Below are 220,378 nucleotides of genomic sequence, written 5' to 3' on the forward strand. Positions count from 1 at the left end.
GTTTATACATAATTTTAAAGCCTTACATCAAGTACATTACATTCAACCTTTTAAAGCTATTAATAAAACATTTTACTGCTTTTTGATTAAATTAATATTTTAGGCTAATATATGAAATTAAATTACTGTTTGTAACCAAAAAGATTCAAACCAGTATAAAAATATGATTGTTGCAATTTATTAAGTAACTGTATTGAAAACATATGTTCACAATTTTTAAATTAGAATAGTTTTAAATAGACATGTTATAAAAGAGCAATAAGAGTTTCCATTTTGAGTCATGATCAACACTAAAGAGACTGCGTGAAAACAAATTACTCAAATTTCATACTTATAATCATGTTTTTGCTTTTATATAAAGTGCTAAAAAAGAAATTAAGTTGTTAAACTGTCTTTTTGTTAGATATTGATATAAATATTCTGTACACAAGTTAACTAACATAAAACTTACACACCACAGAAGTGTAAGTAAACTTTCAGTCTATGTACATTTGTATTTAGAAAGTTCAATCAAATTATTTTTATAAATTAGAAGAAAACTGGACCAGTAAATCTTTAAGTGATCCAGTAAACCAGTACATTTCTTTATGTGACTACTTCTTTGGTGGGCTATGGATGTATGTTTTGCGCAGGGGAAAATCTATGGCAGCCATTTTGATGTCAATGCGTTTCTCTGTTCAGTGGCTAACCAGCCATGCTAGTGAGAGGTTACTGTTGCTCCTTGTTACTTCTTTAGGCGGACTATGGATGCATGTTTTGCACAGGGAAAAAATTTTAATTTCATATCACGCATTTTTATATTTTCCACGTGCAGGAATGACGTCTTTACCAAAATGTAAAGAAACTGTTATATAAATATCTGATCAGAACTAATAAAAGTTAATGTTAATGAAACATCTGTTGGGAAGAGATTAAAAGGGAAATACACATTATATATGACAAGGAAAACAACGAAACGCTTCTCTAATATATTACTGTTTTACAATGATTTGTTTTCTAACTGTTCGATCAGTTTACTCATATTATTATTGACGTAAATGTTGTCTGAAATATCACATTTTCTGGATCTATCCCTGCTTCTGCAGACTTTCCTTGGTTATGGAATTTTTCAGGTTAGGTTACTTGCTCCAATTTAAAAGCTGTCAAAATTTACAAAATCAATTTATACTCTGCTATTAATAGCTATGTTGACTTTAATACAAACTACTAATTTATTAATGAATCCAATGTACAATTGATTAACTTACTGCAACATTTTATAGCAATATTTAAAGCCCATTGGATTCTAAATTGAATTTCAGGGCAGTTAATATTAATTGCTATTACACTACTACTTTCGTCCTGACGGGATTTAAAAACACGATTATAAAATACAGAATAGATCTTTTCTAGCTAATAAAGCCATACTAGCGCAATTTAATCCTGGAAGAAAAATAGTCTTTCTGTTGGTTATGATTATATCCTTTATTCAATCACATTTGGACGTTACATTCAATTTTAAAATAAGTTACGTAAAAACAGATTTTAATACAAATGTTGCTGAAGAAACGTCAAAACTATTAATTGACTTTATAAAAGGTAAACTAAATTTAACAATGTCAAACGCTAAAAATATAAGAACCATGAGATATGGAAAAACATTAGATGCTGTATTTAGAAGATATTTAGCAACATTTTATTCCAGAATTTTTTCATTGTGTTTTAAAAATTCTTTGCAGTTTTACATTCATAGTCATCTTGATACAGTCATCTGGATAGTGTTGAATTGACTTAACATGTTGCAGAGGCATATTACTTTCACTGTGGCATAAACAAGAAATATTACGAATAATATTAATAATTAAACACAAGACTATTTTTATCTTTCTTTGGGATCATTAGCAGTTTTGATATACATCCTCAGAATTACTCAACTAACAAAAAAAGTAATAAATAAATCCGACTGAGATCAACCTCCTCTAAGTACCGAACTTTGTTGAACCATCAATGAGACAGACACACAAATATAATATATCTTATATACATCATAAACAATAATAATACTGGCCTCACAATTAACAGACAGCTATTCTAACAACTGTATGCACTGAACAACAAAAGCACAGATACTTCTGTCATGGAACAACAAAAGCACTAGCCAATTATTTATAATGATATGGTAGTCAAAGAAATAATTACAAAGCAAATTTTGGCATTACACAAGTATGCTTCTATTTGTAAAATAATGCATTTTAAATCAATAGTTTTAGACATCCTTCAGGTTGCTGAGTTGCATTTTTAACATTTCTATTTGATAAACAGTGTTTCATCAGAAAATATTACTATCTATTTTTGTATCAGAACATCTTTAATAAGATACTGTACAAGGCACAGACAGACTTCAATGTTACATAGTGTAAATTTTAAATGCACATTAATTCATACATGGATATACTTAAGTTATAGTATACTGACTATCATAAATTAGGTTAATTAACCTAACGTAATCGGTAATTTTTCATTTTAACACTTAACTAAAACAAGTATTTAATTAATTATTCTGTCATATACAATATTATACAAACATAAGAATAATATAATATATACTGTAATTAATTTACAACAACATGACAAATATATACTATGGTATTAAAAGACAGATATCACAGTAACTATTACAATTTTTTACGTTGCTAAAACATTTATAGCCACAATTATTTCATGGATACTGATTCTACATGTTAAGTTCAAAACAAATACATTTACAATGTTCTCTATATTATTTTCATTTGTTTTTAATTTTGAAACTATATTTAAATTTATTAATTATAATAATAATAATGGACAAGCAGAAATGTGAGTTAATATTTGATAAATTTACAAAATAGGTTCAAAAAGAAACTTAAAGTTGGGCTTAAACAGCAGATGGCCACAATAAGCTAATCAAGTTTTTATAAACACATGTCTAATTAATTGATACTCAAATAACGCATTTGAATAATTCTTAAAGAAAGAATAATTTATTTTTAACAGTATAAAGCACACTTTAAAATCACTTAGTACAACTACTGCAAGGTCCAGCTTTGCTTAACACATTTTATAAATTAATTATTGTAATTAAAAAATTACAGAATTTAGCAAAAGTAAAGAATTTGTAAAGGATAGTGATTTTCTGCCTTTTAAATACAATAATGACAGTAATACAACATAGAAAATTACAAATATCAATATAAACTATAATAATATACATTTAAAACAAAAACAAATCTTAAAACTTTAACAAAACCATTTTCTTCAGCAAATCAAATAACATACAAAAGGTATAGTAACAGTAATGGAAAATCACTAAAAACATTAAAACTTACTCTCTTATCTATGACAAATGCTAAGATTGTTGACCACTCTTCAGCTTCCATATTATTCCTACAAACATTTATTAATATATTATTATTAATAGTGGATGATGGCGAACCAGCTTTATTGATGACCATTTTGATTTTTGTGCCATAAGAACAGTGTAAACTTTAAACCATTTTACTAATTTTTGTATTCCGTTTCGTATTTTTTGTGGTGTATCTCATTTTAATGCATCATTCATATACATACTACAAACTACTGTATTGCTGGTTATTTTTCAAATGATCTCAAAGTTTCTTTAAATAAAATGCTAAATTACAAAACACTACATATTTGACAAAATCCTTCAAAGGTATTTGGATGTTTACTCGTATAAGCTATATCTTCAAATTAAAAGTCTTGTGAAATTTCACAACTTAAATAAAGAAGATGCCAAACAATAGTTAAAGGAATGACATTGTTCATATGTAAAAAATTCAAAATCATTTGGTTACAGATGGCTCTTAAAGGAAGAAATTGTACAGCCCATTTTTATCATTATGGAACAGCCATACCACAATGGGTTTCAGTTCCAAGTGTTAATCAATGGACTAACAACTAAAAGTAACTTCCAAACCAACACCAATGGCCGGACAGATGGACGGAAAATGTGAGCGGGAAAAGTTGGAGCTGATATATGGTCATTATCCAAGAAGGAAACCCTCATTGTTGCCTGACGCAATAACTGATATACCTGATATACCGACTAGACAAGGCTATAGATAGACGATAATCTTTTTATACAATCTATCTATAATACAATGCATTAGTTTGCCATAATCCGAACAATAGTAATGTGTTTTAAACCTTTAAGAATTAGATTGATTTTGCACTGAATACCATTTTGACACCAAATCTAAAGTTGGTTGATGGTTGTAACTAATAAACATTATCATACAAAATTCTTCTGGACTGTTTTCGAAGATGTTGTTAGGGAGGTGCTGAGATCAGCATGTAAGTCCAGTTATCACGTTAATAGCACCATTGCTCAGTCTTGCAGAGTTGTAAATTTTCAGAAGAGCTGCAATGAAGGCACAAAGCACAATCCAGGCACATGGTAGTCAGAGCCTTCACTAATTTGTTCCTATTAAAGTGTGATGTTATATCCAACATCTGGTCTACAGCAGATAAGGGAACTGTTCCTCTCCAACACTGGACTCTTCACTGGAAGGGGGTGTGTCCAGCTGTGGTAATCCCAGGTCTAGGTACTCCTGCACAGTTTAGAACTCTCTTTTACTTTCCATCAAAAAGTAAAGAACAATATACCTTATCATAGTAAAATTCATTCATTATGTAGCTAAAGGAGGTTTGAGGCAACAACCAGGATACATGGAATATTAACTATTATATTAGTAAGCTAATAATATTATTGGTTAAACTCTTAGACTTTTTTCATTAATGTGGCAAAAATTGGTCTTTTTAGTTTTCAACTATAATGGATCTTTATGACTTTTAAAGAACAAAAACTTTGGGATAAAAATGACCCCATCACGGTAGTTAAGTTACAAGTCCCACAATGGTAATTAAGGGTTAACGTTTTTAATGTTTTTTAACCCTTTTACACGGTTTGACGCTATATGGACTTATGGCTTCATTATGTAGTTTGGCGTCCATATAATAGATGATATTAAACTATTATGTGGTTCTATATTGTGGCCAATTCTTGAATTATCCAACGTATCTATAAGAGAACATTGTAGACAGAATAAGGCATTTGTGTTTTTCACTCTGATAGTTTTGATTTTCTCAATGTTGTTAATATCCAACTGGCTTCTGTCAGATAATTGTAGCTATTGCAGCATGAGTAAAGTTTTATTTTACCAGGTGAAGTTAGGGCCAAGAAGCCCCCTTTCCTGGGGACCTGGAGATTGGCTTTTGTTCTCTTAGGACAAGAAGCTTGTGAATTGCACCTAAACCTATAAAGACCTTTGCGCTGCATCCAAAGTGACAGGATATTCTGGATGGGTAAGGTTAGGGGTAGGGGCCACCTCCTATCAAGATCCACAAGGAACAATTTAGGGAATTAATCTCAAGTCATGTCCCTTCGATAGAAGGGGAGGCCAACTCTGAACCAGCCTCTCCAGTCAAAGTAGGCAGGGGATGGCACACTCTTATGTTGAGGCTAGTAAGAACTTGTGACAATTAGGTAACAAACCCATTCAACTCCAACAGTAATTTCTCACAGTAGACTAGACCTATCAAATTACCCTTGCACCCCAGAATTTCGACATTTGCGGTTAGTAATGTGCTGCTCCTTGACATCTATAAGGTTACCCAGATTTAAGTGACACATCAGTTTTTGCTGTGCCCAGTGGTAGGTTCAACTAGAAGGTATAAACCAACCAGAAGTGATCCCTGCTGGATTGACCAACCGCTTATAGGTGACATCCGAACCACCACGAATGGCTGGGCAGGCGGTTCGGTTACAAGGACAGGATCGCTCAGCGGTCACCTATTCAAGCAGCAGCCATGCTCAATGTTGCTTGATTCGGTTATCTCACAACAACCGTTATACCTACTACACTGCGCCATTGGCAAAGAAGTCATGGAAGTATTGAAAGGAACAACATTTATTTTACTCCAGGTACGTCAGACAAAATAGGGTCAGTTCTAAACAAAAAGACAATTAAAAATAAGATAATTAAAAAGAAAATAAGTTTTATAACCTAGATTGAAAATATATTGATTTTTTCTTCTAGCTAGCACGAAGTTAATGTTAATAATCAGCTACTTTGGATTAATTGGCTACAGGATAGTAATGCTCAAGTGTTTCACAATATTTGTGGATAGGAAGTACGTTGTTTTTAATTTTTTGTTGGGTGGGAAACTTACTAACTAATTTAGTACAGTTTGGGACACTAGTACTCTACATTTTGATTTTATGAACGGTTTCTGGCTCAAAATATTTTACAATTATTGGTACACTTGATAGTACTGTATTGAAGTTTCCAATAACTGTCTGGAAGCAAGTTACACATAGCTGTGGTACTCCTAGGATGAGCCAAAACTTGTATACTATCTTCACAATAAAAAGAGAGTTGTATGACCTAGCGGATGAACACACCCCAGATGAAAATTTGGGTTTTGTGGCAGAAAGTAAGGCATTAAATTTGAGTTGGATGAGAACACCTGAGCATTCTTAGGTATTATGAACCAAGTCAAAGAATGCTAAACAGATTTAGTAATTCGGTAGGCCCAGTAAAACTTTGTCAAGCATTTGATACGCTGTTGTAATTATATTCTCAACAGGGATGGTTTAACACATAGCTTGAGTGATCAACTAATACAACATGTAACACACCAAGAACACAAACTTACCTCATTTGCTGTAATGGTCAGTATCCTGTCCAAGTCCTCCACCAGTTCACTGAACATAGGCCTTTCATTGGGCTGATAGCTCCAGCAGTCTCGCATCAGCATGTAACTGTAACAGATCAAACAGTATCCTGTGGTGAAATCTGCATGGAGTGCTCAAGTTGTTCAAACTATTCTATACATTTTGCAATATGGCTAATAAATGAAGATGCATTAATTGCATAAACCAAAACATGTGTAATCCCAAAAAAATTAGGAACATATTTTTACAGACAGTAATATTGAGATTGGTTTTTAAAACAGAGGTTACATGATATTTCACCTGATATTACGAGGAAAAGGAACAAATATATTATTAAGAAAGGTTTTAGAAGTATCATTTGGACTCAGACTCTACACATTCAATGTTTTGCCTGCTTATGAGTCTGTTATATAGAAAGAATTCTGACCCATATACAGAGAGAGGTAGTCCATCATCCGCTGAATCGAGAAACCTACCATCTTCGTTTCTACTAAAACCTCCATATTTCAACCCAAAGGAATCGAAAAAAAGTTTCAACATCCAAATACCCAAAAATGGCACTTTTGGGATGTAGGGGTAATTTTTGAAGGATTTTCAAATATACAGGTATATACCTAATTTTAAATATTTTTAACATATTTTGCTTCTTGTATAACAGGGTGGTCTAAAATGTTAAAGCTAAACGATTTCATAGTTTTTTTTTTACTGTTATCTCATTAAAAATGTTAGTGTATCTAAATTTTTACTTAATGTTATCAAAGAAATACTTTTTTCTAAAAATATGTACAGTTGTCACTTTTCAGCACATGTCAAATTTTTTTTTAATAGTTCAATTTAGGATATTTCTAACTTGTAAAACCTAAAAAAATCAAATAGCAAAATATGAATTTCATTACACCTCTCAAAAGCTCTCTTAAAAACTAAGTTTGGCTTTATCTTGGATGGTTGAGAAACGATGCTAAAATTACTAATTTTCATAACATTTTGTTTCATTACAAAGTAAAAACTCCTGTATTACATGTAGGTTCTTAGTAAATTAATTTTTTTAAATTGTGTTTACCTTTTTTTAAACTTTATATCCTTTATATGCTGTAATTTAAGTAATTATTATTCCTAAAAATGTCTTGGTTCTAAGTATTTCGTCCAACAATTATTTATTCAACTATCCTTCTTTACAGATGTAAATGCGCAAATACAGATGTATTAATATGTATTCACTAGAAGCAGGTCAGCTAATAGTACATATAATTTAGTGAAAAAAGGAAACAAGGCTTTGGTATTTAGTTTTTACAGTACTTACGTAAGGCACTAGTCAAAGAATCCAATAAGAGAGTACAGTATTGACAAGAAATCTCATTGATGCCTTTTATCAAGACAAAAATCGAGTTCTTTCAACAAACACCTTAAGGCATTAAGATCATAAAAAAAGAAACAGCTTATAATCAACTCTATGAATCATCAATCTTTGGATATATTGGCATGAAAAAACATATTTTTCCAAGCAAAGATTGAATGGCTTAAAAATAATGAATATATATATATATATAATAAAAATAACTAAACCATTTTACTGCAATGGTTAACCCTTTGAACCCCAGGCGACGAAATATCGTCGCCGAGAAGATATGCGAAGATCCCCGCGGCGACGATGTATCGTCGCCAATGAAGTTGCGAGAATCCCCGGGCGACGTAATATCGTCGCCATGGATATGCGTTTAATACATATTTATTTGAAATCGTAAAATACTTATTTTATGAGTATTAATACATATTTATATGTATTTTATTAAAATACAAAATCGTAAGTACCAACAATTTTGACTATTTATTTATTTAGGTAATATCAGTGATTTTTGTGTTGTACGCCTAGAGGTTTTTACAAGTCGCATACTTTTATATAAAAATTCAAAAAAAGTTTATTTTTAGAGATATCAATATAATTTTTTTTGTACATACACAAAACTAAATTTAGAAAAATAAAATGTGGGTGCCCATGGTAAAAATATTTCTTATTTTTTAATTAAAAAATCTTAAAATCAATTTTTTTGCCTAAAAATCTATATACATATATTTTAAAATTATTTTAATGCTGTTAAACATTTTTTTTATACTTCAGACTAATCTTTTTCTGTGTATATAATTTCATTCTGGACATTTTGGTGTGTAATACAAGACAATAGCATAAAAAATAGCAAAAGTATTAATTTTTTACAAACAGTATGCAAAACAGCTGTTTCTGCTCCGGGGATTTCTCGGTAGTTCTTAGGTCAAATGATTTTGGTACGTTTTTTTTCCACCATCAATATTTTGGTCTGGGGTTCAAAGGGTTAAAGTTACCACTATGACACAATACTAACATTTCTAGTGAACAGCAAGGAGGTTTCTCCATCCTGTGGCCACTCCTCAGCAGCTGGAACAGTTTCTCCATGCTAGGCACGGAGGGGTATGGAGTGCCTCCCAGTGTCATGATCTCCCACAACAACACTCCATATGACCATCTACACAGCCATCATTTTGTTTATCATAAAACATAAATAAGCACGAGTTTAAGTAGTTAATTAGTTTGTTTTGGACTGAACCATTTATGGTATATTTTTTTGATTTCAAAGTTCTTTTTTTTAATAAAACCTCATATACTTGATTCAACAAAATATAGTCAAGCAAATTCAAATATTAATATTTCTATAAAGATGGCAAACAGTTTGCAGAGTTTCACTTAAATAAAACCAGGATGAACATATAGTGAATTAATAAATATAACAAAATTATATCAAAAACTAAATGAAAAAATTAGTAGATTGCTACAATAAAAATTTTAATAACAATCCATACAGTATTATACAGCAGTTCAGATAAGAGTCTTTATACAAAAAATCAAATGCCCTAAATTTCCTTTGAGCCATCTTGAATAATTTTTCAAACTTGTGGTTTATCCAGAGAAGTTGATTATGTAAAAGACTTTCTAAATTCAGATTCTGAATTGACTAGCACATTTCAAGATACATTTATAATTCAATCTACATCAATCCAATCTTTTACAAGCATGTATCTTTGTTTGTATTAGTTACATAAATCATTAATACGAACATGGTGTACTGAGGTCCATAATTTCAATTAGTTCTGGGGTCCGACGCTAGGGCTGTATCACATAACTTTGCTCATTACCATTTAAATATTTACTACCTGATCTTACATTCGACAGATGGCAGTCTGAATGCTTATTTTCCATGCCTCAATTTATAGCACTGTATAAGTTAAAACCATATATATGCTATAATTCTACTATTTTGGAACTAACACAATTGACAGTTATACTCACACATCAGACTGGGTGGTGTATACTCTGTGGAACAGAGCTTCAGGTGCCATCCACTTGACTGGCAGCCTTCCATCTGTAGTCTTCCTGTAGTAGTCATGGCTGTGGATGTCTCTGGCCAAACCAAAGTCTGCAATCTTTAGGATATAGTTGTCGCTGACCAGCACATTACGAGCTGCCAGGTCTCTGTGGATACACTGCCGACAAACCCATAAACTTCGTATAAAAGAGCAATGTTTGATATGATACTAACACAAAATTTTTATTAGAGTAATTCCATAGAGGAAAATCACTATTGTTGCCTTTAATGAAAAGCCCAGGCAAGTAAAGGAGAAATATATACTGATTAATTTCAACATTAATGTGCGTAGCAGCATTACAAATCATATTTTTCAACCAATTTTCCTCAAACTTTTTGCACTATTTTGGGTTCCTGTAAAAACAAAAAAATATCACAAACTTTTAAAACTTCAAAGAAAAAAAATTTAGTTCTGTATTTTTGTATTTGTAAGCATCAGCCTCTATGGAATAGTGAGTAATTCCATAGAGGGAAATCACTATTGTTGTTGCCTTTAATGAAAAGCCCAGGCAAGTAAAGGAGAAATATATACTGATTAATTTCAACATTAATGTGCGTAGCAGCATTACAAATCATATTTTTCAACCAATTTTCCTCAAACTTTTTGCACTATTTTGGGTTCCTGTAAAAACAAAAAAATATCACAAACTTTTAAAACTTCAAAGAAAAAAAATTTAGTTCTGTATTTTTGTATTTGTAAGCATCAGCCTCTATGGAATAGTGAGTAATTCCATAGAGGAAAATCACTATTGTTGTTGCCTTTAATGAAAAGCCCAGGCAAGTAAAGGAGAAATATATACTGATTAATCTCAACATTAATGTGCGTAGCAGCATTACAAATCATATTTTTTCAACCAATTTTCCTCTCAAACTTTTTGCACTATTTTGGGTTCCTGTAAAAACAAAAAAATATCACAAACTTTTAAAACTTCAAAGAAAAAATATTGAGTTCTGTATTTTTGTATTTGTAAGCATCAGCCTCTATGGAATAGTGAGTAATTCCATAGAGGAAAATCACTATTGTTGTTGCCTTTAATGAAAAGCCCAGGCAAGTAAAGGAGAAATATATACTGATTAATTTCAACATTAATGTGCGTAGCAGCATTACAAATCATATTTTTCAACCAATTTTCCTCAAACTTTTTGCACTATTTTGGGTTCCTGTAAAAACAAAAAAATATCACAAACTTTTAAAACTTCAAAGAAAAAAAATTGAGTTCTGTATTTTTGTATTTGTAAGCATCAGCCTCTTAAATAAATCAAAACAGAAACACCTGTTGGAGAAGTAAAAAATTAACTAACTTAGATTTCAACAAGCTGCTCATGAACCACAGGCCAACAAACCTTGGCAGTTTACATGGAAGGTTATATAATTTTGAATTTGTTTCAGATATATTTTCATACATGTATCTATCGCTTTTTATCTGTAAAACTAATTAGTTGAAGGTTTTGTCTAGAAAGTTAGAAAAAAACAATTGTGTTGCCAAATTGTGTATTATCAGATGTAATGAAAAGTCTTTATGTAAGACAAATTAAAGACTTCTCCTAACCTTAAATACACCTTCTTAATAACATAGTACTGAGTAGTAGAGTTATAGCCATCAAAATAATTATAATTAATATAAGTTTACAAATGTAATTTCTTCAAATCACTTCTGAACCTTACTTAATAAATGATTCAAGATAACTAAGGTACAGTATTGAACTAAATATGAATTATGTTTTAACTAGTAGTTTCCAAGTAATTTTAAAAATAAATTTGGTTAGCACTTGAACGAATTAACAATTTTTATTACCCTTCTGGACGCCAGGTACTCCATGCCTCTAGCAACCTGAAAGGCGAATGATACCAGGTCCTTCTGTGTTAATGTGTTGCGGTCTTTGACATTGGATCCAATGGCTGGTTCATAGCCAGATGAGGGTCGGTGTTGCCGCAAGAAATCTCGCAGGTTTCCATGAGGTGCAAACTCCACAATAACAAACAACGGGCCATCCTGCGTACAGCAGCCCAGCAGATTGATAATGTTGCGATGTTTTCCAATCATCTTCATCATCTCCATCTCCGATACCAAGTCCATCATCTCAGTATCAGTGTGACCCTCTGTGCACAGGATTTGAATTAAAATTATAGACATGTACAAAATACATTTTACTAATCATCTGCTTATTAAACCAAATTAATGAGGATGGAGATATCTTATCAAGTTTGCCATAAAAGTTGAAAATAAAAGGTGTTTATCAATAATTGTGAATGCAATGGCAACAAGGACATTAGCCAGGAGTGCAAGACCAAAACGCTGAATAAAACCATTGTACAGCCTAGAATATTAAATTAATTATTGGATACTTTAATCAATTGTCACATCTAAATATTGCATAAGTATAACTCCAATGTAGAAAAATCACTATAGCTGCGAGCCAATATAGAAACTTAACTTATATAAGAGCTTATTTTTGCACCCCTCCGTATCTAACTCCTCCATTCACACTTCCATTTTTTCCATCTCTCCATTTTTTCCATCCATCATAGTTTTTTCATTGAATACAATTTTTAATTTTTTATAATAAATATCCACTCTATTATGACCACTACACTTCCAAAATTCCTAAGCACTTATAGTTTTAATACACTTATATGGTTTTAATACAGATAATTTTTTTAAGTTTAGGGCCATTTTTAACAACTCATATTCTATGCGAAGTGGACTGCCTATCTACCACTGACGAATATTATGTATTAATGATAAAGGATGTTTGGCAAATGTGGACCAATTTTATTTTACTACCCAGAAACTGTACATATAACATCTTATTGAAGTTCATGAAACTACGAGGCATGTTTTTTAAGTAAGGTCCATTTGAACATAAGTACACAACGAAAGGTTATTTCAAAAACATAAATTAATTTCAAAAGTACATACTTCACTCTACTTTTCGAAATAGTTGCCAAGTTTGTTCAAACACTTATTATACCTCTCAACCAATTTTATAATACCCTCTTCATAGAAATATGCCATCTGTTCCAACAACCAAGAGTTCACTGCCGTTTTCATGTTGTCATCATCATTTTAATGGTTGCCACTGAGGTGTTGTTTGAGGTAGAGAAACAGATGGTAATCACTCGACACAAGATCCAGACTGTAGGGTGGGTTGTCAAAAACTTCCCAGCAAAAACTGTCCAATAAATTGCGGGTCTGATGTGCAGTATGAGGTCTTGCATGATCATGGAAAAATACAATTCCCTTGGTCAGCATGCTGCATCTTTTGTTTTAAATTGCTATACATAGCTTTCTCAGGCTTTGGCAGTATGCTTCTGCATTGATAGTGGTTCCTCGCTGCTTGACGTCAACCAATAAAACACCATGCCAATGTCCAAAAAACCAACATCATGGTTTTGCACTGGGACAGGGTCTGTTTGGCCTTCACCTTTACATATGTGTGTGTATGTATCTCCATTCCATGCTCTGTTGCTTCAATTCAGGCATGATAAGTTAAACCCATATTTCGCTTCCAGTTACAATCTGACTAAAGAACCTGTCACCTTCTTCATGTTAACAAGTCAAAACCTCATTGCACATTCAAATCTTTGATTTTTGTGGTCCTCTGTTAGGAGTTTCGGGACCTAAAGGAGCAAAGTTTCCTAATCTTTAGGTGTTTAGAAACAATGTTGTAAAGCACTGATCTTGACACATCAGGAAATTTGTTTGAGAGACCTGTTATTGTAAAGAGCCTGTTCTCACGAATCCTCGCTTCAACTGAAGCCACCAAATCGTCCATAACCAAAGGACAACTGGAAAGGTCCTCAACATGGATGTTGTCACAGCCATCGTTGAATTGTCGTACCCACTTAAGCACTTTGCTTTCACTCATAACAGTATCATTGTACACTTGACAAATCTGATAATGAATTTTTGCAGCAGGCAAGTTCCTTGCTGGCAAAAATCGTATCACTGAACAAACCTCAAACGATTCAGGCGAGTTGATAGTCTTAAAAATTTGAATGCACAGAACAGAACCATATAGGTTAGCTACAGAGCTAAAACTGACCACAATTTATTGTTCCCGAAGCATGCCGGTACACGACACACGCACTTATTGCGGTATGCACACGAACTTCTAGTGTCTACCACAAAACGGACCTTACTTAAAAACACACCTAGTATGTTCCTAACAACTATATAGTGATAAATAATGTGAAATAGCGATCATATTACTTTCCCTTATCTTATATGAGTCACTATCATCCCTAGGAATACTTCAAATCACAATGGCTTTCCCCCATCTCCCAGAATTACACAGTAATATGTAGTTCAATTAATTTCCAAGTTTTGGAGTCACTCAAGTTGGAAATCGTGGACAGGATGCGTGCACAAAGGAAATACAGCAGTCACACAAAGTAACCAGGTGAGATTACTTTTCAATTCTTACAAAATCAGGAGAAAGGAGGACAAAAGTAGTACCTGTAATGCAGGACCTCTTTGAAATTCAGTTAATAACAATATTTAACAGTGCCAACTATCACAGAGATAATTTGTAAAGTGAAATTCATTTTTTATAATGTATATTTTAATATTTCTTTCGATTTGTCACTCTCTGTAAAAGGTGTCCTGTGCAAGGGCACAGGTTGCATGAACAAGGAGTAGCCCCCGATTAAATAAGAGATCACAGAACACCTTATATGCTACATACAACACTCACCAACAAAATTTTTGAAAATTAAATTATGAAGATTAGGTGACAGTCAAATCCAAATGAAATTGAGTTAAGTCCTAAATATTCCTATAATTCCAAAAATTAAAAAAAAACTATTCATAAAATAGGCATGATAATAGCAAGTAATTGTTAAACGGTTTCAGCCAACCCAAGAACAAAAATAACTACAAAATTAAAATTTGAATATGTGTTATAATTCACTGGTGGTATTGAATGAAAATATTTCCAATGCTCCAAGGTTCTTTAAAAAATAACTATTTTAGACCAGTATAGAATATGATTCCACTACGTATACCTGGAGTATACTAAATGGCATTATTTAGAATACATGGCTCACTCAACATTCAGGAAACCAAGTTTATAAAATATATGCAAACTTTTGGTAAGTAAAATATAATATGGACGAATATGCTACAACAGAAAACAATGATTGAATTAGACAAAACCTAAATTACTAAACATCTGTTAATCCAGTAGGAATTAAACCAAAAGTCTATACATCAAATAATTAAATGAACAATTCATTCATTATTTGAACTGAACATTTCTTTATTAAATCATCTAAAATATAAACCAGACTAAAGACTGAGAGATTAGTGCCCCTAAGGCTGTACCTTTGAGCATTTTGACTGCAGCTACAGTTGCTATTCCTTGCTGCAGGATCCCTTGAGCCTCTGCTCTAATGACCTTTCCAAAAGCCCCTTCTCCTAGGGTCTTGCCCAGTGTCAGCTGATCCCGTGGGAATTCCCAGTCACAGTCCAAGGGAAGCTCGTATTCTGACACTGCTGAGTCCATCTTGTTACTTCGGGACTTTTGTTTCTCGATCTTGACTACAGGCAGCAACTGCAAAGTCAATAGATACACATGGTTAATGCATTGCAATAAAGAAAATATTTTATTGAAAATAACACAAGATCTCAAGCAAAGGTTCCACAATGATATTTCTTATTAACAAAGACAAGAATCATGTCAACTGCCAGTGAATTATTAACTTAAGGTATTCTGGTAACATTTTCTATGTCAATATGAATGAACATTTTAAAATAGAATACTCTTGTTACCACATTTTAGTCATATGGATTGATATAATAATTTATTTTATTTTCCTAGCAGAAAATCCAATTATAAACTATTAATATACTTGAGCAGATGAGTGCGAAAACAAGCAGTATATGTATAGCCAATTCAAGAATGTTCTTTGGAAGAATTGTTCTGTTACTTGAAGTGTGAGTATTTTCCATGCACTATGCAAGTTGCCAAGAAATGACTTAAAAGTAAGAAGAAGTTATTATTGATACTCTTTAAAGTCTGTCTGAATAAGATTTTCACAATTTTAGCATTGTAGAATTTCTCTAAGAAATTACATTAGAAAGACTGCTGACTGTTCCTTTCGAATAATTTTCAGGAAAAATATTATTAATGGCATATATTTTACTTACAAGAGATGCATCCTGATCATTAGCCAATGTTTGTTTCTCAACAATCACTTTTTTTGTCCACTGTGTTACAACGGCTGCTCGGGCAGTTTCGATTGCGAGGATCTTCTTCAGTTTTTCCCTGAAACATTGAAAATACGTTCACTCTTGAATCACCACCAGAAGACCTATATACTGCTACCACAACTGCAGCTCCAATCATACATACCTCTTGAGCCGCCGGAACACATTCATCATGATACAGATCCCCAGCAGAAACATGGTGCAGAGAACTCCAGCAAGGATAATGACCACCATGGGCTGGGCAGTCTGGACTACCAGCACTGGAGGCTCCACCAGTTCTGCCAACATAGCAAAGTTGAAATTATCTTCCATCACTGCATTATTCATTAAATTTTATGAATTTCTCCACGTTTTCCATTTTGAATGTTTTAGCCCATGTGATTAGGAATATTTCAAAGTAAACTATATAAATAGATTATCTGTGTACAATTACTATTAACTCTCCAAGTGCTATCTATATTACTTTAAAGTGCTGGCCCATTTTCAAGTGCATTACATGGTTTCATTTTAATTACATCTATATACAAAAATGTGCATTTCTCATGATCCGTCAGCACATAGAGGAATCATTCTAACATTTTATTTTACACAAAATGCAAATATTGAATGAACTGTTTGTATTATGACAAAACAAAGATTTTACAGCATGACGCTAGCACTTTAAAGGTGGTTAAAGTACATTGCACAGTGCAACGAAAGCACTTAGAGAGATAAACATTCTATACGTCTCTACTATAAGCTTTATCAACCATTTATACCAATCCAGCCAGAGCAAACAACTAATTTACCAACCCCTGGAAATTTATAGATTTCATCAGATACTGGTCTTTCAAAAATCTAAACCATCAGTGTCTCACATACTTCACACCAACTTTACATTAATGTTGTAGTGAGCATATTCTTAGCTTGTTGTTTCTATAACTATATATAATGAAAACTGTATCACTAACCCAACTAATGTGGCCAAAACATATTATTTGCTCTGCTCAGATGGAGTCTCAGGTGTTTGTCTTCTTAGATCGTCGGGCCACGCATAGTGGCCAGCTGTGTTCTGTGTCACCAATCGGTGCTTCCATACGTCACTTTTACTCAGATTTGAATGGCAATACCTTCGGCTCTTTAAAACACTGAGATGTTAATGAAATTCTCAAATAATTTACAAACTTACTAGCTTCAAGGTTGAAACCTTATCAATTGGTTATTTATTACTTGTTTTTAAACAAACCAAGAAATATGTAATTTAAGTTATATGGCCGTCTGTTTAAAAGTATCAAGTGTTATTAATACAGATTCACCAAACCTTGAAGTCAGGTAGAGTACAAAGTTTAACTCTGCCAGTTTTCATTGTCCTACTTATAATCGGAGATATGGTACCAATTTGGATACCGTACTCTATAAAGGGACCTCAGATACAGTATAATGAATGAATGAAAAATGTATTTATTAATGAGGCAGAGTTAAGCCAATCAAGCCCTCTCTATCACTCAACCTCATATCATTCGTTACAAAATGGGATTGTTGATTTTTTTACAGTTTGGTTCATGATTCAGCGTTCTCTACCACTCAACCTCTTATCATTCACTACAAAATGGAATCGTTGATTTTTTTACAGTTTGGTTCATGATTCAAACCTCACTCTTACTGTTTAAGATCTGGTCAGAGTGTATAAAATTTACAGTTAAACCACCCTACCACCTATGACCAGGAATCTTATACAGGAATAATTGAAATCTTTTGCATCAAATAAAGTTTATATAACTAAAAAAATTGTAATCATATTGAGAAAATAGTTAAGTTTAAATCACAAAACAAGACCAAAGCTAAATCTTTATGTCTACTATCAGACCAAAAAATATTTTTATCCGAGTTTGGCAGTTTTTTACAAAGGGTTATTTTCTATTAGGAAATCGATTATTTTGAAATAATAAGCTTTTGGGGTGGAACAGGTCCCGTTCACCCCCTCCCCCACCCGTTGGTGCGCACTGGATCTAAAGTTTAGAAGGAGTAGACTTAATAATACATACCATCAACTACACTGAGGTAAGCACTGGCCACAGTGTTTCCAAGATTGTTGGAGGCTATGCAGGTGTACCAACCCTCATCTTCGTGAGTAACATTGTACAGATTGAGAACTTCTGCATCCTCGGATTGTTGCTGCAGGAGAAAACACTCTGTCAGTAAAATCTTGACCGTGATCGAAACAATCAGTTTTTTTACAAAGATTCAAAATTGTGATGTAAAAGATATTGAACACTAGAACATAACCTTTGAAGAGGAATCCCTCGGTTTGGTATGCTGTTAGTGAAAATTTCAACAAGAAACAAACATTTAAACAAAGAAAAAAAACAAACAAACAAAATTAAACAGGAATAAACATTTCTTTGAAAACAATGTAGAGAACAACATAAAAAAGGAGAAATTTAGGAAGAAATTTATACAATCAATATTTTAATATGTTATTGATTTTATTAAAAAAAACTTTAGAGGCAGTAAGAGATATTTAGTTTAGAACTCACAAAAAGAAGTCTTATATAACTAACTACATTTTTTTAAATTAGGCTTTCAACTTTTCAATTCTACAGAAGAAATAAATTTTTGTTGTAATAGAATTTCTATTATTCTCAATAATTTTTATTTGGCTGTATCAAAATTCTGATGATGCATAATTAACAACAATAACAAACAGTTGTTTTCATATATTAGACTAAATATGAATTAAATTTAGATTTTATTTGTTATCAGCACAAACTTTTTAATATAGATTCCTCATCAACAGTTTCCTTTTTACACTTCATAACTATACTGTAACAGTAAAACATTCAGAGTAGTACAGTGAAGAAAACACATCTATTGGATTGAAGATTGTATATTTTCTACAAAATAATAACACAATTTAAAGCTCCAAACAAACTAAGAGCATGCCATGCTGAAATGATTGTTGTTCTTAGCATTAGGGCGTGCCGTTACAAGTTAAGCTGCAAATCATGCACCTTACAATACTCATAAGTATCTATTCAATTGAAAGTGTTCATCCCTTAAATTACATGCATTGTAGTGGTTTTACTATCATACAATTTGTATTGGTGTTTTTGGCCAGTTATTATATTGTACTATGAAAGAAATTTAGAGTCAAAAAATCAATTAATACTGAGGAATTAAAATACTGATACATACGAAAAAATTATATAAGTATCTCACAAATTGTTAAAGTTAGAACAGATTTTAAATATATATTTCATTTTAAAATATAATTAACATTTATATTTTTAATTATTGGGCTTATTAAAAGAATGATGTATGCTTCATTGTTTGAGTATCTAAATTTTATGTTCTGTACGTACCATGTATGTGGTGGAGTAAAACATGCCACTGGTATAGAAAGAGACAGCATAAAAAAGTTATTGCCAGAACAAAAGAAGTATTAATAAACATGTACAAACATGTCCATGATTGAAATGGCTAATGGAGATGACAATTAAAAAACAGTCAGACAAAATATCAGGTCTAAATCAAATTCACCAGTCATCAAAAACAGAACCTAAAGTCCCAATGATAAACACAGCTTTGCCAGATACCACATGTGGTTTTTGTACTCTAACACAGAAAAACAATCAAACAGCTAGGTGTTTCCATCAGCATTGTTGTCAACCATGGTATAAAAAATGTTCACAGCAGTGAATTCTTTGTTTGGATATGTAATAGTCCTAGAACTTTTGTATGTCTAACTCATACAAGATCTTTACTAAACATAACAAACTTAGAATTTTAAAAGGTTTTCATCAAATATTATAACAATTTTAAATATTTTAAATTGTTGAACTGATTGAATTTGAATATTTGCATTGATAAGGGATAATTTTTATTGGATGAACTGTGTATGTTTGAACTACATATCTATCTGCATACTACAAAAGGATTCTAGTTCTAGCAAAATACAATTGCGCATTACCTTAATCATGTTTTTGAAATAACTACAAACTGTCTGGACTAAATATAGTAAAACCAAGAACTACTTTATTTCCTTGACATTCCTTATTAAAATTAAAACAGATTTAATGCATGCACTGATATTAAGCAGAATAATTTATTGATTACAAATAAATAGATAATACGAGCTCATAATGCCTCAAATGTTTGTTATGATTTTACCCTTGAAAAGAAGTAAGATGTCTTGTTCTTTGAGTGAGGATTTGTATACTGCCAATGATATTAATCACTTTTAAATCAAGTCATTCATTTTTCTATATTCAACTTATGGTGGTACTTTATTACATGTGCAGAGACAGTAGAGTAAGATTATTTATTTTGTCTTACTTCAAAATAACTGGCTTACTTCAAATTAACATAATCAAAAATAATATTTTATTTAATGAAATCAGTCAGTTGTGATATGATGGTTTTATATTTACTCTTTGAGAAAGTATAGAATACTGTTTAGTACCGTACTTAAATACTTTTATTATTATATTATTTATTATATAACTTCCAATTAATAATGAATCAAATATATATACAAAAGCTAAATTAAGTAACAATACTACAGAATAGGCAAAATAAGAAATTAAACTTGTTGAAGCATGCGTTAATATTAATGAACTTTGTTAGTTTTTACTTGTTTTCTGTTAACATAGCTGTTTTCATGCCCTTTAGTACCATCTATGAGTGAATCTCACACTATATATATATATAAGAAGAAACATGTAGTGATTACAGTGTAAAGCAAGCGTCAAGCGATGCACCCCATTCAAGCATGTACTAGTACCTTCACCAGTTCTGTGTTACTAAAGTCTGTGAGATTAGAGCTGTTGATAAGACCTCTAGCCCAGCCCACGTGAGGGTGCAGGTCAGACAAGACCGTACAAGTGAGAGAACCATCTGATCCCACCAGCAGGGTTAGGTTCTGAGGAGCCTCAGTCAGGATGGGACGATGGTGCAGACGCTCTACAATACAAACACTGTTACACTTTTCTTTCAGTAATAGCATATGTCTCCACACAGGTCAACACTTGTTCAGTGCCTCCCACATTCTTAGGCATGAGTAAGTTGGTCTGTTTTTCATAATTTGTAAATAATTTGATTTAGATAGTTGAGAAGTCTCACAGCAAACTATGCTACTTGTGTAAAATATACCAGATGTCCAATTTTAAACTTGAAAAGTGACAGGCCAAAGAATGTGTGATCACAAGTTGACCAAAAAGTGACCTGCCGGAAGCATGCAGCCTAATCAGCCTAGCTTACCTCGAATATTTCTGTGCCATTTGGCATCTTGTCATCATCCCCAGGTTTGAAGCTGACTCGCATCCACTGCACATAGGGTTCTAGGTCAGAGATGGTCGAACACTCGAACCTCACAGAAGAGTTGACAAGAGCGGTCACATTCCGGGGGAAGCCATCCTTGATGTAGGGCTTGTGTGGGAACCTCTCTGAACAAACACACTCTACTCATGCAAAAACAGTTTGTAGCATGCAGTGGAGGGGGAACTATTGCTTCCTCCAATCTTGAATGAGCAAAGTTCGAAAGAGATGCACATCTCTATTATGACTAGTTATTCAAGACAGTTAGAGATACAAATATCTATTATAACTAGTTATTCAAGACAGTTAAGTACCAAATAAACTTATTGCTAAAGCTGATTTATTTAAATTCCATTAGTTAAAAAACCATGCAATTTTTGGAACAGTTAATTATTTTTCAAAGTCTTTTCTACTAGTAAGCATATTCAGATTGTAATGGACATTTGCCAATGTATACTGTATACAAAAAAACAAACATTCCAAGTCTCATCTGCTCTTTTCTTCTAGTAAAAATCTGCAATGTGAGGTTAACCTTGTAGAAGAATTAACAAAACAGGAAATAAACACAAGCAAAAATTATAAATCTAAAATTCATAATCAAAAGTAAGATTTTATGTGTCAAAAACCACCCACCCACATCAGGAACCAATCCCCATGATAAAATATAAATTTCAACAAAATCATATGAGATAGCACAGAATACTAAACTCTAAATATGATTAACTATAACAAATGTAAGTAAATATAGTTCTTCTATATCATCCATAAATAAATAATAAACATGATTCAAAGTACTGTTTTATTTGCCAAACAGTTCTCATTTAATTGGGTAAATGTTACTTTTTTAAGCTGGTGCTTGCAATAATTTTCTGTTGCATTTACGATGACTTCACTGTTTTTTATGTTTCATCACAGTGTATGTCCTTAATGGTTGATTATAACATGCTTAAGGCTTATCTTCAGCATATTTCGTATTATGTTTTTTGTTTGTTTTATTGACTTTTGAAAATAAATTTATGTTGAAAGATATATAGTATGTAGAAGAAAGCAGATACCAGTTTTCAAAATGTTGTTTATAGTTTCATGTACATAATGATAACATATGTCCATAGCAATAAGTTTTTTTCCAAATTAGCAATCATTAATAATGAATTTTATCCCCTAAACAATGTTTTACATAATATGTCGTTTCAACGTATTTATATTGTGTATTCTCTTATTCATCATTATATTGCACAACAGGTTGTCTTGTAACTAGCAATAGCCATTCATGTAGTTTTGGCCTTTTCTGCTAGACTTCAGCCCCTCCTCGTGTTCATCTGTAAACTCAGCTTCATCGTTGTTTATTAGGGCTCAGCTGTGTGTGAGATGTTTATACTTATTTATGTTGTATATTTATATTTAAACATTTCAATGTGCAAAATTTTTTTTAATCTGCAGAACAATATGAGTTTTGGGTATATTTATAAACTGTTAAGGGATTAAGTAATAAAATATTTCATTGCCTAGCAATAAAAATTTGTTAGATTATATTAAATTAACCCTTAACCCTTTGAACCCCAGACCAAAATACTGATCGTGGAAAAAACGTACCAAAATCATTTGACCTAAGAACTACCGAGAATCCCCGGAGCAGAAACAGCTGTTTTGCATACTGTTTGTAAAAAATTAATACTTTTGCTATTTTTTATGCTATTGTCTTGTATTACACACCAAAATGTCCAGAATGAACTTGTATACACAGAAAAAGATTAGTCTGAAGTACCTATAAAAAAATGTTTAACAGCATTAAAATAATTTTAAAATATATGTATATAGATTTTTAGGCAAAAAAATTGATTTTAAGATTTTTTTAATTAAAAAATAAGAAATATTTTTACCATGGGCACCCACATTTTATTTTTCTAAAATTAGTTTTGTGTATGTACAAAAAAAATTATATTGATATCTCTAAAAATAAACTTTTTTAGAATTTTTATATAAAAGTATGCGACTTGTAAAAACCTCTAGGCGTACAACACAAAAATCACTGATATTACCTAAATAAATAAATTAGTAAATAAATAAATAAAAAAAATTAGTATTTTATTAAAATACATATAAATATGTATTAATACTCATAAAATAAGTATTTTACGATTTCAAATAAATATGTATTAAACGCATATACCATGGCGACGATATTACGTCGCCCGGGGATTCTCGCAACTTCATTGGCGACGATACATCGTCGCCGCGGGGATCTTCGCATATCTTCTCGGCGACGATATTTCGTCGCCTGGGGTTCAAAGGGTTAAAGTGTTTAAGAAAATGTGACCTCAATTTAATGTCCGCAATAAGAGGTTCTAGAAAATTCTGTTTTTGCCAAAGTTAAATTTATTTTCTAATTCTTGAAAAAAAATTAAAAAACCAAAAGTTCTACCGGTTTTGCACATAGATGCACAGGACTGTTATATCCGCATGTCACGCCTCGCAGATTAAAAAGAATTCTATCCGATTATATATATATTCTCTATTTAGTGAATTTTCAATGAGCCAAATTTAGAATTGTTATAATCATATTTTCTCCCATACTATGTTTTAGAAAGAAAACATAAAAAATACTAGGTCTAATCTGTAATCCCACTAACTTAATTTAAAAATTCTGAACATAAAGAGTAACTTAGTCATTTGTATGTTTATAATGTTATAACTTGACTTTATTCAAACCATCTACTATTACACTCTGTAAGGCTCTTACAAATTTTCACATTGTACAAAAATTTAGATATTCAATCATGCAAGAAGCTTTCATGCAGTTAGAATAAAAGAAGGATAAAACTCAAGTTGACATACTTTGTTACACATTTAATAAAACAACAAATGAAAATGACTGTGATATTTAAAACAATTTATTATTGATTAAGAATGTGAAACTAACCTATTGGTCTAGATGTTCCAACAAGATTTTTGCATACTATATTTCATAACCATTCTAGTTGTGGATCAAAGTTCCTGTATTTAATGTTAAGCAGAATGTGATGTTCACAGTTTATTCACTAGATTGCAGGGTCATTAACTTGATTGTACCACATTTCACAAAAAATTTGGAACAATAGCAAAATATTTAGCAAATCTTTAGGCAATTTTTTTATGGTTGTAAACACTCACATAAAAGCTAAAGAAGTTATATGTTTTGTATATAACTATTATATAAATTAATAATGATAAAATATTTACATCCTAACTAATTCCCTTACTTTACAGGACCATTTTTTTGTTTTATTTTTTGTATAAAAGGAAATTAAGAAGTGAACAAAACTCAGACATAGAATTGTTATATATAAAAACCCTCTTCTTAGTATACATTTACATTTTTCATTTAGTTTAATTTTATTATGTACAAAATTAGTAACTTTTTCAGTAGGCTGTATATAAAAAATTACAAATTTATCAACCAAAAACATAAATAGTTTTCATTCTATATATTTTATAAGTCAATTGTACATTACAAACAACTTTTTAGTTTCAACTCACAGTTTGTTTTTTTTTTTTTTTTTTTTTTTTTTTGTAATATCATATTTTTTGTCTTTAAAAAATAAAAAATTCTGCTGAAGAAAGTGGGTTGTGAAGTTGGGTTAAAGTGGTTTGAATGAAATGCTGTAATTTCAATCATCTGAATTGTTGCTAATGCAATGCCCCACAGGTTTTAAATATAAGCTACATCATTGGGTTGACATAACTTCATTCCCATGCTTCAATACTTCACTCTCACTACTGGCTTACCTTGTTATTTGAAGATCAGAGACAATATAATCAATGATATTAGTCTATACTATTCACAACAAGAAATACATAAATTATAATAATATGAGGGGAGGCTTTAATAAGCGGCCTACACTCATTTTTCTATTGTTATTATCAAACGATTCAATACATTATGAAACTTCTATATTGTATAGTAATTGTACGAAACAGTAGTTATAATACATAAAAAACAAGAATAATACATTACAATTTTAATAACATAAATTTAACAATAACATTACAAAATAACAAAACCAACTATGGTCTACATATCAGAAAACGTTACAATACTTACACCTTGCCCAGATAGCAGTGAGCAACCCCTTTTGTGAAATAGAGGAAAGCATTCTCCCCAAACTATGAGTCAAACCCACATGTGATATAGAAATATCTCAAATAATTTCCTCATATTGATCACCAGTTTAAAATTCTCCAACAATTAGTTACTTCTTGGCGTTTATTGCTTACATTAAAAATTAATATAAACAAGTTGAAATCTTATGTTTAAATATGTAGCATAAAATTATTCATTCAAATAAAAACAATCAATCAATTTGATAATAAAAATTGAATTAACAATAAATTGTACGCCGCGTATTTAAGTCTACCCTAATATGACCTAAAATTTAGTGTTATTAAACAACAAATACTTTATAAATTCTCTATCATTTTTATAGTGAAAATGGAAGCTAGCTACTTTTTGGTAATTGTAGTCTAGTTTGGTTATATGTTTAAAAGTAATATTACTAGTAGCTATCTGACATTGACAGCATTTAAGTGACAATTTACCATGAATCTCTGCACTGAAGGTGAAGTTGATGCAGCCTAAAATGTTGCAGACGACACAGGTGTAGTTGCCTGAATCAGAGACAACAAGGTCCTCCAGCACCATGGACCGTGGGCCATAGCGGATGTTACCCAAATTCCTCTCCGGAGTTTTTCCGTCCTTGTACCAAGTGATGTTGGGTATAGGGTTGCCTGCCAAAGTACAAGACTGATTAGTCTACAATTAGGACTTTTCTCTTATTTTCAAAATTCAAGTTCCATAATTCTGAAGCAAAGGGAAATGTAAATAGGGTATTAGAGTGGAGAAGAGGAACATTAAATTTCTAAAGCAGTATAGATTACTCTAACTGAAAGTTCAGGTAGAAATGTTTATAGTCTACAGAACACTGAATATTATTGGATTTACATCCCTATGATGGGTTATTTAGACAGTTGTAGCCGAATCTGCCATTTTGATTGATGGAATTTACTTATTTTAATTTCCTTACATGTGCCTAGGTAGAGAAAACAATATTGTTAAGTTAGAAATTAAACTACTTGAAGTTCAAACTAATTATTGATTTGTAATTATTAATACACTTCACCGTTACTCAACCCCTTGTCAACCCCTTGTCATACTAGTTTATTCAGCCTTTGAACTGGACAGTAAATCCAACTAACTTGGTCCATACAAGAAACTTTTCCTTGAAATTTTATTATTTTGGCTAGGCCTTTTAGATTTTAAAGAAGCTTCAGTGTTTTAATGCAGCCATCTTTACTAAATTTTCAATAAATAATTAAATAAAAAGTGTTATTGTTGATTTTGTTAATTTATATAAATTTTAAGTTAATATTCAGCAAAAACTACTTTTTTATTTTGAACATTTGATATGGTCTGTCAGGAAATTATAGTACTGTTAATTTGTTAATTTTGTGATAGTTTCTAATTAATACATCTTTCCTGTTCAAAACAATTTGTTTTTACAATATTGTCTTTAAACCTACTTCACCACACTGTTAGAGTCCTTACAAATATATCTGTCAATTTGCAATATATCTATAAATTTTACTACTGCATAAAGCTTTACATCACACCATTTTACACACTCACTATGTGTGTACCTGATTACAAAATGGAAACTTGGGGGGTACTGTCCACTTTCCACTGTAATGACTCTCTTAATATGACTGATTAACAGGCCAGTGGCCCTTGAAGATGGGTAAAATAAGGCTAAAATGGTGATTTTTACATAATTTATCTGGTTATGTTTGTAAATCTTTGTAATAAAGTGTTGTATAATATGGACAGAAATAAAAATTGACACCTAACACAGAGCAAAGTTTATTTACATTGTAGCTGCAACTACCCTATAATCACACTGGAACAATGGCCACAGGACAAAATCATTAAAGTGTAAAACTTATTTAGAAAAAAATATGTAACTCTTTCAATCCTTTGTAAGCTAAAAGGAAATACCTGGAGCATACTAAACCTGTCACATTATAAACTTACTAACTGTTCTAATGCTTAACATCATATACTATAACTTTTGAAGTACTCCTGAAGTATATCAGTTAACCCTTTGTATGCTATAAGCAGAATACCTGGAGCATACTAAACCTGTCACATTATAAACTTACTAACTGTTCTAATGCTTAACATCATATACTATAACTTTTGAAGTACTCCTGAAGTATATCAGTTAACCCTTTGTATGCTATAAGCAGAATACCTGAAGCATACTAGACCTGTCACATTATAAACTTACTAACTGTTCTAATGCTTAACATCATATACTATAACTTTTGAAGTACTCCTGAAGTATATCAGTTAACCCTTTGTATGCTATAAGCAGAATACCTGAAGCATACTAGACCTGTCACATTATAAACTTACTAACTGTTCTAATGCTTAACATCATATACTATAACTTTTGAAGTACTCCTGAAGTATATCAGTTAACCCTTTGTATGCTATAAGCAGAATACCTGGAGCATACTAAACCTGTCAAGTTACAATATAATAGTTATTTATAACTTCAAAGATGATATTGTTCATCAGGTTAATGAAAATAAAATAATTCATTTATTTACGTGATCTACATTTGAAAAATTCTCTTGAATCCCAAGTTCCAGACAGAAACAGGAATTGTTGCTAAGAATTAGAAGCTTACCCTCAGCAGGACACTTAAGCCTCATCATGTTGCCAGCAGGTTTGACGACAATACGGTGCATCTTGTCCAGCCTGGTGAAGTGTGGTGCAGTGTCAATACCAGTAGTGTTGTGTGCTCCGGCAGTCCACTGCTTGTCTCCCGTGTCCAGGTCTTCAGTATCAGTGTCCACTAGGGCTAAAGAAGGAGACACAGACTCCTCACCTGCTGCTGAACATATCAATTCATTATTTAAGTCTTACCCTGTAGTGTCCTGGATCTAATAAATTACATTGATTTTGTGCTCCAGGTGGCGTTGGGCCATTGTTTAGAGATGTTGAAGATGGTAAACTAACATGAGCCAAACTTTCATTTTAAACAGTTATTACAATATATTTTATTAATTTTTCAACTTCTTTTGTTTATGTATGGTTTGACTGTTTTCCAAAGAATTAAGTTCTTGATATCTGAGATTTAGTAACAATATACTTTAAATATACATTTTAGCATATGCATATTAAGTACTGTAATGCAGATATCCTAATGTTACTATCTAACTATTACCACAAATTTAAAGACTGTTATAAAACCCAACTTTGTTTTACATAAGTAGACCTGCATATGTTTATATCTTCTTGATAGGGGCTACAAAGCAAATTCAGCTGTCATAACGGAAAATTCTTAAAATGAAAGTAGATTACAATGGCCAAAAATAGATGTTTCATAACTAAAGTAGGTTTTTCAGACCTTTGAATGTATATATATTTTCTTGAGAGGGGAAACAAATCACATTCAACTATGGACTAGAAATACCTTAGACTAGAGTAAATTACAATTGCCATAAGTATAGACTTTTTAACATATTTTCTCAATCAGGATACAAGGCAAACTAACCTTAGCAATGCAAATATTGCTAATTCGAACCATAAGTAGTTCATACACGTGCAAGAACCATAAGCAATTATCTAAAGCTTAAACATGAAAAACTGACATAACATATACCTACTTTTGTTTCTAAACTGACATAATATGTACTTAAAATATATCTACTTCTGATTTTAAACTACATAGAACTCCATAATTTATTACACTATGAGAGCGTTAACTGTAAAATTCGAGTTATTTTACATGTACTTATAAAAACTTTTTCCCTCTCCGACTTCAGAATCTCAAAACCACTGTTATTTAAACTTTAATCTAAAATGGATCAAGAGATTGGAATATATTTAAGTGATTATCTATTATCTCGTTTGTGTTTAGAATGTCATTTAAAAAGAATATGCCTATGATGACCTGGTTTTCCAATACAAAATTGTGTGAGAGGCCACAGGTTACTACCAGTTACAGTACGCGCGCTGAAGGTTCGGCCCTGTCGTTGCCCTACTAACCAAATAAAAACATTGACTCTCCAATGATCCGTCACGGACGGCAATGTTTAATTCTCGCTCGACAATCAACTTATGGTTAGACCAACTTCCTGTACAAATAAAATTCTGAAACTTCGCAGATCTATTTTCCTGTTTATGCCAATGCTAATAGATGTATTAAGTTTCAATGTCTTATTACTTTTCTTCAATAAAATATATTTTAAAATTAACTGTGCCAAAATTGTGATACAAAAAAAGTTTGTATGTGAGGATTATTTTTATTATTTGGTCAGGAAACTTTCACCAGCAGGAAAGTTTTTCTGAATGAACTGAAGTTAATTTTAGATTTAACTTTTTTCAGATACATAGTTTAGGTTAGCCGTAACTTAGTCTGAAGTGGAATGTATCACCGACACCGCTGCCCTACAGTTTATGGCCCATTCACGTAAATGCAACACGGCAATACCATTTGAAAGTTTAACATTGAATCACTTTGCAATAGATTATTTCTGAAAAAAAAAACACTTTAGGCCATAGTGGTGATCTGTGATAAACTAAAAGTTTTAAACTTTAATGAAATTATGTTGAATTTCATTGTATTGTATTCGAATAGAAAGTGTTTTGGGGTGTATTGTTTATAAACTAATTTTATGACAGATGAATGAATACGAAACACTGTTGTATAAAGAATCCTGTTTATGATAAACTTAATTATTAATTATGTGGCATGACAATAAATTATTTTCTTTGCATTTCTACGAATACACTATACATAGAGGCATGGTTATATATGGATTAAACCGTATTACATTGTAGCATTCAATTCAAAATTCGAATACTACCTTAGCAATACATTGTATATTAATTGACTTTCTTACAGATAAGAAATAAAATGTCATAAATCTATTAGAGATTAAAAATCGTAAAATTACTAAACGCCTAACAATACAAATTAAGAATTTAAATTCTCATCAACACATTTATCAAAGTCATCTAGTTCTACTATTTTCTTTTTTCTTTTGTATTTTTAAGGGGTAGTGAACGAATACTCCCCTTCAGTGGAATAATCCATAATTTCTTTTTCATGGTGAATCTCCTTAATCAGTATCTTTGAAACACCACAAGCCGCGGCAGTTCTTTCTAAACATTTATTTATAGGGATTCGTTCATCATTAGATAGTTTCGACTCATTTGCCATGAACTCACTAACCCTCCATATAATTTCTCGATCCTGGCTTCTCGTAGTTTTACCTCGAGCCACTTTGGAAACGTATCGGGCCATTATACCGACTGAGATGATGAATCAAAACAAAACTACTAAAACTTGTAATATAACCTTAATAGCAAGGATAATATTAAATAATTTGTAACGCCCTACAACTACCAAAATTCACTAACCTCACTATTAACTAAACTAATGAATTGTGTATAACGCACTTAAACCACTTGTCTACTTCTAACAACAGTGAATATTCGATTGTGAGGGAGAACAGGGACAATAAATATTCAGACTGCAGCGGGTCAAACATTGGCGGATGTCTTCAGAACAGTTGTTATATTGGGCAATCCACCCGTCCCCCGCCATAGTCCGCTCGGTTGACTCGGAGCCGAACCTTCAGCGCGCGCACTGTACTTATATAATTTTCAAAGTGGTTTCATTCTGCCATGCACTTCCATGCTATTTTTTTTTTTTTTTTCAATCACTGATATATAGTCTGCCCCAAAATTAGTAAAATTTATACGAATAAGAGGCAGCAGAATTTATGTTATTTGATTTTTGGGACAGAATTTGAAAATAGCAGATAATTATGTATTTTTAACCCTTTGAGTGCCAACGGCCGAGTAATCCGCCATCCCGTATCTGAGCGAGAAGTGCCAACGGCCGAGTAATCCGCCGTCCGCAATTTGATTTTTGTTTGTTATTAAAATTATATTTACCACTATTGATACTTATATCGTAATATTCTGTATTTCATTGTCTTCAATTTAAAAAAATGTTATAGCGTATACATGTACGCATAACGTCGATAGGTTAATGTTTTCAAGGAAAAGATCCTCTTACATCTGCCGAAAGTGTAAAAGGGCAGTACACACATTGGTACTTTGGAATTATACCGACCACACCCAGACATGAATCGTTATTTGACATTTTGCTTCTACTGATTACTAGATTACTGATGGGAGAGATTCCATACGGGCCCTGGCCTGGCGATGCGCAGTGGGTCTACTTGTCATTTGGAGGAGTGGGGGTAACGCTTCCTCAGTCTGTATCGCGGAGCTGTGTAGTGCGGACCTCGCGCTTGCTTGTTCAACACTCTTCTTGCCTCTGTGATACTTGCACTGTTTTGCCGCCGTTACTGCTTATAGGATTTCCGTGTGTGATATTTATGAAATGGCGGGTGTAAACTTCATGAAAAAAGTTGGAAGTGGTAAAGTGTATCATAAGCCAAGCTCGAGAAATCGTAGCAAACGTTTATGAATACATGAAAAATGAGAAAGTGCCGCCGCAATAAACATAAACAATGTTCTCGTCCGTGTAAAAGCTGCAACTGGCGTGGCATTTGACAACTATAAAAATAGTTTCTGAGAGGAAAAAAGTAATTCAAGACAATTGCAGAATTCAGCACTCCGAAAAAGAATCGAAATCGTACAAAACCTAAAACCGATCTAGACAATTTCGATGTAGGTGTTATTAGGACTATAAATGAATTTCACCGAATTCATGGCGAAAGACCAACAATAAAATCTCTGCTATCTGTTCTGAAGAGTTCAATTAATTTTAAAGGTAGTTCTTTCTCTCTTCGATGCATTTTAAAGAAAATGAATTTTAGATGGAAGAAGACTTCTAATGACAGAAAAGTATTGGTAGAAAAAATTAACATCCGAGAGAAAAGAGTATTTTTTTTTTAAATTACTCAGTACAGCTCTGAGAACAGACCCATTATTTATATGGATGAAACTTATATCCATACGACTCATGCAACCCCTAAAGCCTGGACTGACGACGCAACATGAGGGATGTAAAGTACCAGTTAGCAAAGGAAAAAGATTAATTATAGTACACGCTGGAAACGAGAAAGGGTTTATAAAAAACGCGTTGCTAACTTTTGAATCAGGCAATTACCATAACGATATGAACTTTGCAAATTACGAGAAATGGTTGAAAAGTAAATTAATTCCCAATCTCCCTGAAACATTCTGTTATTGTGATTGACAATGCCCCATACCACAATGTCGAAATTAACCGAGCGCCAATATCTAATTCCAGAAAAGGTGACATGATTAAATGGCTATCAGACAGGAAATATAAATTTCCAAACAAGTAGCCTAAAACCGGAGCTGTACAGTTTGATTAATTTACACAAACCTAAATTTAAAATGTTCAAAATTGATGCAATTTTGGCTGAACACGGTCATTCAACTCTACGTTTGCCTCCCTACCATCCCGAACTTAATCCTATAGAAATGATATGGAGTGTCATGAAAAACAGAGGGTGGCTAAAACGTAATGTGTCTTTTTCAATGGAAATAATAAAGCAGCTTGTGGAAACAACATTTGAGGAAATAACTACTGAAGAATGGTTATCTCGTGTAAACCACGTCAAAAAAAGTAGAGGAAGACTACATTAGGTTAGAGCCTCAAATTGACGAAATGACAGAACATATCGTCATTAATTTGCAAGATGATAGTGACAGTGACAGCAGCATGAGTGAGAGTGGCAGTGATGATGATAATGGTGACTTTAATCTAAGTGGGATCGAAGCTCTACCACAGTAGTAACCAGTTTACAGCATTCAGTAAGTAAACCAAAATTATTGTTCTTAAATCCTAAGTTTCAATTGTATACATTAACGTTTAAATTCAGATAGAAATATTTTAATTGTTACTATTGGAAGTGTGTTAACTATACTGCCAATGTTAAATTTGTCTAACATGTGTTTAAATAATCGTACTCAGTACGCAGATCCAGCTCACTGACAATAGTGACGGTGGCAAGCTTTGTGGCGCGGCGGCAGTCAGCCCCTCCCCTCTTTTGACGGCTTCTCCCACTCCGTACCACACCACTCCCCTGTCGCGCTTCTCAGGGCCCGTATGGGATCTCTCGATGTATAGGTTAGAACAACATTTCGTCAATATAAAACAGGAATTATCATATCCCAAACCCCTCCCCATCCTCAGACACAGGTCAAAGTCAAGCGGTCTAGTAGATAACGTGATTGCAGAGTCTTGCCGCCCGTTTAGCTGCTGCATCGCTTTGTTGTACTTCCGTGTTTTACCCCTATATTTCTCCAAACACAAAAATTTCAACAAAAACTAACATTACCAAACAAAAACTAAACTCTTTATTGAAAAAAAACACACAAAACTTGTTTTTATTCTTGATCACACTCCGCCACCCAAAATGCGAGTGCCCCCGGCCATCAACGCGAGCTACGCGCTGATGTTAACGAAAGAAAAACATCCCTCGAGATAGTACGTACCTATCAGTAAAATATCAAATTCTAGAGGGGCTGATCAGAAATATAAATTGAATTGTAATGGAAAGGCAATTATGTACCTTGCAAAAAACTTAAATAATCATGTGATGCCGCGCGGCCTGCTGTAATCGGGATTCTCGAGAAAGATAAGATAACAGCGACAAAAATCTCGATCACAATACCTGGAAATGCTTGTTGATTGATGGAATGTTAGTTCTTTTACTCAACTACATCGTTTTAATAACGTTCAAAGTTCATTGAAAAAAGTTTAAGCGTTAACGGAATCTAACACCATTAACAATTGATAATCGTTGTAATTTTGTAATTAAAGAGATTTTTTTTCGTTCTATCATGTTTGTTTCTATAAATTTATATTTTTGTATTCTTCATACTGGTGTGGTCGGTATAATCCCAAAGTACCCACACATTCTGCTTCCCGAAACATACTTGTTAGGTACATGCCCAAACGGACATTTTGTATAAATGTAATTATTTTATTTTGTAAAAAGTGAATTGGTTCTTTTTTGTTTCATAAAAAACATATTATTTAAGTTGTTTTGCAACTGGAAGCTTGAATTTAATTGTTACGCCATAGAAACGAAAGCTTTTGAAAAAGTACTGTATCGTAAGTGATGTAAATATGTTATTTGTGGATCAAATGTAATAAAACTTGGACAGTGTGTACACAACCATAGGAGCATCACTAAAACAAATGAAAATTGGCCTATAGATTTTTTTAGTAATTGATATCTACCTTAAACTTAGAAAAAAATTAAAAAATCATGTAAGTATATATAAACATATACTAAAAAAATATATATTTTGCAATGCATGACCTTATATTTTGTGTTTGAATGTTCAAAAATAGTGTATTATGAACTGTTTAAAAAAAGTTTCACAAAGATCTGTTCATAAATAAGAGAGCTGTAAACGTTTTCCTAAACTTCTACATTTTTGACAAATATGCCCTGGCATTTCTTGCATAACCAATAGTATAGAGCAGGGGTGCCCAACCTTTTTTACCCAAGGGCCACATGTAAAGCCTTTATGGCCAGGCGGGCCACAACATCCCAGGGGATTTGGGAACCCCAAACAACTGAGTTGGGTAGTACAGACTAAAGGTTGGTAGAGGGACAGGTTGACGCGTCCGGCCGTTTACGTGGTGCATGTTGCCGCTCACTGTGACGTCACCCCAGTGACCAGCCGCGATGTTCTGCCACTCCGCGTCTGTACCATTACTACTGTACAACCAGTCTTGTACAACTCTCTTCTGACCTATTTAACTGTCTTTAGTGTACTTTTTGAATATTATTTTAATTGTTATACTTTGTATTAGTTCTAATAATATACTTAATTAAAAGACATGAACATGTGTAAATAAAACAAAGCGTTCACTTTTTCAAAATAAATGTGTATTTGAAGAACAATAATGATTTATGTACATATTTTTTTTTCTTTTTTATTAGCTTTCGTTTTTCTAAATCAACGTCTCCTTGTCTTTTCTTGAATTTTGTGGCACAAAGATTAAGGTTTTAAGTTCCGCAATAGTTTCAGTACATGAGGGGTATCGGCAAAGAAAAACACTTTTTTGTTTTTGTCTGCAGGATTTTCAAACCATGGCTTTTCAATGAAACATTCAGTTTGTTCCATAAACTATAGTTTCCCCCACCCATATCTGATACACATGCTACTACATCATAACAGAGGTGCGAGCTTTATGTATGGCCTCCTTAAATATAATTTCTTTTGAAATGGTTGTATCAAAACCGATGAAAAATTGGCTGTTTCCAATTAGAGAACAGTAGTCTTAATACAATAACCTACATTTTTATTGTGAGCTCCTATAATTTGGTCATTTGTCTGGTCATATTCGTATGTTTCCTTCACTTTCATCTTCATCATACATCAAAAACTGCAAACCTTCTCATATGTTTCCTTAGTTTCACCAGCAACTTCCATTAAACTGAAAATTTTTGTCAAAAAAACGCTTTGCGTATATTTATATTAGTGATCCATCTGTTCAAAGTTGACAAACTGGGCAAGGGAAAATTACGTTTTCTTCGAAGAAGATATATATATATATATTTATATATATATATATATATATCTATATATATATATATATTTATATATAATATATATAATATAATAAATTATATATATATTATATATATATTTTTATATATATATATATATATATTATATATATCTTCGTTAGTTCCATTTAACTCTGTTTTATTGCCTAGTAATAAATCTAACTGATATTTTGTAAATATAGTATTCAGCTTATCTCTTATTTTTGATTCTATCGACTGTCGTGAATTTTTCTTCTTCGATATATTATTAGTGAATTAGTAAGCCTACGAATTTTAAAAGATTTTTCACTAAAAATATACTGTTTCTTTTAAAGATTTTCCTTTAGAATTTTATTTTCTTCAATAATGCAATATATTTTTCATTTCTACTGGATTCTGTTTCCAAATTTGGCAAAAGAGTACTAGTAGTTAACTCGCTACTTTCCGCTCCTGGTTCGTCTGGAGAAAATATTTCAGATTTTTCAGGACTTGCCAATGAATTTACAAGTTGTTCGTTATTTCTATTTGTGTACCTCTTTTTTCTGCGTAACGTTATCTCATTCTCAGTTTTAACATTTTCACAAACTGAAGTATTTTGTCAATTTTTTTTTAGAAGGAAACAGCTGATTGTTTGAGCTTCTTTTTTCTCGGTAAATTCAACAGCTCTGATTTAAGATCCCTTTCATAGTCTTCTAGCAATAATGGTCTGAAACATACAGAATAAGAGTCTGGGTTCCATTTTCCTGCCCGCTTACACAAATACACCCATCTACTCCTTATTTCAGGGTCTTTGGGAAAATTAAAATATACCACGGCCTGTTTCCTTTGTTTTAGCGTGGCTCTTGTTGCAGACAGCAACAGTGCACCTTTTCCCGGGCATTTATTAACCTAAAAAACTGACTTTCAGTTTCAATATTTCTTTAAATTACTACTTGTAACGTACCATGATGATATTAGTCGAACTGCAATTAGTCACATCAAGTACAAACATGTTACCTCCAAAAAAATACTATAAACAAATATCACCAACATACAACAAATATGGAGAACACAACACCTTAATGCTAGACAGAAGCGAATGCACTGTTAGGAGGCGGGAGTGGACCGCGGCGGCAAATCGCAGGTCACCGGTTTGACGTCACGCCGGCGGCTCGGGGGTATACTGCTGGGCGATATAGGGGATGAGTCAACCTGTCCCTCTACCAACCTTGGTACAGATGCCCTACGCTAGACTGCTTTACGCGCGCTCTATTCGCCAGCCAGCAGCCACCACCATAGTCAGTGAAAATCTGTCTGCAATTACTTTACTTCTTTCAACACTCATACTCCACCAAATGAATACGGCTCGTTCTACGTGAAATCGGCTGGACTGCTTGGTTCTCAAAATTTGTATTTATTTAATATTTCAAATGCTTGTAAACAAATTTGGTTGTTTTGGCAACAAGGCGGGCCACATAAAACTGACTCGTGGGCCGGATTCGGCCCGCGGGCCGTAGATTAGGCAGCCCTGGTATAGAGGCCTGGCACTTTTCATATGCAACATCAAAATAAGCCCAGCACTCAAAGGGTTAAGGTTGTAATGATACATGCATGCAAGACTGTTTACAGTCACTGCTTGTATAGACTACCAGATTCTTTAATCATATAAAGGTTATATTTCCTACACCTGACATAAAAAGGGAGTAGATTCTTCAAAGCATCAAGATGTATGCAAGTCCACAGATTTGCTCTGAGGACAATGGTTAAGTAGTAGTACTAACCTTGAGCCACCTGTAGCCAGACGCTGCTGTAGTCCGTGCCCCGGGGGGTGGTCACCATGCAGGTATACCAACCGTTGTCTGACATGTGCAGATTTTCCAAGACCAGTCGCTGGGGATCGTACCGATCGGCTTTGTTCTGTCAACCACAACACCATGAATGTGTTAGCTGTCGCTGATTCTTACAAAGAAACACCACAGTAATAATAGGTTCTATTTACATATATCTATAAAACTGTAAACAACAAAGTTCAACCTCAAACCTCTTGTAAAACTACTTACAAAGTCATTCTGTAATATAACATGTAGAAGTATTAAACTAATTTTTAATAATCCCATAGTAAATAAAACTTTACAGCTATTTAACAAGTGTCAGTTACTCAGTTAACAGAATGCGTAAAAAAACTGAACAATCGTATATTATTTAAAAATTATCATTTGTATCTAAAAACTGCATACAAAATCATCCAATTCATGTCCAAACAAATCATGTGTTGTGTTTCACCATTACATCTTAGTAACAAACATTTCCTGTCACAGAATATTTAAAATACTGAGTTTATTTCTATGGACCAAGTTCCCCACAGAAGTGATCTAAATAAGGTGGATTCAGTTAACAAAAAAGTAACTATATGAATACAGACATTTCAATTTTATATTTTCACCATTCACACAACAAAATTCAGTAGCACAAAGTTTTGCCACTTAACTTTGGTTGTATAATATCAAAGTCATACTTGACAAAAGAAAAGCTGTAAATAAAAATATTATACAAATACTTAACAAAAACAGGAGTAGAACAAATAAAATACCACTACATAACACACAAATGCACTACAGCAAGTAAAAGCAATGTAAAACCTTGTGTTTGCGTGTTTATTGCTTGTGTATTTTTTATTTTGTTAATATATATACATGCTCAACTGTGTGGGCATGTTTTTCTGATACCTGATGTAGAGGACAGAAACTAATTATTAAAACAGTTTCAATGTTTATTATTAATAAGTAACAATGGTAAATTCAAAAAGTTTTGTTAAAAATGCAAAGATATGATCAAGAAAATTCATGAAAAAGGCTTGAATCTGACTTTATACTAACAATATACTGAAGTTCAGGGTCACTGCGGTTGAAGCGGTGAGGAGGGAAGTTGTCATGTCTAAGCCACTCAATCTTGCTGTCCTCCAGAGATGACACTTTGCAGATCAACCAGGTCGTACTGCCAGGACGCACTGTTGTATTACTAGGCGTCTCTACAATGATTGGCATAGAGCTCTTATCTCCTGTAACATGTCATATTTCGTCAGAAAATCACAAATTATTACAAGGGAAACTGATGGTTACAATTAACCAACACATTGCCACTGTCTTAAACTGAACAAACATGTGAAAGATTGGAAGTTTGAGAGGAAAGACATTATGTGATGGGTGTGGCTGGGTATCCATAATATTGACCTATTCCAATTCCCATATCAAGCATGGTATGGATGGTCATTTAACTAACTATGCTTAACTCAAGAAGCTTTGTAGTCGTCTTTTTCCACCTACTCAAATTTATAAGCAAACCTCAGAGAAGCTTAATTTTCATACCCTAAAGAACCAAGATGTGAAGCCAAAATGATCAAGAACTGTGCAATTCAAGATGACCAGATTAATGCCTAAGTGATAGTATAAAATCACACAGTAGGACACCAATAAGACTGTCTGGGCAGAACTGCTGCTCTTGCATTAGGAGCGCTCATCTTAAAAATAGAACCACTTTCATTATATACCCAAATTCCTCTATTTCCTATAGAGTAGTACTGTAAGTAATTAATTTCTAAAGGTTTATACAATACAAAATGGCAGCCGTTTAAAGGTTCAATATTGATCCTTTTTCAACAGCCCCATTTTGTAATGAATAAAGTATGGTTTGTTGCATTATATTCTAATCATAAAAAACTTTAAGATGATATGCATTTGATGCATAGACTTGCATTTAAGATTTCCATGAAACTTCCCATGGCCGGTACCCCAATGTGGGCGTGTGATAGTTATTGCATAAAAAAGTAGTTAATATAGTCGTATTTGTAAATTTTTATATGTTATGGTTTTACAAATATTCAGCCGTTTGGGGACATTTTACAGGCCCTGTTTAATTTATATTGTTACTTAAATTTCAAGTTTAAATATCTACAGAAGACTGTATATTAACAAAAAGAATCTATTATATCAAACAATTTAACTACAACTCCTGATTTATTAGACCTAAATGATGCCAACTTATCGGAATAAAACAGCCCCAGATGTTGGCACTCCTGCCAGTCTGGCTGAGCTGTTATGAGTTATGGTGGCAGTTGGCAAGACTGCCTCGTCAACTCAACAGCTGTACCAACACACAGGGCCAATAATTGGCTTGCATCATAATAAAACCTTTGTCTAAATTACAAAAATAAACTCAGACTGGGCGACTCCCATTTATTATCTCAGGAATAGACAGAGTTTTGCAGATATTCTTGTGCCAGTTGTTCCCAGTTTTACGGGTCTTTGTCTTGTCCCCCAGCCACTTGTATTTGTTAAATATTGCTTTCCCTGTCTATGTTATTCTACAGCCACACTATCTGATGGGGACATTATCCCTCTATTTTGGACATCTTGGTCTTCTTCCAACTTTCAAGTCTCAAATTCTTGTATGTAAAATTGCATTTTTTTAAAGAATGTTGACAATAAATGTATCATATTTCAATTTTTTACAGCATAGAAATCAAAATAGTATATTTTTGAATAGAATGTCTATAACGGTTGTATAGCCTTTCAAAATAAAATTCTAAGTAAGATAACATTGCAATATTGTATGGTTTACTTTTTACAGAAAAAGTAATATTGAGTAGGCAGTAAGTGTCCTTCATATATTTTTAGCTATTTACAGTTCTTTGAAATACACATAATTTTGTCTAATTCTATAATATGCTTAGTGCCAAATGAACCACTGAAAACCACTAATGAATTCTTCTAAAAATTAAATTACTTTTTAAAAGTAATTAAAAACATTAATTATTTTTAATTAATCTATCCATATCATAGAAAAATTGAATGAATATCATTCATTGATAATTATCTTATTAGTAGCAAAATGTACATGACAGTCAATAACAAGAACTATAATAAATATAATAAAACGCACGATAGGCCTGCAGTTGTGTGGTGTGAGTGAGTGAGTCCAAGGAGTTACTGACTATACAAGTATAGTTGGCAGACTCGGACACCAACACAGTGAGGTTGACAGAGGCAGCTGGCATCTGGCGGCCATTCTTGTACCAGGATACTTCCGGGGTCGGCAGACCTGAAAGATCACAGTTATTACTTTAGACACACCCACAGAAACTGAACATATTTGTATGGGTGGAGAAAATATTACTGTTCCATAATATACGGTACCTGAAAGCACATTATGACAAATGTACATTTAAAATTAAGATCAGGTGTTCTGTTTTAAAACTGTTCTCTTTTAGTTTGGAAAACAAGAATCAATTTGCATTTTATAAGAACATAGTATAGTTAGTTTCTCGTAAAATTGATATACATTGAAATTGGCAGTTTTCACTCATTTGAATAGTTGGCTGATGCTAATACAACTATTATTATGTGTTAAATGAATGTGTTTTTATTTTTTTCAAGCTAAAAAATTAGGCCTGTGACAAAATTAAAGATTTAATATTTCTAACAGTTTCATCCATTTTAACCCAAACTAGTGAAGGTGACAGTCAGTTCTTTGAGTAGAGAAAATTCATCTATAGATATAATTGAAAATTAGACTGTGTTCTTTTGTAGTAGAAACTGGTGCTCACTTCCTGAACTATTAGAGCTCTAAGCAATAGCTCTTCAAAGTTACTGTTCTTTGAATACTTTACTTAACTAATAATTATTTAAATATATTTTTATATTATTTGATGCAAGTAGGGATAGTATTATAATTATCCTACCATTATATGTGTAACATTAAACAACATAATGGTTAATTTGTAATCTACTACATTGCTTAAAAGTTAGGTCCTGTACTAAGTGCTCTCAGAATTCAGAAATTTAAAAGAGAACTATCAAAACAATTAACCATAGCAATCAAATCAAAGCAAATCTTAATATGAGCTTCTGATTATGTTAGGATTTATGATATCCTTTCTTTGATAAAGGTTTGTGAAGGAGTGAAAATTATCATTCTTAACACATGGACTTAACAAAAGAATTATCAATATGTGACAAAGACAATGGTAGTACATAGTACGTCGGTTAAGGTAATTCACATTGGTGGTCAGTTTTGGTTTTTATTGATGCAATCAAGATACATTACATAAATTTACTTTATCAAAAATATATTTTTTTCCTCAGACATTTTTTGCTTCAATTGTGGATATTGAATTTACAGAACCATGAAAACTCTATCAAAACCACATATGCCACAAAACTGTAAATACGCAACAAAAACTTATTCCGAGGCTAAATTTAGAATCTCCTTGGTTGCACAAGACTCCAAAACAGTTTATTTGCATTTCTTGTTTGTTTCCAGAAGGTTCACAGAGTCACAGGTGTGGGAGGTGAGGTTTAGTTAGAACAGGTGTTTACAGCAGACTTCCTTTGATGATGCAACTACTGTAACAAACAGCCCTCAGAAATAGTTCGGAAAGTTTTAGACATTTAAAATACTGAAAAAACTTTCCTTAAGTTTAGATGTTTTACAAAAGAATGAGACAAGTTTATAGCTATATGTATGTTTAGTGCATTTTGCATTGAATGGAAGAAAATTTGACCTAAAGTACTAACTGTTAACAGGTATTATAGTTACAAAAGAATTAAGACTCAGTTATAAACCAATTTCATTAGTTGACTTGTACTAGTTATTGTCAGCAAAGTTTCTTATTAAAATGACATTTCTTAGCATTTTCAGTATGACTAACATTACAATATGTGTAACATAAGTTTAGCAGAGTATTGACAGGTTAGCCTCTAAAAGTTTATAATATTAAGCAATAGCGTATGCAGAAAATGATTTCAGAGGGGGCTGATACATTGGGTGGTTTAGGAGGTATAAAATAACCTCCAAAACAGATGTTTGGGACTCTTTTCCCAAAAAATTATTTCGCTTTACGTTATCAAAAATGTGTTCTAGCTTAAAACAAACAAAAAGATGCAATTTTAATATTTGTCTTTTGAAATTTCAGAGGGCTTGAGCTCCCTGAATCCCCCTTATATACACTCATGGTCTTAAGGGAGGGAAGACATTGAATAGAGTGTCAAGAATTTAGTACCTATAGAATTATATGGTTTGCCTCAAGGATTCACCCTCCTTGTTTGTCCTTCTTATAAAGGACGTGGAAAGACAGGTGAGGGTCAGAGAGAAGAATTAGAGTATAGAACAATTTTGTAAGAAGACTTATAGGAGTGCTAGAAGATGTCAAGGAAAATTACCGTCAGAAGCACAAGTAAGTGTATAGTTGCTGCCGAGGAGTGCAGCTACCATGTTGTGCATGAGAGAAGGGTTGCTAAACACAGGAGCTCTACCCTCTCCTTCAGATTGTTCCAGGCTCAGCTGGTTCATGCCATCATCCTCAGGGTCTCTGCGGCTGCTGAGTATCGGTGGAAGTGATGGTCTGTCCACTTCTGAGACCAGCTCGAGCACAGATAGACTCATGTTGTATCTGTCACCCTTCTCACCTCTAACTTGGCAGCTGTACTCTCCATTGTCCTTCTGTGAGACGTTGCGAATCTTCATCCTATATGGTTAATAAGAAAATTTAACATTAAAACATCAAAACTCATACTCTCCTTCAGGGTTTTCATTCTTTATCTCAACATCATACATATGAGTACATAAATATAACATCACAAAAAATCAGTTCTTACAAAGTTTTTCCTGAAATATTTAACCAATTGTTTGGTATGAAAAAAATTATGTAAATAAGGCAAATGGATGGAAAATATCAAATTAAGCAGTTGAAAATATGTTTCACGGACTTCAAACATTAATGAATTGTGCTTTAATAATAACATATTAATTAGTTAAGTTTATGCAGCATAAAACATTTAAAACATTTCAATTAGTAACCAATAAAAGTATGATCAATCTAACTACATAGAAGTTATTGAGCTTCAATTATTATTCTGAAAAATACTATTAATTACTCAATAAATTTACACTTCCAACTATGGTAGTAATCATAAGCTTCATCATTGAATAGAATAGAAATAAAAATTGTGACAAAATCACATAGACTGATAACACAAATATATAAAATAATTATTACCATATATCAATACACATTCAAGTGTTTTAAATTACGTTATTCATACTATAATATAATTCATTAAAGATGGAAATATCTTATTAGAAATAATTTAACACTAAAACTCTGAATCTCTATTAAGTACTGTTTTTATAACCAATTTCCAAGTTGTGTAGCCTACTTACTACCTTTAAAATAAATAGCATATGAAGGATATTCTGTTTTTGGCTACATTGATAAGTTATTGGAATCTCTTTTCCAAAACCAAATTCCATTACATCATCATCCAAAGGTGAGTTAGAAAAATTTGGAAAAGGTTTCATTTCTTTTATACCATCTAAGGAAGAAATGGTGGACACTTTGTGACTCAGAACCCTGATTCCAATGCAGCCTCACTTTCTTTTTCAAAATAAAACTTCCAAGCAGTTAGGTTGTAGGACCATATCAACAGGCTCACACATTCTTTGAATAGTTCTTACAAATTTCTCTTGAAGTTCCCAAAACTAATAAACATGAGTTATTCAAACTCACAAACAGTTTTGGAAAAGTTAACATTTATGGAATTTAATGGTTACTAAAACTAAATATCAGAATAGCCTATTTATAATTTTAGCGATAAGATTTATATTTTTGACAATAACATATGTCAACATTTTCCTATGTTCTCAGGATTTCGGAATTCCTCTAAGATGCTTGCTATTTCTGTGAATGATCTTAAAAGAAGTCTTGAAAAGTGTGAGTGAATGATCATGTGATGTATATATATAAAAGACGTTACAAATACTGTCCTGGAGAAATTGATCACTGGAGATTTTGATTTGATTGAGGCTTATGAATATACTAAAACTGAAACACAAAAAAATATTCAGGTGACGTTGGTGGCAGTGAACTAAAAGAAGAAAACGAGCCGAGGGCATAAAACTGGATAGTATATAAAAGTGAGAGAGTGTTTGGACACACAATCACAACAGATACACCACTGGTATAGAGTACAGTGGACATTATAGACAGTGTTATTGTTTAGCGGGCGGGAAACACAAGACATTTGTCCAACTGGAGAGAAGAGAGACGGAGAGACCAGAATAGATCAAAAGGTGTGAAGGTCTACAGAGTTGCCAGTAGAGGAGCAGGTGTTCAGCTCAGTGCTCGGCTCTCCTCTTCACTTTACACTTTCATTCCAACTGTCTTACACTCCCAGATGACAGACAGTCTTCGGATTACGGTTTGAGTGATGGACGACTGTTGCAGCTCACAAATATGTTCGTGTAAATTTCGTGAACCAATTACCTACATGCAATAGTCTCCTGCACTCTTCATTATATTTAAACTTACTATTATTTCTTACCTTGTTAAAAAAATCTCTGATATAATGTAGATTGATTCTATGAAAGTAGTTTTGCTTGAAAATACAAAATAACGAAGACTGGTGGCTTGCTCCAGTTATATCCATAGTTCAACTCAGTGATAAATAATAATCTTAACCATAAATCATTATTTTAAAGTAAAGAAATCAGGGTTTCAAATGATCTAGATGTTTTCGCCAAGCTGTCATTATGTGTACCCTATTAAACAATTAAAACATCATATTTCACATATAAAGAATTTCTCTTATACGAATAATAAATATTTCCGTCTGATGTAGTTTTATATGCAATTTAAACAATGGGAAAAAGTGTATTCCTTGCAGTGTCACTATTTTGCTTGTTTTATATTAATAATGATCATTCTGGATTCATATTCAGCAGCAAAAATCTTGTGTAATTACTGTATGTTTTGATAAAACAATAATACAGAGAATCTATTCTACAACTTATTTAAATTAGTTGCGGCTAGCTAATTTATAGTCCAAAACACTGAATGTTTACAATATTGAGCAAAAATTAGACTAATTTTATACCACACGATTAGGCATATTATTAATCAGTAACTATTCATTGGCGTTATATAAATCTGCAATGCTATTCTCAGGGCTATTCTTTAACATGATGTAAAGCCCGGAGCGTAACCCTAACAAATCTCTCTAATCCAGATCAAACACTGGTGTTCACGGAGGTAAACAAATGAGGAGAACTGAGCAATGGTCGGTCGGGCCCCCAACCAATTACCCAGAGAACTGACTCCTGGAAGCAACTGACTCATTTATAACGGAGAAGACTTTGAGGCAATTAGTCTCGGCATAGCTTGTGTCTAGGCCTCGTCTAGCCAGGGCCGTTTGTCTATTGTGTCCGCTCCACTACTGTCTGACCGCGATTGAAGCTCTAAAAAATGTTCTAAAACTTGAAAGGGGAGTGAATTCCTATGTAAGGAAACATTTTAAAACTTCTATTGAAACTCGTAATATTTGAACAGAAATAATTAAACGATAGACGAACAGAGAAATAACTCAAGAATTGTAGGAGCTGCTTGTTCCATTAATTGTAGCCTGAAATAATGTTGTGATTCTAAGCAATGATGATTAAGGACAATTTTTTATTAATAGGCGATCAATTGTATTGCATTAATCAGCAATCCAAAACTAAATTTCCCACTGAGGTTCTAGGACCAGCCAACAGACTTCGCTATTTCCTAATAATAATAATAATACTAGACTGGAATATTTGCAAGTATTAGAAAAGAATTATTCCTGCATAGATTATCTAAACTTACACTTGGTTTGTTTCCAATTGACACATCAAATTTCTCCCATTGCACTAACTACCTTATAACTCCCACTACCTTATATCTAGTGACATTTATAGCAACTTTGACTTGCAGTGTGCCAAAGCAGAAAGTGGAAGCACCAATGAAAAAGTAAGTTTTTTAAGATTCTTGTATTAGTTTTTTAACCAAGTGAACATACTGCTATTATTAGCAAAATGAGCAATCCTGGATCCCTAATAATACAAATTAATGCTAGCATCTGATTAATTTAGGTAAACATATAAAAAATGTTGTAGATGGAGCTTATATTGGTTACTGTTAACTTAATTACATAAAACATAAAACCAATATTTAATACTTTTATTTTTGTGGGGTCCTATTTCCAAACTTATAAACCTGGCAGTTGAAGTGAAAAGTTGAGGTGTTGTAAACCTTATGACCACTATGATATATATAAACTGTTTGATAATGAATACTAGATACTAAATTTATTTTATCTTTGTGTTTGTGTTTGTATGGAAAGACACGTGGGCACGAATCATAGGTCCAGAGGATAAATTGGTAGTATTTAAACAAATTACTAAAACGAAGAATATTCAGTGTATTTAGAATGCGATTCTTTCACTAACGAAGTTTGTAACTACTACTTGGTAAGTTGTGTTGAAGATTACATGGGCCTATTGAAAGTAATACGTAACTTGACAGATCTGTTTATATTTCTTTCCCGCGAAATGTCGATCAGAAGTTGTTAGTATGACAGTACTGCATTACCTTTGCTTGTTCAAAGTAAATGAAATCCTGGAGTTTGGTTTGAGAGGCGTTCCATCTTTGAGCCAAGAAACAGGACCACTCTGCCCTGCGACGGTCTCCCCACAGTCCACCACCAGTCTCCGCCCTGCCTCCACCACATAGTCTGTGTGACTCTCTGGAAAGGCAGAGAATACATTATCAATACAACAAAATGGACGGTGAGCTCTTTCATACCACATGCAGTTCTCTTACACTCTCTTATGCCACTACACATCATTAATAATTAACTGGACCCATCAAAGGACTATCCAACCAAGTATGAAGTACTTCATATATATTTGTAAGTAGGCATTGTGGCACTACAAGTCCTGGCTGATATCCAGGCTGTCAAAGAACGATCTGTCGATCAGAAGCGAACTCCAACCGTTGCAGTAGACCATTCTGAATAGGTCCACTCGATCCCAAAACTTCTTCACAGTGTTATAGAAGACGTGGAAGAGATGAACACAAGATAAAAATTGATGTTCCTCGCTATGGCTAATTACAAAGGTATCGTCTAAGCTTTCCGGTTCACACCATATAAGCATTAAAAATTCAGTAAAAACCTTATGATTATTTTTTTCTCTGTGTGGAAACCCATCTTCAATCAACAAATATTGAAACAAAATTAACAGAGCGAGTAATGTACATTCCCGTTTACTAGCAAAGGTTAGTTTTGGGAGGAGAAGCTGTACTCTAACTGGCTGATACTCAAAAAGTCAATAATCGATATGGCTTCATTATTGTAGGCTACCAGCTAATTTATAATCTTATGTTGTCTACTTTGTTGAAGTTATTTTCCTTCTCTACTATTTCTTAGATTTCTATTATAATCCTAGTCTTAATGGAACATTAGTTCTAAGCTGTAGTGTTGCGAAATAAAGCACTTGTCATGAATATCATTGTTTAGATGGTACAAATTAAAAGAGTTGTGATGATTAAAATGTAAATATCGCCATATAGGAAAAACACGTTTTCCTTAAGAAATTTGCAAATTTGATTTTTTATATAATTATTAACAGTTTCAACCTATTTATATTTGTAAGTGGATCCGGGGATGTAAGTGAAGGAGAGGGATAGAATGGAGGTGGGAATTTACTTTGTAATATGTTTAGCTGTAAAGTACTGTACTTTAAATCTGAAATTTTCTCATTTTTAAATTTGTATCTAATAAAAATGAAAATTTTCTATTGACTGTTTACAGTACGATAGGAGTACGAGTAATACCCAAAACAGTATTAAATACACATTTATTGTGGAAACAAGTAATTTCAATTAAACGCCCTCTACTGTCCACACAGATTAGATAAGGTTCCCGTGAGACGAAACAAACCCACCTATCTCCTCCTCTTCGCTTTGTTGTCACGCTGACATCAAAGCTGTCATTGCTCAGTTGGCGATATAAATGTGTTCAATACATCGCGCGTTGTTGGGCTTTGTCCCCGTGTTAATGAGTTGGACCGACCGCCAAACCCGACTCTACACGAGAGTGAGAGCCAGACTGAGGATAAAACTGGGGACGGTGGACCATTAACAGAGGGAACAATAGAGCGTTGTTTGCAGCGATCAATGGACAGGCGAGATTCATTATGGAGAGATCTGGACCTAATTACGGGTCCGCTGCATGCCGATGCCGGACTGGGACGTTTCCGAGCTTCCTCATTATATTTAGCCGAACCGACTAAAAATGTAATTCTCTATGACAGGAGTCCGCGACCCCTCCTTCCTCTGCGGATCGTCGGATCTAGTCCTGAACACGTGGTTACGACCGCCAGCCCACCCGTGTTGAGAAACTGTAACACCACATCTACTCGCAGATCAAGCGTTGATGATTTTACTACGGTATTTTACTGGACTAAATAAGTATGACTTAAAAATGTATTCCTTTTAAAAGTTTATTAATTTAGGTATTCCGCCCAGGTATTTCGTAAATGGGAATTGGATTAATTCAAAATAATGTGTCTTCACTGAGGATACCGATTATATTTCGTCCATAATTCCTTTAACTTTCTACATTCATATCTTTCTCTTTAGTTTCTGAACAGAAAAGTTAAAGAACCCGGAATTTTCCCAGTCGACGTAAACATCACCAAACCTAGTTTGACTAAGGAGTATCATACGGTCTTCAGAAATCACAAGGATAACTGAGAATCTGAACTGTCACTCAGTCTACTTTTAGACAAATACCTGAGTGGCCCTATATCCTCCACGGTAAATCTCTGTTTACATTTCCACTATGCTACTGGGCCGGCCGCACGGAATACCTGCCGCTTTGAGTTTAGCCCCACAATAACAATGTTAAACCCTTTTATTATTTATAGTCACAATTATTATACTATCTCAATATCATGCGAATTTGTACTGTTATTTCAGAAAACAATCTGACATTTTACTTCGTTTAAATGTGCAAAATGTATACACTTTGTAAAAAAAATACAATAAAGAGTTTGAATGAGTATTAGTAATATTTTTTATACGAAATATCTTCCACATTTATAGACAAAAATTGCATAAAGTAATGGAGATTTTAACAGTGTTCTTCTGACGTAAAAATCAAAGTCGTTTAAAAACAGCTGGTTCTTTATTACCCTTATTATGGTGCCGCAGACCTTAGATCGTACCATAACTATTTTATACCATGCGCAACCGTTCTGCACATCGTCATTAATCTCATTATAAAATTAACATAGTGAGATTAACCTGTAATGCCGGAGCCGAATCTTACAAGCGCCTGCAGCTTCAGTAAAACGCGACCTCTGTATCGTGCTGTATCACGTGTAACATCGAGGGTTATGCAGGCGCAGTGTTACAACTAATAATCCTATCAAGAGCGAATAAAAATACGCTTCATAGTCTATATTCCAACCTAAAGTGTAATCACAAACTAATCCACAAAGCTAAAATAATGAGAATGTGTAGTACTATAACTGAATTTGTATTTATTTCCTAGGACAATTACTAGCGAAATTCTAGGACAACAATAAAAGATTAATAATTTTTAACTGTTATTACAAATTTGTACTGTTGTACAGCACATCAGATAAGCAAGACAAATATTTTGGATGGAGACACTAAAGTGCTTAAGAAATATACACGATCTGCTCACTACATTACAGGTTCCTTAATACAACCATTTCCCTCTTGCTACAACCGCCAATTAAGAGAAATGTTGATTTGGTAATTTGGTAAATACGTTGCAGATACTAATATAAAACTCTGAAATTTGAAATCAATAATAAGATATTAGATCAACTTGTTTTATAATTTTAGACAAAAAGCGTTTTGCTTACGAGATTTCAAGGTTTCTTATGACAATAGCAAAGCACGGATAACTGTTTATTGTAACTTCAATAAATCACCGTGATTATAGTTTCATTATTTAACGTGAAGACTTCAAGGAATAATAAATAAGGAAAATTAAATCAAGAACTGATAATTTATTGAGAATACCAAACACTGTCTACATATAAATATTGCACATGTGTTTAAATGTACACATATTTTTATGAACGACTCTTCACCCTTCAAGATCCAAGCCAATTTCAGTCTTTTTAACCAAGTGCTCCAAAAGTTTTTGTAAGTTATTAGTGGCTTAAAGTTTATTCGGAAATATATGTACATAAATTCTGGAACATTAGAAGAATAAATATATAATATCTTGAAACAAATTTTTGAAACTTTAAAAGAGGTTTCCTTCAAAATATCTACAACATGTAATTATTTTAAAAGAAGATAATTCTTTTTTACTTTTAAAAAATCGAACCTTTAAATAGTTACGTTAAATATTTGTTCTGCCACTATTATACGTCTGAGTTTTTATCAAGATAACGACTGTGATTTCATATTTGTACATTAAAAATGTAATGACGATTATATTCTCAACCAATAGATAAATTTACTGGTGGAATAGGAGTTTTAGTACTGATTGAAACCGTCAGAGGTTCTTTGAGAACAGATTTTAAAATTGTGTTATCACAAAAATATTATCATCATTATCCACATGTTTATAAAATAACTTTATTTCCTCTGTTACGTGTATTTATTTTATTACGAGTAATTTGAAATGAAAAATTGTGACCACTCTGATTTCGGTGTTCAAAGTAGGAGTAAATACATGTTCATTAATATTCAAACGTATACAATATTGCTGTTGACGTCTGTACTTTTAAAATGAAGAAATCTAAACCATTGTTGAAGTTCTCAACTGTGAAAATGAAAAGTCCTCTGTTAAATACGATGCAATATTTTAAGTTCCCGATGTTCGCCGATTTCCCGATCGAGGCCCGAAATAACTCGGTATGGAGGGCGAGGCCATGTGGTGTGGTCTGCGCGATTTGCCGTATAAATAGAGCCATTCGTCAGCCATCGGTCGCAACTGGCACGCCCGTCTACGTCTGTCTGTCTGCTCTGCGTGGATTGCGCAATTTTGGGGATGCGAATCAAACTTTATCCCTTTACCCTTCCACGAAAAATTTACAATGACGAACAACCTCGCGCTATTGTATTCACTTTTCAAATACTCGCAAGTTTACCTAGATTCCTTTTAGCATTAATGCATTTTTAAGCCTATAAGTAGATATATTTAACCGTTTAATACAGGAATAATCATTAGTGTTAAAAATTAGCGTATTGAATGATTTCAAATCGAAAAGTTATTTTTAGTGATTTGTCATAATTGCCAAATGTCTGATGAAACTACACGTGGTTTATTGGGAAAAATTACAATCTTCCTCGACAATATGTGGTAGAAGTTGACCTCGCCGCGGAGTTACTGTAGTCAGTTTATTTCTCTTTGTTTTATCCTTTTCGTTGGAATTTTCAAGAAATATAAAATAAATTATTCATAATCTACATGAAAATTTTAAGTAAAAATTAAAACTACGTTCAAGTAACTACACTACTTCACTGTTAGAGGTCACAGACTTATGTTCACTGACATTCTAAACATAGCCTACGAATGAAATTCGCCAAATACTACTCTCTAGTGACGATCAATCACTTTTTCATCACCGGTAAACAGTGATTTATTGTCTCAGTGCACAGTTAAAGAAAAATCTTTAATAAAATAAAAATTTGAATAAACAATTTCTTTTAATTTAAGCTGGATTGACTGTGTGAGTCTCATTCCATAGACCAATTGACGTACCTACAACGATTAAAAGTAATGATAGCAACGTCTCATAAAAAAGGGTCGTTTTGATTTCATTATTTTAGACTGTTTGAAACTCGGATCGACTTGAATGAATGCCTTTTGTGAGCAGACTTGGTTAAGAACATTGATCATTACTTATTTGAGCAAACAAACGAAGAGCTGTCAACTAGGATCACTGCAGTAATCCCGAAAGTGGACAAGATATTTAAACTCAAATAAATTTATCATACCTTATTTCCATTATAACTGATCAAATCCGTTTACCCATGGATCAGATCCAATTTGAGAGTAGCTTAATATCGAAATATATCAAATACTGAAACGTCTATCCAAGAGCATAACGTGACTCCCCCGCCACTTGAGAGCAGGTAACTTCACTAGCCCAACGGTCCCTGGCTAAGAGGCATTTAAAAGATCAATACTCGATAGAAGACAAATGACTGAGCAGACGTTGATCGCGTTTGTAGCGTAAACCTCTGTGATTGATAGTTTGTTTTTGTTATGGCAGGCGAGTGCCGGATCAGGAAGAGCAGAGAGACGACGGCCACCTGGACATCTGTCTGTATTTGGAGATGCACGGATGGGCAATCCTTTGTTACTTGGAATTACGAATATGTTTTAAATTTTCTTTCAAGCTTCCCTAACGCCGATTTTCACTGTTTCCTATCATGTTAAGATCGGAACTAGGAGAGGGGTAAGCGAAAATTGTTCTCGCTCATCTGGACATATTAGGGAGGGGTGACGAAGTGAGAGGCGCCAGCCCTGGAGAGAACCGAATTTAGACTAAAATAACGTTAGTGCCAAATACAATAAAGTCTGTTTAGGTATGGCGCCTACAACAATGTTATTTATATTCAATTCAAGTGTGGTTTATTATTTATGTTTTTAATTTAAATTAGATTTATTTAAATTATTGTGAGACAACATAGCTACTGTTATTAACGACGACGGTTTAAAATTCCAGTACCAAATAATATTAATTAATCCTTTATATTTTAATACGAGCGGTTTTGCAGGATGGATCACGAAATACAGTAGAAAACATTGGGTCTTCCAAGCGTGAACCTGTGCCAAATAAGTAAAGCATTACCCCTATGCCATTCTGTTATCAACAGACCATAAAACTATGTTTACGTTTAAGTTAAAACTCGATTTCTCCTATATGTCATGTTTCTACTCAATATTCAATAAGATTAAATCATGTTATACACACAAAAAAACGTAGTTGAGGACCTTACTTTGAGTATTTGACTATGTTTATATTATATTATGTAAATATTATATAAACATACACAATAGACGCGTAACCAAATCAAATAATGTACTTAGGGATAGAAGAGTTTGTGACGCTGTAAAAAAATATAAATGCAGAGAGTATAGAAAGGGTTGCCAAAATCTATTCTTGTCCCGAGTGAAAAAAACTAGCTCCAATACTGTTTCTGTGTACAAAGTCTCCCTTCCTTGTTTATGAGTATAGAATTAAAAATAATGTACCTATATGCAAAATTGTTTTAATAATTTAAAGGTGACTTGTTCCATAAATCAAATAGAACAATGTAAGCATCACGTGATCAGATTCGTCAATCTATTCAGTCGCCGCGCCCTCCACTTTTTGCGGGCAGGGACTCTGCCGGGTCGAGCCAGGTCAGGGTATTGTTATGGGCCAAAACATCGTCAAGAGCCGGTAGCCATTGTTTCGGGGGCCCGGGGACCAAATTTAAATACCAAATTCGTCAAGCCCTCGCCCCATAAGTCATAGAACCCTTCCCGCCTCCGCACTGATAAAGCCGAAAGAAATTATAGTAATTAGGGTAATATTAGTAAGAAAATATCAGTAATTTTGGTGTATTATTGTTATTTTCTTACTTTGACATAGAACAAAGTAAGGAAAAAAAAGTAAAAAAAATAATAAACGAAACCGATATAGACAATTTAATTTTCTTCAGCTACTGACCGCTTTACAAAAATATAAATGACCTTTTTTATTATTCCTATTGGAACCAAGAATTTCGTTTTTATTTCAAACTGCCAAATTGCAATAAAATATATTGTTATTCACATCCAGTAATTGACCTAACAAAGAATTAATAATAGCAAACTATAACATAAACCTTTCTACTGCACATACCAAACTTTGTGTACTACATCGTCGTGTTCACAATAGATACGAAATGTTATTTTTGGGACGTCAATACTCTTATATCAATAAGATTTTTATACGAAGAAAACGTTACATGGTTTTAAATATAATTTCTTCGGATATGGTTTAAGCCACTTAAACCAGTTTAATTAAGTAAATTATGAAAAAATATGATTTTCAAAACGAAACACCTTGTTAATCAAAACCCTACATTTTGTACAACATTATAAAAAAGGCAATGCGTTTCATAACTTTAACAATAAAACTGTTTTCATTCCAATTTTTTCTGAAACTTAAAAATTAAATCCATGTGTTTAGTTTTAATTGAAACATAAAGACAATTAGTATGGTCTCAACGGTTATACCTGTTACTCACCAAAATGTAAGATAAATTTACTGATCAATTCAAGGAAGATTCGTTTTGTGAAGCAAAATGCAAATTTACTTCTTAAAGAATACAAAATAAATAAGATAAAACAGTTTTGTTTTTTTTTTTTTTTTTAGAAAATTGAGCCTTGTTCACAAAGCGCCGCGATTAATTATGATTGAAGAGTTGAATTTAAGAAAAGAAAACGCACTCCAGTATTCAGGCAGAAGAAGAATGTTGCCGGTAAAGGTAAAAGTTCGTGAGTGAAGAAGAGGGGTCTCTCTGTCCACCGTCCCACTTATGTCTGAGACACTGATTAACTACTGTTTCAGCACTATCTATTCATACTGTGAAAGGAAGTCAGAAGATAAACAAAACTACTTAAAACTTAATGCACATTTGGTAGTCTGGTACATTAGGATATGTTAATAACACGGTCATTTCACTTTTAAATTGTAGATATACACAAGTGATAATCGTAAATACGCTCACTGAAGATTCAACGGAGAAGGTTCGTGCGTGGGGTGGGCAAGAATGGACACCCGATAACAATGTAAATGAGGCAGCGGGATAAACGCTGCTGGAAGCTGGGCAGTTTGGATAATGTACCTACAAACGAGAGGCAGTTAAATGACTAGGCCACTGACAGTAATGTGTGTAGCAGGGGGCCTAAGTGATTGTTCTGGGGAGGGGGCAAGGTCGACTTTTTGTGTACAGGGTCAAGAGGACGAGGGTGCTGCAAAAGAAATGTGGGACCTTCGACCCGCGCGCTCCGTGAAGACGAGAAACTGGAAACTAATGGCTCAAAACTGCGGAACGAGCATTTCACAATGCTGTTGTTTTAGGATTTTCCTAGTAAAATGAAATACTAACGGGAGAGACGACGACCGAGAGGTCTATGACTTCAGACTACAAATCTGAGTTAGCGATAGTGACAAATTGTATTTGTCTTTTGTTAACCTTCGGCCCACTTTCATTTTAATCTTCTACCTAATTTGTGTCCATACGGTCATTGTAAAATAATTGAGCAATGAACTAATGCCCTATACTTCAGATATAAGGGTCGGGTATAGGTTCGCTTGTATTGTAGGTCCTGTATTTCCTGGCGCTCACAAGGAACCCTTGGAATAGAGTCCTTTCTGGCATATTTCAGAGATAAGATACATAATTATGGTCTGTAAAAGATGTGACGATCTGAGCGTACCGATATTTAGCTTATGGGCAGCCTTCCTGTGTTAAAGGATTTGTACGCTGCGCAGTTGGCTAAATAAAGACATAACCAGTCACTGATGTTGGTTCTACCATAAATTTACAATGTGAAAGCCAATTTGGTAGTGTACATAAATTTTAATTTCTGAAAAATCCAATTAATTCTGAGAGCGTGAACAGAACTTTTTTAGGACTCAAAATATTAAAAATCTATTGTGAATATTTCCTAAATTAAATAATAAAAAAGGTTGTAATAAGTATATTTAGTAAATATATTGTTGGGAATCATAAGTAAGTATAGAGCAGTCAAGTATATGTACGATATAATCCCAAAATATTGTTGAAAATATCTTCAAGAATTAATTTATAAAACAATTAATTATAGTTGCAATAAATTAATAATTTTATTGAACAAAAACAAGTACTAATAAATTTATTTGTAAATCAACCAAAACTTCATTTCAGAGGTTTACCTTTGTGACAAACCCATAAGAAAATTAATTTGAAAGAATTTCCTGAACTGCACACCACACTAAAGTCCTACCGATACTGTATGAGAAATATACGTTATGCAAGTGCTCAGTTTATTTGAAAAGTTATTCTGCATATAGATAGCACACGCAATAATAATTTCACGATACTTTCCAAGTAGTAGTATATTATGTCATCCGTTACGTAGCCTTTTAGTGCATAATATGTAAAATCAGACAGGAAATAGAATAAAACGTTGCACTGTATCGTTAGCCCGTATAATTTCCATAGTGATGTCTCGATAGAAGGCTACAGCAACAGAGGAAGACTAATGTCTCTTCTTGTTTATTGTTCTGTAGAGCAAGAAGCCTGGACACAAAAGCCTTCTGCGTTGCTTCAGGAGTGACAAGTTTCAAAGATGGAGTAAGGGGAGCTGGAGTCGCTCCTGCTGAAACCTCATGGAACATTAACATAGAAGGTAATCTCAGTTTCAGACATTAGCACCTATGTTAAAGGAAGGACTAGCACATTTAGACCATATCATTTGAGAAAGTACAATTTGTTGGTTATGGCTCGCCCAGGTCTAGGGTTACTAACGGCCTTTGCCTCTGATAGAGCTCAGCCCACTCCAACTATTATTACCCGCAGTAAAGTAGACCCATCGCCCACCACAGTATCTACACAATTGCGGTTAACATATTGTCATTCCTGAGCATCCACTGAGTTGCTTAGATGTTAGTTATGTCCCTGATACCCAGGCATGTATAATTCATCCAGGATCTCGATGGTGGATACCTCATCTCAGTACCTGTTTTGCGCATTCACATCGAACGTTTCCCGGCGAATGCCAGTTTTCTTTTGTACTCGCATTATGCTTAATATATTATCGCAGTAATGAACTTATCGAGGTCCCGACAGTACGTTCTTATAATTGTGCCATTGTCCGTCCAACTGTGCGATAATTCTTGATAAAGAGACCCAAGAGGCTTGAAAGTCAGAGAAGAGTTCTTGGTCTAAAAAAAGGACCCTATTGATTTTGAGTCATAGGTCAAATCGTATTCCGTCGTCTGTGTGTCTGTCTGCCCATCTATCACATAACCGTTGAAAAAGGCCCTAGAGACTTGAAACGTAGTAGATTCCTTCTGGTGCATGAAAGGGCCATATGATTTTGGGGTTAAAAAGTAAAAGTTCTAAGTTAAAGTATAAGCTGTCCGTCCATTTGTGCGATCACAATGTTATGTTCTGTCAGTCCTTCGAAACTCCGTCGTATTGGGTATTATTCATTTGATTTATAACAATTGCTGATACTATTACCTCAATTATATTTTAACATTAGTGTTTCCATAACTATGTTTTACAGTTTCTCGTCTCCTCATTACTAACCCCCAACAAACAGCAACATCATCCTACGTTGAATATATGCACTTCGATTCCAACTTTACAATAGGCGGTTTAAGATTGTAGGAACTAATCAATCATAATTAATAACTAAAAATAGCACTAATCAGTGTTATACATAAGCTTATAGAATTGGTCATTGGAAGCCTCCGCGCTTCCGTTTATTCCATTTCTTTAATATCTAGGCCAATTATTAGGGAGAACACTACAATTTAAACTATTCCAGTAAATCTACTTCACTAAATTATTCCCCGCCGTCACACAACACATCCACTGGTGTAGTATTAGTGATTCATCATGTCTCTGAAAGTTAAGAGTATTAGAATGAGAGCAACTTCAACAAAACATTTGCGTTGCAGGAGCGCATTACAAGATCCATTTTGAGGCCTGGCAGTTCAAAAATGACATCTGTCAGTTAAGAGGCACTAACCCATCTCGACACTTTTGTTTCTTATCGCTTATCCTACCTTAGTTGTGAGGGGAAGGGAGAGGGTTGACAAGTGTGACCTTTAGAAAAAACTAACAAAATATAAGCTGAAAATGTATAAATTTCACTCAGCTGAGTGAATTATACCGATAAAGTACTGATTCAGATAAGAAATGTAAAGGGGATCCGCAAGCCAACTACTTCCGTTGTCTTGTGCCTGTGTGTATGTATGTGCAAATCTGAGTGAACTCATCCAAGTAAACAGTCGTAGGTAGGTAGGTAAGTTTTACTTAGACTTAAAACACATTTTAAGTTGAATATTTTAGTTAATATATGTCAATGAACAACAATTATACAAATATTAAGCAGTATTTGTTAAAAAAAAACTGATCAATATTAAATTCAACTAAATCCAACATAGATAGGAAAGATAGATAATGTATTGGATTTGACTAAGAAAAATAAATTGTTGCCATACTTATGAAAGGTGGTTAAGGTTACATGTAAAATAACTGTTAACTGTGTAAGGATAGTTCAATTTAGTGACAGAAAAATGAATAAACAGAATAATATATTTAAACGAAGAAAATTAAAGCATTCATAATCGATTGCTTATTATTGGTATTACACATTACAACAGACACCACCAAGGTAGTAACCCGTATTAAAATGTCCACTCTTTAGTACCCTTTATAATATTTTAATTTTTCAATGTTAACTCAATTCCCAACCGTGGCAAAAACCATCCAAGGCATTGTTCGTTATTATTTATTATGTCATCAATCATAATTTTAATATTTTTACTAATACTAAAGGTATGCCTATCAATATACATAGGCCATTTTCCCCAAATATTTATTCCCTTAGTCCCTTAGTCTGTGTTTGTTCTATTCGTTTGGCATAATTTTAAGCAATATTTATATTTACTTTCAACAACTATACTCAGAACTATAACAGTGACTGAGTTACAGTTTTCTTAGACACCCGCAAAGAAAAGTTATGATTGTCTTTGAGTAAAAATCCAGTGCCACAGTATCATATTCGTGATTTATGAGTAGTTGAATTATGAATTATAATCATTATGGTAAAAAAGGTAAGAAAGTCGCGGGACTGACCGACAGAAGTGACTACTGCTTATTACGGGCTGTGAATATATATCTTGAAAAAGTACGATTGCACTTGTTTTTGTTTTATTACATGGTTATTTGAATTAAACCTTTTTGAAGAAATATGTGATTTGCTAATATGTGCGCCAGTGTTTTTAGTTTGCACAAGATGGAAAATTTAACCGCAATGGGCCAGCAATTTGTGAATTATAAATAATGTTTAGATTTTAAATTTTTGTATTGAACATTGACAGGCTATTTATTCATTATTTGTAAGAATGGCGATATTGTTCAAACTATCTGCTCTTTTATTGTCTCTATATCTTTGCGAATGTTGTCTTGAAATTTATTTTCAACGTGCTATAGATGAACAATTAGTTTTGTTCTGTTCTACGTTTTTTTCCTTTCTAAATATCTCATCTTACGTAAATTAGCCAATGTTTTTGCCTTGCGTGAGGAATATCAACATTGTTCAAACGATCTGTTCTTTTATTGTCTCTATATCTTTGCGGACGTTGTTTTGAAAGTTCTTTTGAACGTAATTTAGCCAATCCTTTTTTCATGCTTGCTTCATTTCATTAGTCTTATTTTCATTTACAGTTACTTCTGTTTTCTGCCTTTTGTAAATTTTACAAAAATACATAATACAAATTTTGCTTCGTGTTCTCGTAGCTTTCATCACCACATTTTTTATTTGGTTTTGAGGATAAATCGTAATAACTGCCTTCGTTTTCCTCAATTACAATAATTATTAGCTCAAAAAGAAATAAACAAATATTTACTACATGTGAATCCAAATAATAATAATATATACGCTAACGTCACAGCTGATTACATACACTATTCTCATTGCCTAGTTGACTGCTGGTAGCTTCAGTAAAACATGCTTTAAATGGCGCGTTAGTACAGATCATACGTTTATATAACGGTTTACGTTTCGGTTAAGTACTACAAGAAAACGCCAATAAAAATAAATGTATTTAGCACTTATTGGGAAAGGTTTAAAGTATTAATAAAAATAAACTATGATCCTCATTGGGTTTAACCAGAACTTATTGTTTAAATCAAACTTTAATATGTCCAAAAAATGGTTGGGAACAAAAGCAAATTATGCTTAACATGTCTCTGCTTAACTGTTTGTGAGTTACCGTAACGGTCCTCTTAGGCTAATTTCCAATTTGAAAAATATGTAAGCAGCTGAGCTTATTTCCTTACATCATCGAAAACCAGTAATTAGTGTAATTAGTATAGTCAATCCTGTAACAAAACGTCAAGTACAGAATTGCCTGTAGATGTACAGTACTACAACAGAGTCAGTTCAGTACTGTGGCCGTGCGATATGCTGCCCACGCGCCACACTTCCTCCACAGGTTCTCTTCCTTGCATCCTTAATGCGTTATTGTCTTGCTGTTCTACGTCTATCGGAGCGGCTCACACACTACGTGCACTGCAGCCGCAGAACCGTAATCAGGCAGGACACCGTGCTCTGTGACAACTAGTGGTTCTGTCAATAGTCGACTACAGATCCAAACCTAATAAAAATAAATTAAAATCAAAGCTAAAACCTGCTCTTAATTAAAATGTATACAAATGTCACCATATATTATAAAGGATACGTCTACTTAAAATCGTATCGTTGTCTGCCCGTCTGTGCGATAACTCTTGATGTAAATGACCTAAAGACTCTTAAATAAATGATCCAGGTGGGAGGGGGGACAGAAAGTTCAAAATTAAAATAACAACAAAATTTTGACACTTTTAAAATCGATAACCGATGCTAACGAGAAAATCATAGAATAAAAAATTACAAATAAAGAGAATAAAAACATAAAGGATCGGTTGGTAAGACTTACGTGACGTTCTGTCGAGCCTTCGATACTCCGTAGTATCGGTTTATTGGCAAGAACATTTACCTATATTTTAACTCAAGAACTGTTTAGGGGCGGGGGTTAGAACGGGAGAAATGTAATTTTCTGCTGTATTATAACTCTTGGTGGGCTAATAACACGCTCATCTAACACTATAACGTTTGTCAATTATTATCCGGGTATATCAATTCGACTATATACAACAAGTATTTAAATAACTTTCAGAAATTTACTATTTATGGTACTATTGGTTTTTTACTGTTTAAATCAGTTGAAGAAATAAATAAAATAAGAATGAATAAATGCAATTATTTATAAGTCACAAACAATATACATGACATAATGTACATACATAGTGGAGTTAAAACTAATAAAGTCTGCATCCCGAGGTTATAATCCTGTGTGGGATGGTACATATGAAACTTAAAACTAAAAATGAAACTCTTGGGGTTGGGAGCCAGTCACACAAATTATTTTGCAAAGAAAAAATAGCCTAAATGTAAATTAAGCCTATTTTGAAACGTATAACTAACTCCTTTGACACTACTATACCCTGATAAGATCATATATTCTATATTAATAAATTAACAAATAATAAAACTAGAGGTAGGAGTTTTATTACTTCAAAGATATTTTTATCAAGTTTAGAACCACCTTAAATAACGTTACTAGACGTGAGAGAACATAGATAGTAACTTACAGGCAAACCGACAAAAGGGATAATAATTTATTATATATCGCTTAGCTCGATCGATACATTTTAGGCAGTAATTTACAACTTTAAATAAAATATCTAATTTAATTACGATTTGTTTCTACGGTACGCATATCAAGGCACTGATGGAGAAAGATCACTTACCGTGCAGTTGAAGGTCTGAGGGTGGACGGCTGCTGACGCTGCTAAGGCTGAGGGAGATCAGCAGCAATATGCTGATGCTGCCCCTCCCCATCCTGCAACAAATTACAATACCCAATCAGTCAGAGAGTATTCAAAATTACAAATATTTATAGTATAAAATTTCAAATCCACAAACAACATGTAGCTCAAATACTTTTCTCAGAGTGTTCTTTGAAACTTCTGAGATAGCCCTAGTGTTGAAATCATAATGTTAAGCACTTTGCGGGCGATATTCTGAGAATGTTATGAGGGCGTCCTGTATCATCTGACGTCCGAGATAAATCCGTTGGATGACAGGAAATTTTTCCCAGATACCCAAATTACCGTTGTGATGAACGGGTGAAATTTAGCAGATTTCAGCACCCTCTCAAGACCGTAGAACCACTGAGAAACAAAACCTATATCGATTGCCTGAGGTATAACTAGTCGCTTGTATAAGGGAATCACCGTAATTTAAAATTTCCTCAAGCATTGGTTTCTTGACTGCAGGCAGGGCTCTGAACTACTATGTCTGCAGACTCAATTTTGATTGACAGACAACAAGTATATCACCCGATACATTATTAACATTCATTTACGTTTGCCTTACAGTTCTTAGATGTGTAGGAATCTCAAAATTGTTAATTTTTAAATTATAAAAATGCACCGAAGTATTCTTTCACTGAAGATGGGAGATACTCAGCAGAGAGAGACATCTCGCACTCTCACCACACTGCCCGCTGCCACGATGTGGACGGTCGCCGCTAGACGGCCCGGCGTGTAGTGTCCGCCATTTGGCCCCCGGCCAGCCACCAGCGGAAGTGTTCACTACTTGGACACGAACTCCCCTATATTTAGAGCACTGTATTGTCACCCTGTTGAGTCGCACTCTCGCCACACTGCCCGCTGCCCGATACCACGATATGGACGGTCGCCGCTAGACGGCCCGGCGTGTAGTGTCCGCCATTTGGCCCCCGGCCAGCCACCAGCGGAAGTGTTCACTACTTGGACACGAACTCCCCTATATTTAGAGCACTGTATTGTCACCCTGTTGAGTCGCACTCTCGCCACACTGCCCGCTGCCCGCTACCACGATATGGACGGTCGCCGCTAGACGGCCCGGCGTGTAGTGTCCACCATTTGGCCCCCGGCCAGCCACCAGCGGAAGTGTTCACTACTTGGACACGAACTCCCCTATATTTAGAGCACTGTATTGTCACCCTGTTGAGTCGCACTCTCGCCACACTGCCCGCTGCCCGCTGCCACGATATGGACGGTCGCCGCTAGACGGCCCGGCGTGTAGTGTCCGCCATTTGGCCCCCGGCCAGCCACCAGCGGAAGTGTTCACTACTTGGACACGAACTCCCCTATATTTAGAGCACTGTATTGTCACCCTGTTGAGTCGCACTCTCGCCACACTGCCCGCTGCCCGCTACCACGATATGGACGGTCGCCGCTAGACGGCCCGGCGTGTAGTGTCCGCCATTTGGCCCCCGGCCAGCCACCAGCGGAAGTGTTCACTACTTGGACACGAACTCCCCTATATTTAGAGCACTGTATTGTCACCCTGTTGAGTCGCACTCTCGCCACACTGCCCGCTGCCCGCTACCACGATATGGACGGTCGCCGCTAGACGGCCCGGCGTGTAGTGTCCGCCATTTGGCCCCCGGCCAGCCACCAGCGGAAGTGTTCACTACTTGGACACGAACTCCCCTATATTTAGAGCACTGTATTGTCACCCTGTTGAGTCGCACTCTCGCCACACTGCCCGCTGCCCGCTACCACGATATGGACGGTCGCCGCTAGACGGCCCGGCGTGTAGTGTCCGCCATTTGGCCCCCGGCCAGCCACCAGCGGAAGTGTTCACTACTTGGACACGAACTCCCCTATATTTAGAGCACTGTATTGTCACCCTGTTGAGTCGCACTCTCGCCACACTGCCCGCTGCCCGCTACCACGATATGGACGGTCGCCGCTAGACGGCCCGGCGTGTAGTGTCCGCCATTTGGCCCCCGGCCAGCCACCAGCGGAAGTGTTCACTACTTGGACACGAACTCCCCTATATTTAGAGCACTGTATTGTCACCCTGTTGAATCGCACTCTATAGACCATCTCATTCTCGACACAGCCGGTCCCGCGTGTGCCCAAAGTCGGGGGTAAAAAAGGCACTTTTATATTACTGCTGTAGCTGGAGCTTTTAGACTGATTCAGCTTTAAATAGAAAGAAGGCATTGATGTTCTGGCAGTAAGATACTGTCCCCTATCTACATACGCGAATCTTTAACTAAATCTAAATCGTGTATAAAGGTAATAAAATAAAATAAGATTTATTTTGTATGTGTTGTTCCCATAAGTACAGCAGCATCTGTCTCTCCATTGAGGGGATATAGGTAACCGTATAGCCGTTCACAAAGATCAACGACTTCTAGTAAACTAAGTACCAGTTAGATTTTTTCACGTTATAGTACGCAAATGCATCCTTTTCAAGGATCAGTAATAGACGTTGACAATGTCTTAACCAAACTTTTGCACGTGTGCGGTGCAGACTTGCATAATCTATTGCTACCTAGAGGAAGTTCTTCAGACTGGTGGGGATGCTTCAGGAACCGCAAGGGAGGCCGAGCTTCTCCTTCCGGATCTTGAAGTCAGGCGTAAAGTTTCGGATATCTTATTTCTTGTCTATTTGATGAATGGTCTGCTCGACTGTCCAACGTTACTCTCCTTAGTATATTTTCGTACCTCATAAAGAACCTGTTCACTGAACTGTCCGGCAGATGTCACTGTTCAAGTGGTTATGACTTCCATGTTCACTTGCGAGAATGATGAGGCTGGGGAACGGTTTTTGCCATAACATTGATTTCTTCAACGGAAGTGCATCACAAATTCGAATAATAGTACTGACTATCTCTTAATATGCTCCTGGATAAACATTTAAATTACTCGTAAATGTCACGTCTGCATTGTAATTAAAACAACATTATTAAATATAATATATTGACATTTGATGATATATAAGTAATACCGGAAAATAATTTACTGCTAATTCCTTTATTCATATTTAGTTATTACACATTTTTTAAAGATTTTAAATATTTAGCGTGTTTATTGGTATTTTGCTCTCTTTTATTAACCGGTTTTAAATATACGAAGAACGATCAACCTTGATTATATTATAGTTTAACACGTTCGAAATTCTTGTATACCGGTATGTAAAATTGTTGATAAAAAATGGTGTGTAGATTCTTAAATCATTGCAATCAAGCATTTTTTACATGAGCAGCGTAAATATAAACGGTGCAAACTACTCTTGTTGGCTCATTATTGTCATTGCCAAAACCTAAAACAGCTGAGTGCCATAGTGGCTTCTGTGATATTATGTTGTTGTTTTGGATTTTATTCTTGGTTAGTGTTTGACATGTTATTATGTAGTGAGTTTTACTTTTATTACTGTGCATTTTATAAACAGAATTACATTAGAGAATACATACCTCCTGATTTGGTGAGTACCAATAATCAATATTTAGTTTCTTTTATTATTTTATTCAAATACTCCATAATAGCGTCTTCCGTTTCGTATTTTATCGGCAGTGTACGGCTTGCTATTCTAGAAGTGAAATCTAATCACCAATTCATCAATAATGCTTTCTACTTGCTTTATTATCTATAACTAGTATAAAAAGATTTGATTTGAAAACTTAATTCCGGATGTTTGTGTATATAACATGTACTCATTGGGTAGCCTACAGTCTTGGTTATATGTTATAATGATGCAAGTGATTGGTTGAGCGAATGAACATAGACTTGAAATTTTACATGAATCTTCATTGTACATAGGAAAGACCGAGTTAGATGATTTATGTACTTCCATGGGTCCATCATCTAGCGAGAATGCCGTCAAAGATACGCCCATGGCCTTAGCTAAGTATGTTACGCAACACGTGGTCTGGCGTATACCTTGTAGCAGTATTGAGAAAAAAACTATATTTTATATAGGCCTATTAAATCGTATTACTTGTAAAAACGATACATTCAAGTTATGTAATTAGGAAAAAGCACCGGGTAATTATATTATGTAATTAGTATTAAGCAATAGGGAGCAGTGATTTATTGGAATAAATAAAACTCATCAATTAAAATCTCAATAAGTTGCAAAACCCGAATTTATTGTTATATACTTTTCAATGCTTGTGTCTGATCGCCTTTAAATATAGGCTACAGTATTGTATTGAGAAAATTATGTCAAATATACTTTTCTGAGAACGTACAGTAATAGTTCTTTGAAAAATAATCTATAATCTTACAGTAATTCATAATTCATTCGATTCAGCAGATTTAGCAAAAATACTTTATTGAACGTCACATGTTAGACTATATATAGGTGTAACTGAATGGCAAAACCATAAAAACCATAGGGCGCTTGAATTCAGGTTCCATCACCAAATTGCACCCTTTCACCATAAGACGATTATCGTACACCTTTACATGTAAACCATGTTAACCGTAAGATGAAACAGGGACACCTCTATCTTAAAACATACGAGGTTGTGTTAGAGAACCACTCCCTCAGTTCCAGTTGAATAGTGTTTCTGGTTTCGCCGGGTACCTGTAGATGTAAGGCTAAGTCCATCCTTCCAGTTCCAATACTGCGTTATAGGAGGGATTAAGCCTAATACGACAGGTCATCCTCAGATCGTTATCTAAGATCTACAAATGGAACCCTGGGCGTCCCGTCGTTAGTCTAGTCGCTGGCCCTATCGTTGTATCTCAAAACCCCAGAACTGTTTCAAAAAGCAATTTTTCTCGATATGATGTTTATTTAATTGTCGTATTTAAATACTTTTCCCGGGATCTGAAGTAAAAATGGATCTGTAAATACTAAAAATATTTCAGGACAGTAGAGGATTAACGTTCATACTGCCCCCTCACAACGGATATTATCCCAACATCATGAACTTCCCATCAGATCGAAACTGGTGTAATGATCATTGCAATACTATCTAATTTCTGGACAACGGTAAATCGGTAAATATAATGTCTGAGTTAGTGAAAGACAAGTTAACTCCACGATATACACCGCAGAAAAAATCAAAACACAATCTAACTCATTGCCGGAATATAAAAAGCGTGTGAATGCATATTATTACTATATTTAAAGTTGGACACCTCCCATAACACTACAACAAAAGATAAGAGCATGAAATAGCATGAAGTTTAACATTTTTCTTATGGGGAAAACGTAAATTTACTACAGCCGGCTCGTAATATGAGTTAATCAGAGTCTACAAGAAAAAACACATTAACTATTCCTCGCCGTGTACATTCTATTTCTGAATGGGTTATTCATAAGTCATTCAATGTAAAATCAGCTAGTTGCACTATTATACACTTGCTTATAATATTCCTTTTTTATAGTTTGTACACTTATTAAAGCCTTAAATATTCGCTTTCTTTGTATCCAAACTCATACGTATCTGAAATGAGCCTCTTTTGCAATTTGACAATTGTGTAAATTTTACTGCGATGTAAGAGGCATTCCAGCAATCGCTAAACAACACTTGCACAGTTCCTCATGTACAATTCTACTGTCTCGTCTCCTCTTCAGCTTGGAATGCTGACTCTCTCAATATGCGACCCAAAGGCACCTCAAGGTACTCCAAGCCCAGCCTTGAAGGCACGCAGCGACAGCCTGTTGGTATGGATGTCGGGCCTCTGGGTACGTGGGAAGACTACTAGGTGCCTCAAGAGCGATGAAGGCACGTGAAAGCCGTTCCCTCACATCGTTCCCGTGCCTTAAGGAGTGCTTGAAAGCACGCGTACTCGATTTGCCAAGTGCTTTCGTGACATAACTAAAATTTGCATCGTCTGGAATCTCAGAAGCACTGATAGTTCTAGAGAAAACTCTTAAGAAGAAGTAATATCGTATTGACTTCCTAATAAAATGTATCATAAATGTAATTGCATGTATAGTTGTTGGATCTTAAACGTTAAAGATCTACTATACTACAGTATATAAGATTATACACTTAAATATAATAAGGTTCTTAACGTTATAATCTAGAGAACCGCTATACAGTCCTTTTAAAGGCTTTAAATAAGTTGTAAACGTTTCAAGGTGTTTAAGGACAAAATGCTGCAAGAAACATTTTTAAATCTAAAGAATTCCTAAAACTAGAATCCATACGAAACGTTTTAGGAATGTAAGTCTAAATGGCGAGGTTTAGCATTTACAAACAGGATAATTATTTGCCCCTATATAAAAAATATTAAAGTTTTTTTTGTTCTTCATTACACTTTTCAGTAGGCCTATTATGAACAGTATTATTCATTAAACCTCCAATACTTCTATCCACACAATCCACGATATTGAACTTAAATAACTTTGTTTACAGATTAATATTGAAATATAAAAAAACTACAGTGCTTCAAATTAATTTATTATAATAGAGAGGGTATTAAAAAACATTTTCATGAAAGTAATATAAGAAACTGGACTTAGTTTATATATCCTAAACATGCGGTCTCTTCCTGGTATTTTCCTAAGTTAGATACTGTACTGAACAATGTATGAACCCAGCAGTTATTTTATAGTCCTGGAGTCAGGTGTGAGATCGTGTTTGAAAGGACGAGTAATATCGAACGATCCAATAATAATAGACAGGCAAACAAAAGGACGAAGAGAACAGTGTTAGTGTTGACTGTTTACTCATCAAGGCTACAGATAAGGTGGGCTTATCTTGAGAGGTACCGTTTAGAAGAGGTACTAATCGCTCCAGAACAAAACATGGAACCGGACAACCGAAGGATGAGGTATAGAGCTATCGCGGCCGACCACTCGAGGGCATTAGGGCGTGTGGTCAAGTGTGTCGAGGGTCTGGCGTTCGAGTGGAGTGACGGCCCGGGCCAGGTATAGCCGCACGCACTCGAGGGCGCCCACTTGACTACCGATGTGTATGTACAGTGGAAAACAGGTTAAGCGACGGAAAGTAATGTAGAGTGAATTAGGTAGAGAAGATTTGACGTGGTTCAGAAACGACCACTTTTATCATTGACATTTGGAACCAATGTAAAGTAGACAACAAATTTTGATTGACTTCTAGAAGAATAGGCCAGATGCGGAGGCTTAATCATTAACTCACTAAGCAAATTTTCGATGTTGAAAGGCCAATGACGATGAAGAACTGTCAAATGGTTGTATCAATCAATGGTTGTACATGGCAGTTTGACCTTCACTAGGGCAAAGTACACAGCTGCGCTCCAATAGATAAATTATTAACATAAGAGGAAAACGTATATAACTCTAAACTGTCTCCCAAATGAAACATAAAATTTTCAAGTGGAGTTTGAAAGTGAGTTAATTTTTTATAAATTATAAAAAGGGTCCACAAACATTCACATTACCCACAAACCGAGCCCGCACGCCGAAATGAACTGGCGATGGAAGGTTAATGAGTAAGATCTAGCAAATGTTGAGTCTCCTCCTCTCCCTCTGAACACTGTCTCATATTTATTAGCGATTTCAGTTGAATACTCATAGTTACCAATTTCAAAATATATGGCTTATCATTGATACCAACAGCTGTACGCATTGAAGGTCATCGTCAGACTGAAGGTGAAAGTCAAGCTGCTGGGTCATCGTCCTAATGTGTCAGGATCTCGGGATACATGGAATAACGCTTGGCATACTAGTAGGCTACTAGGATGCTGGATATTGTCCCTCCCGCATCATTTCAAATTCACACAGGTTGTAGTTTCCACTCCACATTCCGCTCAAAAGAAAAGAAAGTACTGACATGCTAACCTCCTCCACCAGGGATGAGTAAGTAGCATTATTGCATTTGCCCCTTATCAGTGAAGGACGTGCCAGATGGTGACTTCTGGAAGAGATTTTGAAAGCCTCCTGACCTCACCTTCAAGATTGAAAGTGAGGCGTGTGAAGTTCGAGTAACGTTAGCACCACACTACTTCCGTGTGGGGAGGGGTGCGGTCGGCCATTCGAGTCACACTCAAGGCTAAAATAAATTGTTATCATTCTTAAATGATGAATGATGGACTCTAAATGCTTCTAAAAGCAGAGCCACCCCGAGCCGTAGGTGAGTGAGGCACGCTAGACTGCGATCAACGAATCAACAATGCTATTAGATAGGCAGTAGGGACAAATGCCCCGGCCGTTTGGTCTGACACGGGAATGCGACCGGGATAAATAAACGTTTGGCGATTGCGGTAAGGGGGAGTTAAATATGAGTCGATCAGGGAGGGAGAACAGGTGGGAGTCATCCGTCATCCGCCGCGCCGTGACGACTGGCGGAGTGTGGCAGTTGCAGAGGAAGGGTTATATCTGGCGGTGCGACTGCTACAAGCGGTGTTGCATTATTTTGGTTGTCATCTGCTGTTGGACTGTGATATGATTTACATCTGATATTAAAAGCAGAAGTCGTATCATTAGCTTATCTTTCTCTCTTCAAGAAAATATAATATTGGTTTGCGTTTTAAGAATTGGACTTCAAACGGGTATCATAATTCATTTCATTGTTCAGTATCTACCAAACTCTCATTCAACCTTTGCGGTACAAAGAGTATTAGTTTGACCTTCGTGTACAGGGATAAGCTGGAACCATATCCGAAGTGTCACTGTTCGTTTTGAGAGAAGGATGTAAAGAGTGCAAATGGATAGTGAAGAATCGTAAAGACGTTTAATATAGTAAATTAAAATGCCAATGCGTTAGAAAGTACCACCTTAAAAAGAATTACCATATTTCAATACAGTTTATTAGGGAACTGAAGCAAAACCTGCAGGAAAGAATTGGACTACATTTTAGCACGGATATATGGCTTGAAGATTATCCTTGATCGGGGCTAGCGCTGATAGTTTACCGCGTGCACGAGAGTAAAGTGGACCGGTTTCGAGCCCACCCTGAACCGGAAGAGATGTAGACAAATTTATGCGCATATTTGCAGCCTTATAGGACTTGCAGACATTACTGTTATCTGATTGGTCGTGCGCGTTGCTAGGAAATTCAAAATGACGGAATAATGATAACGGATTCACCACTGGAGTTTTTTTAATTGTTTAGATATTGAAACACTACTTTTAGAGAGTTTATATATCTACTCTGTTCATAAGGTGTCAAACCCTAAAACATAAAGTAATAGCCAATGCTCAACATCAAAGAAACGAACACCTATGAAAACATAGTTCACTATGCCTCATACAGGCAAGTCGTGTATTTGTACAACACAACTATAAGAAATGTGATGACTCCAAATCCATTCTAATTTTCTATGATGGATACCTTCTCTTGTCTTTAAAATTAAAAAATGATATTGACTTTATGATGTTGTCTATGCATGATGAAAAACTTTATTATTAGGGATCAAAACACTAGTATTGACAATATAACGTTAAAACGCCAAGTCATTTTGTGCGGAGCTCGTCACAGATGTCTTCGCACCTCTCCACAACTAGTTTGTCTTGACAAACCAGTGAGCACAAAAATACAACCCCGTGTATGCCTAATTCACTTGTAACCCGACCCAAGATGAGGAAAGGGTTCTCGGTATGACGACCGTGGCAGATGTGAATGTCTAGGAGGAGATTCGACATGCGACTGACAGACAGACACATGTTTAGTTTGATCTTACAACCCGACATGGCGACATTTTACGCGGGGGTAACCGGTTAACGATTAGTGGAGCATCGACTCAGAGCCTGATCTTTTTTTAAATTAAACTACGATTCTGATATTAATTTGTAATTTTGGAGTCGTAACATACTGCTAAATGTACGCTTTTTAATTTTCACAATGAATTTGAATAGTACCAAAAATGGTTTTAGAGAGTAAAATTCCCCGTTGGCGAACTGTAATTTGAGCCATTTGTTTAGACATTCTTTTATTACGAAAACCTCCCAAGAAAAATAGTTGCTGACTACAGCACAAGCACCTATTCAAGCGAAGTATAATGACTGCTTCTTCAAAACAAGTATATATACAATTTAGCAAGTATAATATCCTACACTCGACTCAATCACCTCTTGGTACGTTAGCAACGATCCGAAGAGAGTTGGTTTTCGCTGGGATTCTGTATAAGAAGAATTCTGAATCTGGATTTAGTGAGGTTTTTTCTAACGAAGTATTTTAGTACGTGTAAGTGCTTTTAGATATGATATGCTATTTTAACGAATGCAATTCAATAATTCATTGTTTAAATTGGTTAGAGATTATGATGACAATTTTGTACAATGCGTATAATGTGCTGTTTATTGTAGTTGTGTCTCGTGTTTAATCTATTCATAGTGTTTGCTTTTTATTAAAAGTTTCTAAAATATACTTTGAGCCTTGATTATTGAATTTGGTGTGTTGCAAATATTTCGTAACAACCTCATTATATGCGTTTGATCTCGTTTGAGGGTTCTGCATCTGAGGAAGAAAACAGGTCCCGATTATTGAAACGTCAAACTCAAACCGTCCTGTTACTCATTAAACTACACATAGTTAATAACAAACTTGGAAATAGAACGTAACTAACCATTGTAATTATTTAAATTTCAGACAAGATTGTTTCTAAAAGTGGCCAGATCTTTTAAAGATGCGGTTTTGTTCTAAATAAATCATTAGTTTTTAGAATGGGGATCTTTTGTGAGAATAGTAAATATGAGTGTCTTGCAACAACTGGTTGACTTGAGAACATGTGGAGCTAAGAGGGTCACAGGCACGTCAACGCGGAACCAATCCGCTTGCTCTTGTCTACTTGGCGGACATGAATGCAGATGGGCCGGGTCTCTGTCGACTGCCGAATAGTAAATGACAAGGGCGCTAAGTGGATTGGCACGTTAGTCTAGAGGATTTGGGCCGAATGGAATTCGATATGGCCTTAAGACTTCAACTTCACGATCACGATCTCACATCTGCGTTGTGCGCAAATCCAGGCGGGAATTAGTGGACTCGAAATAGAATTAGATTCTCAAAGTCACACCATTACTCAACAGAACAGTAAAAATCATAAAAACGTTTTAGAATCAAATCATAGTAAGATTAATATGAACTTCTCAATCATTTTAGAGCTTATTCTCATGAATAAACATTATAATTCTATTACTTCTATGTTTCTTGATTATTTGTTGATCTGCCGGTTTATTTAAAATTTGATTAAAACATTTTTAGTGGACACCATTTAAAATGAAAAGATTTTAATCCAACGCTGGACCCCAATAACACAAATAACTATTAAAATTAAATAATTGTAACTAGTTAGTTGAATTCATGAATTTTTAAGAAAATAAACTAAAATTAATATGCAGATAACGAATGTCGTCATTATTGTCATAGGTAAAATATACGTGCTTATTTAGACCAAGAGAGCTACATATACATGAGAATAATTAAAGTACGCTGTAAAATGGTAATACATACTTTAACAACTACAAGTATAATATTTTACGACGGATTATTATATGTAATTACGTGCATCTCGCATTTTCGATGAACAAAACATTATCATATTATGAGATCATGAAATACATGCGGCGGAGTATTGTTCGTTTCAAAAGTTGAGACGTTTCGATGTTTTAAAATGTTATGGTAAGGTCATTGAGATCAGAATGAACAGACATGACACCGTAACATATCTCAGTTCCTTGTATTGTAACATAAATTAAAACAATTTAAGCTCTGCAATTCCTTTTCTCAAGTGGAACCTTCTGTTGCTGCACAAATCAGCTCAAGTGCCTTCAATGAACTCGGATGTATTTTTAGCCTCTGTCTGATGGTAGAGCAAACATTGTTGAGGCAGAGGCTCGTAAAACCAGAGAAGAGCTAAACGTATGTCTTAAAATCTGTGGATTTCTCCACAATCCATTTCTGTATACAGCTGGTCACTAAGTACAATAGTATATGTGGAGCCGTCATGATAATACAGCTTCTCCGGGTGTGCTGTGGAATCGTCTGCGTGTTGCATTAAGTAGGTAATTATTGTTAATTCAATACAATCACCTACAATTATGCAGAAATAAGTTGCGCAATCCGGTTCGGCGTCAGGTAACATTGAGCAGATCCAAGGGCAGAAACATCGCGTTATGCTACTTAATTGACCATTTGTGGCATAGTACTCTGATCCAGCTACACGCATCAGGTATTTGGCAGATTTGAGGCAGTTACGTCACTTTTTTGTAGGCTGTTGGACGTTTAAACCACGGTAAAATTTTAAGCGTCAATCGGTTTTATGTGGGACGTTTGACACGGTATTCAAACGGCCGTTGACGGTTTTGACGTTTTTGTCAGACATGTATTCACGATGCTCCTTTGACCGTAAAATTGTGTGTTGTTGGCTGCTAAACTTTTAATAACGGTAGCCTGTTCGTCGGGCGTTTGACCACAGTGTTCTCTCAAACGTCAAATGTTATCCTTTCAGACGTTTGATCACGGACTAGGGCTAGAAGTCCAGGTATCGATCTCCTAGGTATATGAATACATAAGTCCGGTGTTTGTTACAAACTTAATTCCGGGGGAAAATAATTTAATAGTCTTTGAATCCGTTAAGTGAGTGATCGCAATCAGTTCTCCATCAAAAACGTTGTTGTATGTAATAACTGTGAGAATGGAATTTCATGGGTTGGAAATATTGTTACTTCTGCAAGAAACACTTGAGCTACTTCATCTTTCACTAGAAACTCTTAGAAAAAAATCGAACATGACCGTTATCTTCACTATGTTGGGCCCTGAAAGTGGTATAATGCCTTGTGTACTCTGCGCTGGACTCATATTTTTACAGCATGTGTTAAAACAATCATCCCCTCACGAACGTTAAAATTAAAAGCTCGCCCTCCGATAGGTGGGGAGGGGAGGGTGTGACGGCGACGGCCATATGTTTTTCTCATCAGCTACCCTCTTCCCCCGGCCCCTGTAATGACTGCTGGCTGCTGAACACAGCCGTTAGATAGTTCTTGACTCCGATCCGAGAAGCATTTGGCGGGAAGTGGCAAGCTGACCCTGGAATGTTATAGCTAAAGGTTATTTATTTCCAATGTCGTAGCCGCATTATCTATACTCAATAAAATACAAATAAAACTTAAGAAAATGTATAGCAGCAACAGCATAACTCAGTCAATAACCAGCAAAAAGTAAGTCAGTACCGGTGAGATAAGATAACAACTAGTATGACAACAATAATTATTTTTATAATAGCAACACCTGACAAATTACGCTACAATAACATAGCATACAAGTAAATAGCAAATATATAACCACAACAAGAAATAGTGGCAACTACTAAATGAACGAAACAAAGCATGAGTTAAACAGATTCCATAGAAGGAAATTAAAACGAAGTATCACATCACTGACGGGAACTTTAGAAGATATACCCGAGCTCAGGCCCATGGCGCGAAATGGAAGCCTCTGCTCACACTATATGCCGTTCTCAGATAGCTTTGGACACCAGAAAATCAAGAGCCATCCTCGTTATACTGGTAAGACGTAGAAGTATATACGATGTACGTTATACTAGTAAGAAGTATAAGGTAAAAACCTGTGTATACCAGGTAGTTGAAGCAGTGACCATAACTAAGGTTCTTTCATTCGAGGGGTACTTTTCAATAGCACGTTACCAAAAGTATAGCCGAAGACTTGCTTGTACTTATTTGTATGAAATTAAAATTGAAATAATACATTGACTGAATCTATCAAGAATGGTGATTGTTTTATTCACAAGCCAGGAAAGATAGTTTGATTTATATCTGTATGCCATACATCAACTCGTCAATAAGAAACAGTCACGTTTTGATTTAAAGCTGTAATAAATCAAATCCAATGACGTTATTAGTGTTACACAAGGGTGTAATAATGCCCATCGTTATATTTATAACAAAACCAAACTCGATCTGTAATTTCCGCAGCTAGCTAATGCTAGAGGAAGCTGCATTTGTTGCTTTTCAGCTGATAGCCGATTTAATACAAATAGTGAGGTAGCGTCATTCAAAATGTTCTTATTAATTTTCTGATGAGTTTAGTAAATGAATGGCTTTTAAAGGTTTGTGTAAGTACCTGACGTATTTAGTTACATAAATCTCATTTGAACCACAGTCTTTCACTTAAACATTACAAAGTTATGATAAAATGGCTGTGACGAATCTCTTAATTTTAAATTTCTTTACATGACCAAGTCAACTCGTAGGAGCCATTAGGAATTATCATGTTCCCAATATATATTTCTTCTCAGATAGTATTGGCTTTTAATTTTATCTGGAAACCTGGCTAACGACGCCTAAATAAAAAAGAAGAAAAAGAGTTGGATTCTCAATTGAATAATTATACCGGTATTTACGAGCATTTACAAATTTACCTTCAGACACAGATATGATAGCGCTTTATGAGCACAAACCACTCCGCGAAATCGTTCGCTTTTTATGATAACTCCAAATGGTTTTCATTCCTCGACGTTTTTGACCGAGTTGAATCAATCCAGACGCCCAACCATCTCTTGCATCTCTGTGAGCCATCTCGCTTTGCTCTGCCCTCTCTGTATATCACTCTTTTAACAGTTGAGTGTCTCATAAATCATTCAGCTGCGTTAATTACGGCCACCCTTTCAACGCCAACAGGCTAATTTGATGGCTAAATATGTTCTATGGCTCTTATTCTATCATGGAGCCACTAAAAGTGTCTTTGCACGTGTTTGTTTTCTGCCATTTCAATCTGATTAAGGGCTGAGATAATTGGAATTTGTTGAAATGTCGGGTCTAAAACATAAAATGTGAAAGTCAATATCTTTGTAAATATATATCTTGTCCATGTCAATACATCTATTTAGTTCTGAAGACAAGTATCTATCACAACAGTTTTAAAAATAAAAGCAAGAAAAGTTTTTATCTGTTGGATTTTTACATTTATCAGTTCGGGATACTCCTCGGTTGATAACACTTTCATTTTTAATTATTGCAACTATCGCCATAGTTTTTGTAGAGTATCTTTGGAAAGAGAAGAAACAAGATTTGTTTATGAAAACTGGATGCTAGAACACCTCCACAGAACCCAAATTTACAAGATGTTGTATTTCGCAAAAGATCTCAAGTTTGTTCCACGGGCAGGTAAAAATACCGAACGCAACGGCAGCGTTTTTACCGTTATTCAAAGTATATTTATCTAAACGAATCCCATCTGGATCGGATTTCCAACAAGCGTGAAAAGGTGTGAGGTGACTAAGAGGATGAAGAGCGATTCGTTAAACTATCTTGGACAGTTTGTAACGGCCGAGAGAGCTCGGAATGCGACTACACGTCAAGTTGTCAATTGAGTGGACATTTCCGTATTCACGAGCCTTGCCAGAAATATTCTTCCAACATCTCATGTGCCAATGACAACGCGGCCGACCTCAGATGTCATTTTTACAAAGGCCATGATGAATAGTGGGTTCTTGGATAAAAGATGTAGACATGAAGTGAGTGTACTTTATTGATATCACAATGAATAATGCAAATCCTAGTGATACGGATTGAATTAAATTGAAACTCATACGTAATTACGGAAAAAAAGTTAACGAAAACAATATAGGGCTCGTCGTTGCACGCAATAGTTACCACACATTATGTGTTATGCAGCTGTGTTGTTTCATTGTGTTTCTTCTTTCCTTTGTGTTTCGACCCAGTTACACATATGTTTTTACGTACAACAGCGTAATCATTGCTGTTCTTTTATGTATTGACTTTCATCATGTGAAACCTTACATGATTGGGGTACGCACCTAAAGAAGACAGCATATAGGAACTCTCAAAATATCTAACGGTAGCATAGTTCGTTATTCATCCTCTTGTCTTTACGATTATCCGTCGTTAATAGTGAACTTAAAACAAATTACTCGTAGTCAGTGTGAAACGTTAGTTGGCTGCTCCGAGTGTTTCTGAAAAGGTCTTGACATAAATCATCTGTGGCTGCAACTATTGGGGTCCCTCCGCGTTTCCGGTGGGATTTGCGGAGTTATCCGTCAAAGCTGCTCTATTACAGCACACAAGTCGCCATTCGAGGGTTTCCAGATATTTGGCAAAGGTGTCCGACTCTGGACATTATAACTTTTGCAACAACTGCTACTTTTATAAACACTATTAACGGTAACTTTAAAAATATTACCACATTTGTGCGAGTTATGTGCTACAATGTCAGCACATATATTAGCGTTAGCAGTATATTTTGTAAAATATAGTTACAGCTTGTGAAATACAGCTTAAAACTATTTCTACTTACAATATTATAGAAGATACATTAACATTTTGCGATTGGAATTGTAAATATATATTACAAATTCAGGAGTTTAATTTTGTAAATAATTGCACTATTTTCAGAAACTATTGTTCAGTGATTCGAATTCTGAGACCATGACTCAGGCAAAATGCCCGCGCTGTCTACGAAACAACATTGAGATCATCAAGTAGAAAATAAAGAACGTAGCAGTACACAAACACGAGGCGGTTATAACTGACAAAACCACTGGCCACTGGTTTACTAACTAAAAATATCAAGCACCAAATCTCTTGCCTTGAAATAAAGTAAGCTTCATTATTAGGACTGTTTGATAGATGTGATGATGACTCGGAGGCCAGGTCTTGCTTACTCTTTTCGCGTCGATCACTGATTGGAATGTAAGTAGAACTCGTGTGCAGCCGCTTTTTAGAGGATACCAGAAACCGCAGCTGTGGCGAGCACTGGAGGAGAGGCAGTGGTGCAAGCGGGATCTGGCAGTAGCGGCACAAGTTATGTTTGTTTACTGTTGCAGGCATCTGTTCCACGCTGTCTGTCAGGCGTCCAAAACACACAAATATTTACCTCTTTCATTCTCTCCTAGGTAAACCGTGGCTGAGGCTCGATATCGCGTCATCCTTGGTTCCGCGAAGTCGGTGTCGGTACCTATCATTGTGAATAGATTCGGGTAATTATGAATCATTGTTTAATTGGAACTCTGTGAGACAAAAGGAGCCAATCATAACTATCTTAGCATATCTATCTCCCCCGTTGTTTACTTTTCCAAGACTAAGCTTTCTGTTTTTACGTATTGGGCTGATAACCTTATTCTACAATCCTGCAATGAATATAAGATATTGAGGTTTAAGGCTATGATACACTAAAGTCTGTTTTCCTGTGTTATCTGAGGTCTTAGCTCACCTGTGGATGACTTTCATGGAGCCTCTCGTATCGGTTATTTCTCAATTATCCTTTGAGTAGCATAGGGATAAAATCAGGCATCGAGAAGTGGATACTGGTAGGCAAGGCCAGAACTTCATAATCCACGTAACACTAGGACTCCCAATGTTCCTGTTTAACATTCTTCACTAACTTACTCATGGCTATCAACACCTTCACCTCCTCACCAATATCACATATTATACTCATTTTTTATTTAAATTCTTTCTGAATTATGCACTCGATTTCATATGACAGTATCAAACTGATCATATGAATAACAGAACTAATTATGAAATCTATATACAAATATGAAAAATTTTAATAATACATGTATATTGGAGCAACTCTACTAAATGTTTGTTTTTAAGCTGTGTAATTTTAGGATTTTATTTAATCCAGCAATGGTTTAAAATATCCCGAAATATGGATCCGTAAAATATGGATAATAGGCTTATCCATGATATTATTATCTTAGAGTTATAAAAACAATTGGCTATGGAAATTCGACTGTTCCAAGAAACCTTTGATCTACATAAAATGTTTTTTCTGATTTCACATTTCAAGTTCCTCTATATGACGAAAGAACGTTAAAGGCACTCTGTAACTTCATGCAAAAATCTTCTTATTGATTTCATATAACTATAGTATTTGACAGAGAAAGTAATTGATACAGTTGCATCCCATATTCAATATATTAATAACGATGTATCATGCAAGGGAAATTGTGAATAAATATTTCTTTTTATTGAAGCAGACTCTAAAGAAGCATCTGACCTTAAAAGACCACTAGAACAAAAAGCAGTAGTAACTCATCTGCGTCTAACATCATCAGTTAATTAATTAGTCTAATTGTTAAACGGCCCAATCTGGAAGCAATCAGGCAATTACAAGGCAGTTACCAGTCTGCTTGTCTCTTCGGACCACCCATCAAACTCATCTTGTCTCGTTCAGAGTTCATCAGTTGTATAACCTGTGTTCCACTCCTCGTGTAGGTATGACATAAATTGCGTCTTAATCAGCGACTGTGTTCGCGCTAACCAAGTCCCTAATTCAGATTGTACAAAATATTTACGAGCATGGTATCTCGAGATCACATTTATCTAAAAGCTACTTTAACGTTAAAACATAAGCTACAAGTTATCTACAGATCAATCATACCTCGGGGAGATGGTTCAAAGACAAATACCTGAATATAAACATAATTCAAATGAATATCACTTTAAATGTTTTAAAACACAAAAACAACTTTGATACAATAACATTTAATTAAGAAGGTAACGAGAAAAATGGTTCTCACTTAAAAACTTGTAATTGTACAATGTTATCAACATTTTACATTATTCCTCAGGTGTTCCAAATATACTTTAAAATCTACGCTAAATATATACTGTTCAGGTACAAAAATGGCATATCTTGTAATAAATCTATCTCCACTGAATATTTTTCTCCGTGTTGGGAAGTCTGTTGGACGGATCCCTAGTTATAAATATTTTCATGTATTATGAAAACATTTTGCCGCTTCTTAAAGACAGTAAATTAGAGCATGATTGCAGACTTGCATCTCTGTAACCTTGAGTATATTTAATTGTGGTTTTATAACAGTCAATCAATTTTAAAAATTACGATTTTGAAAATGTAGGATTTATTTTTATTTGGAAAGTAATTGGCTCCAGAGGTTACCATCTCTATAGTCGTGACGAAAGTTTATACTTTCACGCCATTAAGTTAATGACTAAATAATTCGTTTTGATATTTCGACGCGCACTACTTCGACCGAGTAAAGAAGCAATTTCCTGCCGAATTTTCGGACAGTTTTGGAAACGGAAACCATCAGTTTTCGTCAAGTAACTGAAGGCATCTCATTTACTGGTGTGAACTGCAAATAGGCGTATCTCCCGAGAGCAAGGGTCGCGCACGCGCGGCAACAGCTGCAGCTGAGGCGGCACCGCGGGAACTGGTCGTGCGCGCGTGCCAATATCAGTGAGATCCTGCCCAACTGTTTGTACACTTACGGGGGAACTAATCTCTTTGGAAAATGGCATGGAGTAAAGAATGCAAAGTTAATAGTCCATGCCAAAATATGACTGTCATAGATAAAAACCAAAGAAGATCATGGATTCAATTTACAAGGATGTCAATAACAATTTTGGAATGGGTTTAGACCTGTTCTATATACAAAACATATAAACAAGTTTTTGTTCTATCAATAACAAAGTGAAGTCATCGAAAGCTCGTTTAACACTGAATTTAACACTTGGTGAACAACGTCTGAAATTCGACTTACAATGACAGGATCTTGTAGCTGTGAACATTCTCATGAGATAAACTGCTCTACCTTCGCTTGTTGAATAGAACAATTGTTTTCCATGAACTTTTGAATTTTGTACTTTACTTAAATAAGATATTTTGCAGGTGTTTAATGTATTTTAGCTATTGATGCATCTCTAGACAGCACACGATAACATTACAGATGTTGTAAGAGTAAAGCTGATTACAGCTGTCTGACAACTGATTTTGGGCAGACCAATCCGTACTCGAGTTTTACACCCTACTAACCACCATTTGTGGCAGGACATCAACCAAAATCTGATAACCAAACGTGAATTCATCCTAAACTACCTGAGTTTTTTCAAATATATACAATTTGATAAAGTCCAATACCAGTCGAAACTTCTGGTTGCTAAGCCGTTCCTCCACATTTTCCTGATCTTTATTTACTCCCTTGTTGATTGAGTTTAATGAGCAGAAAAGATTGCATATCATTACCTCAATAATCCATAACGGTTCATCAAAAGGCTAAAGACAACATCAAAATCCTAATACTTAGTTACTTTGGTGAGTGACTTAAGAAGCTTTCCAAAGTTCACTTTTAGCTTTAATATTATTGGAGGTCTGCGGTTTTACAGCTAACACATTAAGCAGCGGAATTTCTCAGTTCTACTCCATTGTACCGTTTCCTGAACCGACCGGTATGGCGGCGAGGTGAGAACAGCTAACGTAAATCAAACCAACAATAACAACAGGCACGCGCGGATATGGTGCAATATACTGTAAACACAGCCAGGCCAAGCCTTGTGCCAGCAAGCCAAGCACCTAGAGTAAACAAAGCGGACTTAATGTGCTTAATGGCTCCGACTACGCCGATGCGCCACACCGCGGTCGCTTAGTGGATGTACAATTACAGAAATTGTGCAGGATGTTTATACTCCGCAAGCCAATACAGCCTCATTTGGCATTTTAGATCGTTGTTGATCACTTGGCTATAAATGGCTCTTTGTAGGAAACCGTCGATCTTACACAGTAAGAAAACTGCACACTCATTCTCCAAATCTCTCATCTCCTATTCGCTCGCCCATGAATTGACGGACAGTTACTCAAAATAAATTAAAGGAATAAATAAATCACGGTATACTGAAGTGGTTTAAGTAATAAAATGCTGAATATTCAAACACAAGATACTTTTGTATTCTTTCTAACTTGAAGATTGGCCGCTTCAGTAAAACGTAACTGTGCAGGAATTCATGTACAATAATTTGATGGAAAGTATTGGGGTGGTTTTAAATGTGATTTATTTCTTAATGACTTCGTTTTTCGATGATTGGCACCGTATCTGAAGGATTATATTTTGTATTATACACGACGTAAAACCATCTTAAAGCAGTTCAAAGAGTGAGTAGTCTCAGCAAAAAAATTAAAGTAAGACATGTCATTCGAAACAAATTTAAAATTTCCTTTGGTCTTAACAGGAGTGGACATTTTAAGTTGTTCCCACATTATTGGTATATTTGAGGAAAATTAAAATAATACTTCTTCAAATTTTAGTGCAATAAATCTAACACTAAAAGATACTTAATAATGTTATGATTTGGGCGTGTATAAGTTCAGTAACAGTAATGTTCAATCATTTAAAATTCCAATCGGAAGGATCACACGTCACCGTAATGGTATTGACAGAGGCCATCCTTCACACCTCGGTCCTGAAGTTATCTGTCAGAGCCGAGCACGGTCTGTCACTCTCGACAATGATAATGGCGCTGAAGTTTACTTCCGGTTCTGGTAAACCAAACACCCCACACTCTCACCTCGAATGCATCGGGCACTCGGATTCAGGTGACAAAATACAAGGCACATTATTCTGGCTTAGGCTTTTAACACAAGTAAATCTGTCTACAGATATCTACGCAATTCAAAGACATTAAGAAATCGGAAGAATTTATTGAGAAGGAATTCAATACCAAAGTTAGGTAATGCCCTTATAGGTAAACGATAATGTATTTTATTCGATAAGACGTCAAACTGTTTGATAACAATATAATAAATAATATAGAGTGCATCGTGTCAAAGCTTAGAAACTTTGAGTGTGATTCGAAGCCATATTCGTTCTCAGGTTTTTCTGGATTCTGCGACAAGAGTAGCTCTTGGGAATGCAGTTAATGACCTGCCTCTACAACAGCTGTGCCTAGTTAAAATTGGGGTTTATGCCAACAAGTTCTATGGCATTGACCCCACAATCATTTTTACCAGTTTAAAACTAAATTTAAACTTACTCGGGAACAATTCAATGTAATAAAAGGTATTAAAACATTTCTAATTTCCTCCTTAACACAGTAAATGAGGTGATTTGCTTATTCAAACTTACCCCAAAGAGTGCGTAGTGGATAAAAAGCAGCGAACGTGCCAACACGTAAATACGTTATCAAACAGCTTGGCTTGTCTCTATAAATCGCCAATTTAATACTTACCTACACTTTTTTTCTTGATGGGACAGGGTTAGCTTTTGACTTAGTGACAGAGGTACTGTATACTTGTTTCAGATTTTGAAGTTATTAACTAAAATATTGAGTTCTAACCATTGAGGTCTAACAGGTACATGAGAAATATGGTTGAACTTGAAAACTTCATGCAAGACTGGATACTGGTAATTCCAAATGTATTAAAATCACTTAAACTTTAATTAACCTTTTTATAAAGGTATGTCACTCTTTCTCAGTACCCTAATATTTAAAGGATAATGGACGCAAAAAATGTTCATCTAGTACCTGTGGAAAAATATTGAGAAAGATTTTAAAACGCAGGTTTATTGAGGGTGTTGGGCGGAAATTGTCATATATGTGACAAGAAAAACTTAAAAAAAGTGTACTAAATTTTAATTGGCCACGTGCACGTACAATAATTTAAAAATGTCTATTATCGTTTCGCCGCGTGGCAAGGTAATAAATAATTTCTGTTTAGTAGAAGCTTTCAAGAACTTCAACTTATCAACTTTCGTCTTGCCAAACTATTGGGGAAAACTTTTCAAGGCAGCAATACCCACCGCCGCCGTTATCATCGATCTGACCTCTGGAGAGCCGAAAGAAGCAGTGGCAGGAAGCGGAAGGACGTCCGCGGCACCTGATGGACACAAAGGGACGGTGAATGAATGAAACAACGTCGCGGCGGGCCACTGTAGCTACGACTGTGGCGGAAGCTACCAGCGAGGAATTTCATTAGGACTCGTCCGGAAGCGGTGAGACATCTGGATAGCATTTAGTCTCTCATCTGCGCGGCGTTAGTGTCGACGGTGGGTTGCGACACCCTGGGGCGGCCGTCAGGAGGTTCACTGAGGTTACTTTGGGCAGGTCAGAACTGTGAGTCTCCTGCGTTAATTGAAATCACTGGAAGCCTCAGTCTTGCTTACAGCTGGCAGAAATGCGAGTGAGGTTATAGTAATTACTGATAGAAATCCTGCTGTGGTGAAATCTTGTGTTATTCACAAATCATTTATGTCCTAATTTGTGGTCGTCCGTTAAAGGCTAAGTATGCATTCAAGCACCTTTGATGTTGTTGTGTAAAGTTTTAATTACAGTTTCAAAAATGTGTTTTTTTTTACAATACTAATATTGGATAAACTACAAGGAAGTTGCATGACCAAAAAGTATAAAGTGGAATAGTTTCAGGATTAGCATTGTACACAAAGAACAAAAATCATAATGATTGAATCGAAAATCAAACATACATGTAAGTCGGTTTTAAAAATGTAGCATGTTGAATACACACTCCATAACGTTAACCAACAAGTTTTAATTCATAACTGCAGCTTAAAATATTTAAATTAATTTAAAATGTTTAAAAAAAAACTAATTTAGTACTTGTTTTCGATTGAATTTTAATTCACTGACTGAAATGATGAAGAATCCCAAGTCCGTGAGGAATAAAATTATCAAACATTTTTATTTTAATCATTTTTTTTCGACAATCTCCGTTCAAAATTTGCACCTGCTTGCCTAAAACGCAATCTTATCAATTCATACCAAAACTGGAACTTCAAACTGAATGCATAAATTACAAAGGCTCGTAAATAAAATTCAGCAACTAGTAGAAAAAAAAACTGTAGATTTTTGTCACAAAGAATCTTTACAACAGTGTAACAAAGGGAACAAGAGAGAGAAAACATCGTCTTCCTTTTCCCACAGTCCAATGGACAGTGTTGGACATTTTTAATGACGTTCTATTTTTTCTGTGACGAAATCTCTCCAAGGTCTTCTCTAACAGCTGTGGCCTGTTAGGAGGCTGACCGTGCCTGTGATACCTGCCCATGTGGCTTCCACATGGAGCGAGCGTTCCGCTCACCACTGCCTGCCTCTGCCCCTCTCCACTATTTATGGGGTCCTACACCCCTGCTTGCCTACAAGAGATGTAAGTTTATCTATACGAATGTAAGCCACGCGTCCTCCAAACAATCAGGCCTGCTCTGACGGCTGGAAACGTTTCTAGATTCTACTTTAGCAATACATAAATCATCAAAACATAAATATATATTATCTTTAACTTATATATAAAAAGACGACAGTCCTTAAAACCGTTTAACTTGAACTTAACCTTCTCAAATTGCCACCACTATAGTTGCTTGAAACAGTATTGTTGTATTCAGGGAATTCGCCAGATCAAGAGTCACGTAACAGAATTCGGTAAGGTTAGTCTGAGTGAGGGACGTACGAGTACATCACTGAACTCGATCTTGCCTACGTACAAATAAAGTTTCATTCAAATCAAACTTCACAAGCACATAAGCACAATAATTAGTATATATATATATATATATATATATATATATATATATATATATATATATATATATATATATATATCCTCGTAAGGGGTGAGCTTCGCTAACGCTTAGCCAAGTCGTTTTGAGGGACAATTATTCACCATATTATTATTATACAATAATAATTATAAGATTCACCTATTCGGAAGCGATAACGTGATATGTCCGAAGACTACATTTCTTCATTAGAAAATGTTTCCTTCATGACGCGACGATTTCAATGTTTACAACATAGAAATAATAGTAGAAGTATGTTCGTTCAGTGGCAATAGAAAATTGATCGCCACGGATTGAACAACTTGGTGTTATAGCGGCTACTAAATAATGTCTCGATAAACACAAGATTCATTAACTAATTACCAGTTTCAAACGCTAACATGTCCAAGTTCATATTTTAAGATGAATTTGAATAAAGTATCAGTACAAATTGATACTGTAAAATGGAAACAAACGTGTAGTTTCTGTGGGTCTATAACCATAAGATTCCTATTTCTTTCTATCTGTTTTGTTAGGTTACTAGATTTTAGTTCATAGTGCCAAATACCCCCTTCCACGCATAAGCACGATCTGGATACCTTTATAAGGTTATATATTATTCTCAGTAAAAGCGTTACGTGACACAAGAAGGGTATGTTTGATAGCACCAAATCTGCCATTGCTAAAAGCTTATCTGATAACGCTGAAAATAGAGTCGTCCAATAGTTCCGACAATGTTTATTTCAACTATGCAGAAAATTGAACTCTGTATCAATAATAAATCGCAAAGTAAAGAATTATGTTATGCCGTATGCCTACAGTCCGTCAGTACCAAAAGACAGACTGATTCCAATATTTTGGTAGTTTTTAAAATACTAAATTTCCTGGTAACGAGCAATTCAGATTTGTATTTGTAATACACTCACTTTATCCCAACTGACATTACAATTCTAGATTATACGGATACAGAACCACGCCGCAGTATGCTACAATGTTTAATCTCAAGAACGACTGCAACGAGATCGTTGACGAGTTTGTAATCTGACCCGAGCCCGGGTCGCATGCGGGCGTTATACACTTGACAAACCATTTAGTCAATGACCGAGTCGTAACAGTTTCTTCAATACAAAGCTAAGTTCTACCCGGCGAGTGGAGGAGTAGGGCCTGACCGGCACACGCAACCTTAACAAAAACCCCATAAAGGGCTCTTAATTTATCGGCGATGTGAGGGCAAGGGTGGGGGGGAGCGAGAGAGGGGAAGACCATCACATGAAGAATCTCGGTAATAGGATTAGATGGATGCTCGTTACTCAATTGAGGCCCTACATTGATTCGGCGTCCCTGCGCCTTGGCCTCGCGCTGGCGGTGATAAGAACACATCTACCGAATCGGATTGGTGCAGGGAACTAGTCTTGTTTTTGTCCTAATAACTAGTTTGGCTTAAAACCTGATCGAAGATTATTTCTGTTTTGAGAATTAGTAGTAAGTTAATGTTGTCTATAATTTGAAACGAATGTGTATTGTACCACCAAAGTTACTCTTTTGGGTTAAATAATATGTGTACACATATATGCACTAAAAATACTATAAGAAAATTATTTGATGAATGCATATTATAAGAAAAGTTATAGATGAAATATTTTGCTAATGAACATGAACAAAATGCAAAATCTGTCTGGAAAGATGAGCATAGAGGGGTATCGAGACTTTTTTGGGTTGTCTAAGAAATAATCTTTGAATATTTACAAAAGAGTAAAATTACTACATGCGTCCTTATTGGATTAAATGAAAAGTTGTAAGGTAAATCAACGAATGAACCAATTAGTATAAAGTCTATTTCCTGATCAATCAGCTTTCGATTAATTGGTATATTTTTATGATAGGAAGCTTTCTAGATTTGTTTCTTTCGATTAGCACTTACCGCGCAACGTTAAAGAAAATGATAAGCAGATTTATATTTTACGTAAACAAAAATGGAATTTTGGAAACGAATGACTAAAGTAGACGTTACATATCAGGAATTAATTTAACCTACCGGAAAACCATTCGGAAGTTAGCTGAGCTGACAATTTACCTGTATCACGTGCCACCCGTGACCTTGTGAAGTTGTACATGTCATCATCGGATGTGCTAGCACATTTTGCGACGTAGCTATCGTGTATTTATAACACTGATATAAACTAACGACCTTGCGTTCAACCCAATTCGGCAATATAACAAACCAAACTAATACAATTTGTACTTTGGTTGATGTAAACGTGTTTATTTGTTTGTAATATTAATTTGCAGTACTATAATATAAAACTACTAAAGATAACAGGATTGTGAACAGTTGCCATCGTTTCGTACTTGTATCGTAAAAAAGAAAGGAAGTTTCTGGAAGTTAAATCTCTGCTAAGTTGTCATACATTTTGTTGTTGTTAACTTTGGTGTGAAGTGTTGAATTTTGTACTTTTTAATTCTGAAACTTGTTTCAAATATTTGACACTTGAAGAAGAAGACATATCACAGTACTGAAAACATCGTGTTCATTTCTCGTCGTTTAAATAACCATATCCCTCCTAATTATCTTACAACGAAATCTAACAGTAATAGCTGCTTCAAATGTGCTTTTCCGATAATCAATAAAATATCCGTAAATTGGCAATCACGCACGAGATCGGTGCATCATATTATAACGTTAAATTGTTATATAAACCGGTTAAAGAGTAGTAGGGCTTGTTCTTTAAACGCACTAAACCAGCCATACGGAAATCTGTAAAATTATTAGTTGCAATTTACTTAAAGTAGTGGAGGCCCGGCCAGAAGATAAACCGGTTCAATTTACAGCACTTCACAAAATAACAACGCCGGAATCAGTTCTAACACAGGCAGTGTTCATGTTTGGTCAAGCCGTAACAATAAAGTGTGGGGTGTGCGTAGGGACTTGTCATAGGAGAGGAAGGGTGAGAGAGTAGCCCACAATCGCAGTAATGTAACTGGGCGGTGTGGTGCGGGGGAGACACGGACAGGACACACCTGCCTCACACACGCACTGCAGGCGACACTGTTCAATTTGGAAAAAAGTAGAATTTTCTCACATCGCGTATGTTTGCAGTTGATAAATTGAGATTATCTACAGAGTAGCCCACAGTCGCAGTAATGTAACTGGGCGGCGTGGTGCGGGGGAGACACGGACATGACACACCTGCCTCACACACGCACTGCAGGCGACACTGTTCAATTTGGAGAAAAGTAGAATTTTCTCACATCGCGTATGTTTGCAGTTGATATATTGAGATTATCTACAGAGTAGCCCACAATCGCAGTAATGTAACTGGGCGGTGTGGTGCGGGGGAGACACGGACATGACACACCTGCCTCACACACGCACTGCAGGCGACACTGTTCAATTTGGAGAAAAGTAGAATTTTCTCACATCGCGTATGTTTGCAGTTGATAAATTGAGATTATCTACAGAGTAGCCCACAATCGCAGTAATGTAACTGGGCGGCGTGGTGCGGGGGAGACACGGACATGACACACCTGCCTCACACACGCACTGCAGGCGACACTGTTCAATTTGGAGAAAAGTAGAATTTTCTCACATCGCGTATGTTTGCAGTTGATAAATTGAGATTATCTACAGAGTAGCCCACAATCGCAGTAATGTAACTGGGCGGCGTGGTGCGGGGGAGACACGGACATGACACACCTGCCTCACACACGCACTGCAGGCGACACTGCTCAATTTGGAGAAAAGTAGAATTTTCTCACATCGCGTATGTTTACAGTTGATAAATTGAGATTATATACAGAGTAGCCCACAATCGCAGTAATGTAACTGGGCGGCGTAGTGAGGGGGAGACACGGACATGACACACCTGCCTCACACACGCACTGCAGGCGACACTGTTCAATTTGGAGAAAAGTAGAATTTTCTCACATCGCGTATGTTAGCAGTTGATAAATTGAGATTATCTACAGAGTAGCCCACAATCGCAGTAATGTAACTGGGCGGTGTGGTGAGGGGGAGACACGGACATGACACACCTGCCTCACACACGCACTGCAGGCGACACTGTTCAATTTGGAGAAAAGTGGAATTTTCTCACATCGCGTATGCAGTTGATAAATTGAGATTATCTATAGAGTAGCCCACAGTCGCAGTAATGTAACTGGGCGGCGTGGTGCGGGGGAGACACGGACATGACACACCTGCCTCACACACGCACTGCAGGCGACACTGCTCAATTTGGAGAAAAGTAGAATTTTTCTCACATCGCGTATGTTTACAGTTGATAAATTGAGATTATCTACAGAGTAGCCCACAATCGCAGTAATGTAACTGGGCGGCGTAGTGAGGGGGAGACACGGACATGACACACCTGCCTCACACACGCACTGCAGGCGACACTGTTCAATTTGGAGAAAAGTAGAATTTTCTCACATCGCGTATGTTAGCAGTTGATAAATTGAGATTATCTACAGAGTAGCCCACAATCGCAGTAATGTAACTGGGCGGTGTGGTGAGGGGGAGACACGGACATGACACACCTGCCTCACACACGCACTGCAGGCGACACTCGATTTGGGAGAAAAGTGGAATTTTCTCACATCGCGTATGCAGTTGATAAATTGAGATTATCTACAGAGTACACCACGTCCAGCAGTCGCAGTAAATGTAACTGGGCGGTGTGGTGCGGGGCAGACACGGACATGACACACCTGGCTCACACACGCACTGCAGGCTGCAGGCGACACTGTTCAATTTGGAGAAAAGTAGAATTTTCTCACATCGCGTATGTTTGCAGTTGAGAGATTGATATTATCTCAAAATCTTAGATTTCCCATTGCAAAGGGGATAAACAGTTTTACCCCAATGTACACAGCTCAAAGCGAACTTTACACTTGCATCTATCTAGCAAGATTAGGAATGAAACGAGACTGATTGGTTACACAAATGTACTACTAGAGGAAAGATAGCGTGCTCACCACAGAAAACTATAACACCCAGAAGTCTCACTGGTTCATAGCACGATCCGACGGCCAGACCCAGATGCTATCATTGGCGATACTGGTTCTAGTTATTAACTTCAGTGAGATTTGGTTATAGATTGTCTTTGATGAACACCTTTACCTATTTAAAGCGTATAGGTAGTGCAGATTGGATGTAGGTATAATGTTTAGTTCAAAAGCTCCTGTGAGTTTGGCAGTATGCTCAAGGTGAGAGGGACGTCCTATCCAAGAAGCGTCGGAGGACTCTTCCACAAGGATTTCTCACAGGATTCACTCGAGACTCTTGATGTCGAATCGTACTGACTCTACCGGGCTGTGGAAAGAGGTCGACACAAGAGTCTCGGGACCCTAGAATGACTTATCTCCCAGGCGCCCGCCTCAACGCCGGTTAATCACCCCAAGTCGTGAGGAACAATACATTGATTACGACTGACAATGGCCCGAACTCGACTATTGTCACTCAGACGGCTTGATACAACACAATACAATGAACCGCCTGCCGGAAACAACAACTACTCGTACTTACTGTAATTGGTACAAATCACGCATCACGTTTCTCTTATATTTCCTTTCTCGGCGTTAGGGCTCAAAACAAAGGGGTTTGCTAAATATAGGTTAAAGGATATTCTAAATATACTTTGTTGTTCGTAATGTGAACATACGGGCTGTATATAAAAATTGTTTTAATACAAAATATTTCTTAAATTATTAGATGTTCTCAATTGTTAATTTCAAGATCGGTCCGGGACCTGTTCTCCCTACACATTCATACCGTCAACAATCCCGAAGTAAAAGATCTTTTTGGATATATTTTCAGGAGGTTCTTTTAGAACCAGTTCATTCCAGATTACAGTAAGGTAAGACCATTTAAACTAAATAATTTCCTCTTAGATGTGACATCTTCACATACGTAAAATGAATTAATAATGACCGTTAACATTTCACAGATCCCACCAATTTGGTCAAAACCAAGTGCGTTGGATATTAACTATCGCTGATCACTTAATTGAATTGAAATTATTGTTCCAGACTATTCCTCACTTTTCTTATCTATTGTTAACATTTAAAGCGATAAACTTCAAGGCTAAGAAGTTTTAATAAAAATGTTAAAATTAGGCGTTGTAAGAATTTATTGTAGAGCGACAACTTTACTTTAACATCTTTCACCAATAAAACTATAGACAAGATATGTTGCTACAAGATAAACGTTAACAATATGAGAAATAATCATCTGAGTTCAGCCTCATAGATAAACAACATCTCATAAGATATCCATAAGAATTTTTCAGATTCTTATAGTATAAAGTTTGCTGTATTTTCACATGTACTATAAAAGTATACGTATTTCGCGTATTTTCGTAAAAGTCTAACAATCTGCAAAATGATTAATTTGGAACTACACATATCCCACAACTGGGTTACGTCAGTAGCGAAACGAAACCAGTTCTGGGAAGTAATATGAACAGTTCCGAGCACATTGAAGTTGTTTTCATCGCCCGGTTCCGAGTACAACGGAGTACTACTGGACGGCAAGTCTGTTGGCACCGAAATCGGCCGAACTCGCGGAATGATTTACGTTTACGGAGCCAGTATTCGCTATTCTCGGAGCCGTTCGCTGTTCGGTTCCCCGTCGAACCGTGGAGACGGCCACGGTGACGAAGCGTCTCGCCGAACTCCGATACTTACCGTGATCTAGCGCCGGCAGCTGGACGCGTTGGACATGACACAACTTCAGTGGGAATCTGCAATTAAACCTACCATTGGCAGCTTCACCCGCATTAAAACCCCGTGTTACAGTACGTAAATTAAAGGAGAAGAAGAATGACTATTTTACCAGGCGAAGTGAGGGCTAATAAGTCCTCTCTCACATTTAACCTGGAGACCAATAGCTTAGCGGTGACTTCCGAACCACCACCAATGGCCGACCAGGTGGGCCACCCCGCCAAATAAATTACACATATTTTTTGTAGGATTACGTTTCATTACGTTTGAGAATTATATGGCGCTTAATTTATAGACTACCCATCAGCTTCGTTAAGTAAGTTATTATTTTGTACTAATATTCTGTATTTATTTGAGTTAATGAACTCTGACCGAGTTCTATAATAAAAATCGCAAATTCCAAAAATGTCGTGACTAATTGAAAAGGTTTACAATAAAAGTTGGCATAACAAAAAGATTTGATGAACTTAAAATTGGAAGAGAAAATTGTGTCATACTGTACTTATAAGTTTAAAGTTTTTTTATTGACGAAGGAAGGTTTGAAAGGATAACATTCATTGCGTGAATTTCGAACATTTGCCATCGTTATACGTTACAAAAGGTAATTATAACAGAACGTTTCGAAGATTGGAATCTATCCGAGAATTGGAATAATACCCACAACCTAAGAGAGGATAGATTACAATCCTCGAAACGTTGTGTTATACCTTTTGTAAAATTTAACGATGGAAAATGTCCGAAATCTTGTTATTAATATCTTTTAAATTTGATTGGTGTTTTCATAGGTTACTTTTTATATACTCGTATCATGGAGTTTACTGTTGTGTCATGCTTTCGTGAAACGTAAATATTTTCGAAACCGTAGGCTTTAATTCGGCACTATGTTAGGTTTTAATAAAAAAATTTGTATGCTAAACTATAATAGTGAACCTGAATGGTTTAAAAATTATGATTCAATGAATTAAAAGCGTAACTTTAATCATAAATACAAAACAGAAAACGCTACCTTCGTGTATAATTGGTGACCTTTCACATCCTCAGAGGGGTTGTCCATAAGCAAACAACATACGAAATCGTGTATTAACTGAGTACAATGGAAGTTGGCAATGGATAATGGATTTAAGCTAAACATTTTTTTTTTATTTTCGGCTGCTTCATTCTGAACAGGCTGTAGAGACGTGTTTGGCTAAAGGTGTGCCACATTCTAGAATGACACAACCTTTCTCGCCACCTCCGAGATATTTGAAGAGCTTTGATCCAATGTCACAATGTAAATGTTTCACACCTTAAAGATCAGGTATTAAGCCTGAATGTATTTAATAATTTAATAAGCCTGAATGAAAAGTTAATAACAGTTTAAATTTTTCAGGTAACACTGAGACGTATTTTTAGGAATTTGGAAGTGTTCAAAATTTTATCCTAGATTTAAAAAAACCATGAATGATGAATGCGATGGATGCATGAATTGTAGCTTTATAGCTACCTAAATTCTTCTATTTGTTTTTAGCAATTAATACCGTAGCAACAATGAGGGCCGATATGTTTGCATGAACTCCGAATACCGTAGATACCGGCCTTGGGTACATAAGTAGGCTGTTGAAAACCAGTTTTCCTGCCAAATTATGTCCTTTTCACTAACAAAAAACGATCTGGTTGGACAGTTTTAAAATTAGTCTCTCTGTATTACTTGATATCCACACGGCTGGAATAGATACTTAAAAATGTCTAACGTTTGAACTGTAATAATCTTCAAATTCTACATCCAGGTATAGATAAATATTCGACTACCTTAACAATCCCCAAACCAAATTTAAATGACCGGCTTAGATTGTTGTGAATATTAGGGTTAAATCATGAGTTAGGGATTCTCGGTTTTTTAGTATATAAATTGACCCCACATGATTACTTTATTAACAGTTACTGCTTTTTAACTCGATCCACACTATTGCGTTCGTTGGTATTTGTAACCAAACGTTTTACTTCTCGGCAAGCCAACGCATCTGTAACTTATAATTGTTGCCTCTTTTTCTTGAATATTGTTTATTAATTCTTTGGTTAGATATACGGTGAACTATGTAAAGGGATTTCCAGTAAAATATCATCTCTGTGAGAAAATTATAAGTTTAAATTCTAGTAATTCGATTATTTATGCAACAAAATCAAAGTCAAAGTGTCTTTGAATATTTATTTTTGATTTGTACTTGTCCTATTGGTATTACTTATAAAGGATGAACTGTTGTCACGGTGTAAGGGCTGGAATGCCTGTTCGCGGAGAGCTTTGAGAACGCTTAGCCCTCAGCGTGAGGATCCTCAGCAGCCAACAGATGGCCTGGTCTGCACATCCTCGCTATAAACTTGGTAGCATCACCTGGCCCTTGGTGTTGTGTCTCGGAGTGCCGTATTCACGACACATGTCAACTCTCCCGACATGTGGTACTTGTCAGGGTTCTTCTAGACGATCAAAGTCGTCATATTCTTAAACATCACCACCAACATCATCATTAAGTCCTCTTTTACTTCTTCATTTATCTTCGCCGCTGTATAATATCTACTATATTAGTTTCTTATTTCAATTTCCTTTTAGCTTAGAGAGTAGTCTTATCCCCCCACAAACCTCTCCTCCACTATAATATCCGACATATTTTCCTGTCTTCTAATTTATGTATTATATTTTATACATTACTAATAGTCGGGTGTAAAGGAAACAACTTCCGCAAGCGGTTAGGAAAGCTTAGTTAGGTAATGAGATTACTTTTTCTATTATTATTATCATTATTATTATTATTATAACAATGATTTAAAGGCGTGTCTGCTGTTAAAAAATAGGTTTCTGCTGACAAAAGCTGTATATCTTTTACCATTAGAGATACATATATAACCAATTCGTTTTAACGGACGAGAGATGAGGCCTGCTCTGCATCACGAGCCTTTTAAGGGGAGTCGTTACTAACATTTCTTAAATTAACGATTTTCTATACATCATTTTGTGAAGAACTAACTACACACAAAATCGTAGTGTGCTTGGTTAATATTTAAACTGACGTTCCAGCAAATGTATCCTTTTAATATTCCATAAAGTATTTAAAAGTGTCTGCCTTAAACTTAAGATAAGAAAGGTTTTTTCGGTCTACTTTTGTAGTTCAATAACAACATATACATGAAAAATTGCACCCTTGATTCATCTTAAACTGCTTGTTTTATAGTACATTTATTTATTTGTTTTAGTATTACTAAATAAAGTATTCCTTCTCGTTCAGTAGGTAGATTTTTGACAACGGAAATATTAATGTGGTTTATTTTAAAAAATACAGGATTCCAACTAGATTTGTTTCATAACTATATTTCTAAGCCCATGAATAAAAAAATTGGAATTTTGAAAGAATAAACGACCGGCCGGTCGCGATTTCCATATTTATATAAAATAGACCGAGCTGGTTTAAACTTGCTTCAGCATTTTCTTCGCCAGGTGTGATCAAAACATTCCTATCATGTTTTGCATGTTCGACATACAAACAGTTATTTGTACAAAAAGTTTAGGAAATAGCATGTGCATTCTATAAATACTCTTACTGCTTCCCTAGGTCCATAAATTTGTATGCAAAGTCGGCCTTAAACAGCTGTCATATTATCATTTCATTACCAACCTTGGAGCTGAAACAAATTTCTAATAAACAGCGTAAAAAATCCAAGCCTGATTGTTTTGATGACTCATTTGGCAAACAATCTTTACAAGGCCGCCAAGCCGACTTCCAGAATCAGTGATGCCACTGTGTCATTAAATAATTGCTTCCATGAACCACAATTTTGGAGCATATAGGACAGGTTCAGTTAATTTAATTGTACATGTTTTCATGTATGAATCAAAACTTGAATGATATCAAGGTTCGTGGTTTTGCTATGTTGTGTTTCTCTTTTATTTAGTTTTTACCACCGACATTTCACTAGCTATAAAACACTTGTCTAGTTCACCATTTACAACAATGAACATTACTGTGTTTATGAAATAGTCCTCAATTCTATTTCGATTTCTACTGACGTCTTCCATTTTACAGTCTATTCCAGTCTCAGTTTTACATTCCCTTGGTTCAAAACTTTCTCTTAAACATGTAAATGCTCCTTGACAGCACTTCGCCACCAGTGCTGAAGACACAAGGACCTGTTGTTTCACAGTCGTAAGGACTCACCCTCAGGGTAGCAGTGTTGTGTCAAGAGGTCAAGTCCAGAATGAAGGGAGTGGTGACACTAATCCCAGGACACTGGCCAGACTCTCCTCCCTTCACGATGAAGTATATTTGGACGGAGCGATTTTAGTCTAAACATTTTTCCAGAAGCATTTTTGTCGAATATACTACTGTATAGAGTATTCCATCACAACTTTCTTATCTGATAATTTTTAGTCGCTAGCAGAAATTATCCCCCATTAGATCATTTTACATGTACAAGAACATTTTCTCTGAAATAACGTCTTAAATAAAGGTGATTCGGTAGTTTTACTTAAGCCAAGTAGATTTTTTTGCAATCACCTCAATGAAATTGAGTAAAAGCTTAAATAGTGCGTGACTCGAACAAAGAAATCTACCTACCATTATTTCTTTGCGAGTTGGTCTGCATCATCCATTCCACAAACCATTCAGGGCTTGTTAGAATATACAAGATGGCGGAATAAAACGTATTTTCATGTCTGATATTCTGGACTTCTTTGGTTAATGTTCACCATTGACGAAATATGGTTTCAGAGGATAAGAGGAGTTCAATCATTTGCCACTGTTTTGTGCTACAACAGAAAAACTTTTCTATGGCTAATATTTCTCACTTTTTATTCAAGGTTTAATAAAACAAATGTTCTTTCGAAAATTCACTCCACAAAAATAAAAACTCGTAAAGTACACATTATGTTCCAAACATAATCTAAACTTTTATTCATAGGGTATGGGCGCTGTAAGTGCAAGCATGCTCGTCGGATACATGGAAATCAGTGATGCATATGCAGCGGATAATGCGGTGGGCTCGGTTGTTTCTCGCCCCACGCACATGATGATTACAGTCACGCAGAGCCAGTGACTTGCGAAAGGTCAGTACAGGCCGGATAGAAGTGCAGAAGTGCGATGAGAGTAGCAGTTTATATTATGGTCATTCTGGCCTATTGAATGACAAACGTGCCAGAGTTCGTATCATCATCGTCTACACTCTTAGAGTCACAATCATTGATTCCACCATCGTGTAGAGTTCAGATGAACACAAAGTAATTTAGAGCTGTGCCTCGTCCGGAATTATGACCTATTAAAAGACAAACGTGTGAGAGTTCGTATCATCATCGTCTACACTCTTAGAGTCACAATCATTGATTCCACCATCGTGTAGAGTTCAGATGAACACACAGTAATTTAGAGCTGTGGCTCGTCCGGCATTATAGCCTATTGAATGACAAACTTGCGAGAGTTCGTATCATCATCGTCTACACTCCTAGAGTTATAATTCATTGATTCCACCATCGTGTAGAGTTCAGATGAACATAGTAATTTAGAGCTGTGGCTCGTCCGGCATTATGGCCTATTGAAAGACAAACGTGCGAGAGTTCGTATCATCATCGTCTACACTCCTAGAGTTATAATTATTGATTCCACCATCGTGTAGAGTTCAGATGAACACACAGTAATTTAGAGCTGTGCCTCGTCTGTCATTATGACCTATTGAATAATAAACCTGCTAGAGTTTGTATCATCGTCTACACTCCCAGTCACAATTGATAATCCCACCTTCTAAACTCGACCGTTCTGTCATCTGTTATTGATCTGTTCTTTGGTACGAAGTCACCTGAACTAAACGGACATATCTTGTAGAACCAAAACATTTTTTCTAAGAGTTTAATGTGGTGTGTGTCAATATAATAATTGTTTTAAACTAATTAAGTAGTTTTATGACTTTCTTTTAAAACTTAGAAGATAGTATTCCCTTATATGTGCATCACTTTATTAACCAGTAGATGAAAAAATAAGAAGTCCTTATCATTATTTTAGATTTTCATCTATTCAAAAGACGACTAAAGACAGATTATGATCCTGGATTGTTCACGGAGTAAACTATTAAACTGTGGTGGTCCACTGTTCTCTTGGGAGTTCCCAAAGAAGATTTAGATATTTCTAACTCAAGTAACAACACATTTGCCAAGTGTCTAACGCGGGTATATGTATTAAGTGAGCCTTCTGCTAGTTGTCCTTTAAGAACTAAACCTTCGAGTGTTTGATTGTTAACGACAACGGTAAGAAAATACTTATGGTCATTTAAACGCCTCATCAATCATAGAAACTATGTATTGTTACGCAATGTTAACAATCGTTTCACTTTAATATACTTAAATTCGTTGATCAATGCTGTGCGTGGTTGTTTAGAATCTATCTAGAGGAATCCAAAATATATTTCCTTTACAACACAACTCGCGTTGGTTCCATTTATACACGTAAAATTAGTATTCTCAACCAATGCTCAACAAACTTCAAACTACTAATTATATCTCGTTAACAGTTGCTTTTCATTCTTACTTTCAGTGTTAATTTCACAGCTTAATAAAACAGTGTTTATATATAAAATTTGGATTTATTGCAGACATACTGCCATGCCTATTGTATATAAACTCTCCACAGACTCGAAGGATAATTAAGGCCGATAGACCTAACGAGGACTTCTAAGGTTTCCTAGAGGCCGCCGGTAGTATGCCGGGCGCCCTTCCCACACCCTTGGTCATCTGACACCCTCCCCTCGACTTGCAAAAAAACTTCGCATCACGGGACAATTCAGTAAGATGACGGGGAATACGCGCCCACGCGGGATTTATTTTTTTGTTCAGCCACCTGTAGCTCTTGACTGTCTTTGTTGGCATTGTCGGTAGGAGGTATCACGTTGTATAATAGGTAAAAGACTTGATGTATTCTGCAACCGATATCGTATAATTTGCCATGTCTTCGCCATTTACTGAAGCGCTAATCTCTTTAGAACAACTTCTTTAGAAAATCATCCTACAGAGGGTAGTGATATTGGTTTGCGCTTGACTTCCCAGAACTATCATGTAGTGCAGATGCGACCTTATAGAATAATTAATTTGAAGACCTATTCTTCTTCCACCTTCTTACAAACCTTTTAGCAGAACGTTTAACATTTCCTTAAACAAAATTTCGTAGCTTTACTGCTAAAAAACTGGCAACCAGTATTCTAAAGAAAAAAAGTTTTAATAATCCATTTCTTCCACAAGTATTCTAAAGTAAGGCTTCAATAACGCATTACTTTAATACATTTTTTGTAGCAGGAGAGATTGCTTTGTATGAATATATATACTTTGTTGCTTTGTAAGCTGCGATTGGGATCGATATGATTATATTAAGGGATCGATATGATTATATTAACATTCAATCTCCTTATTGAAATTTAAAACTGCAAAATCATGTAAAATATAGGAAACTTTTTAAATTATAATTAGTTAAGGGTAAATTCTAATATCATTATCATCATAAATTCAGCCCTTTCATATATGCTTGATCCTTACATTTCGGCTTCTTAAGTCTGTCTGTTGGTGAGAGTAAGTTATATACAAGCCAAGCACAGACAAGATGGTGCAGCAGAGACTCGTCTGCTTTGTGCTGTAGCGGGTGCGAGCAGACACAACCCACACGGCCGTGTACTTGTGCCGTGTACACCTACATGTATAATCTATAATGAGGTGGGAACAGCAAACAGACCCGTGTCGTGCCTGCACTCCTGTCCTCCCTTGCAGCGCAGTGCACCTTCTCCACTGCTGTGTCATCACTTCCAGGTCCAACATGTTACATCAGAACAGTTGTGGGTGGACACACGGTATTATAGTAGGTGGGGGAGTGAGCAGTACAGAAGAAACGTAAAGACACACGGCATTATAGTAGGTGTGGGAGTGAGCAGTACAGAAGAAACGTAAAGACACACGGCATTATAGTAGGTGTGGGAGTGAGCAGTACAGAAGAAACGTAAAGACACAAGGTATTATAGTAGGTGTGGGAGTGAGCGGGAGTGAGCAGTACAGAAGAAACGTAAAGATACATGGCATTATAGTAGGTGTGGGAGTGAGCAGTACAGAAGAAACGTAAAGACACACGGCATTATAGTAGGTGTGGGAGTGAGCGGGAGTGAGCAGTACAGAAGAAACGTAAAGATACATGGCATTATAGTAGGTGTGGGAGTGAGCAGTAAAGGAGAAACGTAAAGACACACGGCATTATAGTAGGTGTGGGAGTGAGCAATAAAGAGGAAACGTAAAGACACAAGGTATTATAGTGGGTGGGATAGTCAACAGTAAAGAAGAAACGTAAAGACACAAGGTATTATAGTAGGTGGGGTAGTCACCAGTAAAGAAGAAACGTATTTGAGAATTGTAAGGCATTACAAGGAAATTATGAAGACGATTGTGACCAACAAAATATGGTAGAGGCAACACAAGAATGCAATTTCAATAAAGTCATCCTACCTAAAACGTGTCAGTCTTTTATCATGAGAATCCCATATGAGGCTGAGGTCACGTGACGGCAGACCCTTTGATAGATGGTAATAGAATTATAATGATTTTATTGTATTTTTGAAATCTTGTGGGGACATGTTCATCCACCGTTATGGCATGATAGTAAAATTTTAAATATCTTTATCACCCAACAAAAGTGCGGGTTTTCAAAGGTTTTGAGTGTCAGAACACTTATAAACCAGATTATACTGTGAGGAATATCCCAATATTATATAAGTTCATTCACCCAGCGTGTTCGTTATTTACTGGATCTTTTTATCGATATTTTTTTAGAATGTTTAAGTGAAAAACTCCGCATTCTTCCAATTTACAAACTTACCAATGTTGTAATTGTAATATATAACAAATTTGATTTATCACAACACGTCCCCTATAGTAATCTTATATACAATGTAAACTAGTTAATAGAGCACTTGGATCAACATTTTCAAGAATTTTAAGTTCTTAGCCTGAATTTTACAGAATGTATAAATTTCAAGTTTAAGCTGAAGAATTTTCCTAGCCAGGAATTATTAGCCATGATTTAGTTATTGATTAACTAAGTGCGTCTTTGGAAAGGTAGAACAAACTAAAAGTAACTGGTTGAACATGATAAATCTCGTTCCTTCTACCACAACTCTTTAGTCTACATATCTGTCTTTCGATTTACCCAATTGAATTGTTTCCGGTGAAAACTATTCAGAAGTCACCTTCGGAAATTTTCAGAAAAGATATTTTAATATTTGAATAGTTCATTAGTTTTGTAGAGGTCAATGACTCAACTCTACAGCGGCGTGAAAGGCTTTGATTAGTTTTGAAAACATTCGCGTTACACGGCAATTCGCTCCATCTCTCCGCCTAAAGAAGTTCGCCACACATTTCGAAACAAAACAATACTCTTTTGATCTCTGCAGCAGTTGCTGGCCCTCCATTTATAAGCAAACATATTGCGGTGTGTTAAGTTTTCATAAGTTCAAGGTGGACGGTTCGTCCAAGGAGAGGGATAAACAACATTCTCGTTCTTTCTGGATTGTGTAGGTGTCTAAATTATGACAATCTCTTTTTTGTATTATTGTCATTCAATACCTCATAAAGAGAGATCAGAATTTAAATGTCAAGGGCAGAGTTCTGAATAGCCTATCGCTTTATCTCATTGTTAAAATTGTAATATACATTAAATGTTACTGGATCCTTATATTAAAGTTTTCATGAAGATATAAAAGCTCTTGCGTCACTAACTTGTAGTCTCGTCGTGATTCTTTCACCACAAAAGATAAACCGTAAACAATAACAATGACTAACATCGCCATACTCTTTCAGAATACTTCCCATTTAACAATTAGGGCCATTGAATATCTGCCTTTTAATATTTTTTGAGTGAGTACAGGCGTTCATCTAAAAGAACAACACTGATGAAGAAATCGTCCAACAAATAACTCGTAAGACAATATATTTCTGTAAAAAATTTTCTGGAATGGACTTGGAAAGGATATGTAAATTTGTGTACTCGTCTTGACAATACAAATGCAACGGAGTACTACAATACCTGGTAGGATACATCATGGATCGCCTCCTCTTTCAGCAGTTCATGTTTATCGCACCAGTTTAAAATTATGAAATCAAACAGTTTTCTTCGATCTTCTTTAATCTTGAGAAGATATATATATATATATATATATATATATATATATATATATATATATATATATATATATATATATATACCTGTTAAGAGCCATGTTCAAAAGGGAAATTGTTGGGAGGAACACTTGACAAACTGGATAATTACTGTATTTTTCACAACGTTGGGAAAATGTTGAAGCTGTTGGTGCGGAAATGCAAGTTTTGGTTAGATGACTCCATCGCACAATCACTGCGGCCCATCACGTGGCATCACTGTGTATACACGCCCACTTATCCTCTCCCGGACGTTTCTCTGACCTGTACTGACCTTCCGCAAGTCACTGGCTCTGAGAGACTCGTTATGTCGTTATCCGCGCGGGTGCCGCGCCCACCGCATCATCCGCATCACTGATTTCCATGCACACTTCGTGCTTCATCGTGCATACATCAATCTCCTTTCCAGTGCAATTACCGTCTCACCTTCACCTTTTTGCGAGACCCACTTATTCCTGTGTGATGTGTCAACACCAGTTCGTTGCGGCCGCGGTGATAAAAACTGCTTCAACGCGCAGCTGATGGATGAAGTGCGCTTAGATGGCTTTCATTCCAACAAACCTTAATGACTATTACGATATGAACTTATTCATGATATAGAAGTGATATCGGTGATGACATACTCTGACAGGTTTTTTATAATTATCAAACTTGATATGTCTGAGCTAATGTCATCGATGAGACAAACCAGGAAATATTTCAAGGAATTAAAACTGATATTACTAAAGTTGATATTTTCTCGAAACATGCTTATGAAAAGCAATTGGTCTGTTTTTTTTTCGTACCTTGTGGACTTTTAGTGATGGTATCTTTCATTCAGCAGTTTTAAGATATAAATATAAAGTTTTTGTCTGTGGCAACCGTGTAAAAATAAATTAAATATAATATCCAATTTTGAACTGGCTGTGGTTATCGTATTAGAGCACAAATTTATAATTTGATCAATGATTTTGTTTCTATTCGGGTAGTTATTACTGTATATAGATTATACAAATGAGTGGTATTTCATGTCATTAATAATTTTACACTGCAAATCTTGAAAAAATAATGATTTCGAATTCATTACTTAATCGGATCCTTAGTTCAAGTATAAGCATATGTTAATATTTTGTGTGGATAAGAGTTCATATTTCTACATACTCGCGGGTTCATCTTTAAAGTTTATATCGATTATTTTTTCAAATAAAAGATGCTCACAAGATTTCACATTCTATATCTGTACAACGGTGGTATTTTCTCTTATGAAAACTAATGTAAGGCATTCAAGCGGTCACAAAAATGCTGGAAGAAGAATATCGCATCGCATAGCTTCTAATCGAATAACGGCTATGGAGCGAACACCCGTAGATAAACAGATGAGTGATGAAGCAAACGAGAGGCTGACGGCAAACCATTCAGAGGTCAAATGTTATCGAGTCAATTAGTTTCTATTAGCCGCCAAAGCATCTGCATGCACTAAAATTATCTTACTTTCCAGCCGCGGGGTGTAAGGCTTTCAGAAATATTCAATACTTTGCATGTAGATAGTAAATCTGTCTGTCACACAGTTTTGCAATTGAGACAAGGAACTGTACAATAGATCCGAGGAACAGAGACGAACCGATTATTACGGTTTCAGTTACCAACATATATATTTGGATAATAGAAAGTTTAAAATTGTCGAACAATAGGGTGCAGTAACAATAATAAATACCAATTACTTAAATGTAATACCATGGCAACAGATAAACAAATCTGGTTGATTTCTTAAAGACAATCAAACTCCAAACGCGTCAGCCAGGCTAATAACTAAGACAAGTCAACAGAATTCGCTAATGATCTTTGTCCTGCCAATGGCAGTTCCTGGGTCTGACCATCGGATGGCGCTGTGAAAGGTTTTACAGTGAGATCTCTGTGTGCTACCCTCTCTCTGATATAGATAATATTTTGAACATTTTGTTTAAGTTTTGCAATGTGCAACTAAAACGCCCGTTATGAAATTTTCATAGTTCACACAAGTAAAAAATATTATGTGAAGACATAAAATAAGGAGGAAATTCGTATATTAATCTGAGATCTAGAATACTATGAAAAACAAATGAAACATTACGACTAGCAATAACCGAGGCTAGATAGTAGGAAATACTGTTTCGCCTCGATTATCAACGACTACGTCTTCTATGGCAAAATAATTTAAGGTACACCTAATTTAATAATAATAATATAATAATAATAATTTCTTTATTTCTCTTTCTTTCTTTTACATTTTACATATATATGTATACACAATTCATTCATAATACCAGTCTGTCCTTGATTACAAACTTAAGACTATAGTTTAAAATTAGACAAATAACAAATAAAATAGATACACTATGTACATTAACCAATAGTTTTGTATGAAAGAGAAAGAGAAATCTCCAAGGCTTAGCCTGATTGGAGAATTACACATTCAATTTACATTGTAAAAGCGGTAGCAGAAAGTTATTACAAAATAATCAAAGAAAACAAAATTTATTAAATAATCTAAACTCAGATACAGTTGGTACACCACAAGCTTAAAATTACATCTTGTTATAGGCTAAATTGGTTACAGAATTAAAGATCTATTTGTAGAGAATAATAAACAGGAATAGAAAAGGACCAATGTTTAATTTCGAAAGTACAAAAATAAAAGCTTTGTGTGAACATAAATTATAGTTCTTCTACGTAACTTCAATAAGATTTGTTCCCTCCCCATCTTTCCCTGACCATACTGAGAAATCAGCAGCTGATAGATAAGATAATTATTTTGGAACCGTCAACCTCAAACTGTTCACAACCTGTCCTGAGTAGATAATGCATAATAACCTAAAAATTATGTGATACATTATATGATTATGTGATGTGTTTTGAGTGTTATAGTGTGTTGTGATTAGTTAAAATTTGGATGTTTGATAAGTGCAGTGGTTGTGCTGTTGAGAATTTAGTCTACGGTAAGACGAAGTTTTCTTATTTCATAGTACATACAATTAGTCAATCAATATACAATACAATATACTTATAAACAATCATGATAGGGCTTTAAATAAAATCTCACATACATCATGACTAAGTGGGACAATATTGAACAAGAGAGACTCAATACTCTCTATTTCCAAAACCCAGTTTTTTGACTAGTTTATGAAATAAATTCAAAACTATTTACTTCTTTAATATTGTTAGGTAACTTATTATAAAACTTTGGAGCAAGAAAGCAAAATGTTTTAGTGAAAAAGGTCGTTTTCGGCTTCGGAACATAGAGATCATTTGAGCTTCGTAATTTCTGTTTATATACAACCATTGAATTACAGTTTCGGCTTTTAACAAAAAACAATTTCAATACTTTGAAAACATATAACTGCCTCAAATTGAAAATTCTTTGATGACAGAATAAAGGAGATGATGGGTGGTCAGGTGGTTTTTTTACATACTATCCTTAAAAACTTTTTTTGCAATACTATCAATGGTTTTAAGTTTGTGACATAAGTCCCACCCCAGCTTATTAATCCATATTGTAGTCTGCTATGCACTAAAGAAAAATACAACATTCTCAAAGTAGCCCCATTGCACAGATTTTTAACAAAATAAAATATTCTCAATATGTTATTTATTTTATTTTTGAGGGTCATAATGTGGGTTTTCCAACTGAGATCAGAGTCAAGAATAATTCCAAGATATTTTATTGACTGACTTCCACATATTTCTTTACAGTACAATGCACACTCATTAGCCTCAGTTAAGCAATCAGGGCACTTATAAGTAATTCCATTGATAAATTCTTCGTTTCCTCTTAGGCCAAAGTTGACGTATTTAGTTTTTTTCAGCACTCAGTATCATATGATTTTCAATGAACCACCATCCAAGACAGTCTAAATCAGATTTAATTTGATACTCTATTATATTAATGTCATTAGAAATGTAGGTTAGGGGCTGTATCATCGGCAAAAGATATAATTTGCCCTTTGAATTTACCATTGCAGAGATCATTTATATATATTTAGAAACAATATTGCACCGAGCACCGAACCCTGAGGAACACCACAATGTATAATTCCAAAACCACTTAAATGGCCATTTACCCTAACACTCTGCCTTCTATTTTTTCAGATAGCTTTCAAATAATTTATAGACGATTCCTCTTATACCACAATCATGTAACTTTTTCATTAAAATATCGTGATTAACTGTATCGAATTGCCTTTGCAATATCTAAAAACAACCCTGTAACCTTTTCATTATTATTTATACCATGTGAAACTTTTTCCATAAAGTCAACGATTGCTACTTCAGTACTGATTCTTTCCTAAAACCATATTGATTTTTGCTAAAGAACTGGTATTAGGTCTAAATACGAAATAAGCCTCTCTTTAATTGCTTTCTCATATACTTTAGACATTGTGGATAGAAGGGATATTGGTCTATAATTGCTGCACATTGACCTTGAATCTTTCTTATGGATTGGAATTACGACCGCTTCTTTCAGTTTATCTGGAAATACTCCTGTTTCAAAAGTTTAGGTTAATAATGTAAAACTAGCACATGTACATATTTTTTATAAGTTTCTTTCAACAATTTAGAACTCATTCCATCAATGCCAGGTGCAGTGTTACTCTTTAATGATTGAATGATTTTTGAAAGGTCATTTTCAGTTTACAGGCGTCAAAAACATGGAATGAGTCATTCTTGTTTGCTCAAAACTATTCTTCAAAGGACTTTTACTGAAATTTATCGGGCTTTTTAATATCATTACATATATTTTTCGCCACTGAGAGAAAGTAGTTATTAAATTCATTTGCAACCTCCTGCGGATCACTTATCTTTAACTAATTCTTAAACTAATGTTTTATTCTATGTTTCTATGTAATATTGAAACACGTGATTATGAACAGGTGATAAATTATATTAGGAAGCTACAGTAGTTTCTCTTAGTTTTTCGGTTTATTTGATAGATATAAAGTAATTGTTGGTCTATAGAATTATTTATTTCCAAGTTTTACCACATTAAAATGTAGAGTTATGGGGTTAATATTATGTGTCACACACGAGTTACTTGTTCGTTTGACCCAATTTTGGAACATGTAACCCAGTACTTAGAAAGCAAACACCTTAAATAACGTAGAAGTGATATTGGAGTTAGATTGTGTGACATCGTCACGCTCATCTTGTTTTAATTAAGGCCTAAAATTGTCGTGCGCTGCATGGTTGGATCTCATGGGTATTTTGGACACTTGAATTATGCTTTCACGACATAGTTACTAAGAAACAACACTTCACTCAAATTGGAACATCAAAGTAAAAGAAAAAATTTGATCGGGAGAGAAAATAACGAGATTTTGACAAGTAAATCATTATTTAGAGGCCAAACACGCATCACTCAGCATTGGCTCTTATGGACACCGAGTCTCGTAGAGCTCAATCTACCAACGCTAGAACGTCTTCTTAAATAATGCGAACAATTAACATTACAATAATGACACCAGTAGAGGTGGTATGTTATTTTATGCAATGATCGTAGACATAACTCATGAAACAGAAGTGAATTTGCTTGGCATATTACGGCGTGGTAATTGTGTACATCGTGTTATTTACGATTTAACCATAAAGTGTAACTAACTATGCTCTACAGTGGGTTGATCAGGTGTTTTACTACATCATGTAAATAACAAACAGTGTGTCAAGTAGGTAGGGCCTTAAAACAGTCCCAATAAAATGTATTTAGGCTAAGTCTATATAGTTTTCAAAGTTGTGTAAAGGAGCAGCCATTAAAATAAAGCACACAACTAACACTTTAAACGCCGTAATTTTATTATATAGTCGTGCGTTATAAGTACCGTCCGTTGAAAGTAACCTGAACTGACAAAGTATTTTTGAAGCGTAATATGTAAAAAGTGCTTTTCTTAAATCTCCCATCGAGATGTAGGTAATGAAGCTATTGGAAGGAAGACAAATGTAACGGAGCGAGGCCTGATACCATTAACGAGAAAGAACGCGCGGCTCGAGAGCACGAAGCGCTCGTGCGTTTCTCTACGGTATTTATAGTCCGGTTGACGGATACGCGGGAACTGTCAAGCAAAAATAACATCAGTTGACATAACGTATTCTAATTAAAGTGACGCGGACGACGTTCTCGGAAAATTCTAATATAAAACACAATTCTGGCATCTTTAAAAGTACTAGCAAATATGAGGCAGTGCACATTATTGCGTTGCATGTGTGTTATAGATGGCGATGTACATAACATCTAAAATTTTAATTTTCTTTCAGATAAATTATAAATGGCGGGTGATGGATGTGCTCTACGATATGTTTCAACTTTGCTCAGACAATTTAACTTTTGAATGTAGTAATTAAATATTCCCTGTTAACATTTGAATAACGCAAGATGTATGTTTTTATTTAAAATACTCAGTAAGCGTCAAAATGTAGTCTGTTGTATTTAAATTTTTATACAATTCATCAATGTCTTTTGTATGACAATTCACCAATATTGTCACTAAACGCAAATACGAAAGCAATACTATAAAATTGTATTATTATATTATCATATTCTGATTACGGTATAAAACTAGCAACTGTCAATGTTTCATTATTAACTGGACACTAAATGAGATAAAAGGTTAAAGTAAGTAAACTGAATACTCATAATCATTCATTCATTTTGTTTTAATTGTTAGGATTGTATCATTTAAATAAAAGGGTATGGTCATCTAGTATTCTTATTACAGGCAAATCCCCTTAGTCGTCTCGCATGTTAGAGTTTTTTTCCGGAAACCATTGATAAATTTTAAGCTTTTACAACAAACGACCAAACAAATATATTGACATCTAGTCGATAGTGAGTATTATTTGCTGATCCAACTCAGCGGGAAAACATCGCTATCAGGCAGGCGAGCAAACTCCAAGAGGCTGTGTCACTGTGATGTGTTCGCTATTTCTGTGCGGTGACTGGCGCGCCAATACTACATACATGATCATACATATAACTGGCTCACCTGACTCGATGGCACGTAGTATCCAGAAGGCACTGCACTTACAGCTGACTCGGGCACACTCGCGGCACGTCACTACAACAAACAACTCAAACGCACGCCACGAACCCTGTGACTGAACTGAGACTCGAGAAGCGAACAGAAAGCGCTCTCAGCTGCTATTGGCCGGCAGAGGGGTAACATGCTGCGCATGCGCTCGAGTCCCTCCCCGAGACGGGCTTTTATAACCGAACTATTTTATTGCTCTTCGACGTGCCGCATCATAATGAAAAAGAATCACGGTGAAAAAATTAAGCTAAATAGATTTCCAAAAAAAATAAGTGAACAAAAACGATAAAACGAGAACAAAAATGCTCTTAATTTAAACTTTGATTAAAACCAAAGCAACTGTTATTTTTAATAAATATTAAACCCTGGATTGGTAAGGCGTCGTCTTGATGACGACGCAAAACAGCAGTTTGTGTGTACTGCGCGGAAAACGGTTTGTTTGTTTTACGTGTCCGTTAGTGCCAACTCAGTTGACCCTTGATCCGGGTGCGTGAGTGGAGGGGATAGGCGCTAGCCCTGTTGTATCTGTGCGTAAAGTGGTCTAGTAGTCACTCCGACGAACCCTTACCGTGTAAGTAAGTTTTAAGTTTATATTGCGTAGTTCTGTGGACGAATCCTTACTTGTTTCATAGAACGTTTGTTTGACGAAGCAATACTTCTTGTGTGTTAGTTACGTCGTCACAGTGACGAAACGGTACATTGTTCTGTTTAAATTATATGTTTACTGACCTGTGTAGTGTTCTTTGTGCGGTTGGTTTTTTTTATTATTTCCTATCCAAAAGTAAATATAATTTTTTGACAGGTTTCAAAATGAATTCTGATGAACTAAAAAGGCTACAGTGTATTGAAACGTTACCTAAATGAGAACACTGACTCAGAAAGTGATGTTTCTGCCGATTGTGATGATAGACCATATTTTTCGGGTTTAGACAATTGTAGTGATGATACAGATGCCGACCCTGATTACGAACCAGGTAGCGGGCTTAGTGATGATGAAGACTTAGTATGTATAGTAGAGGACTCAAAAAAGAATGAAGATGATGCTGTTAAAACAACGATTGAATTTTGTAATCAGAAAATATTGTTATGCATCATCAGATCTTAAAGCTGAAAATTGTAACTGCTGGAACTAGACCTCTAGCTGTAAACCAAGCTCCATTACCATCTCCTCCTTCTGTTCAGACTATTGAGGCTCCCACTCCCTGGTGCTGAAACAGGTGAAGACATGGAGTTGGATGAAGAAAACTCGGTTTCCGCAACTATTGAATGTGTAATTGAAACTTACTCTCGGGAATCACCACTTCCTACTGAAGCACCACTGGCCCCTACTAAAGCAACACTACCCCCTACTGAAGCACCACTGGCCCCTACTAAAGCAACACCACCCCCTACTGAAGCACCATCGCCCCCAAACAGAAAGCACCATCGCCTCTACTGAAGCAGCACCGCCTGCTGCTGAAGCACCACCACCTCCGGCCCTTTCTGCTAACCAGTCGCCTACGAGTAAACTTCCAGAATCGTCTCATCCAAAAACACGTTGTCTGCCCTATTCGTGTCATGAGAGGAAAAAATGGTAAATTTTGGAAAAATATTCCTTCCCAACACAACACCCGAGCCGCTGCCCGAAAATGTTGTGCACATTCGTCAAGGTCCTACTGGTGACGCAAGAAATAAAATAACTCCTTTACAATGTTTTTCTTTGTTTCTGACTGAACAAATTAAACAAATTATCACTCAACATACAAACGTAACATACTAAGGCAGCAACAGAATTATGCTTCAATCACATCCACATGTTCTGAGACTCCAAACGAGGAATTTGATGCTTTTTTTTAGGCATTCTTGTATTAAGTGCTGCTCAAAAGGACAATCATCTTCATATTGAAGAACTATTTAATAGCGAGTTTTGTGGGGAGAGATACAAAGCAGCAATGAGTGCTAAACGATTTTCGTTTTTGTTGAATTGTCTTAGGTTTGATGCCAAAGAGAGACGAGAGAGGAGAGACAAGCAGAAGACCGCTTTGCTCCAGTACGAGAAATATGGGAACTTTTCATTGCTTCTTGTAAAGAAAAACTACAGACCTGGATCATACACTACGATTGATGAGCAACTCCTTGCTTTCAGAGGCGGTTGTAAATTCCGCATGTACATGCCAAACAAGCCTGCAAAATATGGCATATAAAATTAGTTATGATGTGTGACTCGGGAACCAAGTATATGTGTAATGCAATGCCTTATTTAGGCAAGAACACCACCCCACGAGATGTTCCTCAAGCTCTATATTTCGCCAAAGAATTGATGAGGCCAATTTATGGTACAAAACCGAAATGTGACATTAGATAACTGGTTCACGTCCATCCCTTTAGCTGAGCAAATGTTAGCACCTTCCTATATCTTTGACTTTGGTCGGGGACATTGCGCCGTGACAAACCCGAAGTACCTCCAGAAAATGAAAGATCCGGGAACTAGAGAAATTGGTTCTTCAATGTTTTGTTTTGACGGTCAGAAAACCATGGTGTCTTACAAAACTAAGAACAAAAAAGTTGTTTTACTTTTATCTACGATGCACGATCAACCCAGTATCAATAATAAAAGCAACAAGCCAGAAATAATTGAGAGTTTACAACTCCACCAAAGGAGGGGGTTGACTCCTTAGACCAAATGTGTTGTCAAATGTCGACCAGCCGAAAAACAAGGCGCTGGCCTCTTTGTGTATTTTATGGTGTATTAAATATAGTTTTGGTTAATTCCTACGTTATATATGTTCATAACAAAGTGTCCAAAGGAGAGAAAAACCTATTCCAAGAAGGCAATTTGCAAAGGAACTCAGCTGTGAGCTTCTCCGTCCTTGGATGGAACATCGTTTGCAAATGACTAACTTAAGCAAACCTCTTCTTCAATCCATTGCGAGAATTCTTCATGTAGAAGAACCAGCAGCTCGTCCAGTTCCTGTCCAACAGCAAGGACGGAAAATATGCAGTTTCTGCCCTTCAAAAAAACGCCGGATGACAACTCACTTCTGCGAGCGTTGTTACCGAGCGATGTGTGGAGAGCATCAAGGACAATGGTGCAAGGAATGCACAATCTAACGTAAGTTACTGAAACTATTTACCTTGTGTAATATTTAAAACTTCTGTAAACAAAAAATTCATTTTTGTAAAATAAAATAGTAAAAAAAATAATTGTTTTTCTTAAAGTAGTCTCCCTGACGAAGCCTTACCAGTATAGTAAGTTTTAGGAGGAGCGTTACCAATCTAGGGTTAAGGAACACATTAGATAGCCTATGTGTGTTTCAAAGATGACAGTGAGAGGAGGAAGTTACAGTCTCTCCTCAGTTATAATTATCATTTACAAATTCCACAAAAAGGGATATCTGAGTTTTACTTTAATACAATGACAATAGTAAACGCTGTCCAAAGATAAATGCATAGAATCACAAGTTAGCATATAGTAATTTTAGGACATCTGTTGAAGTTGCTAAACAACATTCCGCTTTCTTCTATTCATGCATTTCATTCCTATATTACTTATAATGTGAAAGAATGGTATTGCAATAATTTGGTTTTAAACACCGTTATAAACAATTACATATCTTTCTGCAGGCTAAACTCTGTCATGACATTGGAGAAAATTTAGAAAATATAAATGTCCTTGTTTCATGACGCCCCCTTCTACCTTAACGGCAGGTTTGTCTTTTACCTCGGTGTACGGAGACGCCCATCACCAGGCAAGACGCCAAGGAGGAGGGCTTTTCAAGGGGGAGGTGGCCAGTACCCCCTCCCCAAGAAACATGAGTAACTGTTTTATATTACAGAGTTAAAATAACCTCTTATGTTAACCAACGGCTCGTGCATCAACATATGTATTGGTATATAATAGGATCGTCCAGATATTTTTCGACCATTTATAATAATACCAATCCAAAATAGGCTTATTTCAAAATGACCCATGGTAGTTCACGAAGGAAAAGGTATAACTATTGGAAATTGTGTAATTTCATAAAAATATATAAATGTGATAATGACTGAAGCGATTGCGTGTTTATTGAGGAAAATACAACACTACATCCAAAACAAATATTTATAATAACATCAAAATGTTGTCCGGAAAAATTTGGAAGCTGAATTGAGTTGATTCTATATAATTCTAGGATCTGGCTCAATTTATAAATTTTGCTTCAAAACAAGAAAACAAGTATTTCTTATTAATTGTTTATATAAATCAATGAATAGTAAAAATAACATTAAAATTACGTGGAATGCGTTTTATATTTTTTTTATCAAAACGCGTAAAATTGTATACAAATTAAATTATATAATTAATTAAACACATTTATAGTACACCAAGTCACGTAAGTTGCAATGTCCACCGATGCGATAATACTTTAAAATATCAATTTTGAAACGACCAACAAACAAAAGCAATAATTGCTTTCCTCAAAACAATCCGCAACTCATAACCAAATTCCTGGCCTTCACACAATCAACTCAATGTTGAGAACAACATTCAATTTACTTAAAAATTTTCAAGAAACTAAAGATTTATTACCAAAATCTTCAAGAGTTGAAAAGCCAACCATTACTGATCTCTAACAAATTTGAACACGGAGCCACAGCCCTTTGGTTGTAAACCTAGCCCAAAACCTCGTAGTGAAACCTGTAAGATCTTGTAAACAAGCAAAACGTTTTAAAGTAGTATAACCAACCAATTTTATGCTATCAAATACAATATCCAGTGGGTGACTAAAAACCTAATTCATAAATTTAGTTGTAATTTTTGTGAAAAAACAGTATTCGACCCAATACCGAATCCCTTGCGTAAAAGAGTAACTGACCCTCGATTTGACGTAGTCAATAGCGACTTAAAAATCACGCAATAAATGTCTATAATGAAAGTTATTTAGAAAATTGTTACACTATTGAAGACATTAATAAGCATGAAAATGTAAATGAAAAACTTAACAGATTGAAATTGAAACTGCGCACCAACCAGCAACACCTACTTATAACAAGACATCCTACAGGTATTAATTTAAGATAAATTTGATGTTTTCTACTTATTTATAAACGTCAATTTCATGAACGATCTATAATACTGATATGAATAAGTATTATATAAACCATTATACCAACCATTATGAAATGGTTGTTTTCCTGTTTGAATTCTCAGTATCTTTTTATTTCGTATTCAAATATTTATACTGTTTATATTTAGTATGTGTATGTGTAGCAGATATGCGAAAAATTATGCTTTAAATCATTATACTTTGGCCTTTTCTTTGTAGTAAATTGTGTAATTTAATAAAATTAAAAATATGAATAGTTATATTTTAGACCATCAGGATGTTTAGTTTGTATAACCCTCTAATGAGATATTTCTAAATAATAAATTTTAAGTTTATGTGGATGCTGAATTTGGTTAATACTTTTTAAGGAAATATATTAATAGAATTTTACTTTGTCTGTCTGTCTGTCTGTGTGTGTGTGTCTGTGTGTGTGTGTGTGTGCGTGCGTGTGTGTGTGTGTGTGTGTGTGTGTGTGTGTGTGTGTGTGTGTGTGTGTGTGCGTGCGTGTGTGCGTGTGTGTGTGTGTGCGTGTGCGTGCGTGTGTGTGTGTGTGTGTGTGTGTGTGTGTGTGTGTGTGTGTGTGTGTGTGTGTGTGTGTGTGTGTGTGTGTGTGTGTGTGTGTGTGTGTGTGTGTGTGTGTGTGGTGTGTGTGTGTGTGTGTGTGTGTGTGTGTGTGTGTGTGTGTGTGTGTGTGTGTGTGTGTGTGTGTGTGTGTGTGTGTGTGTGTGTGTGTGTGTGTGTGTGTGTGTGTGTGTGTGTGTGTGTGTGTGAATTTATTCAGTATGTCTTTTAAATCTCATAAACCGCTCAAAAAATGTTGCATATCCTAATAAAATTTTTCATAATTACCGTTGACTTCAAGTATATGTTCGTCATCACTGTTTTGGTTCAATTTGTGGGGTTTATACACTAACCTACATTATCGAGACGTTTATAATTCTTACTGCACAATAAATAAATCCTAATCCTTTTCACCAAATTGAGTACTTATATTTTTTTCTAATCCTAAGAAAATAAGCATGTTTTGAGGTAAACATTATTAACATATAAAATCTTTTGTGGTCTTCTGACTACAATTAAATCCCAGGACATTTAAAGTGACCGAAAGGAATGTGCACTCGAATACGCAGATTTAACATTTTTTCAAAACCATTAAAATCAATTAAAATACAAATTTATTTGTATTCAAATAATAAATTATTTTATTAAAGAACTGTTGTTCGGCTTGTTAATTTTGCCCTTAAATGAAATAAAATATGAATATTTAGAAATACTAGAATTTATTATTGTAAGTTGACCTTAAATGAACTATAAATGAATTTTGAACCAGAGATAAACCTCGGCGCGAGCTGTATAAAGTTTATGAATTAGTGATTTCCTGCGCGCGTAGGCTACTGCAAATGCGAGTGAGGGAAACACAGTGTTGTCGAACTTCGCAGGTAGTGAGTGACAAGCCCTTTCACTGGTTCAAAATTCACGGCTAAAAATAATGTATAGCTGTAAAAACCTTAAAACAGCTAAAGACCGTAACCGTTAAAACACGAAATCTTTAAATTATTATAAGGTTTTAAATATTACTCTTAAATATAATAATACTTAATAACATTTCCTAGATATTTACTTAAAAACTAAAATTATTATTTTTGAGCTAGCTATTTAAACTTTGCACATAGTCATTATATTAGGTACATCATAATGTACAATAATGTAAACTATTCGTGTAAAACATATCACTGTCCTCTTTAAGTAATACAAATGATACTATAAATAAAGTACAAAACATTGTTATTGATAGCTCTTTACGTTATATTGTCATTTTCATTTCTGAGCGTTTTTTACTGATAGCTGTTTTAATTTAAAAAGTTTTCTTAGCATTTAAAATGTAAAATATGACATGACCTAAGCTAAGTCTGGTGCCCGAGAAGTGACGCTCTTACCTCGTTTTGTATCTTCAACAACATCGTTCAGTAAGAAAAATACTGCAAACACCTAAGTTTCACTTTTCATGTAATTAGACTCACTCAAAACAGTCTAATATTCTTATCTAATCTGTAAGGTATCGGAATGCCTCTTTGAAAAATTTATCAGCACGGCAATTTAAAGTAATTAAAACTGATAACATAAGAATCACAGCAAAACTTATCGACATGTTGATCAACAAGTTGCAATAATAAAGGAATATTAATTTATAAACCCAATTTATTTAAATTAGTTTTTTAAGTAGGCCGCGTTGTTTTCTACTGTTGACAAACCTTATGAATCAATAAATTGTGATCACATGAACCCCCACTGTTACACACAACTGATGGGCTTTTCTTTATTGTATTCTGATTTATGCGGAATATGAAAGTATGTATTTATTTACTACCTAAACCCTTGCATATAATAAATGGTTAGAAATAACCGTATTAAATAAATGTTTTAATGATCCAGACTCCAAACTCATCTGTCCAGTCCATCAATTAAGCTTAAACGCAAATTAAACTGTTATATTACTTGGTGTGGTTTATGATAGGATTCTACAAGACTGTCGTTAAAGTGTCCACAAATTCTCCAATTGTCCTAACTCATGTTTCTTTCAACTTTAAAACTTAATCAAAATTTAATACACGGTCCCAATTTTCATAAACTATATTTGTCATAAGGCGTGTTTTTCATGTGAGAAATACGAAAGTCTCCACAGCTGCTGGGGCTGCTTGGGTTCATGTAGTTCAATTCATAATGGGAGAGTTGTAAGGATAAAAATGGGCTAATATTGTGAACATTTAGGTCCTCCCTATCAGGAAAAGTGGTATAGAAGGAGCGCAGATCATCAATGTATAGATACATTTTTTTTACAAATTCCCTCAAATGAGTTGTTTTAACTAACCTCACTAAGCATCTGCAGCTTTGTAGAAAATCTTGTTTCAGAAGATAAAGTTTATAATGCAAGATTAGAAGAACTCTTGTTTGGGAAACTGAAACGTGAATCAGAAACTTACAAAAAGTGTGCCGTCTTTGAGGCCAAGCAACTGTACAAGGCAAAACACCATGTTTTTAAATCCAACGGTTTACTGAAGAGACAAAACCCATCTCAATTTATGATATCTCGAGTTTAGTTAACTTCTATGGTGTGCAAATTACTCAACATAAATCCAGCTTGAAATTTCAAGAGAAATAGAATCAATCAAAGTTGTTAAGATAGTAATGATTCCACATAAATTCAAGCTAAAAAACTTTACTAAACTTAAGTAGTACCCTATACCAGTAAATTCAGACGCATTTTAAATACAGTAGATTTTTCCATAGTATTTGGGCATTGTGATGTCTAGAAAGTGCTCTTGATGTACCAAACGGAAGTAATGCAACATGGACGGCGAAGATTTAAGTGAACGCCTGTCTAGAAATATTAAAACAAAATATCAATGTTGACATCTTGTCAGTCTACCAACGTACGCTGTAGCGATCTTATGTTTTCCTCACCCTTACTTTAATAAGCAAGACTTTTTGCTAAAGTTTGTTAAAAATAACCGGGTTTATCACGCGGTCAATATAACGGATGAATAAATCTCTTGGTACAGTTTATTCAGTTCCGACGCGAATTTGAAGCCAATACCAAGGCGAAGATCACTTTTGAAAGTTAAAAATGTTTGTGTGACAGAAAGAAAAGTTCCAACTTCGCTCCTTTACTAATGACATTGTCACAGTTTTACACAAGGCACAACTAAGTGCACTGAAGAAACACTGACTTTTCCCCTCCACCTTGAGAAGACAATCAGGCCTAATGCCACTAGTAGGAATTGGCAGTTACAGCTATAATAGCAGCAGTAGGCAGGACGATAAAGAATTATGTCCCAATATAGCGTAGATGCATTCTATTTTCGTATGTGATGCTGTACAGTGCTGAGACTATGTCGGGGACAAAGCCAAAGAAGTTCTGCTCAGGAAGCAGGACATCCTCCTGCATTAATCTCTTGACGGTACAAAGGTATAGAAGTTTTGGAGAAAAAACAGGGAGTCTATTGGTATAGATATCTAGAACACGTTTCGGACGTTGAAGTGTGATTCAGAAGAAGGCGATCACCGTCTAACGCAGATCTTCATGGAAAATGCATGCGCAATTCTATTGAGAGGATTAAAAGTGTAACACAATTGTCAGACAATATGTCTCAGCACATTAACTTCACTTCTGTGATGAATAACTAGACGAATGACAACCAGAGACTCTTGTTCCCAACAATATCTAGTCAGAAAAACATGACGCAGTCGCACAATTTTAAACTACCCAACGGGTTCAGTGGTTAAGTGATTAATCTAAGACGAATGTGTGAAAGTATTGAAGAACTAAATATATCTTAGATACACACGATCACTGACACACACTAACAGTTTTAAAACAAAATATATTTTACCTTTGATTATGTAAGAGTCCATGGGTAGATGTATTTCAACTCTAAAATCTGTTACGGTGAGACACGTTCTGGTTGCTCGCTATCTAACAGAAACATTAATTATAAATATACCAGAGCAACATTGTTAGTAAATCTAATGTATTAGTATCTTGTATAGCATGACGTACAAAAAGAAACATTATTTCCTCATAAGAAACATAACTATATGTATAATACTTACAACAAAACAATGATATAGGAATGAATCAACACAATATAATAATATAAAATAAATGAAGATCAACCCCCAAAATTCTTATTTACAGGTATAACACTTCTTGAGGCTATGATACTAGTAGCGTTCATGTTTGCGGCAATTAACATCAGAGAGATGGAATTAATCATAGGTGTTGTTATAATGTAGATCAAAAACTGTATAAAATATAATAACTGTATAACGTCTTTTGTTAGAAATTGGACGCCCTCTGCCAGAGCTAATAATATAATGTTTCATTATCAGTTGAAAATGAATAGTTAGTACCGTAGATTGATTACTTATACAGATTATATTGTTTGACCTGGCAGGGTCATTGTTTAATGTAGGAGGCGTATTATTCCTTGTAAAGTTAGAGGTATCTCATTATCTGCAGCATCTTTATGGGCATGTGGTTGTCTTAGATAACTTTCTTGTATTGTATGCAACTCAAAGTTGTAAGGGGCAAGTGAAGTGGATTTGTGGGGAGGTTTCTTTGTCACTTCCTCTCGTTCTTTTTTTGGACCAAGTGTAGGCCAATTAGTTCAGTAATCCTTTTACAACTGAACTGTCAACGTTCAAATTATTTTATTGGAGTCATGTATTTATAACAGTTTGCACTGGATAGGTAAGTGAAGTAAAACGGAATTTTATCTTTATCTATCGAAATACGAGAACATTTTTATGCAATACATGTTTCTAACTTTGTTACTTAAACTCATGTAATGTGGAATGACCGAACTCTAGCCCTTACTTACAAATCCATGACATAGGCCTATACAGTGATGTTTGGCTAAATCAACTTGTAGTGGGTTGTAGTGATACGGAAGCTATTTAAAAGAGTTTTCTCTTCTTAAGCTTACAAGACCAGTATAATAACTATCATCTAATCTATTTGGTTCACAGCACGTCGAATAATTGTAAACGCGACTTAAATATTAAGATATTTTGGCCTCGTTGTGAAGAACCATCCCTTGTCGACAGTTGTAAAACAAAAATTGGTAAAACCAGTAATTAACTTTTACTTATAGAGATGAGTGAATGGAAGCAGAGCCACATCGCGGTTAGGTAAATCTTAACAAATCACTGATAAATCTAATTAATCAGCAATCAATATGCGCTACGAAATCACGAGCTGCCAACATTCCGGCAATTTTATGTTTACTTGTTTGTTGTTGTTACTGCACTTGATTATATCTCAGAATACCGTTGTTGTCTTTCAATAATAGTGTAGAATATGTCCCTTTAGACTTTTTTTAACACATTCTATTGCATGGGTGCTGTCTTGTTAACTAAATGTTCCGCATCCTGATGTTTTGTGTTCCCAATGTATTCCACGAGCTCGTATATATATAAGTATACATATATATATATATATATATATATATATATATATATATATATATATATATATATAATATTTTTGTTTCCCAATCTAGACTGAGCCATAACTAAATAATGGAATTGTGCCCTTACAGGTCTCAAACAGATCTTCCGTTTTTGAGCCGGCCTCAATACCGTTTTGATAATATGTCTGTGTAATAATTTATTATTTTATCAGTCGTTACTGTGATCTAACAAAGGTACGCTATTTTTTGGCATTCTTCAATTTTAGTGTTAGATTTAATTGTAAATATTTTGAAAACTACTTTTTGTAATAGTTTCTGTTGTTGAATACGTAGTGATCAAGATTAAATATTTATTATAACCCTACTGTAATGTGCTCAAACTTAACAGATTTTCTATGATCACTGTCTGTTTTCGTGCCCCTCCAGTGGTTTCTTAAGATGCATCCGAAAAATTATTAAAATACATAAATATTCTATTTATTACAATCCCAGTCATTATCACTTATCTATACTTTTAATAAATGTCTTAACCCCCCTGTCATTTATTTCAATCACCACGAAATCAGTCCAAATATATACACAAACTAGATAATACTAGCGTATTGTTAATTATTCAAACGAAGGTTATATTTATAATTGTTTTAAAAATACAAGTTATTTATTTGTTTTTGAGGTTATTGTACACAGAAGATTGCATAATTATGAGACGCGCGTCTTTTACAATAACGTGTGCTTTCCAAGGGATTTCCTTTTTATACTATTACTAACATAATATGCTATGAATTAAAGGAAATATAGGACGTAAAGAGGTATACAATATATATATATATATATATATATATATATATATATATATATATATTCACTGTTGATTGAAATAAATACCAGTTATTTTGCCACATACTGTATTTTTCATTCTGATTTCGGTATTTGTAGTAGCGAAGATAAAATACCGAAATTATACTATATTTAATAATTTGTACTATAGATAATTACATATTGTAGTACACTCCTCTGAAGACCAGCTATACCATCTACTGGTAAGCAATATGTGTCAGTTTCCACCTGATAGTGTGTGGGGCTAAAATTGGTTATTTTCTGTTTCAGTTAGTCATTTCTTCTAGTATTGTATCCACTAAGATTACTGTCCAGAGGCAACTTGAATCTGCATTCCATACTTTTGTATAATTCGTCTTTAATTCCGACCCCTTTCTGAAGCCTGATTTGTGTAAACCAGCTCCGACACTTCTACAACGTAACGAAGTTACACCAGGTTGTGAAACTCCACGGTGTGCTGGAGACAAGATACGTAGTGTACATGCCGAGTGGTACCGAGCATTGACGTCATACTCCTGCCGTACGCCTGGCCCTCTAGCGTTCCGGTGTCGAAATAGCACTCGACCAAACTTGACTGGAACGAGGCATACATTACTTTAATGGGATTATTAAAATATCATACGGGTTGCACCACTCATAAAGCTATACATAGACCGGTCCTCGCGCAGATTTAAGCTCTATTTCCGCCGATTTATGCTGAACACTCGGTCATTCACAGTGACATAATTTTCAGTGAATTGTTATTTGGTGTGGAAAAGTAAATAACAGTTTTAGACGTATTGTGGAACATTCTAGTAAATGCTGTTGCTTGGGCGATTTTACAAATTTACTATAAAGACAAGAGCGTGTTATGTAATTTGCTGGTTTTAGCTAAAATAACTTTAAAACATTTTTGTGCAAAGGAGCATTCAACACCACGTAAAACAGTTGAGGTAGCATGTAAAAATATTAATGAAGATCAAATATTGTACTGAAAAATAACTACACGTTTAATGTTAAAACAAAATCATCTACGTTAAAGATACAAATTTAAACTGTACTAGTCGTTAACATATTTTAGTAATGAATTGTGTTTTTTTAAGTTAAATCTCAACATATACCGTGTGGGCAATCGTATGTAATTTATGATACAGTTTCTCTGTATTAATCATATTTTACTTTAAATGTTTTCATATATGTAATTATTAATTTAGATTTTCCTTATTTTCTAATTCCCTATATTATAAAGTCTCTTTGCAAAATACATAGGTTTCATATCTATTTTCTTAATGTTCGAACTTTTAAACTGCCCACCACTTTCAAATTTGTTCCAAAAGAAAATATCTTGTGATATATCTGAATTCAAAGATATGATTTGTACGCACCCAACTGTTTTCTAGTTCTTGTGATAATTTAAATTATTGTTCAAATAAAAAATGAAAGAGTTATTTTTAATAATTACAAAACTAAATTTTGATTACATTTACATTACAATTTAGATATTAAAGAGTGGCCTTTTTGGAATAGAACTGAAGGTGACCTTAAAAGATGGTGCTTAATTAAGGCACGTCTGTTTATACAAAACAACATACAGATGAGACACATACATTGATTATCAATATGAATAAAATAACACTATGATGTTTGTGGTTTGAACGTTCGACCTTGTTTAAAAGTAGGTTCTGAACCATACCCTATCTGATGCTCTTGTATTTTCTTTAGTAACAAGCGATTGCGGTTTTTTCCAAATTACCATTCAACATTTTATCAGCTTATTTTAAATATGGTAACATTGAATTTGAAACAGAAAATAATTGTTTGACAGAAATGAAGTTTGCTCGAATATTGTATGGATTATCTCTCTGTAAATAGTATCTGCCATTCATAAATATAAAATTGAGATTATTTTGCTCGTTGTCCTGTACTTCTCCCTCGAGGCTAGCAACTACTCATTCTAATCATTACTCCAATTCATTGTAAGCCAATAAAAAAGGTGTTTGATTTTTTTTGTTTTGATAAGATGTTTACTCAATCATTACTCCATTCACTAAGAGATGTGTTATTTAAAGTGAATTATTATTGCTGTGGTAGTATGAAATATAAATGAAAAGTTGTATAGAAACGACGAGGATATATAAAATTAATTTCAGATGTGTAGTTTCAAGATTTAGGCCTACGGTGGCGCAAGTTTAAATCACTCGTACCTTGTTATATCTATATAATTTAATAAGATAAATCAGACCAACATTTATAAAGCAAAGTGTGGCCGATATGGGGAAGTGGATGGAGGCTGAGAGTCAGTTTAATTTCTTCCTCGTGTCTGATGATAGAGTTCGTATATTAGGACAAACAATATTTCAAGCACACGATATTCCCCACTTTGGTATTCTCCCCGGCCTAGGTCAGTAACACACTATGGACCGGGAGGGTGAGGGTAGGGTAGAGGTAAGGTTGGGAGATGAAGCGATCACAGTGGACCCCTGTCTGCGATACTATCACGGAATAGCGGGGTGCAAACATGGTTATCGGACGCGTATCGCGTACAAACACAGGGAGATAGCCATTATCCGGCCTACCTGACCTGCGCGCCTAGCGCCCCTCGCCCTCACCTGCCACCCTCCCCCCCATTGGGCAAACTTTACACTTCGTAGTCTCACAGGAAGTGGGAGTTTTGTAAAACCACATTACGAAACAAAATTAAAACACCTTTCAGCTGGCAGCCGCCCGAAGTTCCGATTTGCTATTTTTGGACACAACCAATGTCTATTATGTTTGTTGTTACATATTAAGGTGTTATAACATATTTGCAATGTATTGAGGAGTTTATATGTTCTTTTACACGAGCAGTGATAACCGTTCTTAGTAATTACAGTACAACTGTGGGAAAATCACAGGTGGTCATTTTAGTTCCATCATTACTGTATGTACATGTCGGTATACAATATAAATTAGTTTTTGGGAAGAATTATAATGTTTGTCCAAAACAGTATAGTAGGAAAGCAATAGCTCCGTCAGACAAGTCTTTTATGTTCGTCAAAATTATAAAAGACATGCATGTATAATGTAATAAAAATAACCTTAACAAATGCTTCATTCAATTCACAAGGAACTTGTCATTAAACCTAATCAGAATCTAAGTTTAAGTTTTTTGACAGTTTATTTAAAATTTAACCAATATAAACCCAAGACCTACAGTTTTATAAGCGGACTGCAACTGTCTCGAATTCCCTGCTGCCCCAAAATTGTACCTATGGACACATATGAGTTAGGGAAAGTGGATACTTTAAATATAAGACGGTGTTATACGTGAAAACTGATGAAAGATTTGTTTTTTATTGTAATTTTATAATACTCATGTTTTGATTATCTGATTTTTGTTTGTTCTGTGTTGTATTCTTACTTAGTAATGTTTGGAAGATGTTATTTGAAAACTTGAAATATGCATGATAGGATCACTGATTTATTTCATTTTAAACAAAGAATATATATATATATATATATATATATATATATATATATATATATATATATATATACATGAATACTATGTTTTGTAACAAGGAGCATAACTCATTTATTACTTCTGAATACTAACTGGTTTTATATAAAAACGGATAGACCGGGAGAAAAGAACCAATTTGCATGTGCAAGTAAAACCTGTTTTTTCTTCAAAGCTATAGAAACATTTTGTCAAGAAATAATTCAACCATCAGTCGCACTAGTTTTGGTGGAGGTCGAAATTGGAGACTATGAAAAGGATTAAATATGAAATTATTATTTTGATCTCAAATGAAATTTGTCGTAACTTGACACGCTTAAAACTAACACCACATGGAAAAGCTAGGAATAGTAAACTTGCAGATTTTCTTGAAATAACTCAAACTTACCTCATAATTCTAGAACACATCACTTTTCATGTTTTACTTCAGAATGAATTTTATATTGGACAAGTCCGTCCTAAAGCAACGGGATAGAACTCAGCGTACCGGATGGAACTATATACGAGTATATATATATATATATATATATATATATATCCATAATTTACCATAGAGTTGATGTAGACAGCATCTGTTTACTTCTGAGTTCTAGATGTCGGTCCTCTAGGAGTCTCTTGAAACATAAGATGGTGACGAGACTCAATGAGTTACAGAGATGAATCTTTCTTCCATTAATCATGGCTTAACTCACATATGTTAAAGAACACCGTTGTTCATACCAGTGTTTCGAGTGACATCCTTGTCGGAGGCAATGTGAACTCCACCCTTGAGCAATGATATAGAAGAAAGATCAGAAATAAAAATTAATCATGTAATTATAGCTTACTTGAAGGATACTGTGGGAAATTCTTCGTATCATGATTTGATAGGAAGACTTTGAAACATGGCAGAAGTAACGCACAACATGGAATAAGTTACAGAGATGTTTTCTACCAATTACCATTACGTACCTGATTAGTATGGATTAATATGGGTTATATTTCGTGGACTAAGGTTTAATACAGCAATGCTATATAAGAATTTACTTGCTAATTTTTTACGATGTACCTTTGCTTGAGAACATAAGGAATATACTTCAAATATACTTAATGGAGCAACGGGATAAGTTGTTGGAGTGAAGAGATTGCGATTTCTCTAAATAACCTCTAACCTGAGACGTGATATTGGAAGTTTTCACTTTATTTCAGAGTTTAAGGTGAGATTCCATTACATATTCTGTTCAAAATAACTGGGTCAACAATACAGAATAAGTCCAGATTCATTGCTTTTATTAAAAGAAAACGCAGGTAAAAGAGGCACCGTCTTCTACAAAATAAAAAGTAAAAAAAAAAGTAAAGAATGTCTTATTTTACCAGGCGAAGTTAGGGCTAAGAAGCCCTCTCTAACACTTAACCTGGGGACCAACGGCTTAAAGGTGACTTCCGAACCACCACAAAACAAATAACATATATACTAACTTTACTGAAGTCAATAAACGTGAGATGTTAGTCCCTGAACACTTTAACTGTGTCCCTAATTTATTACAGTACAGGCTGCAAAACATTAAACAGTAAAACAGATGTTTTAAATGCATCTTAAACGTAATGTCAACACTTGATGTGAGCTTTTAGAAGATAGCTGAACTTCAGGTAAGCTGTTGGAACTAAATATTTGTTCCTATGTAATATATAATTTATTTACACTCTAAATATTTATGTTTAAGGGCTTCTGAGTGAAAAAAGAGGAAAATGTATTTTGGGTTCCACGATCTTAATTCCTCTGTAGCGGGCATACGTGTGTTTATGTGAGGGTGTGTCGTGTACGTACGTTGACGGTTCCTCTTTTAACATTAGTGAGTTTAAAATTTCAATAAGTAAATGTTTACCTTAAGTAGCTTTAACATGTATAATAGGCTGTTTTTCAAGACCTTCAGCGATATTCATTCATTTTTATTATTTATAACCCATTAAATTTAAGGTCAATGGTTTAAATAGCCAAATCGTACAAGCAAATATTTACTAAAACCTTCCTATACGTTTCAGACGACTTTCCAAAACTCAGTGGTAAAGTGGAAAGCCAAATCCAAAACTTAAAGTCTGATCATATCAAATCTGAGGTTTTCCAAAAGACTAATAAAAAAATCTAAAATATAATGTTTACAGTCTAATACGAGCTAATTCAAATCGAGAATCTAGATTGAAGTAAGTCTGCATCATGTTTTGGCACAATGTCCGTGGGCGAGGTTGGTGTCCCACATTTATATACGTGTATCGGAGGCTCCACCACCACAAAATGGGAGCAAGAAGAACCAAGTGCCTTGAACAGTTATATAATGATAATAGTTATCATTGTGTTTGCAGATCCACTGATTCGCAGAGACACAGAACGAGAGAAATAGAGTGCTGAGAACAATGTTACTTTCGCTTCCAGCTGTTTGTTCCCCTACGATTGACCAGGTAATGTAACACGTAATTAATTAGGTATTTTCACCGTTTCCGTCAATGATTTGTAATTTTAGATTGATAAGTAAATAATGAATATTGACAGAGAAAACCGTTTTTACTTTCTCATATTTTTTACTATATTACGCTTCCACATGTATAGCGTAATGCTTAGAAAATCATAATTCGTGTTCTAAATGAAGTTATTAGTTTATGTTTTGTTAAAACTATAACATTACTAGTTATAAGTAAATAGGTAGAAATAAAAAAATAAAATAAAACCGTACAATAAAACATACTTAAGTTATTAATATCTAGTAATATGAAATGAACAAAACTATTTACGCGTAAATCAAGATTTGAAATTAAGTCTCAATTTCTTACAGATTTATTAAAAGAGACTTAGTGTGTAAATTATTGATTAGGTTTAAGTTACTATAAATATATTCATGTTTGCTATATTTTTTTATTTTAAGGGCATACTTTAAAGAGCTGAAATTTTCCTCAAAATTATCATGAGGAAATAGATAAGTTTATTATCATTGATAGTGTTTTTAAATTGTTAGATACAAATACAGGAAAGGGACTCTTTTGGCATTTACATCTCTGGCGTTTACTTTTATATTTATGAAATCTCTGAGAACTGATTTTGATATTCGGAAATCTCGTAAAATATTGGATATATCAAGCAGAATAGAGGGATTTAATGTTTTTAAGCAGAACAGATTGAAAGTGCGAAAACATTCTTTTCGTGACACTAGCACAATCTGGCCGTGGTTTCAGATATTAGTTATCTGATAAGTGGTCACAACAGAACTCTTTGTTGATAATTTAAAATCTAATTGACAGTTGAATATGGTAACACCTAAATTTCAATACTGAAAGGTACTTTTGAACTAAAGCATCGTAATTACTACATTTATTTATGATGTATGTAACATAAGTTTAGCCATACAGTACGTTACAAAAAATAGTAGTGATGAAACATTGCAAACCAAACGAAAGTTAATCTTCATTCCAAGAACAAATATACGATTTAGATAATATTAATATACAGCTATGTTAGATGGTAAAAAGTAATTGAGCGTTTCCTTCCTTTAGCGCGGGCTTGTGTAATAAATACCCTTGTTGTGCTACCCAATGTGTCGACTAGTCGTGGTTTACGTCACGAAAATCATGGATGACACCTTTTAAGTTTAGGTAGTCTATTACATAAAGTAGAAGGGAGTGCTTACGTCATGCTCATATATTAAAAACTTTTATAGGAATCATTAAAGTTGAGTCGAGAGTAGACCTTACTTGAATATTTGACAGCTCTCTGTATATAATAGTTTATGTTCTTGTAGCAGATTAAATGTGTAAGATTCGTTACACTTTTAACCAACACTCAAGAAAAAAAGCGTTAAGTTTTTAAAACTCTTTCTAGCTTTTCATCAAATAAGATTTTATATTTTATGAAACTTATGCTATTAATACTATAAATATTAAAACATGTATTTTTAATATTACTTAAATTTAATGTGTTATATTAGTTACAAAATTGTACCTGTAAACACTACATACCAGATGCAGTACTGTACAATACATTCATTGTTATAGCATCGAACACACAATTCTTAAAGAACTAAAAACGCAAAATGAACATTCACAATACAGGAATTCTTGTCTAGTGATGAATCAAGAAAATCCAAAGAGATGCAACGATACACTACACAACAAACTACATGTTAGCACAGAGAGTGGACGTTGTGTTTACTTGTGATAACCGAATGAATGCGATAACAAAGGGAAATAAACAATGGCTTTTATAGGATTTGCTCTATTAATTTCAATCATGGTGAGTAAAAACTGAATATCATGCAACAAGTTAAATGTTTTGTTGTAGCTGAATATGGAATATGAATTTGTTTCACTAACTGCTGCGTGAAGATGACAGAAAGAAACGGGAGCCCCCATACTAGGCTTTTTTTGTCACTTCATCGGATTTGTCTGAGTACTGGCTAAACTTGTGTTAATTACATCATAAATAAATGTAATAATTATGATGATTTAGTTCAAAAGAACTTTTCACTATTGAAATGTAGGTACTACCAGATTCAATTGTCAATTGTAGCTATGGTGTTGGCAAATTTTACATTGGTCTTACGGGTGACCATGACGACAACGAGAAAACAGCAGAATAAATATATTTTTAAACTAAATAAGTACAATCATACGAGAATTTTATATCTGACACTTTTCATTCATAGAGCAAGAAGAAAATTAATAAAGTGTAAAATTCTGTGTTAAAGTTGTTGGTGTTTGATTTGTAGTACCCTACCTAGCTCACCGAGGCTTTTATTATTTGAACACTTTATTATGAAACCTAACTTAATGAACAAAATGAAAATGTATCAATCGTATGATATCTCGAGAAAGGTTTGACCTGTAGTATAGGAATTTAACATAAATCTTAATTATACATAGACAAGAATGTGTTATGAGATCCTGTACGACCACAAGAAATTTGGATGAGTGTCAATGTAAACTAATCACTTAGTAGATTTACACAATATTTGCTTTTGTCTGCAGGAGTATGTAAAAAATGTACTTTCTATATAATTGTCTAACTGTCCGCAAAACGTTTCAAGAATTAATTGAGCATTTATTAGTATTTATTTATTAGTTGAGAATTTATTGATTTGAACTTTTTCATTCGATCTCAGCGAAGCCTGCTACGCGATGCATGATGTAGTGTAGGCCTACTACCTTGTTAGTACAAACCAAACTATATAACAGATGTTACGATACATTTTCTAGCAATAACCAACCACTGATAACTGACCATTGGTCAATAGTATATAGCGATCGTCATTGCAGAAAACAGAATCTACGGTAATGTATTCTCTGCCACAACAACGTTTTACATTGTAAACGTAGTTTTTGCAGTCCTGCTTGCACTTATCGGTTTTATTTGTATTAGACTTCGTCAAGTTAAGTGTGTTGTATGTTCTAAACGTGGTTCTAATATTGTACTTTATACCCAGTCTTCTAGTTTTCTTCGGCTATAAAGACCCACAAGGGATTTATATAGATGGTAATTTTCTCTATTCTCTTTTTCTGACTCTGGGATGATTTTTCAGTTTTGTACAGACTTAATTCTAATGATTTAACAAAATTATCTACAGGTATAGTTACATAACGGTCAAATTGGTCATTGAGATTGACCCTATTTCAGAAATATAGGAGGCGAAACTTTTGTGAGGCCAAAATAACATTGTCTCTTCATCGTGCATGATTCTTTCAAATTGATTAGAAACTGGGGATTTCTCAGTACTTTTTTATGTTATAGCTCGCCTTTAATTATGCCACAAGATATTCACTTGGTTGAATAAGGTATCTGCTGGAGTTGCAGAGGTTGTGGTATATCAGTTAGTTTGTCCACAAACTCACTTTGGAAGTAGATGCATTCATTACAAGGAGACATTAAGTGTTTATCACAGTGAACTTCTTATCTTTTCTCTAATATTTTCCCGTCTCTCTCTGTTCACGTTGATGGGAATGTAAGAGAATCTCAGCTTTACTAATGTAGACCTGTGTTTTTAACCCACAGAATTTTACTGCTGTTAATCAATTTACGAAATCCAAGATCTCGGCACCACTCAAGACACAAGAGTTGTTATCACGTTTTATCAAACGGGCAACTTATCAGCACGTTACTCTGTCACCGTAATCAAGGTCAGATCAAATGTACTTGAATTCTCTCACACATTGTTAGGTATATATTGAGAGAATGTATACTTGTGCCACGTGTTTGTGTGAGGACACTGTTTGCGTCACAGCAGCACCTTGCGTCGATTTGCGTCATCACTCTCTCCAGTGTCGGTTGCAGGTTACGGTACATGACTTGAGTGTTAGTGGACAAAAGTGGTCAACCCCGCTGCAGAGTGCAATGCAGCTGTGATTACTTATAGGAGCTATGACATGTAATTTAGTGGTTATTTTCAAAACGAATCCCTGTGCGGTTAGCTGCATTGAATATCGAACTGCTGTCAAAGGTAAACGTGTAAATGTAATTTTGAATACAGCAAATCCAATATTTTAATATATATGACAATTATTATGATGTTTTATCTATATTTATAATAAATATGTGGTGTTTTATCACAAGACGCCATTTAAAGTTGGTGCTATATATTTTGTGTATTAAAAAAACTGAAGATTGCTTATGGGTTTATTTATTTTAATAACTAATAAAGTATTTGTTTTTATTTTAGTAATATTATATGGAAAACCACCAACACGCATATAATCCCTTTGGTTTTAAATCGCTTTTCAAATCGCACATATATAACGGTATTAAACTTTTAATATATTGCCTGAAGAATCTGCATTGAAGCTTAAAAAAAATAATTATGTACTGACAACTATGAAAAAATATTAGAAACATTTTATACTTGAGAATACTATCGAATGTTTTACAGATTTCCAAACTGTCATACGTGACACTAAATTAAAACAGCACTTTTACGCCTTACAAACGTTACACAAACCAATTTAATGAGGAATGACGTAGTAGTAAAGGGATTTCAACTAAATCATGGGATTTTAGTATTTACTAGTAATTTGTATTAACGAAAAGAATGGGATTGTAAAGTTGATATGCTTATTCACATATTTTTATGACGTGGTAAGTTTTATTGTTGACTACAATTACACTCTAACCCTTATTACTACAGTTTACTTTGATCAGGAAACTCTATTGCCACCTTTGTTGGAGAAAATAAAAAATGTCATGTTTGATGAATTCTTCCGTCCAACTCGACGGTAGACATGTAGCCACGCTTCAGAGTCATTTCCGTGTTACTGCTACAAAATGCAAATAAGTCAAATATACTATGTCTCCAAGCATCAAAATTAATGTTATATGGTGTCCTCTAAATTATACTATAAAAATGTATACCTTCTTAGACAGGATTATGTTACAAGATCTATCTAAACTGTCTCATAAACATGTTAATAATGGCATACTGCTTTCTCTAATCCAAATTCAAAACTAAACAGGGTCTCTCAAAGATTACCATAAAAGGCAATCCATAATTTAAATGCTCAAAGCTAATCCAAATAATATATTTTATAATCTAAACACTCAAATCAATCTGAGATAGACGGGCTCTCATTCTAATCGCTTACAAACAATAGGGATCTTCTCATCAAAATCTTCTACGAAAACCTGCGTAGGGTACGTGTTTAATTGGTCAAATATAATGAATACAAGGTTTTCTCTCATATAAACCTTTGAGATAACAAGAATATGGTATACTCTCTCATCTAATATTTTAAATATTTTCAAAACAATGTTAAGGAGAATGAATATTGGGTTACATTTTACATTTAAGCTGTCATAGAAAAATAACACAGATTCTGCTTTTATACAAACCCAAAAGGATAACGAACACAGAATGTTCTCTTGTCTCAACTCAAAAGAACAGTCAGAGGTTTTCTTTTATCCAAACCGTAAAGAGTTTTTACGAGTGTAAAGAGTACATCCAAATTACAAAAAATACGAGTCTTCTCGCGCAGTAAACCTCAAAGATAACCAAGACAGGATTTCCCATTATACAAACAAATAATAAAACATACTCTATATTCCTCAATTCGAATGCTTGAAGAAAATGTTTACATCATCCTAATCCAAAATCTACAAAGAAAATTACACTCTATTACCCAAATGCTCAAAGAAAAAACGGCATAGTCTTATCCGAACTAAACCTTTATAAAAATACAAATGAGATCTCCTCTAACATATAATATAAAGAACATCTTCTAAAGTGGGTCTCTTCCCATGAAATAGCTGTAATAAGTCTGATATACAAGATACCCCCAATCCAAACGCCCAAAGAAGAGCTATACATCGAATCTTTTTATCCGCAGATGAAGAAATCAAATAGATTTTCCCTTATTTTGATTTCAAAGAGAACAACACTGGACATAAACTCTCAAAGAATATTAATATAATGCCTTGCTATCTTGTAGGAATTTGTACTGTTTATGTTTATATTTCATTTCTTACTCTATGCTTACACATATACAGGGCCATTCCGTTACCAATACATTATGAGTCTACCCAATTGCCTTCTTCCTTTGTAATAGTGAACATTCCACAAAATATTGTAAGTTTTCGTGGTTTCAGTACAGTGTCCATATATTCCAGACTTATATAAGACTCAGTTCTGTAATCGAAGAACAATAAGTTTGTTTACTAATAAACCAGCTGACCATTTGTTTCGTTTTCAGGTACTTTAAACACATTCGCACGCTGAAAACCTAATACAGTGCGATTGAAGAGTTAAATAATTCAAAAATACATGTTAGTATGATTTTTATGGTTTTATGGCAAATATAATCTTTATTTAAACATTTTTCAAGATTATAAGAGACCAAGAAACCTTACCAGAATTTTGTTAAAAGATTTCACAGAAAATCTGGAAATATTTTATAAATCTTAGTTGAACGAGGTATCCCTGTAACCTTGAAACGTTAAGTAAATATTACCGCACCTAAAGACTTGTACAATACAAAAGTATTATTCATTAAGACAAACTTCACATGTTAACTTCACGTAACTGCATGTTTCATAGAGATACGTGTTCATATCAAAATCACAATTATGTACAAGTAATCGTTTTCTATTTATCATGAACCCAAGCTCCAAAACCTCTCTCTGATGAAGTAGTTTATGGAATAATTATATAATAGCTTTCAATACATAATAGGTAACCGTCTTGCGTTCTAACACCCAGTTTGGACCTAAGATTTATTTTTTATTTCTTTAAAGACCTTAGAATCTGGGTTGCGTCTTGCTCAGGGTTTTTTATTACTCTTAGAGACAAGGGATGGAAGGCAAACGTAAAAAATGAGCTAGGAGACTCTTAACTGAGATTCATCATTGAAGGTAGAAAATCTTAGCCTATGCCACATCGGGGGAGAGTAGATGCTAATTTCATCTCTAGGCATCCTCGCAATACAACCACCGATACTCGTTTATAACGGGTTGGCACATTCTTCAGTCTCGGTTCAAAACAATCAATAGACTTTCACACCGAAACACACCACAGCACAATTGACATGCATCAATTTTGTTAATGTGAAAATATGAATTTTTATAGTGTACCGCTTTAAAACAAAACATATAGATTTTATACTCAGCCAATAGAATCCATAAACAATTAAAAAACTTAAACTTTATTTATTTATAGACAGTCAAATTTTATGCTACAACTAAGATTGGCACATTATAACAAACAATGGACTTAGTTCCCTAGATGTTCTAAGTTCTTTCTTATTTTTATTTGAAGGTCAAAACCTCAAAGTTGATAAAACGGGACTGTCACAATGTTATCGAGCTTAAACAAAAAAGATCAGTCGACAGGTCCAAATTCAGGATAATACATAGCCAATCTCCTATTTGCAAGAGGGTATGTAGCCCGCTTAGTAATGATTGTTGTAATTGATCTTTAAATAAATTTTGAACATCGTTTTTTTTAATCAGAATCTAATGTTACCATCCTGTGAGTGCCTATTGATGTCAGAAGGGATCTGCCAGGATATAATCTATAGGTATAACAGCGAAGACACACGACAGATGACAATTATCCTGCACAGACGCAGGAAGACTATCTCAAGTAGCCACCTAACCGTAACGTACCGTTCCGCTTGCTTCTCGTCACCTATTATAATCACTTCCTGCATCCGTTATCCTATCCGGCCTTGGATTTGTTGATCTTCCCCGCCCGATCCCTTGAAGTCACAGCGGAAGTAAATGTATACAGTATCTTATTGTCTTTAATTTATTCTCTAATAATTATTTTCTGCAGAAATGGTACTTAAATATTTGAAAGTCTTCACAAATGTCAGATTTTAGCACTTTTGAAATTTACTTCAAAGCAAACTATTTATTCTTGAGACAATTGCTTAATTTAGACACGCGTTACCTACATGAAGATCTTCTGTAGGAATACAAACTATTTCTGTTTGAATTAATCGGCAGTACAGAAAGTTTATCGCAGGGAAACAGCTAAATATTTGCAGCAGTTTCAAGCAGAATAAATTTATTCGTGGTGACATGCATACATGAGTAGTGTAACTTGTGTTAGTTCCGTGTAGTAAAAACCACTCCAGGATTTTTGTTACTGTTAGTTTTTAACAACCTGGTTGCCTTGGAGTGCAAGAGGATATTGTTAATTTTACGAACCTCAAGATTCTCACATATATATGTTCCACAAGGATCTATTTTGTTTTCTTAAAATAAAAATGCTTAACTGTTTAACTTAACTATTCTAATTTAATTTACTGTTACCATAACTGTTATTTATATTGATGTCACAATATTGGTAAATGTGGGGAACAAATAACCTTAATACAAATGGATGGGGTTCATAGACTGTTTCAATGAATATTTTATGAGACACATATTACGTGATAAAAAAATTAGTTACATCGTATCGAAAATCATGTTAGATAGTTTGTGTCAGATGTTATACAACAATCCAAAAGGTTTTTCATTCGGTCATCCATGAACTTTCTATCAATGTAAGGTGTATACTCTTGTAGGTTTTAAGTTATTGTTTGTATTTGTTATAGTATACACTGGTAATATTTAACAATAAGTATAAAAAAAGACAAATAAAATTGCCCGAACATGTTTTTTTCTTCATATTTACCGTAAATTACATAACGGCCAAGCAGAACTTCTGAAGCGTATTTTCATAATTCTTACCGTATTTATTTAGTTAACGAAGAGTTAACACTAATAATTTTGCAACATGTGCATGATAGTGTGTTGCCTAAAACGTGTTTCAGCCTTGACTAGCTATGTTTGCATTCATTACACATTCACAAACCCAATCATTCTGCATCTCCTTACGACGGTGTTTACTATAAATTGATATAGTTTGAGTTCTAATGTATTTAAAATGAACTGCTATTGTATTTAGAGATTCATCAGGGACAAGTGGTCGGAATCAAACACTTGACATTGGCTGACTGAAGAAGACATTGATGTTCTGTAACCTCGGAACTCAAACACTGAGATTTTGAAACCTTCTGTGAAAAGCTGTCGGAGATAAAATGCAAACAACAAATGTAAACAACAAGGAACCCCTTTTAACTGTTTTACTTTGTTAGCTCACTCGACTAATCGCGTTACTCAACCAACTCACCTCGCGGAGCTACTGGATCCTTATCTCTATAATTTCTCTTTCTCGTAACTGAATAATCACTTTACATTTTATCTCCTTGTTTTAGGATTGTGAGATGTAGAACGACTCAGACCTACTTCAAACCGACTACTGGAGTATTTCGGAGCTGCACCTCATTGCAGTCAGGTAATTGTGAAGTTTGTAATCTAAATTTTGTTTTATCTAGTTAGTTTTAAAATTATTAATGGACAATTTTCTATTACCGTAAATTATTGTGGAATCTGGTTATTGGTTAAGATTATTTATGGGTTAAAAAGCTGAAGAGTTTGCAATAAGAATTAGTCAGTTCCTTATGAATGGGAATCCTAGCATTGTGTAACTGTTCACCATATTCGTATCACACAGAGAGTTCCACATTGCTCTGTCTCACGTCACCTTACATTCTCACATTACATAACAGATATTACTTCTATCATGAAGCATTTAAATTATTATCTTTTCGTCGATGATTTACAAACATAGGTTCTGTCTTTTGTGTCTCTGTTAAACTTGTATATTGATTAACTTTTTGGGTATTACAATATAGACTGAAACTGGTAAGTAAGCCGAGACTAATTAACCGTATTAACCATAATACTGCACCGAAACTAAAACTGACATGTGAACTAAACTACTAAAACAAACTGAAGTGTCGGGTTTACTATAAATACAAGCTTAAAGTGGACGGGAATATGCAACAAAGTGTTTACTGGGACCAAGGTGATGGTGGTCAAGGCACTTATATTTCCACACTTTAAAAATTGTGATGTCATGATCATTGATTTGACCGCTGAGCAGTCGGAAAGAATGCAGCGTTTTCAATATTACTACATTAGAATTATGTTTTAATATTAGACGTCATAAGAACGCTGCACAATTGTTTTTTGCAGTACAATACACTAATTCTATATGTTTTGTATTTTACATTCTACTTATATTTATTCAAAGATCAACAAATTTTAAAAGGCCATTTACTATTCAGCCTTGTCATATTTGGCACGCTTTCTCTGATGACAGAAGTATCGATGGTCATGCGTGCTTTGGGGCGAGGTCATGGACTTGCTGCTAGAGAGTTGTGGGTGTGTCGGTCCATCAGTTAATTTTATATAAATTCAGTAATTTAGTTTACTTTCTATTACTAGTTAGGAGTAAGCCATTTCACGTATAGCATTAGAGGCTTCGCTGAGATTCCTTGAAAAATATGTCAAGCCTATAGCTCATTTCAATATTGAAATAACAGACAGACATTCATACGGTAAAGAGATTTTTACATTCCCGGGAAAACCACAGATAAACTGTGTTAATCTACTGAGTGATAGGCTTCAACGACGCTCAGCCAAATCCCATGGTTGGACATGCAACGTTATAGAACTCAATCTTGCCTATGTAGAAATGAAATTTCATACATAATATCAAACTAAGGATGAAGTCTTTCTCGAGTTTTCTTGACACGATATGTTTACGTCTCTGTTCATTAAATTGGATTTCATATCAGTATAAATAATAAACGTCTACAAACCAAGTCACCCATAAAATTGTATTGGACGTGTTGGGATAATTAGGAGTGTTAATACGTTACACGTTCGTGTTGGGATAATTAGGAGTGTTAATACGTTACACGTTCGTGTTGGGGTAATTAGGAGTGTTAATACGTTACACGTTCGTGTTGGGATAATTAGGAGTGTTAATACGTTACACGTTCGTGTTGGGGTAATTAGGAGTGTTAATACGTTACACGTTCGTGTTGGGGTAATTAGGAGTGTTAATACGTTACACGTTCGTGTTGGGGTAATTAGGAGTGTTAATACGTTACACGTTCGTGTTGGGGTAATTAGGAGTGTTAATACGTTACACGTTCGTGTTGGGATAATTAGGAGTGTTAATACGTTACACGTTCGTGTTGGGGTAATTAGGAGTGTTAATACGTTACACGTTCGTGTTGGGGATAATTAGGAGTGTTAATACGTTACACGTTCGTGTTGGGATAATTAGGAGTGTTAATACGTTACACGTTAAAATCTCTTTGAGTATATTGACTTTTTCCATTTCAAATTTTTCAAATTTATGTATACAGTTATTTTCTTGTTGCCATAATGTTTGCTCATATGAACAATGTAAAAGTATTCACTAACAATCAGCTAAATCCCAAGATGTAACGCTCAGGCAATTACTTAATAAGTTAACATTTTTACTTTGTGTGTATTCCATTATTGCACATTTTCTATATTCATATGAGGTTGAGAGGAAGAGAGGTCTTGACAGCCCTAACGCCGTCTTTTTAATAATATTATAACATTTTAATCCACGTAGGTGATCAATTACCGTCTAAAGGACACAGGCCCATAGCCAAACTATAATTTGTTGCTTGATGCGGCAGGTATAAAGATTATCTCCAGCAATGAATACAGTGTCGAAAATAAATATTTTAAAATGTTCTGTAACTGTCAAATCAGTTGAGCAAAGATGGGTTTCTCGTTGCCCCGTGTGTGCTGTTACAAGGACACAGAGCCAGGAGAGAAAGCAGTGTTTGTAGCGATGTCTTGACCACCTACAACGGTCGCGTGTTCTCCATCACTGGGCAATTTGTCAACTGCATTGTTCCGTTCCGTCCATTCTGACGTCCCGCTCTGAGATGTCTTCATTTGTCACATTGACAATCTGTTCACTCCTTCGCGTCCCATCTCAAGGTTATGTAGAAACCAGACAACATGAAGGACTGGTTCACTATATTCTTTGTATGAACAATTTCCATTATGTAATTTATCACTCGGTACCTACCTCCAGTGACTTACTTTGTAGCAATAGAAATAAAACCATATCAATGTTTGGATACACTTTACTAATAGAGCGGTCGTCCAGTATTTCATTTCATTAAGCACTCTAAAAAAACATCAATTAATTGCAGAAAAGGTTTTTATTAAAAAAATAAAAAAGTTTCCTGTATTAAAAAGTTCACCTTAACGAACACTCTTGCGACAAGTGACATAAAGACGCTGAGACGAGCAGGGTTGACGGTAAAAACTGTTCATCTTCCGTCTTTTTCCTTATCTAGATACGCTATTTCCGCGAAATTGAAGTTATAGTTACTAGCAGCAAGCAATGTTCATCATGTTCGACTTTACTGGTCGACAGGACGCCCTTGACCAGCTTATGTAACGAGACCTATTGCAGCAAGTAAAACATAACTACGCAACACCTTAATTAATTCATGTTTTTTATCCAAAGTTTTTATATGAGAATTCCGTAAAAAAACTAGAACTAATATCATTCCTTTTGTTACAAATATATATCTAAAGAGATGTTTAATTGTATAATGAATAATATAGTTGAAAATAGTAAAATATTTAGTAAATTTCAATAGTTAAATTTTTGTTTATGTTTTTAATTTATATTGAAACTCAACCCTAAGCTATTGGACAATAAGAATTAATTGAACTGCAATTTTTGTGATTTTATATACAAAATTAAATGCATACATCAGAATTTAAATGGACCTGCTACAAGTACCTCTCCCCCCCCCCCCAACAGAATTACATAAGGCAGCATTGCATTAAACGTTACAGAATTACATTCATCTAAAAATATCGTAACTCTCTGTTAAGTAGCAAATACTGAAACTGTGAAAATTATAACATACAACCAGTTTTATTACTATTTCATCCTTTCCAGAGCTGTTGTTTTCCAAATCCTCAGCTACTTCACATTTTATTTATAGTTATTTATTATTGTGTCAATAATCATGATAAAATCCAATGTAAAACAATAATTTTAAATTAACCTTCAAGATTTTAACTTAGTATTTTTTTTTTTTTTTTTTTTTGCAGACAGAATAAACTAATTTAGCGACGCATACGAGCTCAGTGTTTTACCTCCATAATATCCTTGAAATAAATCTGTCTACGGTCTTTATGATGTCTGTTACGATACATTCTGGAAGACATAAATGACGGGTTTACTACCATCCTCTTTATCATTTCAACGCTTATAATGTCGAACACGCTTGTTGCATATTATGCACTCAGCTGCTAAAACATAGTGAGATAGTCTAGGCTTTATTTAGTTTTTCGCATGGACGAAGAAAATAATTTCAGAACATTTAAATTACAATACTATTACACTTTCTAATTTCTTTCAACATAACATGAGATACAATATTTCTGTTGGCGTTAGCACAGGTAAAATTTGTATATAGTTTCACCAGAGGTTCTAGATTACGGTAGCGTTTGCGTTTGCGAAATGTAGTTTTATCAGTATGGAGCATCCACTCTCATTACTGCCGTTACTGCAATAGAGGATACCGTGTTGGCAGAGCGTGCGACCTTCCTCACGCCTTGATGATGATAGCGTACTGTTTATCAGTGTCATGGGCTATTTATGGGCACTGTGGTTACTACATGTGTTTTTCCTTAACAGTGCTTACTCCATTCACATTTATTAAGTAAATTTTAATCTGTTCTCATCTCCTCTAGTGAATTGTGTCGTTCTCCAGTCGTACGTCGTTATCATTAACATTCTGCTTTGTTGACTTTTTGTTTGTTGGTTCAAAATTAAGTGTCATTTTAATTTTTAAAATGAGACAGTTAGTAAAAACAGTGACAGTTTACATTCAAAACAAATATGGAATATGAAATATTTCCCTTATAAATGTGACTTGAATGTTTACAGTAAATTAAAATATTTGGTACATAACGGTTACAAACTCTGTGTGTGTGTGTGTGTGTGTGTGTGTGTGTGTGTGTGTGTGTGTGTGTGTGTGTGTGTGTGTGTGTGTGTGTGTGTGTGTGTGTGTGTGTGTGTGTGTGTGTGTGTGTGTGTGTGTGTGTGTGTGTGTGTGTGTGTGTGTGTGTGTGTGTGTGTGTAAAAATAATTTTCAATAATATTTGTTATGTAACACTGAGCTTTGAAATGTATTAACAACTAACTCTATAAGAGGTTCCAAAAAAATCTATCTGAAACTATTCCTATCATTTTTACAAAAGGCTCACCTCAGATCTATCACCTACTTGTCTCCGCCCATGATGGCGTCTATCTCGACCATGACACCGACATATCCCAATATTCACAGAGAGCATTTTCCATTATGGTGTTCTTGAATGAAACAAAAATTAATGTAATCGAACTTTACAGTGTTAAGTTGGGGTTTGTCCTTATAGATAGTCTCCTACTTCTAAAACAAAACTCTTGAAGATGAAGGTGTTTAAGTGAAACTGGTAGTTAAGCAAATCACATTCAATGGCGCAGTGTAGCGGGTACATCGGTTATCGCAAGATGGGTGATCTCGGAGCGATCCTGTCCTTGCAAGCAACCCGCCTGCCCGTTCATTGGTGGTGGCACAGAAGTCACCTTTAAGCCGTTGGTCTCCGGGTTAAGCGTTAGAGAGAGAGAGAGAGAGAGAGAGAGAGAGAGAGAGAGAGAGAGAGAGAGAGAGAGAGAGAGAGAGAGAGAGAGAGAGAGATTCTTAGCCCTAACTTTGCCTGGTAAAATAAGACATCTTTACTTTACATCACATGACGTGCACTTGCCTTATAACATTTCTCCTCATTTAGTCTCAATAATCTGTTGCTCTATGATGTCTTTCCCGCGTCTTCTACGACCAGATACGAATTCCCGGAAAAGAGTAATACACCTTCCTATGACAGCCGCTTGCCCACTGCACTGTGGGATAATCGAGCTTCAACTAAATATCTCGCCCAAACCGAAACATACTGTCTCAAAGTTCAACGATCTATTAAAACATTGCTTGTCAATCACATCTTCTTCTTAATAACCAATACTAGCTATACGTGCATCTAAGATGAGATATAGACAGATAACCAAAACAAAATAAGACATCCTTTTCAAATTTTAAGAACCTTGATACTTGTCACTATCAAATTAATCTTGTCAGTTTTCTTTATTTCTGACTTCTTTATCTCTATCTCTTTAGAAATATTAATAAATACTTAAATAAGAAACAATCTTTAATATCAGTATTTTATTAAAATTGCTTTTAAACGTAAAATCGTTAAATATAATACATGAGTACATACTCATACACTTTTTACTGTTTGTGGTACAATTCTCAGAAATCGTGAAATGCAGATCGGAAAGAACGTTTCATACGAAATATATGCAAGAAATTAAACGATACAAAATTGTAATGCTTCTACAGATTAATTGGATGAGCGTTAGCGAAGCCTATCACTGTAGGGGCTAAAAAATTTCATTTCTGCATGTCTATCTATCTGTCTGTCTGTCCACACAATATCCCGAAAACGAACTGACTGTACACTTGAAATTGTGCATTAAGCTTTATTTATATATGAAGAAGAATTAGATTTATAATGATTCATGTCATTCCTTGGAATTTGGCTGAGGATATCTTTACAAACTTTTACATTAGTCTTATGGGTAACCGTAATAGCAACGAGAAAATAGCCAAATGCATAAAGCTGTAAACAATCACAGTACACTCATAAGATATTAAATATATTAACGTATGCAGCCTAACTATCCCAACCCATACTAGATCATTTTACGGTAACTTGGTGTGTAGAGTTTTATTATTTAAACGCTGATTAAACCCAATTTAACACAATACACCATATAGTATTGTGTCAAGATATCTCGAGAAAGATTTCATATGTAAACTTGAAATGCTGAATAAAACTTCATTTCTTAATAAACAAGAAAGAGGTTTTGACGGAGGATTACAAATTATTTTCTGTGTGATTGTCGTTTTATCTGTCAATAATGAAATGATCAATAGGCTTAAAATTGCAGTGAACTTAGCGAACCTGTCACGTGACAGGTTGGGTGGCATACTCCTACCTGGAATTTGGAAAAACCACTGGGATTTGAACAGTGAGAATGATATGAACTGATTACGTTGAAAATGTTATATAGAAGTGGGAATCAAGTTTTACTATAAATGTATTATATATTTTGATTGGCCGTGAAGTTTGCCAAAAAGAGGGTTAAAGTGACAACCTCAAGAATTACACAGAAATGAATAATCTTTACAAACTGTGTTTTGGGAGTACTCTAAACATGTTTTACTTGGTTTAAAAATTGCAATCCGCAAGAGAATACAATCATATTGTGTTGTAACGTCCATTAATCAAACAACTGTGTCCGACAAAGGTTGGCTTGCAACGGACCACTGATATCTTATATTAACGTGAGCACTCGTATTTAATCCCAGAACAGCATCTTACACGGCCACAGCTGCCTGTTAGCGAGTCAGAGAGGAGCAAGGGGTAAGTAATATGATCGCCATGTGTCTCTATGGTAATGTGTTTTTGCACCACACCGCGTGGCGACGCACGACGCGTGCTTCTAGGAACCCCGGCGCGGCGCACAACAGTTGCTGCGGAGATCTGATTAATCACCGGTGACGTGTCAGTGTCTCGGAGTGACGCTCCTACTTGCACTGGTTGGTGCGCGACCGAGATATTCATCTCATAAGGACTTATTGAGTGATTCACATAATATTAGTTACCAACCTATATGTCAAATATGAGCCAAATATTGCGGAATCTGAAGAATTGACTGCCTTTAGTATGATTATTGTATTAACATTTAATGGTATTAATCAAGTTCTTAAAAAAAAACTATTATTTAAATTTATTCTCTAAATGAGGTAATTTAATCAATTGTAGTCACACTGTGCTTTTGTTAAGCTGTGATTTCATTATTTCCTGGGACACAGGACACTGCCACCAATGAGTCGATCATTAGAATTGACTTTCTTGAGAAAATGTATGAATATTATTGTAACCATGATCTGTTTTAAATATTTTTACTTGATGCTTTCCAGTAAACGTTTAAACTTAAGCGCTACAGGTTATCGTATTGGTGAATATAGCTCAGTGACATCCTTAGTGATTTTTTAAAGAATTCATAACTAAATTTATAACAACACCCAGTTCTCCGAGTTTGCCTAAGTCAGCAAGCCTTAAGTACCAGACATCTGAGAAAATCCAGCCAATAATGTTAAATTCATAATTACTTGGTTACTTCGCGATAGAGGGTGTCCTACACATCCACACCGCAGTTATGGTGGAAAGTGTTGATTCAATGCGAATGTTGAGTTAACCTCCATTTCACCTTCCACTTACTACACTCAGTGCACCTGATGAGACAATTATAACACATCTACACCAGACAGAGATCTCTTAATGTCTCGGTGTCTCTGCCAAGAGTTCGTTTTGAACGTGGTCGTCACGTTTCGAACGTGGTTGCAGTTATGGTGGAAAGTGTTGATTCAATGCGAATGTTGAGTTAACCTCCATTTCACCTTCCACTTACTACACTCAGTGCACCTGATGAGACAATTATAACACATCTACACCAGACAGAGATCTCTTAATGTCTCGGTGTCTCTGCCAAGAGTTCGTTTTGAACGTGGTCGTCACCGATTTTCTTCTATCTCTTCAGACGGACGTGGACTCCAGATTCCAGGAGTCAAGTCTGTGACACCGTCAGATTTCATACAATGCACTGTCTAAGTGAAAGGTGAAACTGGAGCTAAAGTTAATATTCGGAGCTTAAAGACACAGAGTGTTCCATACCGTGTAGCCAATACCGAACAATGACAAATCAAATTTTGCATATGTCTAAAAAGGCATTGTTTTCATAGCTGTGTTAATGTTTTCTTGAAAAATACTTACAATTTTTAATCTGTTTAAGCTACAACACTAAAATGTTATATGCGTTTTTAAGTGTAATATGGAATAATAACAATTTTATTCAATTTAGAATTTAAAAATGAGGACATGTTTTAACAGTTTCAATTACATTTAACAGAACAACATTGATAATGCAGTTGGTATTGGTGTCGCTGGCCGAACAATTGAACTGAGACAAATGTGCGGCAGTCAATCTATTTCGGCTCGTGTTATTGATGAACTGGTGTTTGGTGTTGTGTTAGTGTTGGAACCCCGGGCTAAACTGCCAATATTTACCCAGCTAGTTAGTTAGCACACCACGCTTGTTTACGCTGGGTTTCATCTGTCGCTATATGTGTCTGCTTAAGAACCTCCTTTGCGCCATTTCTTTCTTGGACTATTGTCCTTGAAGAGTCATATGATTAGGTAATTTTTTTAATGTAAATATAAATTGTGTGAATTTTGAGAAATTTTAAATGTAAATTTGGTTTGTGTAACATAATTCTAAAGGTCTCATTACACTGAACATTTTAGTGAAAATAAAAGTGAATTATCTTCAACCACTTTTATAGTGTACCAAAAAGGTTTTGAACAGTCCCTTTAAATTGAGTTTTGTGTTTTATTACCATTTATATGAATGGGTACTAAATTTCATGTGTATTACTAAGGATTTCTCAGGAAATTCGAGATATAGGCACTTCTAATTGTGTTTTTTAGTTTTTAAAATGCTTATTCTTAAAGATATAATTAAAAATCAACCTTTTTTAATAACAACACGTAATGAATGGCACATTCCACGATATATGTTTCTATTTAAAGTTTATGTATGCGTTCACTATAAAATTCACTCTTACCCCCAGTGTTCGACCATTTTGGGTAATTTTTTCACGTTATGGAAAAGGAAAAAGATTTATTGGTAATTATAGTAGTATATTCACTATAAATAACGCATGAAATTACCGCGAAATTTATTCATAACCATACCCATATTGTAAAAACTAAAAAAAGCAGAGATCAGTTTCTTCGTCCCCGAGTGAATCGTTTAACAATCCTGTAGCCGATAATAAATCACGGAATCGGAGACTCTGGGCTCTCTTAAACTGTTGGAAATAGGACAACCCATTTCCGACAGCTATCCGGTAAAAAATGACCGAAGACGATAGAGGAAGAGGTGAGAGGTTTACAAGAATGTGGCTGGGTGGCGCTGCTCCGGGTGAGAACGGTAGCTGGCCATCAATATACCGCGGTGTGTGACGGCCTGGAGCCGCCCTAGGCCTGTCTGCTGCGAGATAGAGGGCAAATCGTTTGTAGATAGCGCAGAGTTGTCTAGATAGAGGAAACGTTGTGTCGTACATAGCACATCTGCAGATAAAGCAGAACCTACCCGGTTGCAGTTCTTTTCTCATATTTAATCATCATTTTAGCACACTGTTTAACCCTCTACAGTGTCTTAGTCCGATTTATTTCTCTGCAACCTACTTTTACAGAAGTCATCACGTCTATTAAAATCCAGTATTTGAGAAAACAAAAGTCCGGTTAATAATTGACAAGTGTGTTCTGTTCTAAACATTTTAAATCATAACGATTTTATATTTCTTTTTTAATGCAAAAAATGTTTTAGTAGTTAAAAATTATATACATCTATACATACAGATCATATATAAAACATTATTGCAAACCTTTTCTTGTGAGGAATACGACCTGACCAAAATACTGTGCATCAAAATTTTTTTTCTAAATATCGTCTATCAAAAATATTTTTCTTAGAAACCGACGGACACTGTGAGTGGCAAGGAAGAAACAAATACCCTCGATGTCCCTTAAATCAACTTTATCTAATGTAGGTGAATCTTATCGAACACATTGACTTCGTTTATATTATTTGGCCGATTTAGCGTTAAGAAGATAAGAGTGATTAAGTTTACAACACGCTTATTATAGATCTCACACCAATATTACTTACTTTTGTGATGAATATTTCATTTTTATTTCACATTAACAACTAACAAAAATCGTTAATCATGAGTTGTGTTCTTACTAAAAATTTCTTCTGTGTGTAATACTCATTTTCAAAGTGTTAATATTTTGTGATCCTAACGATGATTGCGGCCTCCCCTGATGCTAGTCGGAATACATCAAAGGAGATATATCTATACTATTGAAGGACATCGAGAATCCCGTATAGTGTAGAAGAGCGACAAAGATTGTGTCATTAATGTCCAGATTGTCAATGAAGCAGGAATGTGCAAGGAAACTAAGTTTGATTAATAATACGTACATAATAAAAATAATCGTCATGTAATACCATTTCCCTCCATATACATATACAACTTTCTCTGAAATTATTTTATTTCATTGGTAATGGACATATCAATTTGAAGAAGGAGAGAGTTTTCCAGATATGCGGACTACTATGATTAAATCTGTGTCGGAAATGTCTTTGCATCTTAATTGTTCCTAAATGTAATACATTTTTCCTCCTGCGTTTCGTCCTGTGTTACTCAGACAGGCAATAGTTACAATAATCGGGATGGATAGTTCGAGGCCTATAAAATTATCCGTTGTAACAATAACTTATTTTGGCTAGAAATAGAGTGCTTCTATTGTGTGGATGTCAAACTCTAAACATGGGACGGTCTGTTGAAAGATTTACTTTGCCACCACCATATTGTAGCGCCGCGTGAGGCAAGATGTAGGAAACAATGTATAAATAGCTAGTGAAACGCTAGGAAACAATAGCTAGTTCGTGATAAGGTTGCTTGAACTTATGACACTAAAAATGGAACTTAAAAACTATTTCTAAGGCCCACTTTAACTCTTTTAAGGCCGACCTACTATGGATGCGATATGCAATAAGTGATTTATTTAATTAAGTGTTCAGTAGTGCATTGAAGGCCAAGATATTTTTCAGTTTTAAAGCATGGTTCAGTTAAAAATGTTATTGTTTTATTTTTTGTCACAAGAATCTGATTTGTTTTTTTACTTAAAATGCAGACTATTTATAGAACAAATACTGGTTAACCACATAATATTTTAAAACACGATCTTTGTGGAACGCAACAGATTTTTAAAACTTTTATACATAAGTTAGAAAATAAATTATACCTATCTCACCTAAATATAAAGTGCAGACTTTTTATAGGAAATAAAGTTACGAAAGTCAATGTTAAGTTTGTCACAACGTCTAATTTTTCGAAAGATCGTTGTATTTACACGTGTTAAGATCACAAGTACTGGTTAGACATATATTCTGTAATAACGTATTTAGTCTTTAATTAAACTTATATATCTTACTATGTTTTAATATATTTCACTATGTTAAACTATGTGTACTGTGTAACAATGAACCTTCTTTAAAGAAAGGAAAAAACAAAAATTTATAATATATTATTATTTTTTGCGGAGCTTCATATTAGCTAATTAACAGCATGCACATTTATTACAGTGTTGTTGACTGTAAAAGAGTTACAAAATCTCCTTATATACTTTGCCTTAAATTATGTAGAATGGTATATTTAATTTTACTTTGCTAAACAAACACTCATGTTTAATTTCGATCGTTATTTAAGCTCTCATTATACTAAATTGTATTATTTGATACTTTAAGTAAACCATTTCCGTGAAAGAATCATTGTTTAGAAGATATCTCAGTAATCATAAATATTATAACGATATTTAGGAAATATCCAAATATTGTTTAAAATATTGTGTTATAAAACGTATGATCACGCCGCCCACGTGATGGTATCTAGTAAACTTACCGCCGGGAGCGCCCATAGAAGCAATGATAAGGGAGCGCCAGCAGATCTCCAGAATATTAATGATAGTGTTCGTGCGGTGTAAGTTACATCGAACATTCGCAACATGAAGAGTCACGATCATTAATCCTCCACGTATCTGCTTTTGGCTACAGCTGCGAGGTGGGATGGCCTCTAAGAGGCACTCCAGGAAGACCGCGAGACAGCCTTTTACCATACGATTACAGCAAACAGTCCAGGAGCCTAGAGCACACGGCCTGGATTCTTTGTTTTTTAATCGAGAGATACATTTCCCCTAAAAATGAAATTGATCTTCAGACGAAATAGTTTTGGTGGAGGTCGAATGGAAGGGTATGAAGAGAGTTAAACAATAACTCTTTTCTTAGAAAACATTTTTCTTAGATTGAAGACCAACCGTTAAGACACGCAAATCAATGTTAAATCAACATTAGCTAACCATATATAGACAGACTACTTGGCTGCAAGTTAAAACTTTCAGTGTTTTTATTAAATTTTGTGACGGTGCTAGAAATGTTATTTGCCTGGTGACGGTCGGTTTTATGTGTGTCTAGCGAAGATAACTGTGATCTTAGAAATACATTACTGTTTCATATTTTTAACCTTTTGTGCTCTTCCATTTTAACCTCGGCCAAAAAGCGTGGATAACGATCGATTTCTTCTTTAGGATAAATTCCACCACCGATCTCCAGAAAAATCAGGTTGTGTACGTATACAATGCAAACTGGCTCTCGGCTCCTATACTATACAATAAACCTGCTTCAACCTAAAATGTTAAAATGGTCAAAAACAAACACTAACATGTAAGAAAGCAATTGTAATTCTTAAATATAATTAATTATAGAATATCGCAAATTAGGGTTTGAAGATTGATTAGGTCACAGAATTCTGTTTCACATAGTCTTGATGTTATTGTGATTTATCACGCACGATCACGTGCAGCTCGCGGGAAACTCACTAGAATAGCTGGAAAAGCTACTCACCTTCTAAAACGTAAATGATGAGTCATAGATAATTGTCTAGACGGGTGATTGCTGAGTCCGATTACTATTTGACGTTTTACAAGCGGTGATGTACATAATATAGTATATAATATAGTAATAAGTACATTATTATGTACTATTTAGTAAATATAGCATGACTTATTACTGTTCGGAACTCTTTTGTACTACTTTACAGAATATTAATAAATAGGCTGATAATTATAATTAAAGTAAGAAATAATTGCCTTAACTTTTCAATTAGTACAATTGAATGAACTCAGAAGAAATACAGTTCAAAGTACAAGATTTTTAGAATTATTTGTACTACACACCAACACTGTAATACATTAACACTTAGAGCCCCAAACGTCTTTGTTGCTCTACAATAAGTGTAATATCATAACCGTGAATCTGCACATTGGACTGACAGTTTTCCTGTACTAATTGTAATACACATTGTGTAAGTTACCTATTCCAGTACTACTATTTGACTGTAAGCTTTTTTTTTTTTTTTTTTTTTTTTTTTGCGTTCCGTCAAAATTAACTAATTATTAAGATTAAATGTACTAGGTGAAAATCGCTAGGTTACTTTAAGAATAAAAAAACAATTTCATAATGACATTATTATTGGAAAAGTAACACTGAGAAAATTACTTGCTTTTTGCTGAGAAATTTTAAGATTAACTTTTTTGTAATTATATACAAAAAATTGCCCATGCACAACTACAAACAATAAGAAAAGCTATCCTTCCCCAGCCAGATATGACAATGTAAGTAAGATTCCATAAAACAAACTACACTGCCAGACCCTGCTGGTGAAAGCTACCCTTCCCCAGCCAGTTATGACAATGTAAGTAAGATACCATAAAACAAACTACACTGCCGGACCCTGCTGGTGAAAGCTATCCTTCCCCAGCCAGATATGACAATGTAAGTAAGATACCATAAAACAAACTACACTGCCGGACCCTGCTGGTGTAAGCTACCCTTCCCCAGCCAGATATGACAATGTAAGTAAGATTCCATAAAACAAACTACACTGACAGACCCTGCTGGTGTAAGCTACCCTTCCCTAGCCAGATATGACAATGTATGTAAAGCCATAACCACTGTTTGGCACCGTCTGTTCCACGTGCCCAGGTACCCTATTGTCTCCGCAGATCGTGCGTACATATTGATGACACGTCGCATGACACTAAAACACCGGAATGGCAATGTTGTTTATGTGGTTACTTCGGTCGACTGTGTGATGTGGTTTCATCTGCTCAGTTACCGCAGTGCATGTAACACGAGTCCTGAGCGTGTGGAAGGGATGGGGAGCAATGGACCTATCTTTATTGCATCTCACGTTATCCTTCTTCCTCTGCTCTCCTATGAATGGAAGAAAAGGATAGCTCTTCAGTCTATAGATCGCAATAAGGTGGAGGCTTGTAAATTATTCAATTTTGGGAGGTAAAAAGCTGGAATTCGGAAAAATGAAGAATATTTCTCTATTTTATGAACTCCACGAAAAATTGAAGGACTCTATTTGGTTCCAAGGTATTGAGATTTTAGCATAATGACACATTCTAAGATAAGGTCGATCTTCAGGTACAATGCTACGTGTCGTCCACCTGTTATGCCCATCTTTCACAAATACTCGTAATTACTTAAAATTAAATGCCATGGTGAAAATATTGATATAACTATTATTTTTGTAATATAAATTGGAACGCTTCTTTACTTTTTACAGTAAGTTTGAGAGGTTCATATCTGAATCCTCGGTATCACGACTACTAAAGACATATTACTCGTATTTATGTGTTTGACGGTTAGTTTTATTAGTGTACCAAGCTAAATAAGTTATAATCTGAGAAAAAAGTATTGTTTATTATTTTAACCCTTTTAGTACCTTCTCATTTTGACCTACACAAAACTAGAGTGGCTGACGATCAATTCCTCTCTTGGTAACATTTACAACACTTCGTATAATCTCGGAAAAATATGATGGAGAAACATTTTGTGTATCAGTTATTGTTCGAGTTTATAGTAAAATATGTAGAACCCAGCTGATGTTGTATTGGTTTAACCTAAAATCGAAGCGACGAATTCTCAATTTTCTGATTCACATCTAGATTAATTCTAATTCTAGGTACTAATTGTAAATTATTGCCGATATTTCATTTGTTTTTTTCTCTTATCACTTTAAATTAATTGATAGGTTTGATAACGAAGTTTATCATTGTTATAAAAATACCTTTTAAGAAACGTGTGTTTTGAGAACCGGCATTTGCTGCGGAAACTATGTAGTTGCCAATTTTCGGCTGAGTTAGGAAGACCGCGTTCTACGTTGCGTAGTGTTAACTCTGTCCAAGCTGGAAAGACGGTCAGGATATCAGCAGGGTTTGGGTTCCAACAGGGGCCTCTTCCATCTACCTTTAAATTACAACATGCTATAGTGTTATTAATAAATAGAACAATAGACATATCATAAGTAGGCAGGTTGTGTTAATTCAAACTAGGTTATTTTATTATTTGTCTGTTGTACATTCCGACATGGGCACACACTTTCCTGTATTGAGGATCCGTCTTCGGCTATAATTTTAGCCTAATTTTTTTCTGTTTGAAGAATCAAAAATCAGTTGTCTAAGTTCAAAAGAAAACTATGACAATATAACGTATGCACCCTGAAGTATTTGATTCGATAACCGACTTTGAATAAAACATGACAGTATTTCAATTCCAAATGAATCATATATACGGTAGTATTCTTAATGCTATTGTTACTGGAACATGGCCTTAAATTACATGAGTTGTAATCAGCGGCGTACACACATTGTCGACACAATTCAGGTCAAGTTCTCATTAGAGAGTCGTAATATACTCATTGTACGTTTAAGCCGTTAAAACATAAATACATTTTATTATGACCAATTAAAGAATGCGGTTTAGTTTCAAACCGATAGGTGCGTTGGCGTATAGTCTACGATATTTATGATGTATTAGTTCCTCTCATGCACCCAAATATCGGATATTACCTCATGCGAAGGAGATTAAAATCTGATATAGATTCCCATGGACTAATGAAGTCCAGAGTGCTGAAATATTCACACTGCTCTAAAGGAGATAAAAATGAATAAATTTTACGTTTAGTAGTTTTCCTTTGGGTCTGAAGGGTCGCAACAATGGGCTCCGTGTGAAATGGGGGCAGCACTTGCTATGATCGTGCTCCGTCCATGGTTATCTGTGAGGCGGGAGCAGAACGCACGACATACGTATTCGTGGACATTAAGTCGTCCCCTATCGGTCAATACTCCTATCCTAGGAACAGGAAGACACTTTTTATTTTATCTCAGACCGGACCGAGGACGACACCGTCTAACGACGGTTTTATAGATCTGTGTTGCTCCCATTTCATTAATACTCATCAAACCAGCTCGGATTGGGACGTTTCTGTTCCCACGGAGACAAGGCAGAAGGTGTGATTAATACAGAGCGTCTCCATCATTAGGATTCAAATGCCACTATGGAATTTTAGTATTCCTTATTGTTTATAATCTTTAATTTTAATAATCTTAAATTTTGTTTAATATTAGCCAATCGCTTTCATTTTTAGATTACAAACTAAAATCTTGGTCTGTTTGCAGCAACCAATTTCCAAGCCCATAGTGATATTAGTTTTTAGATTTTTCCCTCGGGCTCAAAGTTTTGTATCTAATGCAAATAGTAATCTAACGTTGAACAGTTTTTACAGTTACATTACTTAGGATTATGTAAACTTTTTTCATTTCAAAATTTATCAACCTCCTCATACTAAAAAAAACACCAAAGGGTTATAATCAAATAAGTTCTCATTATCTTTCTTTAGGACAAATTATATGAGTAAGTAAACTAAAATATTAAAAAAAAACTGTTTTACTACAAAAAGGACCTCTAAATTTCCTTCCCTAAATCGGATTTTATCAGTTATCAAAACTTATCCAACGTAATTCAAAAATAGGATTTGTGGCATATTGCTTAATATAATGCCTAGTAGAGTTTCCACGTACATGCACCACACGCGTTCATGTTATGTAAAAGTTTTAACAACAAGTTGATTTTGTCTTTGTTAAACACAATATCTTTCCGACTAGCCATTTCTTATATTGGGGAATAAATAGATTGTAATCCAGGGGAGACAAACCTAGGGTGTAATGAACAGTTTCGACTGTGCTTTAATCTTACCACTTTGTGGTAGAAAAGATCTTATTTGTGCAAGTTTGCCAAACATGGATGGCATTTTTGTAACACTTTGTTTTCTTAGTCCAGTAACTATGCATGCTATATATGCACTCAACATTGTTTTGCCATTCTCCGGATCATCTAAAATTATTTATTGTGGAGAAAACTCTTCTTAAAATTTTTATCCAAATTAATTTTAGCAAAATCTTATTACTAATTCCACTTGAATTCAGAGAGAAGTTTCAAACACAGGTAATGCAAGTAGTTGTAGTCCTCTGAAATAGCTGCAAACCGTCCTTGAAATAAATAACACGTTTTGAAACAATTTCAGTTTTTGTAATTCGCTGGACTCACATAGTTGAAAAAAAACTGAACACAGAGTAGTTCTATATGGTATAAATAGTACCAGTACTCTTCAAGTATGCCAATAACTAAAACAAGTTTCCTCGTGCGTCATTGCACAATGCTTTTTCACAAATTAATGAAGTTGTTTCGTATGCAGCGATTTGGTATCTCTATGATACCTTTCTCTTATCTCTGTTTCCACTTAATATTCATGAAAGCACAGCTTGCAAAGTGTTGAACTTTTCACAATCTTCGAAAATCAGTGACAAGTGCTTTACTATCTCGAGTGTGTGATAATAATATTTCAAATCCTTCAAAACTTCTTTACCATTGAAAGATATTCTGGTACTTTCCACTTCATTTTGGTATTGTGAGTGGGGACTTCATTAAGATAACACATTGTTCTTATCGAGATTGGTGATGGTACTGTCACTAAATTGTTGCGATCTCTAAGCGTTTAGTAAATCATATTAACGATAATAATATTACTATTATTAATTTGTTCTAACATTTGTATTTTAACATTACTAGCGGATAACATTCTAAATGGACTACATCCAAAAATTTGGTTAATAAAGTTTGGTTAATATCAATATGTATAATTTTGTAATTCAAGAATTACCTAGATGCACAAGGCCTGCAGATAATTACATTATTTTCTTTATCTGTGAATGAAAGGGTGAGGCTTAGGAATAAAATAAACAGGTTGAAATTTTCTCTTAGAGCAGATTTCCGCCAGGTTATAAAAGCATTTGGAAACAATTGTTGATTGTTAAAATTTGTAATGTCAAAAAAACTCTCTTCCTTTATGTTTATTTATAGTCAAAAGCCTTTTCTATATTAGTTTATGTGGTTCTGATGCTCACGTCTCCGAGTTCTTAATGGTTCCGATGTTCTTTAAACAGAAATTCATAATTCAATATCTTAAAAATATAAATTTTTACACATAACATAGCTTTGTTGGGAAGAATTAATTCAAGAAAAAGGTTGAGCTTAACTCCATTTCACCTCCCTCCCAGTCCAGTGCCTGAAATTTGACACAGTCACAGATTTGAGCCTTTAAATGTATTGTTTTTGGTTGTTGTCACTTGACATAAGCTATATTATGTGTAGAATACTCGATTGATCTGCCGTGCTCGGGGATTGTGTCTAAAATATATTAAGGCATCTGGTTAAGGTGTGCACCTGATGAGATAATAAGAATACCTCTTCATATGGATTACACTGGATAGTTTCTGAGTAAACCAGACGTTTTGAACGTCTTTGTCGCCGACTTTTTTTGGAATTCTCCAGACTGATGTGGATTCCAGATTCCAGGAGTCACCTGTGACATGGTCAGATTTCATATGCTGCATCGATAGGATGGTGAAATGGAGCAAAACTCAATGTCAATGTTTTTTTTTTTTTTAATTCTCGCTCATTTAAGCAATGTCCTCAATAGACTTTTGTTCAAGCCTATTTTAAATGTAATATTTTACAGAAAAACAACGTTTTAAGTGTTTAAAACAATCCTTCTTTAATTTTGATTATTTTAAAACAGATTTATAAATTATACCAACATAAATTAATCCAATATAAAATGGTTTAAATTACATTCTTATTTAAACTTGAAATGTTACAATCTAGATTATAATTCACTTATATGCACTGTTGTCTTAATTTCATTATGCGTACTAAGGGCTGTAAATTTGAAAAATATAAAAGTACTATTCAGTCATTTTTAATAAATCTTGTTTGATAGAATCGGAATCTATTTTTGTCTAATGTTTGAAAGTATTAATAGACTACATATATCCAACTGAAACCAAATCTGATAAATTGTAAATCCTACAGGTGCTCTTAGATAATACACACTGCATACACATACACATATAGGAATTGCAATTCTTTTAACTTTCTATGGTATTATTGTTTTAAACTACATATGCAACATTATATACAAACAAATAACACAAGCCAACGATAAAAATGCTTTTTTTCTTAAAACATCTTATTCTTATGTTTATTAGGGTGCTAAACCCAAATATGACACTTATTAAGCTCTATCACCTACCATTTTTTTTTAACATTTTCACATAAATTTATTAAATTTTGTTATTTTTTAAAGAACATCAGTTTTTATACAGTTCAAATGTAATTGTAAAATATTTGTACTGGCTGTAGAAGAGTTGGCAGCACTGCTGAAACACATTTACTGTCCAGATAAAGGGGACTATATTTTTCTGATCACAGCTGATGTTTGTTTACTGCCAACCTAACCTCACTTTCTGGTTTTCAGTACAAGTGCTCAGTAACATGTCTAATCGCGGTTGTAAGAACTCTGCTGACAGTTTTTGTTATATTTGTGGTGACTTTGTTATTTAAAACACCAAAGAAACATGACAAACTTTGTGAAAAAGGTTTATTTCTCATATTTTGGAATTAAACTTGGTAGTCAGAATAAATCTTGGGCCCCGCATAAGGTAAGTTATGTTTGTGTTGGAGAAAATGGTCAAAAAAGGAGAAAAAAGAGTTTAGGTTTGCTGTTTCTATGGTATGGAGGGAACCTAGAAATCACACTGATGATTGCTACTTTTTCAGTATTGATATTACTGGCCATAACTCGAAAAACAAGAAGGTAATAAGCTACCCTTACCTAATGTCCACCATCCGACCAGTAGGGCACAGTGTGGATTTTCCAGTCTCAGAACCTCCAGATGATATGAATTCAGTTCAAGCTGAAATGTGTTGTGATGTACAGTCAGAGCTAGATGAGCAAGATGATGAAGAGTTCCATTGTACTACAGGAAATATAGAGCCTAATCTGTTTAAGCAGATCGAGCTTAACGACTTGGTTAGGGACCTTGGGTTAACAAAAGAGAAAGATAAATTGCTTGGTTCTAGACTAAAAGAAAAGAACTTTTGGTAGTTGGAACCAGCATATATGTGTATAGAAAGAGAGTAGAAGCAGTTTTCAACATTTTATGAAGAAGAAGGTGATTTATTGTACTGCTCAGACATTACAGGTCTGATGAACGAGTTCGGTGTTGAATACAAAAAAGAAGACTGGAGGCTGTTTATTGATTCATCCAAAACTAGTTTAAAAGATGCTTTGCTACGCAATGGTAACACTTATGCATCTATACCTGTTGGCCATTCTGTACATACGGAAAAGAGCTATAAAAACATAAAAAACCTAGAAATAGTGTTGAAAAAATTTGATATTCTGCTCATGGTTGGATGATATGTGGCGATTTAAAAGTAACTGCATGCTTCTTGGTCAGCAAGGTGGTTTTACTAAATTCCCATGTTTCGTGTGTGAATGGGACAGTAGAGCTAGGGATCAACATTGGTGCAAAAAGAACTGACCTGTGAGGAAGCATTTAAAACCTGGCGAGAAGAACATTCTCCGCAAAAACCTTGTAGATCCTAAAAACATTCTCTTACCTTCTCTACATACAAAGTTGGGCCTCATGAAACAGTTTGTAAAAGCATTGACTAAATATGGACCTTGTTTCAAGTATCTCTGCCAAAGGTTTCCAAACCTTTCAGAAGCTAAACGTAAAGAAGGCGTCTTTTTAGGACCCGACATTCGAAAAATGATGTTCGATGTTATCTTTCAAACCACAATGACGATGAATGAGAAAGAAGCATGGGTATCATTTAAAGCAAGTTGTTACAAAATTCTTAGGAAATGCAAAAGACCCAGAATAAGGTACTATTGTAGTTACCATGTTAAAGAAGTTTAAAAATTAGGATGTTTGATGAGCCTGAAAGTTCACTTTTTGATCAGTCATCTTGATTACTTCCCGGAAAATTTGAGAGATATATTGGTGAGGAGCAGGGTGAGCATTTTCACCAAGATGTTAAATTGATGGAAAAACTCTACCACGGTCGCTGGATCATCAACATGATGGGGGAATACTGTTGGCCACTTCACCGAGAAGCTCAACATGCGACTCATCGCAGAAAAAGGTACACAAGAAGCTTCAAAGAAAAAAGAGAAAGGAAGTATAAACCAATTCCATCTGACTACTGAAACATACCTTACTACACTGTATCATTATTTTTTTTAATGTTTTGTTGGCCTGTGTAATTTAAACGAAAATGATACTTTCTACATCAAAACTAGTACGCGAAACTCGTATTTTTCTTCAGACTTCCAACACGGAAACTTCTAATGAACGGCGAAATTCGATTTTTGGATTATTATATAATCTCGTATATTATTTGCGGAGCAAAAGATAAAGACGTCTGAGGACACACGGACCTGACTTCTCGATGACGAAAGAGTTGGTTAGAGGACTTCGCCCGACTGAATCAAAATTCTCGAGGCCGGCAGTGACAACTTAACATGCCCGTGGCGCGTAAATTGGCGTCTGGGCCGGAAACAGGGAATTGCTCGTGTCTCCAGTAAATATGAATAAATTGTGGCCTCGCTCATCTCTCTCCGCGGCACGGCACCGGCCCGCGACCTGGTCAGCCAACCATTAGGCCTAGGGAATTAGTTGGGCCGATGTTTGGCAACAACCACGATGACAGATGACTTCCTCAGGTCTCCTCGACACTGGAAATTGGGTTTTGGTGGTTATGATTCATCTTTTAGGCCCACTACAGACTTTCTTCGAGTTACAATTCATGTCAAACTGGCTTGTTACGTGATATTTATTCGAACACCTAAGAGTTCGAACCACTGGGATAATGGTCTTGGCTATATTGATCTGCTGCTGTAATCCAATGTACAGATCTAAATTCCATCCCTTCCATACCGACTTGGTGTGGCCATTTGTGTAAAGGTTCAAAACTATGAGAGTTAGAATTAGCTGCACATTTTACATGCTTTACTTCAATACATGTAGGTGTATACTTCGCTTACAAAATATTTACCTTTTGGAGTGTTACCTTAAGAAATTTGAACGATTCGGTTATAAATTTAAAATGACGTGACAAAACAGCATTCAAACCGCCTTAAAAATTTAAGAACTGTTTGAGACTTGAGATTCCATTGTGTAATCATAGAAATGTGAAATTCCATGTATGTCACAATTATGTATATACTAGAAGAATAAAAGTTTAATGCATACATTAGGCAAACAGATCAGGATACGGTAAAATCGGTATTAGCAAAGCACAATTACAAAATAAAACGTGCAATCAAATTCTACAAAATGAGAGTACTTGCACAAGTGCCTTTTAACCAATGATATGTAAAACCTACGAACGATGAAATAAAATAGAAAACTTTAGCACAGAAGACAGCATTAAATTATCAAAACGCTGACAGCCCGCTACAATGTATTTACATTATAACCAAAAATTTTAGAATAACATAAAATCAGACCAAATGTAACACTTGTAATGTTTGTCACTTGTAAAATGTTACAATGTGAATATTATTTATTGGTGGAGTGGATAACATTGCATGAGTTAACATGCATATCTCATAAGAATGATGCAATCTGAATTGTTTCATGAAGTACTTCAAGCTAGAATGATCAATGAATAAACAATCGTACTTCAGAGCCAGAACTTGAACTCTAAGATGTCAGCTGAAACGCCTTTACTATAGTATAGGTAGTTTATTTTATATTAAATTATAAAAAATAGCAAATTTATTTTACTGAACCATTTTGTAACTTGTATGTATTTTTAACATAAAATTGTTTTTTCTGATTTTTTGATTTTTATTGTTTTTAAGTGTTAAAATAACAATAATCTATACAATAGGACCTACTCCAAATTTACACTATACATGATGCAGTTTACATTAGAATGTATATATATATATATATACACACACACACACACACACACACACACACACACACACACACACACACACACACACACACACACATATATTAGTGTGTGTGTGTGTGTGTGTGTGTGTTTTCATTTGGACTAAATAAGAGCTAACTTATTTTTGTGCAAATTTATGTTCAATACTGCAGATATTTTAATTAGTTCTATTGTTTGAATTTGTCACTCAAATTTCTTGTTTTTATTATATTTGATATTTAGTTAACTTTGTCAATTTTACCAACACTTTGCTTGTTTTTACCTTTTTTAACAACGAAAAAGAGCCGGAATACTAAAGGATTTGAGAAGCCTTTTGTCCCTTATATATTACACGGGAGAAAATATTCGGTTATTTTGAAACACTGCTAGTCCTCATGGGAAAGGCAACCGTAGTAATACCTATTTTTTTAAGTCACTGAAGAATATTTACCTCTGGATTTTTTCCGTGAAACTTAAAAGCTAATACCCAACAGAAAGTATTGTCCAATCTGATTGAAAAATTTCAGGTGTAATAGCCAAATTTGGGTGTGTTGTGCAGTTTTGTTTAATGACTGAAGCTTTACTCCAGAACGGTGTATTGATTCGTTAACCGTGTACTTCAGACTGGCCTCAGATTGATTAATACTTTCATAATTTATACTTAAGCATTTTTTTAAGTCTATAAAACAAGATTTGTTGAAAATTACTGAATGGTGCGTTCCTACTTTCCCAATTTACTACCATTTTCATGCATAACAAAATGATGGAAACTGTACATGTAAGGTAGTTATTTAGAGCAAAAGTACTGACAATTTAAATTTTATATATAATATAACTTAGAAATGAAGCCCAGGTATTTTTAATTACTCTTTTAAGTTAGGTTTCAAGTGATACTTTTTTTTGAAAAAAATATACTTTATTTAAAACTACAAAATATTTCCTTTACCACCTTCAAGGTGCATGGCAAAATCGTGTCATTGATGATTTTGGGAATCCTGTTTAATTAAGAACCAGTGTAAATTTTTTAGTATTCTTCACAGTCTTTTTGGCGGAAAATAATCTAAAAGTTTCAAAAGAGATATAATCTGATATTTTGTATCCCATTTAAAAGGCTCCGAGTGTCATTCATAAAGTAATCTTCAGAGCGAAATTGTAAAGCGAACTGGATTTCTATCAGTTTGAACAATGTTATTTGGAACAAACTACGAACTAGGCAATATCCGATAAAGAAGCACTGAGAGAAATGTCAACAGATTCTTCTCTTCAGTCATTATTAAATACCGAACTGAATTCTGGGCGGGAGTGGAAACTGAATATGAAAGTATCAGCGACAAAGCTCTTAATACATTGTACTTGGCTTTTTCTTCATATGCATATATATATATATATATATATTTATTTATTTATTTATTTGTATTTATATACATATATATATATATACACATACATACATACATATATAAACAAGGTAACATTACGCCACACCACGTGTTGCGTAAAAGGATTCACTGAGGTTGCTTGCAAAATTTTAAATCTATTGTTCATTTCATTTCCGAGATGTCCTGCGGATAGATACCACAAACCAATTCAAAAAATAGTTTACATCTCCCCGACAGTCAAAAGAGATTGTGTCAGCATACAGAGTGAGAGGCTTCATTGCGCTCAGGCACACTCGATGTTTGGACAGTAACTATCATAGAACTCATTCTTGTCAATCTACAGAATAAATCTTTCTCAAAATACCTTGTCACATACACATTTGTTCGTTAAGGTATGTTTAATAGCAGTGTTCAAATAATAAAACTTCCTGCGAGCTATGGAAATTACTACAACGTAAGAGTAATAAAATGTGAAATACAATCTTGTCACCTACTTTTTACATTTATTTACCAACTATTTTTCATTTTACTCTATGAATTAAAATATTATGCGTTAAAATTTGAAATTATTTTACTCATTTACTTTACAAATCTATTTATTCTATAATTTGATGTTGGAGTCGTAGTACTCATAAGAGCAATGTAAAAATATTCGCTAACGCTCAGCCAAATCCCACGGAGTGATATGCACCATCATTGAACCCGTTGTTACCTTTATTTCTATAAAAATCTTCCGTTTCTACGAGGAAGATTCATAAACATTTTAAGTTTATAGGTAAGTTCGTTTTCAAGATATCGTACAGTTAGACAGACGGACAGAATTGAAATGTTTCCAGTGTTATCGCTAACGCTCTGCCAATAAACACAGGAAAAGATTATCTGCAGTTCTACTGTAACTGTTATCAATCGAAATTTAAAAAAGCCGAGTTCACGCAAACAAAGCCGAGGATCCACTGAATTAACTTTTCATCAACTTTTTATAATCAATAAAATTTTTCAAATAACAGGAGGTAGTTACAGACATGTTTGTACTTTATTTTATGTAGCAATTAAAATTTATTTTGTTGTAAAATAAATATTAGTCTGTATATTTCGTATAATGCGTTTGTTAAGGTTTTTTGTACCTTTTTACACTGATTAAAACATTGATATTAAGGCAGAAAATTGTCTGTATGTAAAATATGGATTAGATGAGGATACTTTTTATGTAAAAGCCTACTCAAAAGGTACATAATTTACATCAAAAAGATTGGGAATGACTGCACAACTTATATGGCACTATATAATTATATATAACTTTCATCAACGAAAAGTCTGCAGAACGATTGTACGATTAGCGATGGCAGCTACGCGCATTTCTCCCCATAAGTCTTTTTCACGATCATTAATCAATATTGGTTCTTCTAAAATACAGTAAAACACAATGCTACTCTAAAACAGTATTTCGCTACTCTATAAAACTGTGGAAAGACATAAGGTTCCATTGTAAATTATTCATACCACTAATCTTGGTTGCCATCACACTGAGCTTACTATTGTTACCTATTATATGATAATTGTTGGCGCCCACTTATTCTTGCAATTTACATATTTTAACGCTTAATTTTTCTAGTCTTCCTTGACAATATTTATTGTTTGCATGAATCTATAGTCTACTCTGCCGGGGGACGTGAACGAATAGTAATCTAATGCGCTGTGGGAGCTCGGATTTTACTTATTCATATTCAACTTTAGAGGAAATGTTTTTGGGTTTTACAATGCAGTTGAATTCCATTATCTTCTCCTACTTCTAAAAATTTTTCTTGTAATAAATAAAAATATAGACATTTGAATTATCTAATAAACATGTTACTGTATTAATGGAATAAAATCCTTTACTTGAAACAAAATGATAAACCTAATCTGCATAGTTACCAAAAAGTTGACGCGTCTTGCCTATTTCTATTATTTGATAGTTGGACTTAGTATTGTTTTCTTTTATGTCCTTCCGACTATTAAGAACCGGCTGTAGCGAAACGATCTGGATTTCGTCCCACAGTTTCCTCTTATGCATCTTATTATTAGTCGCCTAATTACCATAGGTTGTCTCAATTTATATTTACACACACACACACACACACACACACACACACACACACACACACACACACACACACACACACACACACACATATATATATTTGTTTATTTAATTAATACACACCCTATTTCTTTTCAAATTTGTATTACCGGTAGTTTAACTGTTTTATTTTAGCAATGTCGTAGCAAATTATTTGAGATTTTCTTTTTAAATAACATAAAAAATATGTTACAACTGAAAAGCGCTTGATTAGTCGCATATTTTAAGTTATCCATCTAGCATATTTATACTATGCATTTAATGCCTAAACATTAAATTTTAAAGTATTTCATCTGTAATGGAAATTGTTGTGACTAGAATAATTAAGATAGTCGCTATTGCAGCAAGCTCTGTTTTGTGTGTGTGCTTCGTGGAAAATTTTAAGTCTTATAGGTCAGTTATTCTTAGTCTACTACCCAACTTAACATAAATGATTGGTTATTTGGCTATAACAAATTAAAAGTGGTACAAAGCTGAAAGTTAATGTGAGTTTTATATGTCATAAGTAAGTATTGGTTTATTGGTACAACCCATCGATTGTCAATTGCTCGGTCAAGAACATCTGCAGTCTCGCCGTGTTCTCTGTGTCGGTAGACCGGAGTCTAGGTTGAATTTGAGTGGTCTTCTAGTTAGTTTTAATCTTAATATAGCGCTTACACTCTGTTTCTGAATGAGTAGCAAATTGTCGAAAAAAACTATATTAAGTTTGTGAATAACACATGGTAGCTGCAACTGAATTCATCCAACTTTATTACCTTTAGTACCTTTAGATTTTTATTCCAGTTGGTCCAGTAATGTTGCTAAGGTGTAGTAATGGAAACTATCTCTGGGCTAATGTTAAGTACTGTTTCTTCAGTAAACTCTTCACCAACGCCATTTTCTGCAGTTTACAGTGGTTATAATTTAAGTATCCTGTCTCGAGCAACTTTGATCCGCTCCTTGGACTGATGACCGGATCTTTATTAGTGGTCATTCACGGTAGTTCAAAATTCACCTTTAAGCCATTGATAAAATAAGCCCCATTATGATTTTTATACTTTTAAAAGAATACTTTCGGGTATAAGAAAGGGATCTAATTTCAAAATTCGTCCTTAGCCCATAGAGGATTTAGTATCCTTCGGATAACGACATTTACTTAAATGCCCCTTTGAGATATGTCCGCTCTGAGAACGGAAGTGTGGACACCGGATATGGTTGTGCCTTCAGCAGGATCCGCATTTTGTCCGACACTGTTTGAGGCTGATGCTTTAACGTCACAAACCGGATAATTAGTGGGCTGCCCCAACAGTACATGTTTGTCCATAGGCCCATACACTCTGCGGTTGCTGGCTCATTGTTTGACCATTGTCGGTCTATGCGACAGTAGGGAGCATGTTGTTTCTGTAATCGAATACGGGTCTGGTTGTTTAGACGGTTTTAGGACACGGCGTACTGGAATCGTTTCCCCATCCTCACTAATCCCTTGGCTGATTGATCACGTTTGTGGTAGAAAACGGAAGTAACATTTGACAGTGAAACCCTATTAATATTAAAACACCGGATTTTCCTGGGACGTCGTTGCAAAACTTAAGGACTTGTCGTTTAGCTAAAATTACACTTAATAGAAGCCTGTCACTCGAGAGCTTGAACATTTTAATTTCTGACTACCTATCTGTCGCTTTGTCTATCTGTCCGCATAATATTTCGAAAAATAAATAAATTTGTAAATAAACTTACAATCATATGGTATTGTACCCGTGATATAGTAACATGTAGACTAAGGAAATGATATAGACTTCAAACATTGCATATGATCTCATCGTACCTTTACCTTTGCCTTGTTTAGTAGCAGTTATACGTAAATGAATTATATTTGGATCAGTAGTGGTGGCACAAACCAAAGGGCCGCGAGGCCTATTATAAGCTTTTGTTTAGAGTAAACCTATAGTTAAACATTTGGAGACACGATATTGGGAGAATGTGGGGGGGAGGATAAAGCATAATTCATTATATAGACACACAAAGTACTAGGTGACAAACGTAGTATTTCATTGGAATCGTGAAATACTCGCTACTATACCCAACTATGATCTTCATCGTCTTCAAGAAGCCCAATAAACGTGTGACGATGTATTGGTACTTAAGACTGTCGATTGTAGTTCCCAATAAAGTAGGGGTGATTAGGCACCGGCACTAACCTTATTCAAATTATCTACAGCGCAAGTAAGTGGTTTTCAAGAAAAATATGAGGAGTTTCAGTAGGCTAGATTCTAGTATTTTATTGTTCACGTATTATTCAAGACGGTGGAGAAGAAACGACCAACCTCATCAGTTATACGGTTGTTACCAAATTACAGAAACCATGTGAGAGGTTTTTACCCGATTATTTAAATATCTGAATACTACAAACGACATTTTAACTTCCCCATCGAGTTCTGAGGACTACTATACGAATTATTATTTATTTATAGTTTCCTCACAGTAAACTATTATTAAGTACACAGTAAAGTATTTTTGAAGGCCAACACAGCATCACACTTTTGCCCTCCTGTTTTGCGTCTGGAAAAATTCAGACCCCTACTATTCGATCGGTTCTTCTTCTTTCTTCAGTTATTAGACTGTTAGGTATTTAAACTTTTCACCCAAAAATAAAACTTGTAAAAATCTTAAATTAATATGCGTTATTCAATGAATGCGTAATGTACTTGGATAAACTATATTTACAAACCGATGTGCATGATTTATGTAGGTGCATATTTAATGTGGCAATTACTATTCTTTACAACGTTAGCGCCTAGGTTCGCTATCAGTAATAATTGTATACTTGTGACATTATCTTGAGATAACAAACATAACTAACTCAATGAAACTTCTTTTGATGACACGTTTATTGCAATGTGATGGTATTCGATCATTCTGTAGTTCGCGTGTCTTCTCTGAAATTAATTCCAAAGTCACTGTAACATAGTATTCGCTAAACTTCGCATAGGCCAAACAATTAATTGTACTGTTTATTTTTATTGGCCTGAACAAACAAAATGGCAAGATACTGATAAATCCATAGCAGCTTTTGGTGACTGTTTTTAATCTTCAATGGGAACGTTTCAAATTTAGACAATTATTGTTATTTAGTATGTTGGTTTTGTATGTATGACAAGCAATAATTCCCAAAAAAGTAATCAAACATGAATAAACAGATAGGCCAGTGAAAAGTTCTATATGGATTTACTGTTAATAAAATTTCAGAAATGTTCAAGTGAGAAATTTGTACATAATTCAAACTTATAAGAGCGACGAAAAAACTCACACCTGTAAAATTCTCATGCAGAGAAAACATAGAGCAGTTGCAAATGCAGTTCCCATCATCAAGAAATTACTGTATTTAACAATGCTATTTCAATGTAATGTTTATACTATTGTTTTATTAAACTGAGATGTTACTTTTTTTGCTGTTCTTATGTATTTTGCATGCACACTGGCGTTTCATTTAACCGAAATTAATGTGGTTGAGGTAATACTGCTAGAAAAAAACTCCAATATGGAAATAAATACAAAAACGTCCCAATTCTACTGAAAATGTGTGTGCAACTACAGATCCGTGATACTGTAGCAAATACATTGAGCTTAGTTTATATTACATTTTATCACACGGTCGTTATTTATTCGTCTAAATTACGTGGATTCAATTTTTTTAATCCTAAAGTTTTAGTTGAAATCCTTTTACTTTGAAATTGTGCTGTTTTATTATTAGTCACATGTTTTTAATACATCTTGTGACAAACCATACTCAAAGTACATATATTAAAAAGGTTTTAGTATGAATGTTGCTTTTAATCGAATAGATTGTAAAAAATAGAACATTACAAATAGTGAAATTATATCACATCAAAATGGCAATGTATGCATGATAGACAAAACAGGAACTTTGAGTATTTATATTTCTATTAAGTGGAGGAATCTAGAAACAGTTTCAGAATAAATCTATTTAAATTTTTAGGGTAAATCTAAATTGTAGAAAAGTGTATTTTTATCACTCGAAATATTTAAGGGAGCCTTCTATTTTAAAACGATGGCCATGTTTTAATTCTTAATATCGATTTTAAAATGCTATACACCACATCTAAATCCGTATAAAGAAAAGCAACAACGAGTTTGCTATACGTTTTATCCAGTTGAATCAAGATAAAACAAACACTCGCGTTCATTATTGCAGACAGCCTCAGAAATAAAGCCGTTATGATGAAGGAAATTTACACTCAACAGTTGATATAATGTCATCTTCTGGCTTTAAGTCCTATTCATAGTGTCAGTAAAATTTTGTTTTATTCTAGGAAACTGCAATGTCTCCTCTATTTACTTATTTCTAATCCCATTTTTATCAATATTTTCTAATTATAAGGTCTACGAACACTGTAGCGCAATGTTTGCAGGTGACGGTAAGTCGTTCCTTCTTTGAGCATGATTCACCATTGCGCAGTGCGAATCAACTGTTTATAATTCACGATATGAAGTAATGCGTGTCCTTGGTTTTATTGGTAATGAAAGCATTGCTTGTATCAAAGTTGTGTTATCAGTCAACAGGTGGCAGAACTTTGCCTCCAGGCTTACTCGTAGATTGCACTTCAGAGGAGCAGGCCCATCTCGGCGGTAGCAACCAGCAGATGGTTACTGACTTGCCCCTCTGCGGCCGCGCGTGTTTTTTAGCGGCGACAAAGGTTTAAATCAGGCCACTTTACGAGGAGAGGGGGACGTTTCCATTTATTTTGGAGACTTTTACAGCTCGACAAACGGCGCAACGGTGCCGAGTCGGGTTCTTCTGTCCTGTAGCGTACATCTCTTCCACTACCACCTATTGATTGAACGTTGACGTTACACCACATACTCGTGGGTGGCTCAAGTAGATCTAACCAATAATTTTGTTATGTTTCAGATCCGGTAAACTAAATGGTCGAATCTTTGGGGAAGATAAAGATGCTTCGAAGTCCAGCGCAACCTCCTTACGGCGTTACGCCGAAGGATTTACGCGAGCTGATGGTGTTCAGAGGGCAAGAAGGGGCGGCGCAGCTGGAGCTGTTAGGGGGAATACAGGTGCTATGTGAGAAGTTGTCGTCATCACTCACCAGAGGACTCACGGTCGACACCAAGGAGTTCAAGCTCAGGAGAGACACGTTTGGACTGAACAGGATCCCCAAAGTAGCTCCCAAGTCGTTCCTGAGGCTGGTGTGGGAAGCGCTGTTGGACAGTACCCTCATCATCCTGGTGTCGGCGGCACTCATCTCTCTCATACTGAACCAGATGAAGCCTATGGAGAACGAGGACGACGAAACCCACGGGTGGATCGAGGGAGTGGCCATCCTCGTGTCGGTACTGGTAGTGGTGCTTGTCACCGCCTTCAACGACTTCACCAAGGAGCGGCAGTTCAGGAGCCTGCAGAACAGGATAGACTGCGAGCAAGTGTTCCCCGTTATCCGAGACGGAGAAGCAAGTCACATCCCCGTCACGGAGATTTTGGTGGGTGACGTGTGCCAAGTTAAGTACGGTGACGTCATTCCCGCGGACGGTGTTTTGATACAAAGCAACGATCTCAAGCTAGACGAGTCTTCCCTAACGGGAGAGTCGGATTATGTAAGGAAGAAAGTGTACCACGACCCGATGTTGTTGTCGGGCACCAACGTAATGGAGGGAAGCGGCAAGATGTTGGTGACCGCGGTCGGGGTAAACTCTCAGGCTGGTATCATCTTCACGCTCCTGGGCGCAGTTGCAGAGAAGAAGAAACAAATAAGGAAAAAGGGGCGTAAGAAAAAAACTGTGATAAGGCTCGAAGATTCTGCCCCCACAGACGATGAAGTTGACTCACCTCCGCCGGAGTCCCGAATGAAACGAAAATCCGTTTTGCAAGGAAAACTAACTAAACTCGCCGTACAAATCGGATACGTAGGTTCGGCTGTTGCCATTCTTACAGTGGTCATGCTTGTTCTTCAGTTTTGTGTGAGAAAATTCTGGCTGGAACACGAAAAATGGAATGATAGCTACTACAATAATTTCATTCATTTCTTTATCATCGGTGTCACGGTTTTGGTGGTGGCAGTACCAGAAGGACTCCCTTTGGCGGTCACGATTTCCTTGGCGTATTCCGTTAAGAAAATGATGAAAGATAATAATTTAGTCAGGCATTTGGACGCTTGTGAAACCATGGGAAATGCTACTATCATATGTTCTGACAAGACCGGAACACTAACCACAAATCGTATGACGGTAGTGCAGAGTTATATTTATGACGAATTCGATAAAGTTATTACTAGACAAAGTTTAGCTACTGTGCAGTCAAACGTTGCCGATATAATCTGTCAGGGAATATCTATAAACTCAAATTATGCATCCCGGCTAATTCCTTCAAAAACGTTATCAGGCAGTTTTGAGCAAGTTGGAAATAAAACCGAATGTGCCCTGCTAGGATTTGTTGGCTTATTTCAAAGAAATTACCAAGATATACGTGAAAATATGCCGGAAGAAATGTTTACGAAGGTTTATACATTTAACTCCGTTAGAAAATCTATGTCTACAGTAATACCTTGGAGGGAAGGCTATAGACTATTTACCAAAGGTGCGTCTGAAATAATTCTCAACAAGTGTGACTATATTTTAGGAAAGGATGGGGAGGTGAAAAGCTTCACAGGTGATAAGAAGAGCCGACTCGTTAACAATGTTATCAGAATAATGGCCGAAGATGGGTTACGGACAATAGCGATCGCGTATCGGGATTTTGTCCGGGAGTATGCGTCGACAAACGAGGTTCGTATAAATTCCGAACCTGATTGGGACGATGAAAACACCATTGTAAGTAAATTAACACTAATGTGCATTGTCGGGATCGAGGATCCTGTGAGACCAGAGGTCCCAGAAGCTATAAGGACTTGTCAGAAAGCGGGAATAACTGTAAAAATGGTTACAGGAGATAATATTAACACGGCTAGGTCCATAGCGACAAAATGTGGTATATACAAGCCAGGATTTCTCATACTGGAAGGTAAAGATTTCAATAGGAGAATCCGTGACGCCCATGGCAACATACAGCAACATCTTCTCGATCAGATCTGGCCCAGACTGAGAGTACTCGCGAGATCATCCCCGACAGATAAGTACAACTTAGTGAGGGGAATCAAAGAGAGCAAGCTCAGATCGACAAGAGAAGTGGTTGCCGTCACCGGAGATGGTACTAATGACGGTCCCGCCCTCAAAGTGGCCGATGTAGGATTTGCCATGGGTATTGCGGGAACCGATGTAGCTAAAGAGGCTTCCGACATAATCTTAACAGACGATAACTTTACGAGTATAGTAAAAGCGGTGATGTGGGGACGAAACGTATACGATAGCATCACAAAATTCATTCAATTCCAGTTGACGGTGAACCTGGTTGCAATTCTGGTGGCCTTTGTGGGAGCTTGCACCGTAGAAGACAGCCCGCTCAGAGCAGTTCAGATGTTGTGGATCAATTTGATTATGGATACTTTTGCCTCCCTCGCCCTGGCCACGGAGAAACCCACACCGGCCCTCCTTGACCGCAGACCTTATGGCAGGAAGCAGCCGCTAATATCAAAAATGATGCTCAAGAATATATTGGGACAGTCGGTCTATCAGTTGACTGTACTGTTCTGCCTGGTCTATCTCGGGGACAAAATTCTCGACATCCCAACCGGTATTAAAGCCCACAACCCTGTCAACACTCATTTCACGATGGTGTTCAATTCCTTCGTGATGATGACTCTTTGCAACGAAATAAATGCAAGGAAAATCCACGGTGAAAGAAACATTTTTTCCGGTTTGTTCACGAATCCAATTTTTTGTACCATATGGTTGGGGACACTTGTTGTGCAAATTTTGATCATTCAATACGGAGGTGAGCCGTTCTCCGCCCACAGATTAAGCGTGGATCAGTGGCTGTGGTGTTTGATGTTCGGCTTAGGATCCCTCATCTGGGGTCAGATCCTCGGCTTCTTGCCTCCCTCTACTGTCCAGGACTGCCCCAAGAGACCGAGTGAAGACTTCGACGTCGTGTCCCTTTCCGAGCTCAGCAACGGAAGCCGGGGGCGTATCTTGTGGTTGAGGGGGATGAGACGCCTACAGACTCAACTCAAAGTGGTGAACGCTTTCAAATCGAATCTGGCTCGTATAGAAGAGCTCAGAAGACAGACTGCAGGAGGAGTAGAATCAGAGCATCCAAACTACGTCAACGGCCCTGGTGTTGCTAATTTCTTCGCTTGGAAACCGGTGGCATATAAACCAGCTGCACTCTAACACCGTCTACATCAATTTTGGTCAGTGGTTGCTGTCCTTTTCTCATCTCAGTACTTAATTTAAATAACAGCTTTATTTTGTTTGTACTACCGTAAAAAATCACATTTTGACAGGAATCTACAGTGTCCCCAATTACACGATCATTGTTTCTTCCACGCGAAACTAATTATATAGTCTTAAGTGGAAAATCATTGGAAATGTGTAAATATTTTAAATATTGATAAGTTTTATTCTATTTATAACCCTCGTTCAAGGAAGATCTAATTAAATATGTTGATTTCATATGTATGGCCTACTTTGTTTTTATACCATTCTAACTTATACTTAGAAGTTGATATTCATTAGGCCTTATATTGAGTTTTACTTGTTTTACTAACACATATACGGAAAGTCGTTATCGTAAGATTTATAACGAGTGGAACAATGCCAGCTGCCTCTGAGGTATCATGTGTAGATTCCCGCAGGATCCACCTAACTCTGACCACTGAAATGGCAAGATTTCTTATCACGAGGAAATAATATTGCTAACCTGAAAATCGTTCTGCTGAGATACCGACCCGAGTGTATATTGAACCCTTTGCGGTTGGGTTCGTTCATTTATTATTTTTTCCTGCCTCACAAGAAGTGCGCTTTTAGTAATTCGCTACACTTTCGTTTTATTTCATGCGGTTTATAATATTTTAAGCTATTGCATTGCAAATTTTTAGATTTATAAAAGCTTAGAGAATGGATTAGCAGCAAACAGTACCTCAAAGGCTGTGACCCAAAAAATAATGAATTAGAACATCTATGTAATAAGGTGTTCGAATACAATTTCCGACGGTACAATGTACAAATCATACAACAGTATCTTATCCTATGCAACATACTAATTAATAACATACGTACTATTCATAACTAGACTAATCAAGGTTCTTACTGCAATACCTCGTTTATAGGCCACTATTTTTTTTACAATTTCTCACGATGATAATAATATCCCATACGCTTGAATGTTGATCTAATATACACTACCTGGGTACAGATTGAAAAAGCATGGGATTTAATATAAAAGAAATTTTTATTTCTTCCACAATTTAATTTAATATTAAAAGCACTTTCGCCGGTTAATGCATCATTAGTTGTGTGTGTGTGTGCGTGCGTGCGTGCGTGCGTGCGTGCGTGTGTGCGTGCGTGCGTGCGTGCGTGCGTGCGTGCGTGTGTGTGTGTGTGTGTGTGTGTGTGTGTGTGTGTGTGTGTGTGTGTGTGTGTGTGTGTGTGTGTGTGTGTGTGTGTGTGTGTGTGTGTGTGTGTGTGTGTGTGTGTGTGTGTGTGTGTACACATTTTATTCTAACTATTTTGTCATGTTTTTTCTATTTTATACACATGTTTTTTGTTAACAATAACTGATGATGCCTTAACCGGCGAAAGCGCTTTTAATATAAATTTAAATTTTGGAAGGAATAGAAATGTTTTTTTATATTAAAACTGGCGATTTCCATCAAGTATACAACGCAGAAGCATGGTATTTACCATTAAAATTCTAAAAATCATTTCACTTCATACAAACTACCAAAATTATTCACTTAGCTACATTTAAAATTAACCGGAGTTTAATCTAACTCGTATAATGTTTCGAGCCACACCTGAGTTGTCTGGATACAAAATACAAATACATAGGTCTCACGTAAACCTACTGTGGTCAAACAACGTTTACTTAATCCTTGTCATGTACTTCCGCTCTAAAATATTACCAGTGCCATAGTAAAGTTTGCCTTGTCTCGTTGAAGAAAATAATATGTATACAGTATCCGTAAGACTGACAAGCCTATTTCGGTTAAAAGCTAACAATTTTTGGCCGTTTGAACTCATTACGAAGGCACTGTTTAGTTCTCATTATTGCTTCGATCAGAAACCTATATACGTATGCAACTCTCGGAAATCTACTTCGGCCAAAAAACATCTACTTCCGGCTTTTGTTCTCTAATTTCGGTCTAAAATATTTCCATTGTCATATTTCGAATTTGCCTTGTTCCGATTAAGATAACATGCATACATACGTAGGGCTGAGAAGCCTATTACGGCCTAGGGGAAATAGTACTTCTTATCTACTTTACTCTGTGTATTATTGTTATTATTCTCATATCAACGGCAATACCAATACATAATTTACAAACATATTGTTCAAATGTACAGCGTGACAGGTATAACACAGAGACACAGCATATTCATAATACAGATAAATACAGTAACATAAACCCTACTTCCGGTATAAGGGGGATATTCTTATTAAGTTCATGCAGTATTCCAAAATAATCAATTATAAGGCTTTGCATGATATAAGTCTGCTTGTTTTCCATACTGTAGTCTAGGAAAGAATGGATCTTTGAGGCATGTTAGTCTTCATTTCTTCGTTTATCCTTAAACCACTGTTATAATAGCACGTCAAAATGCCACGGAAGACCACCAGTTTTAAGTACTGTATATGAAAATATTCACAGCTTTGTTCATTAAAGTTGTTTTTACTATAACAGTGTTTAAATAATATTACGTATTAAATGTTTTAAATTCGTCACTGGTGCAGTCTGGAGTAAAGGTTAATTATTAACTTTTTTGCTATCTGAATTTCACTCCTGATCAAGTATTGTACAATTAATATTTTATAAAATTTAAAGGTACACACACGTTTTAACCAATTTGTCAAACTTCAGTTGAATCTGTCAACAGTTGTTTAGTTTCAGTAAAATTTGGATTATGAAGCACATATTAAAAGTTTCTTCTTAATAAAATGAAGAGGCGTGAAAAAAATAGATTCATTAACTCATCAAATAGCAAAAAATTAGGTGCGACCCTATGTTTTTATTTTTTTATAATAATTGAACGTGTCTTGAACCACAGATTATTTATTGTAGGCCTACTAGGCAGTTCGAACACCCACAATATTGTACGTATATAGCACCACTTGGTAGCCAAAGTGGGATATTGGAACGTGATACCAGGGTAATTTATTTATTTATTCTTTCAATGGCTACTGCCAGTTTACAATAGTGCATAAAAGTAAAATCAATACAAATATAAAGATAAAAATTGAAATAAAATTGTTAACATCACAAGTATACACAATAACACTTGCACTAACAGTTGTGAGTAAATAACAAAAATTATATAATGAACTGTACTTATATATTATAAAAATGTTGATTTACTGTAAATAAATTCAAACTAATGTTTAAGTTATGAATAAAGTCTTAAAAATGAAATTCAAATAATAATACCATACAAGGATAACTTTAAAGTCTTTACCAAAATTTAAAATAATAAACTAGACTAACAAATACAAACTACAGTGTAATCTAAACTACTGCAATTGTATGGCATTGTAAGAGAACATTAATAAATAATATAAATACTGAAACTAAAAAGAAAACAACATCGACGACCGCAAAAAACCAATGAGCATCATAAATAAATACATACACACACACACACACACACACACACACACACACACACACACACACACACACACACACACACACACACACACACACACACACACACATATATATATATATATTACTATAACAATTGGTTAACCTAGTACAAATTAACAATAAATATTACATCTAGATAGTCCAATAACAATAATAAAATCTACGAAGGACAACAATAATAACGCTCTATAAAAACGTAACAAAAAGTGTAATAACTAATATGCATTATTCAAGAGCATTATAATTAAATATACAAACAATATAGATAGTTCATAGCACCAATAAGTTTATGTAATATAAATAAGTTTTTAAAACAAAAATAATTTAATAAACGGCAACGTAAGATATTGATTAGTTATGTTGATATTGAGAGATCACGATGTTAAAATTTGTTTTACACGTGTAAGTGAACCAAATTCTCTTACACTAGTGAAAATGCAATCTCAAATAGAACAATATAATGTTTGTACGGTTTCAACGTATTTGAACATTCCAATACTCGTAATCGTTGCTTTAGAAATTTCTTATGACTGTGTAAGGAGGGCCTAATCAATGAATTAAGGGGCCTCATTATCAAACATTCCCTCTATTTGCGCCCAGGTTTTATTTTAATAAATGTAAAAAAATCCCATCTAGTAATATAATCAGCGCAAGCTTTCTTTGCCCTGTGTAATTTTATCTTGTTAACGAAGTTATTTATAATCAGTATCGGGTATCAAACCCACATTCTTGTACCGAATGTGACAATTGGTCGTTAACTTGGTCTGGAGAACTTTTGGTTGATAAAATACTCTTTGGGCCGATTTCAGATGGTTTATCCTTTCATTTTCAGATAATTCTATTTACATACACCAATAACTTACAAGTCTGCATATCGTCAAGTGAATCTCGACCACCAATTTGTTCTCGTTGGAGACATTAACGACGATGAACGACCGGCCGATGGTGACGTCACGGCGTGAGGGGAAGTCCTCTGATTGGCCCGTGGTCACCACATTACCAGACTGTTATAAATGCGGGGAGTAAAAGTGACGATTTATCAGCATGAAGGTGAATGGAGCCTTGTGAATGACTCAAGGGCGGTGCCAACTGCGCCAACAGAAATAACTGATCTGTGGACAGAACAGTCGGAGTCCGGAGCCAGTTCTGCCAATCACTCCTTGCGGGTCGCCCTCGGTAATCTTGGAGACATCCGTAACAATGCGATTATTGGGCCACCTCTAGTATAGGGGGTGACATTCGTCTGGCTCTCATCCAAGCTCTGGGCCGCTGAGATTCGTAGCTAAGTCTCGCTATGAGGAGTGGAAGCTAGGTATTCCCCCGTTCCTTAGCTCTCTAGATCGCTATATTCATAGAAGGATCTCGCTCGCTAGGAGATACGGTAAACGAAGAAGTAAAACGAGACTAATTCTGTACCATAGCATTCTAAACTGCTATGAATTATAACAAGATCTCGATGCGAGAAATGGTAAACTAGAAAAGAAAGTAAGGCATCATCTCCATTCTTATGCACTATAAGCCGCTGTAATTATAGTAAGATTTCGTTCAATAGGAGAAATGGTAAACCATGACAGAAAGGTATCATCGTCTCAGCACAAAGCATTTTAGGTAGCTAGTGAAATCTAGGTGTGAAGAAATGGTAGATCATAAAAAAGTTTACGAAACCTTTTTTGTGTATGTTTTAATGAATTTTCAGATTCTACCAGTGGTAACCAGAAAGTTACTGAGAGAAAGTAACCTTCCTTCATTTATTTATGACCTATTGCAGAAAAATTATAAATAGTAGTCTTGTTTAGGATAACGTTTTATAATTAAATATTTCTCATTAAACCACATTTTCAAGAGTTAACTCTTTCAACCAGCGCACCCACATAGGAATGAATGAGTGACATATTGGCCTATACCACGCCAATCAAAGCGATTCAGTGTAGAGGTCAACCTCTTTCTGATATTCAGCACTGCTCCTAATATTTTTTTACTTTACGGGGATAACAGTGTGCATTTGTAAGGAAGGTCCACTTATCATTGTGACTTTGGAGTGTCTAAGCAAAATCACTCAAAAATGTCTCTTTGCCATCTTTTAAAGACAGTTGGGTACTGAGCCTCTTAAAATAAAGAAACACTTTGAGAGCTAGAGGTTTTATATTGACTTTTAAACTTGTCTTCTTGTATTTTCGTTCAGAACAGATGCTCTTAAAGAATCATGTAAATCGTCGAAGACTATTAGTTTTTGACCTTTTACAACAAATAGATAATCTTGAGGTTATTTGTGATAAAACTTTCCTTTGTACCTCTTTCCAAGATTTTCTTCTTCTAGTGCGCGGTTTACAGCAAAACAGAAGTTCAAAATAAGTCTACTTGTAACATATCATGTATAGTAAATATTTGTTAAACACCCTTGGTATCCTGGCAAAAAAGCAATAATAAATCATTATTTTACAATTCCCATTTCTTATTTTCATGGATAGCTATATAAGTATTCGGTTCTTCATCATAACCAATTTATCATTTGTTTTTTTGTTGTTTATAAACAGCGGCTTCTGTGAAGGTGATTCTACAGTCTCGATTGGTCTAGTGCTCATCCACGTTTTCTGAGATTGCAGTTTGATACTTCTTGTTAATGGGACCATGTTTTAGTGCGACGTTACCTTTTTATTCTGAATGAAAACCCCACCCCGATTGTAGAAACCGAATCTTATATCTTTTTATAAGAATAATGTACCATTGCATTTTTAATGTGTACTTAGTACATTTTAATCCCAATGAGATTATGGTCAGGCACAGAGATTTTATTAGGTTTATTTTTTGTTATAGTATCCAAGAGTAAATTAACTTTTAGAAGACCAAGTTACTTATATAGTTGAACATTTTACGTAAACCTTAAGAAATATTTATCCATTTTTTTTTTCATTTTAACAAAAAAGAAAAAAATTGTATCTCATTAGAGCATTATCGTTGTGCATTTTGAAAGCTTCTTGTATTTATTACAATACATATATAAAGCATTTATTCTGTATTTTAAGTTTTCTTGAATTCATTTCAATATACAGATTTTAAAGTTAAGTTCATTTAATTTTGTATAAGTTAGGCAATTTTGTTATTCTTTATTTAAAGTATAACTTAATAATTTACCGTACCTGTATTAAGCTATTATAAATTGGCCGTATATGATATGAGGTTGAGTGGTAAAGAGGGCTTGATAGCCCTAACTCCGTTTCTCTAATGAAGCCAGTTTTATTATAATTTTAATTACTTGGAATTTAAGTTCATATATTTCAATTTAAAATCTATCAGAATAATTTGAGAATGCTCATGGATTATTAATACCTTTACGCTATAAAACACTATATTTGTCATACGATCACAAAACATTATTTTTGTATATCCATTAATTTATGATATTGAGTTACGATTGCAGTGAATATACTTTTCTGTTTCAGAATGTGTTGATTGGCGAAGATCATTCTGGTTTTTATTAACTGCCCAAACAGCGCATGTCTCTTCTCAACAGGCGTTAGTCACAGTTGAATCGCAAACTGTTAACTCCACGTCCCGTTTGTTTCACGAGAGCCGACGTCTGTGTGTTTGGGAATCGCGAGTTTACAACTACTCCAAACAATGGGCGAACAGAACAAGTACAGCGCATGTCTCTTCTCAACAGGCGTTAGTCACAGTTGAATCGCAAACTGTTAACTCCACGTCCCGTTTGTTTCACGAGAGCCGACGTCTGTGTGTTTGGGAATCGCGAGTTTACAACTGCTCCAAACAATGGGCGAACAGAACAAGTACAGCGCATGTCTCTTCTCAACAGGCGTTAGTCACAGTTGAATCGCAAACTGTTAACTCCACGTCCCGTTTGTTTCACGAGAGCCGACGTCTGTGTGTTTGGGAATCGCGAGTTTACCACTGCTCCAAACAATGGGCGAACAGAACAAGTACAGCGCAACACCATTCGGTTATCAACGCTGCAATAAGTCAGGTTGATTATAGCGCAGCTCCCTATACCGCTACAGACCAGATATAGCCGTTCTGTGCCAGCGAGTGTTCCACATACAGTCACGTCATAATTGTTATCATTACATACAAATCTGCAGATTGTTTTTGAATTCTCTCAACAATTTTAAGAATAACTTTTTCTAATTTAAAAGAAATATATGAGATACAATATAATCATAAATCTAAGCAGTTTTTGTTTTTACTTATAAATGTGCAGTTTAAATACATGTGATTTAAACGTTACAGTTATGCACTAAAATTATTTTATTAAAATCGTTTTAGGAATAAAAACTTATATAACATAACTCAAAGGAATTCGAGATACAAATATATCTCTACAAAAACAAAAATGGTATTTTATTGTTTTGTCAATTATTATAACTATCTAACCACACGAAAAATGTATACAACTTTAAATTTGTATAACACTTTTTTGTAAATGAACAGCATATTATTCCGTAGAAGTACAAAACTGAAAAAATCGTGTTTTCAGTTTTTACCGATTTTGAACTTTAAGTGAAAAATATTTACACATAAAAGACAAACCGATTACGACAAGTTCAAACATCTTTAAACTCAGAATTGCTTTTTATTCGTGTTTCCTAAAACAGTGTTTGACCTGTAATAAGGCTAGTGTACATATATTAACTATAGTTTTTATGACTGTTGCATTTTTATAATAGCTGAGTCATCATAAAAAATGAAGACAGGCTATTCCAGAATTGGAGTTAGTATATTCTAGTTTTTATTGTAAGTTTATTACATACACAAAAATTATCAAATCTAAAAGTCTCTTTGAATTGAAAAATCTTTCAAATCCACTTTCTTTAATTATTTACCACGATTTTACGAAATTAATGAGAAATACTTCAGAAAGATATATATTTTTTTCTTATAGTTAATCTTCAAGCACTTTTAAAACCTTATTTTTAATTAAATATAGTGGACGATGTCTCATTTTATAGATATAATTAATACGCATCCAAACGCTTTTTTCGTTGAACGATATATTTCATGGTTATCAAGAAAAACCTCAATTGTTATGTATTACACCGTTGAAAAATTTACAAAACACACGCTTTGCCAAAATTTAACATCGTTTGGATGCATATTAATTATACTCTTATCTTTAAAACGAGACAATTCCAAATAAAGCTACGAAGACAAATTAGATGTTAAAATTGAAGTTGTGGGGAAAACCTCAAGACTCTACAGCCGGCTGTTAAGAAGTTCTTAAAGGATGTAAATAAAGGACGTTAATAATGTGTTAATTCTCAAGTTCTCCATAATAGAATCATTGTCTTTTACAATGATTGTGCTGATTTGTTGTTATAAAACAAGTTTGATGTTTACTGTGGAAATAAATCAGTATTTATTTATTATTGACTGAGTGACTCATACAGACATGAAATTTGTTGCATAGTGTTATCTTGAGCCCTAGAGGCACAATGAGGAAGGATTTCTGTCTCCGACCTCAGGTCTCGTCCTCGCTGGCATCAAAATTTGCAAATATTCCCATATGAAATGCATTGCAGCAAACACATGTTATTAAATGAAACAACCTGTTAAACCGTAATCAACTGTTTGATGTAAACGTTATAATACGACAACACAATCGTTGTCTTAATTAATTTCAGTACAATTAGACCTACTTATCTATAGATTTGCTTGATCGGGGCAACAATGCAAAATCAAGCACAGCGTCGGAAATATAATTTATTAATTAGGTATATCGCTTATTTGAACAAGATATTCTCGTACATGTGCAAAGCTTAGAATAAAATCCATTTGCAACTCCACCAATGTAAATTTTCTATGCGTTGAAGTTTATATTTCTCATTTAGAGGAAACTGTTTTCCTTCAATACAAAATACATATCAAAGAGAAACAACGAATTCAACACTTGAATTATCGCAGCGGCTACTCACTTTATATAAGAAAAAGTAATTTCCTAAAACATTATACTAGTATACTAGAATCACTTGAGCAGCAATCATGATAATATTGATGGAATTCTTTTGTAAAATAGTTTCTCAAGCAATTGTTTTTACTATCATTTTTATTGATTATGGTTAATGCTATCGGAATTCATAGTTATTAATGTTTCTCAAAGAATTATTATCTGTGTTCCAATATAATGTATTAATAATATTAGGTTTTTAAATCTTTTTTCTTTCATGCCAAACATTTTGTGGAAAAGTTAATTACATTACGCATGCATATTTCCACGTGCAATATCTGTCTAGTTTCCTACGGAAGCGACATGGCCCGCGATATCTCTAAAACCTAACCTATAACCGGAGCACACATTTACATTCCAGAGAGTGTCATCAGTCTGTGTAATCGCCGTCACATTATTGTCCTCCACTCCGGACGCGGCGCAAAGCTCTTGGATTTTTTCGGGGGTGTCGCTCAACAACCCATCAGCTGGAATTAGAAACAATTGTTCATGGCTGTCGGAAGCGCGTGTTTTCGGCGAGGTGGCAGTATTTTGAACTATGATAACCGGAGCGGAAATGTAGGAGTGCAGGCGCGCTTCACGTCAGACCTACTTCCGGTGTTCATTAGACATCGTCCTAGGAGTGACGACAGCGCATGCGCCATCCACACCTGCCGCGCAGGATTAAGCGATGATTTGGTCACCACTTGGCTCGCTGTGACGCCAATTCATAAATTTTGACACCTTCATTAATACCACCCACGTCAAAAACGAGGAATCGGGCCTAATTTTATTTTAAATGCATGGAGGGCGCCAGCCCACGAACGCTGACATATACAACTATTTTTGGACTCTGGGATATTTTAAGTACAGAGAACCACAATTCACTAATAATAATATTCTACAGAATAAATATTCTTATTTTCATAGCTATAATAACAATATAAATATGAAATTATTTCTGAGTCAAGAAGAAATTATTTTTATATTTACGTTCCATTAATGAGATCAGAATATGGACTCTTGAATGAATCAGAGTAGCCTTATTCACCTGTTATCCAATGAGTCTTGGTTGAATTCCAATCCGAAATAACAAAACTAATTTATTATAATGTTTTACTACGTATTATTTTTTCAATGCTCAAATTTAATTTTATACTTTATTATATTTAGAACATGAATCTTAATACTTCATTTAATGTGCATTTTAGTCTTCCAATGCCATATTATATGTTTTCTAATAATAACAGTGGCCCATCAAAGTTAATTATTCATTGAAACCATATTATTTGTTTATCATGCTATATTTTAAGATATATACACACATTTTAAAATACCGTATACATAGATTATATGAATTAAAATTAGTTCTTTACTGATGTGAATAGTTAAAGAAATTCAAGTTAATAAGTTGCCAGCCTAGTATTACTGTACTGCTTCTGTGTACAAAACAAAATCTTCAAATATAATAAAAATTTGGAAAGTCAACTTTTTTCATTGTCTTAAAGAATTATCTCTCTACACAGCAACTATAAACGTTCGTTCTAGTTGCGATTTGGTTCAAGCGTCTCTCGTGGATATCTAAGGAAACATTCTAGACAGCTCTCTTCTTAATACGCCAGTGTAGCTTTTTTGCAATTTAATAGTATAGATTTATGGATTCCTAAATTGAAGATTAATGGACATAAATTACAATCTATTGTGATATTTTTTGTGTATTCTGTGATAATTCTAATGTTACTCTGTTTCTTTTCATACTTTCTCCATCCCGCTAACTAGCATTCAATGCTTACACACACACATTTCTCTCATTACAGATCGTTACAAAAACACCGAGTTCCGAGTAGGTTGAAAAGCGCATCACACAACTAGGAATGCTGTTACTCGTGGTGTTGGAGCCATTTTCAAAGTAAGTAGGATAGAAGTGATGAACAAGAGGACTTCACAAGTAGTTAAAGTAGGGGTTTGAACGCAAGAATAACAGCTCTTGGCTCAACTGCATGGGTGGGCTTCAGGTTAGGATTACGTTCAGCACGATCGAGTTCGGATTAACTAGCTCACAGCAAGACTAAGCACCAGAGGAATACCGATGAGGATATATGAACACTGAGTATCGAACCGGTTGTCTTATACGTGATGCAGCTTTTCTGATTCATACTTTTCATCGAACTCGCATAGTATTCTCTTAAAAGACTATCTGACTTTGTTGGACAGTACGTAATTGTTTTTAAGTCGAAGTTCTGCCCGTTGGCTCCACACGTGTTTGTTATCAACACATTAAGTCATAGAGTATTCCAGAGATATTCAGGACATACCCGTCCTGTAACAAGAGATCCAATCCGGTTACCTGATTGAATTTACTGTGTCAAGCAGAGACAACGATGTTGGACTCCAAGGCGTAAGCTCAATATGGCCTGTAAAACAGCCGACGACCTTTATGTTATTATCACTCAGGTACTAAGAGATGTGTCATATTAGGCAACCCAGGAGGAGTCAGCTCTAGGGTTATCTGAGACATACTCGTACGTGTAAATTTCATTAAGTGAAATAACATAATCACCAGAGGTGCAGGGATGCAGGAACTGAGCAGAACCTGGTAGCCAGTATACGAGTACTAATCTCACGTGTCGAAGTTGGTTGAATTAAAAAGGATATATTATCTAACATCGTCCTATATATTGCTATCTATTTATATCTTATCTATTATTTTAGTTAGCAGACACCGATAAACTATTTCCGTTACAACTTGTTTGTTAACTCATTGTATGACCAATTCTCCGACTCCATGGCGAACATTAAAGCAAACCACTCAGCTGGGGCCAAGGCAATACGTTACTGCACTCTGTAGTTTTCCTTCTCTATTGATGAAATGCCTGTAAATGTTCACATCAGCCTACATGAATTACAGGTATAAGAGTGTTCTTCACAACTAAATTAAGTAATCTAGCTTTACTCTTTATTATTGCCCGAATTAGCTACACTGGAGAAATGCCACTTACATTTTCCATGTAATTCCAAAAACTATTTCTACCTCTTTCACTATTCAGATATCCACTTCTCTCGAATCGTGGGCTCTCCATTGAGTTAGGATTTGCTTTCAATTACATTTTTGCTGTCGTGCCAAAATTAGTACAGAGTAAGTGTGTTGTAGGGTGGCAGTACGTCATAAATGGGTTAATAAGACGCCATTAGCATCGTTTTTGATTTGCAGCTTTTCCAAATGTATGCCTGGTACATTATTCGTACTTTTTAGTTTCTATTTTCCTCCTTATAAACGAAATAAAAAAAAAATAAATTCCTTTCAGGCGTTTCAATATACAGATAAATTCCTTACCGGTGAACTACACAATGCAGTTAGTACGTAATCATGTTTTCGCAATATCCTCACATTTTCGTGACTACAAAAAAGTCAGTTATTGCTCAAAATTTCAATTTTCTTTCCCCAAATGAGCCTTAATTAAAAGTTCATCTTGTTAGTCTGTTTATGTAAAAATTAATTATGTCCGTCTATTACATCTTATACAATAGCTCTCAATACATTTTTAATATTTGTCACTGATATAATTTGTTGTACTTTTCCTTATATAAGATTTCCTTTACACTACACTCGTGCTTATTTTTATGGACATTGTTCCCAATCATTTATTAGGTGTAATTTAATAATGAATTCTCCTATTTTTGTTAACTGACTATGAATGAATGAAAAGTGCCTTTATTATAGAGGTAGAGTTAGAGCTACCAAGCCCTCTCTACCACTCAACCTTATATTGTATACAGTAAATTTACAATAGTTTGATACAATTGTGATAAATTATTAACTTACTCTTTAGAAAATTATAGAAAACGTAGAAAAACATACGAAAATAACAAAAATGCTACCCTATACAAAATGAAATGAACTTAAAGTAAAAATCTATATATATTGAAATAAATTAAATATTTAAAACACAAAAGAAAAATTCCATACATATTATGATAAATACAACAAAATGCAAACTGAAGAGCAAAAATCAAAGAAACATTCACACACCGATTGACCACATGATCGCAACAAGCGGCAGCACCCGTCACCCACACAGACCCCCCCCTAGCAACAAGCCCCTAACCCCCTATGCGTATAAAACTATTTATGAAATATATAGAAATCATTATTAATGTTATTAGTCTACGAATAAACAAACTGTAAACGCAAACCAATGTTTTGCCAAATCTTGAAATTTGAAGCTTTCCCATTCATTTCGCATGGGGCGCTTTTTGGCCGTAAACATTCCCTCTATTTTGAGCTCACCATCTATTTTGTATGTCTCTTGTGTGGAGAACGACATTCATTACAAATTTTAAAAACTTCACTCAAATTCTTGGGGTTCGTTACTTTGAGTAAATAGAGACGATTACACAAAAATCGATCCGGCCAACCTGCGCGAAAAGTTTCGCTCGATTCGTCAATAAACGTTTACTACCGGCTTCTGCACTGATTAACCCTGCCAGACAAAGAAAATTAATGATGAAATTAAAATGTAATCATTTAAAGAAAGTCGGATTCATTATTGAGGAACTTCTATAATTAGAGTTCGGGCACGTGATGTGGGGCTGGGCAGCTGACAGGCCGAGGCACGTGCGGGCAATGTGGGGTCGGGATCAGGGAGAAGTGGGACCAGATGAACAGGATCCCTTCCGTCCGGAGGCTAAGGATGGATTTCCGTTCCGTTGGGATTTGCAAGGCGACGCGACACGAGAGATCCTTTTGGAAGTGATTCACAGATGCAGATGCCTTCATGGTGAGATGGATTCAATCTGCTTTCCTATTATTCGTGCGAGCAAAAACCTGATAGATATAGTAGATTTACTTTATAAGGAATAATAACAGAAGATTTTAAATTCTAAATGTGAATTACTATCAGTTATCGTCAACTTCGCACGTAATTTTCTGTTGATTAAATCAGTACATAATTTTTTAAATCCATACATTCATTTTTATAAATATGACAAACATTTCTGGTTATTTCTGGTCTGGAGTTATTTCTTGTCCCCTAATCCATCTCCTGATACATTTTAGAATTATTTAACCTTCATTTTAATGAAAAGGAGAGCACTAACTGAGCAATAACTCGTGTTTTTTATGTTCTAAACTATTTTCAGTCAAGCTAATTTATCTTTTAAAAAGGAGCATTCTATCGAAAGGAGTATAAATGGTCTGAAGTTTCGTAGTGTTATGAAGTCGTTCTGGTCTGAGTAGAGGGTAAAATTGGATTATAGCCGCTCTATAAGAAAGCGTGCTATAACATTCTAACATGGCCATCCTTTGGAAATACGTATGTTGATGAGTTTTGGTTAGTCGAAGGTATCAGCGATGATGATGTAAATGTGCTTGAAGCTTAGGATACTTCTGATACAAATCTTTTGATGATCAATAGTTCCAAGAGCAAATTTTGTTGGTAAGCAGTCACTCTAACGCTTTTATTATGTTCCAAAATTATTTAGCTGAGTGTTCAGCGAATCCTCTCCCGCCAGTTGCTGGTCAACGAAAGTAGTCACACATTGGTCCATTCAGAGTCTTGAATTCTGCTTGTCAAAAATTGACTTACATTGGTCTTATGCGTAACCATGTTGGTATTGACAATAACAAAAAATAAAGAAATCAGTAAACAGAATACAAAGTGAAGGTTAATCGTATGCATTAAATTTTTTAACACATAAGTAAAATGTAAAGTAAAAATGTCTTATCTTACCAGGCCAAGTTAGAACTAAGAAGCACTCTCTAATACAAACGGAAACGGCTGTTTAGGCGAACTGCTTGCAAGGTCAGGATCACTCAGCGGTCACCCATCCAAGAAGCAGCCACGTTCGATTTTGCTTGAACGTACTTGGTTGGATTGGTTGGATACACATTTAATAACTTGTTATCTTTATAAATCTCGTACTGTTTGGTGTTATAAAGATAAATAAGTCAATACGTTGCAACCTTAGGCAGAGGTACATAAAATATTGTTTTCCATTTCTTTAATTAAACGGTAAAAATCTGTTATTACTGTGTTGTGTTGCTTACTAATAATACTTGGGATGGAAGGAGCATGACTCTCATTGATTGGTAGTTTTAAAGTTTCTATTAACTCACTTTCTTATATACTAACTCGATGTTAAACTAACTTTGCAAAAATTTAGTCGTGAAATTTGAGACAGCTCACGACTGGATAACAGTTCGAAAATATGCAGTTTACTGCTTTACACAGTAAACTCACAAGTGTTTGCATATTCCTAGGATAGTACTTTTAAAACAGAGACAATACCCTCTGTCACCTGAATATACACTGTAAATAAATGTTTGTCACTGCACAAGGCAGTCTGTATTTATTTGCATGGTTTTGCAGACTGAAGTAAACTCTACGTGTACTTGATTACATAATATTCACAAGGAAATAAATTTATATTCTATAAATTTATTCATTGTAAAATCTACGATTGTAACCTTAATACGTGTTAATATATATGCAGTGTAATTGACTGAGCGTTTAGCATATTCATTTCTACTGTCTTTGATTCTTTATACATGTATTCTTGGAAACTGACGATTTATTCAACTTTTTGGGTTAAAATTTGATATGAAACCCCACCTCTATTACTTCAATATCGAAATTGAAAATGGTAAACATCAATCCATTCATAGTTTGTTGTACGCCAGGGGGCTACATGGAGCCAACGCCGCCATGGAGCGAACGAGAAGCCCCCCAAGCTGATCCGAAGTCTGGCTTATACCACTTATCACGGGAGAATTTCCTTATATTAAGGAAACATCAGTAGGTAAGTTAATGTCAAAATTATTTTACACCTTTTTTCTTGACCGATTTCCGTTGTTATTGATGTACCAAATACATTCATAAGATAAGATGTTGTGCAATTTGGTATGTAAGCGAGTATCTCATCTTTTCTGGTTATACAAGCATTACTTCGTAAGAGATCGTGTTATTGTTGTAATTTTTTTTTTCATTTTTTATAAATAAATACCTAGTCCTAAAGGTGAGTGACGTTGTCAACTTGATACCATCCTATTTTGAATTTCAGAAGTTCATTTGACAGTTTCCAAATCACCTATTTTTGAAGAACCTCTTCCAGATTCTGGTTTTCTTCCAGCTTTATCATTAGTCTATTTATTAAATCCTACCTTTCCTAAAAGGAATTCAGAGTAATGTTTTGTTGTGTGTATACTGAGTTTCTGTGTTGTCACTGATTCAGGAGTCAATCAAGACTCAATTGTGGGTCTATGTTTATCTTGCTGTTTATAGAAAAACCACATTGATCCTTGCCCGTGGTTTATAATTTTTAATTGACGACTTTAAGATCTCTGAACCCTTCGTAAAAGTTGCAGACTATTTTATTCTGTAATCAGCCATCGACTCTGAAATTAAGGTGAGCCGAAATTAATCACATGCCTACGAATCTAAAAACATATGATAGATTTATATTTATAAAAATAACTAGCTGTTACCCGCGGCTTCGCACGCAATCTTAGAACCAAAGTCCTTATATTACTTAGTAAAAGCAATTATGATGTAATATGATGGAAATCCTATAAAAATTTTAAAACGTAAGTAGGCATACATCAGGTAGATATTATTTAAGTTCGTGGTAAATAGTATCAGAGTTTAACTTAATTATTATATCATGTTTGGCACATGTAGGAGCATTTCTGGTTCTAATTAATTATATACATAACGTCACAGCTGAATCTACCTTGTCATCCCGATGAAGAAAACACAAATCTCAAATCACACAGGTCTCGGAAACTTACTTCGGTCAAAAAGCGTATATTTCCAGTCCTTGTCATATATATTTCAGGTCTAAGATATTTCGAGTACTATAGTAGAGTTTGCCTTGTTGTTCTGACGAAGAAGAAATATATATATTACGTAGGACCGAGATGCCTACTTCGGTTAAATAGTGCCTACTTAAGACCATTTAAATTCACTTACCTACTACGTCACAGTTTAGCTTGCCATATTGCCTCGATCAAATTTTATATACGTTCGATTATCTAGTTCTCGGAAATCTACTTTGGTCAAAAATCGTGTTGACATAGTTGAGTTTACCTTGTCCTGATGAAGAAAATACACACATAAGTAGGACTGAAAAGCCTATTACGACCTAGGGGAGAGTCCTACCTACTTACTATGTACTTTCGGTATAAGAGGGAAATTCTTATTAAGGTTTTGCAACTTTCCAAAATAATCGTTATTAAAGTTTTGCGTTACACTTGTTTTTTGGACTGTAGCCAGGGAAAGAATGAATCGTTGAGGCATGTTAGTATTCATTTCTCTGTTTTTCCATTAGCCATTGTTAAAATGTAATGTCATAATGTCAAGGAAGCCCGCCAGTTTAAAGTAACTTACGTGAAAACATTCATAACTTTGATCATTAAGGTTAGTTTTATAACAGTATTTAATGAATTATATGATTTTAATTTGTCACTGGCGCAATCTGGAGTAAAATTTATATATTAATGTTTTATTTACTATCTGCATTAGACTACCGATCAAGCACTGTTTACTTATTATTGATAAAATTCAAATGTAAACAGATGTTTCAGAAAGTTTGTCGAACTATAGCTGTCAAAATACGTTTCGTTCTTGTCATAACATTCGAGTGTAAACAAAAAAAATTTTTCAATTTGAATTCGACTTTATTTGGTGAAATGAATGTGTTATGGGTGGTAAAAAGCACTCTAAATGTTAATTCAGACCAAAAAACCTATACCTGTTCCAAATTTCAGCACAATCCGTATAGCAGTTTCAGCGTGATTCTAGAACAAACCTCCAAACATCCAAATATCAAAACATTCAAACTTTCGCATTTATAATATTAGTGGGATAACTCTTGAAATAATAACAGCATTTCAAAAGATTACCATCATTGTGTTTTGCAAAGACCGAACACTACCATACGAGTATTGGAATTTACCCTCTTCTTCAAGTGTTAAAATACAATATATAGGGTTAAGGAAGCAAAAACCTATTTACGTTGGTGCACTCACGAATCTTAATACATCTGGCAGCAAAGCAAGTTGTAAATAAAACCAAGGATTTGACTGAGGTTTATAGCATGTGGAGAATCATGAACCATTGCACAACACGAAAGTCCAGGTTTGGAAGTAGGGAAATGATGATGAGTCCGTCCGTATTGCGGGGACCAACATCCTTAGTATCCTTCTTTTGTTTTCCTATTTATAACATTTTACTGCCATCCTTATTCGTGTAAATGTATCTACACCTGTGGGCGAGCCACTAGGGGTCAGCGGCCGAGGTTCGTGTCTCCCACGATGGTGAGTGTTGGAAGGATTGAATAGGAGTCTTTGCTCATCTGACACACTGTAGGACGTAATTAAATCATCTCCCAGTATGGCATAATTTGGTACCTTCAAAGTGATTTTTAATGTGTAAATTAAGTCGCCCACTCTTAGAGGCTGTTCCTTAACTCGTTATAATAAACAATCATTTTTGTTTGAGATCTGAGTAGGAATCAAAGATACATGTTTGTGAATCGGGAGCGTATGGTCTGAAGATCATGTTATGGTCAGCCAAAAACCGATTCTTATTACTTTGAACAAGACACAAATGATATTTTATTTCTTGAAGGTATTCGTTGAATATAAAAATTGCTCGTCCACACCAAAGTCCAAGCGCGATTGTCATGTTTATTTGTTAAGCTTTATACAGTCTTCCTTGCCTTATATTGAAGAGTTCAAAAAATAACTCTTCTTTCTTAAAGTTTTAAATACCCACGTTTTGTCCTCGTCAATCTTTTACTGTTGGGTGTTATAAAGATGTTTATATTAATTACATGTTAGTATGTTGCAACTTTAAACAGAGGCACATAAAACATTTGTTTCCATTTCTCCTATTTTTAGTCCTCATTTAAAATTATTTTTTACTTATCGAAGCGAAAATAAATGGTAAAATGTATGTTGGACAGTCAATAGTTAATCATCATTGAACTGCGAATTGTTGCACGTATAATTCTGGTAATATTCACTCTGGTTTTTCATTTTTTGAGATGTTTTAATTTTAACTTTTGCAAAGGATAAATAATAAAATGTTTTGAAAACAAAAACATAAAGGAAGTCTGGCACTAGCTGATTTTCCCCAAGTCCAATAGATAACAGCTGATAGATGGGGTATTAATAGATTGAGTCAAGGGAGGATTCAAGGAAAGAAGAACGTTACAAAGTTTTACAACGTTATAAAATTTACAAATAAGTTGCTATCACATGATAATTTACTAATGTTTATTCTTCTAGCGCCAGATTATGAGAACGTAATTGTTACAAACCATCTTAAAACATTAATTCCACAAGCATTAATTAGCGTATGTAATTACAGATTATGAGCGTGCCTCGATCCTCGCCTCTGCACAAGGCGGACTTATAATTAGTCGTTATTATTAAGGAGTAACGGCAACACGTACAGATATTATGGCGCCAAAAATCTTAATTTCAGAGTAGCCTATAGTAATTTTGTTATTTATAACATTGCATTTTAGTGGCCAATAATTGTTAATGATTAGTGCAGAGAAAAATATTTTACAGTTATTATCGCTTTGTCTTTTTTGTCTCATCTTGATATTTGTAAATTTTCATCCTTTATCAATTACAACATTTATTTGGCATATCAAGCTCAAGCAATGCATAATAGTTTACTATGGCCAATAATGGAAATCTATAACACTAAAAACCATAACCTGCGAGAATCATCGGTCAACTCTTATCAGAATCTTGTGTTCTGATAGTTAGAATGATAAGTTAAGATGACAGGATGGCTAAGATATACAAGTTAGGATGATAGTGTAAAAGTCAACGTTTAGTAATTAAGATGCGTACTGCGGTTCTAACGTGACGGCTATAAAATGTTCCATAAAAGTTAAACATGTATTTGAATGCAGTTGGTGCTTATGGCGCCTACTAAATCAATAAAACTTTATTTAACCACGGCGACTTGTGCCGGGAAAATACAGGGTCATACAAGAAGTGTTTATTACCAGAATAATATAGGATATGACTGAAACAAACTCATCTTATTACAATAACTCGTTTCATAAACGATAGACTGTTGACATGGTTTAAATGTCTTAATTTTAAATCGTTTTACCAATTATTTAAGTGATTTCAAATAGACTATATGCAGAGCATAGTTATAAAACTAAATCTAAATGCAAAATATATAATAGTGCAATTACAGTATACTTGCAAAACTAATTGATATTTCACAAGAAAGGGAGATCAATGTAAATTATGCAGGGGAGGAAAAAGATACAAAGGAATACAAAATATACATATGATACACTTTTTTACAAATGATGACTTTTTGAATATCCTTAAACAATCCTTTGAGTGCTTTTATTTTAAAATATAGAAAAATGATTTTTTTATTATAGTAAATATTAGTTCTGCTATACACATTTCATGTCTTCTAATATTAGCTATTTTAAAGCCTGAACATGACAAGTTCAGACTTTAATTAATGATATTAATTAATTTAATGATACTTAGAAAAATGGTAGGGGTATGAGAGCACTATCCCCTTTAAAATTTCCAACCCTGGGCCGTAAATGTAAGTTTTAAGTTTTGACTTTCAACCATAAAAATAGCAATGGCGATTTCAAAGTAATATAATTCAATACGATTACTTAAAGTACATAGTCAGTGACAATTAAGATCTTCCTGTAAATATTTTGTCTACCCGTATAGACTAGGTATCGTTTTTTGGAACTATAATATTCTAGTTTCAAAATTTTGAGACCGAAAAGTATGAAAGTACGATAGTACATCTATAAGGAGATAATTTACAACTAGGGTTACATTACAAACTTTAAATGAAAAAGAGGACTTAATAAGATATAATAATTAATAAAATAAAATAATTATTTATCAGTAGATAGGATAATTATTTTCAGTAGTTAATGCATTGAAGTTCACTATCACAATAAAATCATACTTCTAGTTTTTCAGGCGAAAACTTAAATCCTCCTTTTAAAATAAGCAAGGTCTATCTATGAATTGAGTATGCAGAGTCTAAACCCACCAATTTTAATCTTTAACCTATATTTTGTTGAATCTTGGAATAAAGGAACATTTAATAAATGTTTACCTTAGAGTTCTTTGTTTAAGGTTTATTATTAACCTTGAATTATTTGAAAGGGCAACAGGATGTCGGATATGTGCTGTTTATTACAAAAATATCACTACGTTTCAAAGAGAGTTCATCGCTATTTTTTTACTTTTTGCTTGCTTAACCTTAAGGTTTTATTCCTTCCTGAAATACGAAGAGGATGGATTCCATTCCCATTTGAGTGTTTGAAATGTCTTGACCAAGGCTTCGACGAATGGGACAATGGATTAAAAAAACAAAACTTCTTTTATCTAAATCATTTCTTTCTAACTATCGCTTATGCAGGTACAGTTTAGCTCTGTCAGCATAGAACATGTTTACTTCTATGTATTATGCGTGACACTAATTATCATATTTAATTTTACTTATGAAGCGGTTTACTTTGAGAATGCATCAAAGTTGGGTTTCGGCGGTAATAGAATAACCATAACTATATTGTAAACTGGTTATGTATAGCTGACCAATAATTTTATTTCTACGCGCTTTTATGATATTCGTACTAATATATCATAAGAAGCTATGGCCTGATAATTAAATGTATTGCTACCAAATGTCTTGATCTTCTAATATACCTGGGCCCCCACGGTGTATGTTGCCTCGCTCAACTGATTGCCAGTAGCCTAGAAGATTTCGGGCCGACCTTAGGATTGAATGAAAGCGACCAATGCAAATTTGTCACTCCTAAATCACTGTCTTTATGAAGTTTAGAAATTGGCATGCATAAAATAAAATTTTATTGTATACTAAGAGTATTAATGAAAATAAATACTATTATTAGAAAATTAAGACTGTCAAATGATTTATTATCGTTCTTGCTGCGCTGCTAAGCGGATGTAATCTGTTGTCTAATGCGTACAGCTTTATGGACGCTCATATGAAACCAGTTATAGTTTAATAAATTTAATAATCTCCCAAGGCAAAAAGATTATTGGTTGGTTAATATAGTGATAGCATTTATTGGGGGAGGAAGGCCCGAGGGGCTGAAAAAAATCGTCTGTCCACACGACATCTCGAAAGCTAACGAACCTTATAGGTCCTAACGAACATGTTTATAACATGGAATTTTGAATTAAGCTTCATTTCTATATAGGCAACTTCGAGTTTGATAATATTGTATGACACTCCGTGGCATTTCCTGGGCGTTAGCGAACATTGTTACATTGGTCTTGTGGGTAAAACTAGAAGGCAACGAGAAAGTCAAGGAATAAATAAATTTTTAAACAAACTGAGTACAAGCATGTGACCTAGTAACACATCCAGTCCATCTATCAAAATTGAATAAGTTGTAAACTTGAAAATCTGCATGCAATCTGCAGTCTGCGTCTGCTTCATGCAGTACACAAATATTCTATAATTTACATGCATTTGCAAAAAATTATTGAGCTAGATAACAACTCTCCCCCATTTCATGGATAAATTCTTAGTTTGGTAACAAGTGGGCAGAGCCCAGGCTCGCCTGGAGTGATGGACGGGATGAATGCGAGTCGCCACAGAGTCTGGGAGACAATAGTTGGCAGTGAATGGACTGTTGGCAGTGGGCACGGGCCGCCAGCCGGAGGCAGCGAAAATAGCGACAATAGGAGAAGTGCTGGGACCGGGCTACGGGGCACAACAAGGCGTTATTGTATCGGAACAGCCTGAATGGACCAATCGCCGCCGATAGTTGAATGAATCTATCTCCATCCGACACCAACATTCGGTCAAATATTTGCCTGCAACCGTAAATGGTGTCAATCAGACAAATCTTGCATTTCAGTGAGTGTTTATCATTCACTTTTAGTGACTGTAACATTTGGAAAATCATTAATAATATCTAGAAGTTGTTGGTATTAGGTATCAAGTACTGTAATCTATTGTTTTCTTTTCCACTAAATCCACTGTAAGAGAATAATAATGCAACTTCTACATGAACAAGAATTGAATTGTAGCTTGTATAATGATCCTTATCAATAATTCATTACCGTCTTGTCCTTATCATGAGAAAAAATCTCCGCTTATCCCAGTAGATGTAATAAACAATGTGTTAACAGAGTTTTATCATCGGTTTATTGCCAAGAAGCCTAGGGGAAATAATTTGAATACCTCCTGTAACAACCTAGGTAGGTGAATATTTGGAATTTGTGAATGAGATATAGTTTATGATAACAATGATAGATAATTAGTACTCAAGAACTGATTGAATAATCACGTAAAGTAATGAAATTACCTGCAGTGGTAATTGGATTTTGAATGACAATAATATCTGCTGTGACATTCGTAAAATATATTATACCCAAAAACCATCAAGTACCACCACCCACCACGACGGCCAACGCTCGGCGTTATGTAGAGAATATTCGATTATACGCCCTCCCACATTTTACAGCTTCTAGGAGAAAACTAACGCCTTAAATCATATCTCACATCCATAAATGGAAGACACCTTACTGTTAAAATACAATATAGACGGGTGGTTGAAAAGTAACTCACATTCCGCTTGGCGTTTATATTATACGACAAATTGGAACTCGTTCTAAGCCAAGTGGTTTCTGTGGAAATAAATATGTTTCAGACTCTAAATTTAGAATTGTCGGATCAAGGGTACATGAAGAAAGAGTGTTCAAATATTTTCAAATAGTATAAATAGTTATGTGAAATCTGTATAAAATTTGTTCACTGAAACAAAGGACTAAAATAATTATAACTCATAGGCACTTACATGATTAGAGTGGACTTTTATACATAATTCATTAACTTCGAAAAAATGTCCTGATTTATTTTTGTGCATTTCGAAATTGTGAGTGTTCTCCAGCCTAAATTTTTTAATATTTCACCAAACCCCTCAAAGTCATTTACTATGAGTATAATGTCAATAGTCCATTTTTCCTACAAAAATCCTCTAACTAGTATTTTTTTGTTGTTAGCAAGTCGTGCATTTCAAGATACAACTGATGATGTTTAACCACTGTTTATATCTTTCATATAGTTTTATAAGCATCGAGGTAGTCCAAATTATGTTTAATATTTTATTAGTTTGAGATTTGAAACTCTTTGTCCAGTTTGAGGTGTATGTATATGCGTTTAACGGAAACGTGTACTAGACAATAATTAACGGCACAGTAATATATTATATACGTAATATATTATATACCCCTTATGTTCTTATAACTTTTTAGCGTACTTAAAATTTAGCACCGCCTTAAAAATTGTGTGTTATTATCTTCGAATTACTTTTGTCAAATTAAAATGACATTTTATGTTTTAGTTTCGTAATTTTAGTACAGTTTATCATTTGGTTTATTTTTTTTTTAGTTTTTCATTTTAGTGACAAATGTTGCTTAACCACTCCTGTGATTAGGAATACAGATAAAGATGTTGAAGGGCTAGAACATAACATTTAGTGACTCCATTTAGTAGATATTCTGTAGAAGAATGTGCCAATTCTCAATGTGACATTAATTTAATCAAGGCTATAAACCTTGAGTTATTATGTACTGTTGTGTCGTGTTATTTTAAACAATCTCTAAACTCAGGCAATGTAAAAACAATCCCATAACATGTCTGACGTTTCAAGTATCGAGAGAAATCGCAATACATTTCATATTGCACCACCGGTCCTTGAAGTACATTTCACACCTACTAGAAATGATTTGCCATTCCAAAATATTATATTAAGGAATTAAATTCTTATGTTACATTACTTTGTAGTATATGAAATTAAATTCTTATTCGGCATACTAATCTGTTGGGTTCGTCACACCTGGAATAGGGACCTTCTCAAAAGAGTAAGGCATTGTATAGAACTGAGGCATGAATGACGAACATCCCCAAGCAACGTTGAAGTTTGTAATTATTTTTAATTCAATAGATCACAGTTTATGTACTGTATCCTCTCTCGCTACTCTAGACTGGATCCTAAATATCCCACAGGTTTACACAACACATGGCACACCAAACCAACAACCTATTGCCACCTCATTGTCATATCTCTGAACACTAACGTAAAAATTGAAATATTACTTGTCATTCTGACTAAATGCTGGTAATAACTACAAAAAGCGCATTTCGTTGCTTTTTTAAATGTCTTTATGACCTCTTGGAGGAATTTTGATACAAATAGAAACAGTTCTCAAGTGTACGTGAGGTATGCTATATTTATTTGATAGACGTTACTCTCGTGCGTAACTGCTCTAAGGCAAATTCCAAAATAGAAATGTCACTCACACAATTACATGTATGGACGACGTTATATTCCTTATCATGAGTGATTTAAGTTATGGTTATTAAAATAAATATATACATTAGCTACTTATTCCGTCTCTTTGCTCCATGTCATGTTCCTAAGAATTCCAGAGGAACGTCATTTGGTACCCTGATAAGCTTCATACAGCAACTCTGAAGTATCAAACGACGATTCATAAAATTCAAATCTCAGCAATCAACCCTCGTTCATTACTCCAGACGGATTCGGCATTGGATTTAATAGGGACGAGACTCGAAACGTTACTTTGAACAAAGGTAGGCTTCCCAGTATTTGTGAGGTAAGTTATAGTCATCGGAAGAAAATTACATTTCGGCAACTCGTTCTTTTTTTTCTCCATATCTTTTTTCAAAGGACTCCACCATTTTCTATAATAAATACTACTGTAAACTAGGAACCCTCCCAAAACAACTATGAGGTAATATATTGCGTTTAAAAATTTCCAATCTACGCACTTAATCCTGCCTCACTAGTCCAATATGAATTCTACGTTACCTCAAACAGGTACGTTGCTCGGACCATTACCATGAACAACGATATGTGACGTAGCATCAGTGACGTAAGGTGTGGGCATTGAAAGAAAACTACATCTCGGTATCTTATTTCGTCTCGCTACTGCTTGCGTGTCATGTTTCAAAGTACACTTACAGGAGCGTTTTCTGAAACTGTGATGTAGACTAGGAAACTACCCACAGAAACTGTTAGATAACTTATAGCGTTTTGGGAAATTTCTAACTCCGCAATGAATTATGTCTTGTTGCTCAGGACGGGGTTTATAAATAGGGACGTCATTCCGAAGCCAAGCACGAAAAAAATGTTTCCTAGTGATTTCAAGACAAGTCTTAGTTGTAAGAACAAGTCATCTCCGTACTTTGCTTTGTCTAGTTTCTTCACATGGTTCTGTATACAAAAGTGATTTATTTTCTGGTCAGATATTTGTTAAATCCATAAAACTCTTAAGTAGAATCAATCTGGGGCAGCCCTCTTTCTTTTGAAAACAGTGTCATCTAAATCGGTTCAGTATTTCCGGAACAATTCGCTGGACATACATAAAAATGAACATAGAAACAATTCGAATTGTATAACCTCGATCAAATATCTTATAGGTATTTTACCTTATAGGTTACAAATATCTTATTTCCGTAAGACATAAACAATTTTAAAAGCATGTAATTTCAGGAAGCTATTTCTTATGTCTTGAAACTAAACACTGAGCGAATGTCCGCATTGTAATCAATTCGTATCTTAATCTTTAGCAATTTTATTAGAATATTATTGAGGCTATTTGAAAAATTACCTAAATTATCTACTTTCAAAGCCTGTAATTCCTCGAAGTGAAATTAAAGAATTTGTCCTGTTTTATTTTTTCTCAGGAAAGTTATTTTGAATTTTAACTCAAAATAGTTATGAAGTACCTTTTTTGGAATTCAATGTACATAACATTAAACAGTTATCTAAGGCTGTATAACGATACAACTTTATAAGTACTCCAAGGTCCCATAACCTATTTTTACTTATAAAATTATTATAAAGGAATTTTAGAAGAAATTAATCAATCACCCTAAATAGCTGTGATCTTACTGTTAACGACTTGTGACAATGTTAATCCCACTGACCAGAAATAGACAGTTTGTGATAAACAAAACGCCTATAAACGTTCATGTCAGTGGATGACAGGTTAAATAGCCCGACCTGTATATGTGACATCCCCGGATCATCCTGTAGCGGCTGCTCTGTTTACTTTGGCCGCGAGTATCACTTGGTGGCGATGTCGTGTGGCAGCCGTCCCCTCATTTTACTGGCCGTCGTAAACGGTATTTTTGAAATATTATGTCTTTTATTTTAGACTCTCCTTCTTGCTCAATTGATGTTTTGAAATCAGAATACGGGCTATTCTATAAAAATTCACATTTCTAACGAATTTGTTGTTGAGCAATTTTTGTCTGTAACGTACAGAGTCTCCTATAACGAGCTTTCAATATTTCAGTATTCGGTTCAGACCATTGGTTTTGTTATTTAATTTCAAATATTTTACTATGTATGAGTAAAAGCCTCTTCAATGTCAATAATATTCGGTATCAAATATTACAAACTTTAACCATTTTGTAAATGTAAATATTGTTATTTTGTACGATTATATCTTAATGATAATAAGTAATAAATTAGTAATTTCATCTTGAATAATAGCAATACTCCACAGACAATCTACTTTCATTTTACAAACTCCTTATTTCATACAATAAATTTTGACCTTTCTTAAAAAAATACCTGCATTCAACCGGAAGCCAAACAAAAAAGGCGTTAATGAGATCATAATGGTTTACGACTTCCACGTGGTCTGAGATATTAAAAACGATCTTTCAACTAATAAACTAGTCGAAACCTTTGAATATTTTACCGAATTTACCGCACAATCGGTTTTCAAGATCCCAAAGATCTTTCTGCACTGCCAATATTAGTTTAACTGGCCCAATGGGCAATTGGAGACGAGAAGGGGTCCGTGGGTCTGCGTGAGAATAGGCTCCCCGTCGTGGGATGATCCTACCCACCCCCGGGAGGAGGTGTCGGCAACTGTGTTGACAGGTTCAGAAAGACCCAATTTTCCAACCCTTGAGTACCCTTCAATGATCCCGTTCTTGCAGCCTTTGAATGGTAGGTGGGCTTAAATCGGGTCCTTGTGATCGAATTACTCGCGAATTCGCGAGCCCTTTGGTCTGTATTAGCGCCCTACAGACCGCAGGTAAGGTCTCAGGACAGGGTTTGGATCACAAAGGAGGGGAATTTGCAACTGAATACATCGGAAATGCGTACTTGCGTGTGCTGAAAGTGAACCTTTATGACGTAGATACTCAAAGAATAGACTTTTCAAAACGTTGTAATTACTACTCTCAACTTGGGAAATTTACGATATGGTTATAAATGAAAACACTCATTTATTAAATAATTAATTAGTTATGAATTAGCGTTTCAGTACAGTGATATAAAAGAAAATTTCATTGTGTGATCCATGTCAAATTTTCAGCTTGAAAATATATTGTTATGCTTTTTAGATGATTAAAGAACAATATCAGGTAAACTTGTTCCTTTGATAACGATTAAATGGCCGGGATTATATAAGTATAAAACTATGAACTGTTACCATCTCAACAGGGATAACATATAGCACAGTAAGCTTACAGGAACTTCGACTGGCCTGTTTGTTATACCTGTGTTTTGAACACAGGCGATATAAGAACTTCGCATAAATTTGAACAAATTTCACGTTAAGCATTATTTAAAATATGGTTGAAGGTGTATTTTATAAAAATTTTAATGGATTTGAAAAGATCTCTAAATTCTGACATAACCTCATAATGTGTTTACTTGTTAAATGTATAATATTCCAACATATTTTTCAAAGTGGCCGTTTATCAGGTACGCAAGTTGAGCAAGAAGGTGGGAATAATTGAATCCTTCACATATTACGAGTATATATATATATATATTATTGTGTCCACTATTTCACAATGGAAAAGTGGTTAATAGTACTATGCAACAAGCAACGTAATATAAATTTATTCAAGGAGTAGTTTCTTTAATACAACATAATATACAACGAATCGGAACGTATCGGTATATGTATATTGGGGCAACATGTAATTTTCAATTATTTAGAGAATTAAGTAGATTTGGTTCACTCAAGTGCTTCTTTAATCCACAACTTCTCTTACCCCATTTAGAGAGTCATAGACATCTTCAATCACAGATCATTGACAAATGTTTCAGCATTTTTATTTTATATTGATTGTTATTAATCTAAATATGACCTAAATCAGTACAACATTATTTTTACTTTTGTCACAATTATTGCTATTTTCAAACGTTTTTAAAAACAAGTTTTTTGCGAAATTTTACATACAAAATTATTACATGTCGTGAAAGGCAAACATCAAAATAAGTTATACCTCACTTATCAGTTTACATAAGATATAATATGTAGATTTCAAATTACCATCATTTCGTAACGGATAAAAATATTTTATCAGTTTTCAAGTAATAATAATATACTTGTATTCAGAAGACCATGAAACACTTGCAAAACAATATCGCTATAACTTAAGCAGTTTATTCGGTTTTAATGCAGTGTATACTTACTAATAGTAATAATACTGAACACAGTCGGGCAGTTAAATATTCTGAATGAATAAAAAAAGGAGGCAATATTAAAGATAATTCCACAAAGATTCCCTAGAATCAAGTGTATATTAATTTAAGTTATTTATTAAGATATATAAACCTCTTAACTATAATATATAATGTTAAACGTGGGAAATAATTCAATCAGGGGATTTATTATCGGTCGTACTGAAGAAGGATGGCGATGGCGTGTCGACAGCGGTAGCGAGCGATGTGCATGTTGTGTGTTTACATGCAGTCGGCCTACGCGTGATCCTTATCTACTATTCTATCGACCAGCAGGAGCAACAGAGAACGCAGATAGGGGCAGACCTGGTGTGCGAGAGAGATGGGAGGTGCTGTACACTGGTCACGCACAAGACGCCATCTTGTTTCCGTTCCTTAAGTAATCGTTTGAGCCCCGAAGATTGTCTGTCCTCCAGCCAAGATTGCCACTATCATCTTGTTGATGCCCAGTACCATGGCTCTTCAGAGGTATTAATGAGCTGCAACTGCGTCAGTTTGTACCAAGGTCTTTCCTACATATGGTCACACATCAGTTACATATTTGATAATTATCACTATTATCAGTTTGTACCACGGTCTTTCCTACATATGGTCACACATCAGTTACATATTTGATAATTATCACTACTATCAGTTTGTACCATGGTCTTTCCTACATATGGTCACACATCAGTTACATATTTGACAATTATCACCTCTATAAGTTTGTATCATGGTCTTTCCTACACGTGGTCACACATCATTTACATATTTGACAATTATCACTACTATCAGTTTGTACCATGGTCTTTCCTACATATGGTCACACATCAGTTACATATTTGATAATTATCACTACTATCAGTTTGTACCACGGTCTTTCCTACATATGGTCACACATCAGTTACATATTTGATAATTATCACTACTATCAGTTTGTACCACGGTCTTTCCTACATATGGTCACACATCAGTTACATATTTGATAATTATCACTACTATCAGTTTGTACCAAGGTCTTTCCTACATATGGTCACACATCAGTTACATATTTGATAATTATCACTACTATCAGTTTGTACCAAGGTCTTTCCTACATATGGTCACACATCAGTTACATATTTGATAATTATCACTACTATCAGTTTGTACCATGGTCTTTCCTACATATGGTCACACATCAGTTACATATTTGATAATTATCACTTCTATCAGTTTGTATCATGGTCTTTCCTACATATGGTCCCACATCAGTTACATATTTGATAATTATCACTACTATCAGTTTGTACCATGGTCTTTCCTACATATGGTCACACATCAGTTACATATTTGACAATTATCACCTCTATCAGTTTGTATCATGGTCTTTCCTACACGTGGTCACACATCATTTACATATTTGACAATGATCACTACTATCAGTTTATACCAAGGTCCTTTCTACATATGGTCACACATCAATTACATAGTCGACAATTATCACTAATGTCAGTTGTCACTAAGATTCTAACCACATATGGTACAAATCAGTTCCATAGTCGAAAATTATGACATCAGTTTGTGCTACGGTCTTTCCTTCCAATGATCACACACCAACTACATAGCTGACAATTTTCACTACTTTCAGTTTGTAACAAGATCCGCTACATATCACACACCAATTGCATAGATGAGTTTTAAACAGTGTTTACTAGTGTGGATGGCTGAAAACGTTGGATGTTGCATTAAGTCTATAAGTATACCCATGTTATCCTACGTATAGACTATTCCAGAAACATCGGGGGGTATGTATTCCCTAAGAGATTGTTGACATATCAGTGGTGATTTTCCCTTGAAATTCGTTTAACGTTACAGATCTCAAATGTATATGGTTTAAGTAAAAAACGTAGCTTATTGGACGTTTTCTCTCAATTTTAACGTTGTCTTTTTTGTAGCAAACGTATTTACCACTTTGTACATACACCCTCCGTGTTATTTCTTACTGATGAATGTTTTTTCGTATTGTCTACCTGCAGAAGCCTCCATATTGGCTAAACTATACAAATCTAAAAATAAATGTTAAATAAGTTCTCTGTTATCAGTATAATGTCTCTTAAACTCTTTAAATTTTATATTTAAATTATAAGTTGATAGGCTAATAAGTTTTGGCGAGGTTTTCTTTCAGATCCCACTCTCCATAGTTCATACATGCCTAATTCCTAATTACTTATTTAATGTTGAAGCCTAAATAATGTTATATATGTAAAGAAATACATTTGTATAAAAATAAACACATTTTTCACAATACATCTTTAAGTGGGACCAATTTAGATGACAAACGTTTAAAATATAAATTTGGTAAACCACTATTATACAGGGTGTAGCAAATACAAGGAATATAATTAAAAGCTGGTGTAGCTACTTCAAAAATAAAAATGTATTAGCTTTGTCTTAAATGCAGTGTAAAGCGACAATTCGATACAGTTTAAAGAATAATAATGTATGGATATGTTGTTTTAAGTATATTTTGTATACAAAATTAGATCATTACAATTGTGCTCATAACAAAAATAGACGAAAGTTTCTGCATTACTTCATTGATCAGGATATCTGAACCTTTTAAAGCCCGTTCTAACGTTAAAACTTAATACAAAACTTTATATTATAAATATCCCGGCCAAAAGTTCGTTGGTCAGCTCGGTACGATATTTAAATTCAATATGGCAACCTTACAAAATTTAAAAAAGTCACAACTCCGTTATTTATGAAGCTAAGGTATAAAAATAGTTCTTGAATGATTATATCTCCTACATTTTTTGTTATAAAGAATGTTTTGCATATCGAACGATTTTCGAAATATTGAGTACATGTAAATCCCAAGAGAATAAATTAATATTTCAGATGTTATAAAAAATTGTATATAAAATATATCTTCTGATCTGAAAGGATTATTTTAAAGGTAACCCTAAAACAAAGGATACACAACAGAATGTATTCTCCTTCCCATAATAATCATTAATACATATTTTTAAGCTATAATGAACTGCAATGTACTAAGTAATAACTAATGATTTACGATTATCAATTTAACATTTTAACATTTTCCAGTACATGGTATTTCTGTAGTTGAAAAATTATACAGTCGTCAAGTACAAACCTGGAGAAACGAACCATTTATAGATAGAGTGAAAAGGAGTTGAAAATCTAAGCCAATAAGAAGAGTGCAACACTCAAACGAAGGTGGTGGCACTGGCGGGGAGGGGGTTTTGCATTTGCAATTCAATGGAAGCCTGTCACGAAGACTTTCTGCACCGATAGCAGTTTTGCAAGCATCACACATCGACCCCACGGGTGGCTGAGGTCGAAGGCCCTGTCACCAGTATCCATGCTAAGTGCAGCAGTCGGAATTCTGCATTCTCCTCAGGGCTTTGGCACCTGCGAGTTCGTGCATCCTGCATACCGAATGTCCTCGTAGTCGCCATCATCTCTGGAACATTGTTGAGGCTCGACAAGTCTCTTGCAGATCCGTCTGATACTCTGCAATTCTACCGGAGCATAATAATGACTTTGCGTCGACCGTTTGTCCGTACACGAACCACTACAAAATATTGCATCAAGTCTTTTGGTCTGAACTGGCAGGTTAAAGTAGGCAAGGCTTTCTTGTATCATAATAATACCCGATACTTCAATGCACGCTTCACAGGCCAACCGACCCTTTGCATACTCACTCACTTGATATACTCATCATCGACATAATGTTTATAAATCAAAGTAGGCAAACAGCCTGTATTTAAATTAAATAGCTCAGTCGAGAAGATGGAAGTTTAATTTTTATTCCATTAATAGAATTGCAACAGATCAAATTTAAAGCTACACAGTTAAAATTGTTTAGCTCAATTTAACCGTCAAATGTTAACTTTTAAATTTACTTTGTTATGTTGTTTATGGGACATCTTCAAGTTACAACAAAGTCAACTGAATTTGTTAAGGTAAATTGGATTCACTGATTTCATCAGTGAACCATATAATCTATTATATGAACTCTAAAGATAGCATTTTCATATACAATATTTCAAAATATATAAACACTTTTTTGATTATTCAGAATCTTGGAATGTTGCAGAAAAATTTGATTCATTGTATTTGTACTTATAAAAATTGTTTGTCTTATATTCAGGGCCTAAAAATACAGCTTTTTAATCTTAAAGTGCAATTATTCAGTGGAATATTTGGAATATCTTTCAGTGAACATCACTTATAGACAACGCTTTGAATGTCATTTAAAATTATATGCCTATGACATTACAGTTGTACAGCAGCAAATTGTGTGTGAAGCAGCGGGTAACTGCTAGTATGCCTATAGTTCCTCGTGAAGCGATCAAAATTATTTTTATTTTTTCTGTCTTGAGTGAAACTATCTTAAATAGCTATGACTTTGGAATTCCAATAAATAACTCTCCAAAATGCTGTGGCAAGTCTGTTAACTGTTTTTTTTTTCTTTTTCACGCGAATTATGGTCTCGAAATCTTAGCCTGCCCGAGATGATGGCGGGAGCAGACATCCAATGACTGATTTTGTAATAGCGGCGTTATCGATACATCTGAGGTCTAGGAACTGGTGAAAACAATGTGCCAGATGGCGTTGGTCTCCTTATAGCTCTGGCAACTGGCATATCAGATCTCGTGAGTAGAGTATTCTCTTGTCCGTCTCCAAGCCAACCGATAACTGCTGTGCGTGCCACGGATCCTGTGCTATAATTGTTTTTTTTTTTTTTAACCTAAATCATAAAACAATACATATACTTCTGAATTTATTATTTTATGTATTCAAACGTATTGTTGTATTTTGTTCGCAGTAGCATTCTTTTTATTATATGTGTACCATAGTACAAAGATAATCAGCTTTGACGTAGTCAAACCTACGTTATAAACCAAGTTTATAATTAGCGTTCTATAACACTTCAATACCGGTTGCCTTACCACTTCTTGCCGTAAGAGGAAAGTGTTACTAAAAAAGTACTACTTCGAGCTATATTTTCGAAAATATTACAAAACATATCTCTTACGTCTTAGTCGGAAGAAAGATAGTTTTCATATGTGGCCGGCATCTATAAATGTCAAGCTAAAGATGCATTATTAAGTTAGGTGATGAGTTTGCATAACACTGATAGAACAATAAACTTTAATATTTTCATGTAATTATAATCCTGACATGTTCAATGATTTAGAAACCCCATAATCTTGATAGCTGACAAAACAAATTTGTAATAACTATATAAATTTCTTTGTAAAAACTTGAACTTAGTTTAGTTGAAATTATTTTGAAATCGAGCTTAAAATTTTACTCGAGTGAATAGTCGCCATCTTTAATCCTTTTATTGGTTAAGACTGACCAACGAACCCGTCAATCTATATACAAATATTACCTATGTAAAAATTACGGAAATTATCGCGTTCATAAGTTTAAGTTATATTGCATAAACCCATAAATATGTCACTTCCTTCCTTGTACATGTGCAAGACTGTGCTGTGTGCAAGTGACGTAGGGCTCTTCACATTTGACGTGAATGGTCGACACAGAGACGTCCTTAGTACCACACAATAGGGCGAGAACTATGGAGCACAGACCCTGAACTGTCCAAGTTCTACAATCCCGGGATTTGCACGTGGAAGACATGGGGCCATTATTAGGGATAACTACTCTGTTAGCGAATTCATGGATCACAAGGGTTAGTATTAAGATTGATTGGGATTCTGAGTCTTACAACGTAACGTTTAACTTTGAATAATTTTATGTTTGATTTATTTTCCTCTGTTTTAGTTTTAGATATATTCTATACATACAAACGTTTTGTAAACATTGGTTTGGCGTGACTATCATCTACATTTTCCTGTTAACGTCGCGTGAAAAAGTTACCATCACAATAAAAATGTTGAGATATTTCAACTTCGTTGTTGAGAGCCAACTGCAGTCAACAAATGTTTAGAGGGTAGGGGTTAATGTTTTAAAATTGCGTTAGAAATATGAATGCGACTAAAATCTGTACCATAAAATAAAAAAACTAACAATGCATATATTTAACTTATTTTTGTTCGAAGATTGAATTGGAATTTTGAATGCGGGAAGGATACTAAGCATTTGTTGGAAAATTTGGATTTGTTTTAAATTTGGATTCTGTTATAAAGTAAGAAAATCACGTTATTCATAGAAATTAAGAGAATTAATTAACACATAAACTGTTTTTATTAGCTAAAATTACACGTATCATGGAAGAGATTTAACTGAGAGACCATCATCAATTAACACATTACGCTAAATTCTTATCTATATTATATTATTAGTTCTCCATATAATAAGAATTTCGTACATTTTATTTCTAGTCCCGAGATTCAGGTCCCTGGATTGCATCCCCAGTGTCGTTGGCCCCAGGCAGAACAGAACATTTTGATTATTCTGCAACTAATATAATCAAAGACAAACTTCGGCTTAATACTTAAAACATTTTATATTGTTAGTCAGCTAGCTCAATATTATTAAATATAGAAATATTTAATTGTTTACGTCTTAGAGAGAAATTGTACGTTTCATCATCAAGGAGCCGCTAGTCAGAAGAATATTCATTGTCAAGCTTACATTCATCTGCCTAAGTGGTCTTAACTAATTACTAACACTGTAATTAGTTAAGAGTACTAGTTAGAGTATTAAAGTTTTAACTAAGTGTACTTAACTAATTAAATTTATAGTGCTCTTCTGTACTACTTAATAATATTTTTAGTTCAGTTCCTTGCTATAAAATATTATGTATACATTTTATAATATTGGTACAAATCCATGAACGTTTTACTATACAAATTTAGATTTCATAATACTAATGAATTATAAAAAATGCAATTGACTGTTAATACTTATTGGTTATCATTTATATCCAGTTTATATTTTCCTATAACAAACTCTATATTGAATACACACCCAGTTCATATACAGAAAGGTCCGTAGATTTAAAACGAATTTATATTTATAACTCAGTTTTAAATTTTAGTTCCATGTTAAAAGTCGTGTTTCAGATACGCGGCCAACAGCGCTTAAGCTATTGGTAAGATCTCTCGCACACATCCACGGAGCTTTATCGTGCCTGGCTGAAGCTTAATATGATGAACCAGCGATCAACATGACTTCTTTACTACAGTCTGCTATGAGCAACAAATTATCAAATATATGCAAGTGCTTTAGCTAAGTTCGTTAGCCAATCTCCTCAAAAAACATAATTTTAAGATAGCAGCTGCTTTTATAGATTACCACAGTTACAAAAAACGTGTTTTAAAAACAAATAGTTTAAAAACCTTTTGCACAATTTTATATTCCTTAAAATAAGGAATTCCCACTCGAATTTTAGTGTAACATTCCATAATCTTTTATTAAACAACAATAATATTTCAGTAGTACTTGAATTATCTTAGGCCAAGGAGAGAAATCCTCAGTATAAGGGAGGAAGAACAACGCTAAGATTTGTTATATTTCTTAGTGAGAGCACTTATAATAATTAATTTTGAAACGGAAGTTGGTATACAATCGTACATGATAGCTTTTTTGTAACACAAGCATACAAATGTAAACAATAACATATATAATATTTACGGTAAAGTTAAATCTCTCAAAGAAACATACGCTCCTTTTGCAGATCACCCGGCTCGCTGTATTTGTTTGTATTCTGGGTTTTCATCCTTGGACAGTATAAATATATGTAAGCCTGATACATATACCGTGCAAGTCATTGCTCAATCATCTCTGTTCGCAATAATATCCTATTTCCTTGATTCAGTCTAGGAGTATTCAGTTCTATAAACCACATCAGTGTCGTATTCTTCATTAGTGCAAAACACACTCTCTTCTCCCTGGATTTATCCTCATGCACAAAATATTGCACTTTGTGACTTGTGCATTGTTTTGTGATTCCATGTGCAATGATCAGACGCCCCTGTGCTTCTCAAATTATAGTCATGAAAGGAATGGCTCATTTATTTACGTTATTTGTCGTCCCTACTGTTTTTTCCTCAGCTACTGTAAATATTCTGTGCTACAATATCAAGAGAATCCAATATCGGATGTATTATGTGCACATATTGATAACTTTCATCATTAAACAATTAGGTTTACAATGTTGTTACATACAAAATAATTTAAGTTGGTGTGAATTTGTCAAAGATGCAATCTATAGTAAAAGGTGAAGAGTATTATTGTCTTTCGTATCTGCAGTGCACTACTACTCTTCAACTTCTATGATCTTCTTTTTCATAAAAAACTAATTTGAATTATTACGAATGTTTTAACATAAAACAAATCCTTTATGTTTACAAATAAACATATGTAAACAAGAAAAACGACAATGTTAGTAATAAATTATAATGCTAACTTTTCATTATTATTTTGTTAATTTTTGGGAATGATATTTTTTTAGTTCATTCTATTTGCTTGTAAACTGTCTGTGTGTTTATGGCGTAAAGACGAAAAAATAAACTTCTTAATCGAACCACTTTTCACTACTCGATCAAGCTGAAATTTTTTATGTAAACTCAAATCCTGTGATATACTTTTTTATATTCTGTACGAATAAATTGCACGCTGTCCCCACTCGCCACTCGGAAGGAAGGTAGATTTCACATGAGGCTGTCATCTTGAAATCTCAAACTGAAGATGCATTATTAATTTATATATTTGATTCACACAACTATGATGGGACAAGACATCCAATGTTGGCATGGTAATATAATCGTAACACTTTCAAACACTTAGAAAGTCAATAATCTTTAAACCTTACTAGACAAAGATTGTTATAACCATACAAATTACTTTATAAAATTGTGTAATTGGTTTAGTTACAAGTAATATATAATACTATATATAACAATTCCTTGTCCTTTGAGTAAAAATGTTTACATAAATCTTTGAATAAAACTAAAAGTTGTATATGATTAAATACTATTTTATGTAACAAATAAACAACAAATACAGTAGATACAATACAATTAAAGTTGGCATAATTTGAGTAGATGTTGGGAATTGAACACTTTTATTGGTTAAGGATTGACTAACGAACTCGTCCAAGCTAAGTGCAAGTACTGCCTTATTTAACGGCAAGTGAGAGATCCAGATTCGAGTTCCAGCGGAGCAAGTACTTTAGACAATTAAATCTTTATTGAAATTAAATCAGACTACTGCCGTTTATACAAATGTAATAAATTTAAAATGTCGTTTGATAGGTATTTGGTCTTCCAATCATATTTTAGTTTGGTTATATAAACAAATATACGACAAGAGCGGTCAAATACAAAATAATAGAATCGTTAAAAGTGACTCTGTGATGTAGGGGCAGCATTCTCGTTCGGCAAGTGACAGATCCAGGTTCGAGTCCCGTCGGAGCAAGTACTTTATGTGATTCAATCTTTATTGAAATTATATAATCATTTTATATTCATACATTTTAGTAATATATAAATGACAACTGAAATTAGATTAAATTTGAATTACACTCCTATTTTTATATTCTCATAACAGAATCAGAGTCCCGCTCGCAGAGCAGGCTTTCGATTAATCATTTGAAACATACAGCACCGTCACGTGGTCTATATTCACCAGCTCTAAGGAGCTTCAATAATCATAGTTACTGAGAGTTGTAACATCGACCCTGGCGTGTATGTCGGGAGAGGCGAGTCCTCGCCTGTTGTAACGACAACAATAGAACCTGACCATCTGCGTGGCGCACATTGCTATATCAGTTGGATCGGCCATAAAACTGTACTCATTACAATCCAGATCGTCGCCGCGTTACATCGTATATACTCGCATTATATCGCACAACCTTGTAAACATAATTATTGTTGCAGAATTCATTGTAAAATACCTAAATAGTCCTTTCTAAAATACAAACATTTTATTCATATTGGAACCAACTAGAAAATTAGCTATCCATTTCAGATTAGATAACCATAAATATGTCTTGGTGACATTCCAGGAAACTTTTGATAGTTTCTTTATCCGACATCGTCGGTCAAGAGACAAAGTGGCGTATCCGCATTTGGACAACTTTTCAGGAAAGACAAAATAAGATTTTGCCTTTACACTTTCGTTTAGAACTCCAAAAGTAAAAGTAATATATTTATGACTTTTTGTACTCATAATAATGAATAGTTACTTTAGCTAACTACATACTTCAATTTAAATTATTTTAATGTTATTTATTAAAAAAAAATATTTGTTGTAGATACGTCACTATGTCTCTTGTAGGTTACATAGGAAATAGCAGTTACACCAGTATTTATTATCAAAAATATGTAACAACTAGAATATAAATCATAAATTGTATACTTTTTACTATTAAAGTACTTACACTGAAGAGTTAGTAGGAAAATAAAACTATTAAAATTTAATCGAACCATGTTACCAGAAAGTAAATGTGTCAACTCTTAAAATCTATAATAAACATAAAAAGTAATCTTTGGTATTAAAAATAAAATTATATTTCAAAGATCTTGTCACTGAATGTGTGTTTTAAATATATAAAATGATTATTTTAAGATTGTACTTGATTTTACTAAAAAAATAAATAAATAGCCCTAAAACATAATAATGCGAACTTATTGAAGCATAGACTTTTTTTAAATCGCCTACAATAAAGATTACTACACTAATGGTGTGGGAGGTTTTTATAAAAGAAACAATGTTCTTTGTTTCGTACAACTGGGGTAGGTCCTGAGCATAGTGACATTAAATCCTTGTACTTTCAGCCGTTAGCTTTGGAGTAACTTTGTTTAATGTTTTCGGTTGTTTTTTGGAGTCACACGCACTTCTAGGCAAAGTTATGCTTAGCTCTGCCTGAAGGTGGCTTGTCTTGAAAAAAATCTTGTTTGGCTCTTTTTGAGAAGCATGTACTCCACCATACTCGGCCATTCTACTTTACCCCATCATCATCTCATCTTCTCTAACAGTCAGCACTCTTAAATCCTTTGCCATTGACTTGAAGTCCTTGAAATCTTGTGATTCAAGGTAGTGGACTGAATATGGGTGTTTATGTCTTGCAAGTTTAATTATGGGAATCAGTTGAGCAGGCACAAAAATATCTCCAGCTGATTCCAATGCAATATTGATAGAGCTATGGGCAGAGTCACCCTCATTTTGACCATGGTATGGTTCAAAAAAACTTCAAAGAAATGTATGAAATAGCAGTGGACGTCATGACTACATGTAGTAACATAATAGCAATGGCAGAGTTCTTATTCTGTCCACTGCATCCATCAGAGAACAGAAACACCTCTTTAACATTATTTTGTCGAGATCCTGTAAATAGTTGTAGAGACAAGAGGCTATCTTGGATGACTCACGTTTGCTTGTACATTCGAGCCAAAGGTAGCAATCGCATTATTTGCTGGCAACATTATATATGTAGTGAAATTAAAATTTGAGAACCTTCTGTGATAAAAGAGTCGACTTTCGTTACACTTCGGTAATAAAATTACTTGCTGCAAATCAAAACAAATACATACAGTCTTTTCATCAGCAAACTGTTTTGCTTCCTTTTTATGTTGTCTTGAAGCTTGTTTTTCTGCTATATGCAAATGATACCGAACTTCCAATTCAGCTTTCTTTGTGACATCTGCACTCCTGCAAGTATTGCATAAGCCACACTGATCCTTCTTGGGGTGGTGAAAAGATAAGTTCAGTTTTCGCAGTTCACCCCAATACGTGTAACAACTGGCTTTGATATTTTTGTCTTTATGTTCATTGTTAAACATATTTAACATTTTTTTGACATTAAGATCTGGATGAAGGTATTCTTTATTTGATGAAGCTTTATAAAAGTGCGACTCCATTCGAGGAAATATGTTAATATGTTGTAAAATATTTGATCGGAGAAGTAAGTCCTTTTCTTTTAAATGGTCTAAACGACCTCCTCGTTTCTCTATTTCTACTACCGTGCTCTCACCGTGTCGTCTGTAAAAATTGTATTTTCGTTTGTTTGTTTGTTTGTTGTATGTATGTGTCTATGTTTGTTTATATGTATGTATAATTGTTTATTTGCATGTATGTATGAATGTTTGTCTGTATATTTTCATGTATATTTGTTAGTTTGTATTTTGTTTTTATGTTCTTTTTTGTTTGTACGTTCGTTTGTTTGTTTGTACGTTCATTCGTTTGTTTGTTTCTTAGTATACATGTATGTTTGTTTGTTTGTATGTATATAAAATATATTAAGATAAATGCAATTAAGAATGACAAATTTATTAAGATGGTGTTTATGTATGTTTGTTTATTGTTATTATGTAGGTTTGTTTGTTTGTATGTATGTAAGTTTATTTGTTTGTATGTATGTTTATTTGTATGCATGTATGTTTGTATGTATGTATATAAGTATGTTTGCATGTACGTACAAATGTTTGTCTGTATATTTGTGTGTATGTTTGTTAGTTTGTATTTTTGTATATTCGTCTTTTTGTTCGAATGTTCGTCTTTTTTGTATGTTCGTTTGTTTGTTTGTATATTCATTCGTTCGTTTGTTTGTTTGTATGTATGTAAGATGTATGTATGATTTATTTATGTATGTGTTAAGTATGTATGTATGTGTGTGTGTTTGTTTGTATACATGTATGTTTGATTGTTTTTATGTATGTATGTTTGTTTGTTTGTACGTATGTATGTTTTATGTATGTATTTATGTTTGATTGCTTGTTTTTATGTGTGTATGTTTGCAATTGCGGATTGCAAATGCAATTAAGAATGACAAATTTACTGTCGGAACTGTACAGCCGACATTCAGTTGTAAAATACTGTTGTAAATTCTAATTTTAATTTGTAGTCAAGGGTTTCAGAACACCCTGTGTAATATAAATTTCACGAGGCTGCCAATATTACAATTGAAGGCCACTGATTTCTGCAGGGATTATTACCTATACATTCTTTGTGGGAATGTACTGTCAGGTAACTGCTGATCCCGGAGTCTCCTGGGGTCCTAGAACCCCCGAAAAGGGAAGACTGGCCGGTGTAAAGTTTCCAGACCTGGCAGCCGCCTCACCTGGTCGCAGCCAAACAAATAAGTCAATCAAGCGACGCCAGCCATTACCGAAATAACCGACCGTTTTTCACGCGATTCTGTCAACGTACGGAGGAAGCGAACCATTAGAGCCGCCTGGTTCTGCCGCGTGGTCCATGGCATCTCATTCATTACTGAGGTGTGATGTCCTACTCCCGCCTGCCAACCGACTGCCCACTACTTCCGGCCGAGTATTTCAGGCGCTACTACTTCCTTTACGCCTTACCGTATCATATTTTCGTACCTTGGCTTTCCGCCAAATAAAATTACAGTCTTTGATACGAGACTTGATAGCGTGATGTATGCGAAATCAAAGCAGAGGCGTCGGTTTCCCTTTCCGGCCCGACACCAACTGTCGCCGCAGCTGCCCAGGAATAAACGGAAACATAAAAGTTATATACGCCTATAAAGTTCTTTTAGATCAAACTTTAAAACACATCTTCTATGTTAGTCTAGTAAACGGTCTCTCGGAGATAGTGAGAGCAAATTTCAACTATATAGTACGAATTCTATTAAAATTTGTTTGCATTTATATATGATGTTATGTGTAAGCACCGAGAACTGCAACGAGATATATTATATCCTTGGGGTTATCAAGAGATAGTTTTAGCTCGAAAGAATTGTCAATTAGATAATTATTCACATATTAAACTAACAATAAACAAAAAACTCTATTTAGAAAAAAAAAACTAATTCTAAACAAATTTATCGAAGAACGAAATAATTGTTTCCAGTTAACGTCGCTACTGATTTTATAGATCGATGTATGGAAACTGAAATTCATTTCTGATTTTAAATATTTTTAAAAGTCTGAAGTTAGGTTTCTTAAATCAATCATTTAAAACATAAGTTGGTTTCAAATATTTAATACCGAATTTAAGTGTTTAACTAAAATATTCAAGATCTAATTTGGATTTCAGTAAGTAGACATTCAAAACTGAAATTAGGTTCATTATTCATTAACATATGAGATAGAAAATATATTTAAAAACTTTTATACAAGGCTTAATTTTGCTTTCAGGATTAAAATTTTTAAATTAAAATTGCGCTTCCGGTCTGATTTTAGTAAAGAAAAATTTCGTTGTAGGCGATGTACTCAAGCCTACTAAGCCTACTGGACCAATATTTAGCGCTGAAATTACGTTGTGGCATTCAAATATTCTAGACTCAAATAGTGTTTTCAATTGAAATGTTTAAGACCACAATAGTTAGAACGTACTGGATTCAAATACTCAATATAGAGATTGTTCTTCCTAATTGAAATTCAGTTTTAGAATACTAATTTCTCAAAGACCTAAATTTGTTCAAAGACCAATATATCCATAAACAGTTCTGTCAATGAATTGTGTAGCCTAATTTAGATAATGAGACTTGTAAGGAAAATATATAACGTGGATTAGTAACAAGGGCACACATTTTTACATGTAAAACCCCTAACCACATAATCCTTATGTTATGTTCAGCTAAGTTTGAATCTAAACTAAGTTCAGCAAAACTTAAATAACATGTTATGATCAGGAGTAGGGTATTCCCCGCTTTAAAAGCCAGGGCCCCGCCATCAAGGACTGAATGAATTACTTAGTACGCCCAGGTCCTGCAAGAAACGTAATACTGCAGTCATCGATAACTCTCCCGTTCCTATAGACGGCCTCGACAGGTGAGCTGGTAGTGCGAGGCATGTTCTTGTCAACATTTGAGTTCTGGTAGTCCTGATCCCGATAAATCCCGGGGACTCTGACTCCAAATAACGCGGCATCCGGCGGAAACACCTGTCACTCGACGCGGGACATTATTGTTTCCTACCAAGCCGGCGTGTAACAGAAGCGGCTTTGTGGTGGAGATAGGGTGGCACCCGTCCACGGAAAAAACTCCACTCTGTCTGTTTTTAATTCAAGCTCGTAGAGTTACGGTACAGCTTTGTAACAGTTCACCCCTTTCTTTTCCCGGTTTCTCTCTGTTTCCACAGCTCACCGAGCTATCTTGAACATTTAAATTATTTTCTTGACGCATATTTGTGTAGAAGGGTAACGCGAATGCAGATCATTCTCACTACTGTGTTATGAAACCGATGGATACAATTTAATTTAATCCACTTATAAGAACACAATATAGTTTTTTTTTTTTAATCGATTGAGACATTTCCTATGAAAGGAATTGAACGTCAGCCGCTGTAATTTCTGTAGAGTTAAAATGAGAGAAAGGATTAAAATATCAATTGACATATGTTTTACTGGTATTTTTTTTTTTTTTTTTTTAACCAACCTCCAAACACTTTGGTATCAATTACAAAAACGGCAGCTCAAGATATAAAGAGACTGAAAGTATCATTTTCAGTTCTTTTCTTTATTTTGATGATACCGTTATAACTATTATGCATGTTTTAGATAAGAAGTTTTAAGATGCGACGCTATAGATATTACGTGCTGTAAAATTTGCATTTACTGTGTAATTGTAATTCTTTCGCTATCCTCCAGCTTCGATCCCCTACTATAACTTAAAGTAACTCTTTTATCAGAGGTAATTTTCGATTTCACGAAAAGCTAGGTTGTGTTCATACACCATGAAAATCGGCTCCCGCCTACGTTGTATCTTGTATTAAACGATTCAGGACTGAACCTTCTTTTAAAGATTATCCAAAAACAGCTATACCACTTATACACGTCATTGTTTAACTTAACACTTATTAAGTTTAACTCCCCAGATCATGCGACATACCTGAATCAGGATCAGGGAGTGCATGCAGTACTAAACGTAAAAACTCCTCGATTATGATATGGAAGCGATGTCCTAATCTACATTTAATAAGTTTTATCAAGAAAATATACAGTGTCTTTCATACTAATATTTCAGAAATGAATTCGTAGCATCAAAACAATAAAGACTCAAAGAGAAATGTCCAACCGATTTCTTTCTGTCCACTGTTTGTTTGGTAGAATTTTTTTTTATTTCCAAAACTGTTTATCTACAGCACTAAAACATTTGACACATATTTTGAATGTCTTTAAACACAAGAGTTGTAAAAAATAACAACATTATATCATTTACATTTTTTAAATTACGAGAGTTTTCAAATCCAAATCTATCAAGCTCTAAATAAGTGTTATACCATTTACATAGTCTTACTGTTATTTTGGAATACCAGTAGGTTTAAATATCTTTCATAATGTTTGTAAGAATGAAATAAAATTACATTTAACTTTCATTCATCAATAATTAGGATAATTTTCGTGTTGTATAAATAATTATATTCGAAATTTAGTATTAAAATTGTTGTAATTTTAATCTATTCTCTAAAGGTTATACTTGTATTATTTATGTTTCAATATTAAAATGTCTATGTGAAGGTGAGTTAAGTTCTAGTTCATCTTCCTCTAATTGGAACTTCTGAAATCTTATGCTGTTACAGACTTGACTCCTGGAATCTAGAGTAATTATCGTCTGAAGAGATCCAAAAAAGTCGGCAATGAAGAAGCCCAAAACGAACTCTTTGCATTGTTTTGAATCAGACACCTAGACTAAAAATGTAGTGTAATCTAGGTGAAGAAGTACTGTTATCTCATCAGATGCACAGTTGAGGTATACACGATCCCAAAGCACGGTGGAGTAACCGAGTTTCCTTCACATTACGTAGCTATGGTGAGAAGGTTTAAATTCAATATGAATATTCAGTTTAGCTCCAGTTCACCTTCATCTTAGTGCAGTGTCTGAAACCTGATGCTGTCACAGACTTGACTCCTAGAACCTGGAGTCATGTTCGTCTGAAGAGATCTAACAAATCCTCCTTGCTTTGGAGTATTGTATACTAATAATCAATTTGTACAGTCCTCAGTTCCGATTGGAATAATTATATCTAACTTTAAATTTGTTTTAGTATTTTATACTTTATAAATACCTAAAATACCTAAAAGTTAAGAAATGAAACGTAGTCTAATTGGATAAATATGTTAATGCTAATAAATAAACTTCAACAACCTGATTATGAGAGAACCTCTGATGAAACTGCTGAT

General features: G+C 34.7%; 2 protein-coding genes across 5 annotated transcripts; one reads left to right on the forward strand and one right to left on the reverse strand.

Annotated features, from left to right (window-relative positions):
- Window positions 1-1,406: 1,406 nt before the first annotated feature.
- On the reverse strand, window positions 1,407-110,979 carry LOC124371349 (fibroblast growth factor receptor homolog 1-like). 3 transcript variants are annotated; one of them, XM_046829689.1, is made up of 19 exons: window positions 110,827-110,979; window positions 62,674-62,765; window positions 47,659-47,812; window positions 43,433-43,737; window positions 41,154-41,312; window positions 39,092-39,273; window positions 37,997-38,132; window positions 28,340-28,543; window positions 26,190-26,378; window positions 21,558-21,742; window positions 18,344-18,473; window positions 16,465-16,597; window positions 16,260-16,377; window positions 15,435-15,663; window positions 11,904-12,208; window positions 10,032-10,225; window positions 9,070-9,210; window positions 6,694-6,799; window positions 1,407-4,586 (listed from the first exon to the last, which is right to left on the reverse strand). In XM_046829689.1, the coding sequence occupies exons 2-19, from the start codon at window positions 62,762-62,764 to the stop codon at window positions 4,494-4,496; spliced, it is 3,054 nt and encodes a 1,017-aa protein (XP_046685645.1). In that variant the 5' UTR covers window position 62,765; window positions 110,827-110,979; the 3' UTR covers window positions 1,407-4,493. The 3 variants fall into 3 exon arrangements, with proteins under 3 accessions (XP_046685645.1, XP_046685648.1, XP_046685637.1); XM_046829692.1 differs by lacking the exon at window positions 21,558-21,742 and adding an exon at window positions 21,082-21,260 and having other exon boundaries at window positions 28,340-28,546; window positions 110,827-110,978; XM_046829681.1 differs by having other exon boundaries at window positions 28,340-28,546; window positions 110,827-110,978.
- Window positions 66,092-173,628, forward strand: LOC124371336 (plasma membrane calcium-transporting ATPase 3-like). Of its 2 annotated transcripts, XM_046829668.1 has the most exons (4): window positions 66,092-66,190; window positions 128,565-128,660; window positions 137,931-138,010; window positions 169,980-173,628. In XM_046829668.1, the coding sequence occupies exon 4, from the start codon at window positions 169,994-169,996 to the stop codon at window positions 173,342-173,344; it is 3,351 nt and encodes a 1,116-aa protein (XP_046685624.1). In that variant the 5' UTR covers window positions 66,092-66,190; window positions 128,565-128,660; window positions 137,931-138,010; window positions 169,980-169,993; the 3' UTR covers window positions 173,345-173,628. The 2 variants fall into 2 exon arrangements, with proteins under 2 accessions (XP_046685624.1, XP_046685628.1); XM_046829672.1 differs by lacking the exons at window positions 66,092-66,190; window positions 128,565-128,660 and adding an exon at window positions 132,416-132,682.
- The last annotated feature ends 46,750 nt before the right edge of the window (window positions 173,629-220,378 follow it).

Source organism: Homalodisca vitripennis, chromosome 1 (assembly GCF_021130785.1).
Source record: "Homalodisca vitripennis isolate AUS2020 chromosome 1, UT_GWSS_2.1, whole genome shotgun sequence".
In the NCBI taxonomy this organism is placed as follows: domain Eukaryota; kingdom Metazoa; phylum Arthropoda; class Insecta; order Hemiptera; family Cicadellidae; genus Homalodisca; species Homalodisca vitripennis.

Bases quoted from the DNA above. Each gene is read 5' to 3' on its own strand.
- LOC124371349 (XM_046829681.1), bottom strand. From the start codon at position 62,764: ATGGGGAGGGGCAGCATCAGCATATTGCTGCTGATCTCCCTCAGCCTT. The intron at 6,800-9,069 runs GTTAGTATTGTG...GATCTGTTACAG, and splicing joins CCTTGCTGTTCACTAGAAAT to TTACATGCTGATGCGAGACT. The intron at 4,587-6,693 runs GTAAGTTTGTGT...TAAACTGTGCAG, and splicing joins TGACCATTACAGCAAATGAG to GAGTACCTAGACCTGGGATT.
- LOC124371336 (XM_046829668.1), top strand. From the start codon at position 169,994: ATGGTCGAATCTTTGGGGAAGATAAAGATGCTTCGAAGTCCAGCGCAA.